The sequence below is a fragment of the Leucopleurus acutus genome, assembly GCF_964270905.1.
Source record: "Leucopleurus acutus genome assembly, chromosome: 5".
Taxonomy (NCBI): Eukaryota; Metazoa; Chordata; class Mammalia; order Artiodactyla; family Delphinidae; genus Leucopleurus; species Leucopleurus acutus.
This window is the reverse complement of record NC_139147.1, coordinates 106,068,808-106,357,165: the sequence shown is the minus strand read 5'-3', so window position 1 is coordinate 106,357,165 and position 288,358 is coordinate 106,068,808. Positions and strand designations below refer to the sequence as shown.

Genomic DNA, 288,358 nt, shown 5'->3' with positions numbered 1-288,358 from the left:
AAAAAGCTTCATCTTTCTTTTTCTTCTTAATATGAATGTTGAGTGTGATTACATTTGCACTTCCATTGGAACTATGCTAATTTGCTGCAGTAAATTAGTTCTATTAGCAGTAATAATTTTTTAAATCACTAAACATTTACAGTAATATTTTCAGTTGGCATGTTTTCCTTGTAGCTAAGATGATATATACTCCTCATTTTATTTCAGACAATAGATGTGTGTTTACTTTTAAAGCCTAAATTAGACAACAGGTCTAGCAGTTCACATTCAATGTGGTGAAAATATATAGAAATAATGGACCAATTTAGACGTGATAACATGTATTTGCACCAGTAAAGCATAGAGAACCCAAGTAAAATGAGCTAGAAAGATCATTCTTGGAATTTAAAATATTTAATGTTTTATAGTTTGAGATTTATTTTTAAGTATTGCTGTTTAATTGAAAACATTTACAATTTAGAGTTGAAAAGCTATGAAGTAAGTAGAATGTTGTATTGCCTGATGAAATAAAATGTTTATGGGCGTTTACATAGCAAAGAAATATACTTTTAATCTTTAAAAAGAAATTTAAGGGTTTTTTTATTTTAAAAGTAACTTTACATTAATATTTATTCCCAAGAATATATTATTCTGATGTCTACAGTCTTGAATTTGCATTTTTTGTTTCTCGTATATGTTTGTGTAATGTTGCTTTGATTAGTTACGGCTGACTAAGAAGCAGTGAAACATTTTTATATACTCTTGGGAAATAAATTTGGCAGAAAATCAGCATGAGTAGATTTAATTATCACTCTGAGACCTTTTCCTTTTCTAGTTTAGTGATCCTGAAACTCCATGTGTCTCAGTGAAATCTGTGTGGACACTAAGCTTCGCTTCCCAATTTGTTCCTCCACGCAATGATAAGCCAGGCAATTACTGGTTTATTGATTTTTCATCATGGTAAATTTAAAGTTGATTTTTTCCTGAAAAGGCAGGGGTGATTAAGTGTTTCCCCTCGGTTTAGTATAAGAGAGCTATGTGGCAGAATCTAATATCCTGAGGTCAACCTCTGCAGGCAGATAATACGGTGTCTTGGCCACGTGTTAAAGAGAGAAATCAGGGCTACAAATGTGATAGGATATATGTGGAGACAGTTTAATTTGCTCCATTTATATGAACAAGTCATGTGGCACATGCTTGGAAAACATCATTTTGAATGGGCTTAGAAGTGAGGCCCACGTGGGCGGAAAGAATGAGTGAGTACAAACAAGAATGATGTTATTGGCTATTAAGGGAATTCCACTATCATTTTTAAATGAAAATAAGTAAACCATTGGTATATAAGATGTTCACAATATAGAGTGAAATCCACATATACCATTATGAAGATTTTTCTGGTCTGTGAAATGTAAAAATAAATAGCCTGTCATGTAAGAGAATCATGATTAAGCTATGCATACTAGTTTAAACAATACATAGTACATTCTAATCTCTTCAGGCAGTTCTCTAGCAGCAGCATATTTTTGTGCTTTTCAATGGTAGAAAATTTTTAATCAAATACTAAATGCTTGATTCTAAAATAATTTACAAAATTCTTTAACAATATTTGGGAAAATATTAGTTCATAGAAGTTATTAATTACTAGTTGTAAATAGGAGTATAGATAAATAAATAGACATTATTGTGGGAAGTTTTAAATCTGAGAATGGCAAGAAAGCTCGTCAGTAACTGGATTGAATATTTACCATAATTCTTATGTAAAGTGGAAGTGTTCTAGTTTTAGCTTTTCCAGTTATAGCAAGCAAATATATTCACTAGAATATAAAATAGAAGATGCAGTTCTCTATGTGATATTATTTCTTAATCTAGTATTTGAAAGCTAAATATTTTACCAAAATGTTGAACAAGTTTAACCCAGTCCTAAATCTACAGAGCCCATTTTTCAACTAGTTTTATTATTTTGCAGTATGATTCCTCAATATTTATTCGTTACCAATCCATGCTATTATACATATACTTTATCAATATGATTCACAAAGATTCTAATTGTGTTCCCCTGATAACCTAAGAATGAAGATTGTTGGCTGCTTCATGTATCTTGTTTACTAAAAAGTCCACTTGGTTGTGTATCAATCATTACCTGAAGTTAATTGTAGATTGTACTTTTGGCAAATAACTGAAGTAATTCCTCATCTTTAATATTCAAATGCTTTTATTTCTAAAAATGGTGAACATTTAAATCCCTTTGAAACAATGGTGTTAAAGGCAAATATTTTATTATGTACATTAAGCCAAGCTTAGTTCTGATTCTAGTATATCTTTTAAAATCTTCCACAAAGGATATAATATAAATATATTAAGATCATGAATAGCATTTGTTCTCTCACTAAGCACCAACGCAACATACGACACCAGAGCTCTGCTTCTGATTGTGTCCTTTCCTGTGGATTAAAACTCACATGGCTAGAAATAGATTGCACTTTCCAATCAGGAACCCCTTTTCCACTTACTTCATTAGTGTATGAACTCTGAAGTTTTGTGGGTTTTGTTTTTTCTCTCATCTGACAGTAACTATCTGGCTACTTTTTGAAATTGGTGAATCTACCACCTCAAAGTTACATTTAGAAAGATTTGTGAATTAATTTTAGTCATGTGGTAGATTTACATGAGCTTATCATTTTCCAATACAGGTTGACTCTTGTAAATTAGATGGACATGATTTTCACTAACCTGAAGATTTTTTTTTTTTTTTTTTTTTTTGTGTGTGTGTGTGGTACACAGGCCTCTCACTGTTGTGGCCTCTGCCGCTGCGGAGCACAGGCTCCGGACGCGCAGGCCCAGCGGCCATGGCTCACGGGCCCAGCCGCTTCGTGGCATGTGGGATCCTCCCAGACCCGGGCGCGAACCCGCGTCCCCTGCATCGGCAGGCGGACTCCCAACTGCTGCACCATCAGGGAAGCCCTAACCTGAAGATTTCATTTAAAGACAGTTTCCTATAAAACAATAAAAATTACAAGAAAAAATTTTAACTTCAATAAAAAAAAAGTTTTCTACCTGGGTTGGTGTGAAGTCCACATATATGTAAAATATCCATACACTACTTAAATGAACTTAAGACATAATCTTAAAAGCTTATTTTTAAGCATCAGAGAAAAAATTAATTTTTCTTTCATCAAATGAAAACTTGACTGTTTGTCAGCCATACTGATTGTTATCTCTTCAGATATTAAGCAGTGCTGTACCACATCCTCATCCCTTCCCCAGAACCATTACAAATATTTTTGGACTAAGAAAATGGAAATATATTAACTTTCTTTAAATGTCCTTCTCTCTGCTAGCCTTCAAGCGTTAGTTGATTTTCTAATGACTAATTGATAAGTCACATTCTCAGGTTCCTTTATCTGACTTCGTGTTGACTTAGCAGCAGTGACCTCTTAACAGTAAGTGGTTGTTTAAATGGAGAGGTCAGTATGGAAACTGGATCACTGCCTTTTTGTTTCATTTATATTCTTCCATTAGCAAAACCCCAAATCTGTTTTAAGAACCATGTTTAATGGAAGGGCTCTAAAGAGAAATAAGGCAAGGTTCTTCCTCTAAAAAGGTTTGCATGTGCATAAATAAGTATAAAACAAAGTAGAAATAAGCTTCAGTAAAGAAATAACAGGTAGACTGCCTATGAGAAGTGGGGAGATTACTTGCAGCTGAGAGAACTGGGGAATGCCTTGAGGAGATTGCTTACATTTTTCAAATCTGTCAGTATGAAGAAACCTGGAGTAAACATGCAGGTGGTGGGGGAGGTGAGAGAACAGTTTTTGAGTTTACACCAAGTGCTTTTACCAGTGCTGGTACCTGAACATAGGTTACCTGGTTTCAGCCCCACAAAAACCCTATGAATTATGTATTTTCATTTTATAAATAAGGAAACATGACAATTTAAGTGACTTATTCAAGGTCATACAACTAGTAAATAGCAACTAGCTGGAATTTGAAAATTCATATCCTAACTTTATATTCAGAGCTCTTTTTACTGTTACAGCCAAGCAGCCTACCTAGCAATTGGACCTTGATCTTGACTTCCACAGCAACATGCTCTAAACAGTACCAGTGCTTCCCAAGCCGGGCATACACCAGATTCACCTGAGGGTAGTTTTTAAAATATTTAGATTCCAAACACTTTATATTTTTCTGAATTTTGAGGAAGTCAACCCAAGAGCCTATATATTTTCTTAAAGTTTCTCAAGTGATTCTGATTTTTAACCAGCACTGCTGCACAGACAAGCATTTGGAAACAACAACTCTATGCAGTTGAACTAACTAGTTACAATCATGATTTACCACATACAAGGATAGATATATAGTCATGTGTTCATACTTAATCATATTTCTTTTTATTATTTATTTATTTTTGGCTGCGTTGGGTCTTCGTTGCTGTGCATGAGCTTTCTTTAGTTGCGGCGAGTGGGGGCTACTCTTTGTTGCGGTGAGCGGGCTTCTCATTGCAGTGGCTTCTCTTGTTGCGGAGCACAGGCTTTAGGCACGCAGGCTTCATTAGTTGTGGCACGTGGGCTCAGTAGTTGTGGCTCGCGGGCTCTAGAGCTCAGGCTCAGTAGTTGTGGTGCACGGGCTTAGTTGCTCCGTGGCATGTGGGATCTTCCCAGGCCAGGGCTCGAACCCATGTCCCTTGCATTGGCAGGCAGATTCTTAACCACTGCACCACCAGGGAAGCCCTTAATCATATTTCTTTTTAACTGGTCACTGATTATTTAAATATTCAATGGTACAATTTTGAAAGTGCCAAATTTTCCAAGTTTTTAAAAATTTCCAACAAAACTTGCCGAATGAGTGTCAGTAATTTGGAAGAAAACTCTAAAGACAATAGAGGAGCACCCTCTTAAGAAAGGCTGCCTCACAAATACCCCTGATAGCAAAGAGAATATTATTGTAAGCAAAAATGTAGACACCTACAACCCTAAGTTGAAAGATTCAGAAAAGTTGTATTTTGAATGTGGAAAACTTTTAGGAACACCCTAGCCAATTTGTTTCTCTTCCTTTATCTTTTTATGTATGTGCAAGAGTGATATGTAATTTTTAAAAATCTGTTTTCAGTCTAAAATAGCTCTTTTAATAAGTGGAAATAAAAACTTCTAAGTTATAAGGAAGCATAGTGGAAAGCATAGTTGGACAGCTTTTTCATTCTTACTGATGTGTAAGAGAATTGTGTACTGTAATCAATGACATCTTAGATTGGATGAAATATGAAATTAGTACCTGTATCACATTTTATTGTACTTTTATCATTTAATTTCTCTGTTGTGACCTGCCGTGGTCAGCTCAGCAGTACTTTGTGATGATGACTGACAAGAGGATATTTCTCAACCTGTGCTGAGCATATTGGAAATTTTTGACATTAAAGAGGAGGTGCTTAAATATGAGATGTTAGAGTATATTAAGATGTTATTAGAAACTTTAGTAACTCTAGCAAAGTGTCTGTTATAGAAATAAAATTCCCTGATAATTTTAACATTTATTTATTTATTTATTTATTTTTTGGCTGTATTGGGTCTTCGTTTCTGTGCGAGGGCTTTCTCTAGTTGCGGCAAACGGGGGCCACTCTTCATCGCGGTGCGCAGGCCTCTCACTATTGTGGCCTCTCTTGTTGCGGAACACAGGCTCCAGACGCGCAGGCTCAGTAGCTGTGGCTCACGGGCCTAATTGCTTTGCGGCATGTGGGATCTTCCCAGACCAGGGCTCGAACCCGTGTACCCTGCATTGGCAGGCAGATTCTCAACCACTGCGCCACCAGGGAAGCCCCCTGATAATTTTTAAAATAAAATTAATTTTCTTTTTGACAGGTGAAAGAGGCCATTCCCACATTAACCACTACTGCTAAATGAGTAGTTTGTTTCTAACTAAGTTAAGCCAGGAGATGAGTCTCTTTGTTTAACACTTCTTAAAGTAAAAGTTAACATCCTACCTTTATCTAATTGCTATCAAAGACATTAGCCTATTTGGCTCTAGCCTGATTCAATTGCATGAGGTCATGCTGCCTAGCTGTAATAACTTAAAGTGCTTCACTTGGTGATAAGAAAATATATTAAAATGCTCTCAGGTTCATTAGTCATTGCCTAAGGTCATGCTTTATGGTCAGTCCATTTACTAAAGTTAGTTGTAATAGCACTGACCCAAACTTACATTTTTAAGTCTTTCGATACAAGAAACATATTAAATTTTAAGAAATGATGTTTGTATTTTAATCCACTTAAAGAAAAGTTATTTATTTTCATTTTTACCACTTGTAGAGGAGCTGGAAATATATTTAATGATATCTTGTCACTAAAGTATACTTAAAACCTTTAACAACAATAACAACAAAACACTGCTATAAAAATGAGAGACTTTGATTTAATTTCATTTTTACTATGATTTGAAGTCCTTCTCTATACTTTCATAAATAACCAAATGAGAGCAGGTCCCTCCAAGTCCACCCTTTGTGTCCCTCATGAGCATGTGTTGCTTCATTAGGCTGGCTCAACCACCTGGTGTAGAATCTTTGGTCTCAGGAGACTCTCTCAACATCTGGCATTAGCCGTGATCTTTGTATATGTATGCTTAATCTTTTTATTGACATTTTATAAGAAAAAATAATGTGGGACAAATTAGGAAGATGTATAGAACAATATAAAGTAAAGCTATAGTGGATCTAATATGCCATAGTATATTTATAGTATATATATATATAGGAAAAACAAACCAGTAAATAGAAGATCAGTATGTAAAGTTAATTTATTTTAGAACTTAGCATGATATATGTGATATAAAAGATATTTATTTTATGTGGGATATTGTTTGTTGAGTTATTAATCTAGGGTCAAACTCCATTCATCCTTAAAAGAAGTTATATATTTCAATCTACTATTAAACTACTGTAGTTTTTTAGTATCATTTTTAATAGATTTAAAAAATTAAGATGATTTCATGGTGAAACAGGAAGAGACTGGCATCTTATTAACTTTCTGAAAGATAATGTAGTTTCTGAACTAGGGAATATTGAGATAATGTATGAAAGTGAGTGTTTTCTTATCACAGAAAAACCAAAGAACATTGTCCATTACGCCCTGAAAAAAAAGTAAAAGGACTTAACTAGTTACAATGAAAACGAAAGTGCTATGGCTTGTTTTTAATAGAAAACCTATTTCTTTAGTACCTTAAAAAATTTTAATAAATATAACAACAGAGAACAACAAATGCTCTAGGTTATCACTTATATGTGGAATCTAAAAAATAAACAAACAAATGCATATAACAAAACAGAAAAGGACTCACAAATATAGAGAGCAAACTAGTGGTTACCAGTGGGGAGAGGGAAGGTCAAAGGGGTGAGATAGCGGTATGAGATTAAGAACCACAAACTGGTATGTATAAAATAAATAAGCAACAAGATTATAGTGTACAGCACAGGAAAATATAGCCATTATTTTGTAATAACTTTAAATGGAGTTTAATCTGTAAAGATATTGAATCACTATGTTGTACACCTGAAGCTAATACAATATTATAAATCAACTATATACTTCAATAAAAAACATTTTTTAAATAATAAAAAAACTGAAATTATTTTTAGTATATTTTTAAAATTATGCTATGTATTTAAAATGAGGCAAAACAGGCACTTTGTGCAGAAAATAAAAGCAGCTTGTAGTGATGTGAAGTGTTCTTTTGTTTGTGTATTTATAGATACAGTCATCCTTTGTAATAATATTTAATATTTTTATTAGAAGCAAATGAAGAATGAATTATCAAATAAGGTATAGTTGTCATTTGTAACTATTTAATTTAGGTAAAGTAGACATTAGACTCCAAAATGTATGTAGTTCCTTATGGTATGGGACAATGTTGAGATCACACGTAATAGATCTGTAGGTGAATGGAGAGAAATTTCTGCCTGGAGCCCAAGAGATGGAGACTGACTCTGATCTTAATCTGCTGACCTGTTGAGTGATCTTGATTAGTGGTCATATTATACATGTACAGCTAAGATTGTGAAGATTGTGTAGCTATTAAACGCATTGCATTTTTAACTTAATGGGACAAAGATTAACAGCAGCATTGAGCACTAATTTAATATAACAGATTCACTAAGTGTAATTTTAGCAGTTGAAGACAAACCTCTCTAATAATTGGGGTGGGGGGATTGGAGACATCATTTATTATTCTGATACTTAAGTGAGGTCAGTACATTAAATTATATGAAACTTTTGTTTTTCAATTATTATCTTTTGCTGCCCTATTTTGAGGTCAACTGAAACTGGTAATTTTATCATGGTTTTCTCAGTAATGTGATTTATATAATAGATATCTCATTTCCTGTTGTCCACTAGGAGATGGACCAGAAGAAAGAACTCTAAAAGAAATAAAATAATAGCTATAACAGCACTTTTACTGAAAACTTCTTTGCCCATTAAAGACTTTTTTTTTTTAATTTGGTAAATTTAAAATTGAGAAGTGTTCTTAGTGGAGGTACCTAATTAAGTAGATGTATAATACCCTATTTGTGGTGTAACTTAAACTGGCTTTCACAGCCACGTAATTCAGTTAATTTCAGAATTATCCAGGATTATTGGAATGCCAAGCTTTTTCTTTTGGGTTTTGTTTTCTTTGCTCTTTAGATCCCAAATGAGGAACATTAAGGATTTCAATATAATTGACATTGTTAAAATTGTATGTTTTTAACTGATTAGCAACTGAAATGGGACTTTAACTTAAAAGTTTGGGGCTTCCCTGGTGGCGCAGTGGTTGAGAGTTCACCTGCCGATGCAGGGGACGCGGGTTCGTGCCCCGGTTCGGGAAGATCCCACATGCCGTGGAGCGGCTGGGCCCGTGGGCCATGGCCGCTGAGCCTGTGCGTCTGGAGCCTGTGCTCCGCAACAGGAGAGGCCACAACAGTGAGAGGCCCACGTACCGCAAAAAAAAAAAAAAAGTTTAGATTGATTTGGTTAACCCCTTTGAGTATATAACAATTTACTGTTATTAGACAATACTGTCATCTTTCATTGTCAAATTATATGCCAAAATAATGAAAGTGAAGGTAACTCAGTGTAATTTTCACGTATGATCACAGAACATACCAACAGTGAAAACCTTTAGTGCTTTTGACACCTGGTGGTATGGGTTGGAACATTCTGAATAGAATGTTCTTATGATCTTTATCCAGGAGTTTTGCCTTCTTTGTAGAATACAAAAATAAGCATGCTATTTTGATGTGTTGAAGAGAATTTTTCATATCTCAGTAGTATTTGTTTATGAATTCTTTTCCAAAACTTCTCAGTTGTGTTTATTAATATAAGCCTTTCCTAGTAGTGTTAAGTGATAACTTAAGACAGTTTTTGAAGTTATAATGTATTTTCAGTCAAATAGTACTCTCATTCTGAAATTGGACAATTTTGAACAAATCTAGCCAAAGCTACTCTTGGGCGGTTTTCATTACCAAATGCTCTCTAGATAGCTGCAGATGGTATAGGAAATTGATCTGTGTTCTGCTTCAGGATATACTCCAGAAGCAGGCTGTGGGGAAGGAGGGGGGAGAGTGCTCGCTTGTTATTTTCCCTTCCTTTTTTTCCTATAAATAAACTGCCAGTAAATTCTCATTAAATGACTTCCTATTCTCAGATACTTTTCCAGTTAACATTTTATTTCTTCTTCCAAGTGCCATTTTGTTTCATCTCTTTACCATTAGAAATAAGTCACAAAATGATAGCACTGGGAGAAATCTTAAAGATATCTAGTTCAGCTGTCTCATTGCTGTCTTACTTTATAACTAAGAATTCATTTTTCCCCATCTCCTTAACCCCCCACCCCAACTCAACAGAAATGTGCAGTGGCAAAGGGGAAAAAGCAAAACTAGGTCAAGGGGCGGAAGGTGTTTCAGAGAATATGGTTTAGAGAAAGAGGCTCTAAATGTCACCTTCCTTGAAAGACTGGCCATTTCTAACAGGAAAACTCATTCTGGAGGGACAAGCCTTACTGCAGCAACAGACAGAAAGAAGCAGTCTAGTATTTTATGTTAATTCACTCTGCTTAGTGGTTCCTGACCTGACTCTGGGGTTTTACAACAGTGTACACCTTCATTTATCTTCAACAGAGTTGGGGAATTCTGGGAAGCAGATTGAAGTAACATAAGACTTGTTAAATCCCTTTTAACAAATGCTACACGAAGCCCTAATCATCACCTACTGAGCCAAAGCAGTAGGTCATTGTTCACAACTAAGCAATTGCTGAGTGAGTACCTTGCATTGTAGGTGCCAATAAACTTTCATTCTCCCAACCCAGGAGGAGAAGCCTTTGAAGCAGTTTTAGTCAAGTCCTGTATTCATGTTTTGAGGTTTGGACTTCTGTTTTCTGATGGGGCTGGAGGGTGGTGGTGAAAAGGGAAAGAGAAGTCTGAGCAGAGAATATAGGAAATATCTTTTGTCCCATACCTCATTTTAAAGAGATGCTCCATACATGGGTCAAACTAGAGAAAATTGATTTTTTTGATCTAACTAGTGAAGTCATCAAGAAAGATTTTAGACTGAAATGAAAATCATACCTGAGGTGGCACAAATAAAGGGGAGGGGGGGCTTGTTTAAAAGGTTTAGCAATGGAACTCTTGAAATTATTTTATTATTTCAATATTATCATATTCTCCCTTATCTTGAATGCAGTTAGGGAAAAATTAAAATATTTTGTATTCTCAGGGCTTACTCAGCAAACAGGGGAGCAAGATGGCCCAATCAGGGCAAATAAACCTACAATGTGCCAAGCACTGTGCCTTATCTGTGTTCTCTCATTTAGTTCTATGTTCACAAGAATCTGCTAAGGGAGATAACAATTTACAGATAAGGAAACTGAGTCTTGGAAAGGTTGAATAATTTTCCTATAGTCACGATACTAATATGTGAAGAACCAGGATTCAGACTCAGTTTATATATCCCAAACCCTTGATTTTTTTATATGTTGTCTCAGGACCCATTAAAAAAAAAAAAAGAATGAACTTGGCTCTAAGCAACAACAGTTAACAAAGTAGAATATTTCTCTTGTCACAAAACCCACTAGTCATTAAATCAACAGAACACCTTCCTAGGTACAAACAGACATTTCTAAGATCCTTCCCCTCAAAAAGCTTCCAGCTTTGAAATTTAATTCTGTGAGTGCCTTTAAAGGTATATACATAATCTTTATCACATTATGTGTATTTTCTTCATATAAAGGAGTATCTCCAGTGTGAATTATTCATGCAACATTTGGTTCCTGATTATGCACACACTGCCCTCAGTCACTCAGAAGCTCAGGTAATGGAAATGTGTTTTAATGACAGCTTAAATCAGAGGTCAGCACACTACAGCCAACCTGCCAAATCCAGCCCACCACCTGGTTTTGTAAATAAAGTACAGTAGGAACAAAAGCCATACTCATTGTTTACATATTGTCTGTGACTGCTTTGTCCTACAACAACAGAATCTAGTAGTTATGACAGGGATATATGGCCTGCAAAGCCTAGCATATTGGAGTTTAGACCTTTGTAGAAAATGTTTGCTGACCCCTGACTTGAATCAACAGCATGAGAAAGTAATTTTAATACCAAAATATAATTACAAATATAATTATACACACACATATATACTATCTCCACACATATATATGTTACAAAGACAAAGTATACAGAAAAGAAAAATTATCTGGGAATTAGTTTTTTTGTGGTATCTATGCCCCTAATTCACCCCTTACCTAACTTCTTTGTCCTGGATATTAAATATTAGTATCATATTCCTCATAATATGTATCTAGAGGTACAATTGGGACTTAAACTTTGTTTCCTGAGTAGTTATTCTTCCTTTGAATAAGAACTTAGGTTTGATTTTTAAGTATTTGTCATACTTTTGTGTACTTGAGAAAGGTTTCTATTTGAACACATCAGTGGTTCTCGAACTTTAGTGTGCCTCGAAATCACCTGGAAATTTATAGCACCATCCCCAGAGTTTCTGATTCAGTAGTTCTGAGATGGGCACTGATTACTGCATTTCTAAAATATTTCCAGGTGAAACTGATGCTTTGGCCTTGGCGACCACACTTTGAAAACCACTGGAATAAACCTTGAAGATGGTTATAGGGTAACAGGAACCCATGAAAGCATTCAGTGAGATAGCCTGAGTCTTCAGAAAATTTACCACCCTTTGCCAGAGAGGGTATACGGCCTTAAGAGGATTTGTTAAGTAGGAATGAAAAAGCAGAATACAAAATAGAATATATTCTGTAAAATTAGTAATGGTATAGTCAACAAATGTAAGGTGATATTCAGTGAAAAAGTTGTGTTAAGAGTGGAAGGATGAAAGCTTCTTTGCCATTTTATTTTGCTACACTTGCTTTCTGGCCTTTCTACTTACTGACTGAGTGACTGGCCATATCATTTAATCACACTGACTTCAGTTCTTCATGTAAAAATGAAGAAAACAATGCCTATCTCACAGGAATTTTGAAAGGACTAACTATATGAAAGCACTTAGTAAAGTTTATCCAAGTGTCAGATGGAGGCTATGGAACTTCAAAATCTTGATTCTGGAATGAAATAGAGACTATATTTATTAGGAAATGATCCCATCTTTAGGATAAAAGAAACCTTTAAAATTTGTTAGAGGAAAAAGTTATCAACACTGACTTCACTGTTATTAAGTGTATTAGATTCATTTGTTAGGTATTTCATTTAAATTCTGAGATTTGGCCTTCAAATTTCCATTAATTTGAACTGTTTAGATTTTTGAGGTTTTCATTTGTCAAAATTGTTAGCTCTTGGGTATTACTAACATAAATATTGATATGTAGCTTTGGCCTGTTAGCTATCAATGGAAATCAGAAAATCAGTAAACATAATAGCTGTTCATTACATAGTTGATGCATTTGCAGGACTATGTTGAGTACTGTCAGTCAGTAATCAATTCAGTCAAAATCTATTACCAGATCACTGCCAGAAGTTTCTTGTAATATACTGTTTTATTTATGACTTTATATAGCTACCACAGCACTTTTTTATGTTGCAGTCTTTTGTCTTGTGGGATTCATACTGCTTATAATTTGTGGTCTTTCCACCCAATTGGAAACACCTCCCACCTAGGAGGTATTGTTCCTAGATTAGCCCTCTCAGTATAAACAGGACTCCAGCTCTCGGGTCAGCTTGCACCCTAGGATTAATTTCATCTGGTCCATTCACTCAGCCAGCTTACGTTGACTGAATCCCTCCTATGTTCTAAGTACTGTGTGGGGACATATATCTGGGCTCTTTTGTAGTATATCAGCTAGTGGGGGAGAAAACGTATAAAGCAATAATATAAGGAGAATAAAATAAATGCCATGTTGGGGGTTCAAAGAAATAATTAACGTTCATCAGTAGGGATTTGGGAAGGCTTCATAGGGAGTGGCATTTGAGCCAAATTTTGCAAAAGTAAAATGCACTTTGTGAAGACTAGGTGATAGACCTTCAAGACTGAGGGAAGAACTTGAAAAGAAGTATTGCATGCTGTAGAAGCTTGTAGGAATCAGACTTTTATAGGTCAAGGAAGGATTTCTGGAGAAGGTAAATTCCGAGCTGAGAGTTAAAGAACAAATAAGATGAAAGGGGGAAAGGATAGAGGTGTTCCAGGTAGAGGACACAGCGTTTGCAAAACCTAGAAACAAGAAAACATGGTTTCTCAAATAGTTGAGAACAGAATGAAACTTAGCATGGCCAAAACAAAGTGATGCATGTAGGGAAATGGTGCGCTCCAGGTATGGAGGCCTTATCATGCAGACATTTACAAAGAAAAACCCTCCAGAAATTTGTTAGGGCAAGAGGTTTACCTACAGAGCATATTTTTTTTAGGTGATACTACGAATGTCTGTTGTTCTAAAGCAGACATTTTATGGTCTTGAAAGTCCATAAAAGAGTAATGTTGCTTGTTGAAAGTAGATGTCCTTTTTTGTATATAAAATAAAATGTGACACTTCTTGCTTTGTAGCAGGATTAGGATTGTTCTCTATCTAGAAAAGAAAGTTGTGGGGGGAGGGAGATTTCAAGAATGCTGAGTTTCTAAATTTTAATCAAAAACTTGTGATAAGAATTCTTATAATATCTCAGTTTTTAATCCAGGACATTAAGGATTGGTTTTTTGTTTGTTTGTTTTTTAATACGAGTCTTTCAGTGAGGAGTATTAAATTGGTTTGGACCTTATGTCTGAGATGTTTCGCCAACTTTAAAACTCTGATAACCGGGCTTCCCTGGTGGCGCAGTGGTTGAGAGTCCGCCTGCCGATGCAGGAGGCGCGGGTTTGTGCCCTGGTCCGGGAGGATCCAGCATGCCGCGGAGCGGCTGGGCCTGTGAGCCATGGCCGCTGGGCCTGCGCGTCCGGAGCCTGTGCTCCGCGGCGCGAGAGGCCACAGCGGTGGGAGGCCCGCGTACCGCAAAAACAAAAACAAAAACAAAACCCTGATAACCAAGCTATACATGACCCAACCATCTGACACCCTGTCATAAGGTCAAAAATCTTTCCTTTCTCTCCCCATCCTATTTATTTTCCTTCTCCTCTCTTTCTCATCCTTTTCTTTTTATTTCTCCTTCCTGTTTTTCCATGCCTTTTTTGTTTGTCTTTGTCACATTTGCCCCCTCACCCTCTCTCTTTCTGTATCTGTTTCTCTCCACCCCTCACTTTTCTTCCTCAGCTCTCTACAACATATAGCTAAAGTCTGTGTTATATTTGTTATACTGAATAAATGTCATTTTGTTTCCCTCTTCTTTTAAAATACATATAAATGGGATATTTTACATTTCTCTTCAAACATGTTCTGTTTTCATATATGTAAATATATATGATTTGCTTACTTATATATTGTATTTTTTTCCCACTATGGATCAGTGACATTTAACTGAAAAAGATTAATCTTTCCTCATTGACTATACACAACAGGCCAGAAGGAAGCTGTTAGGGGTCATCTTCAGTTGCTACCAGTGTCTGCAGCTGCTTGTAGCACAGGTTTGGTTAGAATATTTCCCTGGGGTCCCTATGACATAAAAGATATGAAATTAATCTGGGAAGGCTTCATGGAGGAAGCCTTCCCAGATTAATTCCATTCTCGATGGAATTCTTCGAAGCACAAATTTTTTTCATTTTGATGAAGCACTGTTTATCTACTTTATTTTATGTTGCTTATGCTTTTGGTGTCATGTCTAAAACGACTTTGCCTACCCCAAGGTCTCAAAGGTTTACTACTATATTTTCTTCTAAGACTTTTATAGTTTTAGGTCTAACATTCTCTGTGATCCATTTGGAGTTCATTTTTGTGTACGGTGTGAGGAAAGGGTTCAACTTTCTTCTTTTGCATGTGGGTATCCAGTTATCCCAGCCCCATTTGTTAATCTATTCACTTTTAAACTATTTTTTTTAAGGATGAAATACATTCAGAAGTATTTATAGCATATATGAAAGTACAAAAATAACAATAATACAGACACCTGCACTCATCTCCCAACTTGAGATGCAAACAATGAAAACCCCTTCTGCAGTGTTCTCAAATCTTACCTGTCCTGAATTCTGTGCTTGTTATTCTCTTGCTTCTCTGTATGGTTTCACCACATTTGTGTGTATTCCCAATAATGTAACATTTAGTTTCAGATGCTTTTTAACGTTTTATAAATGAAAAAACAGTGTATGCTTTTTTTATGACTTGCTTTCTTTTTCTATTCAACATTATGATATACATCCATAGTAATGCCTATAGTTGTGGTTTATTCATTTCACGGTTGTAAACTATTCTATTTTCTGAATATATCAAAATTTATTCATTCTCCTCTTGATGGACACTCGGGTTGTTTTAGATTTTTTGCTATTACAAACATTGATGATGTAAACATTCTAGTACCCCTCTCCTGGTGCACATATTGCAGAAATTCTCTAGGGTATATATGCCTAGGAATATAATTGCTGAGATATAAGGAAGACATGTCTTCCACTCTACCAGAGAGTGCCAAATTGTTTGCAAAGTGGTTGGTGCCGGTCTTTACTCACACAAGTATTTCATAACATTTCTGGTTGCTTCACATCCTGGCCATACTTGATATTTCCAATCTTTCTCATTGTTGCCAATGTGTAGTTTTATTGTCACAATGTGGTTACTATAAAATGGCATCTGATCTTGGTGTGAATGAGCATTTCCAATATTACTAATGGAGTTGAGTATTATCTTCTCATGTGTTTATTGGTTTGGTGTTTCTTCATCTGTGACATGCTTATTCAAGATTTTAATGCCTTTTTCTATTGGTTTTATCTTTTACTAATTCTTGGTCAATTAATCTATGTTGCAGATATCTTCTCTCTCAATAGATCTTAATTTTTATATATTCGAACTTACCAGTCCTTTCTTTTATGTTTTGTACTTTTTTATGCCCTGTTTCAGAAATTCTTCCTTAATTCAAGGACATAAGCATATTCTCCTACATATTCTTCTAAAAATTTTATCTTTCATGGTTAAATCTTTAAGTCACCTGGAACTGATTTTTGTATATGGTGCACTATAGGGATCCATTTTTTTTTCGTATAAGTAACTGTTTATCCCAATATCATTTATTCAGTACTCCTTTTTCCCTACTAAACTGCAATGCCAGCTCCTTCATCAACCAGGTTTCCCAATATGTGTAGACTATTTCTGTCCTCTCTGTCCTATTGTATTGGTCAATTTTATTCATCCCTGTACTAATAGAGCATGTATTAGTTAGTTACTAGCTTTATAATAAGTCTTGACATCTGATAAGACGTCACCAACCTCATTTTTCTTCTATGTGGATATTTTGGTTATTTTTAATCTTTAGTTTACTGAATAAATTTGAGAATTTTTTGAGATTCACTAAATAGAAGAGTAAATAGACAGGCTGACCAATTGATATCCTGGGATTTTTACTGAAATTACATTGACTCTGTAGATTGATTTGGTAAGAAATGATATCTTTATGATATTGTGTCTTCTTATCCTTTAACATGGTATAGCTCTTCATACTTACGTAGGTCTTCTTCAGTGTCTGTTAATAAACTTTTACAATTTTCTTACTAACGAACTAGCACATAATTTGTTGGATTTATTTGTAGATGAGTTACATTTTTATGCTATTAAAATATTATTTTTTAATTATATTTTCTTCTCATGGCTGATATATACAAATGCAGTTGACTTAAATATTGATTTGGTACCTAACTAATAAATTATCTGTAGGTACTTTTGGGGTTTCTATATAGACAATAATATTATCTAATAATAGTGACTTTTTTGTTTCTTCCTTTCCATTTGTTATATCATGTGATTCTTTTTAAAATCTTACTGCACTGACTAGGACCACCAATACCTAATAGAAGTGGTGATAGCTAGCTAGCATCATTATCCTGTTTGTGGGCATAAAAATATTCTTTTTACAAATACCATATGCTAATGCATATATATGGAATCTAAAAAAACAGTACTTATGAACCTAGTGGCAGGGCAGGAATAAAGACGCAGACATAGAGAACGGACTTGAGGACACAGCGGGGGAAGGAGAAATTGGGACGAAGTGAGAGAGTAGCATTGCCATGTATACACTACCAAATGTAAAATGGATGGCTAGCGGGAAGCTGCTGCATAGCAAAGGGAGATCAGCTTGATGCTTTGTGAAGATCTAGAGGGGTAGGATAGGGAAGGTGGGAGGGAGGCTCAAGAGGGCGGGGTATGGAGATATATGTATATGTATAGCTGATTCACTTTGTTGTACAGCAGAAACTAACACAACACTGTAAAGCAATTATACTCCAATAAAGATATAAAAAAAGATTTTTTTAATAAAAATAAATTAATTAAAATTTTTAAAATATATATTCTTTTTAAACATTATACCATTAAGTGTATTTGCCTTACCTTTTTCATTTTGGTTTAGTTTGTGGGACAGGGGTACATTCTCTTTTTAGGTCAGAGATGTTTCCTTCCTTTCCTAGTTTGTTTTTAATCTCAAATAAATGTTGCACTTTGTCAAAGAATTTAGGTTTTTAGTTTAGTTTTTCTCCTTTAATCAGACGATGTTATGAATTACATTAACATATCTTCTAAAGTTGAACCAAATCTACGGTCCTAGGACTCATCCAACATGATTTTGATGTATTATCTTTTTTTAATATTCCTTGATTTAATCTGTTCATATATTAAATTATACATATACATGTATATATATTTGTGTACAAATAGATGTGTGTGTATTTTCCCTCTTACCCTTTTTGCATCTGCATTCATGACCTGCTTCTACAGCTTCTCCATTTTTGTACTATTCTTGACTGTTTTTGATAGCGCGTTTGTACTAGCCTATAAAATGAGTTAGGAAGTCAGTTTGTATAACATCAGAATTATCTTTTCCTTGAAGTTTTGGTAGAATTTTTATGTAAAACCTTCTGAACCTAGTGTTTATAAAAAAATTTTCACAAATGATTCGATTTCTCTATGAGTAGAGGACTTACTAAGACTATAAACTTCTTTTTGGTCTTTGTGGATTCCTTACTTCATGTGATCTCAGCCATACCTTTAATTTAATTTTTTTAAAAATATTTTATCTAGCATTATTTGTTCTTGTGTTCAGCACAGGTATCATTTAGAGAATATTATCCTCCATATTCTAGGAAACAGAAATCTTCATTTAAGTGTAACTCCTCTTCAGTGTGACTTACCACATCACTCCATTAAAACTGCTTTTTTCAAAATCACCAATAATACTGTCTAATTTGCCAAATCTAGTGGAATTTTTCTTATCACATTCAACCTTGCAGCAGCATTCAATGCAACTCACCACACTTCTTCTTGAAACATCCCTTTTTTCACTTAAAATACGGCATGATACTTACCTGATTTTGCTGCCAGCCCTGGCCAGCCCTTCCTTCTACCCAGTCTGCAAGTGTTTATATTCACTAGAACTCAGTTCTTTTCTATCTCTTTTCTCCTTGAGTGAATTTATCATTTTCCACTGGAGTAAATGCCTTGTATATCCTTATTACTTCAAAGTTTATATCTTCAGCCCAGACTTTCTCTTTTGAACTCCAGACTTAGAGACTTTCTTTTTAAAACCTACAAGCATCTCAAAGTCATCATCTTTAAAACTGAACTCTTAATTCCACGCCCAAGTCTTCTTTATCTTAGTAAATAGCACTACTGTTTATCTAGTTACTTGATCCAGAAACTTGAAAAGCAGTTTGATTCTTCTCTTTGCCTCACTCTGTACAAAATTAGTGTCTATTCTTTATTTAAAATATGTCCCCATCTTATGTCACCCCTGATCTGCGTAGTCATCATCTCTTGCCTAGATCCCTGTAACAGCCTCACAATTAACTGGTTTCTCTACACTCTCTTGATGTGCTAGAGAATGACCATTGGCTACTTTAGACTGAGTGCTATGGGAAGGCCTCCTTGAGCTGGCATTTAAACTAAATCTGAACAAAAAGCAACTTGCCATGCAAAGATCATTCTAGGTGGAGGGAACAGCTTCTCTAAAGATCCTAAGGGGGAAGCAAGTTTAGAATGCTTAAGAATGCCAGTGTGGCTAGGACAAGCGTTAGAGATTTGGTTGAAGAGGTTAGCAGGGGGCTTCCCTGGTGGCGCAGTGGTTGAGAGTCCGCCTGCCGATGCAGGGGACACGGGTTCGTGCCCCGATCCGTGAAAATCCCACATGCCGCGGAGCAGCTGGGCCCGTGAGCCATGGCCTCTGAGCCTGCGCGTCCGGAGCCTGTGCTCCGCAACAGGAGGGGCCACAACAGTGAAAGGCCCGTGTACGGCCAAAAAAAAAAAAAGAGAGAGTTTAGCAGGATCCAGGTTACGTAGGATTTTGTCACTAAGAGTATGGAGTTTGAATTTTATTCTAAAAGAGACAGGAGCTAATGGAAAGGGATAGTTTAAATTTAGGGGGTAAGAGAGAAAAGTCAAGGTCTGGAGTTTGGTAATGATGTTAGGACCTAAAAATTTGAGGGTCATAAGCATATAGATGGTATTTAGAGCTATGGGTCACCTAGAGAGAGAAAAAAAGATAGAGAAGAAAAATGGGCCCAGTCTGAGCACTGGGGCACCCTAACATTTAGAGGGGCCTGTATAGGAAAATGAGGAATTGTGACCAGTGGGGAGAAAGAAAACCTTGAGTGTAAGGTGTCATGGAACCCAAATAAAAAAGTTTCAAGAATAAGGGAGTTGTCACCTCTGTTGAGTAATGGGTCAGAAAAGAAATAGAAATAGAATTCTGCTCCTATAAAGGTCATCACTTAGTAGTTTCCAGGACAATGAAAAGCTAGCTTTTATGGGGCTTCCCTGGTGGCGCAGTGGATGCAGGGGACACGGGTTCGTGCCCCAGTCCAGGAAGATCCCACATGCTGCGGAGCGGCTAGGCCCGTGAGCCATGGGCGCTGGGCCTGCGCGTCCGGAGCCTGTGCTCCACAACGGGAGAGGCCACAACAGTGAGAGGCCCGCGTACCGCAAAGGAAAAAAAAAAAAAAAAACAGCTAGCTTTTAAGTACTCTGTAGAAATTCTTGAGAGCAATAAATAAGTATCTACCATTTTCCAAAGAGAGAGAGGGAGTCTTCAAGGAGCTTCCCTCCCCAATAAAGGAATGCCACATTCTTTAGCAATAGTAACCTGTGTTCAGCTCATCATTCAACAAATACCTGCTAGAGTCTTTGTGAATGCTTAGTATGACCCCAACACTTTTCTTGTTAGACTTTCAAACATCATTCACGCTCTTTGGCACATTGCTACTTTATAGCAAAATTTCAGTATGGTTGATAACCTTTTGGACCAGATCCAATTCTCTTAGAGCTTAAAGCTTTGCAGTATCTCTGACTGGACAGTCACAGAGAAATAAATATATTCTCCCTCGCAGTCAGCATATGAAGGAACAAGTAAACTTGTTTTACAAGGAACCTTCCAGTCAGTCATCACTTCTGAGCAAAGACTTTTTGCCGTGAGTAATTATCATTTAAGGTAGTAACTGGCTTTACGAATGTGTTTACTAAACAAGATTTTTAGAAAGACAGCAGGGAGACATTGAAATTTATCTTTTAAATCCATTTTCTGCCTATTTCAGTAAAATGGCTTTCTGACGTGTTAGACAGTAATTGCTTCCGGGTACTTGTTTTACTGTCTGGCTAATCACTGTCTCATTGCTTCTGGATTATTGACCTCCTATATCCATCTGGCTGCCAGGATCAAGCCCTGAGTCAGCCTGTAAAAACTCTTCTTGAAATGTTTTAAATTAATTGTGGATTTGCAGTGGTTTCATTTTCAAAGGTTTATTTTTAGTGCTGATATTATGATATCCATTTTGTGATTATTAAGTGAATTCAAGCAGGCCTGGAAGTGTTTATGTGTGTATGTATTTGTGTGTATATATAAAATTTATATTTTATTTTTATTTATTTATTTTTAACATCTCTATTGGAGTATAATTGCTTTATAATGGTATGTTAGTTTCTGCTTTGTAACAAAGTGAATCAGCTATATATATACATGTATCCCCATATCTCCTCCCTCTTGCATCTCCCTCCCACCCTCCCTATCCCACCCCTCTAGGTGGTCACAAAGCACCGAACTGATCTCCCTGTGCTATGTGGCTGCTTCCCACTAGCTATCTGTTTTACATTTGGTAGTGTATATATGTCCATGCCACTCTTTCACTTCGTCCCAGCTTACCCTTCCCCCTCCCAGTGTCCTCAGGTCCATTCTGTACATCTGCATCTTTATTCCTTTCCTGCCCCTAGGTTCTTCAGAACCATTTTTTCTTTTTATTTTTAGATTCTACATATATGTGTTAGCATACGGTATTTGTTTTTCTCTTTCTGACTTAACTTCACTCTGTATGACAGACTCTAGGTCCATCCACCTCACTACAAATAACTCAATTTCATTTCTTTTTATGGCTGAGTAATATTCCATTGTATATATGTGCCACATCTTCTTTATCCATTCATCTGTCAATGGACACTTAGGTTGCTTCCATGCCCTGGCTATTGTAAATAGAGCTGCAATGAACATTGTGGTACATGACTGTTTTTGAATTATGGTTTTCTCAGGGTATATGCCCAATAGTGGGATTGCTGGGTCGTATGGTAGTTCTATTTTTAGTTTTTTAAGGAACCTCCATACTGCTCTCCATAGTGGCTGTATCAATTTACATTCCCACCAACAGTGCAAGAGGGTCCCCTTTTCTCCACACCCTCTCCAGCATTTATTGTTTGTAGATTTTTTGATGATGGCCATTCTGACTGGTGTGAGGTGACACCTCATTGTAGTTTTGATTTGCATTTCTCTAATGATTAGTGATGTTGAGCATCCTTTCATGTGTTTGTTGGCAATCTGTATATCTTCTTTGGAGAAATGTCTATTTAGGTCTCTGCCCATTTTTGGATTGGGTTATTTGTTTTTTTGATATTGAACTGCATGTGCTGCTTGTATATTTTGGGGAGTAATCCTTTGTCAGTTGCTTTGTTTGCAAATATTTTCTCCCGTTCTTCCCAGTAAGTTTTATTTCATTAATCTTTATGCCACATATGCACCCTTTCTCTAGCTAGTGGGTGACCAGAACGTAACAACTTGAGAACAAAGGCAAAAGCATTACTGGGGTTTTACAAAGAAGAGAGTTGCAGATTTTTTTTTTTAGCTCCTCTGCACCTAGGAGTGAGCATAACCAATGCTTTTGGGGGACTATAGGAGGGTATATCTTTCCACTTTCTCTCGGATGAGTGGATACGCTGTCTCTGGCTTCAGTATTCATTTATGGAAAATTTGTCTTATTTTACTGTCATCCTCTAATAAACTGATGCATTCACTTGGCAAAATAAAAGACTATGGAGTTATTATATGCACTTATAAACACACTTTTGGGTAAATGGTTCTTCTGATCTTCCATTACTCTTCATTTTCGTCTCATTAATTTTCAGGTTTCAACACAAGTTTTTTAAAATAAGGATTTAAACATAAAACAGTAACCCTAGATAAAGAACTAAGGGATTTTGATATTTTGTAGATATTCTTTCTGTTTTTAGTAGTTTTTTGACCCTTACAAGTGTGTATATTAGTCACTATTAATATTCTTATTTTCTCTAATTTGTTATAAAAACATAACTTTACTACAATGATGCAGTACTTTTTAATCATGAGAAACTGTAAGAATATCTTTATATTAAACCCAAAATACAGTATGAATATGAGATCTTATTTTTATATTAACGTCTATATTTTGTAATGTATGTGGTATGTATGTGTATTTATTTATTTTGGGTACATTTTACATTTATATGTTCACACAGATTTTATATAGAGACATTAAAAAAAACAGGCATAGCATTTGGGTGTTCATGGATGTTCGTTATATACATATATATATGTATGTATGTATATATATGTGTATACACACACACACACACATATATATATATGTTATTGGGGATGCAAAGATATAAAAGATAGAAGAACCTAGTAATTGCCTTTAAGATCAGAGTACAAAGCATTAGTTTGGATTTTACAAGGCCAGCCAGCAACAAAAGAGCAGTAATTTATGAGCTCAGCGTAAAAGAATAGCATAATTGCATTAAAAATTAATGCTAATGAACACTAAAATGGGGAAGGTGGTTATGATGAAAGTTTGTATTCATCTTCTCTGGTTTGAATGATGGCTAGTGGCTTGATTAATGGCTTAATTTCTATCAATTAGCGGGGAAAAATCTCCTGTGAGACAAGGGTAAATTGAGCATTGAATTACATATCTTGCTTTTGTGTGCTAAGAAAAAAGAGCTGCGTGTCTCTGATATTAGCCACAGTGACAAATGTGGTGTGCCCTGCGATGTCTGCATTAGCTCTCCTGACAGGCGAGTTGTGTGTGGTTATGGGGTGTTTGGAGATGGCTGGCAGACAGCATTCACTTCAAGTTCCTTAGAAACATACAACTCTTCCATCTACAGAATTTTAATTAAAGAGTCAATAAGAATTCTGGAATTAAAATGGATAACAGATAGCAACTTCAGAGTCTGTATTCTCTGTTAATCCAGTATACTTCAAATTATATTCCTTTCTTCTATCCTATTAAAATAAGAAAACTTCCAGTATCTTTAGCTTTGTTGGAATTATTACTTACCACTATTGAAAGTGGATTTGACTACCCATGTTTATTACATTTGAGAGAAGCATAAGGCAATAGTCTATGTAGTTTCGTCTGCATAGTGGTTGTTTGTTTAGCCAAATTCTCAGAAACCATTCTAGTTTTTTGCAGCAACAATTGATGCACAATAAATAAGAACAGCTCTAAAGTAGTAATTTACCATTCAGGTTGTCTTCAGGCTTAAATGAAAGAATGATAGGTTTTCTAAAAACTTTATTTCTTTTATTCATTAATAAAGGTTTTCAGAATGTGACATATATAATTCTTTAAAAATTTAATCGAGTATGAAAGATTCCAAAAATATACATCTGTAATCTAGCTCAAGATAACGCCAGAAAACCAAGACAATATATATGGCATCTCCTCCAGAAATAAAGCTACGTTGTATTTTACTGAATGTATAAGCATTAAAATGCAGAATAAGAACAATACCAAGAACATTTATTATTCTAGTAAATGGGTAAGAAGGAAGAAAAATACATGTTTCTTGGCAGGAGTGGGTAAAGAATTTATTTGACTAGGAAATAATGACTGGATCACAATTCAGGGATTGGATCCCATTTCTTCCACCAACTAGCCCAGTGACCTTGGCCAAGTTACTTAGCCTCAGTTTCTCATCTGTACAATGAAAATAATAATAGTACTATCTCTTATGGTTATGACAGTTAAAAGAGGTGATCCATGTGAAGTGCTTAGCACTCAGTGCCATAAATGTAAGATTCTGTTACTGCCGTGATTACCGCTTCTGCTACCATAACAGCTCATCTGGCCTTTTTAACAACCATTTAAAAGAAAAATTAGCCTCTATGACCTTCCTCACTAGAAAGGCATCCCAGATATTGATGATCAAATATACGTCTGTTTTAAAACATGATTTCTACCACATGACTACCATTTTAGGGAGTGTGTGGTTGTAGACATCCATTAGGATTCTATATGGCCAGAAATTGAGGTTTATATACCAACTTTTTAGCCAACTTCCGTGTCTCAGTACAATTACTAAATCAGCCCTCTAGTCCTGTTACTAGTAATAGCTCTCAGTTACTAAGTGTTCTTAATGCTTCCTCAGCCCTGTGCTGAACACAAGTGTCATCTCCCAGATTTTCATGACTTGTTCCTTCACATGATTCTTCTTTCTGCTGAAATCACCACGTCAGGAGTTCTTTCCTGGTTACCCTATCTGAGATAGCCCCCCTTTCTCCTTTGTAGCCCTCTACCCTGCTCTATTTTCCTTGATATTATATTGTTTATTTACATGTTTATTATTCGCTTCTTCCATTGAAACGTAAGCTCCATGAGGGAAGAAAGAAACTCTTGTCTCTAAACCCTGGTATGCAGAACAATGCCTGAGTGTGCTCAAATATTTGGAAGTAGGAAAGGAGAGAGAAAGGGAAGGAAGAAAGGAGGGAGGCAACCTCTCAACCATCCTACGATGTTTCACCTATTATCCCCATGCCACAGAGGAGAGAACTCAAAACCACCACAACGCACTTGCCCAAGGTCACAAAGCTAGTAAGTAGAAGAGACTGTTCAATCCAGATAGTCTGAACCCAGAGCTGTTAAAACTAACCACTTAGAGACATTTAATTTCTTAAAGTTACAAAACCTTTTATAATTTGACATTTCTCCCCCATAATGTTTTTTAATGGTTATTTTAATGCCCCTTAATTTTTAAGTTTTCAACAAATGTTTATTGACTGCTTACTAAATAATAGAGTATACTATACTAACTCCTGGAGTTGACACAGAAGGGTATGTCCCCTCTGCCTGGGGAAATGAAGCTTTTGCTCATGAAGAAATTAATATCAGTGGGAGTTAACATATGCTGAGAGCCAAATGAATTATAGAAGAGGTCCCTTTTCTCAGAGGTGGCAAGGGAAGTGACAGGGAGGATTCAGAAAAGGTAAGAGCATTCTAGGTGAGAGGAACTAAATGAGGTGGAATTTGTGTGAATTTTCAGTATGGATTTTGTTTTTCATAAAACCTAGTCTGATGCTCAATTCACTTGCACTTATTAAAATGTTTATCAGAAATTCTTCAGTCACATTAAATTTATTCTTATTACTTAATTTGACATGGAAGGGAGTTTGTTATGAGTCTGTCTTGGACCCCATCCAAGGGGGGTTTGTTATTAGAGACACTCCAGGAGCCTCACTGACATATATAACTTGGTACTGTATCATAAGCTTCCAGAAGGCTGATAGACAAGCCACATTCTACTTAAGAAGTTTTCTCATCTTTCACGTTATTTCTGGATATCAGTTCTGGAAATTGGTGCCCAGGGATATGAGATTTATGAACAACCTTAAAATGTTACGGTTGGATGGCTTTCTAATATATGTTTTATATGTTTTAATGAAAGAAACTTATTTAAAATACACTGTTTTGAACTGTTTTGAAGGGAAAGCAGTGGCTATATTTCATTAAAATTTGTGTTCATGAGGAGTTGCTTTAACTTTAGAATTCCAAGTGAGCTTTATGGTATGTTTTATTTGTCTACAGATTTTATTGAACAGCCATCTCCATTTACTTATTTATTGAATAGCCAGTTTGTTATTGTTTGCTTTTTTTCTTTCGTTCTTGCAAAGCACTTGAAAGTGCTTTATTTTTCAAAGACTTTGTTTTCAGTGTCTATATTGTACCATAAAAGGAAATTTTGCAGATATTTCCATTCTTGACTAAAATTTGAATCCATTTAAACTGAAAATAAGATCTTCTCTTGTATTATTCATGTATTTGTAGCAGTAGTATTAGTATATAAATTTTTTTTCCCCTTGGGAGAGAAAAGTAGCATAAGTAACTCAATAACTATGAAGCCAACCAACCCAAACTCTTTGTAATATAAAATGCATTTTAACTTTGGGGAAATTCATAAATTATTAATATTCAAAAGTAGTCATTTGGAGATGAGATTTTAATGTGTAAGGTACCGTTCATGAAACTCATGTCGCTTAGCCCATTACATTTTGGTAATAGTGCCATCTGCTGTTCTCTGCCTAGCATTGCTGCCAGTTTAGAGAGGTTGGCTTGTTGGTAATCTGCAAATGGTGTACATACTTAAATTTTGCCTTTTCAAATAAAAGGTTTATACTGGACCTTGTCATCTTTATCTACTAATCTTAAATTTGTGTACCTTTTGATAACACAGAAAATTCTGTAAATGTGTCATGTGAAATTGTCAAATATAACAAAGTAGCAGGTGAACCTAATTTTTATAATATAACATCAACAGTAACTAATAAAATATTTGATTTTAATTTTTAATCACAAAAAGAACAAAATAATTGTCCATGCAGTGAGTTGTTGACTTTTTTAGTCTGTAGTGACTTAGCTTTCTGACTCCATTATTTTTTATTATGAAATATGAAATATTCTACGGACATCTTGCAAGCAACCTATGGAAGTCATTTTGTTTACCAATAATGTGTTTATCAAAAAGCAAATAGATATGTTTACTTCATGTTTACCATGTTAATGTTTAGAAACATACTGTAATTTTTTTAAAAATTAATTTATTTATTTTTGGCTGCGCATGGGCTTTCCCTAGTTGCGGTGAGCGGGGGCCACTCTTCATTGCAGTGCATGGGCTTCTCATTGTGGTGCATGGGCTTCTCATTGTGGTGTCTTCCCCTTTTGCGGAGCATGGGCTCCAGGTGTGCGGGCTTCAGTAGTTGTGGCTCTCGAGCACAGGCTCAGTAGTTGTGGTGCACGGGCTTAGTTGCTCCACGGCATGTGGGATCCTCCTAGACCAGGTCTCGAACCCGTGTCCCCTGCACTAGCAGGCGGATTCCTAACCACTGCACCACCAGGGAAGCCCCGGAAACATCCTGTAATTTTTATTCTCCCAGTAACTTTATCACTTGTTTTCATTTTTAACCTCATGGCTGATGAATACAGGATACTTTGTATGCTAGGCATTCATGCCAAGCGTATAAACAATAACTAAGGGACTTCCCTGTTGGCACAGTGGTTAAGACTCTGCGCTCCCAATGCAGGGGGCCTGGTTTGATCCCTGGTCAGGGAACTAGATCCCACATGCATGCCGCAACTAAGAGTTCGCATACCACAACTGAGGAGCCCACATGCCACAACTAAGGAGCCAGCAAGCCCCAACTAAGAAGTCTGCCTGCCACAAATAAGACCAGACGCAACCAAATAAATAAATAAATGTTTAAAATATATATATATATATATATAAACAATAACTAGTTTTAATTCACATTCTTCCCAGTCTTAAAATTGGTACAGAATTTTTAAATGACAAATTGGCATGTTAAACTTAAGAGCCTGAATGTAAAACAGTTTACTATAGGGACTTCCCTGGTGGTCCAGTGGTGGTTAAGACTCTGCGCTCCCATTGCAGAGGGCCTGGGTTCAATCCCTGGTCAGGGAACTAGATCCCGCATGACGCAACTAAAAGCCTGCCTGCCACAACTAAAAGATCCCGCATGCCACAATGAAGATCCTGTACACGGCAATGAAGATCCTGAGTGCCACAACGAAGACCAGGCGCAGCCAAACAAACAAACAAACAAATAATAAATAAATATTTTTAAAAATAAAACAATTTACTATATATTATTAATGTGTTTAATTCTGCTTCCCAAAATGACAGGGTTATACTTAAGACATAGATTTGTGGACATTGATCTTAGAATTTTGAGTATGAAGCAGTTTAAAACATTTTTTATGCCTGTTTTCAGACAGCATGGAGCTGAGCTATTTATAAGACTAAAAATGAAATCTCCCGTGCATCTTTCAAATTTTAATTTATAATCTACAAGCAATAAATGCTGGAGAGGGTGTGGAGAAAAGGGAACCCTCTTGCACTGTTGGTGGGAATGTAAATTGATACAGCCACTCTGGAGAACAGTATGGAGGATCCTTAAAAAACTAAATATAGAACTACCATATGACCCAGCAATCCCACTACTGGGCATATACCCTGAGAAAACCATAATTCAAAAAGAGACGTGTACCACAGTGTTCACTGCAGCACTATTTACAGTAGCCAGGACATGGAAGCAACCTAAGTGTCCATTGACAAATGAATGGATAAAGATGTGGCACATATATTCAATGAAATATTACTCAGCCATGAAAAGAAATGAAATTGAGTTATTTGTAGTGAGGTGGATGGACCTAGAGTCTGTCATACAGAGTGAAGTAAGTCAGAAAGAGAAAAACAAATACCGCATGCTAACATACATATATGGAATCTTAAAAAAAGAAAAATGGTTCTGATGAACCTAGGGGCAGGACAGGAATAAAGACACAGACATAGAGAATGGACTTGAGGACACGGGGAGGGGGAAGGATAAGCTGGGACGAAGTGAAAGAGTAGCATTGACATATATACACTACCAAATGTAAAATAGTTAGCTAGTGGGAAGCGGCCACATAGCACAGGGAGATCAGTTCGGTGCTTTGTGACCACCTAGAAGGGTGGGATAGGGAGGGTGGGAGGGAGACGCAAGAGGGAGGGGATATGGGGATATATGTATACATATAGCTGATTCACTTTGTTATACAGCAGAAATTAACACAGCATTGTAAAGCAATTATACTCCAATAAAGATGTTAAAGAAATTTAATTTGTATATCACTCTCTTACTCTTTAATTTAAATATCACATTCTTTAATTTAAATATCACCAGTAAAATGGTTCCCACATTGAAAGGTAAAAGCTATGTTGGTTTATTTTCATATTGTAAGTCAAGCAGACAGGCTTTCCCCTATCCGCCCTGTCACTTTGTTAGTCCTGAAGTGATCTTTAAAGAAACACAAAGATAATGTTCTGTTTTTCCTCTAATCTTTCTCCTTCCTTCCTTTACAGTTTCTCCAGTGCTATTTTGTTAAATATACTGGCCCTTTGGCCAGCTTCTGTGATAACACTTTTATTTGTATTAGGAGCTGGTTGTATGCCCATATTTAAAGCTACAAACTCTGCAAGCTTTAGACATCAAGTACTGTTTGTGAGCTCACCTCTGACATTTAATACTAATGATGTGCTTTGTAAATCCAAATGAGGGAATATGTTAGAGAAAAAATCCGAGGGGTCAAACAGTTGATACATATGAGACATCATCCTGAAGTCAGAAATATTGTTTTTGGTTGGGAACTAATGATTGTGAAATAATTGTGAAACTAACACCTACACAAACAAATGTGTTTTCATGTTGACCAGTTAAAGTTGAATCACTTGGAATGGTATCCATTATGATTTTTCTCTGCTATATTAATGCCATTATACATGTAACTAGTAAAAATATTATCCTCTGGTACGGCACATGTTAATAAGTTAGCTGGGCAAAGAGTCTTCTCTCATTTCACATGCTCAGTTAGTACATTGCATAATTAAAAGGAGCTTTTATTCTAAAGCATGTGGAACTATTTGCTCTTCCATGACACTCTGACAGTGTTTGCTTTTTATATAGGAAAATATATTCTTCCAAAGATGTGAGTGTTGGCTGTAACAGCTGTTACTTCCAAACATTCCATGCAGGATTTCTCACCTGAGAAAAGACTGGTTACAGCTGTCAGGGACACATCTCAGAAGCACTGTCTTTCTCTTAAATAAACTGGAACTTGCATAAGACTATATGCTTATAATTTGTGATTGGCCAAAAATTGAAGCAGAGATTTTTCATAAAATGTTAATTTTTATTGAATGTGTTAGACCAGATTTCATACTGTCTATATCATTTAACCTTTTCAACTTAGTATGTAAAAATTACTTTGATGCAAATAACTCTACCTTGTTAAACCAGTTATTACAGTTTTTTTTAAATAAATTCAGTTATTATTCATACAGGCTAAAACCCCGGCATTTTTAGATGCCTTAGCTGAGTATTCAGTGGCTCCTAATTCAGGTGTGTGTTCGTTTCAGCTTAGACCAAGAGTTTAAACAGTAAGGTTGTGAACCATAATGTTGCATTTTTCTTGCCCAGCTAGCATGTGAAAAAAAAATACAAAAGTATGAAATGATACATGCCTGTGGCTATTTATTAAAGCACTAACTGTAAAAACAAAGGACTGGAAACAACTCAGATGACCATCAACAGGGCATTGGTGGGAAAAAACTATCATAAAACCATAAAATAGGTTACTGTATAGCTGTAGCATAAAATGAGGAAGTCTCTATACTGGAAAACATAGTGTTAAAAGTGAGAGAAGTAATATACATAGGAATGTATAGTATGCTAATTTTGTGTAAGAAAGAAGAGAATATGTATACTTATATTTTCAGAAATAAGCAATGGAAGGATAAAAATCAAAACCTAATAAAAAATGGTTACCTATGGATTGGGGGAATGGGATAGGAAAGGAAACCTAGACTTCTCTGAAGGATGTTTTAATTTTGACTTTGAAAGCATGTTAAGTGTTTTATGCAATTAAAAAACAAATATTAAGCAGGGCTTCCCTGGTGGCGCAGTGGTTGAGAGTCTGCCTGCTGATGCAGGGGACATGGGTTCGTTCCCCGGTCCGGGAAGGTCCCACATGCCGCGGGGTGGCTGGACCCGTGAACCATGGCAGCTGAGCCTGCGGGTCCGGAGCCTGTGCTCCGCAACGGGAGAGGCCACAACAGTGAGAGGCCCATGTACTGCAAAAAAAATTAATTATGAAAACAGTAGAGCAAAACAAGATTTAAAAAAAAAAACTGAAACAAATGAACCTAACTATATATCAAGTTGGTAGCATAATCACATGGAGAATCATTTCAAGTGACTTTAGAGTATAGTGTTTTGACAATTCATCAGTGGAATAAATCCTAAGATCAAAAAGAGCCATAAAGAAATTTTAAACTATTAATTCATCTTGTTAATAGTAATATTTGTCTTATGATTTTGAAACTAATATATATTCAACTTACATATTAGGAAAAACAACTAAGTACTTTTGATCACATCATTAAGGCCTAATATTCTTAGAATAAGAGAAAAGATATACAAATATAACTCACATTCGATTTTCTTTTCTAAAAGTATGTATTTCCTACCCCACCCACTGAAAAAGCTGAGAAGCGGTGACAATCCAGTAACAACAAACACCCCTACTGCTCAGGTTACTGTCTTTAAGTATCATTCCCCACTAAAAGGAATCCAGGCCCTTTGGAGAAATGGCTGATTTCAAGTCTGAGACAGGAACTGTACAGGATGAACCTGGGACATCTTATCACACTTTAACAAAAGAGATCATATCAAAAGGATGCAGGGACCAACATGAAGAGGCTCCCACTACCCAAAGGTAGAATCAAAATATGAAAATGACCACGATGGACTGAAGTACATTACATATATAAATATTCATGAGCTCATAATGGTCATCTTTGGACCAAAATTGATAAATTAAAGGAAAGAATTAAATATTTATTCTGCCTTTTCCTCTAGACTATATTTCACAGTTACAAAGTAGTCGATGAAGGAAGTTCTTCGAATCACAGCTAATAAATGCAGGACAAATAATAGAATTAGAAAAAAATGACCATTTTGCAATGTCTAATAAAATAATGGAGCTAAGCAACAAACATTGTCTGCTAAAACCATGAAGTGAAAGGCTGGTGGAGAACTAGGGTCAGGCTGACATCACCTTGGACACACTGATCAATCTTAACATCATTAGAAGTGGGAGAAGCACATCCTGATATGATGTAATAGGAATTACATAGCACCACCTGTGATGTATTCTTTACCAAAAGAAATTGAACCTGAATCTTATCCCTGTCTAGATCTAACTGCTGGTTTACACAAAATATGAAGGACAGAAGAACATGTTAAATGACACCATGAGAATAAAATCAGCAAAATCCAGAATGTGGAAAATTGTAAAGGCTAAATGATCCATTTTCTTCAATAAATAAATGACAATGAAAGGAAGGGATGGTGGACCGTATGTGATTAAAAGGAATTTAAGATACTTGTCGACTAAGTGTAATGTGTGAACCTTGTTTGGATCCTCTTTCAGACAAACCAACTGTAAAAAAAGCACTTGGACAATCAGTGAAAATTAAACATGGATTATATAAGATGATATTAAGGAATTATTACTGATAACGTTGGGTTTAAAGATGGTATTGTAGTTATGTTGCTAGTTTGTTTTGTTTTTTTAAGCCCTTATCTGAGATGCCTAAAAAAATATTTAGGGGTAACATGGCATTATGTCTGGGATTTACTTTTAAATACTCCAGGTCCACCCCCCAAAATTGAAGTGGACATGGATAGATTAAATAAGAATAACAGAAAATTAATGATTACAGAAGCTGAGTGATGGGTGCAGATGGATTCATTGTGCTCTTATTCCTTTTTCCTTTTATGTATTTCCATAGTAAAATTGGAAAAAAAATGTAAAGCCCTCCTTCCAGATTAGCACAGATTAGCTTGGATCATTTTAGCAGTACCTTCTCAGCAACGTTTTAGGTTTTAGGTGAGAGTCTTAGTGGATAGGAATGTTATCTTTGTGGGTCTCCAGGGGGGGCAAAAAGTTTCTATTATAACTTAACCATAATGTCTTTTTTTCCATCCAGTTAAATTTCATAAGTCATAAAATTACTTCATAGAAAGAACATTGCTTAGGTATAGTGTTGATAACAAGCTGACAAACCAGAATACACTGACATAATACCCTCTTTTTTAGACCAAGCCACCCTGGTAGAACAAGTAAAAAGAGTCAAAGAAATTGAAGCCATTGAAAGTGATTCTTTTGTTCAGCAAACATTCAGATCAAGTAAAGAAGTCAAAAAGGTAAGTTTTCATCAAGGCATTACGAATAAGCCTTCAGATTCCAACTAAAGGGATGCTTTATTAATGGATTTTACTTAAATGTAAGTGCTTCTTCTTCTAATAGATGAAGTAGGGTGAGAGTGTATCAGCATGTTATTGAGAGAATGAATCAGTGAGAATCAGTTCAAGTTTAACTTGTTAAAAAAAAAACTGTGAAAATGTATCTGATGCCATTTTTATTTTAAAATTCACCAAGAAGGCAAAGTATAAGATGTCAACATACAGTTCTATAACAATAATACACATTTCATGAACGTATACAGTTTTCTTTTCAAATGTATACATCTACTTTTTGAATTGACATTGCTAGAGAAAAGTTAGAAAAGAACTTTAACAATAAAATTATTACCCAAATAGTAACATATATTTATACTCTTTGCCCATATGGGTATCACTTATTCAACTCTAATAAAAGGAGCTTTGATTGGCATTTTATTTCTGTTGAATATTTCATGTATTCTTTCAATCATTGTCAGGGCTGCTTTTTGGAATTTGTGTTCCTTTAGTTGGAAAAAGCTGTCTACTGTGAAATACATGTATTCTTCAATATCATACATCTAAAGAAGACATGGTATAGCTATCACTTATTCAAAAATACTCTATATCTGTAGATATATTAATGACTGTATAGTATTCTACTGATGAATGTATCATAATTTTTTTCTCTGATAGATATTTTAGTAGTTGTAAGTTTGGAGGTGTTGCATACATGTTTGTGAATATCCATTATCACCTTAGATAAAATTTTCAAAATGGAGTTGTTAAAGGTTAATATTGTTTATTTTCATACCTGTTCCCAAAGTCATTCACCCAAAATATTGTATCGATTCAAATTCCACCTCAAAATGCAGGGAGATGTCTGTCTCTCACACCCTGGTTAACACCAAGTCTTATCAGACTTTTTCATGTTTAATGACCTGATAGGTAAAAATTGACCTTTTGTTGTTCCATTAGCATTTCTTTTGTTATTAGTGAGATGGACACCTTTTCAATTACCATATGTATTTTAAAATAATTCATTATGGGGACATGAATTGAGCATGTGCAGGATGCCAGGATGCACTAGACAGCCTTGGTTAATCCATGGTCCTTGCCCTGTTATTTGCTGATTTCATTTGAATATTTTGTAGTTTGCCACCACAACTCCTGAAAAAAAGGAGCTGTGAAATGGACATTCACAAATATAGTTGCCCATTTTATTAAATATCTTACTCGTACTTATTAAGGAGTCCTAAAAGAATTGTAATTTGTTTTGAAGTTTACTTGCGTAGTATTTGTTTTCTGGAGTTCACCTTGACTTCCCAGTTCTCACTGCACACACTTAAGATAACCTAGCATTTTCTTTCTGTGGAAATATTTATTCCTCTATGTTAATACACTAGGTTTTCTTCTAAACAATTTTTTCCCATTTGGTATTAATTATTAATATAGTAAATTTATTTTTAATTCCATTCCTCTCCTCCAAGATACTAAGAGTTCTTCCAGTAACTAGTAAAATTGGCAGTGAGTAAGGAAATTGATCTAAAGCCTGCTTAATATAGCGGAAAGAGCATGGGCTTTGGACTCAAGGAGATCTGAGTTTGAATCTTAACTTTCACACTTCCTAACATGATTGATGATCTCGAGAAAACCTCTCAACCTCTTTCCAAGCCTCAGTTTCCAAATTCATAAAATAGAGCTAATAATTCCTACTTTTTAGAGTAACCGAGGGTTAAATATAATGATTATCAAATATGTAACATGGTTCTTGATCCATAAAATGTTTGTTTTAAAATTATATACTCTAGCATCTAAATTATTTGATATCTAAGTATATTCTATAAACTAAGTATGGTGCTTGAAAACTTCTACTACTATAGGCATTCAGACTATCTGAAGTATAAACCTTACCCCATTTACATTTCTCTAATATGCCCCTTACTTTCCCTGAGTCTCCATGCTCACCAGTAAGACAGACCCCTTGCTGAGAAACACAGAAATTCTTTAGATATCTGGTTGCACCTTAAAAGATTTTTAAAATGTAATAATATCCATATATTTGAATTCCAAGGTCAGTCATTTTTTTACCTTGTTTATATTCTCTAGAAAAGTTTTAAAATATTATTTCTTATAGTTATTAATCTTAAAATAACTGATTAAATCCAAGAGAAAAACTCTTCTTCCCATATCTATAACAAAACCCTATATATAGTTAAATGGGCTTCCCTTGGGAGCAGTTTAAAGGAATTTCACCTACATCTCTCATCAAAGGGACCACCATTATTAATTATTTTAATAATTAGTTTTTGTTTGCTTTAGTTTTTAGTGCTGAGTTGGAATTTACTCAGCTTCAATGTAGCTTTTCTTGTACTTCCAACTTAGATGCCACCATTAAGGATTGAGAGGTCTAGGATGGAACAGGAGGCTCTTCATTTTGTAAGCAACCTTCATAAATCTGTGTGAGGGAAACCCACCTTCTGTTTCAACTATCTTTCAAAAAGAGGTTCCCCTTAACAGTAATTCATGGAAAGAAACAAAATCAATCAAAATCAATCTGGAAAGCCTAGAACTAGCTAGTTCTTGGTCGGATAAGTATGACAGAGAAGCAGAAGCAGCCTAGAAATGTTAATCCAGCACTGTGAATTGAGCCCCTTAGAAATACATTTAGTTAAAATATTTTACCAACATTTTTGTTTCTTTCCTCTAAAATTCAAACCAAATTGCAATAAATCTTGCATTTAACAATTAGGAAGCGGTGGTCAAAAGCATGAGATGTAGACTCAGATCTGGAACCACACTTTGATTCTGCCATTTACTGGTCATATGTCCTTAAACTACATAATAGTCTCATTAAACCTTGGCTCTCGTCCCTTAAAATGGGGATAATACCTGTAGCAGAGGTTTTTATAAGGATGAGCAAGATACTTTACATAAAACAGTTAACCAAGTGCCTGGCGTATAGTAAGTGCTCAAGAAATGAAATCTGTCACTACTCCTCCTCTTCCTGCTGCTGCTACCAAGGGCTGTATTTGTCTGTGGCTTCCTTCAGAGGGATTGTAGATACAAGGATTCCTGTTTTGGTTGGGCCAGAGACTGTTTTATGTAATTTTTTATGGTCTATAGATCCTAAAATGCTCCTTATTTGAGGCTTGGTGACCAAGCAAATTAAAAATTACTTTACACAGTAACTTTCTAGTTTCATGTATAGACATAAGCTTTGAACCAATTTGTTTCAACACAGCCATTTGGAAATGTTAAAGCAGTAAGCAAATGATGTAAAACAGTGTTGTATCATAGCCCCACTTTTGTATATATTTAATGTAAAATAACTAAAATAATGATGACTACCATTAATACTAGACATTTAACATTTATAATTTAACTAATATCCTAATAACCCTTAATTATAGCTGAGATTCAGCAAATTTCATAACCCAGGGTCAAACTGCTAATAAATGGTAGAAAGCAGCAGCCAAACCAAATTTGTCCAACTCCAGAACTAATCAATCTCTCATAATTGTGAACTCAATGCATATTCCCTGTTGAAATATAAAGAATATGCTAAAAGGCCACAGAAGATGGCATTTACCTTGGTGAATGTACAGTAGTATAAGATATTAGCCATCCAACACTAGACTTACATTAGCCATCGCGTTTCAAAACGATCAGAAGAGCAGTGATGGGCCAACAAAGAATAAATTCGCACTGGACTGTAATATAAAACAGAGGGCCAATTTATTAGTTTAGAAAGTGGTATCCCTTTCCAGTTTCTAAAATGTCTGTGTCTACAGTATAAGGTAAGGATTCAGGATGCCAAGAAGATGAATTATTTATCAGGAGATGACTTAGCAAAAGAGGTAAATTATCTAGAGGACCATTTCATCCAGGTCATGGGCAGATGTGATGGGCTATTCCTGATGCATAGCAAAGACTAACTCTCTTGAGGACTAAATTATGAACCAAGTTTCAACATCCTTCTCTCCTGGACAGTGCTACATGCATTGGTATAAAGTTTGTAATATCTCTGAAAAAGGCTTTTCTGTAACTAGTGACCCCTTCTGTTGGTAGATTCTTTAGCTGTGTTAATGCCACTAATTTAGCTAGGGAACTATTACCAGAAAAGTGGCTATTACCAATGACATGCTAGACAGTTTGTCTCCTGAAACACATATTGATTTAACTAGTTTAACTTTGTGCAATCATATTTTTCTGGTGTGAGTAGAAAGATGATCTGATAGTTCCTGCTGTATCATCAACTTAAGGAACCAATCTTGTTTTCAGACTGCTCTCCCAGATAAGCTTATTACCACTTATTCAATCCAAAAATTGTTGTATTTGGCTGATATCTGCCTATGTTCAAAAAGAGGGTAAATAACTCTAAGCAGCATGGTCATTTGTTCTTTCATACTTTTAAGTACGTGTTAAAACAAGTTTTTCCAAACTGAACCACCAGGTGGCAGTGCTACTCAAAGCCAGATGTTTGATAGAAGCCATGCTAAGGGTTTTTTAATAGTCAAATTTTCTCTAACAGCTTTCCTCACTTAAATAAAGAAGCAATTGATGGTTTTCCTCACACGTTTTTTAAATTACACATTATTAAATAATAACTTCTACACTCTGATCCTAACCCCTGAGAACTTTACCTCTTGTGCATATAAGCACTTTTCAAAGAAAACTTTAATGTACTGTGTAGGTAAAAACAAAATGAGATTACTTGGTTTCTGTAATAGAATGTTATCTCTGCCACCTGCACATGTGCGATCCACATGTTTGGCAACTAGAATAACAGCACTTCACAATTTTTCGAGGTAGTTCCATATGGACAGCCAGTCTCCTAGCTGAACCCTATCAAAGCATGGCCTAGATATGCAGAATGGCATGCTCTTACATTCCCTGCATGGCAAGATAGAGTACCAAAAAATTATGTCCTGGACCTCACTGGACTAACATACTTCCCACTTTCCCCTGTGCAGAATATTGGGCTTTACTGTTACGTGTCTTCAGTTTTATAAAGGGTCAGTGTAATATCACTTAGGGCTATGAGTCTTCTATGACCACTATGTTGGAGACATAGAAAAGTTTGGGATCTGGGGGAAAAAATATTGGCTCCAAAATATAAGAAGAAAACTGCCAAATCAAATTTACCAAATATTTCTTTAAACAGCTCTATGTAACTTGTTACAATTTGTGATTATGTATATATTTTGGTATTTGTTAGAGATCTGTCATCCCATTAGCAAAATGTAATCTCCAGTTTGGACAGGGAACATATCTTCTTTTTTTTTAATTAATTAATTTTATTTTTAGTTGCATTGGATCTTCGTTGCACACAGGCTTTCTCTAGTTGCAGCGAGCAAGGGCTACTCTTCGTTGTGGTGTACAGGCTTCTCACTGTGGTGGCTTCTCTTGTTGCAGAGCATGGGCTCTAGGTACGCGGGCTTCAGTAGTTGTGGCACGCGGGCTCAGTAGTTGTGGCTCGCGGGCTTCAGAGCGCAGGCTCAGTATTTGTGGCCCACAGACTTAGTTGCTCCGTGGCATGTGGGATCTTCCCCGACCAGGGCTCGAACCCGTGTCCTGGACAAGGAACATATCTTCTTATTCTCCCTCGTGTACCCAGTGCTTAGCAATTAGTAGTGCTTAGTAAATACTGGTTAAATAGATGGATCTCCAACTCTGAGATAAATTACTCTAATAAAGGATCAACTAATTCATGCATATTTCATTTTCTAGATGTTTTCCCCAGTGACCTCTGTTTTGCACTTCATTCAGAGAAGTGGATGTTCAGAAGTAAAAATGTCAAAAGAAAATGGAAATTGAAAAACTGTATGTGTAGAACCAATAGGGGTAGAAAAAAAGGCTAAGTAGGAATTTAGATATGTGAAATGTATGTACTTTTGCAATAGTATAGATTCATAAGTACCAACTTCTTAAGAAAAATATGCTGATTGTAAGAAATAACATTTTCACAGTGTTTTTGTATTTGTTTGCTTACTTTAGGAATAGTTGTTTCTTATTCAATAACCTAGGGCCATTTTGTGGTTAGTATCATCTCAAAGGAGGCCAATTGAGCAGTTATTATTCAAAATCAGAAATATTATTAAAGCAACATTTTAATTGTATATTGTTATCCAATTAATAGCATGTGTTTCATGTTTCAGTCAGTGGAACCTAGTGAAGTGAAGCATGCAGCTGCAACATCAGGACCAGCATCAGTAGTGGCTGACCCACCGAGTAATGAAAAAGAAATAGACCCTAGCAGCATCCCCACTGCTATCAAGTACCAAGATGACAATTCTCTGGCCCATCCAAATGTAAGATACTTAAACCTTAAGAATGTCAGTTTAAGGCTAGTTGACTGAAGTTAATTCAAACTGTTGTCCTTTTGGGCTGGTGACAAGAAGACCATTGGAGGAAATGGATCCATATGTTCCTATTTGCTAAAAATAGGCAGCTCACCCCCAGCCTTTAGAGCTGTTACATGTATTTGAAGCTGGTTTGGACCAACTCATGTTACCTGACTTCTAGGAGATTCTTTCTATGGGAAAGAAAAATGGGCAAAAAGAAGTTTTGTTTTATTTTTATTCTGGCACTAAAAGATCTAATTCTGGCTCTGCTCCAGTTGGCTCATGGACTGTGAGCATGTCATTAACACCACGTCGTGCTATCTTCTGTGAATTAGTGTCATACCACTGTGTCTTCAGAAAGATTGTAGGAAATAAACTTTACAAAATGAAATGTAAAATTGCTAACCAATGATTTTGATGTTAGTTCTTTTACTCTAAAACTTTCTGAGCATTATTCCAAATAGATGATCTTCAGTTAAGAGGTCATCAAGATTTAAATAGTATCCAAATCTTGTGCTGAAGGATGTATTCTATACAAGTGATTTATAAGGTCAAATCTAAGTTATTGGCAGACAATAACATTTTTTCTTCTTTTTTCTTTTTTTATTTCAGTTATTTATCGAGAAAGCTGATGCTGAAGAAAAGTGGTTCAAGAGATTAATTGCCCTCCGACAGGAAAGGCTAATGGGCAGTCCTGTGGCCTAAAGTTATGTTCATCTGGTTGAATTAACAGTAACATTGGAAATTTAGGTTTTTAAATCCCAGTATTAACTCTTAAAAATAAGGTAGCTTATTATATAAAAAGGTAACCTCATTTCATTCTTTTCTCATGTAGGCTTGAATATTTGTTGAGTTGAACTTAATCAAATATTGTGAATAGTAAAACTAGTGTAAAGTTTAAGAATGCATGAAAATGTCATACTGTTAATAAAGCTAATCCTGAACATATTGGTATTAAGGCAAATGGTACACAGTAGTGTTTCTGAGTACAATTTGAAAAATATCAAGTTGCCATTTAAAGACACAATTTTGACTAGTCATGCATATAAAAGAGTCGAAGTATATGCTATAAATATGAGATTTTATCTTCCACGTATTATAAAACCATATTTGAATCTTTTATTTCACCTTATTGAAAAATTTTAGGCACAACAAAAAGCACTGTAAACAACCTAAGCAGCATGAACCATGTTACCCTTATAGGAATAATACATTTAGTAAAAAAAACTACTTGAAAATTAAATAAACTGATGGTTTATTTGCTTAGAGATCAGCTTTTACTAGGTGATCCTTTGAAACATGTTAGCAGGTCCCAGCTCATTCTTTTAAAAATTACATGTTCATGCTAGACCTAAGCAGTTGGCCAAATACTCATGATGGGGAATTGTTTCTGAGAAAACTGGTAAGAGCTCTCACTTCAGTGTTACTTAACCAACTGCTATACCCTGCAGAGGAAGCCAGCTAATTGTAGTTTTGATAAGGCTATCTGTCATCGTAGAATACCTTTCTCTGGTAGCTGAGTGAAAATCAACTATGCATTCCATACTGAACAGGCCAGAGATAAGGACTTTTAGGCCTGCCTTACAAACTGCCTTCAGCAGCTGACATGAGTTATTTCCCTTTTCTATTTTGTTCTGCTCGAATTTGTATCTATGAAGACTGTAGCCCAGAACACAAGATAAGCATGAAAAGTTCTTGGGCTAAGATTACCAATATATAGGACATTTTGATGCCATCTTTTTATATTTCTGAAACTACTAAAGTTGTAATCCCTGTTAAAAATGAAAAATATAAAGAACGTAAAATCAGTTGCAAAAGGGATGGAAAATAGACTGATGACCAAATACTTGTTTTTATACAAACATGTTTTCATATTCTAAATATATGCTAGTGGGTTTTTCTTCCTTAGCTATAAGTGGAAGTGCCCAGTATGAACTCAGGTGTGTGTGGTTTTTAACATACACAAATTTTTAGTGATTTTTAAAAGGGATTACTGGTACTGAATAATTTTATATTTCCTTTATTACATAACTTATAAATAGTAAAAGGACTATCACCCTTTGGGGAATTATATTTTGGTGGTCTAGGCAAGAATATGGGTTGTCATTTGGGCCACTAGTGATTCTCCAGAGAAGCTAGACTAGGCATTTTTTCTCAGTATGCCTGATGTTCCTCATTTATAACATAGTGAAAATATTATGATCCACTTTAATTATATTTCACACCAGAGTTCCTCTTTGGCAAGTAGCCCAAATACAGATGCTTGAACTGCAATAGATTTATATTTTAAAGCTCAATTTCTCATAGAGATAGAGAATCAAGTTATTTTTTTAATTAACTAAACTTAGTCCCTGCTAAACTCAATGACTATTCCCCTTCTTCCTGATTTCCAATGTGATTCATTTTAATATATTACTTAACTTTGTTTGCCTGCATCCTGTTGAAGACTACAATATTACCACATAAGCCAAATCAAATTTAATGAGAAAGACTTCATAGACCACTATCAAACATATCACCAAACTCACGGTAGGCGATCCATGCGGGCCTTCTTTAATATCCTAATATAATGACTCTATAAAACAGAACAGTCCCTTTCATGTCAGTTGACTAGTGGCAACAGTTTGGACTTACATGAGACCTCAGAGTGTTTTTTGAAACATTGACTTCACACAAAATGATGAGTACTAATAATACAAGTTTTCGTTTCTGAACAAGTGCATTTTCAGGGAAAATGGAATAAGAACTTTTTTTTTCTGGCACTCCCTAATTACGAGGAGGCAGATACCTAAGAATATGAGCACAGAACACGCTGAGTCTTTCACCTACTTCATTTCAGCATCCCAGCAGGTGAAATGAGGATACTAATAGCCTATCTGCCTATTTTGATTTTTCAGTAAAATAACACAAAAGAAAGCCCGTGGTAGAAAAGTGTACTGTTTATGCCAAGGGAACATTTTGGCATGGTAGCCCATCTTAACGGAAATATGGAACAAATAGTCGCATGGGTAATTATTTGAAAAACTACACTCCAACTTCAGTGTACTCCTTATGTATGTGTTTGAACTGCCATGGCCAATAGACCCCAGCTTTGTCCCCAGACTTCTCTGATGTCCCTCCCTGCCAAGACCACAAGAAACCCTGATTGCTCTGCAGTTAGTGACCTACTATCTGCTTACTGGGGGATCTCAGGGCTTCTTCCATCAGATTTACCCACTTACTCATTAACGTTTTTTTGACTGCCTAGTTTGTGCTAGGCAGAGTAAGGGTAGTTGGGTATACGTAGGTGAATCCAGTGGGGATCCTTCCCTCAAGAGGCTTAGTTATGAAGCTCAGACATGTATATGACATAAGAGATATAATACTTAGTGGCAGAGGAGAGGACATGGTTGCAAAAAAGAGAGAGATTACTGCAAGTGAGAAAATTAAGGAAGCCTTTGGAGCCACAGGAACTCACAGCTATCCACTTCCACCTTCCTGGTAGCTGCTGTAGGGGTCTGGGAACTGTTGCACTTCCAACCCAAGGAAGAGTTCCTCTTGTGAAAGACCCAAGTGGCCCTGCCCTCTCTTGGATTAAAATCCAAGCAAAATTTTAGGTTCCTGGTCGCCCTCTGGCTTTCTCTGATCATTTCTTCCTTTTGGTGGAGAATCAGCTGAATAAGCTGATTTGGCCACTATCATCAGTCTTGTATCACCACCACTTGTCAGCCAAGAAGACTTGAGTGAGACGTGTAATGGTAGCTGAAGGAGACTTTCAGTACTTCTAAGAAAGGATTGCATCTGCCAGTAAGGCCTTGCACAGCAGTGGGGACAACGGTGTGTTCCCTAATCCCCTGTTTTTCCATTGTGTGCTATTACAGAAAGCATTGTTTTGGAATGAAAAGACACAGTTCATTTCCTTGTGGTTAGGTCTGTCTCCAAATTTTCCTTTGATTTGGGTATCAAGTGAAAATCTTGGTATCAAGTGAGTAACTAAGGTAGTAACAAAAGCTAGAAATGAAACAAGACACGGGACATTTTTGGTCACTAAACTATGGATGAATTGATCTGGAATTCTTACACCCATGTTACTCCTTCCGTCCCCCCCTTTTCCTACCCCCAAATTCCTCATGAGTATGACGGAAGAGGTCTTGAACCAGCTCCTGGCCATTACTCAGTGGATACAGTGCTTGAATTATTCAGAAAATGTTTAAATGCCATCCTTTAAATGTAAGCCCTACTTATTACTCTTTGGAACTCCTTTATGGAATAATGGAAAAGCGAGTCATCTTGATAAGAAAATATCTGAGTCTTTACAGAAGAACAAGGATAAAAATGGAGGTAAGAAAGAACTCTTTGTGAATTCTCTAATCATCTTCACCTTTTTTCATAGAGATGGATGTTGATCAGTATATTCTATTTGGTGGGTTCTTTCCCAAATCAAAGAAAATGCTCTGTCATCATGTATTTCCAAGTTATTTTTGCTATTATTGTATCCCCAGAATCTAGTCCATGCCTGACACAAGAAGTCTCTCAATAAATATTTGTCAATGAAGGAAAAGTGAATTTGCTCATCTTAAATGGGCAGTCTGTTTAGCAGTATGGCTATTTAAAATACTCAAGCTATTTGGAGCCAGTGCAAAAACAAATAGGTGTCTAGGTATGTACCCAAAAGAATTGAAAGCATGGTCTTAAAGAGGTATTTGTACACCCATGTTCATAGCAGCATTATTCATAATAGCCAAAACAGGGAAGCAACTCAAGTGTCCATGGATGGATGAAGTAAAATGCAGTGTGTGTGTGTGTGTGTGTGTATATATACACACACAATGGAATATTACTCTGCCTTAAAGAGGAAGGAACATGTATGAACCTTGAGGACATTATGCAAAGTGAAATAATCCAGTCACAAAAAGACAGACGCTATATGATTTACGTAGAAGAGGTACTTAGAGTAATTAAAATCATAAAGGGGGAAAGTATAAAGGTGGTTGCCAGGGCCTGGGGTGAGGAGAAATGGGTTTATTGTTTAATGGGAATAGGGTTTGAGTTTTATAAGATGAAAAGAGTTATGGGGATGGATGGTGGTGATGGTTGTACAACGGCGTGACTATGTTTAATACCACTGAACTGTACACCTAAAAATGGTTGAGGTGGTAACTGTGTCTATTTTACCACAATTTTAAAATCTATTTAAAAAATACTAAATAAAAAAAATAGATGAGTTTTGTGACCAGATTAGTTTGGTTTCTGTGATTTGTGTCTCCACACGTCTCTGAGCTGACAAAGGCCTTTGGAATTCCTGGGGAATATAGAGTACACCGGTCTTCTCTATTATATTAGCAACTAACAACAGTGGGGCTAGAGTTTAAGCAAGGATCTTACTAGTCTTCACTTGCCTAGACTTTCTTTCTGGGCCAATTTTTATATTATATAAATAATATTTTCAATGATGTAGATGTGGTCATTCAAGGTCCACCCACTGGCTTCTGTGACTGCTCTCCTTGCAAATGATAGGTCAGTTTTAAAGAAGTAAAGTCTACCAATATAGTAAGACAACACTTTTAACTCAACAATGTACCATTTTATTTTTAGGTCTTGAGAAGGAATGGCAAAATGATCCTGCTGCAGTGCTAGGAGAGAATGATGAACTGAACTGACCCTCTCTTCTTCACATCTTGTAACATGGTACTCAGGCTTAAATCCCAGTGTAAAAAACCTAGTATAGTGCAGGCTCCCTTCATAATCTTTTAAAAGATGAACTGCTAAAATCCCATGTCTTGAATAAAATCCGTAACTACAGTTTATCTACCTGTTCGTGTTCCATGAAAATATCACAAGCTTAAAATGGAATTGAAAACAAATAATTGAGAAATAAATAAATGTTTACCACATACCAGCACAATGGTTTGAATGCCTATGTTAAACATTGGGTAGACTTTTTAAACAAATTCTGTAACTGGATTATTTATATAGCCCCATTGTAGCTTTTCTTCTTCCTCTTTCTGCCATAGTAAATCTAAATGACCTGGAGAAGATAACTCATTTATTAATAGTTTGAAAAAATACTTTTTTCAGAACGCTTTGTATTTGAATCAGCCTCAGTGTTACTACACGCAGGGAAAATGAGGAGTCATCCAAAATTATAATCTCCCATAAATATACTTTCTCCATGTTTGAAATAGTTCATTTCAAAAAAAATTTTATACCTACCATAGAGCATAATTAGCAGCCCAGTCCCTGTGTTATGTAATAGCTGTTCCATCTAAAACACTTAAACTTTCAGGAAGTAAACCATTTTCACATTAACATTTGTTCCCCTACAAGCACACTTGTGTTTCCAAGGTCATGTGGGCCGTTTTCAGCAAAGGTGTTCAGAGACTTTTAACTCACTTTTTTTACAATTAATAAGAGAAAGTGACAAGTGACTGGTAAATAGGTTAGTATTCGACACAGTCTAGAAAATATCAGAGACTCAGTTTCTGTTTGGGATTCTTAATTTGAAGTTCCAATTTCTAAATATGTTTATCTTGCTATACTAATTGCAGTATAATTCCCAAAAGGCATTGTTCAATTAATTTCTAAATCCCTTTGAAAGGCATTTACACAGACCTTAGAGAGCTTTGAAAGGGTTACAAAACTCATCAAAGAGTTCTTATTTTTTGAAAAACCTATTTTAGAATTTACCACAATCGATGACAAAAGTCTCTGTCTTTTCACTAACAAAGACAGCATAGATTTGAAATGTATTTTTGTTTTGGGAGTTTAAAAAATAATATGATGTTTAAACGTCAATGGGGGATTTGAATATTGGATTCTAGTTCAAATGTGAAATTTGTAAGTTAAATATCAATGGCCACCACTTTACTAAACTAATTCTCTTTCTGATAAGTACTTCAAAACTTTCTCAATATTCATTTATATATTTTTTCTATAAATTATATAATTTATGCAAGCTAGCAAATGGCCACATATAATTTATTAAATTTGCTCATTTGCTAGAAAAAGTGTACACAAAATGAGAGTTATATCAAGAATTAAGCTTTTTCTTAAGTGATATCTTTCACATTTTGTGATTTGGGTTTTGTTTTTTTTTTCTCATTGAAAAATACTAACAAAACACAAAAAGGAAGGTCATCCATGTGGAACCAGTTTTTGAATGTAAACATTATCTGTCCCTCTTAGTCGGCTGCTGCGTTGTCTGTCACCTCTGGTGACCATTATTAACAGTCATCCCAGCCTTTCCCTCTGCTTGAACAAATACGGCTCTGTTGAGATATTGACACATGGGCTCTCTTTTCAGACCATGAACACAGATTTGTCTCCAGTTAATTTTTTTCCCGGATCATATTCCTTAGATAACTTTCCTGAGCAGTACATCTATATGCCTCATTGTTTTTAATGGCTGCGTAGATCCCTAAAAGTGGAATCGCTAGGACATAGGGTATGTACCTTTCACATTTTAACTAGTAAATAACAGCAACAATAAGTTAACTTTCAAATTGGATGATTTCATGCAAATTAAGATTATCTTCAAATCACTCAAGAACTAAAAAGTCATTTTATAATGAGAGGACATTATATATAGCTAGTTCTCGCCATCATCCATCAGAATCATTCTTCAGTCTTTTGTTTTCTGCAGTGTCCCAGGAGGCTGACCTTTACAGACTATATCACCCAGTTTCCCTTGCCCTCTGGCTTCTGGTTGGGTTCGGCCAATAGTAGGCACTAGCAGGAAATCACAGGAAGGAGGAGAGAGAATTGGGTCTCTGTACCCCTGATGTTTCAGTTGTGGTTGCTTTCCTAAGTGTGGCTACACCCTCTCTCAAGGATACAGTTCCCACCATGTTATAGTAACAGCTCCCTCCTCCTGCCTTCTGACCTGGAGGCTGGGGCAGTTTCCGGTAGCTGTTAGTCCCTGATTGGCTTCCTTAACCCTGCTCACATCTCTGTATATATTGCCTTCGTTAAACTCTTTTGAGTATGTCATTTGTTTCCTGCTGGGACCAAAGCAGATAAAATTATCTGCAAGGGCAGTGTATCAATTAGGATTAATTATAGCAATTAGTTTTGGCTTCGTAAACAATGACAACAGTAACAACAAACAGTGGCTTAAGTAAGATAAACGTTTATTTCTCTCTCAAATGAAAGACATTTAAAGGCAGGTATGGTGGCTTCACATGTGAGGAACCCTGACTCTTGCTCTAACATCCTCATTAGGTAGGTGGCTTCCACCATGTGATTCAGTCCAGCTCTAGCCATCGTACTCACATCCCACTGCCCACATTCTGGGCAGTGTGAAGGATGTACTTACTCCTTTCCTCTTAAGAAGACTCAGAAGTTAAAATTAAAGGAAACTTGGAAGTTTGTATGTCATCCCTTAGAACTTAGTCACCTGACTCCTCTCCTGTTGCAAGAGAGATTAGGAAATGTATTTCAGCTTGTCAGAGCAGAAAATAGCTTGATAATTATGAATCTTACTACTTCCTTTAAAAATATAGAAGATCCTAAAGAAACCTGGCTACACAGCACATCTGCCCATTCAAATTTTTGCTAATTCAGAAAATAGTTCCATCAAATGCTGCTGGGTGGCATACTCCCGTTTCCAGCTCTCCAAAGGCCGCTTGACAAGCATCCTTTTCATGAAGTTACAGTAAGCTGTGACAGCAGTAGCTTTATGTACAAACATTTCAAACATGAAGTGAGTGAGTGGCATTTCGACCCTGAGAATTCCTAATCACCATTGCTCCTCAGTTCTCTATTCCAGGCCAGTACTCATCGGCTAAGAGTAGTTCTCGGAGCCTGAATGTATCCCATTTAGAGAGGTCTGGCATGAATGTTTCAGCTTGACTCCGTGTCAAAATGGTATGATGTCTTGAGGTGAGGGCCCAGGGGAAAGGAGGCACCAAATCATCCGTTTAACTCATGTGCCTAATCACCTCCTTTTCCATTTAAGTAGTTTCCACGTCTATTCAACTTTTTCTCCTTGAAGGGAAAAAAAGAACCTTTCATTCATCTTATCTTGTAAGCACATGGAAAATGCTCAATTCAATTCTCATTCTACATTTACCAGCCAACCTTTGATCAATGATTTCTGTCTCCACCAGCAGGATCTTCCTGTCAACAAATATTTTAACTTACTAAAAAATTGAATTAACCAGGTGTGTGATCTCATGTGAGTGAAGCAATAAATATGAATTTTTTCAGCCTGCTCTCACTCCCAAAAAGCCAAGCAAAACCATCTAAGGTGAACGAGAGGCATAGTCTGATTCTCTCTGTCTTAGGAAGAAAGATTGAAAAGGAGGCTCCCAGTGCTTCAACTCTTCCCCAGCCAATGTATCAAAGTCGTAGATCAGCTAGAAATTAGGGGCAGGAGTCCCAACTAGTAATAGAGGTGCATTTGCCTGGAGCGTGCCCTTGCTTATATTTCTGGCAACCAGGTGAGCCGTCCGGAAGGGGCAGGGAAATAGATGAGAACCTCAACTCTAACATGTAAGCCACAGGTAACTATGTAGTTATTACCCACTGTGATGGCTTTAAAACATGTCTGCAAATTCTTTGACACTTCTCCCATTGAGGGGGCGGGGAGGGGTCTATATCCCCTTCCGTGAATCTGGGTCAACCTTGGTGACTTGCTTTTAACCAACAGAACACACCAGAAGTGACACAGCATAACTTCCAAGACTAGTTCAGGAAAGGCTTATGCCTAATTCTCTTGGGATACTCACCCCAGAACCCTGAGCTGTCATACAAGATGCCAATTACTTAAGGGCTGCCGTGTTGTGAGAAAACCCAGGCAATACGGAGAGTCCTCATGTTGGTGTCCTGGCTGACAGTTCCAGCTGAGGTTCCAGCCAACAACCAGCATGTGAGTGCAGACTCCTGCAGCCACAGTCCCCCTAGCTGAGGCCCTTCAGATAAGCCATCTTCATTTCCCAGTCTAAATTCCTTACCCACAGCATCTATGAATGTAATAAAATGGCACCTCCATACCACAAAGTTTTGAGGTGGTTTGTTACACCGCAAGAGTAACCAACCCTATTGAGTCACTGAAAACCTGGTTGAACCACATACTGATAAACACTGATGTTTATATGGAGGTCTGCTGAAAGCTGGGTGATTGCCACTGTTAGCAGAGACTGCATGGCATGGTGGTATGAAGTGAGCTATAGAGTTAAACCTAAGCCTAAACCCCCTAAGCCTCTGTTCCATGATCTAGTAAACAGGAATAGTAATTCCTATCTTGCAGAGTTTGTATGTGGATTAGAGCTGATGTGTGTACAACACTCAAAAAGTACAGTGCCTAGCAAAGAACCAGAATCAATTAAACAAATAGTTAAGAATAGCAGTGCTGTAATTTTCTGATTTTATACTCCCTACCATTTCACTTAGATTGAAGCTTTATGCTCTTGTGAGTAATCTTATTTCATAAAGCCGACTTGCCATATATAGCTCAGTTGGACAGACAGATCTATAAGAGTATTTGGGTTAAATGATAAATATAATTAGAAAATGAGAGTACCATGTAAAAACAAATACTGGGTTATTTAGTGCCTTTAGCTAGAAATCGGCTTGTCCTACAAGCTGACTGCCATGAGTAAAACTGAATAAGCCATAATCATCAAAATGACTGAGAATTAAGAAAGAAAATTAATTCGCAAAGGTAATCACTATAGATCTCATTAGTTCAGGAATAACCTACCTTAGGACTTTAATTAAAAATAGTATTTATTCCAGATAAATGAGTGCTGGCAGGTTTCTGCAGAATCCATAATCTTGGTTATGCTAAATCTTCTTATATTAAGGCAGACATCATTAATCTCATTTGAGATGCCCTCCTGTCTGACAGCCCTTACAGCACTGGGGCTATTTCTTGCAGCAGCCTTTTTATCTTCACAAAAGAGTTATAACTCATGCAGATACCTAATGTAAAAAGGTCTAGGCAATTAGAGACATCACTCTGAGATCTACACTGGCATTTTCTCATGTCAGAAAGCTTCTCATAATGAGTTTGTTCTCAAATGGAGGCCAATAGCTCAACACCACCATTAAATTAATGGTGGTTATTTTATTTATTTATTTATTTCTTCCTTCCATTCTTTGTTCCAGAGAAGCATCAGGTATTTTATAATAATTCAAAGACTATGAGCAGATAAAAGAGAAATCCTAACAAGTCAGTGAAGAAAATAGGGCCAGGGAGAGAATGAGAGTAGAAAAGGCAGGAAGAAGTTGGAACGAGGTTAATATCCTAAACACATGCTGTAAAAGTTCTGTAAAATTATATAACTTTCAAGCTTGCCAGCTGATTGTTGGCTTATATTCCAAGTTTTATATAATGATTAATTCTGAAAAATTTGTTCCCTGCCTATTCTGATTATTTCTGTACAAGTTACTAATGGATGCATGCACTGGGTTGAATGGCATCCCCCCAAAATTCATGTCCACCTGCAACCTGTGAATATGACCTTATTTGGAAGTAGGGTCCTTGCAGATGTAATCAAGTTAAGATGAGGTCATACTGGATTAGGGTGGGCCCTAAATCCAGTGACTGGCATCCTTATAAGGAGAGGGAAATTTGGATTCAGAAACACACAGGGGAGCAGGCCACTTGATGATGGGGGCAGAGACTGGAGAGATATGGGGACAAGCCAAGGAGTGAGGCAAGGAAAGAATTCTTCCCCAGAGACTTCAGAGCCAGCACAGCCCTGCCGACAGCTTGACTTCTAACCTCCAGAACTGTGAGAGAGTAAATTGCTGTTGTTTAAGCCACCCACCCAGATACTCTGTTATGACAGCTCCAAGAAACTAATACAACCCTTAAACATTTTTCTTTCTAAGAACCCGGAGTACATGCCCAGTATGGAAATAAGGATTCGAAGGGAAAAAAATTAAGTAAAAGAAATAAAATTCCAAAAATGTTGCCTAGTAAGCTTTTTGTTTAAAATGTATAGCTCTCCTATACATTCTGGCTAGTGACAAAACAAGTAGCAAGTAAACAAGTAACAAATATTAAGAGGGGGAAAAAGCTCTTGGAAGCATCCAATCACATTTAGTTTAACAGATTGCTTTTATATGGATAAATGGGCTTTTAATACTTTATTGCATACACTGTGAAAGTCTGATTTTTCCCAAAGCTATACAGGGACTGCTGACCCACTCTCTGGCACAGAGGAGACTAGCTGTTTCATTTACCTCCAATTGAGGGAGGGCCTAACCTAGAGCTAGAGTCAAAAACCACAAGTACTTCAACTTACAAAACTGGGATGCAAGCATTTTAGAGCACAGGCAAGATTATCTCAGGTCTACTTTAAGACAACAGAATTAGAAAGGTAATATAATACCCCAAACTGATAAACTTGTGCTAAATGTTTGCACACCAGATGAAAAACATTAGTTTGTAATCTAAATATCCTGCAGAAATGAAACTACTGCTTTATGGTGCCAGTATTTTAAGATATGGACAGCCAGTGATGTGGCAACTGGCATCCACTCATGAAGGCCTTCAGCTGGGAGTCCGGGCACTTCTCAGCTCTCACAACACAGGCCTTGCTGTCAGCGCAGCTTTGAGCTATGCTCAGAAGGCAGTACGTGGATGCTACTGGGCTCAAGTATCCTTTCCTGCCATGACAACTCAAGCTCGAAGTAACTAGATCACAGACTCGAAGCCTGTGGGCCAGATTCAGCCCACAGCCTTGTTTTGTTTGGCCTGCTAGGGTATCTTGTTCTTAATTAATTGCTAACTGTAAAAAATTGGAAGATTTCATGTGACGTTCCATACTACCAGTGGGCATGAATTTCTGCAGGGCAGTCATCTGGAGCTGAGTAGCAGTTCCCCGCTTTGCTGGAGACAAGCCCCCTCCAGTGCCCACTGTCACGCCCTTCCAGGCACCCATGGCCATACAGCACAGGGATAAGAGTGTGGGTTCCCAGCCAGACTCCCAGGGTTCTCCTGGATGTGTGACCTTGAACACATGATTGCTCTTCTCTGACCATTAGCTTCCTCTCATGTAAAATGGGTGTAATAATAGTGTCTATCTCATTAGATTGTTTTTGGGATTAAGAGAGTTAAAACATGTAAAACACTTAGAGTGGTGCCTGGCACAGACTGGAAACAATAAATGTTTGTTCTTATTCTCCTTATCATCTTACCTATTCCACTTCTCTCACTTTCATTACTTACCTGGCCCTTATTGATGTTTGTGTTTTTGACTATGGCTCCAGGCAAAGCCCCATCCTCAGTTGGAGATAAAGGAGACAGCTAGTCTCCTGTGTGCTAGACAGCAAGGCAGCAGGGGTTATACCAGTGCATCGATCAAGAGCCCAGATTCTACAGCCAGACAACCTGGCTCCCAGTCCCAACTCTACTACTTCCTAGCAATATGCTCTTACACATATTAACTCTCTAAAGCCTGTTTACTTACTTCTATAAAAGAATAATGGAACTGTTGTGAATTGAAGTGCCTAGCACATAGTAGGTTTTAGCTTTTATCATTAAGAACATGCAGCAGACCACACAGCATTCTCCTGCCCACCAGCAACTCCAGGCCTGGCCCACCTCAGTTTCTCCCAACAGGCTCCAGTGCCATTCCATAGTATGAGCCCTGCTGGAGGCTGTATCCTAAGGGAGATTCCAGGCCTGAGGGTGATAAATGAATTAGGAAGAAACCAGGTATAGCTTGGAGCTACTTATGATTAACTCCCTGTCACCCCTTTATCTTGTTATGCCCAAGTATATACCCCAGATAGCATTAGAACTTGCATGGCCTTGAAATGAAAAACAACTCTTCTAAGATGGAAGCAAATTTTTTCTAACACTTCAAATAGTAAAAGCATCGAAGCATATGACCAGGATGAAGGCATTCAAGTTCTTAAAGTTTTCCAAAATAATTCCCTCAAGCCCTGGACAGCCTTCTCATATGATTGCCTTCACAGTGGGACATCCACCCACAGCTTGAATTCTCTCCAAATCTTATCAAAGGTTTAAAAATAACTTTTAAAATAATGCTTTAGACAGTCACATTAAACAGTTCCTGAGAACAGATGACCTCAACGCTGTTTCTTAAAGAATGCTACCTACTATTCAACTTGTTTTAGGCTTCGTGATTCTAAACTTTTTCAATTTTTTAAAGACGCAACAAAGTGTTCCTTCTATTTTAGACACAAAAGAAATATAGACAGTTGCAAACATCAAAGAGTTGACTCAATAGAAAAATCCTCCTTATGAAATTATTGTCTGTAGAAAGCTTTCCGAATTTCAATGACAATAAAGATGAAAAAACAGCTGAATGTTAAATTGATTTTAAAAATTAAGTCATGGGAATTCCCTGGCAGTCCAGTGGTTAGGATTCGGCACTTTCACTGCCGGGCCCGGGTTCAATCCCTGGTCAGGGAACTAAGATCCTGTAAGCTGCACGGCACAGCCAAAAAAAATTAAGTCATGTACAAGAATGGTCATAGCAGCTCTAGTCAAACGCAAAAAAAAAAAAAAAAGAAGGAACAATCCAAAAATCTATCAACAGTAGATGGGTAAATTACGTGTGGTAAATTCATACAATAAAATATTACACAGCAATGAAAAATAATAAACTACTGCTACATGCAATAATATGAGTGAATTTTGCAAACATAATGTTAAGCAAAAGAAGCAAATCTCAGAATACTAGTTACTTTTGAGAGAGATGATCTGGGAGGGACCACGAGGGAATTTTCTGGGGTATTTGAAATGCTTTGTATCTTCAACTGGGTGGTGTCTACATAGGTTTATTCATATGTAAAATTTTATTGAGCTGTACATTTACAATTAGTGGACTTTACCATATTTAAATTACACCTCAATTAAAAAGTAAGTTAGAAAATTTATTAGTCTTCGGGTGTGGATTTCCGTAACTACACATGGCTCTGTTATGGTCTCTGGAAAGTTTGTCACTTAAAAAAAAAATTAGTATAACATATTTCTACTTGACATTGTCATTCAGATTCCTTGTCTTTGGAGTAATAGGCTTCATTTTATTCATTAAATAACATTTTTGCTACTGTTTGTTTTTAAAGAAAATTCAAAACACAGGCCAAAGTTTTGATGTACTTAAACCAAACAAGCTATGCCGATGTTTGGACAATGTTGGCAGCTTCACATATATGCCGTTTCACTCCATCAGGTTCTTTTTCGTTATGAGAACTACCTGGGGGTGTAGTGAGAAGAAAATGTCTTTGAAGTGGCCCCATCCGGATCAGAATCCCTCTTCTACCAGTCTCCAGCTAGAGGACCTTGGCAAATCACTCCACCTCCCTGAATCTGTGTTCTCATCTGCAGAATGGTGATGGTGCCTCCCTCACAGGGTTACTGAGAGAATTAGCATAAAATTTGTAAAACTTTTGGTAGACAATTTTTAGGTGGAAACTGTTAGTAAATGGAAGTGAGCCCTTAGCTAAGACTATATTTTAAAAAGAACATGGCACGTGCTTCAAAATATCAAAGTCTCAAAGATTTACATCTAAGAAATGTGGGAAAGGCCAAAATTTTGCCCATATGTAACAGCAGTATAATCCATGGTTCAGCCCTGACCCTACAGTGAGCCTTCACTCCCTCCCCAGTGTTTTTCTGTCCTCTCTGGCCTTCCATCACTAGGACAGGACATTCCTCTGCTTCTCTCCTACAAACTTCCTTTTTGCCACCTGAACATTAGGACCCCAGCCCAGGGACTAAAGCCTCGGATTCTGCCCCCAAGGGGCTGCCTAAAGCACCTTCAGCAGAGGCAGATCTCTTGTTACCAATACCTCAAAGGTGACATTTTCTCAATGTTTTTCTAAATAAAATATGACAATTACAATTTGTGCAAAATAATGTGTCCACAGAGAAATGAGCTATAAACGTCAACACCACTGGAAAAGTGTGCTGCTTATTCGTGGCGTGCTGTGAACAAAACTCCTGGCTCTCACCTCAGCAGCAGGCACCAAAAAGGAGGACTTAGCGTTGAAATTTTTTCTCTGTGAAGTCAAATTTGCTTTGAAGGTTTACTTCACCGGAGGAAAAACTTGCTTTAGAGAGTATGATTCTCAAGGGAGAAGAATGCTATTGACATTTAGGACAAGATGGTTCTTCATTGTGCCAGACTGTGCCACACATTGTGAGACGCTTAGTGTCCTGACTCCACCCAGCGAGTGGAACAAAGATGCCTTCAGGGATGCAGCACAGCTGGCAGCTAACTCCACCTTGGCATTGTCTCCCTGGGAGAGAAGGAAGGGTCACCCCCAATAGAATGGGAACACAGAATATAAATCAAGTTCAGCTACAGGAAAATAAAATTACATTTCTTGCTCATGAATTTGTGGATGAGCTGGGTACATTAACTTCTGACAAGTAGAAAGAATTCATGCTTGGGAGGGGGCTACCATAATCAAGTGTGAAACACCTAAGGGGGCACCAGTCATACCGTACACGTTGTAGATTTATAAATTTACTAAACAATTGTCCCATTAATGGAAGTATCTTGAGAGGGAGGCAACTGTTCCTAATTTGTACAATGATGCTGTAGGGACCAGAGGTGGCCCCAACAGGGAGTTTGAACACCTTGGACCTATGCTTTTATTATATGTCTTTTATCACTATGTATGATTTCCCATCTTTCATAAAAATATAATGCAAACTTGTAAGAGGGCTGGTAAGACGGCTAGTTGAAAAGAGAATAAACACTAAAAAGAAAATGAATCATACCTTTTAGAAAAATTGGATTTGTGATACAACTTTTAATTTTTAAAAATTTGAAAGAAAGAAAGATCATGGGGTTAAGACAGATGTCCCCAAATGATCTCAGGTCATGAGCCCTTAGTGCCTCAGTAATATATTCACTGTGCCCCCTAGGTCTGAAGAAATACTCAGTAGTTGGTTCTGTTTATTACCAACAACTTAAGTCCAAACAACTTAAATATGTATGTCCTAGAAACTCAGTAGCCTTCTTAAAAATTACATACATTGAAAGAAAAAAATTTTTATATCATTCTTAAGTAATCACACTGACAGATGTGTGCCACTCTAGCATGGCTTAACTTCTCAAACTTCGGGAACAGATTGAGCTTTGCCATCGACATTTCCTTTTCCACACTGATTTTCACAAGGTACTTCCTTGTCATCATGGTAATTTCTCAAAACCTAGCTTTCCAAAGCTATGACATCACCTTAAGGAATGTAGCACAGTATTGAAATATGTGAACTATCTCAAGCCAGTAGATTCACAACATCTGACAGATGTCAAGTTTCTGTTTCCTTTGAAGTTTTTTAATTAAAAATTTTTTTTTTATTTTTGGCTACTCTGGGTCTTCATTGCTGCATGCAGCCTTTCTCTAGTTGTGGTGAGCAGGGGCTACCCTTCATTGTGGTGCACTGGCTTCTTATTTGCAGAAGCTTCTCTTGTTGTGGAGCATGGGCTCTAGGCGCGCAGGGTTCAGTAGTTGAGGCGCATGGGCTCAGTAGTTGTGGCTCGCGGACTCTAGAGTGAGGGCTCAGTAGTTGTGGTGCACGGGCTTAGTTGCTCCATGGCACGTGGGATCTTCCCATACCTGGGATCGAACCCTTGTCCCCTGCATTGACAGGAAGGTCCCACTGGACCACCAGGGAAGTCCTCCTTCAAATTTTTAAATGTCGCATGGCACCCCCTGTGAATTTGCTGTAACTCTCCTGCAGCATCTCTGTGCACAGTTTAAGACAAACGGATTAAGACAGTGAAACCCTAAACACATTGAAATTAACTGTAGTAAAGATATTTATCATGGCCTAGCACCCATGGCTCTGCAGAGCTAGAATTAAGTCTGAAAGTCCAGCACTCAAGAACCTGTTTACTTCTTCTTGGGCACTTGAGATAATGTCTTCAAAAGCATTTTGAAAATTCTGAAGTGCTGTAACAATAATACTTGCCGAATTAGCTGGTAAAAGAGCTGTCTGCTAGAATGTAAGATCCAAGAGGCCAGGGAGTTGTGAATCCTCAATGCCTAGAATAGTGCTCGGGATACAGCTATTTTTAAATAAATAGTTGATGAATTAATAGATGAAAGAAAAGAGGGCACACTGACATTTCAAACTCTTGGTATTTTTAATAGAGTTGTAGCGTTTCATGCTTTTCTTTGTATTCTCTCAACTTGGTCAGTGACTTTCCAAGTGAAACCTAAGTTGTAGTGTGGTTAGAGATTACTATGTGTCTTGGTGTGTTTCTCCTTGGGTTTATCCTGCCTGGGACTCTCTGCGCTTCCTGGACTTGGGTGACTATTTCCTTTCCCATTTTAGGGAAGTTTTCGACTATAATCTCTTCAAATATTTTCTTGGGTCCTTTCTCTCTCTCTTCTCCTTCTGGGACCCCTATAATGCGAATGTTGTTGCGTTTAATGTTGTCCCAGAGGTCTCTTAGGCTGTCTTCATTTCTTTTCATTCTTTTTTCTTTATTCTGTTCTGCAGCAGTGAATTCCACCACTCTGTCTTCCAGGTCACTTATCCGTTCTTCTGCCTCAGTTATTCTGCTATTGATTCCTTCTAGTGTATTTTTCATTTCAGTTACTGTATTGTTCATCTCTGTTTGTTTGTTCTTTAATTCTTCTGTTTGTTCTTTAATTCTTCTAGGTCTTTGTTAAACATTTCTTGGATCTTCTGGATCTCTGCCTACATTGTTTTTCCGAGGTCCTGGATCATCTTCACTGTCATTATTCTGAATTCTTTTTCTGGAAGGTTGCCTATCTCCACTTCATTTAGTTGTTTTTCTGGGTTTTATCTTGTTTCTTCATCTGGTACATAGTCCTTGCCTTTCCATTTTGTCTATCTTTCTGTGAATGTGGTTTTCGTTCCACAGGCTGCAGAATTGTAGTTATTCTTGCTTCTCTAGAGATTATACATGTAAAAGTGTCTAGTACTTAGAGATACTCAGTAAATGATTAATTTTTTATAGGGAGATAAAGCAGGGTGGTGGCAAGAATACTAGCTTTGGAATAGGGCTAATTTGGATTTGAATTGACTGGATAATCACCAGATTTCTCTGTGTCTCAGGTTTTCCATATATAATATGGAGATAAACATCTTAGTACAGCAGTCCTCAACCTTTTTGGCACCAGGGACTGGTTTTGTGGAAGACAATTTTTCCAGGGATGGAGGGTGGGGATAGTTCAGGCGGTAATGCGAGCGATGGGAGCGATGGGGAGCAGCAGATGAAGCTTCGCTTGCTCACCCGCCGCTCACCTCCTGCTGTGTGGCCCGGTTCCTAACAGGCCGCGGACTAGTACCGGTCCACGGCCCAGGGGTTGGGGACCTCTGTCTTAGTATACAGAGTTGTTGTAAGGATTAAATGAGAAAATGTATACAAAGCACTTAATACAATGCCTGGGACATAAGAAGTACAAACAGGAGCTATTATCCTTGTAGGTAATTTTCACTTTACTTGACTTATCTCATTCCTCTGAAGGTAAGTTGCAGGACCTATGAATAGACCGTGCATTATATACACCAGGCACATGCTACCTCAGGGCCTTTGCACTGGCCTGGAATGCTCTTCCAATACATGTCCACTTCCTTCCAGTGAGCCTGCTCAAATTCACCTTCACGATGAGGCCTACACAGAATTCCCTGTTTATAACTACACACCTCCATCCCCCTTACCCTGCTTGGTTTTTTCCCCTAACACCTATCACCTTTTAACATACTACTTTCTATGTTATTTATTTTCATTCTGCCCTCACAAGAATATACACTCCAGGAGGGCAGGGATTTTTGTCTGTTTTGTTCACCAACAACTCAGTGTCTAGATCAATCACTGACAGAGGGTAGGCACTCAGTAGATATTTGTACAATTGAATTGAATTGATTTTAATATATTCCCACTGAATTTTATACTGTTTAATTTGGGTCCATTTTTTAGTTTGTCAGCATAATTTTGAGAAATAATAACTTGCTTTCATCCTGCATCTTTAAGTGTGGCCCATCACCCACATTGGTGTAAGTAGCCCCCACCCGGGAAAACTCCAGGCACCCCACCCAGTTCAATTACTCGCTGTGTGAACTTTGGCAATTTTCTTAGCCTCTCTGTGTCTTGGTTGCATTACCTATAAACGGAGATAAAAAACCATTGCTACTCCATAAAAATCTTGTGAGGATTTAATGAGTTAATACACAGGAAGTGCCTATAACAGTGCCTGGCACACATTCAGTAATTATGAGCTATTGTTTTTCTATCTACAGCCCCTTAGTCCTGCTCTGCATCTCTATTCTCCCCTCCTCTGGTATTCATCCTCTGCCAACCCACCTCGTCTTTCACCTCCTCCCTCTTTACCTATCTGATCTGAAACTGATGAGGTCTCTTTAGCTTCAACTGTCCTTTTTCCTCTACTAACTATTTTTTAAGCATTGGCCATTAGGCCCAAACTGTTTTTAGAAGCTCCAGGTAACTCCCTGACTAACCTGTGCCTGGACTAAAGTTTTCATGTTTTAACAGTGCAATTCTAAGAAAAATCCCAATGGGAGCAAGAGGGAAAAACTTCTCACAAGTTGCTTTATTTGACCGTAATCCAGAACTATTTTAATCCAATCATTTATCACCAATAACTTACCCCATTTCATTTAAGTTTTTTTTTTTTTTTTTTTTAAAGCGTGGCCTCCTTAACATCTTGTGTTGTATTATTTTAAAGAGAAAATAATTTCAGGTCTTCTAAAACTATTTTTTTTTTTTTTGCCTTGAAACTAGTCAAGAAGATCCCTAATATGTATATGCTCTCTGAACTTCATTCTGAGGCTGGGGAAGAAAATATCCTCTTCCCCGGAAGGGCTATACTATCTCAACTTGGGCTGTGAAGGCTGCCCAACCTCATGTCACCAGTCTCGGGAAAGGGGGGCTGCCAGAGAACTTGGCTAAAGGTGGGGAGGTAAAAGGTCCAAAGGATTAAATTTCTGGCTCCCAAAATAACCCTGAGTACTCCTGCCACCTCCAAATCAGGCCCTGCACGCTTCTTCACTCTGGCAGAGTGCCACTTCTCTGGCCCAATCCCAGGAGGCCCTGTGGAGCCATGGATAACACTCTGTCTCCACATGACAGCCCTCTAGAGAGGCTGGGGAGCCCACTTAATTAAGGATGGACATGCAAGGTGCATTTTCTCTCTTCTTAGACTCAGTTGTTCTTCTCTTTCTTTAATGTTCTTTCTTTCTTCTTCTCCACCTTTCTCTAGGCTCCTGCAAGTTCTCAGGACAGTGTTTTCCAAAGCTCAATAGTATGAGAACCACTGTCATGATGCCCTCCCCCCTCCCCCCCAACATATCCAAATCCCACCTGTACTGTTTCCTTAAATTAGCTCACTTTTTCACTTAGTGTTTAAAGACTAGTTACTGCTTTAAATTTAAAACCAGTTTCACTTGCCATAAACAGAAGGCTCAGATATAAATACAATTAAAACAAAAATATACAGTAATGGAATTTTAGTTGGCTACGGCTGCTTGCTGCAGGCCTTGTGCCTGAGTCCTCCTCTGTTAAGGAATGCTGGAGAAGGTGTTAAAGACATACCAGCATCAAAGTGAGACTTGCTTCTTGAAATAGGGACTGGAAAGAGGATGGAAGAGAGCAAAATTCTCATCTTATTTTTAAAGAACATGTCTACGTAAAACTTAAGCATTTCCCACTTTGGGAAACACTGCTTTCAGTTCAGGCTCACAAAAGGCAAAGATTGTTTGTTGAAATCTGATAGGCCTCATCCCATTTCCCTCAAGTACTGGGTACACTATTTACTAACTGTACTCAAAAACTTTTTGCATATCTTTTCTTATTATTTGTTCACAGTGTCCGACCAACCACCACAGAGCATTTCGGATATAGGACTCTGCTGTGGATCACAAAATGTGGCCGGTGAATGGGTCTTTGGACGCCATTTGGCCTAAATCTTGACCCATCTCCATTTTCCCGAAAAGAGACTTGGGGTTCGAGGTCGAGGGGGATTTGCCCAAGGTCACACAAGGGGTAGACTGATTTCTGTGTTCCTGCAGCCCAGAGAACAAGCTATCTTGTGCTACCCGAGGCTTCACGATGGGTTGCCTGGCTGGCGCGTGGCCAGACTTCCAGTCTCCTGTGTTGATGGCGGTTGCCATGGCAGTGGCACATTGTTTCCCCGCCTCATCTTGGTGACGTTATGGGACCAGCGTTCAATGGGAAAGCAGCTCCGCGTCAAGCACCGCCTTTCCCGACGGGCACTGCCTTAGCGACTGGGAGACAAGCGTCGACAGTGCTGGACCGGCTGGCTCGGGTCGCGGCCGCGGCGTTACATCGTTTTCCAATCTGTCCGCAAGCGCCGCCGCCCGAGACAGAGCCAGGATGTTCGGGATGCTGAGCAGCAGCTTTGAGGATGATCCCTTCTTCTCGTAAGTGTCGGCGGGCCGGGAGCCGGCGGTCGCGCGGGAACTCGGGGATCTTGAACGGAGCTATCTTAAGGGGAAAGAGTCAGTTAAAACTCAAGAGGGCGAGAGGGAATTCGAGTGACTCCAGGAGGCAGCTTGAGGGAGAGGAAGACTTGGGGGGCGTGAGAGGGAACGGAGAAGATTTAGGGGCGTGTGAGGGAGAGGAGAGGAGGATTTCGGGACGTGAGAAGGAGGGGAGAGAAATTTGCCGGGCGTGAGGTGGGGGGATTCCCCGCCCAACAAACCCGTGTGCCGGCTGCTTTCAACTTGGCCAGACTTCGGATACTTCCCGCCCTCAACCCCTGTGCTTCTGGTGTTGGGAGTCCCGTCTTCGCAGCCGCAGAGGCTTTGCAGGTGACGACGGTAACTGCCCTCTCGGTGGAACTTCTGCAGAGAATTATACTTACAGGACCCTTTCCACACCTGCTTCTATTCCAAATGAGGGGCAGGGAATGTTTAATAAGTTTTCAAAAAAGGAAACTTTTTTTTTAAGAAGTATTTTCCATAATACGTGCTTATAAGAGCACTTGGAGAGTTGTGCTGTCTTTCCCTGGAAGTGGCTGGAAATTGCCAAGTGCCCTGTTTGTTTCCTTTGCTTGCTTTGTTACAAAGCTAGCCTTGTTTGGAGAGAGACTCCTCTTTCTGTCAAAAGTACAAATAGGACAGGGAAGCAGAGAGAGGTGCACTGAACACCTCAGGTAAACAAGTGCCAACCCAGTGAATGGTTCCAAGTGAAATAGTATGATGCCTTAAGACGAAGGCATCCAGAAATTAGTTGTTTCATTATGATCTAATTTTCTGGGTTTTGCTGTGTCTTGTTTTTTCTTTAGTTCTTCCTTTGTCGATTATATAAAAGTAATAACACAATCTAGTGATCCCTAAAACAGGAAGATTTGTGTTACTTTTTTACCCAAGTGTTTTGTCAGTTTGAATTTTGACTTGCTGTCCTAATTTATTTTGATCACTTAAATTCTCTATCTGTGCAACTTGGGGACCATCTTTTTAAAAAGTTAAAATGTTAACAGTTTACTACATCGATTTTTTTGTTTGTTTTTAAAGAAAAATATTATATTGGCTTAAATGTATTAGTACTATATTAAAACCAAATAACATAAAAGTAATAACTGAAAGAAAATTAACAGTAGAAAGATGAAATGATAAATTTAGAAAAAGTTAAATGATTAATATTTTATTCTAAAGATTATTCATTATAATTAAGGGGTGTATGGACTCTAGCAAATTTATCATGCTGTTTTAACTTGTTTAGGAGCAGTTGGGACGCTTATGACCAGTGTCATTTTAACACATTTCAAATTTTGGATTATGATTTGCTCTTTTAAAAGCCTCTGAGAGTAGGGACTAAATATATCCATAGATTAGTTGAGCTGTTGAAGTGGCTCTTATGTAATTGTGACATCAGTACAATGGGCGACAGTTAAGAAGATTATGACAGACAACTTTTGAGTTGTATTGTCTTTGATTATATCAAAAGAGCAATGAACTAAACTAAACTAAACCATGAATGTATAATTAGTACCTTCTTTAAAACGTCTAGCAAAAGTGTAATTTAAACTCTTGGGTGACGCTTTCTGAGCAAAGGCAATGAACCCAAGAGTCAGGGTCAGAAATAGTAACAGACCACAAATAGTAGGCATACATCAAAGAACACTCTTCCCATGGGCTTAGGATGGATAGGACCATCAGTTACATGTCAGTAGGTTTTTCAGTCATCATTTTCTGTAGCCTTCTTCAAATGTAGGCAGCCATATCATAGAAATCTGGGATAAAATTAATTAACTTTATAAAACTGACTTATAATTTCTTTGCTCCACAATTAACAATATAGAGAATAAACATAATTAGGGGAGACAAGGGAGAAAGAGAATGTGAGTTTATATTTATTTCAAGTAATGTGTCATTTGACCCACCCCTTTTACCCGAACCCCAAACAAAATGAGAATCCACTAGTTAATACAAGTCAAGCATAAGGAATTGATAAAGGTGACAGACTCCTTATTAAATCATCCACTGACCTTAAGGAACACAGAAGGGTTCCATGCCCACCATCTTTTATATAAATATTATCCCTATTGCTAACATTATGTGTCTGGTCATTGGGTTCACTAGTGGCTATTTTAATGTCTGACATGTAGAAAGTATTCAAGAGATATTGTTTAATGACAATCTGGCGTCTTTTACTCTGTCTTGTAGTTAATGTGGTATTTAGTTGATTGCTGGATTGCTGAAAGTAGTTACAGATGGTCCCCAATTTACGATGGTTCCACTTAAGAGTTTTCAACTTTACCATGGTGAGAAAACAATACACATTCAGTAGAAACCATACTTTGAATTTTGAATTTCAGTCTTTTCCCGGGCTAGCGACATGTGGTACAATACTGTGATGAGGTAGGCAGTGGCAGGGGCAGTGAGCCTCAGCTCTGTCAGCCACACGATCACGAGAGTGAATAACCCATCACTGACAACCATTCTGTTCTTCACTTTTAGTACAGTATTCAGTAAATTACACGAGATATTCAATACTTTATTATAAAGTAGGCTTTGTGTTAGTTTTGCCCAACTGCAGGCTAACGTAAGTGTTCTGAGCACGTTTAAGGTACACTAGGCTAAGCTATGATGTTTGGTAGATTAGATGTATTAAATGCATTTTCGACTTACGGTTATTTTCACCTTACGATGGGTTTATCATCACAAGTAGAGGAAGATCTGTATTTGCATTCAACAGGTGCCATTGTCGATGTTGGCACTTTCTAATTTAAATACTACCATTTTCTAAATAATTCATTAGTTCAGAATCAGGGATATTAATAATAAGCACACTCTACTAATTTACTAATTAAAAGTGGGCAGACAAAAAGTATATACTTCTTGGATATAAAATTAGAATTATTAAATAAATTAGGACTCGTAAAATACAGTGTCAAATTGTCAAACACTTTAGAGATTTGAGTAAAAAACAAAATCTAGTTTTGAATTCAAATATATTCATTTTTAATGGTTACCTTCCTATAACAGCACATATTAAATGTTTCATCAGAAAATTAAAGGGAAACTTTAAAAGTGATCTTTTAAAGTTTGTTGTTTTATTATATATTTAGGACATTTTTGGTGTCATAATATGTTTCAGAGCTGAAGTTATTTCAGTGAAAATTGCCTCACAGTATACATTCACATACACCTTTTTAAACAAATAATACTTGTAATTTGGTTAAAAACACAAAGGCTAAAAGCTAGCACTTCCTGGCATGCAGTTTTCTCTCAAGAATACTACTTTCTCCTCCCGTTTGCACTTTCTTGAGAATAGAAATATGCAAGTATGGACAGAAAAATTAATTTGAGAATAAAATGATTTTGGCATCTATCCTACACCCTAAAAAACATTGATTATTAAATGTAAAAGTTTACATATATTTAGTACAATCTAGAAACTTCTGCTTTGTACAGAAACATGAACTTCGAATCTTCTGAGCTACGGAAATGAAATTCTGATTGTGCGAGTCTACAAAGAATAGCTGTGTTACTACTTATCAGCTATTAGACATTAAACAGCCTTTCATAAGGTAAATCAGCCTTATTTTTCATAGTAAATTGTTAGCATTTCTTTAAGCCACCCAAACTCTTCATGTGGGCACCATATTGTGATGACCAGTCTTTGGTTAGAGAAGCCCTGCATATATTCTTAGGATGTTACTTTTTCTATCTCCTCGCTCTCATCAGGGGCTAAAATTTACATATCTATAATCTCTATTTTTAATTTTTAAAAATTTATTTATTTTGCACTTTGGAGGTAGTCAGAGGACACTGCTTTGACCTATTTACTGAGTTGAAAGTGAATGTATTACACATACAAGACAGGCATTGACTGATATTTTCTTGATTGAGAATATTGCCACGGCAGAAAATAAAACAAAATCACCTTATTAAATAAGCTAGACTGTTCGGGGCATTCTTTGGCTCGTTAAGTACGAACCATTGAGTTAGGAGCCAAGGAGCACAACATGATTATGACATAGTCAAAGAATGCCATTTGGTACCATCTGATCATATCATAATGCTTAGTTCTATCAGTGACTTTGTAAGCATTCACACAGAAGTAGGGGAGTACCTACAGGATGGGAAGGAGCCATAGTCATTCCTACATCTCTTACAATATCAAAGCCTTCTGCCACACCACCGTTTTAAACTGTGCTTCTAAACAGTAGGCAAATAAAATTGCCTATGGAAATGTAATTCATTCTTCAGGTATTTCTTAGTTTTCTACTATATGCCCAGCCCCATGGACTTTGTTATAAATTTGTAGAAGTCATGGTCCATGCCCTAAAAGATTCTCTTACGAAGGTTGTATGCATTATTTCTAGTGTTGAAAATATATCATCTGATCTATTTTCTTTATGGACCCATACACCTTACTGAGACTAGGAAACATTTTTTTGTGATCAAAGACCCATAGCAATCTGCTTATGCCACTACCATGTATAGTGGAAGGAAGGAATTTCCCTTGATGAATGGGACTGCCGTATCAGTTATCTAAGACCCTTGTGTAATAAAGAATAGTGTACTGCTTTTCTACTTAGAAGCACAAATATCTATATTCTTGTACAGGCCAGTAAAATTGTAATTCTGGTAAAAAATATATATTACATGTATATATAATATAAATATTATATATATATATACAACATATATATATTTGAGAGAATCTTAAAGAAAAAAAACTTATTCTGAAATGAAATATTACCAGCCCTTAAAAAAAACACTTTTATGTTGAGGTTATCCCAAGAGACCCAGAATCAATCTAGGAGTTAAGATTTTTTTGTCGGGGGAGGGGGCAACAATTTTTCCTAGCTTCTGATAGGCAAATATAATGGAGTAGAAAACATATGTTTGGTGCTAAATTTCATTCTGTTTGATTGTGGTTTGTGTCAGCAATGCTGAAAGAAGTAGTATGGTCATTATAATAGTATATGTAAATTTTTCCTCATTTAAATGAAAATGCATTCTCATGGAAAATCTGAAGACTATAGAAAATTTGGTAAAGGAAATCATGCAACTAAAGATTTTAGCTACTATCATTATTTTGGTGTATTTCGTTTCTATTTTCCATATATGAATTTTTTTCTCCAAAACTGGAACCAAACTTTATGGTTATAAATATACTGTTTTGGCTTCCCGGGTGGTGCAGTGGTTAAGAATCTGCCTGCCAATGCAGGGGACATGGGTTCGAGCCCTGGTAGGGAAACTCCCACATGCCGCGGAGCAGCTAAGCCCCTGCGCCACAACTACTGAGCCTGCGCACCTAGAGCCCGTGCTCCGCAACAAGAGAAGCCACCGCAGTGAGAAGCCTGCGCACCGCAACTAGAGAAAGCCCGCGCAGCAACAAAGACCCAATGTAGCCAAAAATAAATATATAAATTTATAAAAATAAATATACTGTGCTTTTCCTCAACATATACCATAAGCATTTCCCTAGTCTTTAGGTATTCTTTAAAGCATGAATTTAGTGGATGCAAAATACTGCATCCTGTGGATGTACAAAGAATATTTTTCATATACATCTTTAACCACATTTCAAGTTATTACTTTAGACCAGTTTATGTACACAGTATGACCAGTTTATAGAGTATTAGCTTTGTAAAGTGTCATCATATTTCTAGTTTATTTTCCTAGAAGAATAAAACATTAATTTTCTTTCTTTTTTAAAAAATATTTATTTATTTATTTGGCGGCACCGGGTCTTAGTTGCAGCACGTGGGATCTTTGTTATGGCCTGCGGGATCCTTTGTTGCGGCATGTGGAATCTTTAGTTGCTGCATGCGGGATCTAGTTCCCTGACCAGGAATCGAACCTGGGTCCCCTGCATTGGGAGTGTGGAGTCTTAACCGCTGGACCACCAAGGGAAGTCCCTAAACGTTAATTTTCAAAAGAGAACAATATGAATATGTAGAAAAATGTAAAAACTCTTCCTACCTGAGAAAACAAACTCTATTAGATTAATTTTTAAAATATTAAAATAACTTCTTGCTACCACAAGAGATTTTGCCTTTGTTAAAAAAGAAAAAAATTCAAGCTTGAACAGGAGAAATCTTAAAGTCCTATTTCCAAGCAGCTGCTGTTTTGGGTAGACATGAGTTGAACTCACTTCAGGGTCCAGCCAGGTTTCTTCCTGAATGGTTCAGACAGGTGCAAAAGCCAGACTGTGAGCCCACTTTTGTCTTAATGCTTTTTCCAACAAGCAGCCTTTTGTTCATGTCAATAAAAAAATTAAGATTTTTTTAGCATTTGCTCTATGTATAAATATACCTACTCCTATTTAAATAAAGAGAAACCTGGGCAACATTTTAAATGAGCCACATTTAGTTGCTGCATTTTTAACCCAATTATAATGCAATCAGAAAAATAAATCTTACTGCATGTTATGTTTCTATAGGAAAATAATAGCTATTTAATACTCATTTATTCACTGAGCAAAACTAGTATTCCCTGAAGTATCTTTCTTCATGCAGTTGAATGTCATCCACGTATCTAAAGGGAAAGTTGACTGGTTTTCTTAAGTAACTGCATATTAATTAGAATGAATATGTTAATCTTCATACTTGTACCCATATTCTAAGCTCTAAAAGTCCAGTGAGTATAGAGATCTCAGCAAAAGGACTCTCTTTTGACTCATCCATTTTAAAAACATCAGATGGTATGAAATTCTTTAACTCTACATAGTTCTATTTCTTTTTTATTCTTTAAAGATTTTTATGAAACATTTTGAATATATACTACGAAAGTGTAACAGTATAACAATACTGCATACCCCGCACCCAGAATTTCAAAATTTACACCTGCTTTACCCATCTCTATCACTGCTGCTGTCTCCAAAGCGTTTGGGGTATTTTTAAATAAATTTATTTATTTATTTATTTTTGGCTGCATTGGGTCTTCGTTGCGGTGTGCGGGCTTCTCATTGCAGTGTCTTCTCTTGTTGTGGAGCACGGGCTCTAGGCGTGCGGGCTTCAGTAGTTCTGGCATGTGGGCTCCAAAGAACAGGCTCAGTAGTTGTGGCGCATGGGCTTAGATGCTCCACGGCATGTGGGATCCTCCCGGACCAGGGCTCAAACCCATGTCCCTTGCATTGTCAGGAGGATTCTTAACCACTGCACCACCAGGGAAGTCTCCAAAGTGTTTTAAACCAAATTCCAGACTTCTTGTCATCTTACTCATATGTATTTCTAAATACATCTCTGAAAAATATTGTTGTATTCTTACATCACGACAATGCCATATTTACATCTAACAAAATTAAAAATAATTCCAATTTCTTGGTATCATCTGGCATTGAATATCATCTAGATATGAAATACTTAGGAACGGTCTGGTTTTTAAGGTAAAAACTAGAAATTATTTCTTAGACAACTCATTTATTTGTCTTAGAACTACTTGAAACTCTGTCTCTTTAAGTAAAAAGTAGGGAGATACATACACCAAATTCTGATTCCTTAATTGTAAACTAACTTTTGATCTTCATGTCTTGATTTGGGAAACTTGATTTTGGGAAACTGTTTCTGCCCTCTATTCTCATTGTGTGCCATTGATCCACTTAATTTTCAAATTGTCACAACTTCCGCATAGTATTAGTTGCCTATAATTCTGCTAAAATAGTGATTCTCAAACTTTTAACAGGTGGCAGGTCTAGGAATAGTAGTCTGTTAAATTTTCCGTGCCCATCGCTCCTATTAATAAGACAAAAATCCAAAACTAAAAATTCTGTAAGAATTCATGGGAAAATTATTTATGATATTTTTCTTCATTGTGTGTATAATATCTTTACTTGATTATTCGTAATATGTTAGAGTCTGTTTTTAGTTGGAAAGAATGAAATATGAATAATCTCTAAATAAACCTAATGCTCTAGTGTCTTCAGTTTATCGTACTTCCTAAATGAATTTAGTACAAGTACATTTCTGTAGTTAATACTGAACGTTCAACTAAAGAGACTCTTCATTCTCAGAGATTCGGTTACTAATTTGTTTAAGAACAGTTTAATTTTTGGACTCCTGTTGAAATTTTTGTGTTCTGTTGCACTAAGAGCATCCTCAACCTGCACACACTGGAGAGCACTTTCCTTTTATGACTTTGCATAAAGTTTGTCAGCAGGAAGGAGGCTGGAAAGTAGTCAGGGCAATGTCCGCAAGTGGATTGGTGTGTAAAGGACAAGGGAGTGACAGTAGGAGAACAAATGAAGAAGTAAGAGTACCGTTATGTTACAGTTTTTTAGAATATGGATCAATCATCCAGACCAGCAGTGGTCCTAATGCAGGGGTGGTTGAAAATTATCGTTTCGGTCAGGTATGCAGAGGACCTGCTATTTGTCATTCATAAATATATTTCTTTCTCTACTTAGCCAGTTTCCTTTAAAACAATTGATACTGCACAAGAGTAAACAGATCTGTAGAACAAAACAGTCAGGAAACACTCTCATAAACAGCCTCCCTATTAGATATATTTAGAGAATACTTTTTTTATTTTTTTATTTTTTTTATTTTTTTTTTTGCAGTACACGGGCCTCTCACTGTTGTGGCCTCTCCCGTTGCGGAGCGCAGGCTCCGGACGTGCAGACTCAGCGGCCATGGCTCACGAGCCCGGCCGCTCCGCGGCATGTGGGATCTTCCCGGACGGGGGCATGAGCGACTCTCAACCACTGCGCCACCAGCGAAGCCCTCATCTTTTTATTTTTTATTTTAATACTTTGTAATATCATCACATGTACCTGGGAAATGGCACTGCTTTCTGAGTAGAAGACTATAATTGCTGGAAATCCTTTATACAACTTAAAAACACTCACCTTTACACCAGTTATTGTAGAATCAGTTTAATCATTTGAAACATTCGACATAAATTTCTACATTCAATTTTCAGAAATTATGTTCAAGTCGAATTAAGGCAATAAGACTTCAGAACTACACAATATTTTTTGGAGTAAAGTTCTATCTTAGCATATAATTAAAACTAATGCCTAACTGAAAACAGATGGGAAATATTAATTTATTGAAGCAAAAAACTTAGTAACATCTTACCATGAAGACCAAAATTTGACAAGCTTTAGGGTTTTCACAGAAATAAATTGGTGTACTTTATTTTACAGCATTTTAGTGGGAGTAGAACTTTTGTAGAACTTTTTTCCCATTTCAATTTTCCATGTTTACACATGCACTATAAGACTTTAAAAAATGAGGAAAATCTCTTAAAATTTAATAACATCCCACATCCAGCAATTAATACCTTATTTTATAAAGTATCAAGGTGCTTTACATTTTCAAAAATGTGTTTTTGGAATGTGTAAAACATGCTTGTGGCAAAAACTCAAAAAGGTACAGAAGAGTACATAATTAAAAGACCCCTCCTCACAACAAAACAAATATAGTTAACACTAAACTGTACATTTAAAAATGGGAAAACTCATTGAGCTGTACAGTTGTGATTGATCTGTGCACTCTTCTATATGTGCTATTCTTCAATAAAATAATTTAAGACAAAAAAAGGCCCTCCCACCTTTGGCCCTCAAACATCTAGCCACCCTCTCAGAATGCAACCACTATGACCAGTTTGCTGCATAGCCTCCTAGGGATATATTCTATACATTTATAAGCATATGTACATGAATTTTTTAAATATAAATGGAGGTATACTATATATCTTGCTAATCCTTCTATATCAATACATAAATATCTGCCTTGCACTTTTAAAGGTGGCATTATATTCCATCTGAATGCTTTTAAAGTGCTGAAAAGTCTTCAATGGCTCTTTTCCTATCCTTTTTTGGTTATTGTTCCATCAGTCAGTCCAGAAACATCTGTGGGCCAGATAATTTTGTACAGTAGAGGGAGCAAGAGAGATGTGTCCCTTTTCCTCAAGAAGCTTCTAATTGGGCAGAAAAGACAAATAATATTTTCTGTATGATATTCTGTTTTCAAATGTCTTTGTTTTATAAAGAGGACTAAAACAAATAGCAAGACTTTATTTTTAACTTAAATTAAAAAAAATTTCCCCTTGACTCCCTATAATGGTAACCTATGCCTTCCCTTCAAGGGAAAGAAAAGAAAGTAGAGAAAAATATTGAGGAGTACATAAAAGAAAGATAATAAAATAGTTGAAACAGTCAGTACTGTTCAGACATGCTGCAATGGGATTAAGGCTGACGAAAATAAAAGGAGTAAACCTTCCCACCTACGTTGATATTGTGGAAAACGAAATTTAGTCTAGCAACTTGAAGCAGAAAATGATTTATTACAGGGCATTAGATGGCTTAGAGAATCACTGTGATGGCTGAAGAAACAGACTAGGTTAAACTTTCAGGAATGACCCTCAAAGTCCCATCACATCCAGACCACTGGGGAAGCAACTGCCACTTCCCAAGTTAGGAATCGCTAAATTGGGAAGCTGCTGCTACTCCTAACTCCAAAGCCATTGTGTACCTGCTAGCAACCATATCAGCGAAATGGATTTCACTTCCTGTCCCCCAATACCCATAAAGCTCTAGTGATGAGACACTCTGAGTTGCTAATACTGCTACAGAAAAACTACATAGCTCTGTGATCATGTTTACCAACAAACAAAATTAATAGTACATACAGACTCTCCCACATCTCTACCTTCCAGTTATCCATTGTCCATAATTGGCAGAACCTAAATCCAGAATCTTAGCTGCAGTGGGGTCTAGGAAATTAAATTTTACCTTTTGAGCTTCTGCAGTATAAAAAGGCACATTGAAAGGAAGTTGAAATGATTGAATGCCAATCTGTCTTTTATATCCTCTTCCCCTTCCTCCAATCTGTAGCTCCCTTCCAACCCCAACGTCTTTTTCTCCTTTGTGTTGCTATTTTAACTATAACTATAAGAACTATACATGATGGGGAGGATTAAAGTCTACAGTCACACTACGCTCCCCTCATTTCCTTTTTAGGGGGATAAATTATTGCTCCCAAGGTACTCCTTTGCTGTTCTGTGTCTCAGGAACGAAGGAAAAAGAAAATTATAAGATCTAGAGATCTGCTGTATAACATTGTGCCTGTAGTTAACAATACTGTATTGTACACTTAAAATTTTCTTAGAAGGGTAGGTTTCATAGGAACTGTTCTTACCACAGTAAAAATAAAAGAAAATTGTAAAAAGCTAGAGAAGCTAATTTGATAGAAGAAAGAAAGAGTAGTCTATTAGGCCTTGGATTGAAAGGGTTTGGGGAGGAGGTTAAAACAGGAAATCTCAGATACTGAACCAAACTGTAGGACTAAGCACACATTCCAGCTTCTCCCTCCTAATTCAGATCTATAAACTCACTTAAAATACTTTTAACCACTCATGTCCCTGCATCCATTTATTTCTCTATCTTGTTCAAAATATGTAAATAACTGCAAAGATTTGAGGAAAACTAACATCACAAAAGACAGAAGCTACACTAACCAAACAGAAGAACCAACATTTAAGGAAACAAAACTAATGAAACAAAAAAGACTATAGAATGTGAGATTAATATCTTCAGGAGACCTTCATTTCTAGCATAGCCAAGAAAGCTCCAGTTGTACCAACCCTCCTTCAGATAACAGTATAATGCCAGAATAAAACACAAAAACAACTTTCTGTAGAAGGTACTGGAAAATGACCAAAATCAGACATACACTGGAGGTGACTCAACAGTTGGAAGAAGGGAAAGCAATGGTAGCCTATGGGTAAGCTTGATCTGTGCTATGTAGGGGTGGCTAAAACTCTGATAGAAGACTTGAAACTGTCTGGCTAAGAACCAGGCTCAAAGTTCAGTGCAGCCACAGTCACAGGAAAATGAGGAGTGAAGTCCCAAAAGGGGAGAGAATCAGAGAGGGTGATCTCTAAGAGCTGTTAATAAATTCTGCACAAGTCTCCATTGGAGCCTTACACCTGTATATGCAGGAGAGACATAAAGCAGTTCAGCCAAGGATAAAACCAATATTGAGAATTGAGCTGCCACTCAAGAGACAGAATTTTAATATTAAGGCCAGCCAGAATAACTGCCTGCTTAAAACAACAACAGCAACCCACACTACTCCTGAGTATAACAGATATATAACTCCCAAACATAATAGCCACAATTTACAGATACAATCCAAAATTACTTGACAAAAAAAAAAAAAAAAAAAACAGGAAAATGCGACCCATTCTCCAGAGAAAAGATAATCAATAGAGATTGATCCCAAACTGATCCAGATGTTGGAATTAACCAAGAAGGATTTTAAAACAATTATTATAATTTTACTCAATGATGTAAAGGAAAATATGTTTACAATGAATGAAAAGATATGAAATCTCAGTGGAGGAAGAGAAATTATAAAACAAAAACAACCAAATAGAAATTCTAGAAGTGAAAAATGCAGTATTTTTAGGAAAAAAATTCACTGGATGGGCATAAAGATGGCCAACAGGTACATGAAAAGATGTTCAACATCCCACTAATCACCAGAGAAATGCAAGTCAAAGCCACAATGAGATATCACCTCACATTCGTCAGAATGGCTGTCATTAAAAAGCTCACAAATAACAAATGTTGGCAAGGATATGGAGTAAAGGGAACCCTAGTACACTGTCAGTGGGAATGTAAATTTTTGTAGCCACTGTGGAAAACACTACAAAGTTTTGTCCAAAAAAACTAAAAATAGAACTACCATATGATCCAGCAATTCTACTCCTGGGTATATATCCAAAGAAAATGAAAACACTAATTTGAAAAGATACATGTATGCCAGTGTTCATAGCAGCATTATTTATAATAGTTAAGACATGGAAGAAACCCAAGTGTCCATCAACAGATGAATGAATAAAGATGATGTGGTATATGTATAATGGAATAGTACTCAGCCATAAAAAAGAATTAAATTTTGCCATTTGCAACAATATGAATGGACCTGGAGGGTATTATGCTTAGTGAAATAAGTCAGACAGAGAAAGACAAATACTGTATGTTATCATTATATGTGGAATCTAAAAAATAAACAAATGAAAGACTATCACAAAAGAGAAACTGACTCACGGATATAGAGAACAAACTAGTGGTTATCAGTGGGGAGAGGGCACAGGGGAGGGGCAAGAGAGGCGGGGAGAGGGGATTAAGAGGTACAAACTACTATGTGTAAAATAAATAAGCCTCAAGGATGTATTGGACAATACGGGGAATATAGCCAGTATTTTATAATCACTTGAAATGGAGTATAATCTATAAATATATTGAATCATTATGTTGTATACCTGAAACTAATATAATACTGTAAATCAACTATACTTCAGTAAACACAGACTTATTTGGATAGAAACGGGCAAATGTTCAATAATTGCTTTATCATTGTAATTTATACTCTGAGTACTTCAAAAAGTATTACAACTTCCTGGCCAATAGGAAGTTGAAATTGATTTTAGCCCTCCAAAGTTCAGGGCTCTATACCCACTGCCTGGCACAGGGTCTTCTACATAGGTATTCAGTATATATTTGTTAAATAAATGGAGACCATTTGCATCAAAACAAGCAGAAATTGAACTACAGTCCCTGATAACGTGGTTGAAGAGGACAGATTATAGTGTTTATTCATTTGAGGTCCTTGGAACATCTGCATTAGGGCTACTTGAAATGCTTGCTGAAATGCAGATTACTGAGCCATGCTCCAGATATACTGAATCAAAAATCCCTGGGCGTATGTCTCAGGAATCTGCATTTTAATGGGTACCTCTGGTGACTTTTAAGCATGGTCAAGTTAAAAGAAATAATGCACAGAGGGCAGGGAAAAGAAGACCAGGTAAAGCCCAGAGGAAGTATGTCTTTAGGGGGCAGTGCTTTTCAGCATTTTAACATCATTTACAGTTAGAGAATATTTGCAAAGCACCTTGGAGTACAAAGGAGGAGAGACTGATAGAAGCTGGAAGTAACCAGCGCCAGGGACTTTGGCAGGTTCAGGCCCCACCTGGCTGCCACAAGGATGAGGTATCAACATTTTGACACATCAGTAATCTATCTGTGACACTAAAGAAGCTCCATCAAGGGCGAGAAGGAAAGGAGAATTTAAAGGAGAAATTTATCAAACGAGGCTGAGAACAGTGCATTGCCCCCAAAGTTCCAGATGCTGTGGAGAATTCAAGGACTAGGGATGACCTTTGGCTTTCAGTAATTGGAAGGTTAAGGGAATCATTGGCATTTTATTGCAGAGGTGAAGGGAAGGAAAAGGCATTTGTAAAGAAATAAAGGGAATGAGCTACAAAGAAGTAAAGGACACAAGTATAGATGACTATTGGAAGATTTTAAGTGCTAAAAGAAAGGAGACAGTAGCTGGAAAAGTATCAGGAAAGGGTTTGGGGGAGGGGGAGGCAAGGTATAACAGAAGCCTTTCTTTGGTACTTTAAGAACAGAAGGTAGTTTGCGTTGGCATGGATTTCATAAATTACTTTTAAAAAATTGTAATTATTTAGCTGTCTAATAAAGGACCTCAAAAGTCCCCTTGAATTATAACAAGAAATAATAGTTACAAATCAGGCCATTAGTCAGAGAGAATGCTGCCATTGGGGTGGATACGTCTTCAAGAGCTGGTGCTTTCAGAGCTGATGTCTTTTGGCTTGTCCTAATTCAGGTTCAAGTTCTTTAATCTATTGTCTTCATCATCAGTCATAGAAATCCCCTTCAGCACACTAGTGCCAGGTTAATCACAAGCTGTATTTTATAACTTTTCAATCTTCTAAGACTATTTTATGCAGACTGACAGGAACAATTGGAAATTGCTTTAAATAAAGTGATTTTAGGAATGTATTTGTGGTAGACAGAATAATGCCCCCCTAAAGATGCCCATGTCCCAATCCCCCAAAACTGTGAATATGTCATTTTGCATTGCAGGGGGAAATTAAGGTTATAGTTGGAATTAACTCTGTTAATCAACTAACCTTAAAATAGGAGAATAACCTGGATTATCCAGGCAGGCTCGATTTAATCACAAGAATCTTTTAAATATGGAAGCCTCAGGGAGAGATTTGAAGATGCTATGCTGCAGGTTTTGAAAATGGGAAAAGGAGCCATAAGCCAGGGAACACGAGCAGTCTCTAGAAACTAGAAAAAGGCAACTGATTTTCCCCTGCAGCCTCCAGAAGCAATACAGCCCTGCCAACACAATGATTCTAGCCAATTCTGGGCTTCTAACTTCCAGAACTGTAAGAAAATTAATTTGTGTTGTTTTAAGTCACTAAATTTGTGGTGGTTTGTCACAGAAGCAATAATAAACTCATATAATATCTAAGTTTTAAAATTTAATTTTAAAACATAAAGTCTCACTTCTCTGTCAGACCAGAAGTTCCTCCAGACCAGTAATCAACCTTTATGCTTGATGCACAATATACAAAATAAACTTTTGTTGAACTTGAACCTGTATATCATATTGTCCAGCCACCATTTCTTGGGAGAGTTGCTTACTGTTCTTAAATAAAGTTTCCACTCACCTGGGAGCATGCTACATAGAGAAGCATTTCCGTTGCAGTCAGTACCTGTAGTTCCGAACTTCTTCCTTAGTGACTTTTGATTGACTCTTATTTATTAAATATGAGCATTGAGAACCATAGCTATGTTATGAATACCATAAAAGATACAACATTATTTTTTTAAAAATAGCGTATTTTTGTCTTAATGTTATGGAGTTGTGAGTGTTCTTTATATATTCTAGACATCAGGCTTTTATTATATATGTCTTGTAACTACTTTTTCCCCCAATCTTGGACTTGCCTTTTCCTTTTCTTAACATCAGCTTACTGAGCCACACAGCCAGGATCCTTTGTTAGGTCTTCAGTTTTCACCAGACTATGACCTTTGCATGGAAATTTTATTTCTGACTTAGTTTTCTACCTCTGCCTTTCATCTTTAACTAACTCCAACTCCTATGACATTTTACATATCTCCATAAGCGTCTTTTGTTTTTAGAAGATGAGGAATAAGTAGAATACAAGTTCCGTGTCTTCTTGTACCTCGGTTTCAACTGCTCTGGAGTAAGACCACCTATCTAAGAAACCTATCTAAGGAACACCACCCTCAATTGAGGTTTGTTTTATGCCATAGAAGCTTATATATATATTCATACCATCCCAAACATAGTCTCAAAACTTGGTGAAAATCTATAAAACATTTTCTCATGATGCAGAAACAGACCTACTTATTTTTATAGATTTGTATTCATTTCCTTCCCAGTCATTAGATGAAACTACCAAAATTGACAGAATAAGGGCAGTTTTAAATGTGTTATACACTTCTCTTTGGGATGTAATATGTATTAGTTCTATTGCAGCTTAAAACAAACATTGATTATGTCATAACTTCTGTTGGTTAGGAATCTAGGAGCAGCTTAGTGGTTCCAACTCGGGCCCTGTTAGGCTGCAATCAAGTTGTGAGTCAAGGCTGTCGTCATCTTAAGGCTTGACTGACGGAGAATATACTTCCAAGTTCCTTCACGTGGCTGTTGGCTGGTCTCAAAAACCTGCCCCTAAGCTCACTCATGTGGGCCTCCCCACAGGGCTGCCTCATAGTGTGGCAGCTGCTTCCTGCAGAGTGAGCCATCATGCTAAGAGAGCACACAAGCAGAAGCCACAGTCTTTTTAAAAACCTGATTTTGGAATTGACATCCCATCACTTATATTCTATTAGAAGCAAGTCTGTAAGTCCAGCCATACTTAAGGGGAGGAAGGGTTTACATGAGGGCATGAATACCAGGGAGTGGTGATCATTGGGGCCATCTTAGAAGCTGGGTACCACACATATAAATTAGTGAGTTCATTGGTTTATCAGAGACTGGATAATCAAGTTTATAATATGCCTAACTGAAATTAAGTTCAGTAATATTAGAACATTTTGTAAAAAAAAAAAAAACTACAAATAAATCTCCCATGTTAGAAGATGTAAAATAAAAATGGAAGCCATTTAAATTTAAGACAGGAAATTTAGAAGGTATGGTAGAATAATCAACACAATTTACTCTTTTATACGATACTCCCCTCAGATTGTCAGATTGTCCACTTCTGACTTTCTATTACAATTCTTCCCTTCATGTTTTAAATTCTACTTATTCCTCATCTTCTAAAAATAAAAGGTGCTTATGGAGATATGTAAAATGTCATAGGAGTTGGAGTTAGTTAAAGATGAAAGGCAGAGGTAGAAAACTAAGTCAGAAATAAAATTTCCATGCAAAGGTCATAGTCTGGTGAAAACTGAAGACCTAACAAAGGATCCTGGCTGTGTGGCTCAGTAAGCTGATGTTAAGAAAATGAAAAGGCAAGTCCAAGATTGGGGGAAAAGTATTTACAAGACATATATAATAAAAGCCTGATGTCTAGAATATATAAAGAACTCTTACAACTCCATAACATTCAGACAAAAAAAACCCTGTTTTTTAAAAAATAATGTTGTATCTTTTATGGTATTCATAACATAGCTATGGTTCTCAATGCTCATATTTAATAAATAAGAGTTAAAAAATAAACAAGCCAGCATTCTTTATTAGCTCTCACTAGAATGTATGTAGACTGCCCAAAGTGGCCTCTACCTAGTAGCAATATTTTTCAGTCCTTTTTGCCATTTCCTTTAGTGCTGGCTTAAGCTACCTGAGATGTGTTACTTTGTGTTTATCAATTTCATACAATGAGATAAATAAAGGTATATTTTTACTATTATACATAAGTGAATTATGGTAGGTAACAAACAGAACAGGTTTTGTATTCATGAATAGTGGGTCTTTATGAGATAATTCTATTCTCCTAAACTCTTCTTTTGTCTCTTTAACAAGCATATTAGCCCCAAATCATTCTTTGTAGTATTAAGCTGCCTACTTATTATTTAAATTCCAACACTTACTCTTACATGATTATATGTATTTTCAACAGTGATTCTTTTATGGCACACCAAGAAAGTATGCGACAGATGATGAGAAATTTTTCTGAACCTTTTGGAAGAGACCTGTTCAGCATCTCTGATGGCAGAGGAAGAGCTCGTAACCATACGGGACATGAGGATGGAGAAAATTCCTTGACTGTAAGTTCTTTGTTTTAAAGTTAGTAAAGAAAAGTATTACAGAAGAATATATCTCTGACAACAGGATATGACTAATATTTATGTTATAGAAATAACTTATGTAAAAGGAGGGACCGGTTGGAAAGCTGAGTTCTTTAACAATGAATTGTTAATTGTATAGAATTCCACTGTGCTACTAAAACTTTTAGCACCATAAAGTTATATATTACAAGCCAAACTTAAAACATTGTTTTCCATATGTATATAGTTTTTTCCTCACCTCATCATTTACTCCCATGTCTTACATTAGAACAGGCAAGGAAATATCATTGTATACAACACTTTTTTTTCCCCACTTAAAAATAAAAAATGATAGTATAATGCTTTATCTCTATTGGACCAGGAAAAACCAGTCTTCTGCATGGCTACCTTGGACCTTCAAAACTGAGATTAACTTTTAATTGTATTCAAAAGCCTTGCAAAACTACAATATATATTCAGAAGTCTTGTCTGAGAGCAAAACTAAAAGGTTACAAACATACCCAACTCAAAAAAAAAACCCAGGATATTTATATACCTTAAGTATCTTCTTTTCTGCTTATTTCTATTGCTTCTTCAGCCTCAGGAATGGCAGTTCTAGAACAACAAATCCACAGGAGTTTCTTTCTAAAAGATAAATCTCTGCAATAGAAATGTAGATATTTGGAACTCAGTAAACATTTTGAATTGGTCAGTTGGGAAACTTCCCGAATCTTCCAGGAAAACATTTTCGTATTTTCTATTTGCAGTGGTCTTAAATAGAGCAAAATGTTTCAAATACTCCTAAGACGTTTGATGGATAACATTGCATTTGCCATTTAAAAGAAAGTAATCTTCACCTTCTTTTTCACATACATATTATTCCAAGATATATATTAATTACATTCCAGTTATTTTTTAAATTAGTTAATGTGGTATCATTATATATATTTTTTACTGTTAGGGCTATAAATTTCCATAAAAGTTGAAAATTAAGGTCAAAGGAAAAAATTGTCAAAGAGAGGAGAAAAATCAAATATGACATTCTGAAATTTTATCTTTCACATGAGCATTGAAGCATTTTATACATCTGCTATAACCACAGCAAAGAAAGAGTAGGGCTGTACATAGTGCTTTGTATTTACGTGCATAAATGAGCTACTCGTAGCCTTTGTAGAAAAAGAAGTGACAATTTTATTCCCTTGTAAGCATAGAAAGGAGATCTGTTTATAATTCAGCTATAAAGTTCTTATTAAGGATGCCTAAGCTGTAACTCTGCTGGTCATCCATTGGAACTAGAAGTAAATGGGTACTTGTGCTTAAAACACATTGCTGGTCATCGTTGGAAGTAGAAGTAAATGGGTGCTTGTGCTTTCCTGGGTACTTGTGCTTAAAACATCTGAATGTTTAATGAGCTGGAATAAGAAATATATGTAACCAAATAGACAAATTTCTGTGAAACTGTAGCTTATACGATTCATAATTTAGAGCTATTTGTATTTTAGCTTGCCTCATATTTACCTTGCCAATGTGGCTTGAAATCAAGTTTTGGGGAACCAAAAGCACCCACACAGCTGAAGTAATATGGTTGCATAAATGTGATGATTGAATAAGGAAAGTCAAGCAGGAAAACAACTCTGAGTATAAAGGAAGGCCAAGAACAACATTTGAATGAAAAACTAAAATAGTTGCTACCTTGTCTGGTTTATAGTGACATAAATTAACTTTTGTGTAAGATTGTTAATCATAGATGTAGGCTAAAGTCTGTAGCATTATCCAATAGAACATTCTGGATGATGCAAATGTTCTAAATCTGCCCTGTTCAGTGTGGTTAGCCACATATGGCTATCGAGCACTTGAAATGTGCCTAGTGCTACTGAATTTTTAATTAAATTCTAATTATTTTAAAACTAATTTTAAATAGCTACACGTGGCTATTGGCTACCTTAATGGAGAGCATGATGATATTCAAATAGACTGGAAAGCTTTTAGCTTTTTTTTAAACCAATGCTGAGTAAAGTACACTAATCACCTATATGTGAACCTATCGTCTTATGTTTTAATTTAATAAAAATGTCTTTAAACATTTTCCCAAGAAAAACTGCAGTACTCATCTACCTATTAAATAAAAAGTAAATGGTAATTTTTACTATATCAGATTTAGACAAAACCATTTCATAAAACTTTGAGTTTTATAACTTTTTATATAGTCAATACTGCTAGGTAGTATTTAGTTGCCTCTCCCATCTAAAATCAAGTAGTATACATTCTTCTTCAGTTACATTGTATTGTATCAACTGTCTTAGAAAGCTAACACCAGTGGGGTTTTTTCTTGTTCAAACTATGAAAACTCTTTGCCAACCAAGAGTACTGAGCACTGTCCTAGGGCAGTTGAAGGGCAGTAGTAATTTTTAAATATAGGAATTTCATCCAGTTTTACAAGGAACATTCAGCTTCTCTTTTAGCCAAAACACTTTTTCTTTCCCGGTACATTATAATTTATACTGGTGAGATATGGCTCACCTTTTTTCCCCTAGGGTGTGATATATTTGACATATTTATGTCTCAGTATGAAGGAGTTATGTAATAGCAAAACTAAATTAATTAATTAAAAGAAAACAAAAACAAACAAACAACAGTAGCAACAGAAGGCCTGTATCCTAACTTGACTTTTCTAAGTCAGTGTCTCATAACTAGATGTGAAAGTAGAAACAGAAGTTAGAAATTGACTGCAGAAGATGAAAAAGATGGCTACCTAGTTTGAAAAGATCACAGTGAAGAAAACAGTAGACTTTTTGAGCATGCTGGCTGTTCTATTTGAACTTTTATTAACAGTTTACACAAACTTTTTATTCTCTTTTTATGAAGTTATAAATTTTAAAATGAGTATTTTGATTAAGTAGCGAGCCATATGCTGATGCTTTTAAGCATAGTGGATGAAAATTTATATTTCAAATAGACACTTGATAACTTTTTTCTTTATTTTTGGCCCATTTCTTGACGTTTGTCATCTTTAACAGCCCTATTAGGAGGGAAAACAGAGACACCTACAGAAGTAGAAGAAGCATCAGCTTTGCCGTTTTCCTGTGTTTGTACTATTAGCAGTTTCTTCAGTTCATGATTTCTTTATTGGGATACTTTTAAGCCAGTTGTCCATTTTGAGAGGATTGGTTTGTTTAAAACTATAATTTAATCTGTAAATTTATTTAATTAGGCAGTTTATAATTCAAGATATGACATGTGACCATTTGACAATTAGATTGAGAGATGGTGCCAGAGTCAATGTAAAATCTGTTTTTCCTTTCAGTAAAAAGAAACAGAAAGAGGAATTTTACTGGTACATCAATACACTTTGGAGATTACCGTTCTACATATACAGTATAAGTATATATCAACTGATACAACTTATAAAATTGAAGATAAACACAGTTTTCTCTAGTTTTTTTGTCATAACTTACACAGGGAGAAAATTATCACAGAATAATGGTAAAACTTTATATATACCTTTTACCAAGAAATTCAAAATTTATTTTCAACATTTAAAACTTCCAAGTAATGAAAGTTTTAAATTTGTATACGAATCTAAAAATTTATTTTCATTCATCTGTACCTATTGAGAAATATAATTTATGAACTACTAATTTTGATTATTCTATCTATTATACTTAATGTTCTTTTTCCTATCGAAGACTCCAAATATCTTTAAATATCTATGTGTGATCCTTTCTGAAGTCCATATTACTTATTCCATAAATTAGTTCTTAGGAGGTATTCATTAAATTTTTGGCCGAATATCTCTACTAATTTTTTGAAATGTTATTAATTTAGATACTTTTGATTTTTAACAGGTTAAAGGAAAGATTAACTGATTTTTTAAAAAATATGGAATAGTTGAACAAAGGAAAGATGAGATAATCTTAATCATTGTACCTTATGTGTTAATTTTGGTGTGAATTTGCATTTCCTTTGAGAAATGTTTGTCTCAATCCGTAGCAAATACTTTCTCTTTCAACTGCCTTTAACAAATACTAGAGTAGTCTTATTTAAAAGTGATATGTGGTCTCTCTATTTGCCTGCCAGGATCCTGTCAGGCTCTGCAGTGAATAATAAGCAGATAACTTTAAAAATATATGTTGAATTCTTTTTGACTAAAAGGTTCTGTAATTTGGTTAGCTCTGAACTATGTGATTATGCAGTGCATTTCTCTCTCTTTCAGAGATTGTTATATAATAAATATCATAACCAAAATTAATTGGATTTTTTTTCTAGGGGATGAGTTCCCTTGTGCCTTTTGGCAGTTTTGGTAGTATGGTTCATATCATAAGACACAAACCATTTGAGCAATATTTTCTGACAAATACTTATTTTTCATTAACTCAAGCAAACTGAATTGGCATGCCCAATTTCATAATGGCTTTTTAGCATTTATTACTGAAAACTTGTGTCATGTGTTAAATTTATCTTAGCGTGTTTAGGCCTGTGTTTTGTGAAGTAAGTAATATCAACATAATAAAATCAGTTTTCCAAAAGAAAAAGTACATTTTAGTTGATGACTACTCACTTGATTTGCAAAAGGGATCCCCACAGTTGTGTTTAAAAGTTGGAAGCTTCCCCAGGCTTATGAAGACTTTTCAAAAGGTGAAAAACCACCAAACCGTAGATAGACAAGCACATCTGGAAAAGCTCAGATTGGCTGCTTTCTCTAGGACTCTATTGCCAATTCATTCATGCGTTTCCTTTCCCATGTTCAAGCATGGCTACTCTGCAACCAGCTTTTCTCCCACCCCTGTTTCTCCAGGCCTTTGGTCCTGTTTTCTGTGGCTCTAGCTTCTAACACATGAAAGGCAATCTGAGGAGTAACAGAAAATAGCATCACCTTGGAACATTTCCTATGGATGCACCTATGCTCTCATGAAAAAGTTTTTTTATTCTCTTGTGCTAGACTTCAGCCATTTCTCTCCTTAAAGCTTGACATATAACATTTGTCCTTCCTGACCAGAGTTTTTAGTGGGACAAGTGATGAAGGAAAAAAAAAAACTGCTATAGCACAGAGTTATCAGTAAAAATGATCAGGAAGTTCAGCATGCTGTGGGAGCACAGGCAGGAAAAAGCCTGTAGCCCAGACCTTTTGGGATGGTGGAGTGGAGGTCAACTAGAGAACACTTCCTGAACCTTAAGGATTAATAGGAGTTAGCCAGGAAAATCTGGGAGGGGAGAAGACGAGTGCTCAACACAGAGGAAACAGCATGTGCAGAAACCTAGAGGCTAGGGAGCCCAGAGATGTTTAGGGTCATTTGGCCCTAGGATGTGAGTTGGAGAGTGTGTATAGATGAGGATGGAGAGGTAACCAGGGCGACTTCTTTTGGCCCTGGTAAGGATTGTGGACATTATCTTAAGAGCAAGGGGAGCAATTGATGAATTTTCATCAAAACAGTAGTAGAATCAGGTTCTCATTTTTTTGTTTTTTTTTTTTTGCGGTACGCGGGCCTCTCACTGTTGCGGCCTCTCCCGTTGTGGAGCACAGGCTCCAGATGCGCAGGCTCAACGACCATGGCTGTCAGGCCCAGCCGCTCCGTGGCATGTGGGATCTTCCCGGACCGGGGCACAAACCCGTGTCCCCTGCATCGGCAGGCGGACTCTCAACCACTGCGCCACCAGGGAAGCCCCCAGGTTCTCATTTTTTAAAGATCATTGTGCCTGCAGGGAGGAGAGAGATTAGAAGGGATCACAGTGGAGACAGGGAGACTAGGAGGCTGATCAAGTATTCTGGGAAGTATTAGTGATAGCTTCTACTCAGGTAATAGCTGTGGTGATAAGGAGAAATAATCTCCTTTGAGAAAGAGTTAAATAGGTGAATGGATAGAACTTGTTGATAAATTGGGTTGATGGATCAGTAGAGAGGGAGAAGGAAAGTATTATGCTTATTTTTGTGGCATGAGGAATTAGGTAGATGGGAATGCCACTGAGCTAGGCACAGAGAGCATTGATGCAGTGCAGGTATGAGGGCAGGGGTGTTCAGAAAGGTCATTTCAATTCTGGGTGTTTTGCATTTGAGGCATCTGTGGGCTGTCCAGGTGGGATTTATCTGGTAAACAGTTGGATATATGGGTTTGAGCTGAGCTAATTAGTTAACTAATTAGAGATAATTAGTTCCTTCATTCAGCAAATATTTATTGAGCCCTCCTATGTGCCAGGAGTTGTTTTTAAAGTATTGGGAATTAGTAGTGGGTAAGACAGAGAATATAGCCCTGCCTTCACAGAGATTATTTTTACAGAGTGGGAAGACAGACAATAAACAACAAAATAATTTCGGATCGTCAAAGTACTCTGAAGGAGATGGAGTAATGATATAGTGACAGGTGGATGTGAGGCAGAGATTAGTTTAGACGGGTGGGCTTCTTAAGGAGGTGATACTTGAATGATTACAAGAAACTATACTGAGAGTCAGGAGAAAACATTCTAGGCAGAGAAGAGCAGCTGTACAGAGTTTCTGAAGGCCTCAAAAGCCCACTGGAATCTCCGCTCTAATTTGTAGCTCCACTTTTTTGTCAAGGCGTTGGGCCACCCCATAGCAAGTACAGATACATCTTTTGATGGCTGATTTGATAGTGAATTGAGAAGAGACAGAATATACCCCAAACATCGGATCTTTTTCTCCTCCTCCTCCTCCTCTCCTTCCTTAGGCCAGCCCTTCTGTCTCTCTTGAATTGTTCTCTCTTATACAGCCTTGATTCTCAACCTAATGTTGAAGCAAAAAATTCACAACATTTCCTGAATTGTGTTGAATCTCTGAAATGCAGATTAATTCTATTGTAGTCCTTTGCATCCTAAAGATGTATCAGTAACTCCTAAACGTGTCGTTGTTGTTCCCTACTGTGCTAAGTGCAGATTCTAAAAAGGAATTTGCTTTTTTCATCTATTTTCTATTGTAACTAGCAATAAAAACCCAGTAGAAGGCAGAGACATAAACAGGCCTTTGATGATTCTTTACTGAGTCCCAGCTTGGCACAAAGCAAAAGAATATCCAGAAGGGCTGAAATACCAGAATTGAATAACAGTGCCTTACAGGATTCAAAACACTCCTCCTGCTTGAGCAGGGGAGTTCCTTGAACTAAACACTCCTTATAATAGTAGATGATGCTTTGGGTGACACACTAGAATATGTGCTTCACTTTTTGATTCCTGGTGATTGTTCCAGTGATAAAACCTAAAATCAATAGCAGATCTTTCTAGAGCAGAGTTTTGCAACCTTGACACCACTACTTTCACGTTGGGCTGGATAATTCTTGTTCTGGGGAGCTGTCCTATGCTTTGTAGGATGTTTAGCAGAATCCCTTGCCTCTACCACTAGATGCCGGTCATACACCCTCCCCAGCTGTGACAAACAAAAATGAGTATAATTATTGCCAAATGTCCCCCTGGGATCAAAATCACTCCTGGCTAAGAAACTACTGTTCTGGAGGAATTCTTAACTGTTCTTCTAAAGGAGCATACCTCTGGAGGCATCAGGCTCCCCAGCTTCAAACCCTACTACAAAGCTACAGTGATCAAGATAGTATGGTACTGGCACAAAAACAGAAATATAGATCAATGGTACTAGAAAGCCCAGAGGTAAACCCATTAACATATGGTCACCTAATTTATGACAAAGAAGGCAAGAACATACAATGGAGAAAAGACAGTCTCTTCAATAAGTGGTGCTGGGAAAACTGGACAGCTACATGTAAAAGAATCAAATTAGAACACTCCCTAACACCATACACAAAAATAAACTTCAAAAAAAAAAATAAAAAAAAATAAACTTCAAATGGATTAAAGACCTAAATGTAAGACCAAACACTATAAAACTCTTAGAGGAAAACTTAGGAAAACACAAACCATATATGTGGTTTGACATAAACCATAGCAAGGTCTCTTCTGACCCACCTCCTAGAGTAATGAAAATAAAAACAAAAATAAACAAATGGTACCTAATTAAACGTAAAAGCTTTTGCACAGCAAAGGAAACCATAAACAAGACCAAAAGACAACCCTCAGAATGGGAGAAAATATTTGCAAATGAAACAACAAAGGATTAATCTCCAAAATATACAAACAACTCATGGAACTCCATATCAAAAAACAAACAATCCAATTAAAAAATGGGCGGAAGACCTAAATAGACATTTCACCAAAGAAGACATACAGATGGCCAAGAGGCACATGAAAAGTTGCTCAACATCACCTAATTATTAGAGAAATGCAAATCAAAACTGCAATGAGGTATCACCTCACACTGATCAGAATAGCCATTATCAAAAAATCTAGAAACAATAAATGCTGGAAAGGGTGTGGTGAAAAGGGAACCCTCCTGCACTGTTGGTGGGAATGTAAATTGATACAACCACTATGGAGAACAGTATGGAGGTTCCTTAAAAAACTAAAAATAGAACTCCCATATGACCCAGCAATCCCACTACTGGGCATATACCCTGAGAAAACCATAATTCAAAAAGAGACATGTACCACAACGTTCATTGCAGTACTATTTACAATAGCCAGGACATGGAAGCAACCTAAACATCCATCGATAAATGAATGGATAAAGAAGATGTGGCACATATATACAATGGAATATTACTCAGCCATAAAAAGAAACAAAATTGAGTTATTTGTAGTGAGGTGGATGGACCTAGAGTCTGTCATACAGAGTGAAGTAAGTCAGAAAGAGAAAAACAAATACGGTATGCTAACACATATATATGGAATCTAAAAAAAAAAAAAATAGTACTGATGAACCTAGTGGCAGGGCAGGAATAAAGACGTAGACATAGAGAATGGACTTGAGGACACGAGGTGGGAGGGGGAAGCTGGAGCGAAGTGAGAGTAGCCTCGACATTTGTACACTACCAAATGTAAAATACATAGCTAGTGCGAAGCAGCAGCATAGCACAGGGAGATCAGCTCAGTGCTTTGCAATGACCTAGAGGGGTGGGATAGGGAGGGTGGGAGGGAAGCTCAAGAGGGAGGGGTATGGGGATATATGTATGCATGTGGCTGATTCGCTTTGTTGTGCAGCAGAAACTAACACAGTATTGTGAAACAATTATACTCCAATAAAGGTCTATTAAAATAAATAAATTAATTAAATAAATAAAGGAGCATACCTCATGCTTCAAGTGTATGCCCTACTGAGCTGGCAGTGGTAGGCAGCAAATCCAAGGACTGTTAGTGGAATCAACCTATATCACTTGGGTCCAAGTCTGATGGAAAGGAGGACTGATTACTCCAGAGGCAGCTTCTATCACCCATGTTGGACTGCTGGAAGGAACACTGTCATCTTATACTTGGGTTTTATTTATTTGCCTGGTAGGATATCCAGAAGGAAGAAGGAAAAATTGGAAGACTAGTCTATGCTAGAGCTGTCCCACAGCCAAGGATACACCACTCAGTATTTAAATTTTAACCAGATTATGTTATGAGCAAGTTGAATTTTATGTGTGTGTGTATTTATATGTTCTTGCATGTATATATGTGTGGATATATACACATGTATGTATGCATGTATTTATAGTGTTACAACTCCCTAACCATTTGTATGTTGGCTGTTTAGGATTTTGTGTATGCTTCAAATTCTTCTTTAACAAGTCACTTTCATTATATAGTCCTTAAATTATCTTTGCCTGGTCGATCACTGCATGAGACCCCACAGCAAAAATCAAAAAAAAAAAATTTCAGCTGTTTTGGGAATGTTGATTTTGCTTCCTTTGTGTTGTGCTTATGGTTAATAACATACTTCCTAATATCCTATAGCGTACAGATGTCAACCCTTTTCAGGCAATGGACCGAATGATGTTAAATATGCGAAACAGCATGCAGGAATTACAAAGAAACTTTGTAAGTACTAAAGGACTGATGAGAATGTTATTTTCAGTTATTGGTATCCTATATTATAGTGGCTTTCAACCTTTTTCTAACCATGGTCCACAGTGATTGAAAAATATATCTTACATCATGACAGTACTTGTGTACTGTATATATTTGACACCTGAAATAAAAATTTCATGAGAAAATAATCATACTGTTTACAGCATGTGCTGATATTTTCTATTTTACTTCATATTTTAAAAATCCTGGTCACAACCTACCAAAATGATCTCAGAACCTGCAAGTTTGAAAAGCAGCATTAATTAAACTTTCAAAATAAAAACATTCAACTTCAAAAACATTTATTCTGCTGAAGATCACTATTGTAAATGAATGTTTTATATGAATTTAGATTTTTTTATTATGTATAACTTGTCTACTTAAAAAGATTTGTAGCATTTTTAGTGTTAAAAAATTTTTTAACACTAAACGGGTATTTTTTAGTGTTAAACTAAACACGGGTATTTTTTAGTGTTAAAACAGGTATTTTTTAGTGTTAAACTAAACACGGGTATTTTTTAGTGTTAAAAAATAACTCTGAAAATAGAAATTTCAGGAATGATGTTTAGGCACTGGATTAGATTCATACAGTCCAAACACTTATAAACTAGTGCTAATACTCTTACTTTTCTACTCATGATATTAATCAAAATAACTTGATTCAGTATGAAGACCACCCATATTATTTTAGTCATCCAGTTTGAAATCTAAGGATCATTTCAGAATGTCCAAATCTAGGACATTATTAATGATTTTAGAAATGTAGCTGTTGGTACCCACAGAAGGTATAAAACTTCTTGGCGTATGGCTAATTGGCTCAACATTGGCAAAATTGCACACAAAAGTCAACCACTGACTGTAAAAGTATTACATGCTTCAGGGCACGGCATCTATAAATTTAAGCCACAAGTCTTTGACCTCAAAGATTTGAGGATTTCTGAATGAATCACTTGTCATTTATTATTCCTTACAAGTAGAGTGTGAATTGGTACCTAAAATGGAAGGAGGTTAGGGCCTTCATGGGGGTACCATTTGGACATCATACTGATCATATATACTATCTTTAGTAGAACTTCTAGCTAGTGTTGTTACTTTATTTGAATCCTCTGACATTATTTCTTCGTATTTGACTGAACTCACTGGATTTACAATTTATATGTACCTCTAGGGTAACCTTTCAACGGATCCAAATGGACATTCGTTTAGTTCTTCCTCAGTTATGACTTATTCCAAAGTAGGAGATGAACCACCAAAGGTTTTCCAGGCCTCAACTCAAACCCGCAGGGCTCCAGGAGGAGTAAGTATTTTCTTGGAACTTTGTAAAGTTGTGGAATCATAGACCACCTATATCAAATTTTAACTATTAAAATTTGACCTGGTACTGGTCAGGGGAAGGGATGGGGGGAGAAAACACAGGTCAGTGTGAAAAGCAATAAAACGAACTGTATTTATGTATTTATTTTGAGGCATTCTTTGTCTCCCCCACCTACCTCCATCCCTGCCCCAGGTGCCTTTTTTCATGTTAATATCCATGGATGTTTATTAGCTTTACATGTTGACAAAGTAAGTAGACACTATAAGAAGTCTTTGTTTCATGAAATAAATGTCTACTTTTAGTTTCTATTTGAAGTAGATGAATTTTTTAACTCATAAAATATTTCAAGTATACAGAAAGGACATAGAGAATAATATAAGTACCCCATACTCCTTCAATCCAGTTTAGTCAAACCATTAGCACTTTTCTCTATTTAAGTTGTCTCTTGTTTTGCTTCCTTTTTAAGCAAAGATGTTACAGATTCAGTTAAAGCTTCCAATATACTCCTCCCTCCTCCTCCTTTTCCCTTTCTCCGTCCCCCAAAGACAACCATTTTCTTATACAGGCATACCTCGTTTTATTGGGCTTCACTTTATTGCACTTCACAGATAAATTGTGTTTTTAACAAACTAAAGGTTTGTGGCAACCCTGTGTTGTCAGATGATAGCAATTTTTAGCAATACAGTGTTGTTAAATTAAGGTATGTACATTGCATTTTTAGACGTAATGCTACTGCACACTTAATAACTACAGTATAGTATAAACATAACTTTTATGTGTACTGAGAAACCAAAAGAATCATGTGACTCACTTTATTGCAATATTCCCTTCATTGTGGTGGTCCAGAACAGATCCCACAGTATCTCTAAGGTATGCCTGTACCTGGAATTTATCATTTTCATGCATGCTTTTATAATTTTATTACTTATGTATGCTTCATATACAATACAGTGAATTATTTTACAGGTTTCTAAACTTTGTATAAATGGTTTCATACTGCACGTGTCCTCTGCAGTTTGACTTTGCTCAGTAATTGCTTCTGAGATTTGTTCAAGTTGATATGTGTAGCACTGGTTTCTTATTTTAACTTCTATATAAATGTCTAAAATATGAATATACCACAGTTTTTTTTGTTTTGTTTTGTTTTTTTTTGCGGTACGCTGGCCTCTCACCGCCGTGGCCTCTCCCGTTGCGGAGCACAGGCTCCGGACGCGCAGGCTCAGCGGCCATGGCTCACGGGCCTAGCCGCTCCGCGGCATGTGGGATCCTCCCGGACCGGGACACGAACCCGTTTCCCCTGCATCAGCAGGCGGACTCCCAATGACTGCGCCACCAGGGAAGCCCTATACCACAGTTTTTTAATCTATTTTTCTATTGATAGATATTTAGGTGTTTATAATTTTTCACCTATTCATCTTTATACCTGTCTCCTCATGCAAAAGGGCTAGGAATGCTATTGTTGGATTGGAGGAGACGTGTGTCTTCATCCTTACCTAGAAATCACCAAGTTATTATCACACAGTGATTGAGACAGTTAGCTCCCACAGACTTTGGTATGAGTTCCCATTTCTCCACTTCCTTGTTAGTACTTGTAGTAAAGAAAATTTGGGTTTGCCTGTCTAATGGGTGACTTAAATGCAAATAGAATACATAAGTCATTTCACGAGTGCTGAATAATTAGTTGCCCTTTCTTGTAGGAATGCTAGTATGTACTCCCATCTATTAACTGTCAAGGACAGTGTTGAAGGCACTAAGTTTAATATAATTAAGTTATTCTTTGTTTTAATAATTATATTGGTTCTGTTTGTCCTAGACATTTTAATTGTAAGCAGTTCAGGAAATATCAGAGAACTAGTACCATAATTTTACTACAACTTGGTAGTGGAACTGAGTACCCATTATTTTTAGAGCAGTAGATTTATATTCTTACCTCTATAGGTAAACAGGTTCTGAGGAGTTTATAGTCTATATTTATTTAAATAATAACTAATTTTTATTTTCATCATTTTCACAGGTAAAGGAAACTAGGAGAGCACTGAGAGATTCTGAGAGTGGACTAGAAAAAATGGCTGTTGGTCATCACCTCCGTGACCGAGCTCATGTCATTAAAAAGTCAAAGAACAAGAAGACTGGAGATGAAGAGGTCAATCAAGAGTTCATCAATATGAATGAAAGTAAGTTATCAGAGAAAATAGCATTCTTCCTCTCAAAGTTAAAATAGCAGCTGTACCCATAGAACTTGGTGAATATTTTTTATAGAAACATTTTATATGATGTTGTTTCAGACAGTTTATGAATTGTAAATGTAGAGAATACGTTATCAAAATAGTAATAAAATTGTGGTTTCAGTGTTTCATTGTAGATCTGTTTTTTATAGTGATTTTTGTTAATATTGAGTATCATTTATTTTTTTGTTTCATACTTGGAAAATGGAATCTTTTGAATTGTTTTTTAGTAAGACTATCAGTAGGAAATCGAGTTTTTATTTATTTCTGATATCAAAGATGTACATTCGAAAAGTATAAAAAAGTATAAAGGAAATTAAAATTATTCATAACTCCAACCCCAAATAACTACTATTAATGTTTTAGTGTATTTCTTCCTAATAGTTTTATGTATTGATATATATAAACATACAATCACACATACTGTTTTTCAAAATTTGTATTTTACTATCTATATAGTTTATATTGTGCTTATTTTAATTCCCCACTATAATTGTGAACAGTCACCTATGATGTTACTTTTCAGAAACATCCTAGATGGTTACCTAAAAGTTTTATCATGAATTGGCCATAATTTATTTCAACTATTCTGTATTGTGGGGCACTTAGGCTTTTGTATAGATAAGATTTAAATTTTTGGTGTTGTTAGATAGTAAATCACATATATATCAAGCAAATCTTTCCATTTCTTAGATTTTATATTCATTCTTCAACTCATTTAAGACTTCCTAACTTTTTTCATTATAGTTTTTAAGCTGTATTCATTTCCTGTTTTTAGAAAGTATTTTGAATAAAAATGTTTTATCATAGTAAAGGGTTTAAATTATATGATTTTAGAAAAAGAAATTCTCTTGGAGCTGGATAAAATTATTCTTATGCAATGAGATGGAAGCCACAACATCTTAACCTCTCTTTAATTTTAACCTTTGTAATTTGGCCATATTTAAATATATACAGAGTACTTCACAATAATGAACATACTGAAGAAAATTTTAGTAAAGTAACACATTATTATAAAGGCAATCTGAAAGAACACGTATTATCATTTACTTATTGTTATTATGGAATTTAGATTACCTACTTCATAACAACATGAACTGTCAGATGAGTAACCTGTCTCAGGAAATTGAAAAAGAAGCTTGTGAGGCCAAACTGAGGACAGGAAGTGCTAGGCACGGGAGGAGTGTCCTCCCAGTAAGAGGAAGAGTAGCATCACCATGAGATGACCCGGGAAGAAAGCCTGTTAGTGTCTCTGGGTCATGGGGTCCATTGGATAAGTAATGTGATATCCAGGCAGGTGTGTGAAAAACCAGATCATCCATAAGCAAATTATCAACAGGAATAGGAGAGGAACAAAGAGAAAAGGAAATACTACTCTGAGTCCAAGACCTTTTTATTTGAAGCAGTTTCCTGCTTCTACTTTAAGGTTAGGCTGATGGAAACACCAGGCTAGAGTGAAATGTGTGGGGAGCAAGGCAATTACTGACAGCTGATACCTTAATACTTACCACTTTATTTTGATACTGGATGTAGGTGATGCTCATGCTTTTGATGATGAGTGGCAAAATGAGGTTCTGAAGTACCAACCAAGGGGACAATGGCACAATCTAGAAAACTCTAGGATACGAAACATTGGTCATGAGAATTCAGGATCCCGAGAACTTAAAAGAAGGTAAAAGTTATTTCCAAACTAAGCTGTGTTTTTTAAAGACAATTTAGAAGAGAAGTTATGTGATTTTACCTCTGTTATCGGGAAGTTTTGATTAACATCCAAGTTGTTTGTATCAATAATATCTTTTGTGAAAGATGTAATAACTTTATATTATTTCTGAGTATTCCAACACAAATTTAAATTTGTATCTGAAAACCAATAGTATTTTAGGATTATATGACTAGTACCTTACTAGCAAATTATGCTTTAGACAATGGGGCTAAAATCCTCCTAAGGTAGAGCAATATACTATAATGCAGTTATTCTTGTGAAACAGATTTTCATCTGGATAGAGTAGGAGTCATACATTTTGTACCAGGTAAAGATACTGGTGTTTAGGGATATGGTAAGGAGAGAGGAACTGTAGCTAAAAGGCTGAACAAAACTTCCCTAACAAGTCAAAATTGAGCATTTAATGGTAAAAAGATTTTTAGACCCTTGTATAATATGTAACAGTATCTGTATTAGATATCAAATATTTTGGAAGAGTTTTGCAAAAACTTTAGCCTCCTTTGGAATTACCGTTTGGAATAGCTGCGAAGTATGAACGTGCTAATACCACACTTTTATAGAGATTATAGAAATTTTGACACATTTAGTATATATTCTAGAGTTACAATTTTATTTGATACTCTGGGGGAACAATTGAAAACACTACCTAAATCCTATTGAAAATTAGACTCGAGAGAGAGAGGGCTCAGCAGGCCTGAAAACAGAAATCTGTTCTAGGCTCTAAGAGAGTGGAGAATTGCTGCAGAAGGTGGAAGCCTTCCCAGAACCAGCGGTCGACAAGTGGGTACCAAGTAAATTAGAAGACTTGTGCAGAAGTTCATGTGCTAGCATCTTTTATTTTAAAATACTTGTTTAGGAATTTAGAGCCCCAATGTTTTCTTTAGAAATCTTGCTCTCATATTAATTTTAGATAATATTTGTCTTACTTTGAAAAGCTTATTGATAAAAACCTAACAGTGCTAAGTTTGACTATGAAATCCAGGTCCCAGTTAGAGAAAAGCATGCTCTTTATAGATCATCTATAAATTTATGGCCTATCAGTGGCATTTTCTGTAAACCAGCACTGTCCAATAGAACTTTCTGAAATGATTTTTTGCAATGACGAAAATGTTATGCATCTGTACTGTCCAATATGGTAGCCAGTAGCCCCACGTGGCTATTGAATCACACTTGAAATGTAAACAATGCAGCTGAGGAACTGAATTTTTAATTTTTATTTTATTTTAATTAATTTAAATGTAAACGATGTGGCTAGTGGCTACCATGTTGGACAGCATGGTTCAACGGTAAACAGTTAAATCTATCTCAGGAAAGCAGCTGTTGCTTTCTTAAATGTTAAGTGAAATAGTCTGCCATATGTTTTTCAAAGCTATTAAGGAACCTTTAAGATAAAACTCACCTTAAATTACAGTGGTCTGTATCATGTTTGTATTGATTTTTTTAATGACCATTTAAAAAATGGTATTAATGTTCACATGTATATTTCTCAGGGAGAAACTGCATCAAAGTCCAGCCATTGAACGTGGAAGAAGATCAAATGTTTATGTGGATAAACTCAACATCAAAGGATCACCTATGAAAATCAACAAAAAATAAATAGCATTGCACTTGATTTGTTTAGTTTTGGTTGTTTGAACAGAGAAAGTAATGGTGCTGAGTAATACACCTAAGACCAATTGCTTGTTATTAAATCAATACTGTGTTCTTAGCAACTTTCTTCTGAATTTTCTTGGAAGTGCTAGCTTTATATTGTCCCTACTTTAGGAATAAAACTTTAATGTTCAATAGTGCAAGCTGTTAAACATTCTATGACACTCTTTAAAACATAACACATGCTGATTTTGCTTTCACAATTATTTTCCTATTGGCTATGTATTCCCCTATACATTCAAGATTGAATGTACAGCTAGCTGTTCTATCATATAAAATTAGTTAAAAGAATAAACTGTAAAAAAATAGTCTCAATTTTTACTAACACTATAATAGGGTGATGTTTACAAAGGTTAAAATTATTTAGCTCAAATTTTATAATGTGTTATGTAGCCAGCTAGCTTAAAGAATTTTTTTTTTTTTTTTTGCTGTATGCGGGCCTCTCACTGTTGTGGCCTCTCCCGTTGCGGAGCACAGGCTCCGGACGCGCAGGCTCAGCGGCCATGGCTCACGGGCCCAGCCGCTTCGCCGCATGTGGGATCTTCCTGGACCGGGGCACAAACCCGTGTCCCCTGCATCGGCAGGCAGACTCTCAACCACTGTGCCACCAGGGAAGCCCAAGAATTTTTTTAAATAAAGCAAAATTATACTAGTACTCTTTTACAAAAAATTAGTTATTGTTTTGATAAAGAACATAAAGAATAATCAAATAGTTCCTTTTCAAAGAGATTTTAAATTGTTAATATACATGAATTTTCTTATCGTTTCTTTATACAGTGTATTCTTTTTTTGTTCTGTGTTACATTTTCAACATTCGACAGACTTTATATTGACCTTTCTCTTTAACATCTTAAGGTAGCATATTTCTGTTCTCCTTTCTCACAGACAGCTTAATCTATCTCCACGGTTAACATTCTAAAGTTGCAGTGTCCTTGGAGAAACTCTGCTCGGCCTTTTTGTGACATTTAGAAAAATGCATTTGGTATTCTGCAAACCGGAATGATTGATTGTCTCAAAATTTCTTAGACAGGTGAAGTGTGTTTGAGCAAGGTACTTAATAATTCAGTTGTTCCCTTTTTAAGTATACTATTTAAAAATTCAGCTCTTGGGTTTTTTTCATTCTAGAATGCGAGCATTAATCTGTTTTTATAAAGTTAGGCATGAAGTTTGTGAGAATATATAATCTTAACTTTTAAGTTTTTGTTGTTTCAAGGGGGGGAAAACAGAATCGATTATCACTCTATATAATCCTAATATCTTCCCTTTTAAATTTTGGAAGTAGAATTGTGTGATTGTGCTTATACTCATCTAATTTTCTATATCATATCCTGTTAATTTTACTAGTCAGTGTTTCATGCCTTTAATTAGTCACTAAAATAAGATGCATATGTGTCAATTCATTTTTATAATGGAAAGCAATTGAGCAAGTATTAAAGATGTTAAAATTTTCCTCTTATGGATAATTTCGTATACTAATAACATACTATTACATACTGGGAAGTTATCATAAGGCATCCATTTGAAATGACACTTCTGCATAAATTCCCTAGACAGAGCAAAATCCCGGTAGACACTGTAATTATTCTCCTTTTGCCTAAGTTATTACACTGAAGTTAACTTGAATCATTATATTCAAATATGAAAACACATTTTAATAAATAATTGTACTTAAAACAGTATAACTTCTATGCATCATATAACAGAGAATTCATAGATGCTTTTTTCATCTCAATTTGTTTACTGTAGAAATCAAATTAAAATTGAATTAGATATATATTTCCTCCTATGCCACAGTGCTTCCTAAGGGGCCACTTACAAAATATGTGACATCTGGAGATTAAGTGTTAATTCTTTATGTTCACACGATGCTGAAATTAACTTTTTTCAGATTTTATTTTTATCTTCATTCTGAAGTCAACTGGTATAAAAAAGAAGGCTCGCCATAGCTTGTAGTTCACATGTTATTTTTTCTTTATTGACAACCACTGATCTTTCTGGAACGCTGGGTCCTTGGGGAATGTAAGGATATTAACTATTTTGCGAATGTGGCCTTGACAATAAGTCCAAGTTGAAAACTTAGGCTCCTTGCTACTTTAGTGATTTTCCTGGTAACTTTCAGTCTCAGTGATAGGTTTTCATTATTTATCTTTAGGACTTCATTATCTTTTATTGTTACAGGGCAGTGGCAGGAGCACATTGGTATCAGATGGTGCCCTACGTGTGGCAATGTGATGGTGTTTGGAGGTGGGGCCTTTGGGAGGTGATTAGGTTATGAGAGTGGAGCCGTCATGAATGGGATTAATGCCTTTGTAAAAGGGACCCTAGAGAGCTCCTCCACCCTTTCTGCCTTGTGCCCACACAGTGAGAAGTTGGCTGCCTATGAACCAGGATGTGGGACACACCAGACACTGAATCTCCTGGAACCTTGATCTTGATCCCACCTTGCAGATCTATGAGAAATAAATTTCTGTTGTTTACAAGTCACCCCATCTATGGTATTTTTGTTATAGCTGCCTGAATGGACTAAGGCAATGGTCTTAGGCTAGTCGGGCTCGGGCAATTGGAGATTCTACTGAGGTTTGACCTAGACCCTTACTGCAGTGAATCAGGACCTTCACTGAATTGATCTTTATTCTTATAAAGATAAGATATAAAAGTTATAACATATACCTGGCAAAGTTATGGCAAAGTTATAAAATGACTATGAATTAATAGAGTGTGTCACTGCTTTGAATGATATAATGTGTGTGTATTTTGCCACTTTAAAACCTAACAGAAGTAATCTATAATGTGTACCCATATAAAAATTTAGCTAGACAGTTCTTGGCCTTTTGTCCTCTAGTTTCCTCTGTGGAGAAAACAAGTTTATTACTTTGGTTAAAAGTGGTGATTAATAAAAATAATTAAGAATATACTTGGTATAATAATTACAGAAAAATATGAATATATATATACACACACAGAGGACAATGAGTATGAATTTTTACTTCAGGAAACTTAGTTTGTTAAAGTGGTAATTTCAAAAAGTAATTTCAGAAGTAACAGATACACTTTTTTTTTTTTTTTTTCGGTACGCGGGCCTCTCACTGTTGTGGCCTCTTCCGTTACGGAGCTCAGGCTCCAGACGCGCAGGCTCAGCGGCCATGGCTCACGGGCCCAGCTGCTCCGCGGCATGTGGGATCTTCCCGGACCGGGGCACGAACCCGTGTCCCCTGCATCGGCAGGCGGACTCTCAACCACTGCGCCACCAGGGAAGCCCCAGATACACTTTTTTATTTAACAATTATATCTTAAAATTAAAGTAAAACCTTAATGTTATTACTATTTACATAATTATTATTTAATTTACATATTTTAAACAAATACACAGGCTTATAAAGACTAAATTTTTGAAAGCCTACAAATAAAAAAGTTTACTTAAAAGTATTCAACATTAATGGATTGATTCATCAAAGTAAATCCTTTACTAAAAATTAATACATGGATGATATACAAAAAATAAGTACAAAATTCATCATTGAATCTCTGGTTTTTCTTTCCTTGTATTCTGTAATTTTTTTTTTTAAAACATCTTTATTGGAGTATAATTGCTTTACAATGGTATGTTAGTTTCATCTTCACAACAAAATGAATCAGTTATATATATACATATGTTCCCATATCTCTTCCCGCTTGCGTCTCCCTCCCTCCCACCCTCCCTATCCCACCCCTCCAGGCTGTCACAAAGCACCGAGCCGATCTCCCTGTGCTATGCGGCTGCTTCCCACTAGCTATCTACCTTACTACGTTTGTTAGTGTGTATATGTCCATGACTCTCTCTCGCCCCGTCACAGCTCACCCTTCCCCCTCCCCATAACCTCAAGTCCATTCTCTAGGAGGTCTGCGTCTTTATTCCTGCCTTACCCCTAGGTTCTTCATGACATTTTCTTTTTTCTTAAATTCCATATATATGTGTTAGCATACGGTATTTGTCTCTCTCTTTCTGACTTACTTCACTCTGTATGACAGACTCTAGGTCTATCCACCTCATTACAAATAGCTTGATTTCGTCTCTTTTTATGGCTGAGTAATATTCCATTGTATATATGTGCCACATCTTCTTTATCCATTCATCCGATGATGGGCACTTAGGTTGTTTCCATCTCCGGGCTATTGTAAATAGAGCTGCAATGAACATTTTGGTACATGACTCTTTTTGAATTATGGTTTTCTCAGGGTATATGCCCAGTAGTGGGATTGCTGGGTCATATGGTAGTTCTATTTGTAGCTTTTTAAGGAACCTCCATACTGTTCTCCACAGTGGCTGTATCAATTCACATTCCCACCAACAGTGTAAGGGGGTTCCCTTTTCTCCACACCCTCTCCAGCATTTATTGTTTCTAGATTTTTTTTTTAACATCTTTATTGGGGTATAATTGCTTTACAATGGTGTGTTAGTTTCTGCTTTATAACAAAGTGAATCAGTTATACATATACATATGTTCCCATATCTCTTCCCTCTTGCGTCTCCCTCCCTCCCACCCTCCCTATCCCACCCCTCCAGGCTGTCACAAAGCACCGAGCCAATATCCCTGTGCTATGCGGCTGCTTCCCACTAGCTATCTACCTTACTACGTTTGTTAGTGTGTATATGTCCATGACTCTCTCTCGCCCCGTCACAGCTCACCCTTACCCCTCCCCATAACCTCAAGTCCATTCTCTAGGAGGTCTGCGTCTTTATTCCTGCCTTACCCCTAGGTTCTTCATGACATTTTCTTTTTTCTTAAATTCCATATATATGTGTTAGCATACGGTATTTGTCTCTCTCTTTCTGACTTACTTCACTCTGTATGACAGACTCTAGGTCTATCCACCTCATTACAAATAGCTCAATTTCGTTTCTTTTTATGGCTGAGTAATATTCCATTGTATATATGTGCCACATCTTCTTTATCCATTCATCCGATGATGGGCACTTAGGTTGTTTCCATCTCCGGGCTATTGTAAATAGAGCTGCAATGAACATTTTGGTACATGACTCTTTTTGAATTTCGGTTTTCTCAGGGTATATGCCCAGTAGTGGGATTGCTGGGTCATATGGTAGTTCTATTTGTAGTTTTTTAAGGAACCTCCATACTGTTTTCCATAGTGGCTGAACCAATTCACATTCCCACCAGCAGTGCAAGAGTGTTCCCTTTTCTCCACACCCTCTCCAGCATTTATTGTTTCTAGATTTTTTGATGATGGCCATTCTGACTGGTGTGAGATGATATCTCATTGTAGTTTTGATTTGCATTTCTCTAATGATTAATGATGTTGAGCATTCTTTCATGTGTTTGTTGGCAGTCTGTATATCTTCTTTGGAGAAATGTCTATTTAGGTCTTCTGCCCATTTTTGGATTGGGTTGTTTGTTTTTTTGTTATTAAGCTGCATGAGCTGCTTATAAATTTTGGAGATTAATCCTTTGTCAGTTGCTTCATTTGCAAATATTTTCTCCCATTCTGAGGGTTGTCTTTTGGTCTTCTTTATGGTTTCCTTTGCTGCGCAAAAGCTTTTAAGTTTCATTAGGTCCCATTTGTTTACTTTTGTTTTTATTTCCATTTCTCTAGGAGGTGGGTCAAAAAGGACCTTGCTGTGATTTATGTCATAGAGTGTGTATTCTGTAATTTACTCTGATTTCCATTTATTTGATCTTATTCATTTAACAAATATTTATTGAGCACCTAGCACAGCAGGGGGTACAGCAATTAACAAAACCAAATCACTGTCCTTGTGGAACTTACATTCTCATTGGGAGAGTCAGACAACAGACAGCTATGTAAAATGTCTGGGTGTATCTAAGAAGAGCTCTGAAGGAAAATGAAGCAGTGCAGGAACATAGGGAAGAGCTTGCTGTTTTAGAAGAGTTGGTCAGGGAACACCTCACTGATAGAGGATATTTGAACAGAGAGAAGAAGGTAAGGGAAAGAGCCATGCTGGTATCCAGAGGAGAGCACAGGCTCTGGTCATGTGAGGATCAGCAAGGAGGCCAATGTGTCTGGAGGAAAATGAGCAAGTGACGTAGAGTTACACTGGTGTGGCTGCTCAAGCAAGACCTTGTAATGTAGGTGCTTATTCTGAAGGTTAATTTCTTTTTAATTTATTTAAATTTTTAAGGTCATTAAAAATTTCAGATTAAAAAAATTAGTTATGAAAAATTTCAAGCTTACACAAAAGTAGAGATGACAGCAACAGTGAATTCACTAGTTGAGTGATTTCAGTAGAAAAATGACATGGCCAGGCTTAAAAGGATCCCTTTAGTTACTGTGCTGGGAATAGACTGAGCAGTCGCAGGGCAGAAGCAGTAAGGTCAGTTAGGCTATTACAGTAATTCCCTCGAGATAGCAGCGCTTTGAGAGGTGGAGAGAAGCTGCCGATTCTGGATCTATTTTTGAACGTAGTTCCCATAGCATATGCTGACAGACTAGACCAGCAGAGTCAAAGAGTGGTTCAAAGTGACATTTTTGGTCTGGGCAACTCGAAGAACGGAGTTTCCATTTATCGGATGAAGACTGCAGAAGAAGGTTTTGGTGGAAGATCATTAGCTCCTTTTTGGACATATTAAGTTCGAGATGCCTCTAAGAGATCCAAGTGGAATCCTCAAGGATGCTGTCTTCTATATGGACTGGACATATAATGTTTAACATAGAACAAAGGTGGAACATTTTGAAAGGAGAAAAAGCACTTGTAGATAGTTCATTATTTTTCCACGTTCTTTACAGGTCATCCTATAGATCAATTATTTTTTCATATTTCTGTAGTAGCATAGATAACAATTTTGCATTTTTTTAACGTAAATTCTATTATAAACGTCTCTGCACTCTGCTGTATGGGAAAAACAACCACGTTTAAAGGCTGCATCTTTCTGGTAGCGTGCCAAAACCCTGATTAGCTCTGAAAAGTGACTGCACTTCCTCTTCCTAGTCGGCAGAGGGCATCCTGGCAGCGGAGGGTGCTGCTCGGCTCTAAGAACCGGAAGCTTCTCCCTCTCTCTTTTTTTCTCCCCGCCCTCTCATCCTTCGCACGTGAAGTTCTCTTCCGGCACTGATTGCCGGCGTGCCTGTGAACGCCTGTAGTAGTGGTGCTGGTTGCCGGGCAGAGCCGGAGCTGCGGGAACTTCGCGTCTGTTCTGCGCTAGCCATGAGGCTGCTGGGAACCGCCGCCGCCGCCGCCGCCGCCGCGGCTGTGGAGAGCCGGCCGCTCCCGCGGGTCCCCGCCGCCCTGTGCTGGCAATGGAAGCAGGTAGTGGAGTCCGGCAGGGCGACACCGCACCACGGACTGTCCCCGGGACCTTGCGGTGTGTCCGGAGCCAGGGAGGAAGTGACACTCCTACCCACCCTGGCACCTCCTTACTGACAGCTCCGAATGTGAGCTGTCGACCTCAGCGCTGAAAAGCCCCTCGGTATCTGCACAGCTGCTGGTTATTAATGAGCAGCGTCTCGGTGCGCTGGGAGGTTCGGCGGCCTCCGATTTACGGTTAAGCCTCTTATTTTTGGTATAACTTAGAGAGGAGAGGTGATTGGAGTGAAGGTCGAGACAACCTTCACTCGAGAAAAATTAGTGTGTCCAGGGATTCTGACTCGTTATGCCGTGCTCTTTTCATTACAGAGTGTCGTTGGCCTGACTGATCCCTCTTTCAGCTGACCCTGGGTTGTTTGATTTGGAGCCCGACCCTCCCAGTACCTTTCTTTGGTTCTGTGTCTGCCTTTTGTGCGGGGCGCGGGGAGCGCAGAGTGGACTAGGATTAGGTAGGAGTTGAGCCTTTCCTGTCATGCAAACCTCCTTTGCTTTGCTCGCTGATATCCGTGGGATTTAATCAACCAAGTGCCGATCACCCAGATTCCATTTTACCCAGGTTTTCCAAGTTCTTCCCTTTTCCCAGAAGTGGCTGCAGTGCATTTTGGATGGGCAAAGTCCTATATAGAGAGATTTATATGGTGTCTTGTTTCCATAAATGCAGGATTCCCCATCACCACCAGAGTAAAATAAAGTTGTTGTTGTTGTTTTAATGTTACTAATTGTTTGGGGGTGGAAAGGAATTGGAGACCTTTTGTGGGCTGCCTTGAAGCTATTGGCACCACTGCATAGAGCATATAAGTCCTCAAACGTCCTTGCTAGCTGTGAACTACAGTAAGGAGGAAGGGGAAAAAAATCAAAGTAAAATTTAGAGTAAAAACTATATTTCCTTTTAAAGTAGTTGTTGGGAGCAGTTTTTCTGATTTTATCAGCCCCAAACTTGTATATTTTCAAACTTGTGCCATCCGGTAAAAGTATCTGTTCCCTTTTATTTATTTAATTAATTAATTTGAATATATCTTTTCTGACTTATTTATTTATTTTTAAGAGTATGTCTTTTCTGTTCTCTCTTGCAGCCTCTTCTTTGGTTACAGGAGTTTCAGGTTGAGACATTCCTTCTTTTGCCTTTTCAGACAATCATATATGACGTTTTGTGTCCATTGAGATTTCTTGGAGGAAAGATGTCCACTAAACCCTTCCTAATTGTCCACTGTTTTCTCATGAAAAGTGCATTGAATTGAGCTCTCTTATTTTTTCAGGCTAATTGGAAGATTTGCCGATGGTGTTCATCAGGGGTGATACCTAATGAAAAGATACGAAATATTGGAATCTCAGCTCACATTGATTCTGGGAAAACTACATTAACGGAACGAGTGCTTTACTACACTGGCAGAATTGCAAAAATGCATGAGGTATGTGGTTCATGGTTGATGCCATTAGTTTGACCCTGGTTTTAATGGTTTTATAAGGATTTAAGAAACTTTACAAACCTGAAAGATTAAAAGAATGGTAACAGTGGATCTTTAATCAGAGTCACAAAATGGATAGATCAGGTTGGCTTGAAATGTTGCTCTGAGGAATCTTTCTAGAGACCATCACTGTGGGTATGCTGAGTAGGCTGTTTTTTAAGAATGTTAAGTCAGTATGATGTACCCTTAAGCAGCCATTAAAATAATATTTACATACTTTTAAATGTTATGGAGAGATGTTTATAATGTTAAGTGGAAAAAGGGTTTAAAATGAGTTTAATAGTTTAAAAATACATATGTCAGGAAAGAATTATTTTAGAAAATCTTGAAACTCTCCTGAAGACATTACATATTATTGAGTAATTCCACTCTCCACTTAAAAATGTTACTTCAGATGAAGATCATCTCATTAAATCACAGACTTTAAAAGCTGAATTCTTCCCACCCAGACCTCAAAGTCCACAAGAAACACAGCAGGGAAAAATCTCTTCTCTGCATATCTGCTCACAGACTAACACAGGGCTAGTGGGCAGGAACAGTGCAGAGGGAGCAAGGATGGCTCTAAGACCAGGTAATGCTCAGTGGTAGCAGCTGCTAAAAAGGGCAATGAAAAAAGGGTTAGGGTTAATAGAGGGCAAAACCTGTAATCAATTTTCTACTCCATGAGATGATATGGTTTGACAATTAGGTTTCTCTGAAAATTGCATCAGTTAACTATCTGTGTTCTGGTTCCATCTGTGAAGATTTCTTTCCTTCTTGGAATGCAGGGACAGAGAAATCTGAATTGCTGTGCTTGTGTTTAGGTAAAAGGTAAAGATGGAGTTGGTGCTGTCATGGATTCCATGGAACTAGAAAGACAAAGAGGAATCACTATTCAGTCAGCGGCCACCTATACCATGTGGAAAGATGTCAATATCAACATTATAGATACTCCTGGTGAGCTAAGTTCTTGGTTTTATTGCAGCTTGTTTTGGCAGTGGCATATTTAGTTCTTTACCGTGATCTAGCTCATTTTTGAGTATAAAATAATACTCAAAAGTGTGACTGTGAATTCCCTATTAGAGAAATCTGACTTGGGACCTAGAATACTTCATCTTTAAGTGGTTTCTTTGAAAAATAGTGCAAAGAAATTGTGAATAGGAATGTTCTTGCCTTTTACATGTTGCAGCTGATTCCAAAGATGCCCATGCCCTAGTATCTTTTGAAGTGATTTTGTTGAGCCCCTGAACCTTATGGTAAGTGAACAGTATTGGTGGTTTAAGGAGTTCATATTTTATTTAGAAGACATACGTAATGATCAGAGATAGAAGAACTTTTACTTGTACATGTTGTAAAAATTCATACTGCTATTTAAGACCCCGACACAGTTCTCTGTCTCATTTAGGGCACGTGGACTTCACAATAGAAGTTGAAAGAGCCCTGAGGGTGCTGGATGGCGCCATCCTTGTTCTGTGTGCCGTTGGAGGGGTGCAGTGCCAGACCATGACTGTTAATCGTCAGATGAAGCGCTACAGTGTTCCATTTCTAACTTTCATTAACAAACTCGACCGAATGGGCTCCAACCCAGCCCGGGCCCTGCAGCAGATGAGGTACTGAATCTTAGAACAGAGCGGGGGTGATGGTCCGGATAACAAGCCTCACATCCAGAAGGACAGTTAAACTCAGTGTCATTAAGCTTTATCCCATTAAATTTTTTTTCCTTTTTATAATTCATCTATGTGTATGACTTATAGTAAATGGAACACTAAGGTCCGTAGTTTGGTTTGTGATGTGATTTCATCAACTACTTTCTCTGTTTTAAAATGGAAGAAATATGACTTAAATTTTAGGGAGATTGAAGGTGAATTCAGAAAACCATCTGGCAATTTGTAGTGTTTTGCTCTAATTAGAGAAGTTATAATCTAGGGTAGATTCTAAAAGTACTGTGCATTTATTTAGACAAAGCTAGAGGGTTATCTTCAATTTTAACCTTCATTTGAGGAATTTTAATTAATGACTTAAATTAGTACGCTATATTCTCTTGCTTTTATTTGTTAACATATTTGTTAAGACAACAGCAATACTTCCTTTCTGAATCAGACATAACCCAGTGGTATTGATATGATTTTACATTTTGCACAATACTACGTGTTTCACACAGCCTTTGAAAAGAGTCAGAGTTTCACTTTTCACCTTTTGTAGATCTGTAAATGTAGCGGTAGAGTTCCTACCCAAGTTTCACATGGCAGAGCTGATGGATGTAGGCAGTAAGGTCTGTGGTAGTGGAGAGACTAAGAGTGATGTGTCTGATGACAAAAGATACCGTGTTGAGGAACTTTAACTGACAGTATTGCTGTGTGCTCTCTGATGGAAGTGATGTTTTTGAGAACATGAGAGTGAAATATTTCTTTATTGGGCATTTGTAATACTTTCTTGGGATAACGAAACGTTTTCACTTTTTTTTCTAATTATATTTTACTTGTGGTTGGCAATAGATGGTCTCTTTGCACCAAGTCTTTTCCTGAATTCCAGGCAGATTCTCTTTCAGCATTTATTTGACTACTTTGGTTCTTTCTTTGCACCACTCCCTTTTACCTGTTACCTCATTCTGTAGCTCCCATTAAACAGATCTTGAAACTTCTGAATCTGGCCTCTGTGTCTTAACTTTCCTACCATACTTTCTCATACTTTCTGTCTCCTAATTTTTCACTGGGTTATGAGAGAATTTTTGAGGTCAGTCTTCCAACTCACTAATCTGGTATTCATCTGCATCCCTTCTGTTATTTAGCCTGTTTTTTGTTCTTTTTAATCCCAGCAGTTATGTAGTTAATTTCTATAAACTTTCCCTTTTATTGTGACATCTTTATTAATAGAGGTAATTCCTTTTTAGATCTTTACATTTTATTTTCTTCTAGTAACTTTCTCCTTGGAGGTTAGTACCATTTCTTGAGCTCCCACCTCTCTTGCAAGCTATTGATTTCCTTCAGATATTTGGTGGTTCTCAGTTATCTATCCATAGTTATGGATGGGTACCTAGAATCTAGAGCATAGTTAGCTAGAGCATATTTCTACTTGAGTGTAAATCCCTGCCAGTGAGTGTGATTTCTCTTCGGTGGTTGTGCCTGATTGAGGGTACAGGCCGATGATGAGTGTCTGACTTTAATACCCACTCTAAGGGTTTTCCCCCTAAGGAACTTCCTTTTCAGATAGCTATACTCAGCTTCACTAGAGTCAGCTGATCCAAGAATGAGATGTGGGTACAATTATCCCACTTTGCTTTAATTTCCTGGCCAACCACTCAATGACCTGTTTTTCCCTCTTCTTTTTCTGATTCAGGGTATTCTGGGGATCTGATGGGAAAATACGTATCTTACAGTTATTTTTGTTGCCCGAATAGGGTTGAGGCTTCCTGAGCACAGTGAGTTTGGCTGTCAGTCTGTTCCCAAATGCTTTTGTATCCTCCGCTCTGACCTGCTGATCACTTCCACAGATCTGCCATTGATTTCTTTTTATATTTGTTTTGTCATTTCAAAGGGATTTGGGGAGAAAAAAAGGGGTAAACATGTATTTTTATTTTTCAGGTCTAAACTAAGTCATAATGCAGCATTTGTGCAATTACCCATTGGTTTGGAGGGTGATTTTAAAGGTATTATAGATCTTATTGAGGAACGAGCCATCTATTTTGATGGAGACTTTGGGTAAGTGTTAAAAATATACTATTCTATTAAAATCTTATATTTTAAAAAGTATCAAAGGGAAGGAAAAGGATGAGTGCTTTAAATATAAACTTCTTTTTGAAATGTGGCTGGAAGAATATCCTCTAAGATGATTTTGTTTTAATGCTTTTAATCCTAGTTACTTCCCATTTTGCTTAGTATTCATTCCAAGGGAGAGTATGTTACTCTTTGGATGATATATTTATATCACATTATGATATACACGGTGTGGTGAAAGGAGACCTTCAGCTTGGGCTAATGATGTAATATCTCTTTTTCTACTTGTTCATGCATTCATCCATGTATTCTTTCATTCTGTAGACTTTTCTGGAACAGCTACTATGTTCTGGGTATTATTATAAAAACTGGGAAGAAAATAGGGATCATAAATATTTCCTCTACCTACTTCATGGGATTACAAAAATAAAAAGATTAATATATAAAAGAAGTTAAAACTTGTATACATGTGGTTTAGGCAATACAAAAAGCAAATTGGTAACTTTTGAAATGGTTTTGGTCTGTCAACCGACTTTTGAAGAGACCTTTGCACACAAAGCATTGTAACTGCGCAGTGGTTATCAAACCATGGCATTCAGAAAAGTCACCTAGAGAGCTTATTAAAACACAAATCTCTGGATTCACCTTCAGAGATTCTAATTCAGTAGCTGTAGGGTGGGCCTGGAGTTTGCATTTCTGGAAAGCTCCCAAGTGGTGCTGATGTTTCAGGTCTGCAGACCACAGTTTGAATGGCACTATTCTAGACAATTTGGGGAGTCATAAATGAACCTTTGTTCTGAAGCGTGGACCCAGTAGCCTGGCAGTTCTCTCCGAAGGTCCTTTATTAGGGGTTTCCTTTTTCTGCTATGGAACTGAGACTGCTGGTCTGGCAGGTGGGTGAAAGGCATTGTGATCAGTTAACTATATAGAATTTATCCTCATCGACCGTCTTGTAGGTAGGGAAAAAGATCAAGCCTATTCAGTGGACAAGGCATTTCTCACTCTTACTTTTTGTTTGACAACTAAGTAATGACAACAAAGTTTCTCTCTCACTCCTTAGAATGTAAGGGACAAGGATTTTTATCAGGTTTATTTGCTGCTGTGTACCCAGCCCTAGAACTGTCTGGTACAAAATGGAGACTCAAAAAAGATTTTTAAGTAAATGAATAATTCTGCTTCCTCAGAATTACCAGGGCACACGTTTCTGCCTACTGAAGCAGAGGCTTTTAAACATTGTTGTACATCAGAACCACGGACCTCTCACTGTTGTGGCCTCTCCCGTTGCGGAGCACAGGCTCCGGACGCGCAGTCTCAGCGGCCATGGCTCAAGGGCCTAGCCGCTCCGCAGCATGTGGGATCTTCCCGGACCGGGTCACGAACCCATGTCCCCTGCATCAGCAGGCGGACTCTCAACCACTGCGCCACCAGGGAAGCCCAGGTGGAACTTCTTAACATACCTGCCCCCTTTCCCAGCCCTGGATCACTGGGTATGTACATTTTGAAAGGAAGATTCTGACGTGAAAGACTAAGAAGGAGGGAGCTTGCCAGAATGGAAGAAATTAAGTTCTGAAGGCTGTGAAGAGCATTCTTTAGGACAATAAGAATTATTTTCTGACTACTTGCAATTATTTGCAATTGGCTTCTTTTCCCTTTTTTTTCCCCCCAGGAATGTGTTTTCTGAAAAGCTTGTTATTTTTTGACGTTAGATTCCATTTTTAAAGAAATCCTTTTAAAATGTTAAGACTGATGTTTCTAAATATCAAGTATATCCATTTCTCTGTTTTGTATTTTATTTATGACTCTTACCTGTCTGGCCCCTAGAGGGACGGAGAACTGAGGTCAAGGTTGAAGAGTCTGTCATAATTAGTAACCTTTTTTTTTTAAAACTACAGAATGGAGTGTTCTGTGTTAAAAATTGCTATTAATGAAAAGGAATAGTCAAGTCTCTAATCCTGCTTGTCAGAGACTGTGATATTCTTCTTTTGTTTTTTTTAAAGATTATGAAAACTACTGATACATGGAGTTTTTAATAAATTTATTTTATTTATTTATTTTTGGCTACATTGGGTCTTTGTTGCTGCACGCGGGCTTTCTCTAGTTGTGGCGAGTGGGGGCTACTCTTCCTTGCGGTGCGCAGGCTTCTCATTGTGGTGGCTTCTCTTGTTGGGGAGCACGGGCTCTAGGCGTGCAGGCTTCGGTAGTTGTGGCTTGTGGGCTCTAGAGCGCAGGCTCAGTAGTTGTGGCTCATGGGCTTAGTTGCTCTGCGGCATGTGGGATCTTCCCGGACCAGGGCTCGAACCCGTGTCCCCTGTATTGGCAGGCTGATTCTTAACCACGGCGCCACCAGGGAAGTCCTGACTGTGATATTCTGATTAATTTGGTTAATAGAATTTTCAAGTACAGTTGACCATTGAACAATGTGGGGGTTAGAGGTGCTGATCCCCCCGTGCAGTTGAAAATCCAAGTATAACTTTTGACTCCCCCAAAACTTAACTACTAATAGCCTACTGTTGGCTGGAAGCCTTACCTATAACACAGTTGATTGACACATATTTTGTATGTTACATGTTGTATTCTTAAAATAAAGTAAGCTAGAGAAAAGAAAATGTTAAAGAAAATCATAAGGAGAAAATACATTTATAGTATTGTACTGTATTTATCAATATGGAAAGTAATACATCAATAAAATCTTATATGAGTCAAAGCACTGTAGATGTTATATGTATTACTAACACTAGATATCAAAAATGAAAAGATAAAATATGAAAAGAAATTCATATTTATATACAGGTATAACAATTCATACATTGATAAGGAAGAAGCAGCACTATATTGCTTTATGATAGCCTAGTGTAATTGATGTAATGCAGTAGCCTAGTCTGTATGCTAATGAATGAGTCATTATAGAATTTTTTATGGCATATCATAATCATATTCATAATACAGTATTGGAAGCATTGTGACTTTTAAAAAAAATTACTTGTGATGATACACGGTGTCTTTAATTATGTGAGAAAGGCATACTGTATGGTGATATAATTCTTTGAAAGCAAAGTTATAAAACAGTAAAAAACTAACACATTAATTTCATATTAAATATCACTTATCTTATTCTTATATAATGATAGGCTGTCCACTTCAATACAAGTTTTGTATACAATGTTATACACATATATTTTTTCATGTTTATTGAAAAAAATCCGTGTATAAGTGGACCTGTGCAGTTCAAACCTGTGTTGTTCAAAGGTCAACTGTACTCATGGGTTTTGGAGTCAGTTTAGCTTTGAATCATGGCTCATCTGTTTACTAGTAGTACAGCCTTGAGCAGTTTGCTTTGCTTGTTTAAAGTATTTTGCCCACTATTCTGAATTTTAAAGATTCACATTTTTCTTATTTGTGATTTTAACGCAAATATATCAGAGCTCTTATCTAAAAAAATATTTTGGCCATTAGTTTATCTTTTTCATTGGTGCTTATATGTTTAATTGAATGTTCTTCTTTTAAATTAATCTTTATTGGGGTATAGTTGATTTACAATTTAACTGACTATTCTTAAAGTACCAAAATAAAACATTTCTACTTTTAGTCAGGTTGTTCGATATGGGGAAATTCCAGCAGAATTCAGGGCGGCGGCAGCTGACCACCGGCAGGAGCTGATTGAATGTGTTGCTAATTCAGATGAGCAACTTGGTGAGATGTTTCTGGAAGAAAAAATTCCCTCAATTTCTGATTTAAAGGCAAGTGCTCTCAAAATTAATCTTATATTAATAAGAAAAAAGAGGGCTTTTGGGTTTTTTTTTTTTGCAGGGAAGGGACATGGTGCTTTTATGCAGGGGTTTTATTAATGAAATCGGAGCAAAGTTGTTAACATAATTGGTTTCTTAAAAAAATATTTGACATGGCAAATTATTCTCTTTTTTTAAGTAGTGAGTTATGTAAAATGGGAAAGGAGTCATAGTTCTAGGAGAAAAGATACTTACACTGCCAACCTCTTGGACATAGTCTTATTAAGAAGAAAGAAGATAAATTAGAAATGTACCCTGTTATACTATTTGGAAGGCTGTATAGATTTTTTTACTTGATTGTTCAGCTCTTAAAAAATAAAGAGAAGATCCCTGCCTAAAACTGGTATTCAGTTTGTAAATAGACAGTTCTCCATAGAAGATAACAAATGGCCAATAAGCACATGAAAAGATGCTCAGCATCACTAATCATTAGGGAAAGCAAATCAAAACCGCAATGAGATACCACTTTACTTATTCGGATGACTATTATTTAAAAAACAAAATAAGTGTTGGTGAGGATATGGAGAAATTGGAACCCTTGTGCATTGCTGGGGAATGTAAAATGATGCATGTACTGTGGAAAACAGTATGGTGATTTCTCAAAAATTAAACCTAGAACTGCCGTATGACCCAGCGATTCCAATTCTGTGTACCCAAAAGAATTGAAAGCAGGGACTCAGATATTTGTACACCAGTGTTGATAGCAGCGTGATTCACAATAGCCAAAAGTTGGAAACAACCCAATGTCCATCAATGGATGAATAAACAGAATTGGTATATTCATACAATGGAGGGTATTTTTTGGCTTTAAAAAGGAATCAGATTCTTATACATGCTACAGTATGGGTGAGTCTTGAGGACATGACGTTAAGTGAAATAAGCCAGACGTAAAAGGACAAATATTGTATGATTCCACTTCTGTGAGGTACCCAGAATAGTCAAATTCCTAGAGACAGAAAGTAGAATAGTGGTTACCAGGGGCTGGGGTGGGGTGGGAAGAATGAGAAGTTTAGTGGGTACAGAGTTTCAGTTTGGGATGGTGAAAAGTTCTGGAGGTGGATAGTGGTAACAGCAATGTGAATGTACTTGATGCCACTGAACTGTACACTTAAAAATTGTAAAGATAATCAATTTTGTTATGTATATTTTATCATAAAAATAAAAATCATAAAAAGACTGATATTTATTTTGCCAAACCACTTCGTGCCCTTAGCAGAAATCAGACAAGTAATTATTGTGTGTAAGACGTTGCACTCAGGGAGTTTATAGATCAAATGCACAAGGAAAGAACCCTGTCAAAGCTGAGATGCTTACTAATATATCTCATAGCTTGAGTTCTTTACCATTCGCAAAGGCCTTATCACCTCAGCTCTCTGATGAGTAAGGAGCACCACGTAGGAAAGTATAGGTCTGGACCTTAAAGTCAAGCACCGTAACCCAGGAACCACAGTAGAGAGTTAGGTTTCGATCTATGAAAGGGAATATGTCAGATTCTGTGATTCACTAGGAGTAAGGACTCAGCACATAATCACACTCATGGCTATGATTTATTACAGTGAAAGGATACAAAGCAAAATCAGCAAAGGGCAAAGGCACATGAGGTGAAGTCCAGAAGAAACCAGGCGTAAGCTCCCAGGCATCCAGTGCAGTCTTGCAGTGCTTGCCTGTTTCCTCCAGTGGAAAGTTGTGAGTGCACCTGTGAAATGACGTCTACCAGGGAAGCTCATTAGAAACTCAGTGCCAAGGTTTTACTGGGGGCTGGTCACATAGACACCCGCTGCCTAGCATGTACCAAATTCCAGACTCCCAGAAGGAAAGTAGGTGTTTAGCACACATCACATTGTTTGTACAACAGTATAGGCACAGTGAACCAGTCTTACCAGTTCTGGGAATGCTGGGAACCTCCCAGAAATCCAGATCCCCAGGCCTCAGCCAGGGGCCCAGCCTTGCAAGCAGGTCTTTATAAGGAGGACAGTTTTAGCCCTGCTATGTTTACTGTTTTCTGCCAGGATACATGGGTGTACTTTAGTTTCTATGTTGTTGTTGGGTATATTGCTATTAGGGACAGTGGAAAGGCAACGGTTTTCAAGTGTGAATGTGATTCTTATAAAAGTTAGGGAAATTTTCCGGAAAATAAAGCTTTTGTTAGGCTGGTATAGGGTTAGCTTTAATTTCTCCTTTTTTCTATTTATCAACCATGCTCATGTGTTTCTCTATTCAATGGATGTAAAGTTAAGCGTGGTAAGATTCATATGTTCCTACTGTTGCATATAGGGAGGGTTGGAAAGTCAAAGACCTGACCTTGTGGCCTAGGGTAGCCTAAGTGATTAGTGACCAAGCCATTTCTGGTCCCTAGCAACAGCAAAGGCAAGTGTTTTAAGATAGCTCCAAATAGTAATTGCTTTCTTACCATGCCTATTTTCTCCTTTTTATACTCCTTTTATTGTGCTCAGCTGTTATCCTACTTTTCATTGTGATGTTTAGAAACTGTGGTTATAAATGTTTTGCTTTAAGCTTTTTAGGATAACTAGTTTTCTGTTTTTCCTGAGGACTGAGAAATAATTGTATGCAGCTGCATATTTCTGCAGTGGTGGGTTGTGGCCACAGCACAGCACTGCTGTTGGCCTCTTCCAGCTGCTAGAGCTAAAGGTCCACTGCTCCCTCTGAGGCCAGTAGCCAGTAAGGAATGAGGCTGGGACACATGGACGGTGCTTGCACGAGGGGTTGGGACGTGACCAGGAGGTCGTTATTTTAGAGCCTTGTTACTATCACGGCCCTTAATTTATGAGCAGTTTGTACTGTTTGGCTTCCTGTATGTATGTCCTTTAAAAAAAGAAAACAAATCAGTTAAATGTTTTTTTAATAGGTGATACTTTCATATCGTTTAAACTTTCATATCATTTAAACATTTAACAACTATACAAAGGTACACAGGAAAAAGTCTCCCACCTGGCTCCCATCTGCCCAGTTCTCTGCCCTGTCCCTAAAACAGGTTGCCAGTTAATAGTTTCTGGTGTATCTTTCCAGAGACGTGTGTGTGTGTGTGTGTGTGTGTGTATTGCTGTTCCCTCTATCTTACACAGTTGTTAACATACTGCTTACACTGTTCTGTGTGTGTGTTTATTTTCTATGTATGTGTGTATATATATATCTTTTTCTTTTTTTTGCCAAATTGAAAGTTAGTGACATTCCAGGAGTGTTGAAAGCAATTGCAGTGTTGAAAGTTAAATAGCCTTTTTTCTTTATTTTTCTTTTTTTTTCTTTTTTTGTATTTTGATCTTAAGTTATAGAGAACCTGATTCCAGTCTTCACCAGAGCCAGTACTCCAAAGAGTACCAATTCATTTCATTGATTTGTCACTTTGTAATTGATCTGAAACACAAAATGTAACTTTAAGATAAACTAATCATTAATTTTTTTCGTTTGTAGCTCGCAATTCGAAGAGCCACTCTAAATAGGTCATTTACTCCTGTCTTTTTGGGAAGCGCCTTGAAGAACAAAGGAGTTCAGCCTCTTTTAGATGCTGTTTTAGAATACCTCCCAAATCCATCTGAAGTCCAAAATTATGCTATTCTCAATCAGGAGTAAGTCTTGGAAATTGATTTTTAATTTATGCACAAAGACTTTAACATTTGTGCACTGGGAAAGTATTTAAGAATGGTTCTTGTAGTTGTGATTGTGGGTTTTTCCCCATAATTTACAAAAATCAATCTCCATTTCTATTTGGGTAACGATTTTGGCATAGAGAAAAATATTTATTATACCTTTCCATATATTCTATTTGTAAGTTAGAAATATGATTTATTTCATTATCAAAGTTTACATCATTAGAAAATTTACTCATTTGGAACCAATTGTATTTTTTTTTAATGCTTTAAGAAACAAAAATTTTGAAGTTCTCATTGATAATTTTTCTTTTTCTGCCAGACTATTTTTGTGTTTTTTATTCTGCTCTGGTCCTGTCACAATGCAGTAATTAAGGCCAGAAAAGTTATTCTTATTGATCCCTTTCAGTGAAATTTCACTTATGAATCAGCCCAGAAATGTTTACTGCACATGTGCTTCTTCTCAGATAATATTCTGATGAAACAAATTGATACAAAAGAAATATGAAATATTGCATCTCATAAATGTGTATTTCTTTTATTTTAAGTGACTCACAAGAGAAAACCAAAATCTTAATGAACCCCAAAAGAGACAATTCCCATCCATTTGTAGGCCTGGCTTTTAAACTGGAGGTAAGTTGCTTTCTAATGTATTTAACTGCTATATATAGAAATTTTCTTTTCTGTTAGGCTTTTATTCCTATTATAAAATGACTCTTAGGAAATATTTGGTTACAGGTTTCTCCACTGTAAAGTTACTTTCCCCTCTACCCCGTTCCATATTGACTCTTTAGAAGAAGGTTCCTGGGCACAACCCACACTTAAGGGCTGGGAATTATTTTCTTCCTCCTTGAGGGAGCAGTATCTATGTAAGTTATTTGAGATTCTTCTGTATAAGAGAATTGTCTTTTCTCCCCATATATTTATTTATTCAATCATTTATTTTTATCAGTATGGACTCATGGATATTTATTTTGTACTTTGAGTTATAATCCAGTGGTATGTTACTTATTTTGTTGCCAGATTGACCAGTTTTGGCCATTGGAGCTGTTTCACTTGGCTTCTGTGCCCCTTAGACATTCCACCGTATTTTGCTTTTTTGAATACTTGCTTACTTTCTGGCACTACAGGATTCTCCAGGCTTACGTTGTATATTCCCTGCCCCAGCCCTAGAATCAGCCATTTCTCTAAGAGCCCTGATTTCTTTTAATTGTGAATGGTATTAGAAACCAACATTTGGGGACTGGGTGTGCTTTTTGTTGTGTTATTGCTTCTGTGTATAATATTTTAAGCGGGAAAAAAGTTGGATAATTTGAAAGTGTTAAAGAGTGGTTATTTCTGGGATGGAATTATATTGGAGAGGGCTTTTTCCTAGTTTTTATTTTTAAATTTTTACAATATGCTTTTTATTACTTCTAACACCAGAAAAAGTAATTTTAAATTAAAAAGTAGAAATAAAATTGCAGTGACAATTTTTATGCATAAAGCTTTTAAAAATATATATTTAGGAATATTTTTCTTAGGATCCTCAGAATTGTAATTATTGAGTAACAGGTATGAAATATTTTAATATTTAATGATTTATATTGCCAGATTGCTTTCATACTCAGAATTAATGTATATGTTAGATTATTTCAGTGAATCTTTATCAGCATTGAGTATTGTTTATTAAAAATCATTACTGATTTCATAAATGAAAATAGTATTTTAATACTTCATCTTGCCTTAATTCCTAATAATAGAGAACATTTTTCCATATATTCATTATGGAATTGTATTTCCTCTTTTGTAATTGCCTCTTTATTTCTTTTGTCTTTCCTTTTTTAAAATTAGAGTCAAAGTGTTTTACTTATTTGTACGAGCCTTTCTCTAATAAAGTTTTTTAAAAAACAATTTGCAGTTTAAAATTTACATAGACAAATACATCAGTCTTTGTCTTTAGTCATTTTCTCATTTTTAACCTTATAAATCTTCCTCTTTGATTATATTTTGTAAATATTTACTTTTCTTTCTACTTTTTTGTGGTGGGGTTTCTTGTTTTGTTCATTGTTAATCCAGTTGGAATTTGTTTTGCTGAATGCTGTGAGGTAGGATCTAAATGTATTTCCTCTGCCTTCAAATAGAAGACCAGTTGTCTAGTTACCAGTTTTTGAACAATGTTATATTTTTTCATTGATTGTCATGTGTCATTTATCTTCTATTGACAAATTAATTAAACATTTTAGATATTTATACTATACCCTATGGGCTGTTTAATTTGTGCTAGTTTTATACTATTTATGTTTTGGAGTATTTAGTATATTCTTATATCAGAGTTATTTTCTATTTTTATCCATTCTTGTAATATTAAAGTCACTAATAAAATGTTTAAAAATTCCTCTTCTGATTTTTATTGCTATTGTGTTAAACCTGTAAATTAACATGGGAAGAATTGGCAACTTTTAAATACTTACCTAATAAGTTAGTGTTACTATTCAGGAGGAAATGATCCTTGATTATTCATTTTATATTCAGTCACTTTACAGAACTCTTATTTGTATAGCTTTCCAGGTGACTCTCAAAGTTTCTCTAACATGTAGTCTAACTAACAATGTTAGTTTCTCCAACATTGTTGTCTTTCTAATAATTATACATTATTCTTATGTCTTCTTGTATTAAACTGAACTTATGGAATAACTTCCTTATTATATAAATTTTAAAACTTTTTCTAATAACTTAGAGGAAGCAAAAGTAGTATCTTGGATTTTGATATCAAAGAACAACCATTTAACTTATCTATATTCAAAACTAGTATTAAAGTAGTTTATGACAGCAAACTGAAGCATGTATATAAGTTGTACTACTAAAACTGATAGCAAATATTTGAAGGTAGTTGTGAAGTTTTCCTCTTAATTTTGATTCCTGTGTTTCTTTTTCATTCTTTCTGACCTTATCCAATCTTGACTTCTAGGCAGGTCGATTTGGACAGTTAACTTATGTTCGAAATTATCAAGGACAGTTGAAGAAGGGTGATACCATCTATAATACGAGGACGAGAAAGAAAGTACGGGTGCAACGGCTGGTTCACATGCATGCCGACATGATGGAGGCGAGTACCTGGGCATTGTTGTGAGATCAGAAATTTCTCTAATGCAAGTGAAATATATCTACCTTCTTGGTATCCTGAGCCCCACAAGAAAATCACTTCTAGTTGAATGTGTTTTCCTAGCTTCTTCCTTTTTAGTTAGGTGGGCTACAATTCTCATGTGGCACTTTGGTGTAGGCTAAATTAGCAAATGTCAGGAGCACATTTAAAACCACCATTTGTGAGTTAGCTGTATTTCCTCAGTGGCCAAGGTTAAGGAAAAGGGACATTAGTTCCCTAAGATTCGGAGCACAAGATTCAACACTTTCCTGAAGAGCTATCCTTACGAAGAGTATAATAGGTTTTTAGCACAGTGGAACTGTGGTTCTCAAAGGTAAATGAGAGTAATAAATTCATACATAACTTCCCACATTGTCCAGTAGATTTACTTCCTGAAATATGGAAGTAAAACCAACCCCCAGAAGGGCCATATTGATGCCAGAATTCATCTGAGCATTTAAAACCTCTGAAGGTCTAGTCTGGGAGATAAACTTTGGCTTATGGCTTGAATTCTTGAATTGGCTCTGAATCTGTCCTAGCCTTCTGTGGTCCATAGGGTTAAGGTTTGGCAGGAATACCAAGTGTGTGAGGTTGTCTCCTTCTTGCACCCTTTCTCAATTCAGCTCTATATTCCTAGAGAAATTTATTAGTCTAAGCAAAATGTTATGACATTCAGAAATTTTCAGTGGCCATAACTTTTTTCTCTCCTGGAAAATGAACAGGCAGTCTTTCAAAATTAGACATCATTGCTCTTTTTTGAGATAGGCAGCAGGGGGCAGGCTAGAGGGATTAGTGACTGTTACAGCTCTTTCATGGGCCAGAAGCTAGGAGATCCGTATAGCTGTGTAACCAGTAAAGCAAGACACACACACTTGCTCATTCACAGCCACAGCTGTTATTAATGAACTGTCAATATAAAAAAAGACTAGGAAGTTTAGAGGAACCAGTGCTTTATTCTTAGATTTCCTGTGTTTTTTTAACTGCCTGCATCTGTGAGAAATTAAGATTATTTTAAGTACAGTAGACTCCATTCTCCTGCCTTTGTTTTCCAAAACTTCCTTTGCAGGTTTTCCTTGTATGCCTTTGTCATACACATCTCATTGTTGGACTGTGGCAGCACATATAGTACTACATGTTTTTTGTTTGTTTTTCTTTTTTTCTTTCTGATAGAATTGTATTTTCTATTTTTTTGAATTTATCTTTTTAAAATTTATTTCTTAATTGGAGTATAGTTGAATTACAATGTTGTGTTAATTACTGCTGTACAGCAAAGTGACTCAGTTATACATATATATACATTCTTTTTCATATTCTTTTCCATTATGGTTTATCACAGGATATTGAATATAGTTCCCTGTGCTATACAGTAAGACCTTGTTGTTTATCCATTCTATACTACATGCTTTTTAATTCTATAGAAATAACTTTAGAACCGTGAGGTTCTGTGTTCTGTTAGTACTGCAGATCCTCCAAGTAAAGATGCCATAGCTCGGAGTTTCCATTTAAAGTAAAATCTTGTCAGTTGACGTGTGGTTTAAATAAGGGCCCTGTTGAAGGTATACCTTGCCGTGGTTGATTGTTGGTGTTGCATTGATTCTATCTAATTCCTTCTTTATGGAATTCATGGTGAGATTCTGCCACGTTTGTTTGTGTACAATGTGTTTATTGTGCAGTTACTTTTTAGTTATGATGTCCTGGTTTGTATTACTTGCAAGTGTCATATTGTATTCTTTATTTAGGATATTGAGGAAGTGTTTGCCGGAGACATCTGTGCGTTGTTTGGCATTGACTGTGCTAGTGGAGACACATTCACAAACAAAGATAATAGTGGCCTTTCTATGGTAAGTCATTTAACTTCAAAGCTGTTTATCACTTGCGTTTCAAAAGTCTATGTTTTAGTACTTCAGAAAAACAACCACAGAAGTTTTCATTGAGTGCCACGGGCATCAAGTGTAGGTTGGTTATGGCTCTTCTAATGTCAACTAAACAAGTGCTCTGTTAGCTAACTTACCTGGTTTTTCGTAGTAAAATCATTCCACCATTCTCCAGGGTTTAGCATGGAGGGAAAATCTCCACCAGGTAACCTGGCATGTGTAGCGCTGACTCCTACCCTGAGATGTGCCTCCCCATTGTGGGCACACCTCTGATTGCTGTCACCGTCATCAGGCTAGTCCCAGCCAAGTGCTCCTTCCTTATTAACTCGGCAGCTGGAGCTTGGACCCTTCCCTCAATCCCCTAGAGAACTGTAAGAGCAGGCTGTAACATTTTGGCTAGACTCCAGGGGCAGCATGACAGAACAGAACCCTGCCCTGCAGGCAGGATGCAACTAGACAGTCCCACTTACTGTACACAGCCTGCCTTGTGGAACTCATAGGTCCCTTTTCATCACTGAGGGAGACTGAAGGGAAGAGCATGCTCGGGCAATTCCCACCTTCCAGTCCCCGCCTTTCAGTCCCCTTTACTCCTCCCCTTTTTGCCCCCACAGGACAGCAGGCTCTTGCACGGTATGACCATGTGTTCATGAGGGTGCTCCCTCTCCTGAATTCATTCAGTAAAGGATGAATATGAGTACACAGGGTATAGGTGATTTGCAGGGAAGGAATTTACAGTGGGTTGTTTATATAAGAACTGGTCCAACATAACACATGAGCACTATAATAGCTCCTGTATCATATGATGAATTCTTAATTTTATAATTTAGCTTTTTTGTATAAAATACTCTCTAATGTCTATGGTTTTACATGTGAAGTTAGGACACTACAAAAATCATAAATCTGTAAAGGTTTTTGGGGGATCTAGATAAGGGGACTTTTTGACAAGTATTATTGATAAGGCTTTTTCTAAACTTGTCATTACCAATATGAAGGGACTGGAGGTTGTGGGAAGTACTCAGGCATTGAGGCAAATAGACCCTGGTCAGTCTTATGTCTGCCCTGTGCTACCTGCTGGCCCTTGGCCAAGTTAGTTATTCTTCTTGCCAAGCCTTTAATGCTTCTATTTGTAAAATGGGGATAATAATATCTGCCTCTCAGAGTTGTGACTGATTAAATGAGATATCATATGTATAAAGAATCTAGTCCCTTTTTCTGCTTCTCTTATCAGTGATGGCAGTATATTTTGATTAAATAACTTATCAGAAGATAGCTATAGCAGATGTAGCCACTAGCTAATAAGTATTCCACATCTCAGCATTTGAATTCATTATACGTAACGATTATGTTAAACTGAAAGTGTCAACAAACTTAAGGGTCTTAAACAGTTAAGTAAATAGATGCTTTATTTTTGTTATTTTGGGAGGGAGGAGATCATATAAGTGGACACCTATATATGTTAATATATTCATTTATTTAAGGAAAAACAGACCAAGATATATTTGTCTACCCTAAGATGTTGACTAGTATTTGTCTTTTGTTCTGTTGTAAAGGAGAACATTAAAATTAATCCATCCCTGACACATACGGTACTGTATTTGAATTCTTCTCTGTTCTTTGAAAAATATTTTAGGAGTCAATTCATGTTCCTGATCCTGTCATTTCAATAGCAGTGAAGCCTTCTAACAAGGTAGGAGTTTGATTTAACGCTCAGTATATCACAGTAAAAACTTGAGCTCTTTTTTGTCTGTCTCCACAATGCACATGGTGTCTTGTGATAACCAGCAGTCTTTTGGTCTCTATTTCCTCTTTTGGTATTCAGATCACCTTTTAAAATTTACCAGTCTATTAGTAGTAAGTACTTCACAGTATATTTGAAGAAGTTGATGGTATTAAAGTATTCATGAGACTGTGCTTTATAACTCTTTACTATAGTAAAGGTATATCATTGGCTGTGGAGTGTTAAGTGTGAGTAACTTCCTAGATTCAGATCATAAGAGATGGAAGAGAGGCAACTGAGGCATTTGTCCTAAGTTGCAGAAAAACCTCACTGTAAAGTATATTAAAATATTACTTAGATTAATTGCCTCATGGATTATAATACATCTCTACATCTGTGGTAGTTATGAAGTAAATGTCTGACTATAACATGGAAGGCCTTCAAACAAGACTGTTTTGACTCACTTTCAAATACAAAGTTTTATGATTGGATTTGATGTCATTTAGCTTTTTAGCCAAAATTGCTTGAATAGGTTCTGCATATGCATTGCTTGTCATTGGAATTAGTCCTGATCTTGAAACATAATTGTTTAGTTCTTTAGTTACATTCATAACAGTCATTTTAACGTGATATATTGACATTAACTCATTCATGCATTGAGTGAATATTTTATGATTTCTTGTCATCTGGGTACTATCATTTACAGAACGTATTCTCATTTATTGTCTTGTGGATATATTAACAGCAACTACTTCATCTATTTTGAGGAACTGAGATTTTCCAGGCCCTTCTCATTATAGAAAAGAGAATGTTGAGGTGGCAGGAAACGTTCAGTCACTCTATCTCAGAAAGTTGAAAGGCGAGCTTTACATCTTACCACAGTGAGATGCCACAGTTTGCTCCAAGTACTTTGCCAGATTGGTTGCTTTTCCCTTCAGAAGATGAAGGGCTAGAAGTTAAAGATATTCTTCTTCTTTATTCCTAACTCCAGAGTTCATGTAAGACATTTAACTGTTGATAGTTCACAATCATGGAGGGAAATCAAACGCATCAATATTCAAAAGGTTTTTTGGTGTCTTGGGGTTGTCTGCTTCCTGGAGAATTAATATATACCAAATAATGAAATCACTGCATAAAACCCTGAATCTCAGTAGTGGGGCAGGGGTGATCTTCTAGTAAGTTGAGAGTCCCTGGCTAGTGCAGGAAAAAGGGAAAAGACTTTGGAGATAGACTAACCCAGGATTCAAGCCCAGCTAGCTCTGTGGACTTGAGCAACTTGTCTGTACCTAGTTTCCTCACCTGTAAAACATGGATAATTCTGTCGTGCAGCCTTGTGATTAGAATTTGAGATAACCTATACAAAACACATAACACATCTTCAGCCACATGTGATAGCTGTTAATATTGGTGAGTGGGGCGTGTTAGTTTTCTGTTGCTGCTGTAAGAAATTAGCAAACACTTAGTGGCTTAAAACAGCACAGATGTATTATTTTACAGTTGTGTAGGCCACAATTCGGACACAGTTCTTAATGGGCTAAAATCAGGTATTGGCAAGGCTGTGTTGTTTCTTTCTTGGAGGCTCTAGGGGACAGTTTAGTTCCTTGCTTACTCAAATTGTTGGTAGAATTCAGCTCCTTGTTGTGGGACTGGGGTCCTCATTTCCTTGCTGTCACCTGAGGGCTGTTTGTAGCTTCTAGAGGCTGCTCATAGCCCCCTTCCTCCTGTCTTCAATGCCAGCAACGGCAAAATGAGCCCCTCTCATGTTTCAAATATCTCCTGTCTCTTCTTTTTCTCTTCCCATCTCTCCACTACCTTTCTTCATTCAGCTTCCATTTTTATTTTATTTTATTAAAAAAAAATTTTTTTGGCTGCATTGGGTCTTCGTTGCTGTGCATGTGCGGCGAGCAGGGGCTACTCTTCATTGCAGTGCACAGGCTTCTCATTGCAGTGGCTTCTCTTGTGGCGGAGCACAGGCTCTAGGCATGCAGGCTTCAGTAGTTGCATCATGCAGGCTCAGTAGTTGCAGCACATGGGCCCTACAGCACATGGGCTTCTGTAGTTGCGGCGTGTGGGCTCAGTAGTTGTGGCTCGTGGGCTCTAGAGCGCAAGCTCAGTAGTTGTGGTGCACAGGCTTAGTTGCTCTGTGGCATGTGGGATCTTCCCAGACCAGGGATTGAACCCGTGTCCCCTGCATTGGCAGGCGGATTCTTAACCACTGCGCCCGCCACCAGGGAAGTCCCTCAGCTTCCATTTTTAAAGGCCCATGCAATTTAATTGGGCCTGTCCAGATTATTCATGATAATCTCCCCATCTCAAAGTCTGTAACCTTACTTACATCTGCTGAGTCCCCTTTGCCGTGTAAGGTAACAGTCACAGGTTTGGGGGGGATTAGGGCATGTCCTTAGAAGACCATTATTCTGCTTACCACATAAGGAAGTTACATCTAAGGAGAATAAAGGTGCATCAAACCACATCCAAGCAGATAGTTTTGAAAGGGAGAGGTCTCATGTGCATTTGCCTAGTGTTGGTCTTAACTGCCCTCTTGAATCTGCAGTAGAATCTTGGTAACCATGCTGATTCCTTTGATTATGTATAGGATTTCTAAAATATAACACAGTAACACAGATTCTGCTTTCTGCTTTATGGGCAGTTTTCCACAAATGGACAGTTTTTGTCAATATAATAGGAAAGGGCATAGAGTTAAGTCTTGGACTCCTGTATCTTGGTGTGAAAAGAAAATTCTCTCAGTTAGCTGTTCCCTGCTGTCTTGGCTGTGTGGTATCCAAGCTCTCATATTAAAAGGATATAGCCTAGAAACTAGATGGTAGATCATTTTTATTTTTTAACTGTTCATGTATTTGATTTCATTCATTAAAGTTTTTTCAACAATTTCATTGCTTACCATGCTTAGTAAAATGTGTAATGATTTTCTTTTTTTAAAGAATGATCTGGAAAAATTTTCAAAAGGCATTGGCAGGTTTACAAGAGAAGATCCCACATTTAAAGTCCACTTTGACACTGAGAGCAAAGAGACAATTGTATCTGGAATGGGAGAATTACACCTGGAAATCTATGCTCAGGTAATGAATAACAAAGAAGTTAAATTCACTTTATTTATGTCTATGTTTTGTTAAAAGTCGATAGTTCTCAATCTAATGGTTGTAAACTAATAGTGGTTCTTCAAGCTTCACTCTGGTTTTTGTATCTAGATGTGGTATACTGCTTCTTCCAGTGTGTGTTTACTAATTAATTACTTTTGGTTTCTAAATCTTTTTATTCGTAAAACATTGCAGACTTCTAGAATCAAGGCTCAGGGGATTTGCAGTAAGACCATTGATCCATCCCTAGGTTATGGTCCCTTGGGTCGAGTGTATCCTGGTCTCAGCCTTAGGAAGACAACCTCAGGGAGAAACCTGCTGAGAAATTGGCCCACCAGTACCCACTCTTCAGGCCATTTCTTGCCTGTTTTCATCTCAAGTCACTACTTGAAGATCATTATAATGGAGATAAACAAGTGGGTAGATGGGGCTCCTGCTTACCTAGGAAAGGTCTTGTGTGTATGTGAACGAAAACAAAATATATGTGACTTACGATTAAAAATTCTGGTTCTGATTATATCTTTAAAGTTGAGATAGTAGAAAATTATGACAGCAGATTCATATACTATTCCAGTAAATATGTAATAAAATGGAGCAAAGATAAAGTTTTAGTGGATAGATTAATTGGAGGTAAGTATAAATTAATCATTCAATCATTAGAATTCATTTATATAAAATCTGTAAAAGCAGTTTGTATTGCTTAATATCATGTATTTATCCTCATAAGGTACTTAAGTGATTTAAGATTTATCATTTGCTTATCATATTTAAATGAATGCTTCTAAGGTATTTGAGATTCTTAGGATTTTTCTTCCTTTAGTTTATTATTTTTTTAATTTAAATATATCAAAAAGATCTCTCCTGCTCTTTTTAGAGGATGGAAAGAGAATATGGCTGTCCTTGTATCACAGGAAAGCCAAAAGTTGCTTTCAGAGAAACCATTACGGCCCCTGTCCCGTAAGTATGCAAAACGATTAAACATAAACTATGAGGCTGGAATTTAAAGCTTTTTATTAGGGGATATACATAGCGCTATTACTGTTGATAAGACACTTTTACATTGTGATGCTCTTTATTATGGAAGCTATATAGTTCTGTAGTTCAGGCCGTTTATACAAAGGGACACTTACGAGATTTGTCTGACCCTTTAAGCTAGTTATCAATGAAGACTGGTATACACATCATTAATAAGCATGTTTATACTTCATCGAATGTTACAGTCTTCATTTATTCCAATTGTGCTTCCTTTGGTAGACGGCTATTATGTTTTACTTTAGTACCATATTGTGGATGCCAGAGAACTTGCATTTGCCAAGGAATAATCTCCTGCAAGTAAAGGAAACCGATGCTATGATAAAATTCAGAAAACATTTAAGAAAACAGAGTTGGGTTTATATTGTTAGAAACAAAACAGTCCTCATAAAGAAAGCACAAAACAAGTTAAATTGCTGCAAGTGTAATATATTTCAACCTGGTGCCTATTTGAATTTATATGAATTCTGATTTAGAGTCAAAATTAATAAGGCATACTGTGACTACAAAATGAGTCTCAATTTTCAAAGTAGCATCAAATAAAGGAAAATGATACTCTACCTGAGATGCAATGTCATGAAGTAGAATGGTGTAGTCTAACTCAATGAAGTCATCATTTCTTTGCTATAATAAAAAATAAAAACCTGCATTTAAAACTTGATATCATTGGCAAAAATGATAATTTTAAGAATCAGCTTTCATTAGTAGATGACAGTAATACTTCCACTTAAGTAAAATTAAAAATTGAATGTCATAATTTATTTAGCCTGGCAGAAAAACTATTCTTTTATAAATAAGATTTTTTTCAAACTACATTTTAAAATCATGATTTTTTAAAAATTTGTTACTCTAAAAATCATTTACCCTTTCTGTTTTTAGTTTCTGAGTTGTGGTAGCTACTAAGAACATTAGAGTCTATAATTTGTCATTTAAATTCCTTAATGTTTCCATTATTCAGAAAAGCATCGTTTAAGGGATATAAACTACTGAAATGAGAGTTTACACTAAAGGAAACCAATTTTGTAATAGAAATTCTCTTTTAAAAAACTGAAAATAATAAAATGTAATGTTTGATTTTGTAACTAAAGCTTTGATCTATGCTGCTTATTGCTTTGGACATATAAAGTATTTATACTATCAGCTGCACAGAAATATTGCATCTACAGAGCTTCAAACCATGGTCGTCAGAAATTTGCTGTACTCACCCAAGGCTCTTTAAGGCTTATAACTGATGTATTGAAACAAGCCCTAGACTCCAAGAGGCAGCACAAACTCCTGTGGCTCCTTTGGTTGACAGTAATTATAAATATGGCCCCAGGATCAAATAAAACTATACTCTTCTCTCCTTAATAGTATCTTGAAGCAATCCCTTCTTTGACTATATCAACAAAGAATGTCCTTTAAGGATAAGGTAAAAATCAGGAAGGTTTCTTACGTGTTGGATCATAATAGGTAAAGATATATAATATATACACGCTGAAGCAGTGGTTAAACTCTTCTGTTGGGATTTTCATTAATGCTTTAAAACTTCAATTTAGTGAAGGGTTACAGGAAATTTATTTCATAAAGCAGTCACACTGCATATTTTGCTATAAAAACATGGCTTGAAAATCATGATTGTGATTGTATATCCTCTGTAACGTGGACCCAGCTACTCAATTATCTGAGCCTCAATGCCCCTATAGGAGTGTTGTAACCAAGGTTGCTATCTACAAAAATGCATTAGAAAAAGCTCTCTTAAAGTGTTATAGATAGTGATGCTAGGTATTTGGCATTACACTCTGAGTACTGTAATTGGTATCCTGTCCTCCAGTGTCCAAAGTTATCTAATAAGTGGCTGCAAAAGCTTGTGGAGTAAAGGTGCTCCATCTGCCTTGCAGTTTGTTATCAACAAACTGAAACAAGCCAATGGAAAGTGCTTTTCTCTTACAGAGTATTTTTCTTGTATTCCATTAAATACTACTAGTTGACATATTTTGTTTTTCTTTTAAACCTCTTAATAAAGCTAAACTCAAAGAATTTAATCTCTTTAAGGTCTAGAAAGAGGCAGTTTGGAATAGTCATATCAGACTTAAAATACAAGGCTAGCAACAAGTAAGATATGAGGTTGTCAATTATGACTAAATGGGTTATAAAAGATAATTATATACAGCAAGCTTCACAAAGACTGAGATGCTAATATTTTTGTTCCAGCTGATCCTGGGGGAAAAAAAACCAGCCATATCTCTAGCTCTGACACTACCATTTCACTAGAGGAGAAAAGCAGAGGTGGTTTCAGTATCACATGATTATAGTAATTTGAACACAAAACTTAGGTTGCGAAAGGAAATAATCTGTATTAAGCTGCACACAAAAACCATTGCCAAATTATTTATAATTCAAGACTTCACTCTCTTGAAACTGCAGCTTCACCTTCTCTAGCCTTGATAACTGACTTCTTCAAATACTGACTTCACTATCTTAAATACAAAATGACTAAAGGGGCACTATTCATCCAATCATAAATTATAACACCTTCAGTAAATATTAAATCTGTTAATAGTGTATTTTATAGAAATTACTTACCACTTGCTTGACAGTTTGAATTTTTGCCATTTTATACCATGTATTTTCAGTGGAATTTTGCCATATTATATAACCACAGGCAACCCAGGCTAAATGTTGAACTGGCTTCATTTCTTGAGGTACATTTCCAAAACTGTCTGGTGAGGGAAACATTTATATGATAAATGGAATTATTTTATATATACAGTATTAGCCTTTAAAAAAATCTAAACTTTAAGTCATGTCTTAGTTTTCTTCAAATGTGTACAGAAAGTAATTAATTTAATTAAGCCATAGATTGATCTATAAAGTTTCAAGGCTTTTTTTGTTGTTGAATTAGATTAGTAATAAATATTTTTGCAAAAGTCAGTATATTGCCAGCATAATGTTAACATCTAACAATTTTGAGCATAGGTAATTGATATTGATCTTAAAGTCGAAAAAAATGTTTTTCCGTGCCATATAGTTATATACCTGGAATATTTTGTGCTTCTAGTGGTTCCTTCATAGACTTGAGTCTATGATAAAATGTGTTATCTTCCTCATCTGGGTTCTTTCCAATCTCTCCTTCAAATGTGAAGTTGACTTCTGGTGCAGTATCTTGTCCCATTGGAGGGTACAGTACTTCAGCTGTGCAATTCACTGTAACTTGCTGTTTGAAACATTTTGTGAAAGATCTTTACATGTAGATGGACATCCATTACTGATTATTGTTCTTTGAGTTATAACATTTAAAGCATCGCCCCCCTAATGATGTTGTTTCAGACTTGACTTGAGTGTACCTATTCCAGAGGTATCTAACTGGTGGTGGCCCAATAATTTTCTTAGAGGTATCTAAAATAGGTAACTTATTTTATAACATACAAGGTCTCATAATCTTGTAAATTCATTTTAAACTATGTATTTCAGTATTAATGGGAAGTCCATTTGTAAGGCAGAGTTTAGTCTGTCTTTATATACCAACTCTAGACTCTGGTTACTTTTTTTAAGTCTGTCCATTACTCTTATTCTCTCCTCCTGAAATAACAGAAATTTTCTCAAACTCAGATTCTGCAATCTATATCCAAATATAAAATGAGAAGATTGTAGCGTTGGTTCTGCTTTGTAAAGATGACTGTCAAGCAGCTCAAATGCCTTTTAACGAATCTCCTTATGTTAGCCTGTATCTCTTCTTAATTATGCTTAACAAAAGGGCAAGCTTTTTTAAATTTCAGGATGGTTATGGTACAAGTGGCAGTTCCTTCCTTTTAAGTTTGTCTCATTAATAATTTGACAGGTGTATGTATTTTTTAAATTTCCCTGCCCCATTACTGAAAGATTCTTATCTGAACACAGTGGTATCAGTTGGCCATTCTATTGCTCATAAATATCTAAGAAAGCACTTGCTTTCTTTAAATAAAAGAAATGAAAAACAGAATGAAACAGACATTTAAAAAGTGATGATAATTGTAGAGTTCATTATTACACTTGTTCATATTAGGCATAAATTCATACTGGCCTATGAGTACGTAACATTTTTAAAGGAAGTTTATTTGAACTGAAGTATATAGAGTCTCTTTTCTAAATAGTGTGATAGAAATACTAAGTGTATCTCAGAATACACAAAAAGTAAAAACTGACCTTTGTATGGTGATCATTTTTTTTTTTTGAGGCAGGGATTTTACAACAACTCTTTTAAAAACCAAATTAATCCTATGATTTGATCAGCAGAGGTGATATGGAATATTAGGAATCAAATTTTATTTCATAATAAAATGACATTTCACTTACTTTTTGGATAATTTCTTCCACAGAAAATTTAAGGCAATACTTTCGTCCTCTTCCCGGAATATCCTAAAATTAAGAAAATGTGGTGTTATTATAACAATAACTCAATTTCTTTACATTGTTAGAAGAATCCATTCTCATTTGGTTGGGCATGGTGCTGACTGTTGGGGGTAAATGATCAAGGCCTTACACCTTGACCAAGGAATGTCACCATGTTTGTGACATCTAATTTAGCAGGTCCTCTAGCAGGGTTATTTTGGATGAGAACAAGAGGGTGAGATAAAAGCATATATAAATAAAATCGGTTATAATTCACTTTCAATCATCGGAGTACTCTAACCTCTGGATCTGTGATCCTAAATTCCACATAAGAAATTTTGAAAATTTTAATTCTAAAGGTGACAAATAGGATGCACCGTTGAAAAGCCTTTTCATAAACCCTTATGTACCCTCCAGATAGTGTTCAATGAAGATGAATTCCATTTTGAGGCAGCACACTGCGAAGTGGTTAGAGAATGTTAAGTACTGCTTTGACTTGTATGTTACTGGACCTGCAAAATGATGCGTTAACAAATTTTATAACAGTTAGACAGACGTTTAGATATTTCACTTTTGAATCAAGATGTAATTGAGAATTTGTACCTAATTATGTTATCTGGTGTGGTTTTGAAATAACATTTACTCCCTGTCAGCTCTTAAAGACTGTTAGCAGTTAAACTTCTGTCAGATAAATAAGGGACAGTCTCAAATCTATTAGATTTTAGTAAAACGGAAACAAGCTTAGTGGTTGCTGAGGTCTTGAGCAGTTTAAATTTAACCCTTTAGCCAGAGGGGGCCCATCATTCACAGCAGTCACTGGCAGTAGTGTTTGGATGGTTGAAGTGAAGCTTCAGGCCACAGTACTTTTACTCTGCTTTGTCAGTTTCTGTTGCTTTTTGTTTACCCCTTCATTTTGGTCTAAGAGTCTAATAAAGGATTGATCTTAAAATTCAGGCAGTGAAGAATCTTTTGCAAGACGGGAGCTTCTCTTGGCCCGGATTGGAGTAGTAGAAGCTAAACATAGCGCCAGTTTTAAGATCCTTTTGAAAATGGTTCCTATAAGTTTCACTTGGGGAAAGGGGAGAGGCCGCCCCAATTGAGAACATTTACCGATTTCCTTGTAGCAGGGCCCATAAAAACTATCAGTGTCTCTGCCTTCCCGTAAAAACAACAAACAGCCCTGGGGCTGTCTCCAGAGACTGGAGTGTAGCCCAAGCCCAGAAAAGCCAACTCCTCTAGAGAGACAGCTAGCCTTGAGGCCCAAAACGGGCGAGGGGTGTGGCGAGTCAGGAGCAGGTGGAGCTGAGACCCTCGACGGTGGGGGGAACGGTAGCAGGTGCCGCCACCACCCTCTGCCCGACTCACCTGCAGGCTGGCTTGTTTGACTGTCTGCACCAGAAACACCTTGTGGGGGCTGCCCTGCTGGTAGTTGATGTAGCTCTCTACCACCGAGGCCGCCCTGGAGGCCGGGTAGTGGGTCGGAGGGATTGCCATTCTTGGTGAGCGGCGGCTGGGCTTGCGTGGGGCTGCTCGAGCTTCACAGGAAGGGAAGGGCACCCCCGTCCTGCCTGCTGCCGAGTCCCCCAGGCGGAAAAGTCAGCCCTCCTTCTTCGGGCTGGGCGGGGCCTGGGGCGGGGCCGCCAGCTCCTTCCCTCCCTGTCTTCCTCCTTCCCTCCTTCCCTCCCTGTCTCCCTCCTTCCGATTCTGCAAGCCGCTGCCTGGGAGCTGGCTCCTACCGAGGCTGCTCTTGGAGCCCCGCCCTGCTACCGCCTACTGTTACTCTCTGGTCCCTGTTCAGAGAGAGCCCCCTCCTCCTTTAAGGGGGGGTGAGGAGGGAGTCGTTGGGCTGGGTTGTCAGGGACTACATCCTTCCTTTTATTAACCTTTACAGAAGCTTGGGGAGGGGCTTTCGGGCCTTCGCCTTAGTGGAGAGTCTCTGGGCCTTCAAGTTTCCTCTTCGTGGAAGGAGGCTGGTTACTTTACTTGCAGACTGGAGCGCAACTTCCTTATACACCACCCAGTGTCCGGCACGAGCGCAACTTCCTTATACACCATCCACAGTGTCCGGCACGGGGCAAAGTACAAAGGAGCGCCAGGTAGTGAGTCATTGTGATTCCTTCTTTTCTCTTCCCTGGCCAGGAACAGGCTTGCTCATACCCAGCTTTCTGTGGTGGTGTATCAGTTCTGCCCAAATCAGGGTACGAGAGACTGCAAACGATAGTGTTAATTTGGAGGATTATGTAATTTAGGTCAGGAGAATTTTAAAAGGTACTTGCACTCCTCTCCCTTTGCTGATCTTCGAAAGATGAGGTTTTGATATCACACCATGCTTCCAACTTTCTGAATCACTTTGAAAATTTTACTTTGAGGATTAAAACTTAAAAACTGAATTTATACAAAGCACTACATTGAAGTAACTTATAACAAAAGCAGTTTTTAAAGCTCCTTAAGCAAGCACAGACTTTTAGTAGGCAGTGCATTTTTACTCTCCAGATCTCTTAATTACCTCCTGTGAGCTTTAAAGGAACTATAGTCTAGGCTGTTCTTTGGATTTGCTGCAGATCTACCAGCTAAGATTTCTTTTCATCAAATGTATAGCCAAACTGACACTGTAGCTTGTTGGCTTAGAAATAAAGACTCTGCTATTTTCCCAAAACGAATTTTGAAGGTTCCTTGGGTAGACATATACTGTGTTGCTTTTTTTAAAAAAAGTTAACAAAAATGTATTTGTAATGTGTTGTTTTCCTCAAATACCCTTTTTTATTTATTTATAAATAAAGTATTTGGAGTAAGTAGATTTTTAAAGAATAGTAAGTAGTAAGGCATTCCCATTCTTTCTAATTATATTAGCCAACAACCATCAAGTAACTAGAGGATGAAAGGGTTAGTTTCTCCTCAAGGCTTTTTATAAAAAGTTGAAGCTTGTTTTTCTGTTTTGGGGCGGGGGCGGGGGGGGGGGTGTGAGTCATTCATCTATCAGCCAACCTCTTAGGTTGTCATTGTATTTGTGTGTTAGTTGTATGAATTATGTGCTCCTTTGATAGTGTCCAAGAAGGAGTGGCCTAATACATTCTAATTACCCAGAAAGAGCTTTTTTGCTGATAATGAAATTTTGAAGTTTTCACAAGTAGCTAGTTAACATCTGTTTTATTACCAGTTAGAGTTGTGAGGAGTACAATATGTGAGCTTCCTGGATGAAATCACCCTTTTGAAGCTTTACGGATACAGTTACCATCTCTGTAGATCAAGGCTAGTAACAGAGGTTGTGACATATCAGGCATTTATTTACTAAAAGTACACATACCAATTTAGGTTCTTTTTAAAATATAATTATTACATTAAAATTTTTAAACTGCCTATTTAGATGTTAAGTAAATAAACTGCATTGAGAGAATCTTATTCCTATATTTGAGTCCTTGAAATCTTACTTACTAAAATTTCATTAGTGGTAAGTCAAGAGATCATTATCTGCAAACTTGAATAATGTATGAGTTACCTTGAAAGTAGCAAAATTATTATGGGTCTCTGGGATCGGGCAAATTAAATTATTTTAAATAACTGTATGGACATAAAACTTAAGTAAAAACGCCTATGGCTTGCAACTTTGATAAGACTATGAAGTCAAAATAAATCTACAAAACAGAGATATACAATAAAACCAACACAATTCTAATTAACAGTAATTTTAATGTGAGAGATGATGTTTTGTCAAAATGAAATTGTCTTTTACAAAATTCCAGTGGTCTGACCACAGGAGCATGGATTCTTTTGCCTTCAGCATATCTATTCAGTGCCTATCAAGTGATGTCTTAGTTCTTCCACTTCTCTATTTAAGCTACAGTAAAATCTCTCTGTGCAGTGTCTTCTAACAGCTTTTGAAATGAATGCATTGTGTGCGGCTTAAATCAGTTTATATTCTTATTAGCCTTTTAGAAACATGTTTGATTAAGAGTGTTGGTCTTGGTACAAATCCTGGCTCTGCCACTTAAGAGCTGTATCACATTTGGCAAGTTACTTAGCTTTTCTGACCCTCAGGTTTCTCACCTGTAAAATAATAATAAAAAATAGTGCCTACTTCCTGGGGTCTGTGGTGAAGAACAAGTAAGACAGTTCATAAAAACTGCTTAGCACAAGCCTGGCACATAAGTGTCCTGTTATTTGGCATCCACGTGATTATAAATGCAGCCACGGTCCCTGAAACTGCAGGGATTGCTTGGCTGTGATCTGGCCCTCCAGGGCACTGCTGTCCAGTAGCAGTTTGTGCAGTGATGGAAATGTTTGGCTCTGCTGTCCCGGACAGTAGCCACTCTCCACACCTGCCTGTTGACCACTTGTAATGTGACTAGTGCAGCTGAGGAACTGAATTTTAAATTTTATTTAATTTCAATGTAAATATCCATGATTAGTGGTTACCATGTAGACAGCACAGATCTAGAGTATGTTGTATGTCATATTATTGTCAAATTGAAAACAAAATTTGAAATGTCTCAGAGAACTTGAGCATACTAGAGAATGTCAGTGGGCCACAGTTTTGGAATCCCTCCAGTAATTCTGTGGTGATTTGGCAGTTGTTTCTCTTCTCCTTTTCCTGCTCTCGGTTCTGATAGCTGTTTGTTTCTCTCCTGGGAAAATCAACCGTTCAGCATTGTTTCCCAGCCTATCCTGAAGCTCTTGGCTGCTGGAAGATTATTTAAAGGCAGTTCATCAGGCACATTCACGCTTAGGCTCTCTATGGAAACTGCTTATTCCAAGCTGACATCTACTGAAATTTGCTGTTTACTTCTTCCAAACCATTCACAGATCTGTACGCAGGAACACACACTCATTAATGCCCACTTACCTGCAGTTATCTGCAGACACCTTTGAAAGCAGCCAGCTTCTTACATCTTATGGTCTTGAGGAAGGTTTCAGTTTAAAGGAAAAATGCCTTGCAAACAGTAGATACTCATGAAATATTTTTTCAATGATATTGTAGCCTGTGTTTACATATATTTAGTATGCATGTAAGGTGATTATTTCATCCTATTTATGTTGTCATTAGTAGTTTCAAGTAAACACTGACCTGTGTGTCTATTTGTTTGTTTTTTGGTTTTTTTTTTTTTTGCGACATGCGGGCCTGTCACTGTTGTGGCCTCTCCCGTTGCGGAGCACAGGCTCCGGACGCGCAGGCTCAGCGGCCATGGCTCACGGGCCCAGCTGCTCCGTGGCACGTGGGATCCGCCCGGACAGGGGCACGAACCCGTGTCCCCTGCATCGACAGGCGAACTCTCAACCACTGCGCCACCAGGGAAGCCCTGTGTGTCTATTTGAATGACTTACGTTAATCGTGATCATTTTGCCATTAATCATTTTCAGGTGTTAGTTATTCCGCCTGAAACTCCCTTCTCTCATATTTTCTCAGTCCATAGTGTACAAGTTGTAAAATCAAATAGCAACTATCTCAATGAACTAACTGCATAGCTCCTATTTTCAGGTAATTGTCCTCATAGAGATTTAAGGAGAGAACACTGTGTCCCAGGGAAGGGAGGCATTCCAAAAGAAATGGGTAAGCTCTTGGAATGTAGATTACTATTAATAGAATAAGAACCTTACACAGACTTTTTATTTTAATTTGTTGACTTTTACTTTCTACTTGTGAAATTCAGAATTAGAAGAATTAAAACCATGGATTACTTTGGTGGTGTGCCCCACCCTCACCTCCAAGTAAGAACAGAAAGGACAGGATTACTTTTTAAATAAATTCTATAATAATTTTATAGCAAGGCCATCGTATTTGAAGGAAAAAGTAAAAATGATGAGAGGTGGTTTTTCATTTAAATTAGTAGGAGTTATTTCATTTTGGTGATTATATAATGCTATGTTGATTTTTTTCTTCTTCTTCCTAAATTACTTTCAGGTTTGAGTTTACACATAAAAAACAATCAGGTGGTGCAGGCCAGTTTGGAAAAGTGATAGGTGTACTGGAGCCTCTGGACCCAGAGAACTACACTAAGTTGGAGTTTTCAGATGAAACATTCGGGTCAAATGTTCCAAAGCAATTTGTGCCTGCCGTAGAAAAGGTAAAAACAAACAAACAAAAACTTTATGGCATTTAAAAAAAAATCAAAAACAGTCTCTTAGGTATCAAAGCACATTGCTATCACATTGTTTTCGGTGGTTCATTTTCATTACAGTTCTGCTTTTTCTCATTAAGCTTTCCATCTGATTAGAATCATTAAGTTCAAGAGCTATAAATATATGCTATGACGATGAGGGGAAGTCATTCTGTTTCTTAATCATAGTTATTGTATTTCTCTTGATAAATTGAAACTACTTCATTGATTATAATCAGCACTTGAAATTTGCAGTAGGCGTTAGGGATTTATGAAAATTTTAGGTGTACTGATGTCCTAGAATGTACATTCATTAAGATTCCCAACACCTGGGTGCTGTCCTTATCTCTGCTAGTGATTAACATGCCCTTGGGTAAATCATGGTGTTCAGAGCCACTTTCTTTTGTAAACTGAGCATATAGTACTTAATTTCGAACCCCTCACAAACTCAAGGATCAGATAAGACTGATATTTCTTCGGGAATTGTGAAGTGATTTGCACATATAATGGGTTACTAGTGATTTGTTGGCTTTCTAGGTCAACTGGCTTTAAGACTGTTGTAAACCTTTAGCAACTGTCTATTCTTGTAGATTGAGATTTTTAGGTTTTTTTAACCTTTTAACTTAGAAATCTTTATTAACAGATCATAATTTTGGCTGCAGCATTAATTTTGGTAGCATTTTTTGTGATTAGTGTGTTTCATTCATTATACTTTATTTCAAGACAATAGTTTGTCATTCACACACTTTTAAATTATCTTTTATTCTCCAGGATTAACGTAAGTGAAGGAAAGCTCAGATATTTTTCAGCATTTAGAGTTTACAGTTTTGAATGTCAGAAATATATTGTACTACATGTGCAGCTGTGTGATTGTCTTGCCATGAAAAACTGTCTTGAATTGTAGGAGCTCTACGAGTATTTAAGTGACTGAATGGAAAAAAAAATTGCACACTTATCAAATTGTACTCTTTAAATATGTGTAGTTTATTGTATATCAGTTATACCTCAATAAAGCTGCTTTTTAAAAAAAAGAATTGCTTTGGAAAAATGAAATTAGCTTTTAATTTTAGTTCTTACTGACATTGTATAACACTAAAGCTGTTAGGTAGTGATCTGCCAATGAGGCAGAGCAGTGATAGGTATATAGTAGGAGCTTAAGACACAGCTGTTGATTAGATGTCAGTTTTGATTGAAGTTTTATTTTAGAGAATTTCTTAGATTTGCCTTTCCTCTGTTTCCTCCTTGTAAAATTAAGATCATGCTGTCTCTGTGATGCATCATGAGAGTTTAGTAATTCTTGAAGAAAAGGTTGCGAAAGTGATTGCTAGCACTCTCAGCATCACTTTCAAACCAGCTCTCACCTTTAAGTAATAGACTTTTGCAAGGGATTGCTCATCTAGATTCCACAATAATAGTACTTAAATAGGCTGTTCAACTTAAAAAAAATTTTTTTTTAAAGAATGAAATATAGCATACATAAAAATGTTACACTTCTGAATACTAAAACGTTTGGGGGTTTTTCTTAATGCTTCTGTGAGTGAAACCCACTCACTCCAGAAGTTGTGTTCATTCATTAACAGGGGTTTTTGGATGCCTGCGAGAAGGGCCCTCTGTCTGGTCACAAGCTCTCTGGGCTCCGGTTTGTCCTGCAAGATGGGGCGTATCACATGGTGGATTCCAATGAAATCTCTTTCATCCGCGCAGGAGAAGGTGCTCTTAAACAAGGTACGCTGTGTCTAGCAGTTGCCACATCAGTGCATCTATTTCCCTGGTGGACCATCAGAGCCGCAGAAGGCAGCGCTGTGTTGGTTAGGTCTTCTTCCCATCCCCCCCACCCCGCCAGAGCAGTAAGCAGCACACCAGGGGACATGGATAGACTCTGGGCAAGTATTCATAGAATCAAAGTGAGGATAGATTACTGTGTTTTCTTTCTTACAAAATTAAAATCCTACTTTGTTCTCCTAAATTACCTGGTATTTTTTGTAAGTTTAAATTCATAGATAATCTGTAAGTTCTACTTTTAATAGAGAAGACAGAAATGCTCAGAATTATTTTAAAGAAACATTAACTATAGTCATCCTATTTTTAGTGATTTATTCAGATGTCAGAAAAATCTATACATTTGTAAACAACTTTTTCATATATGACATTGTAGGCTTTTAGGCATTTGAAAGAATTCAGTAAACCTTATTCTCAGTGCAGACTTCTTGTTAAACTGCTAAAATTGTGAACCTTTCCCACATAGAATAATATATGTATTAAAACCCTGATGAAACAGAACCCTAAGCAATTGCAGATATATCTGATTCATTGCTTTTAAGAGAGAAAAGCAAATGACGGCACAGCAGTTTGACATTGGGGGCTTTTACGTTGTAACTGGGAGCCAGAAAATTCATTCTCTTTGTCATCTCTTCCATATCCATTATATGGTAATTCATTAGTTATGTCCATAAGTGGGGTTTTGCAGAGAATTACATTATGATTCACAAAACATGTCAGAGATATTTTTGTCAAAGAGGGTCAAAATAGACAGCAGAAAATTAATCCTAACACATCATTTCCAGACATTCGGAAAATCAGGATGTTATTGTATGAATTTTGGACTTCATTGGTTTTGGTCTGTTTGCATCTGTGACCAGGTGTGGGGCAGTGGCTGGAGAAGGTTGCTTATTCCTTGACCAGGTTGCTAATTCCTTATTTTAATTAAACTAATGGGAGCCATTAGTAATTTGTGGTTTTGTTTCTCAGTTGTGAAAGGGTGAGAGAATCCTCCATTTTCTTTATGCCAGCTAGCTATTAAAAATGCATTTGAAATTTATGATCTAGAAACCTTGTCACAGTCTGTCAGTTGTATTAATAGGAAAAAAGGAAATAAAGTCACAAAGAAAATAAGACTTTATTAGGCATGATTCAGATTGTACTGATAACACCTGCCTCTTGCCTTCTTCTAGGGGTTCACCACTTTAATAAATCTTAAACTGGCAAATTGGTTGTAATCACTTCATATTCTTTTTGTCAGCTTTATTGAGCAGTTGACAAAACTGTAAAATATTTAAAGTAATGATTTGATAAATGTATACATTGTGATACTTTTTTAAAGTATAGTTAAAACAAATTAGAAATCACCAACTGTTCTATGCTGGTTCTTGACTGGAAATTGGTAGCTTTCCTGGATAGAGGTTACATAAAGCAAGGTAATTGGTAAAATCAATTAACAAAGAGCCTCAACCTTTTTAATTGTACCTATATGAAATATAAATAAATATAGATTATATGCCCATAACATACACATATATAGCCATGAAAAAAGACTGTATGTCTATGCATATTAACTAAACAGGTAAATATGTACACTCAGTTTGTAAATACTTAAGTGTACAAATACTGTTATGTGTGATGATTGCCTGGTGGGGTGCAAAGGAAAAGCACCAGATAATAATTGAATTGAGGAGTATTGGTTTTTGCCAGATAAATATGTGCAAATAAACAGGTTGCAAGTGTGAAAAATGAATTACTTTGCTGTATCATCATCTGATTCTTATTTCTCCATGACTGAAAGATAAAAGGGTAAAAGGAAATTTTTGCTGGGCTCTTAAGAAAATCAGCTTTTCATGCATGCATACACCTCCACTGATTATCATGTGAGAGTTTTAGGGTGGAAAATGTTGATAAATGAGCTTAGTATCAGATTAGCTTATACTTTTGAGCTATTCTCTATTATCAAAATTGGAAGAAAAATTGTTCAAATTCTCACGTAGTTTTCATTAAAAAAAAAAATGAAAACTGGAACTATTTTCAGTCACAATGTAAACTTTGCCCCTGAGATTAATCAGTAACTAAAACTGAAACGTGAAATTGAATGTTCTTTCAGGGACTGTTTCACCCCATGGATGTTAACCGTTGCCATCATTGTCTATGGCCAATTTTTAGACCGCTGTGCTTGGTCTCTGCAGAAACATTGAACTTGTAGCTACTCTACAAGAGAAATAAAGGCCTACCCAGAGTCATGTTGGCTCATTTTACTCAGCAGTGTGCCTTTTCTGATCTCCTGGGCTTCGAGTTTGAATGCTGGCTCTACTTCATACTTAACTCTGTGGAAATGGGCAAGTCCAGGCTGTTTGGAGATAGTAATGCCAAAGTATTAGATGAGAATGTACTTGAAAACACTTGCACACACATATTTGGGCATAGTGAAGTCTAATCCCTCTTCCCTTCACATTACCTTTGACCTAGTACTGTGCAGTGCCACCCATTTGCCAGCTTTTGGTCTCAGAGTGGTCATAATAACACTTATTGATCACTTTTGTGCTGTGTATTATGTTGAGTACATGAATTATCATATCTTATCTTCAACAGTGGCCTTATAGTTGAGAAAATTGAGACTCAAGAGTAGTCAGTCAGATGGCCCAAGGTTACATGTTAGTTAGTGGTGGAGCCGAGAGTTAAACCCAGACCAGAGCCTAGCCCTTGACCACCTTCTCACACAACCTTGTTAGCACCCAGCCTGGTGTTATCAACTTTATCCCTAGGGGGCTGAAATAGAAACATTACCATCTCTACGCACCACTTTGGCTTAAAAGGTCCTGTGATGGTGTGGGTATTTTCACTTGCTTTTTATTCTACTTCCGGAAAAATTGCTTGTAGGGCTTGGCTGCCAGGTGACTATTAAAAAATGGCAGGATGAATTTAGCTCTGGTATCTTGTCATATGGAATGGGACAGAGAAAAGCATGAATAAGGGCGAGGTGAATCAGAAGGTGGATTTAGGAAGAAAGAGGGAGTTGAAAGGAGCAGGGTGAGGGAATATGAAACCGAGAACTGGACAGGTCGTCCTCAACAATTATATACTATACACTATATACTTGGCCCCTTCTTTCTCTTTAGAATGTGACTGTCTCACACTCTAGCTCTTTTATATCACTGACCTATTGAAAACACTAGATAATGTGTAACTAAATTTTAATATGTCTGTTCACATCTCTCTTTCCGGGTACCTTCTTCTGCATTAATTACATTTATTTAGAGCCAAGGAAGCTCTGCTGTTGTGGTAACCCAAGAAGTTAACAAGAAATAGAGCTTCTTCTGCAGTCTAGAATTTTTAGTCTACTGCTTTAGCTGTCTACATAGAATTCTGCAGGCTTAGCTAATGAAACTTAGGAGTCTGCAGAGTTCATTTATTCCTCTTTTCAGAACAAAATTCACTAATTAAGAGTAATGAGTCAGTTAGGTCTGAGCTAAGATATGATTTGAATTAGAAAACATTTCAAAGAAATGCAAGTATATTAAATGGCTGTTCTTATAATTATTGCACTTAAACTAATAGTGTCTTTAGAATAAGTGCTTTAATGAATATACAAGAATAATTGCTGACTAGATTATTATAAACAAATTGATGCTTGGAAAATTATGATTATTTTAAAACAAAACATTTTCTTTGTCACCTTTTCATGTTATGCTTAAAGTCTTTATTTAAAGATAATTCCTCCAGTCTGAGGCTGAAGTATTATTCCACACTATCATAATGTCCAAATTAAATATGAGTGTTTGAAGTTTTTTTATATTCTCTCCACACTGTTACATTTTCAATCTCAGTCAGCATTTGTCACAGTAAGAAGTGTTCTTGTTATGTACTAAGTGGGATTAAAAAAATAAGTTTTTTTAATTAAAAAAAAACACACATAAAAAACACATTGGGGTTTAGTGCTTAAATGGCCTTTAGCATCTAGGCCGATGTCTTTATTTTGTAGGTGAAGAAACATGACCTGGACAGATTGTGTTTTTCCAAAAGGCATATAACTTATTAGAGGCAGAGCAGAAACTAGAAACTTGGTTTTCTAATTCTCAATCGGGTATTGAAATTGTTTAGCCTAGACATATCTCAGGCATGACTTGATTATTGTCTCCAAGTATAAGTAACTGTCTGCCAGGGACCAGCAAGAAAGAATTGATTTACCTTGGTCAGAGGCTTAACAGATAGTGTCTTTATTCCCGAAGGATTTCAGAAAGAATTAGTAACCCTCAACTGCATAATTTAAATGGGAAGGGACTTGATCGAATGTTGTTTTAAGACCCTTTTATATTATTTCTGCAACCTAATGATTTTTAGGATAAAAATATGGTAATGGACATACTAATATTAGAATTAAGTATGTCTTACTGTAAGTTCCATTTAGAAGAGTGACTGCTGCTGCTACTAGAAAAATGAGTCCAGATCACATATTTTAACCTTATCATTTATGTGTGTACCTTTGGGAGAGCACTTTCTATTTCCCTTTTGTATATGTGGATAGGAAAGAGTTCCAGTTTGTTTAAAGATTAATAAACCAATTTATTTTTTTTTCAAACCCTAGCCCTGGCAAATGCCACATTATGTATTCTTGAACCTATTATGTCTGTGGAAGTTGTAGCTCCAAATGAATTTCAGGGACCAGTGATTGCAGGGATTAACCGGCGCCATGGAATAATCACGGGACAAGATGGAATTGAGGACTATTTTACACTATATGCAGATGTAAGTACTGTTAGTCACTGACAACCTTGCTTTTACTATCCACAAGAGGAAATCAGAGTTAGCTTTTGTTTTGGGAAATTGTAGAGCAGATTGGCACATTTCCACGGCTGAGTGTTGAATTTGTGGCTTATATGTATGCGGCAATTTCTGTACTTTGCTGTTAGAGTATCTCTTTAAGTGCAAAATCTAAAAATAAGATTCATTTCAGGTAGGCCTTTTGTGAGTATGTCATTTTCTTAGATGCATAATTACCTTTCTCATTATAGCTTTGTTTGCATAGCCGTTTTATTATGTTCTAATTTATTGGGATAATATTTAATTCCCTTGCCTGTCCCTTGCTTAAATCTCATGGGAGAAAGGGTTTATCACGTTACCTAAGGCCTCTTAGAAGACACTACCCTTGGCATATGGCCTATCATTGAGGAGTCCAAGGGAAAGTTGTATTCACATTTCCACAGAAGAAACACTTCTGAGTGCTTGAGCTGCAGCTGCGTGGAGTGGGGATGAGAGGGACGGCTGTTAGTGGTGTCCGTCTGCTCCGTGAAACTGAAAGATGGGGTTTCTAGTTGTGTCTGCCAAATGAAATTATTTTCAAATAGGGTTTCTACTGTGGTAAAACAAAAACAGGTTTCTATTTGGCTTTTAATTCTTTTAAACCAGGAGTAGTTAGTAGAAACCTGAGTCTAAAGGAAAGGAGTTAAATGACTAAGTCTTCTCTGTATTTTTCTCAAATATTTTTCAATAAGCAATGCTGAAATATCTACTGTGTGTGTTTTCAGGTCCCTCTAAATGAAATGTTTGGTTATTCTACTGAACTTAGGTCATGCACAGAGGTAAGCAAGTGTTTAAATTTTACTTCAGTGTTCTTCAGGAGACCATCCTGCAAAATCATCATTTTTGTGAAATCTTGTCTTTTCATGACTTTACTTGATAGTTGTTTAAAAAAAAAAAAAATCTGCTTTTTGTTTCTGTTTTTGTGTTAAACCCCCAGGGGAAGGGAGAGTATACAATGGAGTACTGCAGATATCAGCCATGTTTACCAGCTACACAAGAAGACCTTATCAATAAGTATTTGGAAGCTACAGGTCAACTTCCTGTAAAAAAAGGAAACGCCAAGAACTAACTTTCCTCACTTTGTTGACTAACTTGAACTGTATCTGCAAGGTTTAGATATGTTAATGGATTCATGGAATAAATTCAGCCTGAAAAGAAGTAATTTTAGAGGCCCTTCCTATTATATTCAGGAGCTTCTGTTATATCATAGTTAATTCTGTGTATGTCTCAATGGTTGATTGGTTTTATACCTCAAATAAAATATGATTATTACTGAAATATATTTAATATTTATTTGAGGGAGGAAGATACTTATTTCTGTTACACTGAATAAGCTTAGAACATGTATAAATGTCCACATTTTTTCATAAGAATTTTCAACATACAGAAAAGCTGAAAAAATAGTACAAAGAACAGCCATATACCTTCCATCTAGACTCAACAATGAACAATTTTGTCAAGTGTTTATTGGATAATAATTTGTTTTGTCATATTTGCTTTTTCTGTTTGTTGTCCATCTGTGTTGCATACTTCCATCCTTCAGGTTGTTTTGCTGTATACTTGAAAGTGAATTGCATATATCATAACACTTCTTGGAGCATCGCCTTTTTTGTTTCAGAGTGGATTCCTTTGTGACAACCTGGATAGCTAGCCCTAGAGGGTATCATGCTAAGAGAAATAAGTCAGAGAAAGACAAATAGTGTATGATTTTACTTAAATGTGGAGTCTAAAAAGCAAAACAAGTGAACAAACATAACAAAATGGAAACAGCCTCACAGATACAGAGAACAACCAGTAGATGGTGGTCAGAGGGGAGGGAGGGGCAGGAGGGGTGAAATAGGTGAGGGAGATGAAAAGGTGCAAACTTCATTATGAAGTAAATGAGGCACGGGGATAAAGTGTTTTCTTAAAAAGAAATGGAGCACACTTTTCAGATTTTCTAATGCTAGCTCAATTTCTAGCTGTTTTATATAGAGCTGATTGCTTCAATTTGTGGCTTCTGCAGATTTTGAACTGCTTGTTTTTAGGAGTATAAATGTTACTTTTTTGCAGACCTGTGAGGTAAAAAAAAAAAAAGGCCCTTGCATATGCTATTCTTGTCTATGTTCATTTTACTGTTTCTGCAGCCTGGAAATAACCTACAGGGTTGGTGGCTAGTCTATTTCATGCTAGTTGAATTAGAGTCTGCTGGAATGTATCATATATTGTATTCATTGAGATTGTGAAAGAACAAAGGTTAAGCTAGAGAATGTTGGACATTGCCAGGGAGTTCTACCATATTGTGCAGAATTGCTTCATCCAAAAACCATCTGATGTAAAAGACATATCCTAGTCTTTTCCCTTAGTGGATAATAGACATGAAATAACTGTTTTAAATTCCTTTGTTTTTCTTGATTTGTAGATTTGGCTCTATAACTTCAGGTTCCTAGAAAAAAAGACCTTTAAAAAGTATTGAGCAAATGTTTTCAAGGCATTTGTTAAATGCTTTAAATGCATTATCCATTTTAGTTTTCACAACCCTATGAAACTAGGTACTATTATTATGACCATTTTGTAATAGAGGAGGCAAAAGCACAGAGTAAGGTAAACAACTTCTCTAAGACCACACAGCTCATTAACTTTTCAAATTGATAATGCAGTTATGATACTTATCAAACCAAGTGCATTTTCCCATGAATATGTCTGTTGCTACAGTAGCATCAAGCCTGAAAAATTGTCTTGCTTTGGCATTCCATCAGCATCTCATGCTATTCACACTGACTTTGAATATCGTTCCTGATGAGGAAATACCTTCATAGAATTTAGCACAGTTCCTCTTGCTGTTGCTAACAGTCAAAAATATTAGAACTAAGATGGATAAATTTGGAAGTGCTTTTTACTTGTTAAAACATTTTGGTTATGAAGATACGGTGCCAGAAAAGAGTCGAGATATCTAACACAACACCAGCGTTTCACAGGCAAACGACACAGGCCCAGCTGGTGGGAGTAACTAGAATAGGATCACATAGGAACCCATCCAGGACCAGAACCCACATCTTTTGTTAACTCATTAGTTTGGTTAGAGTTGGTAAAGACCACATACCAGCCAAAGTCTGTATAAGGAAAAAATTAATGAGAATATTCATAAATGAGGGTTTCTTTTATACTACTGTTGTAAAGGATGATTGTTGGCTAATTTAAAGACAGTATTATTTGTGTTGGAGAATGGTAGCAGCACTAGGCCTGCTGCAGTATCGCCCTGATTCGCAACCCTGGCAGCACTTTAAAAATTACTTGGGGAGCTTTAAAGAGAAATACCCAGGCCAACCCCTAGATACTCTGATTCTTTGCATCAAGATCAAAAGGTTTCCAGCTTATTCTAGTATACAGGCAAGGTTAAAGACCATTGCAGTATAACGTGTACCTCCAAAACATGAAATGCAGGATTTGTTCAGATGTGTCACATTATTAGTATTCTTTTGTGTGACGTTAGTGATTGGGCTATTGGTTCTTAGCTTGGTAAGTTTATCTTTAAAGATGTACAGTCAATTTTCTGTTATTCCTTGCCTCCTTGCTCACTCTTAGATTTACGTTGTGAAGTCACTAAAATTTAATACTGAAATTTTAGGATTTTTCAGATTTTAATACTTTTGAAATCTGGATGAGACTTAAAATTGATGCCAGTGAAGTGAGGCAGCCACCAGGTAAGTAGTAAATTGTGACATGTAGGAATATATCCCTTTGTAGAAAACATCTACGTGCATTGCTAGAACTGTCAATTTTTGAATTAGAGCTTTAATTGCTGCTTAAAGCGTCTTCAGATAAAACTGTAATGCATCGTTGAAACAGTTCATGTTTTCACAGGCAATTTATTGTGAGCATGGATTCATTTATCCTTTCAAATAAGTGCCAGGCAGCATGCTAGTGATTGTAGCACTTTGAAAGTTAGGAAAGGTCACAGAACAGGTCATAGAATTTTCTAAGCTGAGAGAAATCAGTGTGATAAACTCATGTCATGAAGCACTGTCATTCATTCAAGGGCCAATATAGAAACTTCCAATTGACTTTCAGAAGAACTTGCTTAACTTCTAACTATTCATAACTCAGGTAGGGAAAACAAAACTATAAGTAGAGTCAAATGGAGTGCAGGCAAAATCCTGGTGTTATTTTGTATGTCTTAAAATTTTTGAAAATTCTAAAGAGATTAGGAAAATAAATGTGATGCTCTCTGTTACTGTCATTGGGTCAGAGTGATTCAGAATTCTTTAGACTCTTAATGAATAAAAGAGGGCTTAGGGAATTTAGAGGTTTTCATTTTATGTCAAGGCAGATGAAGTAATTTTTCTCCTCTGTTAGCTAGCAAAATCAGTATTAGTAAAATCAAGTCAGCAGTTCTAGAGTTTGTGCTAGAAAAGATGTTCTGGTGGTGAAATTGAGAAATTTTTAGTTGGTTTAACTTATAGGTTTTGTAAATTTATAAATTAGGTAATTTTTTTGTATGTCATATGTGTAAATTCACCTTCATAATCGATTATAGCGAAATCTGTTAAAGGGTTACCACCTTAGCTTCCTTACCTGATTGAATTATGATCACATTTGTGAGCCTAATCTCACTAATTTAAAATGCCTTTACAAGGGTGAGAGGACTTTTAGAAAGTTGAGACAAGAAAGCTGAAACCCCTTTCTAGCTCTTAACGTGACACTGAAAGATTAAAAATCACAGGACATTGAATATGCTCTTATAATGCTCTTGGCACTTTTTTCCCCAAGATATTTAGGGAACTTCAGTTAGAAGAGTTTATTACTTGGTTCTGGCATTGTTTATCACTAGATTGTTTGATATCTTAGGGAAAGTATTTTTCTCTGCATTATCATATATTTGGGAGATCTGATGTTTTCTTTAAATGATTGTTTCCAGTGCTTTGGAAAACTTACAGTCCTTAAATCCAGAGGATGTTGGGAAGATGAATGCAGAGGGGTTGGGGTTTTAAACAGAATAATACATGATCTGCCTCTGCTAAAAAGTAACAGTATAATTCATCTTACTTTTATTTTGTAAGAGTCCATGTCTTAAAATTTTTTCTATTTAGTATAAACTACTTCAGTTTTCTACTACAGACATAAAGGTAACATTTTGGTATGTTTTTAAAAGGCTGATGCTTCCTAACCAGCTACTGATCAAGCAACCCGGCTAGGGGTTTTGAGACATGAATATAAGCATTCCATTAAATACTAATTTTGAGAGGCAAACGCTGGCCACATTTCCTGGATCAATTCTTCCTGCCTGGGGGAGGTACTCCACGAATCTGATAATGGTACACATTGTGTTTGTTTTTATAAATTACTTAGGCCAACACTGGGTCCATGTTGTCCTTACAAATGAAAATTGTAAATACTTCATGTACTTTCAGTTACATCACTGTTCCATTTAATACATGTTTGCAGACACTCGGCTTTATCTCTGAGACACTCTTTTTATTTGTAAAGTTTTTATTAATACATAAATATCCTTTAATTCCAGCTTAGCACAAATTTTGCCTATATAGACAAATCTGTACAAACACATGTAACACATTTTATTTAGAAACAAACATTTAAAAGTAGATATCAAATTTAAAAGGAATACTTGCTCAAAATCATAAAAAATAGTAAAGTTCCTTTTAAACAGGTAATATTTTCCCTACAATTTGCTTTCATTGAAATATATTATCTTTTTTACATACTAGGTAGAAGCAATTTAACAACACAGAATAGTTAGCTACAATATGTTCAGAATATTGAGAAATGCAGATTTATAGATGTGACCATCAATTTTATTGTTATGTTTTTAAAATACTGGTCCAGCTGCAGCATACACTCACTGACTTGGTTTTACATTTTAGGGCTGAAACCCTGAGGAACCTGCAGAGTAACTGTTTAGCACTGAGCAGAGTTCAGTTTGCATGTGCTCCCACAGTTGAAAACTAAACCAAACCAATCGAAAAACAGAAATCCCAGTATCTTTTAATTTTTGAGTATTTACTTGTAATCACAGGCTTTCCCAAATTATTAGAATGCCTTGTACCTTGGCTATTTTACTAGAATAATGATTTAGGCTATTTAGTATAATCATTTTGCTCAGAATTTGGTATAAACAGATCTTTTTTGCTTTTCAGAAATTACTAAGCTCTGTCGGTGCCACAGCTGATGCCTCTTCAGTTCCAGAGGCTTCTTCTGGTGTCTGTAGCTCTTGACAGTGGTACTTCACCTTCAGTGGTTTGCCGGGGTACCAGACCACGTGAATATGACAGGGAATCATTTCCTGGGAAATAAGAGTTCTAAAATATTATGATCTGCAAAAACTTGTGGTTTAAACAGTTCTATATACCGTTTTGTTTTACCTGTGTTGAGAATTCATGGAGTAGAACAGTATAATCAAAATCAATTGCATCTTCATTTGTTTTCTAGAAGAAGAAAGAAAGAGTTAGTGCGATAGATAGTGTGGGTTTATATTAGCTTAGAATTTGGAAGGCTCGTCTTATATCAACCTGCCTTGAATGGGTGGATGGGTGCCTTGAATCACCCGCCGCCTCTTTGATTCTAGCCTCATCTCCTTTGGTGGTATCCTGCATTAAGATGTGGAAGTCGTTGATTCTTACTGTTTTGCCACTGTCACGATAATGTAGTAAGGTCCTTCTGTCACTTTTTCTCTCTAATGTTTATGGGTTTTGATGGAGATTAAGGTCTATGAGAATAGGGAGAATCTTTTGACAACCTAAGGAATCTAGATACTGTATATGCACCTCAAGCTGATTTATAGCCCTGATATGCCAGGCAGTAAGACAAGGGGCAGGGCAATCAGGATTTCTAGAAGGACACCATGGGCCAGGGTCTCTGCTAGGCACTTTATACATGTTCTTACGGAATTCTGTCTTTTACAGGGAAGGCAACTTGAGGTTACAACTAGTAGGTGACAAGTGGGGATTCAAACCCAGATCTATTGACTCCACCACCCACATCCTTCATGCTGTACCACACTGCTTCTAAAACCAGCACATTTTATAGGTAAGCAGGCAGTCTCCCTCAGCTCTTTTATTCTCTTGATTTCTATAAATTTTAAGAGTGACTAAACTGATTTCCTGCTTTCTTTTTGACAGTAACTGTTTTGAGGGGAAAAGGTTGGGGCACAAAAGTGCTTATCCCTTTACTAGTAAAAATGGAAGAGGAGTAGTAAAAAAATTAATTTGGATTATGATTTTAATCTGCCAGGCTTTCATTGAGACTAAGAATATGCAAAAACAACTTGATATTAAGTTTTATCTTCCCTTTGCTTACACTGATGAAGACTTTTACAAGCCATGGAGGGGGTACTGGAGGGATATGATACAAGAGAGGGCCTGGATCCATCAGAAAGTGACTGCTTTTCTGTGGTGCTTTGCGTCATTGGGTAGGTTTCCCTTCTGCCTTGCAGTGAACCCATGAATGGTGAAAGCAGATATCCAAAACACAGGCTGCAAAGTCAGAATTCATGAGAGAAAATTTAGCATCTTTTATATAAAGGAACGGTTTCTGGAGGCTCCAGTTATCAGTTGGGCATTGCTGGGTTCGGGGGTCCATTTAGCCTTGTCTGACTCTTATTTGGTGACGATGTTGACCTTGGACTATATTGACACAGCTGGCTGCTGTGCTGTGTAATTTTTGTCTCAGACTTTTGTGCTGCCTGCACTTTTTCTCAAGGTCTGTTTACCATGTATTTCTACAGTTAAAAAATTGGTCTTATAAAGTGTTTTTTCAGGACAGTGCCTCTTTCTGTTTCTGAAAATAGTGTTTAAGGAAATCATGGCAATCCCCAGACTTTAGGCAAAAAGGAAGAAAGGCTTGAAACAAATCATAGTGTTCCAAGTCCATCTGACAAACTTCTGCTCAATACCAAGTGTTACCCATTTTTTAATAATCCAAACAAAAATTTGGATTATTATAATGCTTGGGCACGCTCTTCATTTAATTAAGACCTTCCTCAGTAAGGCTCCTGAGACACACCTCATGTTTCTGTTCATAGATTCTTCCTCCTTCAGGGGGAAGCGCCCTTAGACCAAACCAAACCAGGCCTTATTAAAGAGCTGCAGCCCAGACACGGCGCAGCCCAGCCTGGCAAAGTACCCAGGGGGCACTGCCCACACCAAGCAAGGCTCTGCCAGGAAGCCATCATTTTTAATACTCAGAAATAATCTCCTTGGTTTTGTTCAAATCATCACATATGTCAAATCCTTATAGTCCAAATTGATGATTTACTGTCACATTTTTCTGATAACCTAGCACTTTAATCTTCCTAGAGACAGAATGAAGTATTTGGTTTCCTTATACTTACTCGTGACCTACCCTACCCCTACTGCTCCCCTCCCCACTAAAAAAATAAGGAATGATCCCTAGCAGAACCAGTGTGGTTTTAGTAGAGAATAAGTAGGCTTAGGTTATTAATATATGCTATCAAAAGTTGATATTTTTTTAATTGAAGTTTAGTTGATTTACAATGTTGTTAGTTTCTGGTATACAGCTAAGTGATTCAGTTATACATATTTTTAATATTTTTTCCATTACGGTTTATTACAGGATATTGAATCTAGTTCCCTGTGATATACAGTAGGTCCTTGTTGGTTATTTTATTTTTTAAATAAATTTATTTTTGACTGCGTTGGGTCTTCGTTGCTGCGCTCAGGCTTTCTCCACTTGCGGTGAGCGGGGGCTACTCTCCGTTGCAGTGTGCGGGCTTCTCATTGTGGTGGCTTCTCTTGTCGCAAAGCACGGGTTTTAGGCACGCGGGCTTCAGTAGTTGTGGCACGCAGGCTGTAGAGCGCAGGCTCAGTAGTTGTGGCGCACGGGCTTAGTTGCTCCACGGCATGTGGCATCTTCCCAGACCAGGGCTCCAACCCATGTCCCCTACATTGGCAGGCAGATTCTTCACCACTGCACCACCAGGGAAGTCCATATCTATTTTATATGTAGTAGTTTGTATCTGTTAATCCCAAAGTCCTAATTTATCCCTCCCCCACCCCCTTTCCCCTTTAGTAACCGTGTTTTCTCTACGTCTGTGAGTCTACTTCTGTTTCGTAAATAAGTTCATTTGTTTCATATTTTAGATTCCACATATAAGTAATAGCGTATGGTATTTGTCTTTCTCTTTCTGACTTATTTCACTTAGTATGAGAATCTCTAGGTCCATCCATGAAGCTGCAAATGGCAGAATTTCATTCTTTTTTATGACTGAGTAGTATTCTGTTGTGTGCCTATACCACATCTTCTTTATCTATTCATCTGTCAATGGACACTTAGGTTGCGTCCAAGTCTTGGCTATTGTGAATAGTGCTGCTGTGAACGTTGGGGTGCATGTATCTTTTCAAGCTATAGTTTTCTCTGGATGTATGCCCAGGAGTGGGATTGCTGGATCATATGGTAACTATTTTTAGTTTTTTAAGGAACCTCCATACTGTTCTCCATAGTGGCTGTATCAATTTACATTCCCACCAGCAGTTGTAGGAGGGTTCCTTTTGCTCCACACCCTCTCCAGTATTTGTTACTTGTAGATGTTTTAATGATGCCCATTCTGACCAGTGTGAGGTGGTACCTCATGGTAGTTTTGATTTGTCTCTCTCTAATAATCAGCAATGTTGAGCATCTTTTCCTGTTGGCCATCTGTATGTCTTCCTTGGAGAAATGTCTGTTTAGATCTTCTGCCCATTTTTTGATTGGATTTTTTTTTTTGATATTGAATTGTAGGAGCTGTTTGTACATTTTGGAAATTAAGCCCTTGTTGGTCGCATCGTTTGCAAATATTTTCTCCCATTCCGTAGGTTGTCTTTTCGTTTTGTTTATGGTTTCCTTTGTTCTGCAGAAGCTTGTAAGTTTGATTAGGTCCCAGTTGTTTAGTTTTGCTTTTATTTCTACTGCCTTGGGAGACTGACCTAAGAAAACATTGCTACAATTTATGTCAGAGGACGTTTTGCCTATGTTCTTTTCAAGGAGTTTTACGGTGTCAAGTCAAAAGTAGATTTCTTAGCAGAATGAGGTAGATACGATGGTTTCTGTAATGTACTGTCGGCCGATGGAGGCCTCTAGTTAGGGTGAAGACTTGGGCTGGCTGCCAGTGATGTGCTGCCGGTTAGATAGTTTGGGATGCTGACAGTATCTGGTACTGATAAGATTTGGAACAATGCTGGAAAAGTAACAGTTTTACTTTTCTCAGTTCACATTAAAGAAAGGCTAAAGGGTGTCAGGAAAGTCCTTATCCGTTTGTTTTTTTTTTCTTTTCTAGCCATCAGTATCTCCCCTGCCCTTGGCTTAGTCCTCATGGTTTGGGAATGACAGGTTCTTCAGTCCTAAGGCAATAACTGCCGGTAAGATGGGTCTTATATTTGTATTTCAGCTATTTCTTAGCCCACTCTTCTCTCAGGCTGTGTTCATTTGGGGCTGTGAAGTTTATAAGGCTGCACTGCCTTACACAATTGGATTATCCCTGAGTGGAGAGAGAGTAATTCCCACCCAGTAAGCTTTTGGAAAAAACTATAGATTCCTGAGCTACCTTGGGCCACGGGCACCTCCAGTCACTCCCTGCTTCTCTGTCTTTGCTTTGTCAGCCCTGCTGTCCTGCTTCTAGTCTCCAGGGACAGTCCCTAGACTTTCTGATCGTAGTGACTTTTTTAGAAATTGTTGCTTGTTTTGCTTGTTGTTATGTTGCTTATTTTTCTGAAAGATCACAAGAATCTTTAGTAGCCACCAAATAGCAGAATTTGAAAACCTATTGGGTATGTGCTTGCTTTTATTTAAGAGAACTCTAATCTTGGAAGCTAAGCAGGGTTGGTCCTGATTAGTAACTTGGATGGGAGGCCGCCTGGGAATACTGGGTGCTGTAGGCTTTAAAAAAAAAAAACTCTAATCTGAAATGCATATCAACCTTAATCCAAATTTCCCAATTGCTTCAGTATTTTAGCTTTATGTTAGTTTCGAGGGCTTCATTCAATAAGCTTGTTGACCCTCATTTCATAGCCCTAAGAGAAGAAGTCATTTGCCTTAGGTGACCCAACCAAGTCAGCTGCATCTTCAATTACTATTTATCTAAAACACAGACACCACAGGGTAAAAAAATCTAGAAGTCCTGTTCCCCCTGCATTTTTGTTTTCTTAGCTCTACAATTACATTTGTCCCCACTTTCCCACTTGTAGGGATATTAATGGACAGATGATGGACATCAAAGACAGACTGGCTAGAATGAGTGAGAAATGGGGCTGCTGTTTTCAAACCATAGTACGTCCTGGTGTTTACTTAGGTGATATGTTATTTATAAATGCAGAAGAATGGAAAACAATGCCATTAAAAGATCCTAATTTTTTCTCGTGTCCCTGTTGCTCTATCACTGAGTTTTCCTCTGACATTCATTAAAATTAGTTCTGTTATCTTGACGCCATTTTCTACACTAAACAAAAAATTTCTCCTAACTTCTCAGTTAAAGGAAAAGCCTTCCGTTGAGGACATGATTGTCTTGGTAGACAAGAGAAACTTTTTACCTGCAGCCAAAGAATCGGTGCTGTGCCCTAACTCCTGGTGTAACAGCAGTCAATTACACGGCCATTTCTATCAAAGCCACTCCATAGGGGAAAGAAACGTTCATTTCGATAAGGAAGGAAACTACATTTCAAACAGTTGTCTGCTTCACAAGTGGCGTTTGAAAGGTACACCAAGCTATTACCGCCATGAATAATGCTGACTGGACGCCAGGCAACTCCTTGTACTCAGAAGATACTCACTGCTCTCCATCCATGGCGAATGTACTGCTTCAGCCACCCGTGAAGAAAACGACTTTTAGAAATGTGTATTTTGGTTGGCTCAGCCTGCCTCTGAGTAGTTGATACTGTTTACTCTGGAAGTGCCCCTCCCTCTCCACATGACAGGTGCCTCAGCCACCTCCTTGTCCGCACCCCACCAGTTGAGTGACTGGCCCTTCTCTAAATTCGCGACCACAGACCTTCAGAGGCCTGCAGTGCTGCGTGATGCTCGAATCCACGCACCCCCACCCCCTCTCACCTCCTGTTCCATCGCCTCATTTTTCACTGAGAAGACAGAAGCAGTCAGGAAAGAACTTCCACAGGCCGCCACGTGATACCCACCCTCCTACCTGCATCTGTGCCACATTGAAAGCCTTGCTCCAGGTGAACTCTGTGCCCTTGTCCAGTCATCTCCTGGATCGATCATATCCTCTCTATCTCCTCAAAGATGTTGACTCCAACAAGTCTTCCTTCTCTTCCCTACAAGTCCTACTTTGCCCCTCTCTACTGGATTTTTCTCATCAACATATAAATATGCCGTTAAATTGCCCAATCTAAAAATACAACGGAAAACCCTCCTTCAACCCTGTGCTTACGCATCCTCCAGCTCTAGCCCCCTCCCTCCCTTTTACTCCGCTTTATAGCTAAATTCCTTGAAAGACATGGAGTGTCCACTTCCTCTCCCATTCTTTCCTGAACCTATTCTAATCAGGACTTTGCCCACAGTGTGCCAGTGAGACAGCTCTTGATAAGCTCTCCATCTACTTCCAGCTTGCCTAAACCTAATGGCAATTCTCGGTCCTCATCTTTCTTGACTTTCCAGCAGCATTTGATAGTTCGTCAATTCTCATCCTTGAAACACTTTTTTTTTTTCTCATATCTCTAAACCCGCTAAAGTTGGAAGTGTTCCAGGACTCAATCCCTACATAACCTTCCTCTGTTTACACTCATTCTCTCATCTCATCCAGTCTTGAGGCTTTAAAACCATCTATGTGGTGATGACTCCAGCCTAGACATCTCCCCTGAACTTCAGACTCTCATGTCCAGATGACGATACAAATTCTCTGCTTGGTTATGGAATTTAGAATGCTCCAACTCAAGCTAATTTCCACCCAAATCTGTTCCTCTGTAGTCTTCCCCAATCAGTAAGTGAAAAAACTATCCTTCCATCCAGTTACTCAGGCCAAAATCATAAGAATCATCCTTGACTTTTCTCATTCTTGGATATATCCATATCTAACCCATCAACAAATACTGTCGGTCTACCTTCAAAATGCAAACACTTCTCACCACATCCACTGCTGCCACCCTGGTCCGAGCTCCCACCAGGCCTTGCCTAGGCTACTGCAATACATTACTGCTCTCCTTGCTTCCACCCTTGTCTTATCTACAGTCTGTTCTCAACACAGCAGCCAGAATGATCCTGTTGTAAGTCAGATCGTGTCACTTCTCTGCTAAAAACCCTGTAGTGAGTAAAAGACAGGGTCCTTCTAATGGCCTTCCATGAACTGACCGCCTCCATCCGATCTCATCTCCCGGCACGCTCCCCTTGCTCAGTTTCTTGCAGCCATACCAGCCTCACTGCTGTTTCTCCAACCCATCAGCCACAATGCTGCCTCCGTCCCCTCTGTCTGAAATGCCTTCCCTTCTGGAGGCGTGGCTCACTCTCACTTCCCTTAGGCCTCTGCTCCAGTGTCACCGCTGCTTAAATTAGAGGGGCCTTGCTTTAGACTAAAGTTTAATTCTATCAATACTCTGCATTCCCTTTTCCCTACTTTATTTTTCTCCATAGCACCTACCACATATTTACTTGTTTATCGCTTCACTGTCTTTCTTCTCTTGCTAGAATTAGTCTCAATAAGGGGAGCTACACTGAGTTTCTTGTTTAGTGCTATATCCTCAGTCCCCACAACCATACCTGGCATTCAGATATTTACTGAGTTAATGAAATGCAATTAAAACTCTTGCCACAGATCTAGAAGTTCACATTAATTTAGTCTAAGAACATTGCATTGGTTGTATCTCTTGTGGTACAAGTTAATTGTCAGTTTTTCTTACCCACTGCTTCACACTGCTGAGCTGTGCCATGTAGTAGTGTAAAAACTGTGTTGTCTTTTCCCACATCACGTAAGAGCTGCCCAGAAAAGCTAAATCCCAGATGGGTCTCAGAGAGGGATCAATATGTCCATGACTATCTGAGGGCACAAAAAAAAGTACATTCATATTAAGACGTTTTCAGGACAAAATATTACAAGTTTCAGTAGTGAAGTGTGACTATCTGCTTCTGTATTGTATGGAATCTTACATGCTTCAACTTGCCCTGCTGAGTAAAGCTACTATAAAACAGTTTAAGGGCTATTTGCTGTACAATATAAATGCAAACTAAGAGCTATAATGATACTCAAAGTTAATCTAAAACCTTTAATCTAAAATCTTTTAATTAGATGGAAACATCTGTCAGTCGTCTTCTCCACATTACCTTCTGGTTTGGGTCTACAGTCAATGTGCTGGTCTTTGACAATCTACCAAACGTCTTTGTCCTTCTCTGATCCTTGGCGTTAAAGCTAATCTGTGTATTGGTGGCATCTGTCACTTTTGACCACTTGAAGAAATCAAGTGGGTTTTTCCTGTGGCATTATTTTTGGAACTGCAATCTTTTAAATTCAGCAAACATTTATAAAAAATCTACTTAATATCAGATACTGCTATAGGTAGGGATACAATGACTAATAAATTACCTCTTGTGACTTCTAGGAACTCAAATTTTAGCAAGTGATTTATGAGCTATTCATGGACCATCATTTATGCAGTTTGAAAGAGATAGTGTATATTAAAGCCCAATAATAGTATAATATGTGAGGAATACGAACAGCTTATTAGGAAATGAATCCTTCTTAGTAAAATAATCTTTCGCATAAATTCTGCTCTGTATTGGTAGAACTAGACTTGGCCGGTTTATAGTGGTAGTCAATTCAGAAGGCATTCACTGATTGCTTGGGTGCTGTGAGAGATGCAAAGAGAGGCCCTACCCTCCACTTGACAGTGTGGAAATGCAGCTGACACCTTCCTTAAGAAAAAGGGAGGATCAGAGAGCTGAGGGGACACAGGGAAGGGGGAGGTTTCTTTGGGCTGAAGAGGTTGGGGACAGCTTCACAGAGATGAGATTTGAGCTGAGCCTTGAATTCCTGTCGTGTGTGTGGAAGCGAGAGAGTGACAGACTTCCTTCGTCTTACAGTGCCACTAGGAGTTTAACTTGTGAGATCAAAACGAATTACCATAGAAGAAAAATTAGTTATACAAAATACTGTGAATAATGAGGACAACTGAAAGTTATCAATGCCAGTAGCACTGCTAGAGTCACTTAGGACTTTGGTTATTCCCAGGTCCCCAGTCTTTTCTTTTGTATGTCATATAGTTGGGCTCATCTATAGGAAGTTTATGAATTCATTAGAAGAGGAGAAGTTTCTACTCTTCATAAAAACCAGACAACTGCTTTTTTAGGGGAAAAACAGTGCAGAGCAAGGATAGCCTAAAATGGGTTAGATCTTCTCACTTAGCAGTTGTAGAGAAAACTGCTCAACCGTCAAATACCCTGGATTGATTAAATACTGAATGGGGTCTGCCGAGATCTGAACTGGCTGCTTCAACATAGGTTTTGATTCAACTTATCTAAAACCAAACCTTTTCAGTTTTAAGTAGATAATTTTAGATATACAGGCTATAAGCACCATTAAACATCTCTGCTGAATTTAAAGTGACGAGAACTTGTAGATTTTGTTGATGAAAACGTGCCCTACATTAAGCAAAAACTTTTTCAAAGCTTCACAGCAGCCACGTTAAGTTAGACTGTTACAGAATAATCCTTGTGGGCATATAGGACTTAACTGAACAGGATCCAGTTAACCTGCATTCTTAAAAATCGTCCAAAATCTAGAGACCCTGTGGCAAAAGGACTGAGAGCCTTTCAAAGAAAGGGTCCAATACGATTTCTAAAATTTGTGTTTTAAGAAAATATATAAAACCCTATTTCCCCAACTAATGCTAATGAGGGGACCAATCCCTAAATAACCATAGATTTTAAGTATTAGTCATTGGCCCATTTATTTCAGGCAGTTAAATATAAACAAATGCTACTACAATGTAAGATTCTGAACTTTCTTCATAATTCTTTGGAACAGGATTTAATCCAAGTTGTCAGAGAACTAGAATGCGAATGAGCCAAGCTTCTGAATTTGAGAAACGCCAAGGTGCAGTATCCCACCTCCGGGTTTTCAGAACACTTAGTCTCAGTAATGGATGGGACACAGATGCAGCCAGAAATGGAGACCACAGGTCCTGCATGCTGACGCGGGTCTGTCACAGTCTCCGGGCAAATGAGTGAACTGAGAGAGAGACAGTGGAGCAGGAAGCGCTGTGGTGGTCAGATGTCAAGCTTAATATCCCAGTGCAAGTCCAGAGATGACTTCTGTGGTTTTGGAGATTGGATTTGCCGGTAAGTGCCGAGTGTCAGCTGCTGTCCACAGACCCTGCCGAGTGCCAGCGCAAATGGGCTCTGCTTCACTTCAGCTGAGTCACTTCAGAGGCAGGGCTCATTTCTTATAAGAGACGGCACCACCGCCCATTAGCTCTGGACCTAAAATGAGATCAGCTTGACTCCACTGCAGCCTCCCAGCAAGGCCCCGAGACAGCTCGACCGGCCCTGGTGCAGAAGGCCGTGATGCACACGACAGAGGCCCTGGATGGGGTCCCGTCACCTAAAGTTTCCAAAGCCACCACCAGAAACCTCTAGAATTTTTCTCCTCAGCTTCTGGACTCAACCCTGAGAACTGCACCCCTACGTGTGGGTCCTGTTGCAACGACCTCCACCTCTTCTCCCTGGAGTCCGGCTCTTGCCCTGCCCTGCGTCTGGGATGAGAAGTGGGCAGATTAAAGGGGCACAGATAGTTTTCAATGGAGTCACTATATTGTACTCGAGGGGGAAAACAGGAAAAGGATACTTGTGAATTTTGTTCAGATAATCAGGTGTACCACATTCTGTAGTTGAATTAAATTGCCATTTGGGGGATACATTTTTAGATAATCATTTGTTAAACATAGATCTTTATGGAGTATAACTGCTTCACAATATACTGTGTTAGTTTCTGTTGTCCAACAAAGTGAATCAGCCATATGCATACATATATCCCCATATCCCCTCCCTCTTGAGTCTCCCTCCCACCCTCCCTATCCCACCCCTCTAGGTGGTCACAAAGCACCGAGCTGATCTCCCTGTGCTATGTGGCTGCTTCCCACTAGCTAGCTATTATTACATTTGGGAGTGTATATATGTCCATGCCACTCTCTCACTTTGTCCCAGCTTACCCTTCCCTCTCCCCGTGTCCTCAGGTCCATTCTCTAGTAGTAGGTCTGCATCTTTATTCCTGTCCTGCCCTTAGGTTCTTCATAACCATTTTTTTTTTAGATTCCATATATATGTGTTAGCATACAGTATTTGTTTTCCTCTTTCTGACTGACTTCACTCTGTATGACAGACTCTAGGTCCACCCACCTCACTACAAATAACTCAATTTCGTTTCTTTTTATGGCTGAGTAATATTCCATTGTATATATGTGCCACATCTTCTTTATCTATTCATCTGTTGATGGACATTTAGGTTGCTTCCATGATCATTCTTTTTAAGATATAGTAATGACATGCACTCCTGAATATAGAAATTCCAGATATTGTTTCATACCAGGTATGCTGACAACATCCAAGAGGTTTTTAAGTTGCTTCATGTACTTGTAGAGCTGATAATCTTCTTCTTGTCTTGTCTTCTTCTCAATGAGCCGAGTACACGTTATATTAATGGCTGGCCTGGGTTTCTCGTTCCTGAAAAACACTCGAGCAGAACATTTCCCCAGATGTTCCTTACCTTCCTGAAATAAAGATTTTGGAATTAGAATGGTTCCTTATCACTCCCCACTCACTCCAATGAAAAACACACACAAGATCGGGGAGTTCCTTGTACATGGCAGGTATGCACTGGCATCCATATGTAGTATTCTCTGCTTTGTAGAAAATGATTTTTGTGCTCACAGCCAAACACAACAATCTTCAGTCTTTGCTGTCATTTAAAAAACTCCTGCTTTCTGATGGTGCCCTTATGAAAGAATGCTGGGCCTCTTCCAAAGAAATACCACTGACATCTGTGGGTGCTGCTCGGCTCAAACCTCTAGCTAGGATGGAGGTACTTTCCTCTCTACCGTGGACCAACCAACATAATGCTTACTTGGCCCTCAAGCTGGCCAACTTGAACCAAAAGGAAGCTGATTCCCATCAACACAAATGACAGTGTCTTCATGCTGCCTGATGAATTCAGTCCTCTTACTCCAATTTTACAGTTTAAGACAAGTTTAAAGAGGAACCTACTCCCTGTCTCACAGCTAGTAAGTGGTAAGCCAGGACCTGAGCTGTGTCTGTGTGATGCCAGGGCCCCAGCTCTGTGAGAACGCCATCTCTCTACTCCGAGGTCTAATCTAGAAGAAGTGGAGGGACAGATCACCCAAATGGGACTAATTCAACTACCTGAGTGACCGAGGGAAGTCTGCTTGCACTCATATTTAAAGGTAGACACACTGAGTGTTCTGGGATCTCCCTCACTTACTTTCCAATCCAGAGACACATGGAGCTGGGTAGCTGGATGCTTTAAGTAGACATCAAGAGTACAACTCATTTCTGGGACGGTGCTTCTCCACTCTTTTAGGTCACTGATTCCTTAACCCGACAATAAAAGCCAGGGAACCGCTTCCCAGAAAAATGCACATTCATTCATACCATCACTGGGCCTAGACTCTGAGGGAGTTCATGGCGGCACTCAAAACCCATCCATGGGCTGTAACTCCTGTTACAACATGGTTGGTTGAGCAACTGAGTTCTTTTCACGTTTACAGTCATTTAAACTGGATGGAGTCCCAGTTAAGACAAAAAGAAAAAGCCCACAATGAAACAAACCATACTTAAAATTGGATCTGCTAAATAAGCCCCCTCCTTGAACTAATGCAAAAAACTGAAATAGGCGTTCCAGTGGGCAATGTCTTCTCCCGTAGTGCTGGTTTACAGGAGAGCAAATTTAAGTGGTACATTAAAATCCTAATGATCGGTGCGATACAGGAAAACGGTGAAGGGAGCGATGGGGAAGAGGCTTACGAAAGGCAGAAGACAGGGCTGGTAGGTGGACTCTTTTGATGTCAAAATGGTTTCCAGGGAAGAGAAAAGGCAATAGGTATTGTCCCCTTTTGTTTTTCTTTCCCTTTCCCCCCAAACAGCTCCACAGAATCAAAACAGTTGCCAGAAGATGAAAGAACTCTCCCTACCTCCCGAAAGGAAGCATTTCAATTAGCTAGCCCTTCAAAGAAGCACAGTTGGTCAAAGTAATCTAGTAATTGTTTTCCTTTTAGCCTTAATCTAACACTTCCGTTTGCAACACAGAAACCAAAAGCACCTTCCTTATGCTTTAAGAAAACGTTAATTCTTAGGTTAATTACCAAAGTTGGCATAGTGTTTTCTTGTCAGAACTTGTTTGTGAATGCTGGTAAGCTTTCTTCCAGAAGCATCAGCCGGAGGGGTTATGCCTTCTCCGAAGCTCCGCCTTCCTGAGACACCGTAATGCCCATGCTGCCTGCTCATCCCCCACTCTGACTCCGCGCCACACAAAGGGGTTTGGGCTGGTCCCTCCAACCCGGTTCCGGGTGCTGCCTCCCAGCCTGGCCCAGCCCCGGGAAGTCCATCTGGCTCTAATTTCTGTATGAGCCCTCTGTTTCCTCTCTTCTTGCGAAGGGGGAGGTGGTGGGGAAAGGAAACTTGGCGACCGTGGCCCGCTGGGTCCGAAGGAGAGGCTGAAGACGCCTGCGGCGCACGTGGGCTGCTCTGAGTTGCGGAATGCCTCTGTGCACGGAAGCTCCTGGAGGTGGCCTCGTGCTATGCCGGCCCGTTAACGAGAAATGCCACCAGCTGACAGGAGAGCAGGTTGGCATTTGAGAGTGAATCATTCTGGGGATTCGGAGGTGCTAGGGAGGGGCACCGGGTCCAAAGGGGGTGTGAAACGCCCTCCCAGCGGCAGAGGAAGGAGGGGACGGCGGCTGTGTGGACGCGGTAAAAGGAACCCTGTGTGAGACCATGAAGTGGTCCTGCCTAGCGCTGTCTTCAATTCTTGAGAACAAATAGAAAACAAAGCAGGAAAGAAAAAAAAAAAAGGCAAACCTCCAGGTCACTACATATTAAGATTCTCACTTAAAAAAAAAAATTCATACAAGTTGTTAATAGCACACTTCACAAACCATGGCAGCTTACCTCTGGGTTGTAGAGCTCCGTGGTAAACACCAAGTCAACTTTATATTCCTTCTTTTGATTAATCTGAAACACAGAAGTAGAACTTTAGCCTCGTGGAAGCTCTGTTAACACCTTCATATCCAAGAACCCCTCGCTCTCTGAGAATAACATGACATGCAAATTGCAGCTCTAGCATTCGTACCTGAATAAAATCGGTGACTTTTTACAAAGAGAGAAGATCCCAAATTTTGGGCTTATCTGACACTCTGCTGGCTGATTTGACAGCTACTCACAAGGGGGGAGGCTGAGAGGGGGAAACAGCGGTCCTGAAGCTACAAGTTGGCTTTGTGGAAGCAGCTAGATGAGAAACAGACATGAGCACACAGGGCTGAGAGGCGGGGGCCTGCCTGCCTGCCTGCCTGCCTGCCTGCCTGCCTTCCTTCCTTCCTTCCCTCCCCAGCCGTGGAGTGCCCCTCCACACCCTGTGCGGGGCGCTGGGCCCCATCAGCGGCCCCCCTCCTGCCACTCACAGCTGAACACGGGATCCAGCGACAAAGGTGCACCCAGTAATAAATAATGGGTTTTCAGATGGTGAAGAGAGAGTGGTGGGGCAGAGTGGCTACTTTTCTTAAGGTGGTCAAGGAAGGCATCTGGGAGGAGGAGACCTCAGCTGAGGCCAAAGGGACAGTATGGAAGCAGCCACACCCGGACCTGGGGTAGGCGGGGGGCACCCACACGTGCACCCAATGCATAGTTTTAGAGTATATATACCCATCTCATTGAAGCATATTAGACTGTTTAGAAGAACTTTATGTTATTGGCCAACTTTTTTTTTTTTTTTTAAACACCACAGTGACCATTCAGTAAAAGGAGTGTTTTCTAGAGAAGGAAACTTCCGCTGCCTGGAGCTGAAGTTATTTCACATAGTGTTGATTAAGTTAGATTCTGGAAACAACAATTTCCCTTGAATCAAGAACACAACAACCAAACAGGGTTGACTTATTGGAAGTAGACCAGATATCATCTATTCCCATCACAGATTTTTTAAAAATTCTGGGAAACCAGAGGATGGAGGGCGAGATTCTGTGGCAATTATTTATGTAAAGACTATTTAAACATGTGGATATATGGATATTGCCGGGAGACGGGGCGGGGGGCACCCAGAGCACATGTACGAGAGCAGTTTGCTTAGGGCTCATTCTCAGTCTTGAAACAAGCCCTGGTATAAGCTGAAACATTGATTTCAATGACAAATTCATACAAATTACAGAATTCATACAAACAAGTCTGTCTTCGCATTCACTTTTTGCCACCTATTATGCCAGGCACCAGAGATATACAAGGAAACAGAACATCCAGTCCAGCTTGACCAGAAACCTACTTCCTGTGTGGAAACAGATATATCAACAGTGCAGCTCATCTATGTGGCAAGAGCTGCACGTGTGCTGGGCACTCAGTTTAGGGGGGGCTTATCTAGAGCAAGGGGCCCAGGCGAAGACGTGGGAATGGGGTGCAGGGCCTGGCGTTCCAGGGAAGGCAGTGAAGCTAGAAAAAAGGCTGTCTGGGGAGGCTGGCGCAAGGTCACAAAAGACTCTTTTTTTGTAAAAAAGTTTGGGATCAACTTGGAACTTGATCCCAGTCTGTGGGAGCCCCAGTTAACATAATGCAGTACTTAGGCTGTTGTGGAGACTAAGACATGGCACAAATAGAGCTTCGACTGTGCCTGGGTCGGGGTAAAAGTCCAACATACGCTCACTCTTTTTAGCATTATTAAAACCTATTCAAGCCCACAGCTAACATCATTCTCAATGGTGAAAAGGTGAAAGCATTTCCTCTAAGATCAGGAACAAGACAAGGATGTCCACTCTCACCACTTTTATTCAACATAGTTTTAGAAGTCCTAGCCACGCAATCAAAGAAGAAAAAGAAATGGAATCCAAATTGGAAAAGAAGTAAAACTGTGTGCAGATGACATGACACTATACATAGAGAATCCTACAGATGCCACCAGAAAATTACTAGAGCTCATCAATGAATTCAGTAAAGTTGCAGGATACATGGGAATTCTCTGGCGGTCCGGTGGTTAGCACTCGGCACTTTCACTGAAGAGGGCCTGGGTTCACCTTACACTGGTCAGAATGGCCGTCATCAGAAAGTCTACACACAATAACTGCTGGAGAAGGTGTGGAGAAAAGGGAACCCTCCTACACTGTTGGCGGGAATGTAAATTGGTACAACCACCATGGAGAACAGTATGGAGGTTCCTTAAAAAACTAAAAATAGAACTACCGTATGACCCAGCCGTCCCACTCCTGGGCATATACCCTGAGAAAACCGTAATTCAAAAAGATGCACGCACCCCAATGTTCATTGCAGCACTATTTACAATAGCCAGGACATGGAAACCACCTAAAAGTCCATCAACAGAGGAATGGATAAAAAAGATGTGGTACCTAAAAACAATGGAATATTACTAAGCCATAAAAAGAATGAAATAATGCCATCTACAGCAACATGGATGGACCTAGAGATTATCATACTAATGAAGTAAGTCAGACAGAGAACGTAGTATATATCACTTATATGTGGACTCTAAAAAGATTATACAAATGAACTTATTTACAAAACAGAAACAGACTCACAGACTTCAGAAACAAATTTATGGTTACCAAAGGGGAAAGGTGGGGAGGAGGGATAAGTTAGGAGTTTGGGATTAACATATACACATTACTATATATAAAATAGATATCAACAAGGACCTACTGTATAGCACAGGGAACTCTACTCCATATTCTGTAATAACCTATACAGGAAAAGAATCTGAAAAAGAATGGATATATGTATAACTAACACTTTGCTGTACACCTGCAACTAACACAACATTGTAAATCAACTATACCCCAATATGAAATAAAAATTAAATTAAAAAAAGTAAAATGCAAAAACAAAGAAAACAAAACATATACACATCAGGGAGGGAAAGAACTGTGCTGGAAAGCAGGGTCTGGCCCAAGGATGCGGCTAGGGAAGGCTGAGATACAGACTCCATCTAGCTTGTTTTTACATTGGTTTTCTCCTGCCTAGAGCTCGCAGTGAATCATTAAAGGGTGTAAATAGGGCCTGCACGAAAGTGGCTGCACAAGGCGCTCCATACATCCGCCTCCAAGTCTCCTAAAGTTCAGTGTCCTCGTCGCCCCACCCGAGTTAGAGGGACACATGGAACAACTCACCCGAGCCACTCGGGCACCAACAGCTGAGACTCAAAGGAGGCGACACTTCCGCCAGCCGGCAGGTCTAAAGCTTAAACTGCTTGCTGCGCCAGTCCTAGGGCCCTCTGGCCTGCTGCATGCACGACCTAGGAGTCTGCCCTTCCCGTCCACTTAGGGGTCTAAGCGCAGCCTCCTACACAGGGGTCAGGATGCCCCTCAGGCTGCTAGCTGGGGGTGAGTGGGGTGGGTGGTGAGGCCATTCATGGGAAGAGGAGGGGCAGCAGGGTTGGCGCTACATTCTTTGTGCTCAGGGACATGGAATACGGCCAGGAGGCAGCTGCATGTCATAAAAATACATTCAGTAGAGGTGGTGGTTGAAGCCACAGAACTGGCTGCAATCCCCCCAGGGAAGGTGTGTACACTGAGAAGAATCTTGAGGACCACCAATCTTCCCATCGGTAATAAACTGGGCACACTTATTTGCTACCCACAAGGATTCACAAAAATCTGCCTCATTCTTGATATAACTGTGCATATTTTAAATAAAGTACTTAAGATATTATTTGACTCAACATTTTTTTGAAAACACACGGAGGCAAAGTGATGTACCAGTACCTATTCTTTGCAGGGAAAGGAACAAGTGGATTAACCAAACCAAGGCTGTGAGCTGAATGGAGCTGTCTGGTTTTTTTGGCCCCACTGTACAGCGGCTTGTGGGATCTCAGTTCCCCTGACCAGGGATCGAACCCACGCCCCCTGCGGTGGAAGCACGGAGTCCTAACCACTGGACCACCAGGGAATTTCCCCGAGCTGTCCTTTTGAAGAGTAATTTTTCCTTCCCGATTTGATCTCCTTCTTTTGTTTTAATTAGGCAGTCTTAAAGGCATCTACATTCTGTCCAAAATAAGACTTTTATATTTTTGGTTGTACTTTATCCTTTATCAAGACACAGCCCTTTTTTCTCCCACAAAGGCCTCTCCCGCGCCCTTCCTCCGAGCCACAAGTTCCCCTGAGGCAGCTTTGCTGGTTCTCCTGAGATAAGGTGGCAGCCTCAGGCCCTGGGCAAAGCAGCACCAGCCAGGGCCTCCTTGTCTGGGACAAAGTGTCTCACGCTCCTCGGGACATTTTAGGGCTGTGAGTTCCCTGCAGCTGCCTTTGATTAAACTATCCTGTGATACAAGAGGTCTTTGTAGTTCAACACCTACCCCAGGAGTTTTGAACGTGTGAGCACAGGGCTAGGTGACGACAGGGAACAGACTGTCACAGCCGCCCTCAGGGCAGTCAGGTGACAGGAAGAGAACTTCAAATAGATGGCTGTAGAACTGATTATATGATCATGGGTGACTTAAGAGCTATGAAAGGATAACTGGAGAAGTGATCTAGTCTGGGGATCAGCGACGCGACATTTGAGCTGAACTCTGATCATTAAGAAGGAATTGACTTTGGGGTGTCAGGGTGAAGGTGGGGGGCTGGCAAACATTCCACATGGAGGGAAGATGGGGCTGAAGGTGCTGGGGAGCAGCTGGGGGGCAGAGGGCAGAAAGACGGGAGCCAGGATCCGGAAGAGGCTGGCCCTGGCCGGGTGCTCAGGGGCCGTCCCCTGCAGGCTGCAGTAAGAGTTTCTTCCTAAGAGAAACGGGAAGCCACGAACAGGAATGAGAGATGTTTAAAGATCCCTCTAGCCCACATATGGAGAACTGGTGGTGCTGGAGTGAGGAGGGGTCCGGAGTGAATGCAGAGACCAGGAGGCTCGTTGAGGGGGTGGATGAACCAGGGTGGGGACAGCGGAAATGGAGGGAAGTTTATGGTGGACAGATGTGGATGTAAGTCCTAACTAGCAGGTCAACTGACCAGTCACATCACTCAAGATCAGAAATAATCACTAGACTACATGTTTTGTATTAGGACAACATTATTATGTCCACCATCATTTAAAGGACGCTTGTATTTATACAACAACAACAGACACCCTCTAGGGCCTGTGCTGGGTGTGGTTCTAAGCATATCACATGTTTTACCTGGGCTACCAGAGCTCTGAAGGCCTGCGCACAAGTGAATAATCGGGGGGTGCCAGCTAAAGCAGCAGTGAGGGACCACTGTACAACTGTTAGATCGGCAATAAATGAGAAAATGCATAGGGCCAACCCATCGGCCGGGTTTGGGGGGTTCATGGCTGATAGGGGAACCAATGACTGAAACTGCCCACTCTGGCCAGGCACCACAGAAACCATTTGCATGAGTTATCTTGCCACAGGAGGTCCTGGTAAGGAACGCAGAACTAACAAGTCACCACCAGCAGGAAGAATTCAGGAAAGGTCAAAAGGAGCGAGGAGATGCCAGTCCACATGTCCTACCAACCTCCCAGAATCCTTCTCGCTGGAATCCATCTTGGCTGAGCAATGCGCGTGCCACCAGGAAGGACCCTGAGTCAGAACGATTGGGCAGAGGCAACCCAGAAACTAACCCCATCACCGTAAAACCTGAGACCGCGAGCCACGTGGCAGAGCAGTTCTCCTGGGCTCCCTTACCCTGCTGCTCTCTTCCCGGGCTCCCCTTCCCAATAAAGTCTCTTGCTTCGTCAGCACGGGTGTCTCCTCGACAGTTCGTTTCCAAGTGTTGAACAAGAGCCGACTGCCCTGGAAGGGGTCCCCTTCCTGCTGGGGAGAGGTAGCTTGGTGCAGTCTAGCTGGAAGGCAGTCCGGCTGACTCGGTCAAATCAAGACTGCACACACCTTATGATGGAACAACCTACTGCTGGGTATGTGTCCCAAAGAAGCTGTGATGCTGTTACAGGGGACTCGTGGGAGCATGTTCCTTGAGGCATCATCTGTGTGGTGGGAAGTGGGAGGCAATCTGGTGTGCGTCCCTTGGAGGCGGGCAGGTAAAGTGGGGTTGCTGTGCAGCAGGGAGAGGTAGCCAACTAGCCATACGTACAGCAACCAACAGAGATCCTCAAGGCTGGGCATGCAAACAGAAGCCACAAAACGCATGGCAAAACAGCACTTACAAAAATGTTTTAAAGAAAAATTTGCACACACACCAACAATACCTTTTATAAGAGCGCTTACAGACAGAAGAATATACAACAGCCCTTTTCAAAGTGGCTGCCCTGGGAGGGCAGTGGAATGAAGGTGTGGACAAAGAAGGCCACCTGCCATGTCAGTAAACACAGGATACTGCAGCCATAAAGCCCCTACAGTGCAAGCCTGAGGGGAATTCAGGATGGAGAAAAACAGGATACTGGCCCTCGATAGTTAAGATGCATATCAAAGGAATAATTTCAGTGAGCCCAGACTCTTGCATCTTCCCGTACATAGAAAAGCACGAAACTCATTAACTCGAATACAGACTGAAAGTGAGGGGATGGAAAAAAAAATTCCATGCAAATGGAAATCAAAAGAAAGCTGGGTGGATAAAGAAGATGTGGCACATATATACAATGGAATATTACTCAGCCATAAAAAGAAAAGAAATTGAGTTATTTGTAGTGAGGTGGATGGACCCAGAGTCTGTCATACAGAGTGAAGTAAGTCAGAAAGAGAAAGACAAATACCGTAGGCTAACACATATATATGGGATCTAAGAGAAAAAAAAATGTCATGAAGAACCTAGGGGTAAGATGGGAATAAAGACACAGACCTACTAGAGAATGGACTTGAGGATATGGGGAAGGGGAAGGGTGAGCTGTGACAAAGTGAGAGAGTGGCATGGACATATATACACTACCAAATGTAAAATAGATAGCTAGTGGGAAGCAACCGCATAGCACAGGGAGATCAGCTCAGTGCTTTGTGACCACCTAGAGGGGTGGGATAGGGAGGGTGGGAGGGAGGGACACGCAAGAGGGAAGAGATATGGGAACATATGTATAACTGATTCACTTTGTTATAAAGCAGAAACTAACACACCATTGTAAACCAATTATACTCCAATAAAAATGTTAAAAATAAATAAAGAAAGCTGGAGTAACAATACTCATCAGATAAAATAGACTTTAAAATAAAGACTATTACAAGAGATAAGGGAGGACATAATGATCAAGGGATCAATCCAAGAAGAAGATATAGCAATTGTAAACATTTATGCACCCAACGTAAGAGAACCTCAATACATAAGGCAAATGCTAACAGCCATAAAAGGAGAAATTGACAGTAACACAAAAATAGTGGGAGACTTTAACACTCCACTTACACCAATGGACAAATCATCCAGACAGAAAATCAATAAGGAAACACAACGCTTAAATGACACATTAGACCAGACTTAATTGACTTGATATTTATGCCACATTCCATCCAAAAACAACGGAATACACCTTCTTCTCAAGTGCACATGGAACATTCTCCAGGATAGAGCACATGTTGGGGCACAAATCAAGCCTTGGTAAATTTAAGAAAATTGAAATCATAACAAGCATCTTTTCTGAACACAACGCTATGAGATTAGAAGTCAATTACAGGGGAAAAAAACTCTAAAAAACACAAACACATGGAGGCTAAACAGTATGATACTAAATAACCAATGGATCACTGAAGAAATCAAAGAGGAAATCAAAAAATACCTAGAATGGGGCTTCCCTGGTGGCGCAGTGGTTGAGAGTCCGCCTGCGGATGCAGGGGACACGGGTTCGTGCCCCAGTCTGGGAAGATCCCACATACCGCGGAGCGGCTGGGCCCGCGAGCCATGGCCGCTGAGCCTGTGCTCCGCAACGGGAGAGGCCACGACAGTGAGAGGCCCGCGTACCGAAAAAAAAACAAACAAAAAAAAACCTAGAAACAAATGACAACGAAAACCTATGACCCAAAACCTATGGGCTGCAGCAAAAGCAGTTCTAAAAGGGAAGTTTATAGCAATAAAATCTCACCTGAAGAAACAAGAAAAATCTCAAATAAACAACCTAACCTTACACCTAAAGCAACTAGAGAAAGAAGAACAAACAAAACCCAAAATTAGTAGAAGGAAAGACATCATAAAGATCACAGCACAAGTAAGTGAAATAGAAACGAAGAAAACAACAGTAAAGATCAATGAAACTAAAAGCTGGTTCTTTGAGAAGATAAACAATATTGATAAACCTTTAGCCAGACTCATCAAGAAAAAAAGGGAGAGGACTCAAATCAATAAAATTAGAAATGAGAAAGGAGAAGTTATAACTGACACCGCAGAAACACAAAGGATCATAAGAGACTACAAGCAGCTATACGCCAAAAGATGGACAACCTGGAAGTAATGGACAAATTCTTAGAACAGTACAACCTTCCAAGACTGAACCAGGAAGAAACAGAAAATATGAACAGACCAATCACAAGTAATGAAATTGAAAGTGTGATTAAAAATCTTCTAACAGGGCTTCCCTGGTGGTGCAGTGGTTGAGAGTCCGCCTGCCAATGCAGGGGACACGGGTTCACGCCCCGGTCTGGGAAGATCCCACATGCCGCGGAGCGGCTGGGCCCGTGAGCCATGGCCGCTGAGCCTGCGCATCCAGAGCCTGTGCTCCGCAATGGGAGAGGCCACAGCAGTGAGAGGCCCGCATACTGGAAAAAAAAAAAAAAAAAAAATCTTCCAACAAACAAAAGTCCAGGACCAGATGGTGGCTTCACAGGCGAATTCTATCAAACATTTAGAGAAGAGCTAACACCTATCCTTCTCAAACTCTTCAAAAAACTGTAGAGGGAGGAACACTCCCAAGCTCTTTCTACGAGGCCACCATCACCCTGATACCAAAACCAAAGATATCACAAAAAAAGAAAATTACAAACCAATATCACTGATGAACATAGATGCAAAAATCCTCAACAAAATACTAGCAAACAGAATCCAACAACACATTAAAAGGATCATACAGCATGATCAAGTGGGATTTATCCCAGGGATGCAAGGATTCTTCAGTATACACAAATCAATGGGATACACCATATTAACAAATTGAAGAATAAAAACCATATGATCATCTCAATAAATGCAGAAAAAAGCTTCTGACAAAATTCAACACCCATTTATGATAAAAGCTCTCCAGAAAGTGGGCACAGAGGGAACCTACCTCAACATAATAAAGGTCATATATGACAAACCCACAGCAAACATCATTCTCAATGGTGAAAAACTGAAAGCATTTCCTCTAAGATCAGGAACAAGACAAGGATGTCCACTCTCACCACTTTTATTTAACATAGTTTTGGAAGTCCTAGCCATGGCAATTAGAGAAGAAAAAGAAATAAAAGGAATACAAATTGGAAAAGAAGAATTAAAACTGTCACTGTTGGGCTTCCCTGGTGGCGCAGTGGTTGAGAGTCTGCCTACCGACGCAGGGGACACGGGTTCGTGCCCCCGGTCTGGGAAGAACCCACATGCCATTGAGCGGCTGGGCCCGTGAGCCATGGCCGCTGAGCCTGCGCGTCCGGAGCCAGTGCTCCACAACGGGAGAGGCCACAACAGTGAGAGGCCCATGTACCGCAAAAAAAAAAAAAAAAAAAAAAAAACTGTCACTGTTTGCAGATGACATGATACTATACATAGAAAATCCTAAAGATGCCACCAGAAAACTACTAGAGCTAATCAATGAATTTGGTAAAGTTGCAGGATACAAAACTAATACACAGAAATCTCTTGTGATCATCAAGAAATAAAGGAAACAATCCCATTTACCATTGTAACAAAAAGAATAAAATACCTAGGAATAAACCTACCTAAGGAGGCAAAACACCTGTATGCAGAAAACTAAGATACTGATGAAAGAAATCAAAGATGACACAAACAGATGGAGAGATACACCATGTTCTTGGACTGGAAGAATCAATATTGTGAAAATGACTATGCTACCCAAAGCAATCTACAGATTCAATGCAATCCCTATCAAATTACCAAGGCCATTTTTCACAGAATTAGAACAAAAAATTTTACAATTTGTATGGAAACACAAAGGACCCCAAATAGCCAAAGCAATCTTGAGAAAGAAAAATGGAACTGGAGGAATCAGGCTCCCTGACTTCAGAGTATACTACAAAGCTACAGTAATCAAGACAGTATGGTACTGGCACAAAAACAGAAATATAGATCAATGGAACAGGATAGAATGCCCAGAGATAAACCCACACACCTATGGTCACCTAATCTATGACAAAGGAGGCAAAAATATACAATGGAGAAAAGACAGCCTCTTCAATAAGTGGTGCTGGGAAAACTGGACAGCTACATGTAAAAAAATGAAATTAGAACACTCCCTAACACCATACAGAAAAATAAACTCAAAATGGATTAAAGACCTAAATGTAAGGCCAGACACTCTAAAACTCTTAGAGGAAAACATAGGCAGAACAATCTTTGACATAAATTACAGCAAGATCTTTTTGGACCCACCTCCTAGAGTAATGAAAATAAAAACAAAAATAAATAAATGGGACCTAATTAAACCTAAAAGCTTTTGCACACCAAAGGAAACCATAAACAAAACGAAAAGAAAACCCTCAGAATGGGAGAAAATATTTGCAAATGAAGCCACTGACAAGGGATTAATCTCCAAAATATACAAACAGCTCATGCAGCTCAATAACAAAAAAACCAACAATCCAATCAAAAAATGGGGGGAAGACCTAAATAGACATCTCTCCAAATAAGACATACAGATGGCCAACAAACACATGAAAAGAGCTCAACATCACTAATTATTAGAGAAATGCAAACCAAAACTCCAATGAAGTATCACCTTACACCAGTCAGCATGGCATCATCAAAAAATCTACAAACAACAAATGCTGGAGAGGGTGTGGAGAACAGAGAACCCTCTTGCACTGTTGGTGGGAATGTAAATTGATACAGCCACTGTGGAGAACAGTATGGAGGTTCCTTAGAAAACTAAAAATAGAACTACCATATGACCGGAAAGTGTACATATGGTGCACATTTGGCAGTCGGTGGAATAGGCTGGGATTCTGAGAAGTCATTTTGTCTGGCTGTACCAACTCTCAGGGGCTTTTTCATCTTAACCTGTGCAACAAAGGTCTTTACCTTCTTTGACTATTTTGGGGAGTAAAGTTTTCTTGTTTTTTAGGCTGCACGGCACAGCTTGCGTCATCTTAGTTCCCTGACCAGGAACTGAACCCGGGCCGCTGCAGTGAAAGAGCCAAGTCCCAACCACTGGACTGCCAGGGGATTCCCATGAGTAAACTTTCTGTATCTTGTGTAGGCTTTGCACTCTCTTGTGGGGATGCCTCTTTCATCTTCCTAGTTTGAGTCACTATTAAAATATATCTTGTTAATGGCCAGATGATGGATCATTTAAATTGGAGAAACTTCAAAATTGGTAAATTTTTAGAGAGCTCTTATTATATAGTTTATTGGCACCTATAAAAAAAACAAATCAGAAGGTGGAGATGTATAGGTATATGTATATATAAAATGGCTAATCAAAAGAATCCCTTTAGTTTAATTTCTTTTATTATTTTTTTTAATTTTTGGCTGCATTGGGTCTTCATTGCTGCACGTGGGCTCTCTAGTGGTGAGCGGGGGGCTCCTCTTCGTTGAGGTGCACAGGCTTCTCATTGCAGTGCCTTCTGTTGTTGCAGAGCACGGGCTCTAGGCACGCAGGCTTCAGCAGTTGCAGCATGTAGGCTCAGTAGTTGCGGCACGCAGGCCCTAGAGCATTCAGGCTTCAGTATTTGTGGCACGTGGGCTCAGTAGTTGTGGCTTGCAGGCTCTGTAGCTGTGGCTCGCAGGCTCTAGAGCACAGGCTCAGTAGTTGTGGCACACGGGCTTAGCTGCTCCACGGCACGTGGGATCTTCCTGGACCAGGGATCGAACCCATGTCCCCTGCATTGGCAGGCAGATTCTTAACCACTATGCCACTAGGGAAGTCCCACTCCCTTAGTTTAAAACAAACAAAAAAACAGTTTGGGAAGTCTTATTTGTGGCCTTTGCTTCCCCTCAGTGGGTCTAACAAATCCTAATAAAAACATTAGGTTAACTAATGTAAATTAGGTTGATTAATGGGGAGGGAGGGAGAAAACACTGAGGGGAAAGCCTAGAGACTTCTTCCCAGCAAGGTGGAAATTTTAAAGGGACTCCTTCCAAAAGGATAAAAATCTTTAGATGGTTATTAAGAAATGGGATAAATAAAACAGATGTTAATGGGATTAAAACAAAAGGTTTTGATACAACACTACCTAAGGTTGGGTAGGTTAAAGGGACCCCTACTGGTCCCCAACATAAAAGGCCCCAAACAAGTCTGCTTTATTTACCCCAGTTATATATATATAAAGGCTGGGGGGCGGGGCGGAATTACATTGAGATACCTGACCAGCAATTGCTTGGGGCGACAGTTAGGCCAATTAATCAAGTTAAAAGATTGACAAAAGGGCCTGAATCCTTCAGCTCAGCCCTTCACTGGGGACCCCAGAGCCTTTTATACAAAAATAGATTAAATGGTTGGGAGATTAAAAAAAGGAAAAGCATCTAAGACTCCTTGTAAGACCAAGACTTATTGATGGGGTCCTAAAGGAAACTAAAGCTAAAGGTATAAAAGTTGATAGAATTGAGATGAAAGCTTACATAAATTGGTATGTTTAAATGGGCTTTATAAGGTGGTTACATCTCTTTTCCCTAATTATACTGTAAGACAGACACTATGGCTCCCCCTTCCTGGTATAAGACAGGGCATATAAATGTGCCCCTCAGACAATATTAGTTACTAAAAGACACCAACAAGGTTACCTGAGACCACACAATATGAAATAAAAACCGAGTGCTAATATTCAGGGGCCAATAAAAACAATAATGGAGATCCTTGCTCTAGGTTTAACCTGTGCACACAGAAAGAGGGCCTTTGTTGAATCCTTTATGCAAACTTTTGAAAGCATGATAAATAAAAGCTTAAAATTCTAGGACATAGAACTCTTGAATTTCAGTTTAGTTGGAAATCTTCTCACTGATATAAAAAAAGCAACTTAAAGAAAATGTTTTTGGACAAATCAATCTTCTAGTATAATTTAGGCAGCAGATCTGTTCTCCGGGGAATGAAAAGCAACTGTCTGGTTTTCAAATCTCTACAAATCAGGAATGTAGATACGCTACAATGACCTGAGACTGAGCCTAATCCGCTTAATCAGGTAAAACCTGATACAAGTAAAAAAAAAAAAAAAAGGAAAAAAATGGCCTTTTAAAACTCAAACCATTGGAAAGGCTCCCTTGCTCAAAATCTAATTCACAGCTTCCTTAGGGGATTATCAAGAACAAATACAAATCTTAGACGTGTTTTCCACAAATATCAATAGTAAAGTCTTGGTCATCTGAGAAAATAAATTTGACTTATTCCAACTTATTTATAAACTAGTAAGTTTATACCGTAATACCTGATTCAAAACTAAGTGTTAAAGTGAAGCTATGAGATCTCTATTTTTGTTTGTTTATGTCAGTGTGTACATTACACATATAGGTGTTTCTACCTCTGGAAAATATTATCAAAATTAAACTTATAAAAGAGCTCTATTTAATTAACTAGTAAGCACTTACAAATTAAATATTTCCAAGTATAAAGGAAACTGGCCAGAATGAATTCCAGGTTCACATGATCTAGTATGCAAGGAAAGCAGGATGAGTGTTTTTGGCAAAGAAGGTATGAGGAGTGGAAGTACATTTTGTTAAGGGAAGAGAGAGATTTTGTCCTAGAGCTGGTTGTCTCAGGGCGGAAAAAATAAGTGACAAACTAAAATGGATATAGAAAGTGTGAAAGGTTTGTAGAAAGACAGCTCTGAAAAAGTTGTTCCATGCATGGCCAGGCTGGGTTTGGGTTGAATTTAATTGGGTAAGTGAATTTTGTTGTTCAGGGTGGGCTGGTGCAGGACTGGAGTTTGGTTTTCTGTGTTAAGAGAACAGAGTTTTCTTGGAGTGTTGAACTAAATACTTTTGGTAACAGATTGTGAGTTTCTTTGCCTTCTAAATCATCTGTTATTTGCCTTAAAAATCTTTTACTGTCACTTTGGTTGAGTGAATAACCATTGCTTCACAGTGACCTATGATCCTAAAACACTTGACCAAGTGTTTTAAAAACTTGACTTTTTTTTTATAACAAACTTCCCAAATATCAAATTCTAATTAAGATTCTTTTGACTTTCCAACTAACTTTGGGATGCTTCAAAGGACCCCTGAAACATCCCAAGGAGAGATATTAAACTAATTAGGTTTATTTGCCATGTTAAATTACATGGGAAACATTGTCAAATAAGTGTGATAAAACCTTCTTATTTTATGGGTAAATGCCATTAATATAGATATTCCAAAACTTATATGGAATTCCTAAAAATCTGATAAGTCCTGATATAATGTTATCAGTTATAATTCTAGTTATCTTAAAATGTCATATGACACAGAAATAACCAAGTTTCTCGTCAGTTACACTGTAAACGGATTTTTAACCATGCCATTTTAAGTCTTCTGTCATTTATAGACAATCACTATTTTACTCTGATGCTTTTATAAAATGACGATTCTCAAGAGGATTCGTAAAAAAGACTTTTGACAAATTTGTTTCTGATAACTTTTATATCATACCACTGGACTCAGTAAGAAGTTACAAAACCCTAGCGGAAAACCTGATGACTTCATCCAGATCAACTGGAATTAATTACATGGGACTGAATGAATTGATAAATATGGTTTATAATTTTATGACTTTTTTCTGAAATATACTGGCTTTTAATTTTTTCCAGAAAATCTTTCTCTTTACGCTAATTTTGATCTACAACAAACTGATGAAGTGGACCTTTGTAAACAAAGATGAAACATTTACCTTTTTCTCTCTACATGATCCTTCCAGAATTTGGCTTATCCAGCTCGCTCCCCTGTGGGTTTGATGGCTTATTGAGACCAGATTACAACTAGTTATACTAATCATTGTTTTAATTTGTTCTCTTGTTGTTTTCAAGTTATTTATGGCTTGTGCCTTTCTCTGCCATACTTCATTAACATTACAGGTGTATTATTTACATCCTGTCTATTTTATGAGATTATTGTCTCTTGCATTACCCAACGTGTAACCAGGCCTCCAACAAAACTAATGATGGCTAAACGTCTTGAGGCAATCAATCACATATATAACTCTACGTAGAATAATTGTAAGAGTGCAACTGTAGACATGGGAAGAAGCAACAAGAGAAAACATTTCCTGTATCATAACAGACTAGTAGAACAGGCAATCCAGAGAATTTTAGATTATCGACAGGGCCTAATCCAAAAAACTTAGTACATTGAGTGGCCTATCCACAGAATCCTCACCTGATCTAGGAATGAGCTTTCCTAGAGCCACCGGACAAACTTGGTCATGAAATGCCTCCCAAATGTTGGTCAAATTTATGACCAAGAAGAGGCACTGTGGACAAAGAATGTCGCCTGCCATTTCAGTAAACAAAGGATGTTGCAGGCTTCCCGAAAGTGCGCCCTGAGGGGAATTCAGGATGGAGAAACACAGGATACTGGCCCTAAATATTTAAGATGCTTATCAAAGGAATGATTTACATAAGCCCAGACTCTTGCATCTTCCCATACATAGAAAAGCACTAATGTTTTTGTGATTAGCAGTAATCTTTTGACGTTGAACTACATGTTGTTTTGTTTTTGTGTGTTTTTTTTTAATTATTTATTTTTGGCTGTGTTGGGTCTTCGTTTCTGTGCGAGGGCTTTCTCTAGTTGCGGCAAGCAGGGGCCACTCTTCATCGCGGTGCGCAGGCCTCTATCGCGGCCTCTCTTATTGCAGAGCACACGCTCCAGACACGCAGGCTCAGCAGTTGTGGCTCACGGGCCTAGTTGCTCTGCGGCATGTGGGATCTTCCCAGACCAGGGCTCGAACCCGTGTCCCCTGCATTAGCCGGCAGATTCTCAACCACTGCGCCACCAGGGAAGCCTCTGTTTTTGTTTTTTTTCCAGCAAAAACTCCTACTTATCCTGGCACCTCCCTTACCTCTTTGGAGTAGTTCCTCAGAGCTATCTGAGAGGCTGTATCCTGGGCTATAGTTCTAAGTTCATCGAATAAAATATAATTCTCAACTTATAGGTTGTGCATTTTTTTTTTCAGTCGACAATGGGAAAGGGGATAAAAGAGAATAAACAGCCATCAGAGAGGGGTCTCCACGAAGCAAAGGTAATGAGGGTGTTATTCCCTCAGCTTTGTACCTGAAACCAACAAGTGCATGAATGGGCTTTTAACAAGATAGAAAGTCATTTAAAAAACGTTAAGTCCGAAGTAACTCGGTATGGATGTCCCCACCCCATATCTTAAACTTGTGTTTTTGTCCCTCATGTTGTTGGTGTGATCAGCTTTGCAGAGTGAGGTAAACTGCCCGCTAGAGTGGTTTTGAATCTAGAAGCTCCGTACCTGGGACGAAGCCAAAGCCAAACTCTCAAGGACAGGTGTTCCTCCCTCTGTGCTGACAACACGTGTTGTGACGGCCAGATGGTGCAAAGCTAATCCATTCACTTAAAGACATTTTTTGAAAAGCTACACAGACATTTTTTGAAGAGCCTAGGCTGTCGCAGGGAAGGTGACAGGCAGGTCTGGCTTTCCTGACGTGAGGAGTGTTCCCATGGAGCGGATCATGGGGCTCTGCTTCTCCCATCCCCACGCTGTCAAAACTGCCCACATGCCAAAGGGATTAGGAAGTTCACATCCCTGTCCAAGCACAGCCAGGGGCACAGCGTCTTGCTCTAATCTTTTCCGGAATAAAGCTTTTTATGTAAAGAAAACGTTGGCAAACAAAGCAAATTACTATATGGCTGTATAACCTGAAGGAATGAATTAGTAGCTCTTTGCTACACATTTCTTTTTAATTACGTGTAAAAGAGGACTTATGTACTGTGGCCTAGAACTAAATGCTTTACAGTCACGGACCACCAATGATGTGGTTTATGTTCTAACCTGTTTTTTTGTGTGTTTGCTTGATTTTGTAGGTTCCGTGGTTTTTGTCCCCAAAGGCCATGAGGAAGGGTAGCCCCAGGCAGCCGCCCTGCCTCAGGACAGGCTCTTCAGGAGAGTGACCAGCACTTTGTTTGGGGGCTTCCCTTGCAATCAGTTCGGAGGGAAACAGGCCACTTTTAAAGTCTTGTTTAAGAAAGTGTACCATAGAATGCCTTCATAGGACAAACTCATCTCACTAGATTTTTTGGGGGGGGGTCAAAAAAAAAAATGTTCCTCAAATCCCTATCTAATCAATGTCAAGCATTTATTCAGCACTTGTGTATAAAGCATTCTGCTAGCCACTGGGTAGAATCATGATAAAAACTATAATATATATGTTATATATATATATCGAGCTCTCACTACATGCTTCATGTGGTTTAACCCAGTGCCCAGGAACTACTTAACACAGCACAAGAGTCCTTTGAGGTAAATACTGATCTTATCCCCATTTTAAAGATGAAGAAACTGAGGCACTTGCCCAAAGTTAAGGAATTGTCCAAAGTCACAGAGCCGGTAAGTAGCGAAGCCTGGCTCCAGAGCCCTGCTCTCCCCTTATACGGCACAGAGGTCATACAAACAGACCCAGTCAATCCCTTTAAGAGAGGGCGGAAAGAAAGCTGCCTGGTGTGTGTGTGGGAAGTGTGAGTGTGTGTGCGGGAGTGAAGTGTGAGAGAGGGAGGGGGGGAGAGAGAGGCATTGAGAGAGTTGGACTGTGCTTAAAACCACAGTTCCTGTAGACAAGACCACGCAAACCTTCTGGAAGGGAGAGAGCCAGGCAGGGAGTGGAGTGTGTATCCATTTCCTAGGGTGGCCATAACAAAGTACCATAAACTGGGTACCTTAACACAACAGAAATCGATTCTTTCACAGTTCTGAAGGCCAAAAGTCCAAAATTAAGGTGTTGTCATGGCCGGCCTCCCTCTGAGGCTCTGGATAGAATCCCTCCTTTCCTCTTCCGAGCTTCTGGCGGCAGCCGTCAATCCTTGCCTTCGAGCTGGATCACTCCAGTCTCTGCCTCTGTCTTTAAATGGCGTTCTCTCTGTATCTTCACATGACCTTCTTATAAGGACATCAGTCACTGGACTTAGGGCCCATGCTAACCCAGTATAGCCTTATCTTAACTTGATTACATTTGCAAAGGCTCTATTTCCAAGTAAGGTCATAATCACAGGTCCAGGGGGTTAGGACTTCAATGTATCTTTTCTGAGGCCACAACAAACCACAACAGTATGGAAGGGACGATGATCTGAGACTCTGGAAGGAGTCCCTGGATGCACTCTTTCAGGCAGGGTTTAAGTGGGAGCTTGAGCCAGTGTAGCGCAGGAGGGGGAAATCTCCAGGACGACTAGGCTGGAGACAACTGGGGAGAGAGAGGGCGAGGACACTCAGGAAGACAGGTGAGCAGCCAGGCTGGGGAGATTAGCAAGTTAATAGCGGGGATACTTGGAGTGGAGGTTACCATGGTGGATGGGGCCAGATTAGAGAAGGTCCCTTAAGGGACTTTATCCCAGAGCCATGGGTCTCAAACTTGAGCTGGAACAGAATCTCCTGGAGGGCTCGCTAAGTAAGACACAGTGTGATGGCGCCGCACCAAGTTTTGATTCAGTAAACCTGGAGTGGGGCCTGAGACCCTGCATTTTCACAAGTTCTAGGGGATGCTGATGCTGCTACTGCTAGGGACCACACTTTAAGAACTTCTCTCTAGACACTGAGTGGAACCACTGAAGTCCAGAGGGAGGGACAGGAAGTAACGAGTAGCTCCAGTGACTGGCACTAGAAGACAGATGAGCAGGAGATTAAGGACATGACAATTAATCCTCTCCAAAGGTTGGAGGGTATCATGAAACTAAATGGAACGGAGGCATGTTATCTCAAAGTTTGGTCCACCTGGAGTCTTTGGCAAATCAGGTCATGATGATTTAGGAAGTTCGTGGGACAGATCGACCCTCTGCTTCAGGGGGTGCAGCTGGTAAAACTCCGTGGCAACACAGCATGTGCTGTTTTTCAAGCAGGAACATGTGGAGAAGGCAGTCTGGATTTAAATCATTTTTGAAGAAAATTCACTCCTTCCTTCCTGCTACATGGATAACGACTTGGCCGTGTAATGCCATTTATATCCAGGAAGTTAAAAATTACATGTTCTAATAGCAACTCTACTAAGCCATGTCTCATTTTCAGTACAAAGCTATTTTCTGTAAAGCACAAAGCTTCTGTTTTCATGTCAGTAGATCAGAGATGTCTCCTCCAGCACGTGTCCAACTATCTTTATATTAGATACTATACAACATTTGCTTGCTTGTTTAAAGTCAAGTCATTGAAATACTGGGTGTGAGTACTGGACATAAAACTGAGGAACTTGATAAGGGATGGAGAATAGGTATTTATTATTCTAAGAGCACATTTTAAAAACCTAACACCCCCTTTAAACTCACTCAAAACACACAACAAAAACCTAGGGCAAATGTAAGAGCAGGGATGGTACCCAGAGAAACCTTGCTGTCGGACGCCACAGGGTGACTCTGGGAGTCTCCAAAGATAAGATTCTGCCCAAAGCTCATCTACAGAAAGAAAACCCTTGGGAATTCCCTGGCAGTCCAGTGGTTAGGACTCTGCGCTTCCACTGCAAGGGATGTGGGTTTGACCCCTGGTTGGGGAACTAAGATCCCATATGCCCTGCAGCGGAAAAAAAAAAAAGGAAACAGAAAACCCTGTGCTTTGGGGGAAGCCTGTCTCTTGTTTTTTCTCTCTGCCACTGGTTCCTAGGCATGGTGCCTTCATGTGACCTTAGAGCCGGTGGTGACAGCCTTAAACTTCATGTTTCCACATTGAGGGGGTGGGCAGTGGGGACAGACCAGTTGTCAAGAGCTCGAATGGTGATGCTAATCTCCCCTCGGGCACACAGTGGGCCTCAATGGCCTAACAGACTGGGCTTCTAAATGTCCCCTCCAGCCTTCACATTTGGTAAGAAAACATAAATGTCATGCCATTCCGGGAAAAGCAAACTTCTTCATTTTATAAGGTTAGTTTTATGAGTCAGGCTTAGTTGGAGATAAGTAAACAACTCATCTGTGGACAAAAATTGCTATGCTGCTCTTATGTTCTGGACAGAGAGAACATCAGCGTATTACATTAGACCCTGGAATTATCTCATTGCATTTTCCTTCTCTCGGGCAATGCCTTATGGGCAATGCCAGATAAGGCGATTGCAGTTTATGGAACAAAAGTCAATGACCTCCAGATCAGGCCCCATCCTGTGGGGTCCAAGGAGATCTTTGCACGGGACACTTCATCAGGCTAAGGAGCAGTGGAGAAAAAGAGACAATACTGTGTGTTAATCTGTGTGGCCAACTCTGAGTACGAGTACTTGACCCGTCTTCCAAAGGAGCCAGGGTAGAAGTGGCCAGAGGCAGTGTTCCCCTCCGCTTCCCCTCTAGCTCAAGGTGGGGCTCAGAAAATTAGAAAAGGCTGGTTGTAAGAGATTTGAGGCATTCGATCTCCCTCCTCCTGTAGGAGGGCTGGGAATGGGTCGGGGCCTGGCCCAGCCTCCTGTTCCTGATGCCCAGTGGTCCCAGCACCCTTCCAGCTACCTTTGTTTTCATCTAATATTTCATATTTGTCTCTAGCAGGTCCCTATGCTAGGACAGTGGCGATAAAGAGAAGGGAGGCCTTCCACCCTGTGGAAGCAGACACACATGCAGGGCAAGAGAACAAAGCAGCCTACAGTCAGGTACCAACACGGGGTGTGGAGGGTGGGCGTGTTTGGGGGTAAGGAGGTTACCAAGGCTGCAGAGATCAGCCAGTGCTGCCACCTCTTGGGTAGAGGCACGTGTTCGGCAGTGTGGTAAATACTTGCATGAGCTCGCAGCCACCCGGAAGCTGGGTGTGGGAGGCTGAGTAATGGCCCCCAGAGATGTCCACATCCTGATCTCTGGAATCTGTGAACATGTTCACAAGGCAAAGGGGATCTGGCCAATATGATCGGGTTAAGGATCTTGAGTTGGACAGCGTATCCTGGATTATCCAGGTGGGCCCAGTGTACGTACATGGGTCCTTATAAGGGAGAGTAATGTTATATTCAGGAGGTGCTACCTGATGGCTGTGAAGATGGAGGAGTGCAGGCGGCCTTTAGAAGCTGGAAAAGGCAAGGAAATGGATTCTCCCCTAGAATCTTCTGAAAGAATGCAGCCCTTTCAACACCTTAATCTTAGCCCAGTGAGACCTATTTCAGACTCCTGACCTCCAGAATTGTAAGAGAATAAATTTGTGGGAGTTGTTCTGTTTTGTTTTTTTCTACAAAGTCTGTGGTCATTTGTTACAGCAGTGAAACTAATACAGATACAAAATTACCTGGGATCCCTTACATAGTGTTCTGTGTTGGCACCTCCTCGTGGGGCCGTTGTGGATTCACGTACATCTCGTACACAGCTACGGTACAAGACTCTTTCATAACTCGACTTTACTGGCTGGAGGCGTCTCGGGCCATCCTAAGCAGTAACCCAGAGTGGGGAACTGCTACGGCTACTGTGGGACCAGCTCTGGGCAAACCTCTTCAACTGAGGGGCCGTCACAAAGGCAAATAAATACCACGGCTGCAAAAGTGTGACTAAATCTCTAGGGTGATTCATGCTGATGAATTGAGATCAAGGGTCAGGTTGGATCTGGGAGACTGTGTGTGCATGTGTGTGTGTATACGTGTGTGGATTTAACATTCCTTGTCTCATTGAGATTAGTCATTCTAGGGCTATTGACATTCCGTCTGCAGCAGAACCACTGAGGCCGTTCAAGGAAGAGTGTGCAGCCAGGCCACAGTCCTGATGGCTAAATTCACAACCCACCAACGGTGGCCTAATTTATTTGGGATCACTACTAATGTTCCACGATCACACACACCCTTGGCCATGACTCCCCGTGTGGCAAGACAAGTGGAAATGCTGTGGGCTGGTAAAAAAAAAAAAAAGTTTGCTGTTCAAAAACAACTTCTTACAAGGTGGTTAAAAGCGTTAGTTCATCCACGTGCAGCTGGCTTGAGCGACTGAGGGACGTGCGCCAGGAAGGCCAAGGCCTAAGTATACCCTCAGGGCCAGTGGCCTTTCCCACCCCATGCTGGACCCAGACTCTGCAATCAGAGCCTGCAGATCAGGTGGGCGCCGCGGTGGGAGGTGAGCGGAGCCATTGGGGGCACCTGTGCCATTTCATCAGTGGCAGTGCCCAGAAAGGAGGGCGGGCGTGGGCCTCGGTTCTGTGCTTTCAGGATTGTTATGTTTCATCCTCACGGCAGAGGGCGCTGAGGAGCGCCACCTGCATCCTGCCGACAGCCACCCCCTACTGTTCTTTCATGAGGGCTGTAAAAGCACTTAGGAGCCTTGCTAGCGTGAAAGCAGAGATTCTTTCACTTAAGGGTTTCATTACTTATCTTTCCCCTCCGTATTCATTGCGGCCTTCTTCAGTCTCCAGTTTTCATTTCTATGGTCGGCTTGATGTATTGCTTTCCTATTCTTGTGAACCATCACCTCTAAATTATTGACATTAATGGAGAGAAGCGTTCAAGGAGAGCAGTAATTAGATGAATTGTGTTGCATTAAAGTGCTTCATAGATTGAAAAGGGATAAAAGAAGCTTTTTCTTAGTAGACTAGGCGCTCACCCAGCTGCCTTGTGGCTCATCAGACCGGCTCTGTTCCGCCTTCAGACACACGCGGGGGGGGGGGGGGGGGGGGGGGGGAGCAGCCCAGCCCACCAGCGCTGGTGCGGCCCGATTCTCTCCAGAGGTCAGCTGTTTTGCTCCCAAACTTACCTATGCCAGGTGTACTCATTACCTAACTGCATAATTAAATGTTCTGGTGAAGAGGGGGCACAAAAAAAAGATGTCATGTCCACAAAATCCAAGTTAAATGCAGTAGAAAGAATTGATGAAATCAAGTCTCTAAAACTCTTGCTGGTAAATTGCGTATGGGTGAGTCATAGTTAGGCAAGAAAAGTCAAAAAAAAGTGAAAGGAGAGGATCATGAACTGTATTCTTTGCAAGTGCTCCCTCCACTGTAAGTAAACAAAAATGGAAATCACAGATGCCCATTATGGGTGTGTCTTCTCGCTAGAAAGACTGCAAGGAGTGCCAATTAATGGCCTTCGCCCTACACAAAAAGACAGATGATAGTTTTATATTTACTGATTTTAATTTAAATTGAAGCAGTTAAGGTTTGGGAGTAACTCCCTCCTGCCCCACCTTTGGTCAATTGTTTCAATTATTGATGTGTTTCCAACTACTGGTCCTGGCCTGGTCCTTGTGAGCAATCCCTAAGCAAGGGCTGATTTCAAATGGGTTGCCTTTCTCCTGAAGTTTGGCAACACAAAGATCTCGCCAGTCTCTCTAAATGCCAGGGAAGGGCTGGCCTCTCACCAGCTGCTTGGGGCAGGGGCAGTTGTCGTAGGACTTACGATTGGCCAGAGGATAGTTGTCTCAGTGTAAGAGACAGCCCCACATCGTCGGGAGCAGGGCTGATCTAGGATACCCTGGGTAGCATAGGAGCTCTCAACACCACCCCTCCATGCTCTGGGTCCTAAGGCATCAGAAGAATAGGAGCCTCCTGGTCGTGGAAAGGTAGTGTATGGTCAGGAAAGAGATGTCATCAGACAAGGGCAATGAGGGAACACAAGTCATGGTCTGTGATCTCTCCTTACAATTAGTAAACTAAACAAAACAGAATGCTCGCAAGCTCGCTAGCTAGCTCTGATTTCTTCTCAATACTTCCTTGCATTTACTACCACAGCTATTACTGCATTTTACCACTAGAGGGCAACAGTGTTCCTAAAATGAGGGTTTGTTGCAGAACCGAAATATCACTTAGAATCAAGGAATTTCAGAGCTGTTAAGAGGTCTTAAGAATCATTTGGTTCACTGGCTTTCAAAATTTTTTCAGCTGAAACACATAGCAAGAACTGCATGCTTCATAATGACCCAGTTCATACATATATGTTTGCAACATTTTGAGGCACTACTTACCCTGTCTTCTGCAATGCACTCTATAAACAGTTTGTATTCCAAACTATTTCATTTAAAACAAAACAAAAAAACTGCAACCAAGAAATAAATTTCATAGCCCAATAGTGTGCCATTAGTTTGAAAAACCCTGACTTGGTCCCAGCCTCTCATCTGTAATACAAAGGGATGCACTGACCTCGAGGATGGAGAAGGATGCTGTCAGCTACACTTCTCTCGCCCACCCAGCCACCTGCTAACCCCGGGTCAGTCCTAGAGGAATGACAGATATTGTCCAGCAACTCAGTGCTCACTCTAATAATGCACTGATTGGATAAAGAGTTTTGAGGGTCTATCATTTTCCACCTCTTGTCAATGCTACGACTGCTCTTGTAATTGAAGCAGAAATTCCTTGCATTGAAGGCTCCTTGCAGGTGGTGCCTGTTCTCCTCATTCAAGCAGTTTCAATCAATCAAGCAATTTCACTGAATTCCAGGGAGAAACTGAAACCACTTTAGTCTCTAGAGTCTTGGCCCTGAAAATCACTAAGTTCTCTTCCTTGGCTCCTTGATGTTAAAACATTTATAATCATTTTGGGAGGAAATGTAAAGGTAAACCAGATGATCGAGGAAGGTACCTTTTCTTAGGGTCAACGTCCTGGATTCTTCTACTTCTTAACTCCTCATCACTCTCCTGCATACCTGCCTCTAATTTACTGATTATCCCTCCCAGCTTTTTTAGGCCAAAAAAGGAGATCCCTTTGAAATTCAGGATTATATTATTACAGACGAAAACAGTAACTGAGCTCTCTGTGGATAAGACAGGAAGTTTTTAACTCACTTGGATTTAGTTCATTTTATGAAAAGTGCCAAGTATTTTATTTTTTCAATAAGGGGTTAACTAAATGCATGAAAATGCAAATTATTTTATTATTTAATTATTTTTATGGTCTTAGAAGGAAGAAAAAAAAATTCCTAGGACCTGAAAAATTCCTGGTGCACTTTAGAAATCGGAGCTTGGTTTTCTGTAGGGAATCCTTGCCCTGATAACCAGGGAGGAAATATTCAGGGGGGCCCCTCTTTGGGCTCTGGGAGGTGGCGACTCACTTACTTTGATAGAAAGTTCTCAAGCTCTGTTCCCTCACTTCTCTGTTGGGCTGGTAAACTGAACGTTTTCCTCCCTGACACAGCAAGATCTGTTAGAACAGGTGACAAGCACAGGTTGCCTTTTTTTAGGAAAAATTTTATTTCATTCAATAAATCTAGACAAGCTGGGTGTAGGGTTAAGTCTTTGAAGAACCAAGGCCGAACTTCCAAATGACTTTCTCACACCCTTAACACCACGTCTAGAACAGTCTTAAAGAAAAATCCTACAGCCACTCTTTAAAATTCTATTTACACTATTTACTAAACTCTAGATTCCTTAAGGCTGAGTCTACAGGCTTCGTGGAATATTGGAGGATTACTGGAAAAAGCATCGTCACTTTTGGGACAGGCTAAGTGTAGTTCTGTAACTTTCGTAATCTTCTACTTGATGAAGAAAGCAACGTAGCTCCACAGGCACAAAATGGTACCTACAGCCAGTGCCTTGAAATCAGCAACCGAACGAGCTGCCACGTTCTTATTCACTCCGTTCACAAAGAAAACAGCCCTGGTTCACTCACTCCCATTAGATTAAAGCAGACGCCAGGATTACGAAGGTTCTTGCCCAGGCCAACGCGTAAATTGCAATATTATCCTGAAGCCCTTGCAGGATGGCCTGCAATTAACCAGGGAACGTCAGCGGTTCGGCCTGGAAACTGGCTTAGATTTTGGAAATTCCGCCCTGAACTAATGCTCCGTGACCACCCCATAGCAACCAACTCTGGGTAGTCGCAGAAAAGATCAAGCCTTGCCTTTTGGGCCTGCTCCTCAGTTTCCCCATGCACCTCTTTCCCAGGTATGGGAGCTGCCCTGTAAAAAATCTTTATGGCCTCGTAAATGCCAGAAAGAACGAGCCAGCTTTCTACTGACTCCGCGCACCGACTGGCCTTTCCACGCCTAAACAATTCCCAGCGCCGAGGCGCGAGCCGGGATCCCAGCAGGGGCCTGGCGCATCACGGTCTCCCTCGCGGATCCGCCGCCGGGCGCACAGGCGCGCGTACCCAGGCGTCACCACCCACGCGGCTCGCGGCCTGTCCCCGCGCGCGCCCACTGTGTCGCTCTGGTACTCACCCACGCGCGGCCCTCCTGCACCTCAGCCAGCACTCGAAGGGCGCTGGGCGAGCTCGCGCGGAAGTTGAAGAAGTGGAGCGCCGCGCGCGCCGCCTGCGACAGGAGCCCGCGCGGGGGCTCCGCGTCCTGACGCCACCCGGAGTCCTCGGGCTCCCCGGACCCCGCGGGCGCCGCCGCCGCCCCCTGGAGGGCCAGCAGCAGGAGCAGCGCGAGCAGCGGGGCGGCGGGGTACGGGTCCCCCGGCCGTGGCGCGGGAAGCGGTTGCCGGCGGAGCTGCATGGGCGCGAGCTGGCGCGACGCTCGACGGGTCGGGCTTCGAGCGGGCTGCGCCGGCGCTCGAGTCAATAAGGCCGCGCGGGCCCCTCCCCTCCGCCCCCGGGGCGGCGGCTGGAAGGAGTCCGGGTCCCGCTCGGCCGCACCCTCTCGGCGCTTCCCGCAGCCCCTGGACCCCTCCGCCCCGCCCCACTACGCTTGGGCTCCCAATGCCCCGTCTCCTTACGCGGCGGACGCGGCGGCGCCTTCGCGGCGCGGGGCCCGGGTATCTGGCTGGGGCCGCGCGGGCAGGGGGACGAGGGGAGCAGTGGACGCTCCTCCCCCAAGGGAGAGCGGCCGGGTTGGCGCCACCCCGCGCCCCCAACCCAGCTTGGGGACCTCGTTTCTCTCCGCGGAGGCTGCTGTGATTTCGAAGCCCTTAGGGTTTTAGAGCGAACCTGCTTCAGTTCTCCAAGGCTTGGAGCTCATTTCCCAGAAGATGAAATTGGAAACAGGTGGAGAAGGGGGCGGGACGCAGCCGGCGTTGTTGGGGGTCCTTATAGCACAATGACCTTGGAAGTGGGACAGGTCGCCAGAGAACTGGGGCTGGAGAGGAGGCTGCCGTGGCCAGCAGGGCAGAGCCAGATAAGGCCCCAGAGGCCCCAGTGGACTTAGAAACATTGATAACCCTGGTGCGGCACAGATGGGCGTGGAAGCCAGATTCCAGGGAAGTGAGGCATGGATTGGGCTGTAGGGCAGTGGAAGCAGTGAGGATTGACGACTCTTTTTAGACGCTTGGCAGTGAAGGGATGAGATGGCCATTGTTTTTAGGCCACAGAGAGAAAGCCCAGGAGAACCAGGAAGTAGATGCACTCCCCTCATCCTTTTTCCTACCTCTCTTAATTTTGTTCAGGGGTCCACCTCTCCCCAACACCCGCTGACCCCAGCCCCACTGTGGAGCTAAAGAAAGTCCCTTCTTGCCAGTGACTGGTTGAGGCCCCACATGTGCGATTCTGGATGAGATATGCCGCGGGAAGTCTGGGGAGGGGGTGATGCGATGGGGTCACCATCTCTGAAAAATCCTCCCTCCTCCACTTCTCCCTCTGGATGTTGTCCATCTCTTGTCTGTCTTTTCTTCTACAGAAATTTATGGAACACACACTCTGCTAGGCCCTGGGGGAAGTGAAGAGAGGGTAATCAGATAAGCATCTCCGTACTCCTGGAGCACACCTTTCGGGCAAGGGGAGCCCAGACAATCAGAGAGGCAAAGGAATGATGGATGCAGTTACATGCTGGAGAAAAATTAAGCCTGAAAGGGGATGGGGAGTTGGTTGTAATTTTAAATAGTGTGGTCAAGGCAGGCCTCACTGGGAAGGTGATACTTAGGACCTGAAGGAGATGAGGGAGCCAGATGGACATGTATGGGAAGAGCACTGTAGGTGGAGGGAACAGCGAGTGCAGAGGTCCTGAGGCAGGAGTCCACCGGCATGTTTGAAGAAGAGCAAGCAAATGCAGCTGGAGGGAGAGGGCAAGGAGGAAAGTATCAGGATGCGAAGTCTGAGGGATAATGGAGAGGGGGCAGAGCATGCAGGACTTGGTAGACCCTTGTTGTGTGGGTGTGCCGCGTGGAAGTATGCCCCTATCTTTTTTTTTTTTTTTTGCGGTACGCGGGCCTCTCACTGTTGTGGCCTCTCCCGCTGCAGAGCACAGGCTCCGGACGCACAGGCTCAGCGGCCACGGCTCACGGGCCCAGCCACTCCGCGGCATGTGGGATCTTCCCGGACCGGGGCACGAACCCGTGTCCCCTGCATCGGCAGGCAGACCCTCAACCACTGCGCCACCAGGGAAGCTCGCATCTGCCTTTTTTCAGCCTCTGTCACAGTGGTCTGGTCTATAAGTTAGGATTTAGGCTTAGGCCACATAGGACGAAGAAAACAAATGACATTGGCTTAAACAGGAGAGAAACTTATCTCACATAAAAGAAGTTGTAGGCAATCTGTGGTTAGTTTTGGCAGGTCCATGACATTGTTAGGGGCCCAGGGTTTTTCCAGATCTTTGCTCCCACATCTGAGGGTGTGGCCCCATCCTCAGAGTACAGGACAAGCTCTAGCCATCAGCAGGAGTGCCCTTTCACAGGCTTCTGAGAAGTCCTATAGGGCACTTCTGCTTATATCTCATTGTTAAGAACTTAGTCATAGCCTTAGTTGAAAAGGAGGCTGGGAAAGGTAGCCTTTTCTTTGGAGAAGTTGCATGCCAGAATAAAAAAAAAGAAATCAGGATTTTGTTACTAAGGAAGAAGACTTTGTTTTACATCGCCTTTAGAGCCTGCTGCTGGGACACCCAAGGATTATGTGAGAGTGGTTTATGAAGGAAACACTCCCAGGAGAAACCAGTAAGGACCTAGAAAAAGGGTAGCAAGCAAGGATCTCAGACAAGGTTACAAGAAGGGTAACTTCACCTGGTCAGCAGAGGCGCTCCGGAATATGAATTCCTCCCCCCGCAGGGGATCTGGGCTTCCATATCTATGCCTGTGGGTTATTGGCTAGGGGCCACCCTGGTTAACATACTCCAGGCACTCAGGCTCTCTATCTGGGTACAAAGGGGCAGTCGTACAGGACAGCCCTCCTGAGAAGTGTCGCGGGGACCTCAGATTGGAAGCAAACGCATACTTCGTGGTAGGGGCAGAATCAGGGAAAGGGACCCTGGGGATCTGGGCAGAGCCCCGACGGGGTCCCTGCAGCGAGAGTGGATAGAAGCAGGCAAGTTGGAATCTGTCACCGAGGCCGGGAGGGGAGGGTGGGAATGGCTGATGGCAGCATCAGTGCTTATGAGATGGTGAGTCACAGCAAGTCTTACACAGGAAGAAAGACAGACACAGAGAGGGCCAGGGGAACAAGTGTGGCTGGCTGAGTGCAGAGGACGCTTCTGAGGCCAGCTGTTTTTAATAGTGGTAATGACTACACGTGGGGCAGATTGATGTTGATCAGAAACACACATTTTAAAAGTTTTTAATGAACAGCATTCATTTTATTAACAGATTTTCTGGAACACAGGAGAACACTTCCTTCGTTGAGAACTGTGTTTGTCCTTTGTCCATTTATCTGTGGGGTTGTTGGAGTTCTAATTGATTTGTAGAAGTTCTTTAAATACTAAGGAAATCAGGCCTAGGTCATAGGTATCACTAATATTTTTTTTCTCAGTTCCTACACAGTGTGTGTGTGTGTGTGTGTGTGTGTGTGTGTGTGTGTGTGTGTGTGTGTTCCTCCTTGTCAGATAGCGTGTGCATGGGCGATTCTGTTAACTGCACACCATGTTCTCCAAAGGGCCTGTCCTCTTGGGTCACATGTGCCACCTCCCACCCCCGTGTTTCCTTCTTGGCATTGCAGGAGGCAGGGAGGAAAGTCTTAGTCAGCAGGGTCTGGCCCCCCCCACCAGAGTGTCCCATATGTCATGTTTCCTAGTTCCTTAGCCATTGCTCAAGTGATTGTGAGCATTTTTATATGGAGAATTTAGTTTAAGAAATATAAAAAATTATAGTGACTTTTAATCACATGAAAATATTCAGAACAGAGAGTGAGAGGAAATTGATACAACATTTTCTTGGGCTATTTGCAATATCTATCAAAATTAGCAATGCATGTACCTTTTCACTCAGCAATTCTACCTCTATAGTTTATACAAAGGATACATTCACACATGTACACAGATGTATGAGAATGTTCCTCCCTGTATGTGGATTGTAAATTCCTCAAATATCTTATTTTCTGCTCTCCATCCCTAGAGCAGTGCCTGGCACATCTTGGGCATCAGTACAAACTTTAGGAAAGAATGAAGACTAAGAGGCTGGAAAAAATCTAAGTCCCACGGCTGAATAATTACGGTACTTCCATCTAGCAGGATACTGTACAACTATTAAGGAGTGAGATCCAGGCATGTAGATATTGAACTATCTCTAAGGTATAATGTTAACAGACAGCAAGGTGTACAGTAGGGCAAATTGTGCGCTACTGTTTAAAAAGAAACAAATGACATACACATATGAGTACATAAATGTGGAAACGTGCAAAGATGTCTGAAAAGGTGCATAAGAAATTAGCAATTATAAGATGGGAGACAGGGGTGTGAGAAACTTTACTATATACCCTTTCGCAGTATTTTTTTTTCTAACATGCATTACCCATTCTAAATAACTACATAAATGAAATGCTGTGTATGAATGCACTTCGTATCAGTTTCTTCGTCACCACTTCTACAGGGACGTTACAATTCTATCACTCAGCATAGTCTGAGCAAGCCTGACCTCACCTTATACATACAGTTCAGGCTTGTCTTCCTGCCTCTGCACCTCACCCTTCCAACACCCTTCTTTTGCCTCAGGCCCAGTCATGTTTCCCCTTTTGCCTCAGGCCCAGTCATTTTAATAGGGTCAAAGTCTTGAGCCCAAGAGACCTGAGCTCTGATTGAACAGATTGCAGGCACTGGCAGCCATTCAGTGTGCGAAGTAGAGGCATTTAGCAGCCCTGAGCATCTGCACCTGCCCCTTCCTATGCCTTTGAGTAATAACAGGCCAGAGAGCTGAATGGGAGGGTTTCGAGAGGCATTGACTGTTGGCTTCCCTCCTCCAGGAAGGAGGGGCTGGGATACATCTTCCCTGGAGGTGGCTAAACACAGGCTTGCTGAAGTACCCTCACCAGCGGCCTGACGGGACTCGGTCATGATGTGCAGAGAAAGAAAGGCATGGTGACACGACTGTCATGGCTATTCCCAGCTCTGCTGGCTTTTAGAGAGTGTGGATGAGGACTCAGGGGCCAGTTCCCTGACCTGCAGCCCCATGTTCCTTATCCAAGCCCTGAGAATACAGCTGAGAACAGGTGGAGTCGAGTGGGCATTCGGCTCATCTGAGGTTACAGAAGTTGGAAGAGCTGAAAAGTTTATCTCTGCACAGATCCAGCCCAGAGCACTGTCCAGATTCTCCACCCTGGGACCCCTTTGGACAACTTGGGGGGGGGGTCTTGTAAATTAATTTTTTTTTTTTTTTTTGCGGTACGCGGGCCTCCCACCGCTGTGGCCTCTCCCGCCGCAGAGCACAGGCTCCGGACGCGCAGGCTCAGTGGCCATGGCCCATGGGCCCAGCCGCTCCGCGGCATGTGGGATGCTCCCGGACCGGGGCACGAACCTGCGTCCCCTGCATCGGCAGGCGGACTCCCAACCACTGCGCCACCAGGGAAGCCCTTGTAAATTAATTTTTGATGAAAGTTTCATTTTAAGGTTTTTTACCAGCAGTCTCTTGTGGACATATTTGTAAACACTATCATGTTTCTGTGAAAATGCGTTATCAAATAAAATGGGAGGAAAACACCTTTTCTAGCAAAGGAAAGCAAAAGAGCAAAAAAAAAAAAAAAAAGAAAAGCTGGGGCCTCCCAGCAGTGTCCCCTCTTCCTCTGGGTGATGCAGCTCTGATTTTCATCACTGCCTGCCCCTCTCCAATGCTGCTGAATACACCTCACTCCAGGGGCCCTGACTGGGCTCCTCCTCCACCCTTACACCCCTGGTCGTTGTAGGGGGCTCAGGCATAGGCTCGGGACCTATTTGGGCAAGTGTTGGGCTGCACCCAACAGGCCAGCAAGTCTTGGAGTTGCCCAGCCATGAGACGGAAGAAAGAGCCCAGATACAGCTACAGAGACATCAACAGTTTATCAGATAGGGGAAATTTACAAGTCTGAAGCAAAAGGTCCTGGAGTGACACCCCACTGTGTACAGTAGGCAAGACACCGGCTGCAATCTTCACTGCTCTGGGGAGAAGGAGGCTACCGTTTATAGGGGGAATTAACATCAAGTTGACTCATCAGTTACCAGGGAGACCAGTGTCTGGGACAGGAGGCAAGCATGTAGGCAGTTCCTGATTAAGCCCTATAATTAAGAGGACTGGTTGGTGATGTGAGTGAAGCAGGGACTGGTCGAGCAGGGGATGTACAGAGAGCACGAGAACAGCCATCTTGAATGGCCTGACCGCACAGCGAGTGAGTCACGAGGAGCTGTTGGTGGGGTCTTGGAGAGAAGCTCCCTCGCCCTTCTGAGACAGCATGTTCCTCCCTCCCTTGCTGGGACTTTGAGAGGAAGCCGTGGCCCCAGCAGTTGCTGATGCCATCTTGCTGTCCTCGGGGGAGCAGGCCTCAGGATGAAGGCCGAGGTGAGGCACAGAAGGAAGCCAGGTCCTTGGGGATATTACTGACCTGCTGGCTTCCGGCCTACCTGAAGCCTGCCCTATCCAGACCTTTCCATTATAGGAGCCAATATGCCAACTTTATTGTTTAAGCCAACTGAAGCATGCTTTTGCTGCCCCAGTTGAAAAATTCCTAACGGATTGCTGAGGCAGGTACTACTGCAGGAACTGGAGCTATAAGGCTGCCCTTGGTGGTCTGCTTGTGCCAGGGACAGGGAACACCTCCGCTGCCTCTAACCTGAGGAGACCATATTGGCAGCTTCCACCAGCGTCAGGCTGAACCAGGTGGTGAAGGGACACCCTTCCCCCAACGACTCCCAGCCTGGCTGTGGACCTTCTCCAGCCACAGGGGCCAAGCCAGGCCGTGAGCCCAGATGTGAAGTGACCTGCCCAGGCTGGAGAGCTGTCAGCTGCACTCGCTCAGGCTCTACTCTAAGAAGAGCAAACTCAGGAGGAGTGCGACGGACAAAAGACCCTGCTAGAGGAGAAGGAATCCCTAAGATAGAGACTGGAACCCGGGCCATGGCTCAGAGGAGGGTCCAGGGCAGCACCACCGGGGTGGATGGGATCTCTCGCAAAGGCCCGAGTACCCTTATTGACAACGTTTTCTCCTGCCGTGGAGGCTTGGAGAGCAAAGTCTATGTCAGTAACTAGAAAAACATGAAGACGTCCTCTATTTGTACGCGAGTGAGTTTATGTGCCATTACACGTGATGTAATGCCACAACTTCTCCTTTCTGGATACTGATGTTGGCACAGAATATCTCCAAGAAGGACAGTCAGAAGCTGCTAACAGTGGAAGGGAGCTGGGGGCAGGAGGGGCTCACTCAAACTAACTCTTCGGTTCCTTTCTGTTTTCCTTTGCAGATGGCACAGCGGCTCAGAGCTCAGACTTGGAGCCAGGCTGCCTGGTTTGAAGCACAGCTGCACCAGTGTGAGCTGAGGCCAGTTGCTTCACCCCCACTCTGTGCCTTGGGGGTACATCCTCCCTCACAGAGTTGTTGGTGAGGCTCATGTGCCCTAATATCTACACATAAGTAAAGCACTTCACAGTAATGGCTATGACTGAGATTACTGTTATTAACTTTAAAAATTTAGGTGTAATCTTTTTTTTAAAATTCATTTGTTTGGCAGTGCCGGGTCTTAGTTGCAGTATGCGGGGTTTTCAGTTGCGGCATGTGGGCTCTTGGTTGCTGCATGTGGACCTAGTTCCCTGACCAGGGATCGAACCTGGGCCCCCTGAATTGGGAGCGCAGAGTCTTAACCACTGGACTGCCAGGGAAGTCCCTGGGTGTTATCCTGAAAGGAATGCAATCAGCTGTGGACTTCTTTTCACAAATGATGAGAAGAGATAGTAGGGACTAAAAACTGCTGGGTCATTATATAAAATCTTAGCTATTACTTTTAGCCTTCTTAATCTCATCTTTTATTGGAGCTATTGGCAAGTCAGAAAATGTGACTCTCTATTGTTTTTTTATTCTTCACCGACCTGGTGGAATTGGGAGAATATGGATAATCAATCCTTGACTATTGAAAGCTGCTTAACCGTAGCTCAGGTGTGACGGAGATGATCCTTATCTCCAAGCCGCCGAACTAGAAACGCTTGTGGAGAAAAGCGTTGTGCAGCTCACCTGGTTCTTTGGGTTTGCATCTAGCATGCTCGAAGTGACCTCTTGTCTTCTGTTTTGGTTCACCCTGCAAACCTGCACATTTTCCATGCTGTATCCATGGCCCACAACGTCTCTCCTGAAACCCCTGGAGGGAGACACTTTACTGGTGATGGAAAGAACGGAAGCCCTGCTCACTGCATCTGCTGTCCTAGACATTTGGCTTCTTTATCTCTCCCTTGAGGGTGTTTGGAACTCGTGGGGGAATTCCCCGTGTCCTCAACGCAGGGTCCATAAGCTCCCTGAGGCTCACACTGGCTGCAGCAAGTCCCCAAAGATGGCCTTTTGCTTTGGGAAGAAGACCAGTGGAGCTTTCAGTGTCATGCCCACACCCCACCAGATCCTCAAGGGCAAGGCAGAGGCTTCAGTGCCAAGGGCACTAGATGTAGGTCTAGGTTGCGGTGGGACAGCTGACAATTGTTTTCTGAATCTGTGAGGGCCAAGGAGAGAGCATTTCTAGCTGAATCTAGTGAGACTCACACAACTGGAGACAAGGTTCTTTCTAAAAGAGACGTGAGGGACTTCCCTAGCAGTCCAGTGGTTAAGACCTCACTTCCAATGCAGGGGGTGTGGGTTTGATTCCTGGTCAGGGAGTTAAGATCCCACATGCCTCACAGTCAAAAAACCAAAACAGAAGCAGGGGACTTCCCTGGTGGCGCAGTGGTTAAGGATCCGCCTGCCAATGGAGGGGACATGGGTTCGAGACCTGGTCCGGGAAGATCCCACATGCCGCGGAGCAACTAAGCCCACATGCCACAACTACTGCGCCCGCGCACCTAGAGCCCGTGCTCCGCAACAAAGAGAAGCCACCCCAATGAGAAGCCCGCGCAGCTCAACGAAGAGTAGCCCCCACTCGCCGCAACTAGAGAAAGCCCACGCACAGCAACAAAGACCCAACGCAGCAAAAAAAAATAAAAATAAAAAAACCCCAAAAAAACAGAAGCAGTATTGTAACAAATTCAATAAAGACTTTAAACATTGTCCACATCAAAAAAAATTAAAAAAAAAAAAGAGATGTGATAGGAAACAAAGTGGTTGCATTTATTCCTGTTAACCGAGGAAAGATTTTGTAAGGCCAACTGGCCCGAGGCAAGGGAACACAATCAGATTCACAGGTTGCATCAGCCCGAAATTCTCCGGACCACCCAGTTCCAGAAACTGTCCTGGAGACATTCCGGACCACCCAGTTCCAGAAACTGACCTGGAGACATTCCGGACCACCCAGTTCCAGGAACTGACCTGGGGACTTTGAACCCAGCCCAGCCTTCCCGCCTTTCGAGGGGCGGGACTAACGGTCCCCCAGGATACCCGAAGAGACCACCAAATAAGGAATACCCTGCGCCCTCCCAGATTCACCACACCTCTTTCCCTTCTTCCCTTATAAAATCTTGCCCAACCCTCGCCCGGGTGCGACTTCTCTGGCCCCTTTCTCTCGGACCAGTGAACCTCACCCGGGAGCGCTCCCTAATAAAGCTCACTTGAAGCTTTCCTCTGTTTCGCGGTGCCGTTTGTTAAGATCTGACCTTACAGATTTCACATGACGCGGTTTAGGTAGAGACTGACATGGATGTGTTTGGAAGCCTTGAAATCCACGTGAATACGGTAACCAGCACAATCCAATAGAACTTTCTGATGAAAATGTTCTACATCCACACAGTCCAATATGGTAGCCACTAGCTACAAGTGACTACTTAATGCTTGAAATCTGGTTAGTGCAAAGAACTGAATCTTAAATCATATTTAATCTTAACTGATTTAAACATACACAGCCACTTGTGGCGGGTGATGATCACATTAGACACGCAGTTATAGACAACTGACTTTCACTACAATAATGATTTGGGGAAAGAAAGAAAGTAGTATTTTGGGGAGCTGCGTTTCAGACACAATGCTGGATACTTTCCGTAACGGAATTATCTCATTTAATCCCCACAATTTAGAGGGGTCAACTGGGGGCCAGAGAGAGGTAAGTGACTTGCCGAAGGTTGCATCCCTAGAGGGGTCAGGGAAGGGGTTCACACTTAGGTCTGGCCCCTTCTTTCTCCAAGCACCATTTTGTATGTGCCACAACCAGAGAGACTCAGGATGGACTGGAGGGGTTTAGGTTACAGCAACAAAGCTAATTAAGGCCGGAAAATATGACTTTGTGGTTAGGGAAGTTGGGATTATCTTATTTCAAGATAAGAATACTGAAGGAAGCACTCAATCTTTAGTACTAAATTGAAAGATTTAATGTTTGGAAGAGAGTGGCAGGCTGCCTCTGGCACCACTAGTGAAAGCGGCACTTAATTCTGGTTAACATGGGGGCCATGGGAGAATGTAATAAAGTCTTAGTTGTATTGTGGGGGGCACTCTCTCCACATCTCAATGAGCCTGAGACTTAGGTCCCCGTGGGCCAACTCTGGTGCAGGAGGAACTCGACAGCCTTAGGACACTGTGTGAGTAGCGTTTAGGCTAACCAGAAACTGGTGGCTTCTAAAGCAGAAGCCTGTACTCAGATGACACGTAGATCTCAACACTGGTGTTAGCAAAAGCACACAGTGTGGACAGCCTCTCTGCTGGGCCACTCTTTTTTTTTTTTTTTTTTTTTTTACCAAGCAAATAAACCGCTTTATTTTCAACTCGCCTGGAATTACAGGCGAAGCCCCCATTGTAGGAGTTCACACCATTATGAAAAGTTGGCTTTCAAAGTCCTTTAATGAGTTCCTGCCTTCTTGATCTGCACAGTACGTATCTTCTCCACAAACAGGAAGGTAATCATGGCTCCTCTTCTCCAAAAAATTAGGTTTAAGTTAATTGTGTGACTTAAGGAGCTCAAGCCTATCTAGTGTGAATGAATAAAGAATCGAAGGGTCTGTGCAAACTTCAGTGGAGAAGAGGCCCTAGATCTGGGTTGCAGGCTTGCATCTGTCACCTGTTGACTGCACCGGGGACCCCAATCCTACAGTCATTAGATTTAAAAGGCTGCTTTTGTAGGTACAAGATCAAATTACTGCAATTTTACTTTGCTAGTACATTTTTTCAAATTTTGGAATACACATTTTCAAAATTTTCCACTGCAGTAGACTAAAGGTAATTGGCCTTATCACATACTGCACACTGTTTATAAACTTCAAAATGAGACGGTAACAGTGCTGTGGAAGAGACGGCACCCATTCTGACTGAACTCTATAGTTAACTTTGTTTCTTACACGGCAAACACTATTCTAAGTCCTCTGCAAACATTTAATTAGTCTTCACAATCCTGTGGGCTGTTAACCTCCATTTTACAAATTTTAAACAAACAAAAAAAACAGGTTCAAGTAACTTGTCCAAGGTTGCTGTTAGTGTAACCAGGATTTAAATGTTCAGCCCAACTGGTTATAACCACTGTGCATACTGCCTCTCAAATCAGAAGCGAGTCAGCCCCAGCACTGAACAGGGTGTGTGAACATCCCCTACTTGACTTGACCTCATCCCTGACCTTCTCCCTTGATCTTAAGATTCTTCTTTCATTCCTCCCTGCATTTTCAGATCTTCAAGGTAAACCTTTCCATCCTTATCCTAAGTTCTAATCCTTGTTCCTCTATACTACTTCCTGCCCTCAGAATGCCCCATTCTCACCATTTTTAAAATATAAAAAGGCATCACTGTGGCACCCATTCTCCTTTTCTCTAACTTGTCATCACACCTTGATTCAGGCAGGCCGCTCCCTTCAAACACAGACAGCTTCTTCAACTTGCCTCAGCTCAGACTGTTCCAAAACGCCTCAGCTGCCCCTCTCACCTTCCCAAAGGTCTTCCCAACTCCATACAACCTTCTGGGAGACAAACTCCTGCTCTATTTAATACAATCTCATGGCTTTCCTGTTCTGCCCCATTTGGGCTTAAACATACCAACTCCACTACTTAGTATAAACCCCCAATACTAAATTAAACCCTGAACCCATGCCCCATTAACTTTCACACTCCAAGTGACTGCAACATAATACAGTTTTACATATAATGCTAAGAGCACTTTTCATATTTTACAGAAGAACGTGAAACATGGACTTTCTATTAATATTCATACCACAGCAAAGCCAAATCTAACTCCTAAATAGATGCATTACAATTTGTTTAGAGTTTAAAGGCTTAATGGCAATAAGGGGAGGAGGAAAAAGCGAAAGTTTATTTTACATAACTGAATGGAAAATAAATTCAAGAAACAGTAAATAAAATTCAGTATGGCCTCATGCGCCCTGAAGGAGGTGGTGCCCGATTTGGAGGAGTGATTGCTATGTCCAGATAGTCTCCGATTTGGAACTTCTGCGACTGCAGCGTCATGGAGTCGTCAGTCCCCTTTCTCCCAGACATGGTGCTGCCAATCTCCTTTACTCGATAGCCAGGCCTTTTAAGATCTGTAAAAACAATTGCAAAATTGAAGTGTGTGCCCTTCTTTCTGGCTTCTGGGTAGACTTCTTTTACTAAACTAGTCAGTTCTTTCAAGGTTGCATCCATCCAGGTGTAGATCTGCAGCTCACTAGACGGCACGTTTCCGCGGGAGAACTCGTCCATGCGGTGGTGGCGGCCGTTGCTGGTGGTGAAGACGCGCAGCAACAGCGGGCAGGTCTCTCTAGACCCGCACCTTCTCCCTATCGATGGGCTTCTCGGGCTCCTTCTTAATCTCCTCCTGAGTAACGCGCGACTCCACCGCCATCTTTCTCCTGCGGCCCGCTAGACGCTCGCCCTGACCTCCGACCCCAACAGCGAGCATGAGAATCCTGGGCCACTCTTGATGCGGAGTTATTGCCAAGCTTGAGCAGATGAATAGAACTGTTATGCAATTCTCTGCTCCACTTACCTGTGGGCATGAAACAATTCTTTAAAAATCCACCATGTTTCACATTTGAAACAAAGTAATTTAGATTGTGTAGCTTTGAGGAAAAAAAAAAACAAACTCCTTCTCTTGCAAAGATTTGACAAGCCCATTTTGACACACAATTGCCAACAGATAGTTTTATAAAATGTAATGAAATGAACACAGTCCGTATTGCATGTATAGGATTTTGCAATTTTCCAAAGTAAGCCCTCATTTTTGGCATGTCACGCTAGTTAAGAACACAACATCACTGTAGACCAGTTATACAGATTATGGTTAACTTGGCATGGCCTTTTGTTTTTCCATCACTCCCTTAAGACAGGATGTTTGCCATTCTGAGAATGAATTAACATTCTATTCGGCGATCTGTAAACTGTGATGTGAAATAAATTATAAATTGGGACCGTTTTAATTTCCCAAGCAAAAAATATTTAAACTTGAAATTATAAAGTTTACTCCTTCCTATTTGAGAATATGCATTACAGAGTGAAATAAAGGAATTTAAAGTGTTTTTTTCCTGGCAATAATCGTAGAATTTTATAGTCTTCTAAGAAAAATCTCCAGTAGTTAATATTTGTATACCATAAACTTCCTGGAGCAACTGACTTATGAAACTGTTAATGACACTACTGTTCACCAATCAAACTTGCATAGAGTATGTTATGAGGGAAACCAAAACCAACTTCACACACCACAGAGGAAGGCATCTGCCCACGTATGGCAGCCTAGATAACACAACAATATGTCAGAAAACCCACATTCCATTCTGCTTTTCTTTCCCTCCTTACCATTCTTTCCACAGGTACATTACAGGGCATGCATCTAATAGTGAGAATAAAGTGCTGATAAGTAAATCATCTGAGTAATACATAGGTAACACAATTGCCTAGACAATTTATATACATACAGAGGTTGGCTGTGTTTCTTAGAATGTAATGATGCAGTGGGTGGATCTTCAAGGCAGGAAACTATTCAAGACAGGCTGGATTTGTGGTGGGTTTAGAAGAGACAGCAAGTTGGGAGAATGTCAAGGGGCAGGCTGTTTCAGGCAGAAGGGGTTTCTGGGCAAGCAAACATGGGGCTGCAGTGAGGCTGGCTGGAGTGGCGCCAGGGGCTACCTGGGGTAAAGCCAAAAGGTGGAAGACCTGGTAGCCCAGAAATGGGATTTGTTCTTAGAGGGTCCTCAGAAGTTCTACACACCTAGGCTGAAAAAAGCATACAAGTTGGATCATAGGAATATTCATTTTTGGAAACAAATGTTCGTGCAAAATAGTTTTCATTGGTAATAGAATTATGACCAGCTTTTAGGATAAGGAGCTACTACTGCTGGCTAGAGTGAGATTCTTGTCTTTTTATTCTTTTTTTTTTTAATGTTGAGTCTTCTTTTAATTAATTAATTTTTTTTTAAATTTTTGGCTGTGTTGGGTCTTCGTTTCTGTACGAGGGCTTTCTCTAGTTGTGGCAAGTGGGGGCCACTCTTCATCGCGGTGCACCGGCCTCTCACTGTTGTGGCCTCTCCTGTCGCGGAGCACAGGCTCCAGACGCGCAGGCTCAGTAATTGTGGCTCACGGGCCTAGTTGCTCCGCGGCATGTGGGATCTCCCCAGATCAGGGCTCGAACCCGTGTCCCCTGCATTGGCAGGCGGATTCTCAACCACTGCACCACCAGGGAGGCCCTGTCTTTTGATTCTTAAAGGACAAACAAGTACAGTCTAGAGCAAAGGGCTCTTGTTTGAGAGGCAGGAGGAATGAGGTCTAGTCCCAGCTCAACCACCCAAACTGGCTTCAGTCTCTTCTGTGTAAAACACCAGGTGTGGGATGAATGCGATGATAATCAGAGGGAACTGCCAGTTTGGAACACGTTGGTTGTACCCTCCTTTAGCTGTGCCTACCCAGCGCAGGGAGACTTGCTAAATTGTCTTTTCTTGGGACTAACCTCAATGACATCTTCCCACCTTCTATAAGAAGCCCTGTGCCCTCTTACTAGCATGCAAGTATCATGTATTTTAGATTTAAAAAAATCCATTCCCCCCCCATCAATGGTTTAATGGATAGGCCTATCATCTGAATTCAACAAAACAATTGAATGTTTGAGATTGGGTAAATGAGATGACTCAGATTTGAAATGGTGAGTAAACTGATGTAGCGGTCAGGAGAGTCTGGGTTCCCTGCAATAATGAATATGCCAAAATCTCAGGGCTTAAAATAGCAAAAGTTTACTTGCCGTTCTCACTGTGAGTCCATTACTGGGTTGGCTGGGGGCCAACCGGGGCCAAGCTGATGGGACAGCTTCCTCAGGAGCCTGTTCCGTGCTGTGGCTGAGGGGAAAGAGAGCAGACACAACTGTCCTCAGGCTCGTGAAGTTCCTGCCGGAAGTGATGTCACTTCTGCTCACCTTTTATAGGCCAAAGCACATCACATGGCCATGCCTAACTTCTTCAGAGGGTGGGAAGGTACAGTATCATGACGTTCCCCAGGAGGTAGGGAGCCGAAAGTATTTGGAACAGCACAAATGCCTACCACCACATAAGTGCCAGGAGAGGCCCAACTTCATCACGAGTCTTTTGTATAACATTATTCGTCTGCTAGGCCCGCCCTAACAAAATGCCACAGACTGGGTAGATCAAATAGAAAAATTTTTCTCGCAATTCTGAAGGCTAGAAGTCTGAGATCAAGGCTTGGCAGTACTGGTTTCTGCTGAAGCCTCTCTTCTTGGTTTGTGGATGGCCGTTTTCTCCCTGTGTCCTCACATGGCCTTCCCTCTGTGCCTGTCTGTGTCCTAATCTCCTCCTCTTATAAGGACGCCAGTCATATTGGACTAGGGCCCACCTTAATGACTTCATTGTACCTTGTCACCTCTTTAAAGTCTGGGGGTTAGGACTGAATTTGGGGTGAGGGGTGGGTGGAGCACAATTTATCCCATAACAGATATCATGTTAAAATTGGGGCCTGTCTCGTTAATTGGGGCTATGACAATGCTAGGAGTATGCAGAACTTTTGGATACATCTTATCCCTATACTTGGTGCCAAAACTCTAATGAAATAAACTTCTGCAAACAAATTATTTCTTGCTATGACCTTTAAGACAGATGCTGTGATTAGAATTTAAAAAAAATTTTTTTTTTAAGAAATGTAAATTCAATGGCAGGCCTATAGAGAAAGTTTCCCTAATTAATCAAACACCCTAAACTCTTTCTGAACTTATTAGATAGTACTGATTTAACTTTTTACTGGCTTAGTAATTCTCTTGTGATAGCTATATGGTAGAAAACCCCAGACCAGTTAACTCTTATTGAATACTTCCCTGCTATTAGACACTGACCTAGGCTAGGGATTCTCAAACTTGCCTATATATCAGAATCCCAGTAGGTCTGGGATGGGCCTGAGGTTTTGCATTTCTACCAAGTTCCCAGGTGCTGCTGGCGATGCTGCTTTGGGTCCAGGGACCAGGCTTCAAGCAGGGCTGGATTAGGAAGCTGTGGCTGGGGTGATGCAAAACCAGCTTCACGTGCCTTCTCATCTGGGTGCCCGTGTGTGGGGGTGCTGGGAGCTACCAGGTTAATGTAGGTATGCACACTGGCACCTTCCAGGCACTGGCAGACAACAAGCCAGGGAGAATCATCTAACCAGGACTAGCTCTTCTGTGTTTCTTCATCACTGCACAAACCACGTAACTAACCTTCCTCACTCTGCACAAGGCCTGCCTCCTCTTGGCTCACTTTTCAGTCATTCTGGTTTTGTTTTTAGAACAGAGGGTCCTGGTAGAACATTCTTTTTAACAGTTATGCCAATTCCACCAGTCTTGAGAAAAAAGAAGACTAACCCAAATCCTTTTACCATTTCGAACCGTGCTGTTGTCACAAACAAAAATTCTCTGGGCCCAGGGTTAACTTTGACCAGTTCTGCTTTGGGTGTCACGGAGCTCCCTGCCGAGACACAGCATGGCAGCCTGTACTCACTCTCTTCTTGACATCCTCGCCCTCCTATTGGGGCTGCAGACTCCAGCCCTGCCATTAGGACTGGTGGTTTTTTAGTTCCCCAAGGAGCAGGGACAGCCAGGGAGGTGACAAGTGTATATGCCCAGAGGTGGCCGAGGCAGACATTGTTCTCTGCCTACCCAATATCCGTTCTCCTTTTCTTCCTTACTAAGCAGATCCCAGTGTCGTTCAGGGTGGCAATGTGTCCCCTAAATGCCGTGGCAATGCCCTTGCAGCCAGCAGTAGCTGTGTGACCCAGTACTGACCAATGACATCCAAGGAATTTCTGCATGGGGCTGCCAGGAATGGCTTTTAAAAGGGGTCTGGCTCAGCTGGGGTGCTCTTATGGCCTTCCCTTTCCCTTTTTTTTTTTTTTTTTTTGCGGTACGTGGGCCTCTCACTGTTGTGGCCTCTCCCATTGCGGAGCACAGGCTCCAGACGTGCAGGCTCAGCGGCCATGGCTCACGGGCCCAGCCCCTCTGCGGCATGTGGGATCTTCCCGGACCGGGGCACGAACCCGTGTCCCCTGCATCGGCAGGCGAACTCTCAACCACTGCGCCACCAGGGAAGCCCCCCTTTCCCTTTTTTTCCTTCCTGGAATTCAGGTGCAAGGCTTGGAGTTGCAGCAGCCACTTTGCTACAAGAGCTGCACACTGAGGAAGTTGGAGCAGGAAGAAAGAAGGAGCCTGTCTCTTGAATGACTTCCCTGCAGCTGCTGATCTCCAAACTTCCTCTTCTGTGAGAAAACAAACCCCTTACTCAGCGAGGCCTCTGTCAGGTTTTTGGTTACCAGTTACCCGCGCGGGCTCTGCCTCAGGCAGCATGGTGTCTGGGAAGGAAAAGAAGTGATTGCGAAAGGACATGAGCATGCTCCCTGCCACTGATGAAGATGATGATAAGTGGTAACCACCATTTCCTGAGCACTTACTGTAGCTCAAGCACAATGCCAAGCCCAGGACACACAGAACCCTGGAGTTGAAAGGAATCTCAGGCAACATCCAGCCTCACCCTATCCCCTGTGGATGGCAAACTCGGAAGTGGCGAGCGGGTTGGAGGACTTGCATGGGAGCTGGGAGCAGAGCATTCTGTATAGAAAGGTTAAATCATGTCTCCCAGTTTCCAAATGTATTAAGACACTGTTGTGATTAATGTAATATAATAATATATATAATAGAATAATATATATTACTATGTAGAATGATATATAATATATATTAATATAATAAAAGCATCACTGAATGCAGAGGTTGTGACCATGATGAATTTTCTGGTGCGTGTGTATTTAAAGGGTTTTCATACCCCAGGAGTCATGACCACCTCCTCATGCAGACCTGCCCTGTGCTGTTCCTTCTCCTGAGAAAGTTCCCTGGGAATCTCAGAGCCTTTCTTACCTGGAGTTCAGCTCTGCCTCTGGGTAAGTTCTACCACTGATCTGGTCCACATAAGGGCCGTTGAGAATAAACCCCTCCAAATATTTGGAAATCAGCAGTCGTATGTCCTGGTACCTCTTACCCCATTGTCACCTTGACCTAGGGTGACAGCTTGTCCTGGTTTGCCTAGGATTATCCCAGCTTTAAAACTGAAAGCTCTGGGACTTTCCTGGTGGGCCAGTGGTTAAGACTTCAGCTTCCAATGCAGGGGGTGTGGGTTCGAACTCTGGTCGGGGAGCCAAGATCCTACACGCCTTGTGGTCAAAAACCAAAACATAAAACAGAAGCAATACTGTAACAAATTCAATGAAGACTTTAAAAATGGTCCACATCAAAAAAATCTTTTAAACAGAACAAAACAAAACCCTGAAAGCTCTGTGTCTGGAAACCTTCTCAGTCCTGGGCAAATCAGGATGGTTAAGGGCCTAACCCGTACCTGTCTACCCTTTTTCAGGCTAAGCAATGTGTTTCCTAAAATGTTGGTAGTAGAATGAGGTGTCTCCTCCCACCCTGTCCCTCCTCTCTGGCACACTCCAGCTTGTCAACGTCACTCGTAAAATGCAGCACCTGGAACCAGAGACAATAGTGTTGAGTTCAGCAGACCTGTCAATGCAGTCAATCTGTAACCAACTGTACAACCATTGGCTCATAAGTGTACACGTGGTCAATTAAAACCATAGGGCTTATTTCCCTCAAGTCTGGTTTCCCCGCTCTCACCTTGGATTTGGCAATTGGCTTTTTCAAACTAATGGCAGTTTGTTTTTTAATTTATTCTAGTTTAACATTTTGGCTTGGGCCCAGGCATCATTCTTGTCCAGGTGATGTGAATGGTGAGCATGTAGCATCTGTTACTGGTGGTCTCACCCCTGCGTGTGACTTCTGAATATTTGGGAAACACTTCTTCTATGCCCTCATCCAAATTGTTGATTATGTTTGACAAAGAGCCCTGGGGCACACCACCGAGACATCCTTTTAGAGTAACAACAAGCTGTCAGTCAATAATCTGTAGTTTTCTTGTTCAGCCACCTAGGCATCCATCTCACTGTGTTTTGGCCCTTGGGGGTAAACCACAATGACTTTGAGCATATGCTCCTGAAAAATAAAGATACTTTAGGGGCTGAAGCCTTTCCCAAAAAGGTGAGGGTGTCCCCAGGTCAACGCCACCTGAATGAGCACAGATAGTTGAGGCACTGACCCTATAATTACGTGGGCGGTTTACTCCCTGCAAAGCCCTAATGGTCAATTGACTCCCTTTGGTCACTCACAGGTCTCTGAGTCTCCTCCTCTCACCAGAAATTAGTTAGTAAACCCCTGGGGAGTTCAGATCGATTTGCTTAGGATTCCAAGATTTTATTCTGTCACATAAAGAAATTGGTACCATGGGATATATTATACTTTCAAATGTATCCTCTTAGAACTTGTGTTTTAACTTTTCTATTCCTCTACCTGTTCCTATAACCTCGATTACAACTGAGCTATGGCCTACGGAGAAACGCCCAGGTCTTCAATGTGCAGTTCCAAGGTACAGAGCATGTCCATCACCCTAGGAAGGTCCCCTCCTTCACCCTTCACACGGTCTAAGGCTCTAACATGGCAACAGATCTTAGACACCATGCAGATATAATTAGGGTGGAGTAAATAAGCTCTAAGAATAAAATTAAGAGATATACATGATTTGAATGTCCCTCCTACATTCAACTGTCCCTCCAGTTTAGAATGTCCCTCCCTCTCCACGGGGCAAGGTAACCAAGTGTTTACTACATTGTTTCCCCACAATTCCCATTGCATAATTTTTTTCAAATAGCTCAACATGTCATAACAATTAAAAAGTGTTTATTCTGTGTTGTAACTTGTAGTATTTAACAAATATGTATATAAAATTGAATCTGTCTGGACATGAGTGTCATTAGGTATGTAAGGGCCAATGTCATGGTCATTGGTTGGCAGAATTGACCCATGAAGCCTGCAGCCAGCAGAGGTGCAGGAGTGGGTGCCGGCTGGCCTCCATCACTGGTTTGTGTTGGTTGCTATTTAAGGAGCCCTGCATTTGCAAGTGCATCGCTGACTGCTGTGGCTGACACACCTGCAGGCATCTGGTGAATATGAGTGATGGGTGGGGCCTGGCTTTGCAAATAGTGAAGACTTCTTTTGTTGCCAGAGAGGAACTGGACTGGCCCATTCATCATAAGTGGAGAGAAGATAACTCTCTGTAATACTACCTCGTAAAGAGTGTGGAAATAGTAAATCGTGAAACATTTATTATGATGGTGACGTTAGGAAAACTCTGGGAAGTTCTTTAAGTCGGATAGCAAATTATGTTTTAGGAATCCTGTCTCAGGTTCAACTTTGGTGTTTTTGCCCAGCTATGGTTAGGTCCTACTTACATCACTGGGTAGCAATGAAGAAATACTAGCAGTAACATCAGTAATAACCACCACCATTATGACAGCAATAGCAACCGTTACTGTCTGCTCATGTGCTGGATGCTGTGCCGCGGAGCTTATGTAAGTCATATTAACTAATTCCCACGGCTGCACCATTTATAGATGAAGTAATTGGAGTCAGACAGGTTAAGTAACTTGCCTAACAGGGCTACACCACATTAGCAGCAGCATTTGTACCAGGTTTACTAGTCAGTGTCCCAGGGGAGAACAGATGGCCGACTTAAATTAGGCAATCAGAAGTGAGTATACGTAAGGTGTGGGCAGGGTTTAAGGAAACCATAAGGGCTATTAACAGTGGGGCCCTTGGACCCCTAAGCCAGTGGAGCAGAGGAGAAAGCTGGGGACAGTGATGCTGTGTGGAGAGGGCTCTTTCAGGAGCTGCGGTCTTTGGTTGAGAGTCACAGTCAGTCATGGGGACATCCATGGATACAGGGATGTTTTTGTGAGGATATTGTATTGTGAGGATAGATGCTCTGACCTCAGAGCACTTGCCTGCCTCCACTCCACTGGGCTCTCCATTGATAAACCCAGTGGAAGCAAGCGGTGGAGCCCCGCTGACGTAGTCGAGTATGGGTATTGAAAACTTCTTTCAGCCTATGGATTGCTTTTTTCACTTCATGTATGCTGACTTTTGTTCTACATATGTTTTACACTTTAATGTAATCAGAGTTAGATTTTCTTTCATGGTTCGTGCTTTTATCTCATTGAAGACATTCCTTTCCTACTCAGATGTCGTAAGAATAGGCTCTTATTTTCTTCTACCTGTGTTAAGATGTTGTTTTCCACATTGGGTCCCTAGTAGCCATAATTTTGTATGTGCGGGTGAAAAAGTGGCTTTTCCCCCCAGTAAACAGCCAGTTGTCCCAGCATCATTCACTGGTCTAAACTGTAATGCCACCCTTGCCATGAATGGGGTTTTCACACATGTGGGGACCTGCATGTAAATGTGTTCCTTGGTTGATTTGTCTATCTGGGCTTGTTATTTTACAGACAACTAGCACTCGTTATTTTAGTGTCTCCTTCTTAGTGAGTTATATTATCCAGAAGTGTGAGTCCCCATCTCCTTCTCTTCCTCCTCCTTCTTCAATTTTTTTCTTAGCTGTACTTTTCCTTTTGTTACTTGCTATTAATCTGAGAATGAACTTGACAAGTTCCATGAAAAAAATTTGTTGGGGTTTTGTCTGGAATTGCATGGCATTTATTGATTAATTTGGAGAGAACTGACTTATTTAAAATATGAAGTTTTGGGGAATTCCCTGGTGGTCCAGTGGTTAAGACTTGGCACTTTCACTGCTGTGGGCCTGGTTTCCATCCCTGGTCGGAGAACTAAGGTCCCACAAGCCGCATGGCCCGGCCAAAAATAACCCAACAGAACAAACAGACAAAAATATTAAGTTTTGCCATTTGTGACTGTGGTACATATGTCTACTTGTTTAGGTGTACTTCATTTTCATGTCCTTCATTATAATTTGATAATTTCCCCTGGATCATGTACTATTTTTGTTAGAATTTTTTTCCTAGTTTAATACCTGGTGGTTTTGTTTTGTTTTGTATTAAGATTGGAAACTTCTTTTTTATTACAATTTTTATTAGTTGACTCTTGTCTAAATACTTTTGTTTTTCATCTGTTGATCTTTTATATTTAGCAACCTGTTAAAATGTCATATTAGGTATAATAGTTTTAAAGGATCTCTTAGATTTTCTGTGTTGTGGTAGGCAAAAGTCTAAGAAAGTCCTCAAGATTTTCACCTTCTGATATACACCCCCATGTAATCTCCTCCACTGAGTGTGGCAAGATCTGTGAATATGGTGGAATAGTCACTCCCTTGAATAGGTTATTTTACATGGTAAAGATGATGGGATAGTCACTCCCATTACTGTTATATCATACAAGACTCAGTCTTAGCACATGGAAAGGAAAGACTCTCCTGGAGGCTTTGAGTAAGTACATTGTCATAGGGCGGGGCATGTGGCAAGGGACTGCAGGCGGCTTCTGGGAGCTGAGAGCAGCTCCCAGACAATCAAGGAGATGGACACCTCAGTCCTACAACCACAGGAATTTAATTCTGCCAACAACTGCATGAGCTTGGACGAGGACCCTGAGCTCCAACTGAGAATAGAAACAGGGAGCCACTTTGATTTCTGCCTTCTGAGACCTTGAGCAGAGAACAAAATTCTACTGAACTATGAGGTAATAAGTGTGTACTGTTTGAAGCTGCTATACTTGTGATAATTTATTACCCTGAAACAGAAAACAAATACATACATAAACAATTATATTGTCTGCAATTAATGGTAAGATTTTTTTCTTCCTTTCCAACTATTAAACATTTTATATTCACCTCTGGTCTTACTGTGGGTGCTGAAACCTTGGGTTAAATAGAAGAGCTGATATTGAAAATCCTTGAATTTTTCTTGATTGTGAGGAAACACTTCCAATGGTTCATCATTTGGTATAATGTTTGCTGTGATTTCTTGGAGGACATCTTTTATGAGGTCATGAGCTTTCCCTTCTATTCCTACTTTGCTAAGAGTTTATTTTCTAATTATAAATGGGTTTTAAGTTGTTAAATGAGTTTTCCAGAACTATGGAAATAATTATGTATTTTTCCTTTTTTAACATGCTAACTGGCCCCTACGTTGATAGATTTTCTGAAACTAAACCACTGTTTCATTCTGGCAATGAACCTCACTTTATTTTTTAGGTTTTAATACATTGCTGGATTTAGTTTGCTAAAATCTTATTTAAGATTTTTGTTATGTTTCTTCAAATATTTGGAAAACTATCAAGGATTCTTGCTTTTTTTTCTTTTCTTTTTTTTTTTGAGTTTAGAACTCAAACTTTTATTCATGCTGGAAAGGGGAAGAAAAATGATTAGCAGTCACATACATGGTGTAACAAGACTGATTCTTCCCATACAGAGCAACATAAAAGTACTTTTTCCTCCTATTTTTACAGTTTCAATTTCACAACAGCTTACCCTTTCCCCATACATGCATGATTAGTATTCTTTAAATACCAATGACAGTTACTGCATCATGCCCAAATCACGGGTTAAGAACTGAACTATCATGTCAACATATTTTTAAACATTAAAAAGAGAACCTAGAAAGATCCCAAGTGTATAAATATTGGGGATTTTAAATTTTCAAAGTGAAGTTCAATGGGAAGAGGGACATGATAAAAAAGCCACTGGTATTACTTTATCACAAAGGATTCAGATCTTTCCCTGAATTTTCACAAACACACCATAATCTAGTAATAAATCACCTCCCCATCCCCAGTTTTGCTTATTTCCCAAACTGATTTTGGCTGATAGCTTCCTCTCTAATACGGTTATCACTTAAAAAACACAAACATTCAAACTAAAGATACAGTGGATTACTAACTGGAACCTTAGCAAGCCTACACGGATTGTTTGCTACCAAATATTACAGTAATTTCACAGTGATCACAAAAAGTCATTAGGTTCTCCTTGTTACAATGACGACGAAAAGTAAAAACTCTTGCTGTTTCTAATACTCATCACAAAGAAGAGATGTGCTTATAAGGCAGGAAGTAACACAAAATTCCTTTAGAAATCATTGCATTCTCACTTTGCTCAAGTTTTCAACTGCAAAACCTCAGTGGAAAAAAATGTTGCAAACCCATAAGAGTACATCTCACCATCTTAAGTGCACTCCAAAATCTCAAGCTTACTTTAAAAGCCCACAATATGGGTATTTAAAGTCTTTTCGAAGACCTCTCCCAAATACCACACATCTCCAGATAAACCATGTAAGAAGCTTGAAAGCAGTGAAGGATGTTAACCTGCTGATGCAAGTTTCTGACACCAATCTTTCAAGCCACCAATAACCGGGTCTTCAGTTACCTTTTCAGCCTTCCCCATCTTGCAGCAAAGTAATTTTGCTTTTTCCCCTGCACTTAGCAGAGTTCTAAGCGTTTTAGAAAGTTTCCAAGCAACTTTTTTTTTGTGCTTCCAAGCGATAATTTAACTAGCATTAACAATTTACTATTAACTAGTACTTTATTTGCCCATGAGCTCTATATAATTCCCCAGAGTTGTGCCTACTGATCTTTTCTCCAGAGAATTCCCTTCAACCCACATTCCCTACCACTCCCACGCTCTACAACCCACACCTAACCACAACCCTCCCCCCTTCTCCCTTTCTTCACGCCCACCCCTCCCACCCCTCCCAGCACCTGCGGCAGGCTTTTCCCTCCCCACGACCCCTCACCTCAGGGTCCTCCCATTTGAACACTAAGATTGCTAAGTTAAAAAACACAAGAGCAAGATGAATCAAAGATCACTATCGGTATCCTGACCACTCCCTTCTTAGTAGGAATGCCCAAACTAGACCTGCCATTTCTATCACAATTTGGGCATGACCAACTCATACCTCCAGCACAATACAATGACCCCCTCAATTTGCCAGTTGGCTCATTTAAGTATTTGCCTAAGGCATTTCAATCTTGAACACTTTCCCAACACACAGATTATATCATCACACTAAGAATTCCTCTGGCCAATGCGCAGGAAGGCGGGCGGGTAGATGAGACGGTCACGGGGATGCATCCGCAAGCTCCGTCTACAAGGCAGCACTCTGTGTTGTGGCATCGCGTTAAAATGTTCTACAGCTTAAGAGTCCTCTGGAAGCAAGGTGCGTAGCACAGAACTAGTACAACAGAAGGCTGAATTTAGAAGATGCAGCATCTGAAAACCTCCACCCCAGAACAGGACAGGTGCCTGCTGGCATTCACGTGCCCAGAGATCGCTGCTCCCGGATTACACACTCAAAGCAACGCATCTGCTGAAGGCCCCGGATGCATCTGCTTTGGACTTTTAAAGATTGCCCCCTCATAAGCTCATCTGAAAACCTTAAAGGGTGGTCTCCTGAATGAATACAGGGCTTCCTGAGCAAGGCCTGGAAACAGGACACTGAAGAACTCCTCCTCCTCAGCCTCTGGAAGTTCAATCTGTAGACATCAATTTAGGCGGGCTCTCTCCTCCTCCAGGGTCTCCCCTCCTGCACTGCTACGACTCACACTGGCCAGGGGCTCCATTTCTCCTGGTGCCACCAGCTTGCCATGATGAACACTACAGTAACAAACCATGGTCTATGAAGCATTTTTGTAGCTTTCAGCTGGTACCATCGCTGTGGGCCCACCCAAGGGTGCACCTTCAATCCCCACCCTCTCCACCGACAAGCAAGACCAACCCGCCCACCCAGAGTCTCCGCTGGGGACGCCTCTCCTCCTTCGGGATTACCGACGATACCGACTCCGTCAGGGACTCCAGCAACTTTCCCGGCTTACCAGATTACCAGAAGCAACGTTTTAAGTGAAGGGGTAACCTCGAGAGAGTTAGAGGGATGAGGAGGGGCAGAGTGAGGTCACAGAAGAGGTAAGCATGGGACCTAGAGGAAAAGTCCAAAGGGGTGCACTGCCACCTGGAAAATAAAGTGGGCGTCAATTTTGTCTGCCTACAGCTCCCGCCTGTCAGATACACGAGGCGCCATACCAGTAACCGCTCAGGGTGGCACCTGACCTCCATCACTCCCTAGACCACCCTCACACCCAGACCTGGGTTCCACCCAGCTGGGCCTGGCTGGACCCTGTCCCAGGCCGAACCAGAATTACATACCGCCCTGGGCCAGAACTGTCAGCCCCGCGAAGCTAAGTTCAGTTTCCACAACGCCAGGCGGGTTCACAACCCTCTGTCTGGAAAAAAAGGGGGCTGCTGGTATTGACAAGTTCAGGTTCTGCCCTCCCTGCCCATCTGCGTCCCTGTACCCCACTGCCTTCCTTCCTGCAAATTTTGAGGGCGTCGACTGCCCAAGTGTGTCTCCAGCAAGGGCCGCGGGACCATCAGCCTCCTCCTCCCGTCTCTCTGCCTTCCTCCTTCCATACAAACCAGGGCACTGGGGGCCGCTCAGCCTACACAGGAGCGGCGCCCTCCTAGAGGTCAGGCTCCCCTTCTCCAGCAAGCAGCTGCGACAGCCAGGCCTGGGTGTTGTCCTCCCCCCGGGTTACTGTGGGCACTTCCGACGCAGCTCTTCCCAGCACAGTACCCCCAACATCAAGTCTCTCCTTCAACCTTCCTTCTACTGGCACCCCCCACCCCCCCAGTCCCATCTAACTCTGCCATCTCCCCCACCTGTCTCCTGAGACCCTAAACTGGCCACCTCCTCCCCCCAAACGAAGCCCAGACCCCCTGCCCTCCCTGTCGCTAGCTCCTCGTTTTTTTTTCTTTTTAAATAGAATTTTTCTTTAAGAGCAGTTTTACATTCACAGCAAAGTTGAACAGAAAGTACAGAGTGTTCTCATAAACTCCATCTCTCCCCACGCTCCCAGACTCCCTCGTTATCAACATCCTTCACAGAGTGGTACATTTGTTAACAACTGATGAATCTACGTTGACACATCCTTATCACCAAAAGTCCATAGTTCACATTAGGTTTCACTCTTGGTGTTGTACATTCTATGGGTTTTAACAAATGCATAAGGACACGTATCCACCATTATAGTATCATACAGAGTACTTTTACTGCTCTACAGATCCTCTGCAGTCTGCTGATTCATCCCTCCCTCCCTCCAACCCCTGGCAACCACTGATCTTTTTACTGTCTGCATAGTTTTACCTCTTTTACAATGTCATATAGTTGGAATCATACAGTATGCAGCTTTGGCTTCTTTCACTTCATAATATGCATTTAAGTTTCTTCCATGTCTTTTCATGACTTGATAGCTCATTTCTTTTTAGCACTCGGTAATATTCCATTGTCTGCATGTACCACAGTTTATCTGTTCACCTACTGAAGGACATCTTGGTTGCTTCCAGGTTTTCGTAATTATGAATAAAGCTGCTATAAACACCCATGTGCAGGTTTTTGTGTGGACATAAGTTTTCAAGTCCTTTGGGTAAATACTAAGGAGTGTGATTGCTGGATCATAGGTAAGAGTATGTTTAGTTTTGCAAGAGACTGCCAAACTGTCTTCCCAAGTTGCTGAACCATTTTGAAAGATCATTGCCATTTTTTAGCTGTTGAATTTGTTTTTAATTACTGATTTGACTTATTTTTTAAAGTGTATAGATCTTTTCAGGCTTTTAAAATTCTTGTGTGATTTTTTAATGTTTTTCTAGAAAATTGTCTACTGCATCTAATTATTAATTGTTCTATTCACAGCTTTCATGAAATTAAATTTTTTTTTCCCATATCAATATTTATATTTAATTTTCATATTTAGTATTATTTATTTGTGCCTTTTCTTGTTTATTACTGACTAATTTTGGAGAGTTTTATCCATTTTACAGGTCTGTAAAGAGTCAGCTTTTGATTTTTATTAAACCTAGTTAGTTAGCTTCCCATTCACTTCTGTTCTTGCATTTATTAGTTTCTACTTTGTTTTACTATTATTTTTATGTCTTCAACTGAATGCTTTAGAGCATTAGCTTTTAATTCTTCTTCTTTTCTATTGTACCTAAGTTCTTCTCTAAGCACTGTTGCATTCCACATGTAGAATGGTACCCATTTCTAAATATTTTGTAATCTTTATAATGGTTTATTCTTTAACACATGAAATATTTAGAAAACTATTTCTTATTGTTCAAATACATTGATTCATTTAAAAAATTTGTTTTTGATTGTATTTTCTTGGTGGTACTGAGTTTTTGTACTTACTGAGATTCTTTTTGTTGTTGTTCAGGGATCAATTATTGTAAATATTCAACTTTGATAAATGTTTTAAGTGTGACAGGAAAAAAATATGTTCCTAACATTGGGCACATGGTCAGATTATTCCAAATTTTTGAAACACTAATTCTTTCTGGTATCCTTACAGGGTAGTCTGCCGTTTCTTAGATCGAAGGGCTTTTGGAGTCCCAGACTAGCTCTCAGTTTAATTTTTTGTTTTTTTTGTGTTTTTGGGTTTTTTGAACATCTTTATTTTATTTTTTTATATAGCAGGTTCTTATTTGTTATCTATTTTATACATATTAGTGTATATATGTCAATCCCAATCTCCCAACTCATCATCCTCCCCCCCAATTTCCCCCCTTGGTGTCCATACGTTTGTTCTCTACATCCATGTCTCTATTTCTGCCTTGCACTCAGTTTAATTTTTTGGATTAGGATTCCTGTGCTCTGGGAATAATGTAAACGTGGCTCCTATTTCTGTGAGTGAGTAAGCCTGGGGATTTGACTTCATGTGAAAGACTTACTCTTCTTTATCCATAGCAGGAGACAGATGACAAACTCGCTGGACACCCATAGTCCTGGGGGAATCACTTATATTTATGTGTATAGTTTTTCTAGCCCCCTTTTCATGGAAGGGTTCACAGAGAGTTACAAAACTTGTGCTACATTTATTAGAAATTTGAGAGGTGACTCTCTCAATGAACACTTGATCAAATGATACAGAAGTGCCAATTACAAGGGGAAAAAATATATAACAGTATAAGCTTAGGTTTTCATTGTAGTGTTTATTCCAGCACGTATTTCCAACACTACTTTTGAGCTTGATAGAAAGACTTCAGTCATATATAATATTTTAAAATTATCTTTTTAAAACTTCTACTGAGTTGGCTGAAGCTACTAATTAGGTTGCTCAGCTATCTTAGACAACTTATTCTGTATTTGAGAAATTAGGAACTAAAAGGAATTATTTATTATCTATTTGTACCACTGTCTACAGAAAATGAGATCAGCTTTGACTAAGATTTGCTGTGTACCAGTGGTTTGAGGATTTTCCTTCTGCTTTTACACAAAATAACTTTTATAATATGTGGGACAGGGACTTTCCAAATTTCTCACCTACTTATTACTACATCCTACTGAGCTGATTACAGTATTTTTGATCCAGCAGCCCTACAGATGGAAGGCCATTGAAGACTTTAGTAGACCCCCATTTGGGACTATAATCACTCTGAATGAAGAAACATAAGTTTTCTTTTTAGACTGTGGTATTCACATTTTATTTTTTTTATTAAAAAAATTTTTTTAACATCTTTATTGGAGTATAATTGCTTTACAGTGGTGTGTTAGTTTCTGCTTTATAACAAAGTGAATCAGTTATACATATACATATGTCCCCATATCTCTTCCCTCTTGCATCTCCCTCCCTCCCACCCTCCCTATCCCACCCCTCTAGGTGGTCACAAAGCACCGAACTGATCTCCCTGTGCTATGCGGCTGCTTCCCACTAGCTATCTATTTTATGTTTGGTAGTGTATATATGTCCATGCCACTCTCTCACTTTGTCCCAGCTTACCCTTCCCCCTCCCCCTATCCTCAAGTCCATTCTCTAGTAGGTCTTCATCTTTATTCCTGTCTTGCCCCTAGGTTCTTCATGACCATTTTTTTTTTTTTTTAGATTCCATATATATGTGTTAGCACACGGTATTTGTTTTTCTCTTTCTGACTTACTTCACTCTGTATGACAGACTCTAGGTCCATCCACCTCACTACAAATAACTCAATTTCGAAGAAACCTAAGTATTAATAACTAAAGTATTAGTTATACTTTAGTGTGACGTATTTGGAGGAAGTAGGATTGGGGTGAGATAAAGTCTTCTTTAGGTCTAAAAACAAGATTGCCCTTTGACTTCTTGATGAAGGCAAGACATCTTAAATGCTTAAACCACCTGACTTAATATTTAATAAAGATGTACCTTTAGTCTATGTTAATCCACCACAGTTCTGAGCTCAGTTATTTTTGACTCATTTATTTTTCTCAGGCTGTGAAAGAGGATGGGTGGAAGGGTACCACTGAAGCATGGCAAGTGTCTCCCATCACTCTGAGCTGGCTCACCCCCACCTGCTGCCAGCCCGTCTTCTTCCTCTGACTCAAAACAGCACCTTGTGGCTTTTATAAACATTTTTATCAGCAAGATTAATTCTTGAAATCATTATTTTAATTATGTGATAGGCAGGATTGTTTTGTTTATACTAACCCCCAGATTGAATCATAATACTGTACATATTGTAGGTGTTCCATAAGCTGGTTGGTTCAGAAAGAAGGAACTCTACTAATGGTCGATAATATTTTTTGAGCACTTGCTCTATGCCAGGTGCTGGGATAAGAGCTTTAAATGGGCTGATTTTTGATCATCAGGCCAATCGTATAAGGAGGAAGCAAGTCGTTTATTGTGAAATTTAGGGCTCAGCGAGATTTGAATCCTCATTAACTGTCCTTCTGCTGGCTTGCACCATCCAGGTTATTTCTTTTGTTGTTCACTTATACTCTACTCTTTATCCTGACCTTGACCTTGAAACATAAGGTAATTTTATTGCCTTGAGAGAATAGTTCTTAAAGGTATAAAAAAAATTTTAAAAAGAACTCTTTCTCATTTTGATGAAATCACAGGAACCGTTTTTTCTCTTCCTCATTGGTAGTGTGTCCAGAATGGCAAGACATACTTAGATCACCTCTTAACCCTTGACAGAGGATGGAGAAAGAAGACAAGTCCTAAGCTATATGGAAGGACTGATTGATGGAATAAATGAACAAAGGACTAGGACCATAGCTTCTGGTTCACAAAGTGCTGTGTAACAGAGAGAATATGAGCTTTAGGATTCGACCAGGTCTGAAATACCGTCTGCTGCTTACTGATGATGTCACCTGGGACCCATTACATAAGCTCTCTCAGCCACAGTTGCCTTGAGGAAAGAAAGAGTAGAAAAGAAAATAACGTGGTGGTGAATGAAATCTCACACTATAAGTAGGTTACAAACCATAATTCAAAAAGACACATGCACCTCAATGTTCACTGCAGCATTATTTACAATAGCCAGGTCACGGAAGCAATCTAAATGCCCATTGACAGACAAATGGATAAAGAAGATGTGGTACATATATACAATGGAATATTACACAGCCATAAAAAGGAACAAAACTGGGTCATTTGTAGAAACATGGATGGACCTAGAGACTGTCATATAGAGTGAAGTAAGTCAGAAAGAGAAAAACAAATATCATATATTAACGCATATATGTGGAATCTAGAAAAATGGTACAGATGAACAGGTTTGCAAGGCAGAAATAGAGACACAGACATAGAGAACAAAAGTATGGACACCAAGTGGGGAAAGGGAGGGTGGGATGAACTGGGAGATTGGGATTGACATATATACACTAATATGTATAAAACAGATAACTAATGAGAACCTGTTGTATAGCACAGGGAACTCTATTCAGTGCTCTGTGGTGACCTAAATGCGAAGGAAATCCAAAGAAGAGGGGATATATGTATACATATGACTGATTCACTTTGCTGTACAGTAAAAACTAACAAAATATAGTAAAACAACTGTACTCCAATTAAAAAAATAATAAATGGTAACAATTACAAGACAGAAAAAGAAAAGAGAAAAGTGGGTTACAACAATATCTGTTAAATCAGAGCACCTTATTGTAATGCAAGTCCTTAAAGACACTTCCTGCTAGCACTGCTAATGATGGAGAAAAGCAGTGGAGGCACTTTTCCCCACACTCACTCTCTTGTGCACCCCTCTACCCAGAATTGGTCTCTATAAGGAAACAGGACTCCCAGAGGGTAGCTGAGTCCATGTCCAGGGCAGAGAAAACCTCAGGATATATGTGGAGCAAAGCAAGAATGATTTCCAGGACTTCCAGAGTTGTGCTGGAAGGACACAGGAATTGACCTGGGGAGGTTCCCACCTGCCTTTGACCATCACAAAGGAAATGGTAATTATAGTTGGAATTGTTGAATTTGTACAAAGTTAATAACATTTAAAAGAAAAGTTAGGGCTTCCCTGGTGGCGCAGTGGTTGAGAGTCCGCCTGCCGATGCAGGGAACGTGGGTTCGTGCCCCGGTCCGGGAAGATCCCACATGCCGCGGAGCGGCTGCGCCCGTTAGCCATGGCCGCTGAGCCTGAGCGTCCGGAGCCGGTGCTCCGCAACGGGAGAGGCCACAACAGTGAGAGGCCCGCGTACCGCAAAAAAAAAAAAAAAAAAAGAAAATATAAGATGAATGAAGAGGAGGTCATAGTAGAAGAATGAATGCGATGACACGTGTTTAACTTTGGGTTGATTGTAACAAGTAGAACAGTAACACACACCCACTTATTTCTTCCCTTGGGCCATGATTACAGCTGGCTTTCCAAAAACAGTGGGTTCAACAAATCTTGGACCAAAATTTCCATAATACTAGAAAGGTATTGTAGTAAATAGTACTAGATTTTGTATAACTTAGAGAAGGCTTAGGAAGTATAGAAAAAATTAGGAAATGAATTGGGTTGATAATTTAGAGTAGTTTGAAGCGTTCCGTAGTCATTGTGTTCGTGTGTGAAGTGTTCAAAAATGAGTCATGCTAAAATTTTAATTGTAGATTAGGTAATTTATGGTAATATAAGTATATGATCATTGCTTGAATGTATAAGAAAATTTGACTTTCAAAGTTTTGTTTATTAAAATTGAAGGTTTAGTAAATTGAACATTAAACAAAATACAAATTACAATGAGTGTTCTTTCCAAGGGGAGTTTTTTAAATATAAAAAAATGTAATCACTTTTTTGTGTGTGTATGTTGGAGATATTTGTGAGTATTAAATGGATTATAGTCTGAAAAGCAGAATATAAACTTTCTCTTTAAATGAATATGCAACTTTCATTGTCTTTTTCTTTGTGGATGGTAGAGCTTGGTCCATTCTGGGTGTGAGGTCCAATTTCTCTAGGGCTGAGAGGTAACACCTCTCTTCTCTCCTTGGAGTAAAGATGAGACTTATCAGGTGTGATGAAGAATGGGCACCACTTGCCCTTGAGGACTGACTGTCAGTTTATGACGACTGGGGCTTATCACTGAAAGGGCAATTGAGGGTCTTCCCAATAAGCTAACCACAGATATTGTAAGGGAAGAGAAGAGAGCAGGGCTTTCACTCAGAGGATAAAAGGGATAGCGACCGGAAAACAAGTGAGGCCGGGAAAGCCAGGAGGAGCTAGGCACTCTCAGGCTGAGACTGTGATCCTCAAGTGGGTGCCTTGGCCTAGAGGTAGCCTCAAGTAGGTCAAGTGGGGAACCCCCTGAGGAGCCATGAGGGATCACAGCCCTGGCCAGCACTGTCCGGGATTTCCAGTGCTTTAGTTACTCTGGCGCCCGAAGGACGTGGCTACTGAAGCAGAAATCCTGGCACTTGTTTCATCAGTTACCATAGCCTTATAATGTGTTTAATATTTGGCAGAGCTGGTTCCTCCTTACAATTCTTTCCAAAGTTGCCTTTTCCAAGGCACCTACACAGAAGTCAAGAAGAAAAACCACTTTAAATAAAGGAATGAAGCTAGAAATGGGGGGCGGTTTATTTCAGAGAATGGAGGGCATAGCTTCCATCAGCTACTCAGAGAGCTCATGAAGGATGAGGAAGATGCTGCAACTACATCTGGTTGATCTTCCCTTCCCAGACCAGCAGTCAGAGAGAGGGTACATGAAAAGCAAAGAGAAATTTTCCTTGTCTATTAGGGTGCATGAAGATTTAAGTGGCATTTGACTAGACTCCCAGGGCAGGGAGATAATCTCTAACAGTAGAAAAATGTAGGAAGCTCAGTTAACTAGACTAGACTGCTTAACATTTGCCTAATATTTAAACTATCCAGTCAAAATAACGATGTCCCCTTCACCATTATGAGTCTGTGATTTTCTTTGTCTTTAAAGGACAGAGATACACGAATTGAAGTAATCAAAATACAATTAAATCCTAGAGGATAAGATACGAGGCAACCTTCACTGTATTTGTGATAGAAATTTGCATGCTGATTATACCCTGTGCTGGAGTGCTGGGGAGTGAACCCCAATCTTACATTTATAAAGGATGGGACAGCACTCTACCATTTATTCATGCATGAAGCATTTATTGAGAGCCTATGAGGTACCTGTGCCAGGCATTAGGAAATAACATGGTGAGCGAAACAGACATGGGCCTTGACCTTGTGGAGATCACTGCCTAAGTGGAGGAGAAAGACATAAAATAATCATGCACATGCCTGCATAATTGCATATTGTGATAAATTCTTTTTTTTAAATAAATAAATTTATTTATTTTTGGCTGCATTGGGTCTTCGTTGCTGCATGCGGGCTTTCTCAGTTGCAGTGAGCGGGGGCTACTCTTCGTTATGGTGCGTGGGCCTCTCACTGCAGTGGCTTCTCTTGTCGCGGAGCACAGGCTCTAGGCGCGCAGGCTTCAGTAGTTGTGGCTCACGGGCTCAATAGTTGTGGCTCGCGGTCTCTAGAGCACAGGCTCAGTAGCTGTGGCACACGGGCTTAGTTGCTCCATGGCATGTGGGATCTTCCTGGAGCAGGGCTTGAACCAGTGTCCCCTGCATTGGCAGGCAGATTCTTAACCACTGCACCACCAGGAAAGTCCTATTGTGATAAATTCTTGAGGGAAAGACACTTGGTGCTGGGAGAGGCAATCTAGCCTGGGGCAGGAAGTTTATGGAGGAACTGACTTTTAGGCTGAGATCTGAAGCACAAGTGTGAGACAAGGCAGAGGAAAGGCGAGGGGAGAGAGTTCCCGGCAGAGGGAACAGCCTGTACAAAGCTCCAGGGCAGCAAAATGCCCTCATGGAATGCTTGAGGAGCTTACAAAAGGCTGGTGCGTGGGAGCAGGAAGTAGACGATGAAGGTGGAGAGGCGGGCCTGAAGACCCTATGAGGATGTGGTCCTTGTTCTAAGAGTGACATGAGGCCTGAATGTTTAAGCAGAGGCCTGACACGATCAGAAGTGTCTGGAAAGGGTCACTCTGGCTGCCCTGCTGTGAACATACAGGAACAGGCACAGGAGGATGCTGGCAGCTCAGTGAGGAGGGTGTTACTGTAACACACACTCAGTGTTGGCGTCTCCTTCCCCCCAGTCTGTCCACCAAGACCTCAGGTTACACAATATTTGTAGCGGTGACCTTTCTCAGCAACTCGGTGCCCTGGGCCTACAGTGGGGCTTTGAGGAGCTTCTAAGGTTTCAAAAGCACCCCAGGAGGGCTAAATATTTTTGTTGCTGACCCAACGGGCCTGAGGCTTCCTAAATCATAACTGCCGCATCCTGCTAGACCCCAGGGTGCTTTTTGGTGGTGTCCTGCTTGTGTTCTCTCCTACCCCAACCCCACTTTGCCTGAGGACACGATCCTACAGAGCCTGAGAGGGCATGGCTTCAGGCCACACTTTGAGCAATCGTAATTCTTAATGAAATTCCTTTCTATTTTCCTCCTTACTGACCTGCAAAACTTTCACTTACATCATTTGAGGATTAATTATGAATTTTGAGGCAATGTCCGTGTAAACTGATATGCTGTCTTTCAAATCTTAAAGAAGTGAAGTGAGTTTTCTCTGGCAGAACTATTTAGTGGAGCTATTACGTTTTTGTAGTGTTAATTTTTTGCCACAAAATAATAAATGGTACCAACAAAATAATATGGAATCAACCTTCTGGAAATTAAAGCTGGTTTTAGGGAATCTGAGTAAGATTTAGGACTACATGTATCACTGCATCTTGGATTCAGCAATCAAAATAGTTTATTTTGCGACAAATTACATTTAAAAAGTACTTTGTTCTTCTCTAATTAGAACAGAGGGATTCTTACCCTATCAAAAGAGATCAAATCCACTCTGTTCACCATCCTGGCGCCTGTGGAAGCCTGCCAGCAACGGGACTTCTACAGCAGTAACCGCTGGGGAGGCTGGGGCCTAGGGCCACTTCTGCTGGCTCTAAGTGAGGTCTCTGCAACCAGAAGGAGCACACAGCTCTTCTTAAAACTGAAAGTGTTTATGCCCCCAGATGAAACCGAACTCTATCTGGGCAAGAGGCGTGTGCGTAAAGCGCAACAGAGTGACTTCTGGCGGCAAACCAAACAAAACCAGAGGAATCTGGAGAAAGGTAACTCGTGCCCATGGAAACAGTGGCAGTTCCTGCCGAACTGCTAAGAACGGTCTTCCTGCTAGGGCCATTGCACGTAGAATCTGTGCAATGCTGTACCCCCTCAAGGATTTAAACTTATTGAAAAGTAACTAAATAAAATCATGGATTGGTTCTCTTGAAAAACAAAAGATATCCAATTCTGACACGTTGCAAGGGCCAAGCAATGGAATGTCGAATTTTGAAATGAGGGCAACACCTAGGGTCCTTCCTCCCGACCTGCCCTTGAGGCGTGCAGGCAGCCATCCACTCCTCGAGTCACTGACGGGCTGCTCTCCCCTCCCCAAGGGGCCTTTCGTGGGACCTCAGGGGTGTCCTCTCTAAGGTGCTCACCCTAGCAAAGGTCAGAGCCATTCTTGGAGACAAAACTAATTAGACAAAAATGTTAAGCAGCTTAAGGTCAGGACAGTGAGAGTAGATCATGAATTTTACGAAGATTCGTTAAAAGAGCTGCCATCAGAAACTAACACAACATTGTAAAGCAATTATACTCCAATAGGGATGTTAAAATAAAATTCAAAAAAAGATCTGCCCTCTACAAGCTGGAGACCCAGGAGAGCTGGTAGTGTGGTTCCAGTCCAAGTATTCAAGAAGATGGATGTTCTAGCTGAAGACAGGCAGAGGGAGCAAATTCTCTCTTACCTCACACTTTGTTCTACACAGGCCTCCAATGGACTGGATGAGGCCCACCCACACTGGGGAGGGCAATCTGCTTGACTCAGTCGACAGATTCGAATGCTAATCTCATCCAGAAACACCTTCACAGGCACACCCAGAAATAATGTCTAACCAAATATCTGGGCACCCCATGGCCCAGTCAAGTTGGCACATAAAATTAACCCATCACACTGTGATATCTTTAAAAGGTTAAAAAAAAAAGTAAGTGTATCTTACTGTATCTTACTTATACAGAAAGTATATGAGGTAAGCTTTCATTTGTGTAAAATATATACATAGGTTCATATAGACACACCCCACAGGTGACCGCACTAGCTCGTTAGCTGAGAGCCCACGACATGGGGGGGAGATCACAACGTAGGAGTGAACTGTGCGTTCACACATACACATATATATTTTTAAAATACAAAATTTATGAGATTTATTGTGTCTTCCTGATCAGTTTGCAGGTGGTATAAAATAGGGTGTGTGAGGAAGTGAATAGAAAATTTCCATGAGGATACACAGGTCAACTGTGTTTCTCTCCTGATGGCAGAATTCTGGGGACTGAGAAGCAGTGGAAAGAGATTTACTTTTCACTTTATATACTTCTATACTGTTTGAACGTTTTAACCATGGTCACATTCCTCTTTTAAATGACAACTTCTTTAAAACGTGTGTGTGTGTGTGTGTGTGTGTGTGTGTGTGTGTGTGTGGTTTTGCTGGCCACTAGTGTAATAGGTCCCTTTAGAGTGATGGGCTGCAGCAAACCCTACTGACAGCTTAAGCTCAGGTAACCCTGGACTGGTCAGCTTTGTGGTCAGTTTTGGATGGACATATTTAAACTAGAGTATTCCAAAAAAGTGCCAGTCGAAACACCTCACACCCATTAGGATGGCTACTATCAAAAAGATAGGAAACAACAAGTGTTGGTGAGGATGTGGAGAAATTGGAACACCTGTGCACTGTTGGTGGGAATGTAAAATGGTGCAGCCACTATGGAAAACAGTATGGAGGTTCCTCAAAAAATTAAAAATAAAATTACTACATGACGCAGCAATTCCACTTCTGGGTACATACCCAAAAGAATTGAAAGCAGGGTCTTGAAGAGATATTTGTATACCCGTGTTCATAGCAACACTATCTACAATAGCTAAAAAGTGGAAGTAACCCAAGTGTCCATCAGTGGGTGAATGGATAAGCAAAATGTGGTCTATACATACAGTGGGATATTATTCAGTCTTAAAAAGTACAGAAATTCTGCAATATGCTACAACATAGATGAACCTTGAAGATATCACACTATGTGAAATAAGACAGTCACAAAAAGACAAATACTGTATGCTTCCACTTATATGGAGTAGTCATAATCATAAAGATAGAAAGTATAATGATGGTTGCCAAGGGCTGGGGGAGTAGAGAATGAGAAGTTATTGTTGACTGGTATAGCTGCAGTTTTACAAGATGAGAAGAGTTACGGGGATAGATGGTGGTGATGGCTACACAACAAGATGAATATATTTAATACCACTGAACTGTATACTTAAAAATGGTTAAGATGGTAAATTTTTATGTTATGTGTATTTTTTTTTTTCTTTTTTGCAGTACACGGGCCTCCCACTGTTGTGGCCTCTCCCGTTGTGGAGCACAGGCTCTGGACGTGCAGGCCCAGCGGCCATGGCTCACGGGCCCAGCCGCTCCGCGGCATGTGGGATCTTCCCAGACCGGGGCACAAACCCGTGTCCCCTGCATCGGCAGGCGGACTCCCAACCACTGCGCCACCAGGGAAGCCCTGTGTTATGTGTATTTTAACACAACAAAAAAAAAAAAAAAAAAAAGAAAAGAAAAAACGACGCAGTCAAACATGGCTGTGTCTTAAAAAATGAAAAGCAACAAATACATCCATTTTAATAACAACAGCAAAAAACAGTACCAGTAGAATGGTTAAAGAAAAGTAACCCATTTCATCCTTTCTAGCACCAGAGACAGTGCCTGGAAATTCTAGGAAGGACAATCCAAGCTGCTGACACAGAGGTCCTTCCCTGGGACTCCCATGGCTCAGCTTCACTCCTGGCCCCTAGGAGAGGGGCCCCTGCTCAGCTGGCAGGAAGTTCATCTCCACTATCAGGCCTCCTGACCATAAAAGTCATACCATCGGTCAGGTTCTACTGCCTGGTCTCAAATCTCAAAGTCCATAGCAAAAGGGAGAGCCAAGGAGACTCTCTGTCCTGGAGCACAAGCCAGGCTGTGTCCAGCTGTGCCTGGTCTGAGCCAGCATATCGTTCTTTCTTTTTTTTTAAACATCTTTATTGGAGTATAATTGCTTTACATTGTTGTGCTAGTTCCTGCTGTATAAGAAAGTGAATCAGCTATATGTATACATATATCCCTATATCCCCTCCCTCTTGTGTCTCCCTCCCACCCTCCCTATCCCACCCCTCTAGGTGGTCACAAAGCACCAAGCTGATCTCCCTGTGCTATGCGGCTGCTTCCCACTAGCTATATATTTTACATTCGGTAGTGTATATATGTCCATGCCACTCTCTCACTTCGTCTCAGCTCACCCTTCCCCCTCCATGTGTCCTCAAGTCCATTCTCTACGTCTGCGTCTTTATTCCTGTCCTGCCCCTAGGTTCTTCAGAACCATATGTTTTTTTAGATTCCATATATAGGTGCTAGTATATGGTATTTATTTTTCTCTTTCTGACTTACTTCACTCTGTATGACAGTTTCTAGTTCCATCCACCTCACTACAAATAACTCAATTTCGTTTCTTTTTATGGCTGAGTAATATTCCATTGAATATATGTGCCACATCTTCTTTATCATCTGTCGATGGACACTTAGGTGGCTTCCATGTCCTGGCTATTGTAAATAGGAGCATATCTTTCTTGAATGACAAGTGGCTTGGGATTGACATGCATTCTCTTGCTGACCCTCCCCTATTCATTTAAGCTGTACCATGTGACATGGTGGAGTTTGCGCCAGCTCTTCACTTGACGATAGTATAAATTCTGGGGCAGCATTGACCAGCACTGACCATTGTGACGATGGAAATATTCTATATCCTCTGTGCTGCCTAATATGCCGTATGCGGCCATTGAGCACCTGAAAGGTGGCAAGTGTGACTGAGGAACTGAATTTTAAATTTTATTCAATTGTAATTAATTTAAATTGCAATAAGTACGTGCTGCCAGTGGCTGCTCTGTTGGAGAGTGCCACTCTAGAACCCTGACCTGAATGGGTGTTAGCTTGGTCTTGGTTAAATTCTAGCCTTGGAATGTTAAAAGTGACCTAGAGGGGTGGGATTAAGGAGGGTGGGAGGGAGATGCAAGAGGGAGGGGATATGGGCATATACATATGCATATAGCTCATTCACTTTGTTATACAGCAGAAACTAACACAACACTGTAAAGCAATTATACTCCAATAAAGATATTAAAAAAAATACCATTTACACTAGCACAACATATACTTTTTAGAAATAAAATTTATAAAACATGTAAAAAACAAAGTGACTTCTTGAAATGAATCTTCAGTGGCAGAGCCATTAATAACTAGCTGTTTCACTTTTAAACCAACTAACTAATCCAGCAACTAACTAGTCAACTCCCCTCCATTGACCCCACAGCTTCCTCCGGGTACCATCTGTGTCTTCTCCTTCCCTTCACAGACAGGGTTTTGGAAAACATTTTCTACGATCGTTGACATGTCCTCACTCCTGCTCACTCCTCACTCCCTGCCGCCTGGCTTCCGCTCATGCTGCTTTCAAAGCCGCGTCTCTTGTCAAAGTCACCACTACTGCTGAGTTAGTCTTCGAGGGCTGCCACCACAAAGTGCCACAGACTGGGTGGCTTACACAACAGAAATTCATTTTCTCACAGTTCTGGAGGTTGGAAGTCTGAAATCAAGGTGTCAGATGGATGGTTTCTTCTGAGGCCTCTCTCCTTGGCTTGTAGATGGCTGCCTTCTCCCTGTGTCTTCACATGGTCTTCTCTCTGTGTGGTCTGTGTCCTAATATCTTCTTTTTATAAGGATACCAGTCATGTTGGATTAGGGTCCACCCATATGTCCTCACTTTAACTTAATTACTTTTATTTTTTCCTTTGGCTGCGCGGCATGTGGGATTTTAGTTCCCAGACCAGGGACCGAACCCGCGGGCCCTGCAGTGGAAGTGCAGTCTTAACCACTGGACCGCCAGGGAAGTTCCTTAATTATTTCTTTAAAGATTCTATTTCCAAATATAGTCACATTCTGAAGTACTGGGGGTTAAGACTTCCACATATGAATTTGGAATGGGGGACACAATTCAACTCAAAACATCTGCTTTGCTGCTAAATCCAACATACACTTTTCCACCCTTGTTTTGCTTAATCCTTCAGCATCACTGGACAAAGATATCCACCTCCCCCTACAACTCTCTCCTCTCTTCCTTCCCTGTCTCCATACTCCTGGTTTTTCTCCCATCTCTCTGGCTGCTTCCCCTCAGTCTCCGCCACAGACTCCTCTTCGTTTGTCTTGCCTTTAAATGTTGGGGCTCCTCAAGGCTTTGTCCTTGTTTTCTCTTCTTCTCTGACACACTCTCATCCACTTCCACGGCTTTCCTTACCATCTTTGTGCTGATGCTATCTAAGTCCCTGTTTTCAGCCCAGCTTCTCTGCTGAGCTCTAGACCCAAATACACAGTGTCCATCTAATGGACATTTATCTATGCTTGGATTTCCTGCAGGTAAGTCAAATTCAACAGGTTAAAACTGAATCAGCTGTCTTCCCACCTTCTCCAAACCTGCTTTTCCTCTGTGGGCTCTAGCTCAGGGAATGGCACCTCGTTCACCCACTTGCTTATTTTAGAAGTCTGCAGTTTCATCTTGACTTCTCCTCCTCCGTCATCCCCCATATCCTTTTCCCTCCTACATATAAATTCTGTCTCCTAAAAGACTCTTAATATTCTGCTGCTTCTCTTCATCTCCATTGTCACTCTGCTTGTTCAAATCACCATCTGATATTTCTAAAATGCAAATGTGATTATGCCCCCCTCGCCCTGCACTTAAGATACTTCAGTGATTTCCCATTTCTCTCAGGATAAAGCCCAAACCTCCTAATATGATGCCTATGTGATCTTCCCCCTGCTTCCCTCACCCTCCCTCATCTGCAGCTTCTTGCACTCTGTGCATTCTCTGTTCCAGGTTTAGCCCAAATATATCACAGCATCTCTCACCTATGGGCTGTTCCCCTGCTGGGAACTCTCCTTGCCCACCTGCTCTGGCCTAGTTTCAGCTCTTAGAGATCACTCTCTGGGTATCTGGGCCATGTGTCCCTTTATGTAGCCTTATAAGACCCTACAACTTCCAGCTCCTCCACGAGACTTCGAGTTCCCTGAAAGCAGAAACGTGTCTGTCTTGTTTACCACTGACACGTAGTAGGTGCTCAGCACCCCCAAGAGAACCATTAAATGGAGCACGGTCAGGACACAGATTATGGGGACCTTCTTCCTATGACTTCTAAGGGGAGACCTGCTTTCTGGCCACACAGACTTTCCTACACCATAAACCACTCTAGAGAGCCTGTGTGATTCATGGAAAATGGCAGATTGAGCCCCAGCCTCCAGGAGCTGGACTCACAAAGGAGATTATTTGAAAAGAGCCAGGAGAGAGGCCTTTTCCTCTCCATTTGAGCCATAGAAGCACTAGATTAATCAGCATACATGGGCTTCCAGGCCAGCCTCAAACAAAATTGGTAGAGTCTATGTAAGCTCACAGGATAGACAAGTGGATTTGAAAAGAACACAAAACAGAACTCTCTGACACTCTCTTGTGTGGTAGAAAAAGCTTACGGCTATCAGATGCAAGGTTTTTATTTTTCATTCACCTAAAAATCTTTATGGAGGGACTTCTCTAAGCAAGGCTCTGTTCTGGACACACATGGTTAGAACTGAGCACTCCAACACACACATACAAGAAACCAGATCCCCAGAAGTGACCAACCTATAGAGTTCAAGAGCCTTTTAAGATTGTACGCCTGTTGTAGTGTGGGACTCGAGGGACATTGTTCCAGCTAATGATTAAGAACTCTCCAGACAATAGGGGCTTCTTAGACAATGGGTGAATTTCCAGGATGTCCGGCCCCCTTCCGAGAAGGAGGGAGATAAACAAAATGTAAAAAAGGTATCTGTCAAAGACCAATCAGGAAGCTGGGGACAAGTTCCCTCTCTGGTCCGAGCCTAAGCCGGGACCAATCAGCAGGAAAACACAACCAAATCTATAATTTACATACGGGGAAGTGGGAACCTATAAAACTGACATATTCGCGCCCAAAAGGGGTTCCTTCTTCGACCTCCTGCGTGAGGACCGAGGAAGCCCGGTGCACCGGCCTTCAATAAACCTCTTGCGTTTTGCATCGGCTTCCGACTCTTCTTGTTTCCTGGGCGAGTCGAAACTCCTAGGAGACCGCGCAGGTCTAACAGTAGTTATCTTATTTCCCAAAGTCAGGGATGTTTAAATGTCAAGGGCATGCCTTTTGCTAAAAAGGAATATTTACAAAACTGAGAGTATTGCTCCTCCAGATATTTTTACAAGAGTAAATAGAAGCAAAGTAACTGGAGCTAAAGAAATAAAGACACTATACTTGGAAGTCTGAACAAGTGGAATGTAAGACCAAGAATTCTCCTCCACTGGGACATTCCTCCTAGAATGTGGAAGGGGCTGTTCTGATGTGAACTGGTGTGTCTGGCATTGTACCCAGTAAATTCCTGAGGACACAGAAGTGGAGACACAGAATTGCAGAATTAGAAAACACCAAAAGTAGGGGCCTAGACCAGTGAAAGTTCTCTTAGCTGCTCCTGGATAATGGTTTAATGCTTGTTCCAGTGGGAAGAAATACACAAATGGAGGAAATCAATTGAAATCTGGAGTCAAGGAGTGAGCAGAGCAGGCAGCTGCCTAGCACTCCTCCCACAGCCCTCCCGGCAGGAAGGAAAGACTGGTGAAATTTCATCACCAGAGAAACTTATTTCTCTGACTTAGAGTGAAAGCCTTAAGGTAAACATGAGAATGCTTGCGGGAAGCCAACCACATTTGCATTTTGTTGACTTTTGTCTTCCCTTCTTTCCATCCTCAGTGTGAACAAAATACTTGGGAAAGAATAGAGGGACTCTGCAGCCAGTGTCGGGAAAGTCAGTCCTCCCTGCGCCACGCCCTCACTCAGCTTATGGGTTCAAGTCCCATAGTAACTTCTTCCTTTGCACCCACTGCTCAACTGCCCACGGCCATAAGCTTAAATTTTCCTTTGTTCACTTTTGCCCCCCCAAACAGATAGTAATATATTTGAAGGCAGGAGTGTCCCTTGCACATTAGAGATGCACACTTCATATATATCAAAACACACAATGGGCCAGTAAATCTCTGAGCGAGTCAGAAAGAAGCGCTAGAGGCAAACAGTGTTGGTCCTAAAATTTGTTAAGCGTTCACGATGTATGAAAAATAGTAGGGTTTTCTTTCGCTTTCATTCATTCATTCAAACCTGTGCCTGTACGTTGGGTGAAGACACTCATGGGTCTCCATGTTGACAAGAGGCTCAGGGAATAGAGCCTCTGCACAGACACCCCCAGCTATCCGTGTGGCTCTGGCGCCTTCCCTAGTTGTTATGATGCTTTTGGCTTAGAAAAAAAAGGATGAAACAAAGTTCAGTTGAAGTTCATTGTGTGTGTTTGTATGTTTCCTTAGAGCTTACACTTGGCAATCCTCAAGGGAGGACTTTGGCTGAACCCTGTGAACTAGGGGGAAAGAATTACAAAAGCCTGGGACTAGTTGACCAGAAAAGTCCCTGTGGTCTGACAGATTACCATTTCCCACATGTTCCTCTTCATCGGAGAAATGAGTCTCAATTTCAACTGGCTCCGCTGCTTCTTCTGGATCTTTCCTCCATGTGTCTAAATCATATGCTTCTGTATTGATTTTTCAGAGTTAGATATAAACTCTTGACTTCCTGCTGTGAAAGATGAGGATTTGGCACTCTTGTTCTGCCCATTCTTCCAATGTAACTGTTTCATAATTTTTTTTATTAAATCAATAGTCAAGGTTAACACTGTGGTGATTATTGTAAATATTTTTCCCAGCTCAGGCGAACTGATAATGTTTCCTTTGTAATGCAACATTTATTTTTCTCCCTGGAGTTCAAAATTATCTTGTGATTTATAACTATTTCGGATGTCCTTTCAACTCTTTGCCAGAATTGTTAATCTCCTCGTAACAGTCAAAGGTGTCAGGTAACCTGTTGATGTTTTACTTTTAACACAGCCCCTCTGGAGCCCACTGGCCTCCTGCTCTGATGTGTCATCCAACTCTCCTGTGTTGAATCCCTGTTTCTTGAATCCTATGTCTTCTCTTTCCCTGGTTTACTCCCTCGTTTGGGTGGAACACATCCTCCAGTAGCTTCCCAATAAAGCCTGCTTGGATTCTATTGATTTTTTTTTTCTGTCTTTATATTTTTTTAAAACTGAGAACTCATTTTTATTCTATAAGTAGTATTTTTTCATTGGTGCAATTATCTTCCATTACCTCTCTGAAGATATTAATTATGATTTTCCTGAAAGTTTATGCTGTTCTTTGGGCTGCCTTAATTTCCTCTGAATTCCTGTGTTTGATTAGAATTCCCAATAATCATGGTCTATAAGTCTTTTCTTTGAGCTCAGTTACCCTAAAGAAGAACTTTCCAACCTGTAGCTGGTGGTTCTCACCATTCATTCAGCATGCCAACTTGCCTTTAAGCTCCTTCTGCAGTATGTTTTCTGTTGGATGAAGTAGATGCCTCACTGGTGGGGTGGAGAAGTGATCCAGGGGTCCCCCTGCATTTAGTACAGCCTCTTAACCCACACCCCACCTCCTGAGAGGTTCCTGGTGTCTCCAATCCTGTGCCTTTCAGGGGCTCTATGGGGCCAATCTGTTAGCTTCCTGCCTGCTATCTGCAACTCATGCCTGGTCTCTAAGTCACTTCTTACTTGCTATCTGCTTTCCAGTTTCCAACATTTTGTTCACATCTCTCTCTCCATTCTTATTGCCTTTTCTTTTAGCTTTATCCTTGAGGATTTTGTTGCCTTTAACAAAATCTTTATATCGTAATGAGGTTTTGAGACAGAATGGAGGCAAAAGAGGGTGTTTAATCCACCATGTTTACTTGGAAGGTTACCCCATCTTTCAATGGAAAAAAAAGTACTTAAAATAGATTCTATGACAATTCCACCTAGTTTGAGAAAGTTGTTAAATCATCGCATCTATAGGTCTAGTTCACGACCCTCGCTCAGCTGTCTGCCATGTAAAAGGTGAGCAGTTACTGCTGGTTGACTATTTGAATGAATAAATGAATCAGGTGTTTACTGGTAGTGCTGTTGGCTCCTTTGGAAGCTAAAGGACTCTGGAAACTCAGAAGGCGGGAGAGCACAGTAGGTTCAGTGAGCTCAGGAACAGTGGCTCCACATCTGGTCGGATCACTTGGGAAGCTTCTAAAATTACAGATCCTCGCAGGTTATTCCAGAACTAATTGAATCTGGTCCTCAGGAACTGGGTCCTGAAATGCAGTTGCCTTCTTGTTACATTAGAAAAAGAAACCTCTGGTGCCTAAGGCACTGCAAATCATATACTTTTTTTGTTGTTTGCAATTGAAAGCATTCCTAACAGATACATGGGGCTTGTGAGAGTCCTGAAACGTGGAAGTGGGGAGGGTGTCCAATCAGAGGAGTGTGGAAAGGGCTTAGCAAACATCTCCAGGGGTATGCTGCCCCCAAAAGCCTCCCAGGAGGAAGGGTGCTGATGGGGAGCCCTCTCAGGTGCTCTCCAGGTTCCTGATGCTGACCTGTTCCTCTCCATGTGCTCTTACCTGCTCCTCCCCTTGCCCAGCCCAGCAGACCTACTCTGGCCTCCCTGGGAGGCACTGGGGTGCAGTTGTCTGGCAATTCCTCTAGTCTCTCTCCTTGTTCTGTTTCTCTACATGCTTCATGCCCTAAGACTCACTTTTTGCTTTTCTAAAGCTGCTTTGGAGTCACAAATCTCAACATTAACTATTTCTGGCTCTTTTCAATCACCTTCTATCAACTTTACTCTCCCATGAGGTCACTTGGTCACTGTATAAGGAAGCAGGGAAAGAAAAATCCACAGACTAACATCTCAAGGTAATATCTCACCATGTTTGTTAATAATAACCTACTCATTGTTGAATTCACCCCTCCAGCCGTACCCTCAGCAAGAGAGGCTGGGTTTACTTCCTGAACTGCTGGAGGTGGATTATGTGGGATCCTGCAGAGATGGCAGAAATACAGGGAGTTCTGGGGAGAAGGCAGTGGCTGGAATCCCAGGGAGTTCTCCCAGCACTAAAGAAGAGTAAGGGGGTCTTTTCTCCTGGAGGAAGAGGAAGTAGGTGAACTCTAGGGCCAAAGCCCTATGTCAGGGAGAGGGGACACCTCAAAAGAATGGTGCACGTTCTTTGTTGGTTAAATGTAGTAGAGTAATATCCTGTTCCTAGAGACAGGGATTCTAATGCAGAGATTGTGACCTCTGACCTGAGATTGTGCCCTGAGTAGGCAGTGTGTGTTATGGTGGCAGGCACCAGGTGACTCTGCAGACTCGATGGAGAGAGTTAAATGATCCTCATGTAACAATAGCTCTTGGGGCAGAAGTTAGTCATGACACAGGGAACCGAACGATGTGCTCCTTGCTGGGGAGGAAACCAGCATTTTAAAATCCTCTACATATTTACCATCCTTTGGACCATATTCCTGGAGCGCTTCACTGTTCTAAGTGTCTGAGGAGGGCTCCTGAGGGACCAGGTACCTGGTCCTTTGACAATAAGACTAGAAGCTAGAGGATCCCAAGGCAGGACAGGGCCCTGGTGATCTGCTGACATTAGAATTCATTTAGAAAAATGCAGATGGAATGCAACTGTCTCACTTAATGATGTAATAAACACATAGTGTTTTACTTGAAGTGCCTGGAGATGTTTCCTTGAGGTCTCACTAAGCAAGAGATCTAGTGGGATGGATGCAGCTCACTGTCCAGCTGCTGCCCCTTCCTGACTGTCCCTGAGGCAACTTCAAGGCCAATGGTGCTCAAGAAAGTCAGGTGGTTTGCAATAATGAGTTCAGAGTTAGAAGTGAGTCACTCTTCAGATCAGTTTTGAACTTGATCAGTGACTTCCCTCAGTGGATTTCAGATCTGTCAATTTTTTACTTTTTGTACTTTTAAGTTAAAGCTAAGTTATTGTGTGTGTAAGCATTTGAGATTGTGTTATTTTTCTGGTGGATTGACCTCTGGTCATTATAAAGTGTCCTGCTTCCTGCTGGGTGATGCTTCTTGCCTCACAATTTACTGTCTGATGTTAGGAGAGCTACCCCAGCTCCTTGTGTAAACATTTGCATGAGAACTCATTCTCTCAATTTCAATCTTTCTGTGCTCCTATATTTCAAATGTGTCTATTTTTTTATACAGTATTACAGTTTTAGCTTTTTACTTGGATTAATTTATATTAGTTCTTGATATAGTTGGGTTTATAGTGACTATCTTACTATTTGTTTTCTAATTAACCCGCCTGCTTTATGTTCCATTTAAAATTTTTCCCTTCCTTCTTTGAATGACTGAAACTTTTTTTTTATCATTCCATATTACCCCTTCATTAACATGTCATAGATTTCTTTACTTAGTGTTTTCATGTCTTCAGTGCTGATCTCTGGCTACATACTAAGGTATTACTTTCAGTTCCAGGTTTCATAGGTTGAAGAGGAAAAGTAGCAAACTTTCTGAGTGCTAAGAGGTGGGCAATAGATGGTTTAAGCTTAGAAATTAATGGTTGGATGGATAAATAAAAATGGAAGGCTGGGGCTTCCCTGGTGGCGCAGTGGTTGGGAGTCCGCCTGCCGATGCAGGGGACACGGGTTCGTGCCCCAGTCCGGGAAGATCCCACATGCCGCGGAGCGGCTGGGCCCGTGAGCCATGGCCGCTGAGGCTGCGCGTCTGGAAGGGGCCACAACAGTGAGAGGTCCGTGTTAAAAAAAAAAAAACAAAACAAAAATGGAAGGCTGAACTAGGTAATTCTTTGAAGGAATCCATGAGATACATGGTTTTACATGGAAGGGACTACATTTGCAACAAAGGAAAACACCATCAGTGGTGTTTACAACAGCTAACTCCTTTTAATTTGCCTTCTGGTTTTGATCCAATAACCAATTGCTATTGGAAATTTATGCTGGATTACCCATGAGTATTTCAAATTCAGTGTATCCTCCCTCTCTGCCCTGGCTCGCTTCTCTGTACTCTATCTCAGCAATAGCACCACCATCGACCAGGTTGCCAAGCCTAGAACCTGGGCATCATCTTTGACTTCCCCCTCTTTCTCATCTCTTTTTATCACCAAATCTGACCGTCTCTATATTTTAAAGGTCCCTCACATCCATCCACATCCTCCATACTCTTTCTTACTGCCTCTCCCCAGTCTTTTCTATTGCTAAACCACAGAACAGTGCTTAATGACTCAATTTGCTAAATGAATGCTCACAGAAACAAACATTTTAAGACAAACAAGACTACCCTCTTGCCATATCAATTAGCCTCTTTTCAGATACTAAAGGCCCACAAGGGGTTGGGGGTAGGGGAGACCTGATACAACAGGAAGGACTTGTAACAAAGAGTATTACAAAGGATACAATGATTTAACTCTCAGTGGGTCCTACACTAGCCTCTGCTTCTCTCCTCATGTTAGGAAACATAAAATGCTCTCCTTGGAGGTCATAATAACTGAAGTGAGTAAAACTCTGAAAGCCAATTTTCAGTTCCCAAGTGTACTGGCTATCGAGAATTTTCAGTGGACCTGATGGATCAAAGTAATGCAAAAAAGCGGGACCTCCAGCCCCAGGGTTTTATAGCATCTATAAAACATGTTTTATAGTTTCTGCTCAATTTTATGCTGTTAAGCTAAACATTTGATATCATATGGCACTTTAAGCACATTGATTTATGGTAAGTCAGCAATTGCATCTGTAATAAAAAGCCCCAAGTATGGGTTTTTAAAGTAATCTACTGTATTTATTATTGACATAAATGGTTACCTGCAGTCCTCTTGATCATCATCTTAGATTTAACTCATGTATTAAAGATATTATGTTTCCCATTCAGCAAGGTCATCACCAAGGTGAAAACTATACATGGTTGGAAATGAAAAAGATTAAATGTGTAATGATATTTTTCAAATAAATGATATATAGGATTTCACCTTTCTACATTTCTGATTAATAATCATATTCTGTTTATTTTTTATACCCGCCTCCTTCGCCCAGTCCCCAACTCCGGCAGCCACTAATCTTTTCTTCATTTCTATAATTTTTTATTTCAAGAATGCTGTATAAATGAAATCAGTTTGTAAACTTTTGAGATTGGCTTTTTTTTTTCCATTCAAATATAATTCCCTTGAGGTCTGTTTAGTTTTATGTGGATTGTCTCATGCTTATTTTACCAGCATGGATACAACTATGCTGGCATAATTAAATTAAGAACTACTTCAGTACAAACCAAAGTAAAGAGAGTCTAAATTCAAAGTAATTTCATAACAGGGAAACATTATTTATAATTGAGTCCATTTTAATGAGAGAAAAATGTTTATTTTTAGACAGTGTTAAAACAAGTTTGGACAAAAATGCATTTAGTTCATCTAAGAGGTGGTTGGCAGCATAATTAAAAAAACACCCAGTATCCCTAATGCTAATTTAAGAGATGTTTTAAACATTTGAAAGAAATTATGAAAAATTTGGAGAAGATTCCATTTTCATTTGCAGAATGCATATTTTTAGTATGTAAGCATTTATTGAGTTCAGCCTATGTGTATACAGTAAGGCCAAAAGGAAGGGAAAAAGAGAATTTGCATGGGCCAAAGGCACAGATTTGTATTGCTTTCCTTTGACTAGCTTGTGTGTTCCTTGCCATTGTTCTCAAGATATTGTATGTGGGCTTATTTTTGTTTTCATAAATAAATTGAAAGTTTGACAAAGGCTCTTTCTTTTCAAATACTTCAACAAAGGGAGGTGTACAATTTCATTTCAGGGAGTGTTGGCAGGCCATGTCATGAGGTCCCAGGTTTAATGATTTTCTAGGAGGACTCAAAGGACGCAAGGTAAGTTGTAGTCGTGATTTATTATAGAGAAAAGATACAAAGCAAAATCAGCAAAAGGAAAAGGTGGATGAGGTGAAGTCTGGCATCAGCTTCTAAGAGTCCTCTCCCAGAGGAGTCACAGAGGACACTGAATTCCTCCAGCAGCAAGCTGTGACAATACATATGGACAATGACAATGGACAATGACAATGACAATACATATGGAATGTTGGAATATGGAACAAAACATATGGAATGTTGCCAACCGGGAAAGTCCATTAGAGATGCAGTGCCTAGAGGTTTCCCTGGAGACTGATCACACAGCACTCTATCTATCCCAATTCCAGGCTCCCAGAAGGAAAGCACATGCTTACCATAAACTACACTATTTGTACAAACGGTTTGGCACAGTGAGCCTCATTTATCAGTTAATGGATGGGAACCCTCCTGAAATCTAAGTTCCCAGACGCCAGCCAACGGCCAACCTTGCAAGCGTTTTCAAGTTAAGCAGGGCAGACCTGCTATGTTAACTCTTCTCTGTACATAAGGCCCTTTAGTGTAACACCTATCAATTTGATCTCCATCTCTGATTGTGTCTTGGAACACACATGGGTAACAGATAAGCGTTATTTGTTGACTCTCAGCTAAATAACAAGGCAGGGACAAATGAAGGAAGTGACTAGCAGACATGCCTCTTTCTCCTAGCAGGAGAAAAAAAACAGAGCTACAACAAACTTAACAATAAAAATCAACACACAAAACTTTAAGATTAAAAATACTATAAAAAATGGATTCACATTCACTATCCTTATTGACAAAATCTATATTGTGGCTTGAGATAGTGCTAATGATATATAGAGCATCCCAGTTAACAAAATATCTAAAATATTATTTCATTTTAAAATCTCATCTTTTAAAATGTGTGTGTGTGTGTTCATTACTATAAGGTACTAGTACTGTGATACATGCATACATTTTGAAACTAAATAAATATGCGTATGTGAGGATTGTGCACTCAAACAGGCGGTTAGCAACTACAGTCGTCCCTCAGTATCCATAGGGGATTGGTTCCAGGACCGGCCATGAATACCAAAATCCACGGATGCTCAAGACCTGCAGATGGCCCTTCATACCTGTGGATGTGGAACCCGCAGATATGGAGGGCTGACTGTACTGCCTTTGGGTCATAAAATTTTAAAACTGGAAAAAATCACATAGACTCAGCTAAATTTCCTCATTTTATATTGCAGCATTATTCACATTAGGAAGATATGGAAGCAACACAAGTGTTGACAGATGAATGGACAACAAAATGTGTGGTATATAAAATGGAATATTATTCAGCCATAAAAAGAAGGAAATCCTGCCATGTGCTACAGCATGGATAAGGCTGGAGGATGTTATGTTAAGTGAACTAGCCAGACACAGAAAGACAAATGTCACATGATCTCACTTATATGTGGAACTTTTAAAAAAGTGGAACTTATAGTAGCAGAGGGTAGAAAGGTGGTTGGGTACCACAGGCAGGGTTGGGAGTGGAAGAAAATGGGAGATATTGACCAAAGGGGATAAACTTTCAGTTGCAAGATGAATAATTTCTGAAGACCTAATGTACAGCATAGTGACTACAGTTAATAACAAAGTACTAACAGAAATTTGCTAAAAAGGTAGATCTCAAGTGTTTTAACAACACACACAAAATATGATAACTATGTGAGTTGATGGATATAATAATTAGCTTGATTATAGTAATAATTTCACAGTGGATACATATATCAAAACATCACATTGTATACGTTAAATAAATACAATTTTAATTTGTCAATCATATCACTATTAAGCTGGGGGGGGGCAGGAAAAAGTAAGAAAATTGAAGCCCAGGGAGATGAAGTGGACTTGTCCAAGGTGATAGAGAAGTTAGTGGTAGGGCCAGGCTAGAACCTGGATCATCCTTGAGCCAAGCAGGAATGTTTGACAAGATCCAGGATCTTTTGGAGGAAGGAAGGAATGAGCTACCTTTCTCCTTGTCCCTGTTTCCCATGTGTCATCTTGCCTTGGCATCTTCTTTTCCATATTATTCTTTCTCAGGGGGACTGGGCTGCCATAGCTTGCCTCATCTGGAGAGAGGGGAGGGGGATTTATGCCCAGTTCCTTCTCTGATAGGTGACTTCACCTTAGAGTATACATGAGACATTGCTGGTTAGACGTTGGCCAGGATTACAATTGCTCAGAACTGTGGCATTAGTACATTATTAGACATGATTTTACTCCTTTCCCAGTTAGTTGGCTGGAATTGGTGAGAACTTAAGTTAGCCTGGAGCATCAGTAGTAATAATCCCTTATGTTTTCACAAGGCTTCCCCAGCTATAAAGTATTTTCCTCCACGTAGTATCAATTGGTTATTGCTTAAACCACTAAATTTTGGGTAGTCTATATAACCAGAAAAGAATGGATAGAACTATTCATCCTGTCCAATAATAAAAAGACAATCCAATTAAAAATGGGCAAAGGATCTGAATAGGCATTTCTCTAGAGAAGATCTATGAAGTCTAATCAGCACATGAGAAGATTCCCAATATCATTAGCCATCAGGAAATGCAAAGCAAAGAAATATGACTTCACACCCACTAGGATGGCTATAATAAAAAAAGACAAGACAATAACAAGTATTGACAAGGATGTGGAGAAGCTGAGACCCTTATACATTACTAGTGAGAACTGAAACATATATCCACAAAAACTTGTATAAGAATGTTCATAGCAGCGTCATTCAATATAGCCAAAAAGTGGAAACAATTCAAATGTCCGTCAAGTGATGAACAGATAAAGAAAATGTTGTATATTCACACAATGGACTAATATTTGGCAATTACAAGGAATGAAGTACTGATATATGCTACAACACAGATGAAACTTGAAAACATTTTATAAGATGAAAGGAGCTAATCATAATATACCACACATATGACTCCATTTGTATGAAATGTTCCAAACAGGCAAATCTATAGAGACAGAAAACAGATTAGTGGTTCCTGAGGCCTGGGTGGGTAGGGGACAGTAAGGGGAAATGGAGAGTGAATGCTAATGGGTAAAGGGTTTCCTTCTGGAGTGTGGAAATGTTATAAAATTAGATTGTGGTGATGGCTGCGCAACTCTGTAGGGATACTAAAATCGATTGAATTGCACACATTAAATGGTTGAATTGTATGGTATGTTAGTGGTATCTCAATAAAGTTATTTTAAAAGACCTCATTGAGAAAATAAAAATGCAAGCCACAGACTGGGAAACAATATTTACAAAATATAATCTGATTAGAGAACTTACATCCCAAATATATAAAAAAAACTTCTACAACTAAATATTGGGAACACAAACAACTCAATTTTGAAAAAATAGGGGAGAGATTTGAATAGACAATTAACCAAAGAAGATATATAAATGCTAAATAAGCACATGAAGAGTTGTTCAATCAACATCATTAGTCATCAGGGAAATATAAAGTAAAACTACCAAGGGCTATTACTACATATCCTTTAGAATGGCTAAAATCAAAGAAAAAACCTTACAATACATAGTGTGCATGAGCACGTGGTGTTACTGGGTCTCTCATACATTTCCTTTGGGGATGCTGAAAGGCACACCCAGTTTGCATAGCAGTTTGGCAGTTTCTTAAAAACTTAAGTATACGCTTACCATTCAACTGACCAATCCTACTCACAGGTATTCACTCAAGAGAAATAAAAACCTATGTTTTTACAAAGACATATGCACGATTGTCCTTAACAATTTTATTCATAATAGCTTAAACTGGAAGGAACTCAAGATTTCATCAAAGGTGGTTGGACAGACAAACCATTCTATATCCCTTCAAAGGAATAAACTACTGGTGCACACAACAATATGGATGAATCGCAAATGGCTTATGTTAAGTGAAAGAAGACAGATAACGACGACTACATACTCTATGATTCTGCTTATATAAAAATCTAGAAAAGGCAAACTGTAATGAAGGGAACCAGATCAGTGGATGTATAGGGACAGGAGTAGAGGAAAGGATCAACTGTAATGGGCTGTGAAGGACTTTTGGGGGGTGATGTTTTGATGTGGGTGGTGGTTACATAATGGAATACATTTGTCATGAGTCATTGACTTGTACAGTGACAAAGTATACATTTTACTGAATGTAAATTATATCTTAATAAAAGTGATTAAAATTTTTAGACAAAAATCAAAGAAATGTGGGGTTTATGGAGGTAGTGAATTACTACAGATTGAAGGTTTGTTTTCCCCCCAAAATTCAATGTTAAACCCTAATCCTCAATGTGATGGTATTAGAAGGTGGTGCCTTTGGGAGGTGGGATCAGTGCGCTTATAACAAAGAAGCCAGAGAGCTTCCTTACCCCTTCTGCCATGTAAGCATGCAGTGAAAAGAACCAGGAAGCAGACTCTCACCAGATACTGTCCCTGCTGGCACCCTGATCCTGGACTTGCCAGGCTCCAGAACTGTGAGAAATAAATTTCTGTCATTCATAAGCTACTCAGTCTATGGCATTCTGTTTTATTCAATAGTAGCCTGAATGGACTAAAACTGGAATTAACAAGGGATTATTGGTGGTAACAAACTGCAATTCACCAATGTGAGCCAGTCCTTATGTGAGGTACATATGGATGAGAAGTTAAGACCCCTGTGACTCCCAGAGCAGGGGTCTGGCCACTATACCACATGTTCAGTTCTTTTTGGTTTGTATAGTATCACTTTATACAAATCCAAAGCATTGTGAAAACGAGTGAAACATGAAGGAGTTATTATTATTATTATTTTTTTGCGATACGCGGGCCTCTCACTGTTGTGGCCTCTCTCGCTGCGGAGCGCAGGCTCAGCGGCCATGGCTCACGGGCCTAGCTGCTCCGTGGCATGTGGGATCTTCCCAGACCGGGGCACGAACCCATGTCCCCTGCATCGGCAGGCGGACTCTCAACCACTGCGCCACCAGGGAAGCCCATGAAGGAGTTTTAAAAGCAAATATGTTGAGTTATGACACAGTTACTGGACAGTACCCTCAGAGGCAGGGCATGCTCCAGGATTAGCCTGGATTAAGTGAACCCTGAGACAGGGACCTGAGAGGTAGAGAAAAGCATTAACATGCAGGCTTGAGACTGCTATCCTGAGGCCCTTGGTGGTCATCTGAGAACTTGGATTTGGGGAAGGATCCCAAAACCCTTATAAGAATGGTTCACTGTGCCTAAACTGTGCCAATAATGTGGTTTGTGCTAAACACACGCTTTCCTTTTGGGAGCCTGGGATTTGGGCACAGGCCAGGCAGAGGGTGTCTATGTGACCACCTATCATGAAAGACATTGGACAGTGAGCTTCTCAAGAGCTTCCCTGGCAGACAGCATTTCACACACAGCGTGTCACAACTTGTTGCTGGGGGAATGAAGCACATCCTGTGTGATTTACTGGGAGAGAAGTCTTGGAAGCTTGTTCCTGGTCTTCTGGACTTCACCCCATGCACCTTTTCCCTTTGCTGAGTTTGCTGTGTGTCCTCTAGCTGTAATCTATCAAAACCACGAGTACGAATATATTCTGAGTTGTGTGAGTCCTTCTACAGAATCATTGAACCTAGGGGTGATCTTGGAGACCTCAACACAGGAGGTGATCCCAGGAGACACTAAGAAGGGAAGGGATGATGGCCTTAAAGGTATATATTGTCAAATAAGTTACCAGAGTGGGTGAATGGGACAAAATTCTTCTGGGGAATTTGGAACGATTGTAGAACATGCACTTATGTGGCAAGGGGGGATGTAATATTTATCCACCAACTCCTGAGATGGTATTAATTATCTGGAACTTCCAGCCTACCCTGTGCATGGGCCCAGTGGGCTCTGGTGGCCACAGCCAGCCCCGAAGCCAAGAGCTGCAGCTGGAAGCATGCTATGTGCCTGTGGAGGATATGGTGGGGCACTTCTGCTACAGCCCCTAAAAGGCATGAAATCAAACATGAAGTAGGACCATTGCCCAGTCTTTCCCAAGGTGCTCATCACCTGCCTTAGCAACACAGGGAAGATGGATTACTTGTGCTTCATTCCCACCAGAGAGGCCCTTCCTCCCAGGAGAGGACGCTGTAAGCTGCAGCCTCGCCCGGGGCACCATGAGCACAAGGGAGAGGTTGCCTTACCTATTCGAGACAGAGATGTGGTCCTTCTTCTTCCCTCTCCACCCTCAAGTCCTGGGCACAGGAATCCCTGCTTTGGTTTACTGTTTCTTGTTTCACCTCTTTACTAGCTCAGTCTAATGAGTAGGTCAATGGGAGGCTTCCTCTCCCACAGAAGGGGCACCTAGGCGGACGGAGCCTCCTCCATCAGGCTACACACTGAGCGATAGTCTCCCTGTCTGGGTGCTGTGTGTGTCCACTGGGGCTGATCCACCTTGTCTGCTCTTGGTAGAGTTCCCACACTCCCCAGAACTCTCTGGCTTACTTACAGTTTCCTCATTCTGCCTTTTCCTACTTAGGTAGCTAGAAATTCATCATCCATCACATGGGGATATTAAGAGTACCTACCTCAGAGAGTTGCCATGAGGATTATGTCAGATAATACAAGTGCCTAAAACAGTGCTTGGTACACAGTAAGCACTCGATAGAGTTAACTATTATTATTAGGTATTTATAACTAGTTGGCAGCTGTGTATTTATTAGAAGAATAGAATGCCCAGATTGCTTCAACTTGCTCCTTGCAATGCATCAGCAGACTAGCGTGGTAATGGATTCTTCAAGAACTCTCAGCCAGTTTCCAATTTCAGCTTTTTCAAAATTGTCAGAAGTTCTAGGTAAAATACTATTCCTCTCAAACAGCTGTGAGTGATTTACATGTTCAACTCCTAAAATCAAGGTTGCTAGGAAGACTCAGTGACGTTCTTGCTCGAGGAATGGAAGGTAATAAAGTGGTAACTCTCCTAAGTTCACTGTCACCCTCTACTATCCATACAGCTTAATCTTCTCTTTTTTTTAAAAAAGTCCAATATTTACAGAACAGATTTGAAAACTCCTCCCCCTCCAAAACCACCTGTGGGGAGAAGAGAGAGGCCACGGCCAAAAAATTCAGAGTGCTCACATGAGAAACACACAGAAGCCACAGGGCCTCATGGGCTCCGTGAGACAGCCAGTCCTGTGGTCACACGTGATGAACAACGAACGCTTAGCAAGCACAGCCGAAGGAAGAGGGTGCTCCTGAGAACTCCCCTGTGAAGATTGCACTTCAGGTGATCTTGGAACAAGAGCACAAGCAAGAACCTCAGGCGGCCTGGCAACTGGAACAAAGGCCCAAACAGGACTGAGCCAGCAGGTGACAATGTGTGGCAAGACTTCCCCAGTGTGGAGGGCAAGGTTCAGAATGGAGATGAGCTCTCGGCCACCCCTGCCTGAGGGCTGTCATCCGGAGGGATTTACCTGTTTATACCAGAACTCAGTGTGTATCACTGTTGCCAGTTTTACTAATCATGGTTATGTTTACTGAATACTGAGCTTATACCAGAATGGGGAGTGGGGCTATCCCAACTAATGTTTTGTGGTCTTTAAGATTCTTCGAACCTTTTTTGATGTATCCTAATTTGAATATGCTATCATTTTTCTGCTGGGAGTCTCCTGATAAAATATCTATTTAAAAATAACTGTATTTAATTAATTTTGATAACAAATATGCTGGATTGATGACAACACAGCTCTAATCCCTGAATTTAACCTTTTCTTTCTCTCGGATTTGAAAATTACCTGCTTCTTGAAGTAAACAATAATGAATCCTAAAGAGCAACAATAATGAATATTTAACTGCCCTAGATTGGCTAAGATTTCTCTTTCCCTTTAATGCACAAAGTAACTAATTCAAGGATTCCCCGGTCCTTAAGATCGACCTTGCCAATTTAAAAAAAATGTATAAATGCTTCAGGAATTCATTTAAAGATCAATTTTACGAAGGTAGTGTTAGGAGAGGGACTGCAAGAGCTAAGCTAAAAGATTTGCATTTCGTGTTTGTATACTGTCCTAAGTAAAAAAGCCAGTGCCCTAGGCTGGAGAGGGGTCTGTAGAAGTGCAGGGAAACCCTCTCCATCTAGTTCTCTGAACCTGTACAGGACATTTCATCAAGGACAAAAATGCCAAGCTTTTAATATTTACGTACATCAAAGAGCTACATGATCATGGTTTAGTTCTCACTGCTTATGAAGTTTGTTCTTAATTTAGCTGATTTTAGGTATCAGCTCAAACCTACTACACAGCTTAAATCAGAACATGCTGAATTTAGCCCTTCAAAAAGCTCCCGCTCACTCCTGTTAAGCATGATAGTCTTGGGCTTTTCAAAAAAAAAAAAGAAACTCTTGCCTACTTTATCTAATGAACACATGGGGTGGATTTTTAAAGAGGGTCATTGTCCTAAAATATACGAACTGAGAGGGTTGTACTAGAATCTATCCCTTAAAGTAGCACAAAAGTGACATCCACTGGCCAAACAGCTTTCGTGACTATGGGGGAGAGAGCTCACCTCTGAGGAGTGACAAAGAAAGAGAACATTCGAAGACAGATGCTCTACATAGCTGAACACATCTATCCAAAAGCAAATGATTTCCACCTTTAAAAATTTATATCCACTATTGCATACACTTCTTCACATTATTTTTACAAATCTATGCGGCATATGCCAATCCATATTGGCAAAAATTCAAAGGCTTGACAATATACTCTCTTGGTCAGGCTGTGGGAAAACAGGTATTTTCACAACACAAAATGTTACAACCCCTCTAAAGGGAAATTTTTCAATATCCAACAAAACCACATATGCATTTATTCTTTGACCCAGCAAGCGCACTTTGACCCTGAGAAAATTCTGACAATATAAAAATACATATGCACAAAATTATTTATTGCAGCTTGATTTATAATTGCAAAATACTGAAAACTTAATAAATGCCTCAATATAGGAAAGTGGTTGAAAAAACTATGGTACATATATACAATACAGTACTATGTAGGTAAGAGAAAGAAAAGAAAGAGTAAGATCTATATGAACTGATATGGGGGGCTTTTCAGGATAGATCATTAGGCAGAGAGAAACCACTTTTAATGACTGACATTGGTAACAATACTTTTTTTTTTTTTTTTTACGTAATCCAGGAGATAATTTAAATTTTTAGTGCTAGAAATTTGTGGTGAATCAGGCATGGTAAAGACGGATGAGAAAAGCATTTCAAGCCAGGTATGATACCTGTGATACCTGTCTTTGTCTTTCATGGGCCAGCCCTCTTGATACACTCACTAATGCAATCTATCAGGGATAGTCATTCTATAGATAGATAGATAGATAGATAGATACATACATACATACATACATAGGTAGATAGATACATACATACCTACATACATAGATATATCTGCTTCAGATAGATATCTGAAGCAGATAATAAAAATGTCTGGGTTTAGGTATATGAATTGAATCACACATTGACTCTGCCATTTGCAGTATTTACAGACAAATCACACTCGAACAGATGACAGCAGGTGGACCAGAGTCTAGTAAGATTGTTTACTTCAAGATTTTACACTGATCTGTTTGACATGGGTGTGTGTTGACTCAAATTTCAAGCTTAGAGTAGGGAAGACATTACTGCTTCCCAGGCTGTGAAATCTGCCATGCTTCTGTAGAGGTGTGCTCATATGTCCCTTTCTATCATTGTTCTTCCAGCAGGCTGGTCATTTAAATTAGATTATATTTAATTTAATCTAATTTAGTGTAATTTTTTCTCATCCTTTTTTCTCTTAGAATTTCAGAGGTATCTTTATTGTATAGTTTTGTAACAGTACTAATTTTATAGTACTATATTTCTTTCTTCTATTAAGCTGTGGTTTTCTTAATATTTTTCCTTAAAAAAAAACAAAAAACACCTGTGCTGCAGGAACTGGGTGCTGGTGAGCCTGTGCACTCAGAAGCCCAAGAAGGAGCATAGGAGAGCTGGGGGCGAAACCCTTTCCGTCTGAGATGTCTCTCCTGCGCCATCTACTGACAAAGCTCAACTGGTGCCAGTTGGAGAAGGAAGCATATTTAAATTGTCACAGAATAGGTGAAAAGGATGAACTGGAGCTCAGACAGTAAAACCATAACCTGCATAAGGAGTGTCCATATATACTTCCTATGGCTGTTCCTCTAACAGCTTAATTCTTTCTTAAAATATTTGCTCATCCTTTGTCTTTCTCTTCTTCAATATGTAATTCATAAGCGTGTGCACATATTTTTTATTGCTTATATTCATATATACACATACATATTTATACGTGTATATATTTTTCTATTTTACCAAGAGAGAGAGTTCCTTTAGATTTTTCCAATTAGAAAATGTAATATTACCTATTCTTTCCTGACTCCCTTCACCTGTTATGAAGGAGGAAAAATATGGTGAGTTTATTTTTGCAATTAGACTGTAAAACAGACTTCCACAACTATAGTAGACAAATAGGCAGATAAGTGTATAGGCATATGAATGAATGCATAGCTGGACACATACAGAAAGAGAAAAACAGAAATAGTTTGAAAGAAGAATGCATACACAGATAACGCTCATAGTAAGAGAGAGATAACTATTAAAAATTGAAGTCTGTAGGACATAAATTTAATCATTAGTGTTAGAAATCTGGGGCAATTTTGGATGGCATTTTATCCTAGGCATTGTACCTATCTTTGTGCCCCATAAGCCAGACTTTTCTCCTCTTCATCCTGACATATTCACCAACTTAGTATTTTTAGGAGCAGGTCCCTTAGTTTTTTTGGGGTTTTTTTTGCGGTACACGGGCCTCTCACTGTTGTGGCCTCTCCCGCTGCAGAGCACAGGCTCCGGACGCGCAGGCTCAGCGGCCATGGCTCATGGGCCCAGCCGCTCCGCGGCATGTGGGATCTTCCCGGACCGGGGCACGAACCCACGTCCCCTGCATCGACAGGCGGACTCTCAACCACTGCGCCACCAGGGAAGCCCCCTTAGTTTTTAATTAGTTTTCAAAACAGATAATAATGTGCCCGTCTGTATAAATGGAAACACACGTATGTATTTACTCTTAGACTTCACACGCCTGTACTTATAGCTCTAACAGTCATGCTGGCATCTGAGGGTCAGAGGCTCTGAGCTCTGAGGTGTAAGAGTTTCCCCCTTCCCAATTTTTATTCTTCCCAGTGGGAAACCTCACATGCTGCTGTACCAGCACACTCATATTTACTTTCTAAGGCTGCTTTTACAAGGTGCTGGTTTTGGTGTTAGTCTTTTCTTATCTTTTCTTCTTCATTTTGTAATTCTGTATTACATATCTCTTTATTATTGTTTGGTCATATTGCTTCACGTATTTCCAATACTTCCATGGATTTTTGCATTTTTAATGAATTTTTTCATTCAGTGGAATAGTCATATATATAAAAATAAATAATGTAATATCTTTTGCAATCCTTTTCCTTCTTTTAACCAGTGGTTTGAAGTAAGTTATACAGTACTTTACTTTTAATCTTCATTCACTCACTAATTTGTATTGCAACAAATTCTGCTCCTTGAGGACTTGAGTTTGCCATAAACAAATGGGGAAAACAGAATTATTCCATGGGAAGTGTGTAAAATAGATCTAAATGATTCTTTTGTATTTTGCTATATAATAAAAAGCATTATTTACTGAGCATGTAAACATTCTTTCAGACCTTTAAAAAAAAAGTTTGGCTGCAGAGGCTGTGATCCACAAAGACTACTCTTTGGCTTTAATTATTTTAGATTCAAGACTTTGTACCCAAAAGACATTAAGATTAGTATTTATTGTTCATATTTTTCCACATGAGGACATGGACATGCTTAAAAATTCCACTATCACTTTGGCATCCCAGTGAGTTATGCAGGTCACAAATATGATTCTTACTGATAGGAAAATTAAAATCTGAAATGAGCCCAAATCATATAGTGAATATCTTGTTTTACTGAAAAAAGCACTTCTATTTCAAGCAACTTTTAAAATTACGCTTTATGAGGACATCATTTCAATTTTGTGTTATGCTATTGTTCCTTATAAAGACTGAATTTTCTATTCTGGACAAAGGAAGTAGATATTCAGAGTGGACTTCCTTGCAAATGTATTGCTGAGAGAAATGTTAATGAATGAACAGGAACATTACCTGAGTCCCAGAGCTGAGAGGTGAAGGGAGAGCTTTCTCCATACCAGGGACAGTCAAAGGCAAGGTAACAGGCAAAATGTGTGAAAGACACAGGTTCTCAGGTCACGGATGGTAATGTCAAAAAAGAAAAGAAAAGAAGAATGATTAGTAGGTGAATTAGCTAAGGCTCCCCAGACCTCCTAGTGGATGCCTTTTCATGATCTGGTCCACGAGTTTTGCCAATTAAACTCTAAAGTATAAAGGCAATCTTATACTACTAAACCACATATTTTTCTTTTAAAAATTGGTACCTCATTCAAATAAGGATCTACAAAATTTTCATTCTGATCGTATAAACTTGACCAGAGACCTATAAAATATTTGTTATGAGTTGATAAATGGAAAAACCAGACTTAAATTCTAGTTCCAGGACATAAATCAACCTAAAAATTACTTATATTATATCCAAAGCTTTCCTTGGCACATATTCCACACAGAATTGGATGAAGCTGATATGTCAGTTGATGTGCTTTTGAATATCTTTCTAAGCCTTTGCATATGATGTCGCTTTTGCCTGAAATACCTTCAATCTCCTCTTCCTCCTCCCTCAGTCTTCTCTGTTCTTTGAGATCAAGCTCACTTATTACTGCTTGTCCCACGTTAGAAACTCACACTGCTGGTGGGGAGAGGTGGGTTTGGGGCAGACCCAGGAGGGAAAGAAGACACTGACAAGGACTATATGGTTTCCAGCTTGGCTTCCGAATAGGATGGGTTTAGGGGAATGTTTTGACCCACACAGCCCTCAGGATGAGTGGTAGGAAGCAAAGGCAGGTGAAGGCTGAATCTAGAACTCAGATTTTTGAGAGAACCCTACCCTCTTCTCTGCCTGTGGGGCTAACTTTGCTCCAGAGGCTACAGCCATCCCCACACCAATGAAACCAGCTGATCAATCTAATGGCTTAATCTAATCTAATCAATCTTAATCTAATCTAATCAATCAATCTAATCAATCAATCTTGTGTCCTGGCCAGATGATAAAATCTACACCTATACCCTCATTCCTATTTTTCCATCACTCGGTAATTTTAAGTGTGACTTGCTTGACTCATAAAACGTCGATGAAGGTAGAATAAGCATGCTTATTGTATAGGCAGGAATGGGCTTTTCCATGGCAGTGTGCTTTCCTTATTACACCACGAGCTGGTGCAACTCTCCCCGGATTTAAGAGCCTCATCCATCCACTTCAGCATTTTTTCAAGCTGGGTCCTGTGCAAGGTGTTTGAAATACAAAGATGCACAAGGCTCTCATGAGGTTAAAGTCTGGTGGACATAATTTCAGACCTACATAAAAGTTGTAAGACTAGTACAAAGAATTCCCATATATCCTGTACCCAGATCCCTTAAATGTTAACACTTTACATTTGATTTCTTTCCCTCCCTCTGCATACATATACACATATACATACATGTATGCATACACACACACATTTTTTGGAAATGTTTGAAAGTAAGCTTCAGGTAAGTTGGTACTAAATATCTCAGTGTGTGTTTTCTAAAAGGAAGTATTCTCTCTTTCATAACCACAGTGTGATAGTCAAAATAAGGAAATGACATTGATAGAGTATAAATTATCTAATCATAGGCCTTATTCAGATTTTGTCAACTGACCCAATAATGCTTCTTACAACTAAAGAAATTCTGGATCACATGTTGTAGTCAGTGGTCATGCCCCGTTAGTCTGCTTTAATCAGGAACAGTTCCTTAGTCTTTTATGACATTGACTTTTTTAAGGAGTACAGGGCAGTTATTTTGTAGAATGTCCCTCGATTTGGGTTTGTCTGATGTTTCCTCCTTGTTAGATTTAGGCATGAGCTTTTGGTAGGTCTACTACAGAGGGCTGTGTCCATTTCAGTGCATAATATCAGGAGGCCCATGATGTCAGTTTATCTCAGTACTGGTCATATTACCTTTGATCACCTGGTTCAGGTGGTGTGTGTGCCAGGTTTTTCCATTATGTTTTTCTTTTTATAATTAATAAGTGTCTTGTGAAGAGCTACTTTGAGACTATACATGTATCTTACCCCTCCTCAAAATTTCACCACTAATTTCAGCAAACATTGATGATTCTTGCCTGAATCAGTACTATGATGGTTGCTAAATTGTGATGTTTTACCTCCACCATTCCTTCTACATTTGTTAGTTGGGTCTCCACTGTAAGGAAGAGCTTTCCCGTCTCCCCCTTTTTTGTTTGTTTAGTATTTACCCAGGTCCAAGGTAAGAATGTGCACTATTTCCACTGCTATCTAACGCTGAACTGGAGGTATTAGCCAGTGCAGTTAGACAGATGACGCCCAACCCTTTGCCTCCTAAATGTACCTGTCTCTGAACTCTGTACTTCCTGTAAGTCCTATACAGGATCCACGGCCTGCTCTGCTTGGTGACACTGTGCATACCCACACAGCTCTCCCTTACAAGAGTACTCAGTAACTCCAGTTTTGTCTTTTTTAATTCACATGTTGGACGGTTGTCTCATCACCCTTTGACAAACCAAACCCCAAAACTAACCGAAAAGATCATTCTGATTTGCTGTGTGGGCAACATATCACAGAAATGCAACAGTGGAAGTGGGAAACCCAATTAAGGCTGCTGAAAATCTTGTGTGGGAAGCAAATCCCTGGAGTTCTGAAAAAAAAACCATTTACACTAAAAAACTATATGGACAAATATACCATAAACATAGTCAAAAGAAATTACCTCACATCACTGACAAAGCCAATTTCATCAGTAAGAGAAAGCAAACGACTCATCTGAAAACGTAAGCAAAGGATATGAAAAGAATTCCTAGAAAATAAAATGACTCATCTGAAAACATAAGCAAAGGATATGAAGAGAATTCCTAGAAAATAAACTTGTCACATGTGGTGATGGCTACCTATTGGATAGTACAGAACAGTGATGATATTTAAAGCTATGGGGCTGGATGAGTGGAAGAGAGCCCAGGACTGGATTTTGGAGCCCTTGAACATTTAGAGTTCAGGTAGAAGAGGAGGAGCTGACAAATGAGACAGCAAATGAGAGCCCAGTAAACTAGGAAGAAAACAAGGCAAGTGTAGTGTCAAGGAGGCCATGAGAAGGGGGCTGTCAACTGCATTAACTGATGCTGAGAAGTGGAGTAAGATGAGGACAGAGAAGTGACCACTGTGATTGGGAAGATGGAGTTGTTAGTCATCTAACAAAAGTCAGCTTTATTAGACCGGGGGCTCCTCCTTTGGAGCTGAAGAGACCATGGGAGGTGGAAAGTGGAGTCCTCTTGTGCAGACATCTCAAAGGCAACACATTCCAAACTGATCTATCTTCTCTGGCATCCTCCCCCACTCTCTTCTCTTCCTATATTCTGATCTACATTGGGGAGCCCACACTAGAAATCTGGGAGATGTTCTCAAATCCTGCCTTTCTCTCAGACCTCATAAGCTATTACTCACAACGTCATCCATTTCACCTGCGAAATACTTAATCTGTTTCCACTCCTCACCCACCCCCCCCCCCGCCGCCAAGTTACCCCCAAAGCTAGTTAAACTGTACACTTACTCTCCCTTTCCCGAACGCCTTTCCCAGGCATTCCTATGGAATTCAGTGCTCATTTCAGCCGCTGTTCTCACTACATTCATCCATTAACCAAACTGGTCTTTAAAGTATCAGTTTCTGTCGATCTCTCCAACTAAACCGTGAACTCTTTGAGGTCCAAGAGCTTGTCTCACTCCATTTTGTATTCCCAGTACCTGGCACGTAACTTGATACCTCATAAGGTGCTCAATCAACTGTGTGTTATTAAGAAAAGCCAAACAGGCTGCGGAGAGCAACGCTGCGAGAAGGGCGGCGGGCGTTTTCGCTTCCTTCGCGGTGGGATCACGGCTGGCGTCGGGCCGGAGGGGAGGCCCGCACTTTCTCCGAAGGAGCGGCGCGGGGACGGCAACGAGAGCAAGGCAAGAAACGAGAGGACAGCGCGGTCGACGGTGGAAGGCCGGGGTTCCGCGCCTAGACCGCTGCTGAAGAAAACGAACGTCGCCGCCTCCCCTTTTTCCCTGCCGGCCCTGCCCACCACGTGCTCACGCCCACTCACGTGAGCGTAACCCTGCTTGACCTGCCGCGGCGTCACGTGAGTAACTGCGGTCACGTGAGCACTGTTTTCGCTGGGCTCTGGCAGCGGCTTCCTCCCGGAGTTGCAGTCGCTGTCGTCTCTCGGTCTCCCGTTAGCCCGATGGAGGAGGAGGAGGAGGAAGTGAGGGCGCTGCTGCCCGGCGGCCCCGACGAGGCCGGCAGAGGCGCCCCCGTTACATCCCCTGCCCCCGGGGCGCTGCCGGCCCTCTGCGACCCCAGTCGCCTGGCGCACCGGCTTTTGGTGCTGTTGCTGATGTGCTTCCTTGGTTTCGGTGAGCCGGCTGGCCTGGTGGGGTGGGGTTGATAATAAGGAATTCCCGACTTTCTCTCGGAGCTGCCCTGAGCTCCTAGGTGCCACGCGGCCTCAGGGAAGCTTCTTGCTTCAGCTCCTGGGCTTCCCTTCTTTAACTTTCGCGACCCCATCCAAGCCTGTGGACATTGCTAGCTATTCAGCGTCCCGAAGGTGGGGTCAGGGGACTGAGCTGGGCGAGTTTCGTCCCACTCCTTTGCTTCCAAGAAGTCCCAAAGGCTAGCAGCTTGGGCCCTGGGGCCACAGATACGAAGAAATTCCTAGATCGTCAGGGTTCCTCTCATGACACTATTTTTAATCCTTTTTTTTTAAAAAAAATTTATTGGAGTGTAGTTGCTTTACAATGTTGTATTCGTTTCTGCCGTACAGAGAAGTGAAATCAGTTATACGTATGCATATATCCACTCTTTTTAAGATTTCCTTCCCGTTTAGGTCACGACAGATCATTGAGTAGAGTTCCCTGTGCTATACTGTAGGTTCTCATTAGTTATCTCTTTTATTCATAGTAGTGTATATGTGTCAATCCCAATCTCCCAGTTCGTCCCACTCCCCGCTTCCCCCCTTGGTAACCCTCTCATGACCCTTTATTCAGAAGGAATTCAGAAAGATTTAACTGGCCCCCTCCCCCCAAAGGAACCCCACACATACTTTAAAATTTTCGATTGAATAATTCGTTGGCAGTTATTTATATGTTTCTCGCCCTCTTTGGTAAAACGTATGAGTGTGTCTTGATAGATTCAGTGAGTAGATGTGTACTTGTACTCCCACTCTGCCAATGTGAAGCAGTCATAACTGGATTGGACTTGTGATGTTTGGTTTCAGTCATGAAATTTGGTGACTCTGAAAGCAGTTTCTGGAGATAATTTTTAAAATATCTCTCTATTATATTTCAGCAACTAATTTATTCAGCAGCATTCTAATGTCAGTATCAGTTTGGTATGAAACGTTTTTCATGGGCTGGCTGGAATTGGTGGAATCAACAGATTTAGGAACATGATGGTGGATTACTTTATGCTACTGCTGGAATATATAAGTAGGCATGCAGGATGCTTTGGGCTTTAGTTTCTTTGCATCTCTTTTTGTTCCCCCTCTTCTCACTTTGTGGAAAGATGGTGCCCATTCATTGGCTTTAAAGCCTGAGATTGGTATCCCTGACAGTGATTAAAGCAGGAATCATAAATTGCTGAGTTGAGGAACAAAAAACGAGAACAACACGAAACACTTAAAATACCACGTACTTAAGCAATTTATTTTTAGTAAATTATGGTTACCTGGTGGGTTTCAGAAGCCAGAGTCATACCTTTCTAATGACAGTTTTCTTTCTTTTGAACTGGTGGCTTCTAATGTATACTTCTAGACAGAGTTCGTGGAGAAATGGAGGCAGCATTATCCTGTGCCTATAAAAAAATCTGTCGATGTTATTACTGTAAAAATAACTCTGAGTGCGTGAATGTCCAACCTCTCTCCACTTCTCTTTATTACCCTTCAAAAGACGTTACTATTATGTTTTAATTTAACCCTTTAGAATTCTTGTTTTATTTTTCTTCATTCCTGGCACTGTATTTGCTAAATTATTTGATCTTGGGTATGCTGTTTGTAGAATTAAGAGTTCTTGTTTTAAAAACAGGTTTAATCAGAATAGTTAAACTCCATTCCTCTGCTCTCAAGATAAGGGGTGGCTTTAGGTAACATTACGAGGAAACTGCTGAGGATGTTTTTGAAATTTTTAGTGTATGTGTGTTTTGGTAGCTTTAAGGAAAATACAACTGTTTCATGAAGGCGCTAATAAAACAATAGACATACAAAACATGATGAAAATAATGTGGAAGAACAATTAGTTGTTGATTAACTTCTTAATCCAGGTTCCCAGTATTTGCTGTGTATGCAGGCTCATAATTTGTAAATAACTTGGCATGTTTTCTGTGGATTATTTGGCTGCAATTTAGAGAATATTGGTGGACAAGGAAGTGGTCTACAAAAGGTTCCAGTGTCAGTCTTCGAACCCCTAGTATAGACATTTAAAATCAGCATTTGAGCAGTAATTGCAGCTTGAAACATTTATATGGAAAGTATTACTACTTAAAAGAAAATTGCTTTTTCTTTTTCTAGGCAGCTATTTTTGCTATGATAATCCTGCTGCCCTTCAGACTCAGGTTAAACGGGTAAGTTGACTTTTCACCTTTGTTTCTTTTGTTGGCTCTGGAACAGGTATACTGTTGAGGCATCATCAGCTCTCAGGTTGCCCGGTCTGAAACATTGTCTAATGAATCCATTTTAATATCCATTGTCACCAAATTTGTGTGGGCAAGGAGTATTCTTGAGTTGGAATGAATGGCCACAAAAAATTCATTCATAGCACTTGTGACTTGATATCGTTTCACATCTTAGATAAGTAATTGCTATTTCTACAGTATTGCCAAAAAGTATTTTGGCAGTTTTTTGTTTGCATTTCTCTCATTGTGTAATCATTGGAATGACAAATGATTTGGTAGGATAGCATTTTGCTTTCTTAAATATGTTTTTGTTGTTAGTTCATTTTTAAAATGCGGCTACTGATTCCAGAGGATTGTCCGTGTCAGTATTTTTAGTCTGGCCTTATAAAAATATATTTGATATTTACAGTTTCTTGTGTATTTAGATTTTTTTTTCCTTTGTAAGTTTTTTCACCTTTGGATAGGAAGAAATACATAGATTGGCCCTTCACATTCTAGAATGAAAGGGAAGGAAGATAGGAATTAGTGGAGGGGAGGGAAGGGATAAGCTAAGATGGCCCTTTTTCCTGTAGGTATAGAACCCCACAGCAGGTTGTACATGGTGAATAAAATGTAGAAGATACAGGCAGATGCAGACAGAAGTGGTCCCAGTAGTGGAAGAGCTGATTGATCCTGAACTCCATGAAGCCTCTGAAATGACTGCACACTCAGGAAGTTCCTCGGTGTGACCATTTTTCTGGGGTAGCGGCCATAGATGTCATGAGAGTCTCAAAGCACTTAGCAACTGCAAATGATTAAGAAACGCCTGCCCTTCCAGAAAGAATGTTTTGATTTGTTAGTTGCTAAACTTAACTGGAAAAAAATAGTTTTGTTTTCTTTCCGTATAGGATATGCAGGTGAATACCACGAAATTCATGCTGCTGTATGCCTGGTATTCTTGGCCCAATGTAGTTTTGTGTTTCTTTGGTGGCTTTTTGGTAGACCGCGTATTTGGAATACGGTAAGCTTGGGAAAAATCTCACTTATGGGTAAATACGATTATTAAGAAAACACAGAACTAGATTAAGTATTTCTGGAAAGAACTGAATAAACTTGTGTATTGACTGTGATAATCTGCATTAGTTTTTGTGTGTGTGTGATTTTTGTATCTCCGGAATTTAAAAAAAAATAAATTTATTTATTTTTGGCTGCGTTGGGTCTTTGTTGCTGCGTGGGCTTTCTAGTTGCGGCGAGCGGGGTCTACTCTTCATTGTGGTGTGTGGGCTTCTCATTGCGGTGGCTTCTCTTGTTGCTGAGCATGGGCTCTAGGCACGTGGGCTTCAGTAGTTGTGGCGCACGGGCTTAGTTGCTCCGCGGCATGTGGGATCTTCCCCGACCATGGATCAAACCCACGTTCCCTGCATTTGCAGGTGGATTCTTAACCACTGCACCACCAGGGAAGCCCCTGGAATTGCTTTTGAAACTTGGTTGGTATTTCAGTTAAGGTAAATGCTGCTCAGGGAATATGGTATCTAAAGGTAAATTATGCCCTCACTTGGAATCAGCAAACCAGAGTCTGAATCCTTTTGCTGCCACTTACTCAACTTCCTAGCTCTTTTGAGCTGTTCCTAGCTTCCTGATCTTCAGTTTCCTCATTGATAAAATATGGATAGTACTTCCTGTCTTGCAAGGTGGTTATAAGGATTGAGAGAGATGGAAGGACAGTATTTGGCACGTAGTTAGTGTTTACCTCTCCCAGCCCTAATGAGATTTTCTCTTTTGGCTTTCTTTAGGCATCAAACTTTTTGTGGCCACTCCTCTTAGCTGAGGAAGGCATACATTATAAGCTCTGTCAGTTTTCATCCTAATGATTGATTGTGTGTGCGCTGTTAGTGGAGACTTTAGCAGGGAGGTAGTCTGGGAATATTTTCGGAAGGCAGAGGGCAAAATGACGAGGGGTTTTCCAACCATGTTTGGTGGAAAAGAATTGAAGAAACTATAAGTGTTTAAATTTGGGGACTAACTTTTAAACATTTTGAAGAGTGTATAAAGGAGGACTTAAATTTAATTTGCTTGGTCTAAAGGGGTAGAATAAGTTTGAAATTCAGGGAGCCAGATTCCACTTAGTATGATGGAAACTTTGCTTGATCAGGGTGACAGGTGGGGCTGTGAGGTGCCTTGGGACCACAGTGAGTTTTCCAGTGCTAGAGAACATTCAGGAGACTCTGGTATGACCATTTCACAAGGATCTTTGGAGGGATTTGAGTTTCAGAAGAATGGTTTACTCATTAGATCTTTAAGAACTCTCCTGGTACTGGTATTTTATTACTCTGGGGAAACATTAATGAGCTATTCAGAGTGTGGGATACTAGAGTAGGCAGATTTATAAGTGTATTAGCATGGTTGCTATTTTTCCTTTTAAAGATAGTTTTTTAGTTATCAAGAATTATAACCACTTAAAATTACTTAATCTAGGATTCCTTGGAGTCAATCCTAAACTCAATAAAAATTTTATAAAGAATGTCCATTTTTAAATGGGAACCCTGGGAACTTCTTGAAGATTATTTAATATGCTGTGTTTAAGATATGATAATGGCTTAAACAAGCATATGCCATCACTAAAGCCTCTGGAATCTCGTTAGAAGTCAAGACTTCTGTAGGTCACCATGCAGCCTAGGAAGGCTGCTGACTTCAGAGGCCGACCCCTTTCTCTGGAGGGAATGCAGAGGGGTCAGAGAAACCCAAGAAGGACTCGGTGATATACTCTTCCTTCATTCTCTCTCTTTCTCTAACAGATGGGGCACCATTATTTTTAGTTGCTTTGTTTGCGTTGGACAGGTAAGAAAAGACAAAACGTTCATTGATTCATTGTGACAGTGACTCTTGAATTCTTGTCTCATTCCACCAGCAAAGATGTGTTTAGTGAATGCCTGACTTAATTAAGCAGGGCTCACAAATGCCCGTGTAACGTAATGCATAATAATGCATTTTAAGCCTTGAGACAGATGAACCTTGATACTTAAATTTCACAGATTTACTAAGAAGGAATATTAAAATCATTGTAGAGGTTGTGTTTCATCATAAGTCACTTATTTCTCTTAGATTCCTTGAATTTACTTTTTCTTTGATCTTACGTTATATTCTACATTACAGGTTGTTTTTGCTCTGGGTGGAATATTTAATGCTTTTTGGCTGATGGAATTTGGAAGGTTTGTGTTTGGGTAAGTTATGCATGATTTCACTTATCCCAACATATTACTGTTTTAGTGTTCATCTGTCAATTTATTAAAGATTTACAAAAAGATATATTATTATATCTTCTGGAGAATTACTTCAAATCCTTGAAATCTAGCTATATTTGTAAGATTGTTCAATGGTTGTCTTAATTTTCCCTTAAAGTAAGCAACAATTTTGAGGGGTCATAGTTAACTCTGTGTAGGGTTTGAATATTAAATAGTTCTCCAGAAATGATATTTTTCTTAAGTGTTTTGCTTTTCTGTAGTATTGAAGACTGTGATTTAAACCTCATTTAGAAAAGCATAGACCATCATTTTCTAGGTTGGTGATTAATGGACATTTTGATGCTTCTTAGCGGGTATGTGTAGGTCCTTTTGAACCGTGTTGAAGAGGCTTGAAGGAGTAAATTACCAGAAGACAAACTGCTCTTAATGAATTTCAGTGTCTGTTCAGTAAGCCCATTCTGAGTTCAGCCTTGGGCTTCCTGCCCAGAGGGATGCAGATGACATAACTTACTCATGCTTTTTACAGGTACCAGCGACATGTAGACATAGGTGACACACCCCCAAAAGTGCTCTAAGTGAGAGAGAAGGAAAAAAAAAGTATATAAACATATGAAAGGGATTCAGAGATGGAAGTGTGGTCAGAAATGGCCTCATGGATGAAGTGGGCCTTGACATCAGTATAGGATTTGGATTAGTAGAAGAGGGGAGATATTTTTGGACGAGGACAGTGATGAGGAGGACTCAGTGTTAGGATGCAGGGGAGAGGAAGCTCCTACGTAAAGGTCAATGTGTAGAACTTACAGAAGGTAAATTAAAATCCGGGAAGTAGGAGAATGTCGAATATGGAAGGTACTGGCCTGGAAAGTGTGAATTTTTTTGTGTTTTCACAAGTACGGACCGCTCTCCCCACATGAGCATTTTATATAGCATAGATGGTGGTGCGGTAGCTCAAACTCCTTTTATTGCTGGTCGTGGTTGTCATTGCAGTGTATTAAATTACCCACACTGAGTATAAAACAACCCTTACCTTGTGGGCTTTGTGGCTCAGGAATTTGGACAGGGTACAGCGTGCACAGTGTGTCTGGAGCCTGAGCTGGGATGACTTGAAGGCTGGCACTGCTGGCTGGAGCACCTAAACAGGGCCTCTCTTGGCTTTCTCATAGTGTGGCGAACTCAGGGTAGTTGGACTTCTTACAAGGTGGCTCAGGGTTGTAAGTGTGAATGTTTGAATGGAAAGGCAGATCTCACCTTTTATAACCCAGCTTTGGGATCACACAACCCTGCCTCCACCACATTCTACTGGTTGAAGCAGTTACAGGCCCACTTAGATTCAAGGGACGGGACATAGACCCCACCTCTTGATGGGAGGGGTGTCAAAATTTTACACCTGCTGCTTTGTTAACTGGGGTATTTCTTTAAAAACTGTGACTTTTCTTTCCTTATTCTAGGATTGGTGGGGAGTCCTTAGCAGTTGCCCAGAATACATATGCTGTGAGTTGGTTTAAAGGCAAAGAATTAAACTTGGTGTTTGGACTCCAGCTTAGCATGGCTAGAATTGTAAGTATGACACAGATAATGAAGCCAAATGGGAAGCAAAAGATTGAATGTTGTAGTTATCTCTTAAAGATTACAGGATGAAATGTGTTTGTGTATAAGTTAGGTATTGATTTTTTATGTATTTTTCTAGACCATAGTATACCATTTACCTGACCTTTTTTAAAAAAATATATATATATATATTTATTTATTTTTGGCTGTGTTGGGTCTTCATTTCTGTGCGAGGGCTTTCTCCAGTTGTGGCAAGCGGGCGCCACTCTTCATTACAGCGTGTGAGCCTCTCACTATCACGGCCTCCCTTGTTGGGGAGCACAGGCTCCAGATGCACAGGCTCAGCATCCATGGCTCACGGGCCCAGTCGCTCCGCGGCATGTGGGATCTTCCGGGACCAGGGCTTGAACCCGAGTCTCCTGCATTGGCAGGCAGATTCTCAACCACTGTGCCACCAGGGAAGCCCCCATTTACCTGACTTTAATTAAGGCATTTCTAACATTATTTCACTTAGGAAACAGTCTAAAATGGCTAATTGAACATTTGTTAGTTCAGAGAACCTGAGCATTGGGATGGATTGTATAGATTTTGTTGTCTAATTTCTTTACCCATTTTCGGCATTCCTGCAATGAAAGTCTTTACATCCAGGTTCTGCTCGCACATTTCTAGTGATTAGAAGCTCGCTGTGTGATGGGACAGCTCATCTACTGCAATTAACTCTGTGAAGCTCAGTCTCCCATAGAGATGAGATCTGCCTGTACAAGTAGCTTTTAGTGATTGTTCCGACTTTTGCCCTCTAGTGAGTGTTTATTTTCTCTGCTGTGCAGCAGCACTTTGCTTATGAAGACAACTCTGAAGGTCTTGGTCAGACATGCTCATTTCCTGTGCTTGTCTAAGCCATGTGGCATGGGTTTCAGCTCCCTGACCGTGGCGCTCCCGCCTCTCTGGACTTCATCACAGGTGGCCAGTACTCCTCAGCAGCATTTGGAACCTGGAAGTGATCGTGGTGTTTCATGATAGGGGATCTGGTAGAGGGTACCCAGGGGAACAACATTATGCTATTATAAATGCAACCTGGAAGGTGTTTTGGCCATCCCAAACCCTGTTAGGTTTTTTCCTTCATGAGCTCCTGTGAATAGAGGTTTTTAAAAAGATCCTTGCCATTAAAAATCAAGGTTTTAAAGACTGTAAGTGGCATGAAAATGCTTGGAACATAGTCTTGAGGGAAGAAATCCAATACAAAAAAACCCAGTACAAATGAAATATTTTTAATGTAATATTTCATCTTATGAAATGTATAACACGTACATATGTCATACATATATAACATTTCTATATTTTTGTACATGTAGGCTCTTTCTAATTTTCCAGTATTATAAATAGAGCTGTTGTGCAACACTCCAGAACTTGTCTGCATCTCTGATTATTTCCTGAGGCTAGCTTGCTAGGAATGGAATTATCACTGAGTCAGAGGGTTTGTTAGGGTTTTTTAAGACTGTTGAGACATATTTCCACGTTTTCCTCTCAGAGATGTTTACATCTCCATCTGTGAGACATGAGAGGATCCTTTTTATTGTAGCTTTGATAGTACTTTAAAAAAGTCATTTTGGGCTTCCCTGGTGGCGCAGTGGTTGAGAGTCCGCCTGCCATTGCAGGGGACACGGGTTCGTGCCCCGGTCCGGGAAGATCCCACATGCCGCGGAGTGGCTGGGCCTGTGAGCCATGGCCACTGAGCCTGCGCGTCTGGAGCCTGTGCTCCGCAACAGGAGAGGCCCGCGTACCGCAAAAAAAAAAAAAAAAAAAAAAAGGTCATTTTATCAATTTGATAGGAAACACCTAACCATTATTTTAATTTGTAATTCTTTGATAACTAGTGTGGTTTTCCACATTTTCTAAATTTTATCCACAAGGACATTCCTGGTACTTCCTTATGTATCTTGTGCAAGTCAAGACATGTCTGTGGCAGCTGGTGGATCTCATTGTCTAACTTCTAAAAGAAGGAAATAGGAGCAGTTGAGCAAGACTCATTCTCAGTGACGCCATTGTGGTTACTAACGATCTTCACGTTCTTTTCTGTGTGGTCACAAACTAGTTATAATCCATTCACCTGCGTCCCCAGGAGCCCTAAGTTTCTAGAACGGAATCTCAGGGGCTTCTAGGATGCAGGGTGGAGGTTATGGGAATGGTGGGGGGGCCTGAGGAGGAGGTGGCAGGAGCCAGATCTCAGGCAGCCACCTCTCCGTCAGCCAGGGTGGCTCGGCTCTGATCTGGTTGGTGTATTGAGGGTCCTTGTGAGATGCACGCAGGAGACCAAAGGACTCCATTACAGAGTTGCTGGGGTAGACGGAGGTTCAGTCTTTTTTGTCCTTCTCTTGGCCCTGCACATACTCAGAACGATCATAGAGGTTTTGGCTTTACCTCGCCGTGATATTTTTGTCGGCTGAACTGTGAGTTTGTCTGATTTTAGACCCTTGGACTGTTATCATTCAGGCAGTGGACTTTTCACTTTTCTTATTATTCCTGTCTTAGCTGGATGTTGGAAGTCCAGCACTCTTTTGATTTTCCTCTGTAATTTGTTACTTTTAAAAACTCCTTATTTCAACAAACATTTATTGAGTACTTGCTAAGCCAGGTCATGTTAGGCATTTTAGAATTAAAGGGTTATTGAGACAATATGTCTTTGAGGGGCTTGTATTTTTGCTGATGTTGAGGAACATTTCCAGCAGGTCTCCATTTATACCTTATTCAGAGGAGCATCTGAATAATGCCACTGGCTAACATTTTGTGAGAAATAGCCACGTGCGATTTGCTGCTGTATTTGCTGTGGGAATATGGTTGAGGACATGTTTATTTCTCAGTCTCCTTATCAGTAGCGTTAGCACAGTTGACACTCCGCTTTCCTTGATTTCTTCTCTTGGGTTCTAGGACTCCACAGTCTCATAGCTTTCCTCTTGCCCTTCTGTCTGCTCCTTCTACCTCTTTTGCTGGTTCCACCTCAGTCTTCTCAACCTGTAAATGTGGGTTTGGTCATTGGACACCCTCTCATTTCTTTTGACGCTCACTTCCTTGGTAATCTTATCTAGTTTTGAAGTTTTAAATAGTGTGTCTTTGCTCCTGAAGTTATATCGTCCAGGCCTTTCCGCTGAATTCCACAGCCGTACGTGCAGCCTCCTCCTTGACATTTCCACTTGGATGTCTAGTAGGCACATCAAACTCAACACAGCCAAAGCCCAGCTCTTAATGTTTCACCTACTGTCCTCCAAACCAGCTCATGCTGAAGTTATCTCATCTTCAGTTATGAGCAACTCTGTTCTTCCAGGTGCTCAGGCAAAAACTTTGATGTCACCCTGAACCACTCCTTACCCCCATCCCTAATCCCACACTCTCCATGTATTTTCCATTGGCAAATCCTGTTAGCTCTACCACCAGAATATGTCCGTATTCCGACCACTTCCCACTGCCAGTCTCCCCAGTCCAAGACCTATCGTTTCTGTTCTGCATTATTGCAGCCGCCCCCAGCCGATGTCCTTGCTTCTGCACTGTCCTCACTTACAGTCTGCTTTGGATATAGCAGCCAGAGTGAGTCTCTTAAAACGTAAGGGATTGTGCCACTTCTCTGCTCAGAACCCCAGTGGCTTCCCATCTCACGCAGAGTAAAAGCCAGAAGTTCTTATTACCAATAGCTCGCTTTCCCATCAGTTCCTCTCTGGGGACCTCGTCTCATCCTCTCCCTTCTTCATTGACACTGTTCTAGTCTCTACGCTCCTTGCCTTGAGCACGCCGGGCAGCCTCCGTCTCGGGGCCTGTGCCCTGGCTATTCCTTCTGCCTGGAGTGCTGTGCTGTTCTTCCAGGTAGCCTCCCAGCTTCCTTCAAGTTCTTAACCCAGAGTCACATTCTCAGCAAAGTCTCTACCCCTTTTTATTCTCCTTCTATGCTTTATTTTTATTTATTTATTTTTTGCGGTACGCGGGCCTCTCACTGTTGTGGCCTCTCCCACCGCGGAGCACAGGCTGCGGACGCGCAGGCTCAGCGGCCATGGCTCACGCGCCCAGCCGCTCCGCGGCATGTGGGATCTTCCCGGACCGGGGCACGAACCCGTGTCTCCTGCATCGGCAGGTGGACTCTCAACCACTGCGCCACCAGGGAAGCCCCTATGCTTTATCTTTTTTCCTTATTTTTTAGAAGCACTCATTGCTGTTTCATACACTGTATATTTTACCTTTTCTACCCCACTAAAATGGGGTTGCTCTCTATGAGAGCTGGAAATTTTTCTGTTCTTTATTTTATTCCCAGTAACTAGAACAGTGACAGGCATGTAATCAGGGTTCAATAACTGCTAAATGAAAGAATAAATGAATGAGGGTAGTACTATTACTGTCTTCTAAAGGATGATCAGAGGATGAATTTTTTTTTTCAGATGTCAGGATCAGGAAAAGCTGTGCTTTTTATGAGCCAAAGTTTATTTTTGTCTTGGGTACCCTGTGAATTTTATAACTTGTGTTTCATTTTTGTTTAGGCTACTAGGAAGATCTAGATGTACTGTGCTGTTTTGAATGCTAGCATTTTCTATAAATTGGCATTTTTGTCTGGTAATCTTATCTGTGGCTTTATCCTAGGTTGTTAGCTCTTTCCTTGTAGTGTTTTTTTTAAAAATTATCTGTTGTTTAATCTGAACCCTATTAAACCTATTTCTCTAAGCTAACTGACATCCTTTTTTTCTGAGCAAGACAGATAGAAATGAAAATTATGTTGATTTTTTTTTTTTCCTTTTCTTTCAGGGAAGTACAGTAAACATGAACCTCATGGGATGGCTGTATTCTAAGGTTGAAGCTTCGTTGGGTTCTGCTGGTCACACAACCCTTGGGGTCACACTTATTATCGGTTAGTGAATCCTGAAGTCCCACCTTTTATCTGTCCTGAAAGCTTGTCATAGGAAATGGTGTGACAGGGAGGAAAGAACACGGGAATTGGGCTTAGACCACTTGGTTATAGTTTTGCCTGTACAGTTCACTAGTTCTTGGACCTAATTAGACACAGTGAACATATTGGCAATCATTCACCCCATTTGTATTTTTATTTCCACTTTCTTAAAATAACGATCTTGTACCACCACGTGTGTTCAGGTTTTTTTTTTCCCCTAAATAAGGATAGATTTTTAAAAATATTTATTTATTTTATTCTTGGCCACATCGGGTCTTAGTTGTGGTGCGTGGGCTTCTCTCTAGTTGTGGTGGGCTCCAGAGCGTGCAAGCTCAGTAGTTGTGGCACATGGGCTCTCTAGTCATGGCACGTGGGTTCCAGAGCGCGTGGGCTCTGTAGTTGTGGCACATGGGCTCCAGAGTGTGTGGGCTCTTTAGTTGTGACGCACGGGCTCGGTAGTTGCTGCGCATGGGCTTAGTTGCCCTGCCAGGGATTGAACCTGAGTCCCTTGCATTGGAAAGTGGATTCTTAACCACTGGACCACCAGGGAAGTCCCTGTGCTTCGGTTTTGTTGTGATGAGCAAATGAGAGTGTATGTGAGAACTCTGAAAACAGTCAGGGAGTTTGTACCTCTAAGGTGTTCATTAATAGGCTGTAGCAGAAGGGAGAATTGTTTCCTTTTGATCAAATTCATTTCATGCGCTTATGGAGCTTAGATTTTATAGAAGTCAGAGGTGATAGGATGTGATGGGAAATCCACCAAGTTGGGAGCCGGGAGTCTAGGTTCTGGTCCTGGCTCATTTTGGACAGGAAGTTAACCTCTGTGTCTCTTCTCTGTAAAACTGTTTTCTTCTCTGTAAAACTGTGGGTGTTGGACTAAAACTGTACAGGCTCCTTCCAACCCTAAGTTCTGTTGGCTAAAGCTGGGTTCTGCTGGTTGCTGGGTGGGTCACTGAGAAGTGCATGATGCTCTCTGGGTTTACCACCTGTGCTTCTTCTCTGAGCAGTGAATTTGTCTAACTGAGCCCCAGAGGATGTGGAGAGCTGCTTGCAGAGCCCTAGGGAGACCTGTGGGTGCTGGGTTGAAGGTTCTGTGCCGTCTTTTATTCCTTGTATTCCTTGGTACAGGCTCGTAAAGGGAGGACAGTGAGAGGTAATCCTAGATGGGCAACTTGTGTCTAGAGACCCCTTCTTTCTCCCCCTCCCTGTTAAATCCTTTGCCACTTATAACCTCTTTCTTACTTTCAGATTCTCTTCAGTATTCCTTCCAGTTCTCTCCACAGTGGAGAATTTGAGAATTTTAGAGAATTTCAGAGCCAGAAAAGATCTGTGCCATCAGATCAAAGCCTCTGATTTTACACTTGGGAAAATTGAAGCCCAGAGAGGTTAAATTCCTTGCCCAAGATCAATCAGCTTGTTACTGCCAGACGTAGAACCCACGTCTACCGACTCTTTGCCGTTTTTCATATTATGTCAGCCAATTAAAGATGTCATTTACTTTACTAAACTGCTTTTTATTAAAAATTTTGAGAAGTGTACACTTTATTCACTGTTTATCCTGATTCACTTTAATGATACGAGGTCAGCATTAGTGAGTAATGCTGGATACCTGAAGGAGAGTGAGCGGGCTGTGCTGTGGGAGGATTGGGGCCCTTGGGGCTGCCACAGGGTAGGAGCGAGAGTCAGACTTGGGAAGGAGTCAGAGGGAACATGAGGTGATCACAGAATCAGACTTTGCTTTTGCGGTTTGTTTCCCCTGGCATCCATCAATAATTGGTGCTTAGACTGAATTAAGAAATTAGGACTAATTTGCTAGCTGGTCATCAGCTTTCTTCAGTCTATATTCTGATTATAAGACTAGACTAGTTCTAGTCTTTCCCCTCTAATCTCCAACCTTCTACCGGGAAATAATGTACAGTAGTAATAGCGACTGCTGTTCGTTGAGTGCTTCCCAATGCACTTCCTTTCCTTCTGTCCTGATTTAGTAATTGTAGGCTTTTCATATACGTGTCTGGATGCCATCCCTTTAAGTTGCTAAGTATTTTGCTGTTAATGTAATGTGCTACCTTTTAGGAACCTTCATTTTGGTTCTCTTTTAAAAATCTCTCTTTTTTTTTATTATAGGGGGTATAACATGTATTCTTTCACTAGTCTGTGCCTTGGCCCTTGCTTACTTGGATCAGAGAGCAGAACGAATCCTTCATAAAGAACAAGGAAAAACAGGTTAGTCTAAATGCAAGAAAAAGTTAGGCTTTTAGGAATTATGGCCTTTTTGAGATAATTTACAATGAGGTAAATTCCTAATGTAGTGTTGTAAACCCAGTGAGGCTTAATACTTGTTTATTAAATCTTTTTTTTTCCACTTTAAAATTTTTTTAAAATTTTATATGGGCATATAGTTTATTTAAATCTTTTATTTCCTAATCTATTTCCATTTGTCTAAATTTTTGGATACTTTTTTTCCCCCCTTAAGCGGTTTTGGCAGAATTTACATTCTTGATTGTACTTTGTATATTTGCAAAGTGATGAGTGTTTCTGGAAGAAAGAAAGAAGGTAGATGCTAATCTTAGGTTTTGCATTTTCTGTTGTCTTTTTAGTTTATCCGAGGAACTATGTTCTAGTGATTTACTGAGAAAAGTATTTTTTCACTGAATTGCAAAGGTCAATCACATGATAAAAGAAAAATAATCTTGACTTAGAAATGCAAAATTACACTGACAGCATCTTCCCTTTCTTCTGTAAGGTGAAGTTATCAAGTTAACTGACGTGAAGGACTTCTCCTTCCCCCTGTGGCTCATATTCATCATCTGTGTCGGCTATTATGTTGCTGTGTTCCCTTTCATTGGACTTGGGAAGTGAGTCTTCTCTAGCATTCCGTTTTTGTTGGCTACATTATAATGAGAATTCAGTCACATAAATGTAATATTTTTAAGGTATAAATTTTGCTTCTCTGTTACGGTTGATATTTTCACAGGAATTGTTTTACATCCTGGGACACAACTGATTTTCTTAGCTTAAGGTTTAGTGTTGCTTTAATACTTGTATTAGGTTTTTGAAGAAATACCTGAAACAGTTTTTGATACATAATATTGATTTACTTTAATGCTTGATTTTGGATTTGTATTCTTTTTTCATTTCCTCTTTATTTCTTTGTTAGGAAGCCTCTTATTGAGAATGGAGACAGTGCGTTAGCTCGTAGTGACAGGGCATATCTCCATTTGTTAGGACTGCGTTTCTGCAGACTCAAATTCAGGGTTTAAATCAAATTCTTCTTTGCTTTATCTTCTACCTTCTCTCCGTTTTCACGGGCAGCTACTTAAACAGAGCAGTGTGTGAGTATGAGTGTGTTTGTTGAGATGCATCTCTATAATTATAACCTTTAAATTCAGGCTGTCATTTTACAGTTTGAGACAAGAACCTTATGCATTATTTAGCAAAGAACCCGTCCAGTATTGCTTTTAAGGAAAAGAAGCCATCTTAATTCCTTGTAGTAATACATTTGGGTTTCTGAAAATTTGTGTGTATTGTTTGCTGTACACGTAAAAGAGGAAAGAATAGGTATCGATATATTTTATTTAGTTGGTGAAGTACTTATGTAAATACTAAACCTTTAGCCAGTTGCTTGAAGATGGATACCAAATAAGGTGGGAAAACAGTATAAAGAAGGGAAAGTTGACTAAACTTATTTTTATTCAGTTTTATTTTGCCTTTATTTTTAAAAAACAGAATAGTTCTTTCTAAAGTGTCTGTTTTTTGTCCTCTCTCTTTTTATTTTAGAGTTTTCTTTACAGAGAAATTTGGATTTTCCTCCCAGGCAGCGAGTGCTATTAACAGGTATTCCATTAATTCTGTAAGTGCTTACTGTGTGCTTATTGTGGGTCTTTAATTATAACCCGATGTTATAAGAGACAGAAAAGACGTATCTGAACTAACATCTACAGTGTGAAACAAAGTCTGTCTTGGGTCTTGATCCTGAATGGCCATCTTTGCATTAAGGGAAAACCAAAGAAGTCTTGGACCACTGTTTATATCTTTATATTTCTATTTACTGCTGACCATTTTAGAAGGATGTTAAATTAAATGAGCTAGGGTTTGCTTTACCTAATCATTGTAGGATTTAGGACTTTCTGGATTTTTAATTTTTTTTTCCTGTGATATATTATTAAATATCTTTTATATTTTCTGGGCAGTATTGTGTATGTAATATCAGCTCCCATGTCCCCAATATTTGGGCTTCTGGTGGATAAAACAGGAAAGAACATCATCTGGGTTCTGTGTGCAGTGGTGACCGCTCTTGCTTCCCACATGATGCTGGCCTTCACTCTGTGGAACCCTTGGATTGCTATGGTAAAGTCTCTGCGAACAGCTGGGGGGGATCAGGGCTTCAGGGAGGACTCTGTACAGCACGTATCAGAAGCCAACGCTCAGCTCTTCTGATAGTAGTGCTTGTGACAGTGGGAAAAACAATGGCAATTTCAGTTTCTACAGAATAGCTATTTTTAAAGTATATAAATATTAATCATTAATGCATAAGATGTTTTTGATTTCATTTGGCCTATATAATAGTACCCTCAATGCTGCTATAGAATTTGAAATAAAATAGTCTTATAAAAGCCCAATGCTTATTAGTTCCATTTATTTTTCAGTACTTCATTAAAAGAAGTCATTCCATCATAGGTGACAAAAACATCTGTCAACCCAGTATCCATTCCAGTATCCAACCCAGTATCCATTTGCATTCTTTTGTCTTTGACTTCTAGTAGGTCAAAAAGTAATAATGAATTCATCAAGTTTTTGTAATTGTTCTTCAGAATGTCATTTTTAAGACCATAGGCCAAAGTGCTGGCATTTCTTACCTGTTAATAAAAGAATATCTTGAACATATATATTTGTGCACTTCGTTAGAATTCTCTAGGACAGACTCCTAGAAGTAGAAATGCTAGAGCAGAGGCTTTGCACAGTTAACATTTTGATAGATACTGTGAAACCTCTCCTCTAATAACTTTCTACCCATTTATAGCTTTACCAATAATACATGAATGTGTTTGTTTTTTAGTATCCTTGCCATTGTTAGACATTGGCATTATTTTAATTGTTCCCAATCTGATAAATGATCTTATTTTAACTTAAATCATAAGGTTTCTTCTTTAATTGAAGAAAAAGTTAGCATTAGGTGATGTTTATCAAGCAGTGGTTGTTGTTGGTCCTCTGCTTGGCTCTCCAGTTGGGTGGTGATGACCCAGAAGTAAGATAATGGACTGTTGGCATGATGTTACCTTGATTGCTTGATTTGTAATTGTTAATGAATACTGGGAAATTAGCTTGCCTGAAACATTGGTAAAGACATTTTGCAAATTAGCTTTATTTTTTTGTTTGGTCTTTGACTGCATCCTGGGCCCAGCCAGTTATGTATTCATATTATATAAAATGGTTAAGACAGTGTTATGTGTATCTTGTCCCTAGAGGGATACTGTTAGAGAGGCCCAAGACCATTTTGTGTTGAATATGAGTTTTTAACCTAATTATTTTGCAACACAATTTGCATGGATATTCATATATTAGTTATTATGTCACTCTTGCTAATCTGCATCGAAAGAAAATCACCTTTTGGTAAATATAAGACTTCTTTACCCTTTTCCGTATTGATTTCAATAGTGTCTCCTGGGACTCTCCTACTCATTGCTTGCCTGTGCATTGTGGCCAATGGTGGCGTTTGTAGTTCCCGAACATCAACTGGGAACTGCATATGGCTTGTAAGTGTTTGCACTGTGGATCATATAATGTCTCTCTCTGCTGTGTCAATTTAATTATCTTACAAAACTCCAGGTCTCCTGAATCTAGTCGTCTTCAGGCTTTTGGGACAGCTCTGAACCTGGAAATAACCAGACAATCAGTTAATCTATTTGTATTATTATTGTGGCAAAAAAAATGCTCCGAGCCTCCAGCAAGAGAGCTGGAGATAAGCTACCCCATGAGAGGTCATTGCTGATGTGACCATCCCACCGCCCGTTTATCTGAGGGCCTCTCAGTGAGAAGTTGAGTTCCAATCTCTAGCACAAAAGGCCGAACAGGGAAACCACATCTCTGGTTGGTATTCACTTAGCCCTTGGATTCATTCCGCAGGAAGGCGTTGAGTTCAGACTGTACTTGCTAAGGCAAACTCCCTTGCCTTTGAGCCTAAAGTTAAGTAGTGGAAACAGTCATGGGATTAAAGAAACAAATCTAATCAGGTCATTCCTGGTTGAAAACCCTCTTAACACTGATAGTATGTGGTTTATAGATACTAATATTTATAGTGAATTGGTACTCTGTGTGTGAAGACTTTAGAATTGAAATGTTTGGTTTTTTTTAATTTCTTAAATTGTAGCATGCAGTCCATTCAGAATCTTGGGTTGGCAGTCATTTCCATCATTGCTGGCATGATATTGGATACTTGGGGATATCTGTTTTTAGAAGTTTTCTTCATTGCCTGTGTTTCTTGTAAGTGCGCCACCTGGCAACATTTAGTTTCTTTTAATATGCAGCAGAATGTTCTCATTTATACTTTTAGGTTTTTGTTGTTATTGTTCTTTTTTCCCCTTTTTTAAACCAAATCCCTAAGATGTATCATTCAGATTTGCCTAATTCTTAGCCTGTGCATCAGTTTCTAAGCTGGTGACTTTTTAGTTTTCTGAAGATTCACAGGAATTTTTCAGGAGATTCCTGTTCTTAAAGGCAGGAATGGAATCTGCTCTATATTCTGTTTTAAATATTTATGTTTTTTTTTAATGGTAAATGTCATGTTATGTATTTTTAATTATAATAGAAAAAAGAATGTAGTATGGATACATGTTACAATATCAGTGAACGTTAAAAACATCCTTAGTGAAAAAAGCCATACAGAACAGGCCACCCAGATCCCATACTCATCTTGTCTGTTTCATAAATATTTATGGTTGTTAAAAAACACTTTCCTCTTTAGAGTGGAACCATTTGAAGGGTTCTGAGTATGTCCCTGGTGTGAATGTGTGGACATTAGTGTGGCTTAGGTGTGAGAGCTCATTGTTTATTCATTAGTCTGTTTTGAATTGGTTTTATTCTTAGTCCTGTAATTTAATTTTTACCTGTAATGATTCATTGGTTAAAAATAGGACGCATTAGGAAATTGCCAAAAACTACAAAAATAAATGAGTATTTTTCCACTGTGTTCTCCTTACACATCAATTGTGTTCATCTGAAAAAAAATGTTCACATAACATATCAGATGTCTTTCATGCTTCGATAAATTGTGTTTAAAATGGCAAGCCCGAGTAATGATTTTATCTGACTTCATTTTCATTTACAGGAATAAAGACTGTCTATACTTGAGGTGTGGTATTTGCAGATGATTGCTTATGAATCATAGCCTGAATGCATTTTATTATCTCATAATTTTAGAAATTAGCACATCAAATTTTAAAAATATATTCTTTTTTTTTTTTGCGGTACGCGGGCCTCTCACTGTTGTGGCCTCTCCCGTTGCGGAGCACAGGCTCCGGACGCGCAGGCTCAGCGGCCGTGGCTCACGGGCCCAGCCGCTCCGCGGCATGTGGGATCTTCCCGGACCAGGGCACGAACCTGTGTCCCCTGCATCGGCAGGCGGACTCTCAACCACTGCGCCACCAGGGAAGCCCTAAAAATATATTCTTAAATAGTGGGCCATATACGAATTCATAGTACTAGGTTGTGAAAGTGTTTTTGTCTATTTTTGATGCTGCAACGTGTGGTTTAATCTCAGTCAACGGTTCCTTATAAATTTGGTTCTCAGACCAAACACCACTCCATTTAAAAAGGTTTTTGTTGAGGTATTAAAGTAAGTTAAGTGTGCCACACTTGTTAAAGTGAAAAGCCAAGTACCTGACTTTCTGAGGCCTTTACTGGTCTGGGTTTCTGGGAGTTTAATGACCACATTTTAATATTTGGTTAATTTGTAAAATGAACATGGTGTTTTCAGACCCAAAACCCCCAAAGGATTACTTCTATTTGGCTCTCTGTAAAAACATAAACAGTCTAGCAGCTGGCAGGGTTTTGGGAAAGTGCTGGGAACTACCAGTATTACAAAGGGAGAGGAAAGAGAAATGATCTGTGGGTGGGTTGGCCCCTTCTCCTGGGGGCATAGGGGTCTCAGTTTCTCTTTTTCTGTCTCTGCCATCCCTGGGCTCAGGTTTTAAAAATATATTTCTCATGGAGAAAATGGTATGTAACTTAGTGCTTTTTGGAAAATAATGTGAAGAGTGTTTTCATTTTTAAATGCTAGTTAATAAAGATTTGATTTTCTAAGCTTTACTTTGTAATTATGATTACATAGGAATCATTGGGAAAAAGTACATGTTTTTAAGGACCTTATGTTTTTTTCATTTCCAGTCTCACTTTTATCTGTGCTCTTACTCTACTTGGTGAATCGTGCCCAAGGTAAGTAGAAGTTCAGGTATTTTCTTCTTAAACCACAGTGGATCATCATTTTTTAAAATTTAATTTAATTTAATTTAATTTAATTTATTTTTGGCTGCATTGGGTCTTTGCTGCTGCATGCAGGCTTTCTCTAGTTGCGGCGAGCGGGGGCTACTCTTTGTTGTGGTGTGCGGGCTTCTCATTGTGGTGGCTTCTCTTGTTGTGGAGCGTGGACTCTAGGTGTGTGGGCTTCAGTAGTTGCAGCACACAGGCTCAGTAGCTGTGGCTCGCGGGCTCTAGAGTGCAGGCTCAGTAGTTGTGGCACACGGGCGTAGTTGCCCCGTGGCATGTGGGATCTTCCTGGACCAAGGCTCAAACCTGTGTCCCCTGCATTGGCAGGCAGATTCTTAACCTCTGCGCCACCAGGGAAGCCCACAGTGGATCATCTTGTGGGGCTCCTGGATTGTCTCCATCCAGGAGAGGCTTTATTTCATGTAATAACATTCTGTTCATAGTGATGAAACACATTTTACTTCATAGCATATAATTATGTATTTTGGACCTTCCCATATATTAAAATCATTGTCATGTTCTTTCTGGCCAGTTCAATTTAAGTTTTGTAATATAAAATTTTAGATGTTCTTTTTATATTAGCAGAAGGTCATATTTGTATGACTTCTAAAAAAATAACCTAAAGCCCTTCCTATGTTATTGTCTTATATTTTTAAAAAATGAGAAGTAAACATATTTATAGCTGCAGTTTGCATTTTAAGGTTGAAAGTGTTTAATATAGAATGAGAAATTATAGATTTTTTTCATTTGCTAATATCTACTACATTTATTTCTGCTTTTTTTGTTATTTATAAGATTTTGATATTACCTTTATTAATTTTTCTAAACTGGCTTGGCCCTAAGGGTTGTCATGTATTTAGAAGAATGAATACATATGCTGTTTAAATAATTTTAGGTCATTTACTTTAATGCCTCTTAATTTTCACTATTATTGAATATTGATACAGTGTCCCAAAGAACAAAACCTCGAGCAATACATAAGTCCAAAATTTTTAAAAAAATGCTAACATTAAGGAGTGATTATTTGTATCATATAATGATTCTTAAGAAACATTTTTTCCCCCTTGGGAAGTTTCCAGGAGATAAACTATTTCTTTCTCACCTTCCATAGCCTCTTCTGTTACTTAAAGGCATTTGTATGTGTGTGTGTACACATGTGCATGTTTGAATTTTACTTATGATAGTTGTGTTGAAAAGATTCAATGCTTATTTGTATTTTAGGTGGGAACCTAAATTATTCTGCAAGACAAAGGGAAGAAATAAAACTTTCTCATGCAGAGTAAGTATTGAAAGAAAGAAAATTTCTCTTTATTATGAAAATCTTAAAACAGTAGCATTTTATTTCAAGATATTGGGTTTAGACATTTAAGAAGTTAGTCTTTTTCTTAAGTTTTGAGAGCCAACAATTATCTCTGGAACTATTGTAACATAATTTTTCTTTGTGTTAGAAAGATTTTAAAGGGAGGATATCAAAGGTTAAAATGAAGGGGATAAAGAACAAATTGGGCTTTAACTTGCTTTCTGAGAGGAGAGAGAGAGAGACCTGCAGTATTTGTAATTTATTGGAGGAAAGGTCTTTGTCCTGACTTCCTGTGCTGGGCTCACCCTTCCATTCTTTCTCGTATTTTCTTTTTCTTAACTAGTTGAGATAATCTTTTATTTTCTCCTGGTACTAACATGCCATTATGTGTTCTCTGACTCACTTGGAACAGATTAAAGTATCTAGTGTGGGGTTTAAGTTAAATTAATTTTTTCCATGAGTGCATGCTAAAGCATAGTAGTGATTCTATTTCTTTTGTTATTTCTAGTTTTTTAGACATTGTATTTTTTATGATTTAAAAAATTTATTTGTAAATATATACCACCTGACTGTAAGTTTTATGAATTTTGAGTAGCTTAAAATCTGGTAGAACAAGGCTGTGTTTTCTGGGGCTTGATTCTCGGCCGTCTCAAATTCCCTTTTCACATAGTAATTCTACTATAAACAAATGTTGTTAAAATCATGTTTAAGAAGGATTTTTGAAGTCAGAGATACTCAACATGCCATGTGTTAAGTAAACAAAAGGTAAAAATGCAAATATAATATCCCAATTTTATTCAAGAAAAAGTATGTAGGCATGTGTATTTCTTAAATCCATTACTTATATATAATAGAAAAAATGCTGAAAGAAAAATCCCCAATATTAACAATTCCATTTGAATGGTAGGGTTAGAAGAGTTTATTTTTTTCTTGGCGTTTCTATATTTTCCAAATTTTCTGAGTCGATCCTCTATTACTTTTATGATCAAGAGGAATGAAAAGATTATCCAGCAAAATGTGTAACTTAATATTTGGCACTGCATGTTTTATAGTGGTTATGGTTTTCATTTTGTAATAATGGGGTTTCATGGTTTTTTCCCTCCCTTTTTTGATAATGTATTGCATTGTGTTTTGCAGGTGAGAAGTTTAAATGACTGTGTCATGCGAATGGGCTGCACACATCATTGGTTTGAAAACCTCCATTTTTTTTTTCTTTTAATTTAGAGTTTAGTTGTTAGGAAAAATAATGGTCTGGAGAATTATTATATTTATATTTTGAATATATCTATTTTAAAGTATAGCTGTGAGGACTATTTTAGCCTGTGTCTTTTGTATTGCTGAAGAATTCTGCTTTGGAATAGGCTCATCAATGATGAAGTTTAGAAAATTGCATCTGGTACGTGCAGGTGATTTTGAGTAAGGACAGTAAATAATGGAAATCTTTGGATCTTGTGTTGAGATAATTTTCACAAAGTGTATCTTAGGGATATGGCCTTTAATCTTAAAGCAAAAAAAAAAGTTTTGGGGGATTAGAAAGGATATTTTATATAGAATAAACAATGGCATTTTAATAGGCATTCCCTTTTGTAATAGGGAATATTTGAAAGGTATTTTTATGAAGTCTCATTTCCACAAATAGCAGATTGTGTTCTGCTCTCTTTAGTTACCAGAGGTTGCTGAGCAGTGACCCTTTTGAGCTTCTTTATTTCTCTGTTACTGAGGACCCTGATCCCTTAGGGACATAATTTTGTGGTACAAACTTTCTGTACGGTTTTTCTTATAGTCCAATTAATTACTAAAAAACGTCCTGTAAATTATGATAATTGCATATCTACAAGGATAAATAAAAACACTGCAAAAGGAATACTTGATGTCTTTTAACTTTTTATTTAAAAAAAATATTAAAACACTGATTTTGGGGCTTCCCCGGTGGCACAGTGGTTGGGAGTCCCCCTGCTGATGCAGGGGACACGGGTTCGTGCCCCGGTCCGAGAGGACCCCACATGCCGCGGAGCGCGTCCGGAGCCTGTGCTCCGCAAGGGGAGAGGCCACAACAGTGAGAGGCTCACGTACCGCAAAAAAAAAAAAAAAAACAAAAAAACCCCACTGATTTAACTCTTATTTATGTGGAAAATTATCTCTATAAGAAAATCTAAGTTGGAATAAAGAGAATTTGACTAATTACAGTCATTGAAAGATTATGGGAGTAGTTTTTTCCTCCAGACTAGGATCTTGAGTAACATTTATGTTTTTTGCATTAAATAAAATACAGATATGAAATTTTTCTGACAAACTTAAACACTTTTTAGTTGACTTAGTCTTGTCATATTACGTATTAAAGTCAAGGAATTTATGTGTTTTGCTTTCTGTGGACATGCAGATATTTTAGACAGCAACTATTTTATGTATTTAGCTGATGATAGTGTTTGAAAGTACGTGGCCTAACATTGTAAGTTTAAAAGTTCTAGAGCAGCTTGAAAGTGCATTCCTTATTCAGGGTAAGTTGATTTACATCCATTTTTCTGGTTTAGAGTTCATTGTGTCATTATTCAGTTGTTAGTTCTCTAGGCTTTACTGCCATGTGACTGTTCTGGCCCATGGCTATTGAAATTTGGCCTTACCAGCTGGGAAAAGTTTGCTGCTGTGGCGGGCTTGTGTGGTCTGGCCCTGCCTTACTCTTTTCACTATCTCTCTGTGCCTCAGCTACAGTGAGCTGCTTACGTTTTTTCAAATTGGTCATGTTCCTTCCCTTCTCAGGGGCTTTGTCCATGCTGCTCCCTTTGCTTAGAGTATTTTATCCAGGGTTCTCTACAACCTGGTTTCACAGGATTTACAACAGAAAACTTTAGGTCCAACTCAGAACCATTCTTCCTGTGGAGGCTCTTCCGGACCCTTCAGGCTCTATCAGGTTCTTCTAAAATTCCTGTGATCTTTGAAAAACCCTGAACTTTTCCTTCTAAGCTTACCTCTGCTTATAATGTGATGAGGTATGTGGGGTCTCTGTCTCTTCCTTTAAGTTGTAAGCTCCATGAGGGCAGGAACTGTGTCTGTCATGTTGATAATGATTGTGTTGATAGAGCCTAGTGCAAATTAGGCACAAAATAAATATTTTTTGAATGATGGATAAATAAAATGGAGAGTAATTTGGAATAAGCTTTTTGGAGGATAAATTGGCACTATGAATAAAAAGACCTAAAAAGCAGGATGGTGGTGGGCCGCATGTCTTTTGACTTAGCACTTCCATTTCTAATAATTTAAGGAAACCATCAGACAAATAATACACATAAATATATTTTAAGGCAGTATCTTCATTGCAAGGTTGTTCATAACAGCCTAAAATAGGAAACAACCATTTGTTAGGTATGTTGTATGATTTGCTTAAAGTGGAAGATTGAGCAGTCTTTATGTGGTTTCGTTAGAGAGCATATTGACGTGGAATGGTGGCATTATTATGTGGAAGATTCAGAGTGCTGTTGTTTTTGTGAAAACAAGCACAAACATGTCTGAAGGATATGTACTTAAATGTCTCTGGGTGCTGACTTTTGTTTTGCTTATTTGTATTTTCTAATTTTTCAACAGTAAATACTGTATAATAAGAGTTTAAAAAAACTCACAAAGAACCAAATTCAACAGAAATTTAAGTGCTACTGTTTGAAGAAAGTGGTAGTTAGTGTTCAGAAGGGACGGAGGTAACAGGTAGAGTTTTCCAAAGAAGTTTCGGAATGTAGGTGAGAGTTAAACAGACCCTGAGTGAGAAACAGAATTTGCATTGACAGGAAGGAAATTGAATGTGAAGGGAACCACAGGTGAAAAAAACAATAGAAAATGGGGGATAAAGGCACTTATATTTTGGACCCAGTGGTAGCAGAGAGCAGCTTCAAGTTGTCTGCAAGCTGTCCATGATTTCTGGAATGCCTTGGCCTCAGCCTCAGCCCCCTTGGCTTCTGCCATTTGCAGGTTCTTGGAGCTCTGAGCAGAGATTTGCTGCCTTGAGGGCAATGGGGAAAACTTTGCTGTTTTGTAAGAAATACTGAAAAGTTCTTGACGTCATACAGGCAGGACAGACAGCCAGACTTACTACAAAATCATTAGTACTTATACCCTTGAGGTGTTCTTATATATGGTCATGCACTGAAGTGAACGTGGCCTCTTCTTGGTGAATCTTTATCAGTCCCACTTCTTGGCAGCGACCCTGCCCAACTTACTCTGCTCCCTGGACTGATTTTTTTCCCGCATAAGTTTGACTGCAAATCAGTTGTGTAATGAAAATCAGTGGACTTATGAGGTATTCCATTTGGGATTTGCATCTACCTTTTAGGAGTTTGTCTTTTTTGGTTTTTTGAAGGAGATTGCTTTCTGTGCTGTCTCCAAAGATTTAGTAGGGTAGTAACTTTCTGTGCTTCCATTTCCTGATTAGCAAAATGGAATATCACTAGAGTTCCTTCTGCCACTCATGTTCTTAATTTATGAAACATAAGTATGGTTAATTGCCATATGTTAGATATGTATTCATTGAGGGATGACCTAAAACATTGTCTAGAGAAATAGCTATCCATTCCTTGCATTCAGTTGATGGCTTGGTCAGGATGGGCCCTCTTAGGATCACGTTCAGATTCCTTTGGGCCTTGGCAAGCAAATGCAGCATGCTCGGACATTTCTAGGATACAGTGGGTTGTTCAGGAACAGCCAAAATTGTGGGCTGGTGAGAGTTTCAAGCTTCTTGCCAGGCTCATTCCAACCCCCTCCCCCCTGCTTCTCCCCAAATATTGAGGCTGGTTCAGCTTCCCAAGGAAAATCTGATTATTTCCAGGGTCTGTGTCTTATCACGTTCAGGTAGTTTTTAACCACTCAAAGCAGACCCTATCTGCCCTGAGTAAATAAAAGTATCAGGACAAGAGGCGAATCCCTCTCCCCCTTCCCCACCCCAATGGAGCCCAGATTTTGCGAGCTACAGTGGACAAGAGGTGGTCAAACGGTTGATGGAGTGAGGTAGGAAGAGGATGAGAGGGAGAGGAGAGAGGCTGGGTTTGAGCTGGCAGCAACAGGGCTGGGAGAGCTGGGATGAGACAATCAGCTGCAAGGGGAACAGGGCCTATATGAGCAGCAGGAAGCCTGGCCTGGGACTTGGAGGTGGTGGGGAGGTGGGCCTGGAGGTGGGCCATCAATGGAGAAAAGACAGCCTCTTCAATAAGTGGTGCTGGGAAAACTGGACAGCTACATGGAAAAGAATGAAACTAGAGCACTCCCTAACTCCATACACAAAAATAAACTCCAGATGGATTAGAGATCTAACTGTAAGGCCAAACACTATAAAACTCTTAGAGGAAAACGTAGGCAAAACACTGTATCACATAAATCACAGCAAGATCCTTTCTGACCCACCTCCTAGAGAAAGGGAAATAAAAACAAAAATAAACACATGGGACCTAATGAAACTTCAAAGCTTTTGCACAGCAAAGGAAACCATAAACAAGCCAAAAAGACAACCCTCAGAATGGGAGAAAATGTTTGCAAATGAAACAACTGACAAAGCATTAATCTCCAAAATATACAGGCATGCAGCTCAATATCTAAAAAACAACCCACCAAAAATGGGCAGAAGACCTAAATAGACACTTCTCCTAAGAAGATATACAGATTGCCAACAAACACATGAAAGGATGCGCAACATCACTAATCATTAGAGAAATGCAAATCAAAACTACAATGAGGTATCACCTCACACCAGTCAGAATGGGCATCATCAAAAAGTCTACAAACAATAAATGCTGGAGAGGGTGTGGAGAAAAGGGCACACTCTTGCACTGCTGGTGGGAATGTAAATTGATGCAGCCATTGTGGAGAACAGTATGGAGGTTCCTTAAAAAACTAAAAATAGAGCCACCATATGACCCAGCAATCCCACTACTGGGCATATACCCTGAGAAAACCATAATTCAAAGAGTCATGTACCACAATGTTCATTGCAGCACGATTTACAATAGCCAGGACACGGAAGCAACCTAAGTGTCCATCAACAGATGAGTGGATACAGAAGATGTGGCACATATATACAATGGAATATTACTCAGCCATAAAAAGAAATGATATTGAGTTATTTGTAGTGAGGTGGATAGACCTAGAGTCTGTTATACAGAGTGAAGCAAGTCAGAAAGAGGAAAACAAATACCATATGCTAACACATATATATGGAATCTAAAAAAAAAAAAGCAGTTCTGAAAAACCTAGGGGCAGGACAGGAATAAAGATGCAGACGTAGAAAATGGACTTGAGGACACAGGGAGAGGGAAGGGTAAGCTGGGACGAAGTGAGAGTAGCATGGGCATATATACACTACCAAATGTAAAATAGATAGCTAGTGGGAAGCAGCTGCACGGCACAGGGAGATCAGCTCGGTGCTTTGTGACCACCTAGAGGGGTGGGATAGGGAGGGTAGGAGGGAGGGAGACGCAAGAGGGAAGAGATATGGGTACATATGTATATGTATAGCTGCTTCACTTTGTTATACAGCAGAAAGTAGCACACCATTGTAAAGCAATTATACTCCAATTAGAGATGTTCAAAAAAAAGAAATCAGGTTTGGGAGGAAGGTGATTTCAGTTTTGGTGTTGTGGAACTTTCAGTGCCCAAGGGACTGCTGTATGGACAGAAGCATGGGTTTGAAATGCAAGAGGATTTCCCTGGACAGAGGTTTGGGGGTCATCAGTGGGTCCATCAGGGAGTCAGTGAGATCACCCAGGAGGAGTGTGAGGATAGAGTAGAGAGTGCCAAGGACAGAGCTCTGGGCCCACCCAACCACACTTAACGGCTGGAGTAGAAAGAG

General features: G+C 39.6%; 7 protein-coding genes across 16 annotated transcripts in view; 4 read left to right on the top strand and 3 right to left on the bottom strand.

The window, feature by feature from the left end:
* The window catches only part of RSRC1 (arginine and serine rich coiled-coil 1), a 450,158-nt gene extending 408,209 nt beyond the window's left edge, over nucleotides 1-41,949 (top strand). The window contains exons 8-10 of one of the 2 annotated variants that reach the window (XM_082840357.1): nucleotides 33,813-33,919; nucleotides 40,096-40,248; nucleotides 40,894-41,949. In XM_082840357.1, coding sequence (XP_082696483.1) covers nucleotides 33,813-33,919; nucleotides 40,096-40,248; nucleotides 40,894-40,986 — 353 coding nt within the window. In that variant the 3' untranslated portion in view covers nucleotides 40,987-41,949. The remainder of the gene's footprint in view (nucleotides 1-33,812; nucleotides 33,920-40,095; nucleotides 40,249-40,893) is intronic. The other variant, XM_082840356.1, reaches the window with a different exon arrangement.
* Nucleotides 41,950-62,582: 20,633 nt separating this feature from the next.
* MLF1 (myeloid leukemia factor 1) lies at nucleotides 62,583-97,497 on the top strand (the record flags this gene model as incomplete). 4 transcript variants are annotated; one of them, XM_082839665.1, is made up of 8 exons in its annotated part: nucleotides 62,583-62,629; nucleotides 80,588-80,735; nucleotides 85,002-85,043; nucleotides 90,525-90,608; nucleotides 91,807-91,935; nucleotides 93,968-94,127; nucleotides 95,712-95,850; nucleotides 97,392-97,497. In XM_082839665.1, the coding sequence occupies 8 exons, from the start codon at nucleotides 62,583-62,585 to the stop codon at nucleotides 97,495-97,497; spliced, it is 855 nt and encodes a 284-aa protein (XP_082695791.1). The 4 variants fall into 4 exon arrangements, with proteins under 4 accessions (XP_082695791.1, XP_082695792.1, XP_082695793.1 ...); XM_082839666.1 differs by lacking the exon at nucleotides 85,002-85,043; XM_082839667.1 differs by lacking the exon at nucleotides 85,002-85,043 and having other exon boundaries at nucleotides 97,396-97,480.
* A 7,146-nt stretch (nucleotides 97,498-104,643) lies between these two features.
* On the top strand, nucleotides 104,644-147,429 carry GFM1 (G elongation factor mitochondrial 1). Of its 2 annotated transcripts, none has more exons than XM_082839728.1 (18): nucleotides 104,644-104,812; nucleotides 106,126-106,278; nucleotides 107,139-107,271; nucleotides 107,720-107,924; nucleotides 109,896-110,012; nucleotides 113,614-113,764; nucleotides 117,242-117,396; nucleotides 117,966-118,050; nucleotides 120,368-120,505; nucleotides 122,281-122,382; nucleotides 124,046-124,102; nucleotides 127,075-127,212; nucleotides 128,105-128,187; nucleotides 138,509-138,671; nucleotides 140,285-140,429; nucleotides 145,054-145,214; nucleotides 145,994-146,047; nucleotides 146,206-147,429. In XM_082839728.1, exons 1-18 carry the CDS (start codon nucleotides 104,711-104,713, stop codon nucleotides 146,335-146,337), a joined length of 2,274 nt encoding a protein of 757 aa, XP_082695854.1. In that variant the 5' UTR covers nucleotides 104,644-104,710; the 3' UTR covers nucleotides 146,338-147,429. The 2 variants fall into 2 exon arrangements, with proteins under 2 accessions (XP_082695854.1, XP_082695855.1); XM_082839729.1 differs by lacking the exon at nucleotides 104,644-104,812 and adding an exon at nucleotides 105,173-105,318.
* LXN (latexin) lies at nucleotides 128,195-134,106 on the bottom strand (the record flags this gene model as incomplete). 2 transcript variants are annotated; one of them, XM_082839732.1, is made up of 6 exons in its annotated part: nucleotides 128,195-128,556; nucleotides 128,824-128,886; nucleotides 130,828-130,964; nucleotides 131,281-131,458; nucleotides 132,577-132,639; nucleotides 133,978-134,106. In XM_082839732.1, the coding sequence occupies 6 exons, from the start codon at nucleotides 134,104-134,106 to the stop codon at nucleotides 128,458-128,460; spliced, it is 669 nt and encodes a 222-aa protein (XP_082695858.1). In that variant the 3' UTR covers nucleotides 128,195-128,457. The 2 variants fall into 2 exon arrangements, with proteins under 2 accessions (XP_082695858.1, XP_082695857.1); XM_082839731.1 differs by having other exon boundaries at nucleotides 128,195-128,886.
* Nucleotides 147,430-150,802: 3,373 nt separating the features above from the next.
* On the bottom strand, nucleotides 150,803-191,970 carry RARRES1 (retinoic acid receptor responder 1; the record flags this gene model as incomplete). Its single annotated transcript, XM_082839730.1, has 6 exons — nucleotides 150,803-151,548; nucleotides 151,628-151,690; nucleotides 159,101-159,237; nucleotides 162,778-162,961; nucleotides 165,375-165,437; nucleotides 191,692-191,970. 6 exons carry the CDS (start codon nucleotides 191,968-191,970, stop codon nucleotides 151,399-151,401), a joined length of 876 nt encoding a protein of 291 aa, XP_082695856.1. The 3' UTR covers nucleotides 150,803-151,398.
* Nucleotides 191,971-203,959: 11,989 nt separating this feature from the next.
* LOC309962443 (histone deacetylase complex subunit SAP18-like) lies at nucleotides 203,960-204,566 on the bottom strand (the record flags this gene model as incomplete). Its single annotated transcript, XM_082840298.1, is given in 2 exon segments — nucleotides 203,960-204,429; nucleotides 204,431-204,566. Coding segments are annotated over 2 exon segments (534 nt in total). The 3' UTR covers nucleotides 203,960-204,031.
* A 55,004-nt stretch (nucleotides 204,567-259,570) lies between these two features.
* Nucleotides 259,571-283,349, top strand: MFSD1 (major facilitator superfamily domain containing 1; the record flags this gene model as incomplete). 4 transcript variants are annotated; one of them, XM_082839056.1, is made up of 16 exons in its annotated part: nucleotides 259,571-259,813; nucleotides 261,961-262,013; nucleotides 262,952-263,064; nucleotides 264,839-264,881; nucleotides 265,197-265,264; nucleotides 266,734-266,842; nucleotides 271,613-271,715; nucleotides 273,906-273,977; nucleotides 274,498-274,609; nucleotides 275,532-275,588; nucleotides 275,945-276,101; nucleotides 277,410-277,507; nucleotides 278,122-278,234; nucleotides 280,137-280,184; nucleotides 281,457-281,514; nucleotides 282,673-283,349. In XM_082839056.1, exons 1-16 carry the CDS (start codon nucleotides 259,642-259,644, stop codon nucleotides 282,674-282,676), a joined length of 1,380 nt encoding a protein of 459 aa, XP_082695182.1. In that variant the 5' UTR covers nucleotides 259,571-259,641. The 4 variants fall into 4 exon arrangements, with proteins under 4 accessions (XP_082695182.1, XP_082695181.1, XP_082695180.1 ...); XM_082839055.1 differs by having other exon boundaries at nucleotides 273,879-273,977; XM_082839054.1 differs by lacking the exon at nucleotides 282,673-283,349 and having other exon boundaries at nucleotides 273,879-273,977; nucleotides 281,457-281,518.
* Between the last annotated feature and the right edge of the window lie 5,009 nt (nucleotides 283,350-288,358).

Bases quoted from the DNA above. Each gene is read 5' to 3' on its own strand.
- GFM1 (XM_082839728.1), top strand. From the start codon at position 104,711: ATGAGGCTGCTGGGAACCGCCGCCGCCGCCGCCGCCGCCGCGGCTGTG. The intron at 120,506-122,280 runs GCGAGTACCTGG...TTCTTTATTTAG, and splicing joins TGCATGCCGACATGATGGAG to GATATTGAGGAAGTGTTTGC. The intron at 124,103-127,074 runs GTAGGAGTTTGA...CTTTTTTTAAAG, and splicing joins CAGTGAAGCCTTCTAACAAG to AATGATCTGGAAAAATTTTC.